The sequence below is a fragment of the Bombina bombina genome, chromosome 2 (genome assembly GCF_027579735.1).
Source record: "Bombina bombina isolate aBomBom1 chromosome 2, aBomBom1.pri, whole genome shotgun sequence".
Lineage (NCBI taxonomy): Eukaryota > Metazoa > Chordata > Amphibia > Anura > Bombinatoridae > Bombina > Bombina bombina.
In genome coordinates this window covers 1,236,950,266-1,237,238,623 of record NC_069500.1, presented here as the reverse complement: position 1 = coordinate 1,237,238,623, position 288,358 = coordinate 1,236,950,266, and the positions used below count along the sequence as shown (strand labels likewise).

Genomic DNA, 288,358 nt, shown 5'->3' with positions numbered 1-288,358 from the left:
ACACCAGAGAGCAGTGAATAGTTGCAGAATGACAGGGTCTCTATTCACGTACCAGAAGAGAGTTACAGGAGAGTAAAAAACACCAGAGAGCAGTGAATAGTTGCAGAATGACAGGGTCTCTATTCACGTACCAGAAGAGAGTTACAGGAGAGTAAAAAACACCAGAGAGCAGTGAATAGTTGCAGAATGACAGGGTCTCTATTCACGTACCTGAAAGCAGAGGAGAGAGAATAGGGTTAGCTTGATGCAGTGTGCAATTTTTCAGCAGATGTCAATAGGCAGCATGTTTTCTTAATAAGCAGCACTGTGCTGAGTAGTGAATGCAGTTCTTGTATAATTCTATTGCTATATTGCTAGTGAATCACTTATAAAATGTTCACTTTGAAAATGTGAACATATGCTATTGTTACAATGTACACTGCCCATGCAATGCACCCCTGTGCAATGCACATCCCAGACTGGTGTGAAATATATGCAGGGAGGGCAGTCAGCTGAGTCCACTAAATTTAGTTGATTGCTAATCAAAGACAATTGGAAAGGCCAATTGGAAAGTTAGATTCTGGTCTGGTCAGGGTGAGATGTTAAGTAAACAGACAATAAAATTTGGGGGAGGTTAAAACTATGGAATAAGACAGCTATACATTTTAGAATAATAGCAAGTATTGATAAGGATTGAACATCACATGGCAATTAAATGAACATTAGAAATAACACATTGGATAACAGTACAACAGATGTAGGACTAAATTAACAAACTAAAATCATTTGCTCGATGTAAATATTCACGTACCAAAAGAGAGTTACAGGAGAGTAAAAAACACCAGAGAGCAGTGAATAGTTGCAGAATGACAGGGTCTCTATTCACGTACCAGAAGAGAGTTACAGGAGAGTAAAAAACACCAGAGAGCAGTGAATAGTTGCAGAATGACAGGGTCTCTATTCACGTACCAGAAGAGAGTTACAGGAGAGTAAAAAACACCAGAGAGCAGTGAATAGTTGCAGAATGACAGGGTCTCTATTCACGTACCAGAAGAGAGTTACAGGAGAGTAAAAAACACCAGAGAGCAGTGAATAGTTGCAGAATGACAGGGTCTCTATTCACGTACCAGAAGAGAGTTACAGGAGAGTAAAAAACACCAGAGAGCAGTGAATAGTTGCAGAATGACAGGGTCTCTATTCACGTACCAGAAGAGAGTTACAGGAGAGTAAAAAACACCAGAGAGCAGTGAATAGTTGCAGAATGACAGGGTCTCTATTCACGTACCAGAAGAGAGTTACAGGAGAGTAAAAAACACCAGAGAGCAGTGAATAGTTGCAGAATGACAGGGTCTCTATTCACGTACCAGAAGAGAGTTACAGGAGAGTAAAAAACACCAGAGAGCAGTGAATAGTTGCAGAATGACAGGGTCTCTATTCACGTACCAGAAGAGAGTTACAGGAGAGTAAAAAACACCAGAGAGCAGTGAATAGTTGCAGAATGACAGGGTCTCTATTCACGTACCTGAAAGCAGAGGAGAGAGAATAGGGTTAGCTTGATGCAGTGTGCAATTTTTCAGCAGATGTCAATAGGCAGCATGTTTTCTTAATAAGCAGCACTGTGCTGAGTAGTGAATGCAGTTCTTGTATAATTCTATTGCTATATTGCTAGTGAATCACTTATAAAATGTTCACTTTGAAAATGTGAACATATGCTATTGTTACAATGTACACTGCCCATGCAATGCACCCCTGTGCAATGCACATCCCAGACTGGTGTGAAATATATGCAGGGAGGGCAGTCAGCTGAGTCCACTAAATTTAGTTGATTGCTAATCAAAGACAATTGGAAAGGCCAATTGGAAAGTTAGATTCTGGTCTGGTCAGGGTGAGATGTTAAGTAAACAGACAATAAAATTTGGGGGAGGTTAAAACTATGGAATAAGACAGCTATACATTTTAGAATAATAGCAAGTATTGATAAGGATTGAACATCACATGGCAATTAAATGAACATTAGAAATAACACATTGGATAACAGTACAACAGATGTAGGACTAAATTAACAAACTAAAATCATTTGCTCGATGTAAATATTCACGTACCAAAAGAGAGTTACAGGAGAGTAAAAAACACCAGAGAACAGTGAATAGTTGCAGAATGACAGGGTCTCTATTCACGTACCAGAAGAGAGTTACAGGAGAGTAAAAAACACCAGAGAGCAGTGAATAGTTGCAGAATGACAGGGTCTCTATTCACATACCAGAAGAGAGTTACAGGAGAGTAAAAAACACCAGAGAGCAGTGAATAGTTGCAGAATGACAGGGTCTCTATTCACGTACCAGAAGAGAGTTACAGGAGAGTAAAAAACACCAGAGAGCAGTGAATAGTTGCAGAATGACAGCGTCTCTATTCACGTAGCAGAAGAGAGTTACAGGAGAGTAAAAAACACCAGAGAGCAGTGAATAGTTGCAGAATGACAGGGTCTCTATTCACGTACCAGAAGAGAGTTACAGGAGAGTAAAAAACACCAGAGAGCAGTGAATAGTTGCAGAATGACAGGGTCTCTATTCACGTACCAGAAGAGAGTTACAGGAGAGTAAAAAACACCAGAGAGCAGTGAATAGTTGCAGAATGACAGGGTCTCTATTCACGTACCAGAAGAGAGTTACAGGAGAGTAAAAAACACCAGAGAGCAGTGAATAGTTGCAGAATGACAGGGTCTCTATTCACGTACCAGAAGAGAGTTACAGGAGAGTAAAAAACACCAGAGAGCAGTGAATAGTTGCAGAATGACAGGGTCTCTATTCACGTACCAGAAGAGAGTTACAGGAGAGTAAAAAACACCAGAGAGCAGTGAATAGTTGCAGAATGACAGGGTCTCTATTCACGTACCAGAAGAGAGTTACAGGAGAGTAAAAAACACCAGAGAGCAGTGAATAGTTGCAGAATGACAGGGTCTCTATTCACGTACCAGAAGAGAGTTACAGGAGAGTAAAAAACACCAGAGAGCAGTGAATAGTTGCAGAATGACAGGGTCTCTATTCACGTACCTGAAAGCAGAGGAGAGAGAATAGGGTTAGCTTGATGCAGTGTGCAATTTTTCAGCAGATGTCAATAGGCAGCATGTTTTCTTAATAAGCAGCACTGTGCTGAGTAGTGAATGCAGTTCTTGTATAATTCTATTGCTATATTGCTAGTGAATCACTTATAAAATGTTCACTTTGAAAATGTGAACATATGCTATTGTTACAATGTACACTGCCCATGCAATGCACCCCTGTGCAATGCACATCCCAGACTGGGGTATAATGCTATAATATGTACTTTATTGTATAATGCTATAATATATATTTTATTTTATAATGCTATAATGTGTATTTTATTGTATAATGCTATAATATGTACTTTATTGTATAATGCTATAATATGTGTTTTATTGTATAATGCTATAATATGTATTTTTACTGTAAAATCCTGTAATATGTACTTTATTGTATAATTCTATAGTATATATTTTATTGTATAATGCTGTAATATGTACTTTATTGTATAATGCTATAATATATATTTTATTTTATAATGCTACAATGTGTATTTTATTGTATAATGCTATAATATGTACTTTATTGTATAATGCTATAATATGTATGTTATTGTATAATGCTGTAATATGTACTTTATTGTATAATGCTATAATATATATTTTATTTTATAAAGCTACAATGTGTATTTTATTGTATAATGCTATAATATGTACTTTATTGTATAATGCTATAATATGTATTTTGCTTTATAATGCTATCATATGTACTTTATTATATAATGCTATAATATGTATTTTATTGTATAATGCTATAATATGTACTTTATTGTATAATCCTATAGTATGTATTTTATTGTATAATGCTGTAATATGTACTTCATTGTACAATGCTATAATATATATTTTATTTTATAATGCTACAATGTGTATTTTATTGTATAATGCTATAATATGTACTTTATTGTATAATGCTATAATATGTATTTTGCTTTATAATGCTATAATATGTACTTTATTGTATAATGCTATAATATGTATTTTATTGTATAATCCTTTAATATGTACTTTATTGTATAATGCTATAATATGTATTTTACTGTATAATCCTGTAATATGTACTTTATTGTATAATGCTATAATATGTATTTTATTGTATAATGCTATAATATGTATTTTACTGTATAATCCTGTAATATGTATTTTATTGTATAATGCTATAATATGTATTTTATTGTATAATGCTAGAATATTTACTTTACTGTATAATGCTATAATATGTATTTTATTGTATAATGCTATAATATGTATTTTATTGTATAATGCTAGAATATTTACTTTACTGTATAATGCTATAATATGTGTTTTATTGTATAATGCTGTAATATGTACTTTATTGTATAATGCTATAATTGCTATTGTATAATGCTGTAATATGTACTTTATTGTATAATGCTATAATTGCTATTGTATAATGCTATAATATGTGTTTTATTGTATAATGCTGTAATATGTACTTTATTGTATAATGCTATAATTGCTATTGTATAATGCTATAATATGTGTTTTATTGTATAATGCTGTAATATGTACTTTATTGTATAATGCTATAATATGTACTTTATTGTATAATGCTATAATATGTACTGTATTGTATAATGCTGTAATATGTACTTTATTGTATAATCCTATAATATATACTTTAAGGTATAATGCTATAATATGTATTTTATTGTATAATGCTATAATATGTATTTTATTTGATGATGCTGTAATATGTACTTTATTGTATAATGCTATAATTTATATTTTATTGTTTAATGCTATAATATGTATTTTATTGTATAATCCTATAATATGTATTTTATTGTATAATGTTATAATATGTATTTTATTGTATAATGCTATAATATGTATTTTACTGTATAATGCTGTAATATGTCCTTTATTGTATAATCCTATAATATATACTTTATTGTATAATGCTATAATATGTACTGTATTGTATAATGCTGTAATATGTACTTTATTGTATAATCCTATAATATATACTTTAAGGTATAATGCTATAATATGTATTTTATTGTATAATGCTATAATATGTATTTTATTTGATGATGCTGTAATATGTACTTTATTGTAGAATGCTATAATATGTATTTTACTGTATAATGCTGTAATATGTCCTTTATTGTATAATCCTATAATATGTACTTTATTGTGTACTGCTATAATATGTATTTATTGTATAATGCTATAATATGTATTTTTTGTATAATGCTATCATATGTATTTTACTGTATAATGCTATAATGTGTATTTTATTGTATAATGCTATAATATGTGTTTTACTGTATAATGCTATAATATGTATTTTATTGTATAATGCTATAATATGTATTTTATTGTATACTGCTATAATATGTATTTTATTTTATAATGCTATAATATGTACTGTTTTATATAATGCTATAATATGTACGTTATTGTATAATGCTATAATATGTATTTTACTGTATAATGCTATAATATGTACTTTATTGTATAATGCTATCATATGTGTTTTATTTTATAATGCTATAATATGTACTTTATTGTATAATGCTATCATATGTATTTTATTTTATAATGCCATAATATGTACTTTATTGTATAATGCTGTAATATGTATTTTATTGTATAATGCTGTAATATGTACTTTATTGTATAATGCTATAATATGTACTTTATTGTATAATGCTGTAATATGTATTTTATTGTATAATGCTATCATATGTATTTTATTTTATAATGCTATAATATGTACTTTATTTTATAATGCTATAATATGTACTTTATTGTATAATGCTGTAATATGTATTTTATTGTATAATGCAGTAATATGTACTTTATTGTATAATGCTATAATATATATTTTATTTTATAATGCTATAATGTGTATTTTATTGTATAATGCTATAATGTGTATTTTATTGTATAATGCTATAATATGTACTTTATTGTATAATGCTATAATATATATTTTATTTTATAATGCTATAATGTGTATTTTATTGTATAATGCTATAATATGTACTTTATTGTATAATGCTATAATATGTGTTTTATTGTATAATGCTATAATATGTATTTTTACTGTAAAATCCTGTAATATGTACTTTATTGTATAATGCTATAATATGTATTTTATTGTATAATGCTGTAATATGTACTTTATTGTATAATTCTATAGTATATATTTTATTGTATAATGCTGTAATATGTACTTTATTGTATAATGCTATAATATATATTTTATTTTATAATGCTACAATGTGTATTTTATTGTATAATGCTATAATATGTACTTTATTGTATAATGCTATAATATGTATGTTATTGTATAATGCTGTAATATGTACTTTATTGTATAATGCTATAATATATATTTTATTTTATAATGCTACAATGTGTATTTTATTGTATAATGCTATAATATGTACTTTATTGTATAATGCTATAATATGTATTTTGCTTTATAATGCTATCATATGTACTTTATTATATAATGCTATAATATGTATTTTATTGTATAATGCTATAATATGTACTTTATTGTATAATCCTATAGTATGTATTTTATTGTATAATGCTGTAATATGTACTTCATTGTACAATGCTATAATATATATTTTATTTTATAATGCTACAATGTGTATTTTATTGTATAATGCTATAATATGTACTTTATTGTATAATGCTATAATATGTATTTTGCTTTATAATGCTATAATATGTACTTTATTGTATAATGCTATAATATGTATTTTATTGTATAATCCTTTAATATGTACTTTATTGTATAATGCTATAATATGTATTTTACTGTATAATCCTGTAATATGTACTTTATTGTATAATGCTATAATATGTATTTTATTGTATAATGCTATAATATGTATTTTACTGTATAATCCTGTAATATGTATTTTATTGTATAATGCTATAATATGTATTTTATTGTATAATGCTAGAATATTTACTTTACTGTATAATGCTATAATATGTATTTTATTGTATAATGCTATAATATGTATTTTATTGTATAATGCTAGAATATTTACTTTACTGTATAATGCTATAATATGTGTTTTATTGTATAATGCTGTAATATGTACTTTATTGTATAATGCTATAATTGCTATTGTATAATGCTGTAATATGTACTTTATTGTATAATGCTATAATTGCTATTGTATAATGCTATAATATGTGTTTTATTGTATAATGCTGTAATATGTACTTTATTGTATAATGCTATAATTGCTATTGTATAATGCTATAATATGTGTTTTATTGTATAATGCTGTAATATGTACTTTATTGTATAATGCTATAATATGTACTTTATTGTATAATGCTATAATATGTATTTTCGGCCTTGTCGTGATTTTAAATATCTTGATTTTTGCTTTTGGCATGTTTTTTTTCCATTTCTTTTTTTAGTAAGAATATTTTGTGTTTGTGATAATAATATTTAATAGAAGACAATAGCCGCAACGTTCTAGTTTTATTTATTTATTGCCAACAATATTGCGACTGCACTGTAAGAAACGTTATTAATTTAGAACACGTTTGTTACAGTGCAGTCGCAACACGTTCAGAACTTTGCATTTCAGTTTTGTATAGAAGCATTTTTATATTACACTTGTATTAGCAAAAATTAATTTAGTAAAAGCTATCAATGTTAAGAGATTCCCATACATGATTAACCCCTTAATGACCAGACCATTTTTCAATTTTCTTACCCTTAAGGACAAAGGCTATTTTTACATTTCTGCTGTGTTTGTGTTTAGCTGTAATTTTCCTCTTACTCATTTACTGTACCCACACATATTATATACCGTTTTTCTCGCCAATAAATGGACTTTCTAAAGATACCATTATTTTCATCATATCTTATAATTTACTATAAAAAATTATAAAACATGAGGAAAAAATGGAAAAACACACTTTTTTCTAACTTTGACCCCCAAAATCTGTTACACATCTACAATCACCAAAAAACACCCATGCTAAATAGTTCCTAAATTTTGTTCTGAGTTTAGAAATACCCAATGTTTACATGTGCTTTGCTTTTTTTGCAAGTTATAGGGCAATAAATACAAGTAGCACTTTGCTATTTCCAAACCACTTTTTTTCAAAATTAGCGCTAGTTACATTGGAACCCTGATATCTGTCAGGAATACCTGAATATCCCTTGACATGTGTATATATATATATATATATATATATATATATATATATATATATATATATATATTTATTTATTTTAGAAGACAACCCAAAGTATTGATCTAGGCCCATTTTGGTATATTTCATGCCACCATTTCACCGCCAAATGCGATCAAATAAAAAAAAAGTTAACTTTTTCACAAATTTTGTCACAAACTTTAGGTTTCCCACTGAAATTATCTACAAGCAGCTTCTGCAATTATGGCACAAATGGTTGTAAATGCTTCTCGGAGATCCCCTTTGTTCAGAAATAGCAGACTTATATGGCTTTGGGGTTGCTTTTTGGTAATTAGAAGGCCGCTAAATGCTGCTGCGCACCACACGTGTTTTATGCCCAGCAGTGAAGGGGTTAATTAGGGAGCTTGTAGGGTTAATTTTAGCTTTAGTGTAGTGTAGTAGACAACCCCAAGTATTGATCTTACAATGATCTATGCCCATTTTGGTATATTTCATGCCAAATGGGAGCAAATAAAAAAAAAACTTTACATTTTTCAAAATTTTAGGTTTCTCACTGAAATTATTTACAAACAGCTTGTGCAATTATGGCACAAATTGTTGTAAAAGCTTCTCTGGGATCCCCTTTGTTCAGAAATAGCAGACTTATATGGCTTTAGCGTTGCTTTTTGGTAATTAGAAGGCCGCTAAAGGCTGCTGCGCTCCACACGTGAATTATGCCCAGCAGTGAAGGGGTTAATTAGATAGCTTGAAGGGAGCTTGCAGGGTTAATTTTAGCTTTAGTGTAGAGATCAGCCTCCCACCTGACACATCCCACCCCCTGATCCCTCCCAAACAGCTCTCTTCCCTCCCCCACCCCACAATTGTTCCCACCGTCTAAAGTACTGGAAGAAAGTCTGCCAGTACTAAATAAAAGGAGTTTTTTTTTAAATAAAAATAATAAAATAGTTTAGCTTTGATGGACCCCTGCCTTAGCCCCCAACCTCCCTGACCCCCCAGCTCTCTAACCCTCCCCCCTACCTAATTGCCGCCAACTTGGGTACTGGCAGCTGTCTGCCAATACCCAGTTTGCCCCCAAAAACAAAAGTATTTTTTTTCTTTTGAGCTTTAAACTTTTTCTGTAGTGTAGCAGTCCCCCCACAATACCCCCACCCCCTCCCAGATCCTTTTATATTTACATTTTATGTAACTTTTCCCCCCTCTCCCTCCTCATTGGTGTCAGTGGCTAATGAGTGCCGGCACGCGCGCCCCCGCAGGTCCCCCCCACGCTCCCGGCACCCGGCGTGCACATTGCACTTACAGGAACCGGATGCCGGGTAGCGATGGGCCACCCGCCTCCCTGCTACGCTCCCACCCACCAACGAACGGCAGCATCGCTACCGGTGCAGGGTGGCTCTCTCTGCATTGGAGGTTTGGAAAAAGGTATTGCAGGATGCCTCCATATCGAGGCATCACTGCAGTACCCCGAGAGCTGCTGGAAGCGATTGTGATCGCTTCCAGCACTCTGTTAGACAACTGATGTACCAGGTACGTCTATTATCATTAACTGTTCGTTTTTGCATGACGTACCTGGTACGTAAGTTGTCATTAAGGGGTTAAAATAGGTTTATTTTTCTTATATGTCTCTTAAATCTGATTTAGGGAAAACATAGGATATGTTTTTTTGAAATTGCAATAAATTCTTAGATTAGAATTAGAGATCTAAAAGCCTTCTAAAAATGATGGTGTCAGAGCTCACAATGAATTGTCCTAAACCTTTAAAACGGAAAAAACGTGTCATTTTTGGATAAGTTCTGCCCCCCAATAACCTTGACATAAATGGTATCCATGCAATTTTCAGGCCATACCACTATCAAGAAGAGGTCATAGGAATAGCAAAGTGTTATATTTTTATTAATGAGCAATTAGTAAGTAATGCCAACACGCACACACGTCTTTGCAATCTTCTAAAAATGGGCGCCATTTTGTATCAGTCACCTGACTCTGACAGCTTCCCCAAGGATGGCTACTTTGTCAGTCATGCAGTCATTCCATAGCTTCAAATCTTTATTGTTGTCTTAGTTCAATCCTTTAAACACCATTGCTGCAAAGGCTGGCTGCGCTACATCGTTGCTTCATATTTTATCCAACTATCCTGCAGCACAGAGGTTAAAGATGTTTATAAAATGGATGCTAGAGTACAGTATAAAAAAGTAATAGTGCTCTGTGCTTGCCGCTTCAGTGTAGCACAAGTTTCTATCTTCCCTGAGGCAAATAGTAATTGCTGCTGTTGAAAATAATGGCTTGTGCACTGTTTTTTTTGTTTTTTTAAGAAGGTGACATTAATGGAGGACAACTAAAGGCTTCATGAATAGGATACATTTACATGTTGCACTGATTCAGTGTTCATTTATATTCTGATATTCAGATTTGAAAAAACAAACATTACTCTTTTTTGCACAAATATGCAAAGGTTCAACAGGTTACGTTCTGTTCCTTATTGTAAGCCACAGATTCTGTCTCATTTATAGTGTACCATAGATTTTGAGGTGCTTGACAAAAAAAAATGATAATATCACTTTGAATGTGCAGACATTTAACAACTGAAGTAAAATTCAAATGCACAGCTGTGCTGAGCAGTCTTTAACAGATATCAATGTTTTAGGAATAAGAGCATAAAAGTGTTTATCAGTTCTGTGAAGAAAAAAAAAAAATATGATTGGCTGCGGTTTACTAATTTATTGCAGTTTTACATATAACACAATGTTACATGTACCCAATTACAGCAACTTTTTTGTATGTGTTTTCACTGGTTCTAAAAGGCAATATGAAGCTGGGAATTAGAATGTTACTAAGCCAGAACACTAACGCTAACACTAAATTAACCTTGTATCTTCATTCCTATTTTTGTTATGTGAAGGCTAATAAAGGTTAAGATAGAGTGCCCTCTAGTGGCTTATGATAAAAATTTAAATTTTTATTTGCTAGACAACATTTTCTCTACCCTTCTAGGTGATATCTCCATGTATCTAGTTGCCCAACGTGTTATACTGATCAAAACTTGGTTTAGTTTCAAGCCCTAGGTCCAGTTAGATTCCTTAGATTTGCCCTACTGTTAAGTTTTACATGCATAAGCAGTTAAATGAATAAGCTGTGGTTAAGCACCATTAACAAATACGAACATAGTCATTGGTTATTAAATTACTTAAAACTGAAATGGGTACGAATCCTACCATCATTCAGATCACAACCCCATAGTTCATGTTTGTCTGTTTTATACTCTACATTTTATTTTTAAATTTTATACATTTATTTTAGCTTCCATAGTAATGCCCCGTCAAACCTGCCCCCCTTGTATCCTCCTTAGTCCACAGATAACATTCAAGGGGTCCATGAGAAATGCTTGCTTACTATTTACTTGGGGATAATATTTACCTAGCTGTTTGATAATATTTGAAGGGGATACATAACTATTTATTTATAGAACAACAACAAAATGAAAATGAGGTACGACTCTGGTTACTTAAAGGGACAGTCAAGTCCAAAAAAAAACTTTCATATTTCAAATAGGGCATGTCATTTTAAACAACTTTCCAATTTACTTTTATCACCAATCTTGCTTTGTTCTCTTGGTATTCTTAGTTAAAAGTTAAACCTAGGAAGGCTCATATGATAATTTCTAAGCCCTTGAAGGCCACCTCTTATCACATGCTTTTTTATTTGCTTTTCACAACAGGGAAGAGCTAGTTCATGTAAACCATATAGATAACATTGTGATCACGCCCGCGGCTTGTGGCAGACACTGCACTAATTGACTAAAATGAAACTCAATAGATAATAAATAAAATGTCATGTGATCAGGGGGCTGTCAGAAGATGCTTATATACAAGGTAATCACATAGGTAAAAAGTATATTAATATAACTGTGTTGGTTATGCAAAACTGGGGAATGGGTAATAAAGGGATTATCTATCTTTTAAAACAACAAAAATTCTGGTGCTGACTGTCCCTTTAATGTTTCAGACTATAGACTATTCTATTTTTTATATTTTAGCATATTATTTAATAAGGCAATAACTTCTACGGGATGTCATATTCTGTATTACTTCTGTTGTTCCATAATGCCTGTACATTTTACTACATATTAAGTCTGAAAAATGTATTGCATTGATTGACTGTTGTTATTCTTTAATATCTCAATAAAAAATTATTTAAAAAAAAAATTGATACAGGCAATGTGATGTAAACTGCAGAATTTACCAGTGCTTATCATTTTCCCTCTTCTTTATACACTGTAAACTCCCGCAATTTGTTTGACTAAAATATATCACTTGTAAAAAAATTATATATTTTTTTAATTTGCTGGATGAAAACTTAATTGAATACTAAGAGCTAGATTACAAGTGGCGCACTAATGTTAGCGTGCATTATAACTAACTTGCACAAGTATTATAAGTGGAAAGTAAATATGACCGCACAATCGCGAGCTAAATTTGCGTTCATCGTTAGCGCAATTGAACTCCTCGCATAAAGGGTTAGGGCTAAATAAAAAGTTGCACCAAACACAACATAAATACATTAAAATAAAGTGTTACTCTCATATAAGTGTTACAAAAATATACATTAAAATAAAAAGAACATTTTCTTCTATGTGAAGAACATTGGCATGTAAAATATTCAGAAATACCTTTGGGTTAGCACTGTAGGTTTAACTCCTGTTGGGTTAGCGTGTGAGCGATGTTTTTTCCAGTTTATGCTATCCATTGAAGTCTATGGGGGGAAGAAATTAGCTTAGTCCAGAAGTTAGCACATGTTGACTTTCATTCACGCACAAACATTTTACTTTCAACTTGTATTAAGCTTGCTAGCCTCCATACGTTAAAAGTTTAGTTCTGGGGGGTTTTGCATGCAAGGGCAATCGCTAAACAGCGTGCCACTTGTAATCTAGCACAAGGTGTCTGGAGGGACTGGCCATCAACATTCTGGGGTGTTGTAGAGGCGTGGTTGGGATTTTCCTTGGTATTTTGAGGCTGGACTGTCCATGCTAGGTGGCATCAGGCTTATATACTTTAGGAAAGTTCTCCTCTGTGAAAAGCACAAATGGGCTAAAAGAGACTGCTTCTAAGTGATAAACTGCCATAGAACAAGCTACTGACCTTTGTGTTCATTCCTAGTAGGGCACTTCTCTTTCTGTATGCATTTGTAATATGAGCCTGGGGAAGTCTCCTTAAAAATAATGGGGAAACCATACGTAGACTCCTTGCCCAAGGTGTTTAGAGGAATATGGCTGCAGCTCACTGACAAGTCTAAAAGAAGGCCGAAAAAATCATCTCTGGAGTGCCATGTTCCTTGTTCAGAGGAGTATTGCCTGGTATTTTGGGTTGGAATCACCTTGCTAGGTGGGATCAGAAAGATATAATTCAGGAAAGGTCTCCTCCGAGAAAAACACATTTGGTAACTCGCCATAGAATAAGCTACTGAGCTGTTGTTTGTTCCTATTAGAGTACTTTTCTTTCTGTATGAGGTGGTTGGGATTTTTACCTGCACCTTTGCCCAATATGTGGAATTTATAAAGACTTTATTGCCTCTGTGAAGCACCTCATCTCATGGTCTTGTCTCACTATTTCAAAGCTGATGAGGTTGCCTGGTTTTTGTTTTTATTTTATTTCTCTATAACTATGTTCAACTTTTTTGTTGATACAATATAGTGGATTGTTTATAGGGAGAGTTTTTTGTTTTAATTAGTTTATAGGTTTGTGAAGGGATTTTAGGGTTGCCATTATCCTCCACTGACCTTCACAATGGAAATTCTATGCATGGAGAAGAGACCAGTTCCAAGAGAGACGAGGTTCTGTTGATTATAATGGAGCTTAACTCACAATTTGCAGCAATGATGAGGGGTGTGTAAAAATCTTTCTGTATCTTGTGGCGAGGTTAGTTTTGAGAATAGGTTTTATTCAATCTAGACCAATATCTCTAGAATTCATCCTTTCCTTATCTAAGATACCACTAAAATATTATTTCCCTGACTTATCCGGTTTCCCATTGATTACTGAAACATTCTTGAATAGTGACCTTCACAACATCTGCTTCTTCCCTCTTCATTATGAATGCTGCTGCCAAAATAATTTACCCACACTGAAATCAGCATCAGCCATTTCCCTTTTTTCCAGCCCCTAAACTTACAAAGCTCTAAACAATCTAAATATTTCCACATTCATCTCTAAATTGTCATCTAAATGTTTTCATTACCCATGGCATAAGTCCCTCAATGTCACTCAATCATCACATCCTTACTCTCCCATCTTCACTCATGCTGCCTTTACCCTATGGAACTCTTTACCGCCTTCTGTCAGATTGTCTCCCAACTTTAAATAAATAAAATGCAGTGTGCCACTATTAAGTGCATTGATTATAACTCCAGGAAAGTACATTGACTTTGCAAAATAAATGGGTGAGTTCCAGAGTGTACTGAGGGCAATAATAAATACTCAGCTTTGGACCAAAGAACGACTCAGGGGAGTCTGAAATATATATATATATATATATATATATATATATACACACATATATAAATATATAAGCAGCGCTTTTATTAGTTTTGATAAATAAATATGCACTAGCCAGTGGAATTTTGTAAAATTTTTTATAGTTTTTCTGTAAAGTGGCATTCCTTTTTAGGTGAGGTTTCTTAATGTACCCATCAGCTTTAGTGCTTAGTTTCTTATCCACTCAAGTTGAACGCCCAAAAATATATATAGGCATACCTCACTTTATTGTACTTCGCAGATATTGCTCTTTCTACAAATTAAAGGTTTGTGGCAACCCTGTTTTGACCAAGTCTGTTGACGACATTTTTCCAACTTGTATACACATATAAATACATAAATACTCAAGAATACACACATCACTTTATTGCTATATTTGCTTTATTGCAGTGATATGGAATTAAACCAGCAATATATCTGAGGTACGCATTTATTAAAAACAAAAACAAATTTAAATTAATTCTAAACTCATTTATTTAAAAATAAATAAAATAAAAATGGACTGTTTCAGCATCAAAATTACCACCATAGTCTGACACATTTTGACCTAGATTTGGAGTTTGGCGTTAGCCGTGAAAACCAGCGTTAGAGGCTCCTAACGCTGGTTTTAGGCTACCGCCGGTATTTGGAGTCACTCAAAATAGGGTCTAACGCTCACTTTTCATCCGCGACTTTTCCATACCGCAGATCCCCTTACGTCAATTGCGTATCCTATCTTTTCAATGGGATCTTTCTAACTCCGGTATTTAGAGTCGTTTCTGAAGTGAGCGTTAGACATCTAACGACAAAACTCCAGCCGCAGGAAAAAAGTCAGTAGTTAAGAGCTTTCTGGCCTAACGCCAGTTCATAAAGCTCTTAACTACTGTGCTCTAAAGTACACTAACACCCATAAACTACCTATGTACCCCTAAACCGAGGTCCCCCCACATCGCCGACACTCGAATAATTTTTTTTAACCCCTAATCTGCCGACCGCCACCTACGTTATACTTATGTACCCCTAATCTGCTGCCCCTAACCCCGCCGACCCCTGTATATTATGTATTAACCCCTAATCTGCCCCCCACAACGTCGCTGCCAGCTACCTACAATAATTAACCCCTAATCTGCCGACCGCAAAGCGCCGCCACCTACATTATAGCTATGTACCCCTAATCTGCTGCCCCTAACACCGCCGACCCCTATATTATATTTATTAACCCCTAATCTGCCCCCCTCAACGTCGCCTCCACCTGCCTACACTTATTAACCCCTAATCTGCCGAGCGGACTGCACCGCTACTATAATAAAGTTATTAACCCCTAATCCGCCTCACTAACCCTATAATAAATAGTATTAACCCCTAATCTGCCCTTCCTAACATCGCCGACACCTAACTTCAATTATTAACCCCTAATCTGCCGACCGGAGCTCACCGCTATTCTAATAAATGTATTAACCCCTAAAGCTAAGTCTAACCCTAACACTAACACCCCCCTAAATTAAATATAATTTAAATCTAACGAAATTAATTAACTCTTATTAAATAAATTATTCCTATTTAAAGCTAAATACTTACCTGTAAAATAAACCCTAATATAGCTACAATATAAATTATAATTATATTGTAGCTATTTTAGGATTAATATTTATTTTACAGGCAACTTTGTAATTATTTTAACCAGGTACAATAGCTATTAAATAGTTAAGAACTATTTAATAGTTACCTAGTTAAAATAATAACAAAATTACCTGTAAAATAAATCCTAACCTAAGTTACAATTAAACCTAACACTACACTATCATTAAATTAATTAAATAAAATACCTACAATTACCTACAATTAACCTAACACTACACTATCAATAAATTAATTAAATACAATTCCTACAAATAAATACAATTAAATAAACTAGTTAAAGTACAAAAAATAAAAAAGAACTAAGTTACAAAAAATAAAAAAATATTTACAAACATAAGAAAAATATTACAACAATTTTAAACTAATTACACCTACTCTAAGCCCCCTAATAAAATAACAAAGACCCCCAAAATAACAAAATGCCCTACCCTATTCTAAATTACTACATTTCAAAGCTCTTTTACCTTACCAGCCCTGAACAGGGCCCTTTGCGGGGCATGCCCCAAGAAATTCAGCTCTTTTGCCTGTAAAAAAAAAAACATACAATACCCCCCCCCAACATTACAACCCACCACCCACATACCCCTAATCTAACCCAAACCCCCCTTAAATAAACCTAACACTAAGCCCCTGAAGATCTTCCTACCTTGTCTTCACCATACCAGGTTCACCGATCCGTCCTGGCTCCAACATCTTCATCCAACCCAAGCGGGGGTTGGCGATCCATCATCCGGTGCTGAAGAGGTCCAGAAGAGGCTCCAAAGTCTTCCTCCTATCCGGCAAGAAGAGGACATCCGGACCGGCAAACATCTTCTCCAAGCGGCATCTTCAATCTTCTTCCATCCGGTGCGGAGCGGGTCCATCTTGAAGCAGGCGACGCGGATCCATCCTCTTCTTCCGTTGTCTCCCGACGAATGACGGTTCCTTTAAGGGACGTCATCCAAGATGGCGTCCCTCGAATTCCGATTGGCTGATAGGATTCTATCAGCCAATCGGAATTAAGGTAGGAATATTCTGATTGGCTGATGGAATCAGCCAATCAGAATCAAGATCAATCCGATTGGCTGATCCAATCAGCCAATCAGATTGAGCTCGCATTCTATTGGCTGATCGGAACAGCCAATAGAATGCAAGCTCAATCTGATTGGCTGATCGAATCAGCCAATCGGATTGAACTTGATTCTGATTGGCTGATTCCATCAGCCAATCAGAATATTCCTACCTTAATTCCGATTGGCTGATAGAATCCTATCAGCCAATCGGAATTCGAGGGACGCCATCTTGGATGACGTCCCTTAAAGGAACCGTCATTCGCTAGTAGGCGTCGGGAGAAGAGGATGTTCTGCGTCGGAGGTCTGCAAGATGGATCCGGAAGAAAGAAGATTGAAGATGCCGTTGATAGAAGACTTCATCCGGATCATAGACCTCTTCAGCTCCCGCTTAGATGAAGACTTCAGCCGGATCATGGACCTCTTCAGCTCCCGCTTGGATGAAGACTTCAGCCGGATCATGGACCTCTTCAGCCCCCCGCTTGGGCTTGGATTAGGACATCGGAGAAGCTCTTCAGGACGGATCGGTGAACCTGGTAGGGTGAAGACAAGGTAGGAAGATCTTCAGGGGCTTAGTGTTAGGTTTATTTAAGGGGGGTTTGGGTTAGATTAGGGGTATGTGGGTGATGGGTTGTAATGTTGGGGGGGGGTATTGTATGTTTTTTTTTTACAGGCAAAAGAGCTGAATTTCTTGGGGCATGCCCCGCAAAGGGCCCTGTTCAGGGCTGGTAAGGTAAAAGAGCTTTGAAATGTAGTAATTTAGAATAGGGTAGGGCATTTTGTTATTTTGGGGGTCTTTGTTATTTTATTAGGGGGCTTAGAGTAGGTGTAATTAGTTTAAAATTGTTGTAATATTTTTCTTATGTTTGTAAATATTTTTTTATTTTTTGTAACTTAGTTCTTTTTTATTTTTTGTACTTTAGCTAGTTTATTTAATTGTATTTATTTGTAGGAATTGTATTTAATTAACTTATTGATAGTGTAGTGTTAGGTTAATTGTAGGTAATTGTAGGTAGTTTATTTTATTAATGTATTGATAGTGTAGTGTTAGGTTTAATTGTAACTTAGGTTAGGATTTATTTTACAGGTAAATTTGTAATTATTTTAACTATTTTAGCTATTAAATAGTTCTTAACTATTTAATAGCTATTGTACCTGGTTAAAATAAATACAAAGTTACCTGTAAAATAAATATAAATCCTAAAATAGCTATAATATAATTATAATTTATATTGTAGCTATATTAGGATTTATTTTACAGGTAAGTATTTATCTTTAAATAGGAATAATTTATTTAATAAGAGTTAATTAATTTCGTTAGATGTAAATTATATTTAACTTAGGGAGGTGTTAGTGTTAGGGTTAGACTTAGCTTTAGGGGTTAATACATTTATTAGAATAGCGGTGAGCTCCGGTCGGCAGATTAGGGGTTAATAATTGAAGTTAGGTGTCGGCGACGTTAGGGAGGGCAGATTAGGGGTTAATACTATTTATTATAGGGTTAGTGAGGCGGATTAGGGGTTAATAACTTTATTATAGTAGCGCTCAGGTCTGGTCGGCAGATTAGGGGTTAATAAGTGTAGGCAGGTGGAGGCGACGTTGTGGGTGGCAGATTAGGGGTTAATAAATATAATATAGGGGTCGGCGATGTTAGGGCAGCAGATTAGGGGTACATAGGGATAATGTAAGTAGCGGCGGTTTACGGAGCGGCAGATTAGGGGTTAAAAATAATATACAGGGGTCAGCGATAGCGGGGGCGGCAGATTAGGGGTTAATAAGTGTAAGGTTAGGGGTGTTTAGACTCGGGGTACATGTTAGAGTGTTAGGTGCAGATGTAGGAAGTGTTTCCCCATAGCAAACAATGGGGCTGCGTTAGGAGCTGAACGCAGCTTTTTTGCAGGTGTTAGGTTTTTTTTCAGCTCAAACAGCCCCATTGTTTCCTATGGGAGAATCGTGCACGAGCACGTTTTTGAGGCTGGCCGCTTGCGTAAGCAACTCTGGTATCGAGAGTTGAAGCTGCGTTAAAAATGCTCTACGCAGCCTTTATGTGGACTCTCAATACCAGAGTTATTTTTATGGTGCGGCCAGAAAAAAGCCGGCGTTAGTTTTTCGGGTCGTTACCGACAAAACTCCAAATCTAGCCGTTTGTAATTTGTTTTCTCACTTTTACAAACACATCAGACTATGGTCATGTTGATCAAAAACTCACTGTCATGGAAATAAATTGTGGGCTTTTTTGACCATTTTATTGTAATATATGAGTTTCTCCTTCACTTCCAGAACTCTGCATAGATTGGGCTAGATTTCAAGTGGTGAGCTAATTTAACATGCGCCTGTAAAGGGGCAAAAAAGTCTGAGGGAGCATTTAGTTAGTGCAGAGTTGAGAGATAAAAAGGAAAGAAAAACAAAACATTTTCTAAGTAGGAAACCTGGTGTCTAATGGGTGTCACAGATGTGTCACCTGTGACAGCCTTATGTTAGGTGATTCCTTTAAATATAGCAGATCAGGTAAGAGGTATAAAGTCAAATTTGCAAATAACTGCAAATCAAAATGTGTGGTTTATCTTATCAAATGTTTATGTATTAACCCCTAATCTGCCCCCCACAACGTCGCTGCCAGCTACCTACAATAATTAACCCCTAATCTGCCGACCGCAAAGCGCCGCCACCTACATTATAGCTATGTACCCCTAATCTGCTGCCCCTAACACCGCCGACCCCTATATTATATTTATTAACCCCTAATCTGCCCCCCTCAACGTCGCCTCCACATGCCTACACTTATTAACCCCTAATCTGCCGAGCGGACTGCACCGCTACTATAATAAAGTTATTAACCCCTAATCCGCCTCACTAACCCTATAATAAATAGTATTAACCCCTAATCTGCCCTTCCTAACATCGCCGACACCTAACTTCAATTATTAACCCCTAATCTGCCGACCGGAGCTCACCGCTATTCTAATAAATGTATTAACCCCTAAAGCTAAGTCTAACCCTAACACTAACACCCCCCTAAATTAAATATAATTTAAATCTAACGAAATTAATTAACTCTTATTAAATAAATTATTCCTATTTAAAGCTAAATACTTACCTGTAAAATAAACCCTAATATAGCTACAATATAAATTATAATTATATTGTAGCTATTTTAGGATTAATATTTATTTTACAGGCAACTTTGTAATTATTTTAACCAGGTACAATAGCTATTAAATAGTTAAGAACTATTTAATAGTTACCTAGTTAAAATAATAACAAAATTACCTGTAAAATAAATCCTAACCTAAGTTACAATTAAACCTAACACTACACTATCATTAAATTAATTAAATAAAATACCTACAATTACCTACAATTAACCTAACACTACACTATCAATAAATTAATTAAATACAATTCCTACAAATAAATACAATTAAATAAACTAGTTAAAGTACAAAAAATAAAAAAGAACTAAGTTACAAAAAATAAAAAAATATTTACAAACATAAGAAAAATATTGCAACAATTTTAAACTAATTACACCTACTCTAAGCCCCCTAATAAAATAACAAAGACCCCCAAAATAACAAAATGCCCTACCCTATTCTAAATTACTACATTTCAAAGCTCTTTTACCTTACCAGCCCTGAACAGGGCCCTTTGCGGGGCATGCCCCAAGAAATTCAGCTCTTTTGCCTGTAAAAAAAAACCCATACAATACCCCCCCCAACATTACAACCCACCACCCACATACCCCTAATCTAACCCAAACCCCCCTTAAATAAACCTAACACTAAGCCCCTGAAGATCTTCCTACCTTGTCTTCACCATACCAGGTTCACCGATCCGTCCTGGCTCCAACATCTTCATCCAACCCAAGCGGGGGTTGGCGATCCATCATCCGGTGCTGAAGAGGTCCAGAAGAGGCTCCAAAGTCTTCCTCCTATCCGGCAAGAAGAGGACATCCGGACCGGCAAACATCTTCTCCAAGCGGCATCTTCAATCTTCTTCCATCCGGTGCGGAGCGGGTCCATCTTGAAGCAGGCGACGCGGATCCATCCTCTTCTTCCGTTGTCTCCCGACGAATGACGGTTCGTTTAAGGGACGTCATCCAAGATGGCGTCCCTCGAATTCCGATTGGCTGATAGGATTCTATCAGCCAATCGGAATTAAGGTAGGAATATTCTGATTGGCTGATGGAATCAGCCAATCAGAATCAAGATCAATCCGATTGGCTGATCCAATCAGCCAATCAGATTGAGCTCGCATTCTATTGGCTGATCGGAACAGCCAATAGAATGCAAGCTCAATCTGATTGGCTGATCGAATCAGCCAATCGGATTGAACTTGATTCTGATTGGCTGATTCCATCAGCCAATCAGAATATTCCTACCTTAATTCCGATTGGCTGATAGAATCCTATCAGCCAATCGGAATTCGAGGGACGCCATCTTGGATGACGTCCCTTAAAGGAACTGTCATTCGCTAGTAGGCGTCGGGAGAAGAGGATGTTCTGCGTCGGAGGTCTGCAAGATGGATCCGGAAGAAAGAAGATTGAAGATGCCGTTGATAGAAGACTTCATCCGGATCATAGACCTCTTCAGCTCCCGCTTAGATGAAGACTTCAGCCGGATCATGGACCTCTTCAGCTCCCGCTTGGATGAAGACTTCAGCCAGATCATGGACCTCTTCAGCCCCCCGCTTGGGCTTGGATTAGGACATCGGAGAAGCTCTTCAGGACGGATCGGTGAACCTGGTAGGGTGAAGACAAGGTAGGAAGATCTTCAGGGGCTTAGTGTTAGGTTTATTTAAGGGGGGTTTGGGTTAGATTAGGGGTATGTGGGTGATGGGTTGTAATGTTGGGGGGGTATTGTATGGTTTTTTTTTTACAGGCAAAAGAGCTGAATTTCTTGGGGCATGCCCCGCAAAGGGCCCTGTTCAGGGCTGGTAAGGTAAAAGAGCTTTGAAATGTAGTAATTTAGAATAGGGTAGGGCATTTTGTTATTTTGGGGGTCTTTGTTATTTTATTAGGGGGCTTAGAGTAGGTGTAATTAGTTTAAAATTGTTGTAATATTTTTCTTATGTTTGTAAATATTTTTTTATTTTTTGTAACTTAGTTCTTTTTTATTTTTTGTACTTTAGCTAGTTTATTTAATTGTATTTATTTGTAGGAATTGTATTTAATTAACTTATTGATAGTGTAGTGTTAGGTTAATTGTAGGTAATTGTAGGTAGTTTATTTTATTAATGTATTGATAGTGTAGTGTTAGGTTTAATTGTAACTTAGGTTAGGATTTATTTTACAGGTAAATTTGTAATTATTTTAACTATTTTAGCTATTAAATAGTTCTTAACTATTTAATAGCTATTGTACCTGGTTAAAATAAATACAAAGTTACCTGTAAAATAAATATAAATCCTAAAATAGCTATAATATAATTATAATTTATATTGTAGCTATATTAGGATTTATTTTACAGGTAAGTATTTATCTTTAAATAGGAATAATTTATTTAATAAGAGTTAATTAATTTCGTTAGATGTAAATTATATTTAACTTAGGGGGGTGTTAGTGTTAGGGTTAGACTTAGCTTTAGGGGTTAATACATTTATTAGAATAGCGGTGAGCTCCGGTCGGCAGATTAGGGGTTAATAATTGAAGTTAGGTGTCGGCGACGTTAGGGAGGGCAGATTAGGGGTTAATACTATTTATTATAGGGTTAGTGAGGCGGATTAGGGGTTAATAACTTTATTATAGTAGCGCTCAGGTCTGGTCGGCAGATTAGGGGTTAATAAGTGTAGGCAGGTGGAGGCGACGTTGTGGGTGGCAGATTAGGGGTTAATAAATATAATATAGGGGTCGGCGATGTTAGGGCAGCAGATTAGGGGTACATAGGGATAATGTAAGTAGCGGCGGTTTACGGAGCGGCAGATTAGGGGTTAAAAATAATATACAGGGGTCAGCGATAGCGGGGGCGGCAGATTAGGGGTTAATAAGTGTAAGGTTAGGGGTGTTTAGACTCGGGGTACATGTTAGAGTGTTAGGTGCAGATGTAGGAAGTGTTTCCCCATAGCAAACAATGGGGCTGCGTTAGGAGCTGAACGCAGCTTTTTTGCAGGTGTTAGGTTTTTTTTCAGCTCAAACAGCCCCATTGTTTCCTATGGGAGAATCGTGCACGAGCACGTTTTTGAGGCTGGCCGCTTGCGTAAGCAACTCTGGTATCGAGAGTTGAAGCTGCGTTAAAAATGCTCTACGCAGCCTTTATGTGGACTCTCAATACCAGAGTTATTTTTATGGTGCGGCCAGAAAAAAGCCGGCGTTAGTTTTTCGGGTCGTTACCGACAAAACTCCAAATCTAGCCGTTTGTAATTTGTTTTCTCACTTTTACAAACACATCAGACTATGGTCATGTTGATCAAAAACTCACTGTCATGGAAATAAATTGTGGGCTTTTTTGACCATTTTATTGTAATATATGAGTTTCTCCTTCACTTCCAGAACTCTGCATAGATTGGGCTAGATTTCAAGTGGTGAGCTAATTTAACATGCGCCTGTAAAGGGGCAAAAAAGTCTGAGGGAGCATTTAGTTAGTGCAGAGTTGAGAGATAAAAAGGAAAGAAAAACAAAACATTTTCTAAGTAGGAAACCTGGTGTCTAATGGGTGTCACGGATGTGTCACCTGTGACAGCCTTATGTTAGGTGATTCCTTTAAACATAGCAGATCAGGTAAGAGGTATAAAGTCAAATTTGCAAATAACTGCAAATCAAAATGTGTGGTTTATCTTATCAAATGTTTATGTGGGTATTCCTATATAGGAAAAACAGAATGCATACTCAAGGAAAGGATGGTGGTACATAGATCAAGTATAAGCTCAGCCTTGGAAACTGGCAAAGCTGAGCAACCAGTGGCAAAGCATTTTTTGGAATTTAAACACCCCATATCCAGTCTTAGATGTTGTCCGATTGATCATATCCCTAAACATCCCAGAGGGAAAGATAAGAAAAGACAGCTGTTACAGAGGGAAGCAAGCTGGATAGCATAATTGGATACAGTACAGCCTACGACCTAGGGGACTAAACACATATTTATCCTTAGCTTGATTCATTTAAATAATAATTGAATATAGCCTATTGATTTAGTTAGCTCTTTTTGAGTTTTGCCATTGGAACTGATTTAAACTAAATAAAATCGTACATTGATATATTGATATATACTAGCAAATGTGACTCCAGGGATAAACAAAGCTGATAATTATGTATTTTTCTCTTTCTTTACAGTAAACTAGATAGGAAGAAGTAAATAGAAGCAAAGGATGCTAAGGTGTAAAATGTCCACAAGGTGGCAGTATAATACTGGTAATGAGGAAAGAGAGAGTTATGATGTCAGCAATAGAACCCGGGCGCCAAAATTTGAACAAGAGGGTATTTAACTTTGGATACATGTGTATTCAATAACTTGAAAAAGGTCCAAGTCAGGGCCGAAATGTTTAACATTTTGATATAATGAATATGGCCATATTGTGTGACTAAGATCCCATTTTTATTTATTTATAAAAATACAGAAAATTTTGAAAATTGTGAATATTTTGTATTTAACTGTTGATTCCCATGCGCATTTAATGCCAATTTTTCTCCATATAAGTAATTTTCTCTCATATTATTTAGATGTGTATTCTATCTGCTTCACTTATATTTTCCCTTTACTCACTAGACTCTGTATATTAGTATGCTAGGTAAGGGCTTCAATTGCATTGGAGGTCTGTGTACTACTTAGCATTACATTGTATAGAGTAGTTAAGCAACAGGTGTGTCTTTCATTTCTTAACCAATTAGATTTTAGGTATGGATATATTATAGGTGTGACACATAGCACTATAGGCTATGACTACGGCTCCAAGCCGAAACGCGTAAGCCAGACAGTGCCACACCTGCTGTGCTTTTATTTGTGTGTGCCTTTTCGCTTTTAAACACCATTTGTTTAAATAAAGACTCTTTATTCATAATCTCCAGGATTGCCGCATTTTCTCTTTGAGCAGAATATGGCCATATTGTGTGACTAAGATCCCAATATTATTTAAGAGTATAGAGTTTTAAACAGGCATTTTTTGCAGACTTTATATCAAAATAAGTGTGGTTTCCTTTTGGATGTGCGTTAATACTTGTTGTTTGTTTATAAATATTTATAGATATATATTTTACCAAAAAAACATTATATATATATATATATATATATATATATATTTAAGAATAAATAGAAGATATTCTGCTATTTTAAGAACATTGGAATGTGGAATATTAATATGTTCATTTCTGGTTAGCGCACTTGAAAAAACACGATTGGTTTCTTGCTCCATTGACTTCTATGGGGGAATACGTTAACACGATTTCAATATTCAAAGTACGGCTTTTTACACACGTTTGGTTAGCATGCAAGATAAAACCTTTTACTTTCAACTTGCAATACCAGCGCTACCTGACGCACGCAAAAAACTTCTAGCGGATTTAGAGCACAAACGGGAGCGATAAATAGCGCTCCACTCATAATTTGGCTCTATATGTTTACTGTAGTAAATAGCATTGCCTATTATGGTCTGGCAATCCTTAAATGTGTAGTTGCCGGCAAGTTTAGCAACTCATGCAGTAATGGAGCAGTCTATATTAGAGCAAGACTTTGCCTGCAGCTATCCTTATCAAGGGCCAGATTACAAGTGGAGCGCAAACGTTTGTCCCGGAGCGATAAAGGGTTTATCGCAGGGGTTTTCCCTCATCAGGCTTACAGCTCATATTACGCGTTAAAAGTAAACGCAATCACATGAGCACAATTGCGATTTACGCTAGAATGAGAACCGTGACTTGAGAACTCTGGTTAACCGTTTCCCACAACATAAAAGTGTCACTAAACACATCAAAATACATTAGAAAGTACAGTTACACTCATAATAACACTGTTTAATAAAAATGATTAAAAAATAAAGATAGGAGGTCTCAGGTGTTAGGAAAAAAAAGCTCTGAAAGGACTTTAAAATTGAGATACATGCATACATATACATGTTTATGTATATATATTTATACACATGTATTTATGTATATATATGTGTATATATGTATTTACAGACATGTATACATAGATATATATATATATATATATATATATATATACAGGTGAAACTCGAAAAATTTGAATATTGTGCAAAAGTTCATTTATTTCACTAATGCAACTTAAAAGGTGAAACTAATATATAAGATAGACTCATTACATGCAAAGCAAGATAGTTCAAGCCATGATTTGTCATAATTGTGATGATTATGGCTTACAGCTCATGAAAACCCCAAATCCACAATCTCAGAAAATTAGAATATTACATGCAATCAATAAAACAAGGATTGTATATACCTGTAGAACAATATCGGACCTCTGAAAAGTATAAGCATGCATACTGTATGTACTCAGTACTTGGTTTGGGCCCCTTTTGCAGCAATTACTCCCTCAATGTGGCGTGGCATGGAAGCTATCAGCCTGCAGCACTGCTGAGGTGTTATGGAAGACCAGGATGTTTCAATAGCAGCCTTCAGCTCTTCTGCATTGTTCGGTCTCATGTCTCTCATCTTTCTTTTGGCAATGCCCCATAGATTCTCTATGGGGTTCAGGTCAGGCGAATTTGCTGGCCAATCAAGCACAGTAATCCCACGCTCATTAAACCAGGTTTTTGTGCTTTTGGCAGTGTGGGCAGGTGCCAAGTCCTGCTGGAAAATTAAAGAAACAGCACAGAGGTGTCAGGTTAAAAATCCCTTTATTTTAGAACATGGGGATCAAAAAAGAACACAACGTTTCGGGGCGGTCCCCTTAATCATGTGATGTCATAGTACAGCCTTTAACCTTCCTTTATAGCATTGACAATTCATATGTTTAATTACTCAATTAATCAATTAACTATGCTAGTATGGGCTGTAAAGTTAAACAAAGTCATAAAAAGTCATAAAAACCACTTCATACAAAACCTGTATACAGAATAGAAATTAAAAAAGCTCACAAAGTAACTAATTTTATGATTACAACCATTATCTGCTTTTCTTATTGCACTGGCCAAAAATATCAAAGTGATGATACATTGTGAAGTGATGATACATTGTAAAATCCTTAACGCTTCAACCAACAACTAACTTTGCATTGATCATACTCCTCACTACTCAAATAGCATCTTATTAGAATTCTCATGATTGCTAAAGAGGAACCTTAATATAACCAAAGAGACTCTAAAGAATTTCAATAAAACACTGACCAATCAATCTCTTTGTTGAGTCCTTTTGGTTCTAAGGTGTCCAATTTAAATATCCAAAAGACCTCGCGCTGTTTTAATAGCAAATCTCTATTGCCCCCACGTCTTGGAATATCAATTTTCTCAATTACCTGAAATCGCAATTGATTAATTTGATGTCCAAATTCCAAATGGTATCATTTGTGGATGAACTCAATAGATCAACCACCAATATTAAATTTAAATTAACTTGGTCTGAAAGTAGGATAGATCAACTACAACTTTAATCTCTTTTGCAATCTTCAACACAGGGTTAGATTCAATTATCTTATATACTTTATCATCATTTAATTGTGAATAAATCTCATTCCTATAGTCCTGAAAATTTAACACCACAGTGGCACCGCCCTTGTCCGCTGCTTTCAAGACAATCTCATGTCTATTACTCAATCCTTTAAGGGCTTGATGTTCCACAGCGGTGAAATTTACAGGACCCACCTTTCTGGACATACCAGGTTTCTGTATCGTATTCCTTAATTTAGCAACATCATTAAGGACCAAGTTCTCAAAAGTCTCAATCCCATAGTGTGTATTACTTGGAAAAAAAGAACTCTTATTATATAGTCCAAGTCTCTTGATGTTTAAACCAGTGTTAGTGCAAACAGTGGTATCACCACCTCCTGTTGCCTTGCCAAATTTATTATGCCAATGTTTGAGTCTCACCATCCTAAAAAACTTGTGTAGGTCTTGGTATAATGTAAAAAAGTCACAAGATTTGGTCAGGCAAAATGACAGTCCTTTTTGTAGTACCTTATGCTCTGCCTCCGTTAATGCTTGTTCAGAGATGTTCACCACTAGGTTTCCTTCTTCTTCCGACCGGTCCGTCGCGGCAAGGATACCACTCTTGTCTTTTTCCCCTTGTCGCCTCCTGGGATGGTGTTTTCTCCCCCTCCGTCGGTACCGGAATCCGTTCCCTCCTGGGAAAAAGCCAATGATTCAGAGCTGCTACTAGCGTTCCCCACATGTCTCTGGCGTCTCACGTGACCGGAAGTGGTCCGGCGTTCCTTTCCGAATGGATCGTAGACCCAGCGATACACACGTCCGGAACTATAGTCCTGTTCATTGCGGATGAATTTAGTTCTTTTGCGTTCTTCGATCGTCTTACGGAGTTCCGCTGTGTGTGCCTTATTCTCGGCTAGCATCTTCTCCCATGTCTCGGCCTTTAATGAACTACCGAGCTCAGCTTCCATTTTGATGATGGATTCTTTCAATTCATTAATCTCTTGTTGTAAGTATTCTACTGTGAGAACCAAAATATCAAGGGAACATTTGTTCAAGATGTATTCAAACTTACGGCAATACTCTTTATTGTCCCTTAAAAGGGTGGGGCGGGTATGCATCCGTAAACCCTCGGGATTCTTTTTACCCGATAATATTCAGCAATCGTGGTTGCATGTAGATCGTAAGCAACCAATTTCTTTGTGAGTCTCTCATAATTAAGGCCAGACAATTCTGCTGGTGCAGAGTGTAAAAAGTTACGTGAGCCTCTGACAAGTATAGTAATCCTAGACGCTTCAGCCTCTGTATAGGCAAAAGTCTGTGATTCACCAACTTCATCTGTTCCATCCATTGGGCCTGTGCTCAGTGCATGGTAAGCAGCAGTGAATCAATCACAAAGTCTAAACAGGAACCAGCACTATAACCAGAGAACCTGACACAACCGTGGGCCACTGCCAAGCCCACCATCAAATCATAGAAACAGCACAGAGGTGTCAGGTTAAAAATCCCTTTATTTTAGAACATGGGGATCAAAAAAGAACACAACGTTTCGGGGCGGTCCCCTTAATCATGTGATGTCATAGTACAGCCTTTAACCTTCCTTTATAGCATTGACAATTCTTATGTTTAATTACTCAATTAATCAATTAACTATGCTAGTATGGGCTGTAAAGTTAAACAAAGTCATAAAAACCACTTGTCATATAGAAAACATTCATACAAAACCTGTATACAGAATAGAAATTAAAAAAGCTCACAAAGTAACTAATTTTATGATTACAACCATTATCTGATTTTCTTATTGCACTGGCCAAAAATATCAAAGTGATGATACATTGTAATGTGATGATACATTGTAAAATCCTTAACGCTTCAACCAACAACTAACTTTGCATTAATCATACTCCTCACTACTCAAATAGCATCTTATTAGAATTCTCATGATTGCTAAAGAGGAACCTTAATATAACCAAAGAGACTCCAAAGAATTTCAATAAAACACTGACCAATCAATCTCTTTGTTGAGTCCTTTTGGTTCTAAGGTGTCCAATTTAAATATCCAAAAGACCTTGCGCTGTTTTAATAGCAAATCTCTATTGCCCCCACGTCTTGGAATATCAATTTTCTCAATTACCTGAAATAGCAATTGATTAATTTGATGTCCAAATTCCAAATGGTATCATTTGTGGATGAACTCAATAGATCAACCATCAATATTAAATTTAAATTAACTTGGTCTGAAAGTAGGATAGATTTTTTGGACGTATCGGTAAGGAAACAAGGTAATGGTTTCTGTACAGACATTTATCAGAAAGAAACAGACAGGAACAGTCTTTTGAAATTTGACAGTGCTCACCAGCAACCACTAATAGCATCATTACCACGTAGTCAATTACTAAGAGTCAGGAAGATTGTCTCTGATGACAATATGGTTCCCCTTAGATTAAGAGAAATGGGGTCTAAATTCTTGGCACGTGGTTATCCTGACAGTTTGATTGACAAAGTTACTGCAGAGGTATTAGCTATACCTAAGGAAAATCTTATTACTAAAAGGATTACCAAACAGAAGGATAAGCGATTGACTTTTGTCTCTCAATATTGTCAGGAGAGTAACCAAATAACAAAAATAATACGCAAACATTGGCATCTATTGGGACAATGCATGAAAGATATTGAGGAATTTAATTCCCCACCCATGCCAGCATTTAAGAGGAACAAGAACTTAAGGGACACATTAATAAGAGCTGATATTGGCGCTAGGAAAATCTCTAAACAAACTTACATTAGCGATAAAAATGTTGGATGTTTTCCATGCCTTGGCTGCATTAATTGCAGCTCAATAATTAGGGGTTCTTATTTCACCCATCCCCTAACAGGACATAAATTTAAACATAATGGGCACCATACATGTCTTGCATCTTATGTTGTCTATCTGATTAAATGCCCTTGTGGGTGTGGCTATGTCTGTGAGACCTCTAGGCGTATTAAGGATAGGATAACCGAACATAAGAGCAACATAAGATGCGGGAACATCAAAGCGCCTGTAGCAGCACATTTCTTGGAATTTGGACATCAAATTAATCAATTGCGATTTCAGGTAATTGAGAAAATTGATATTCCAAGACGTGGGGGCAATAGAGATTTGCTATTAAAACAGCGCAAGGTCTTTTGGATATTTAAATTGGACACCTTAGAACCAAAAGGACTCAACAAAGAGATTGATTAGTCAGTGTTTTATTGAAATTCTTTAGAGTCTCTTTGGTTATATTAAGGTTCCTCTTTAGCAATCATGAGAATTCTAATAAGATGCTATTTGAGTAGTGAGGAGTATGATCAATGCAAAGTTAGTTGTTGGTTGAAGCATTAAGGATTTTACAATGTATCATCACTTCACAATGTATCATCACTTTGATATTTTTGGCCAGTGCAATAAGAAAATCAGATAATGGTTGTAATCATAAAATTAGTTACTTTGTGAGCTTTTTTAATTTCTATTCTGTATACAGGTTTTGTATGAATGTTTTCTATATGACAAGTGGTTTTTATGACTTTTTATGACTTTGTTTAACTTTACAGCCCATACTAGCATAGTTAATTGATTAATTGAGTAATTAAACATAAGAATTGTCAATGCTATAAAGGAAGGTTAAAGGCTGTACTATGACATCACATGATTAAGGGGACCGCCCCGAAACATTGTGTTCTTTTTTGATCCCCATGTTCTAAAACAAGGGATTTTTAACCTGACACCTCTGTGCTGTTTCTATGATTTGATGGTAGGCTTGGCAGTGGCCCACGGTTGTGTCAGGTTCTCTGGTTATAGTGCTGGTTCCTGTTTGGACTTTCTGCTGTAAAATTAAGTCAGCATCCCCATAGAGCTCGTCTGCGGAAGGAAGCATGAAGGAAAATCGCCTATGTTGACCCTGGACTTAATGAAGCACAGTGGACCAACACCAGCAGATGACATGGCTCCCCAAATCAACAGACTGTGGAAACTTCACACTGGACTTCAAGCATCTTGCAGTGTGTGCCTCTCCATTCTTCCTCCATACTCTGGGTCCTTGGTTTCCAAATGAGATGCAAAATTTGCTCTCATCAGAAAAGAGGTATTTGGACAACTGAGCAACAGATCAGGTCTGTTTTTCTTTAGCCTAGGTAAGACGCTTCTGAAGTTGTTTGCTGTTCAGGAGTGACTTGACAAGAGGAATACTACATTTGAAGCCCATGTCAAGGATCCGTCTGTGTGTGGTGGCGCTTGTGAAAGTCCCCAACACTTTTGAATGGCTTTTTCCTGACAATCCTCTACAGGCTGCGGTCATCCCTGCTGCTTGTGCACCTTTTTCTTCCACACTTTTCCCTTCCACATAACTTTCTATTAATGTGCTTTGATACAGCACTTTGGGAACATACAACTTATTTTGCAATTAACTTTTGAGGCTTTCCCTCCTTATGGAGGGTGTCAATTATGGTTTTCTGCACAACTGTCAGGTCAGCAGTCTTTCCCATGATTGTGATTCCTTCTGAACCAGACTGAGAGACAATTTAAAGGCTCAGGAACCCTTTGCAGGTGTTATGGCTTAATTAGCTGATTAGAGTGGGACACTTTGAGCCTAGAATATTGCACCTTTTCACAATATTCTCATTTTATGAGATTGTGGATTTGGGGTTTTCATGAGCTGTAAGCCATAATTATCACAATTATGAAGAATCACGGCTTGAACTATCTTGGTTTGCATGTAATGAGTCTATCTCATATATTAGTTTCAATTTTCAAGTTGCATTAGTGAAATAAATGAACTTTTGCACGATATTCTAATTTTTCGAGTTTCACCTGTGTGTGTATATATATATATATATATATATATATATACGTGAACGCGCATGCAATATTCTAAATTCAGATTTTTGTGCTTGTTGGGTTACTGCAAGAGCGAAAACAGTTTACTTTTAACTTGACGAATGCAAAAATCTTAAATTTAGCGCAATTAACGCTCAAGTAGGAGCGTTTATTTGTGCTCCACTCGTAATTTGACCCTAGTATGGTGAATAACTTCATTAACCATGGTATATATAAGTAATTATTCATTGTTATTCTCACAGACACAAATTGTTCAAAATCTTAATTACTTTGGTAATGTCTTGCCAATGGGGTAAGTTTATCAAGCTCTGTATTAAGCTTAATACCCCTTGTTTGGCTCGCCAGAAACAGACGTTATGAAGCAGCAGTCTAAAGACCGCTGCTCCATTACTTGTCCGCCTGCTCTGAGGCGGCGGACAGAAATCAACCCGATCGAATACGATCGGGTTGATTGACACCCCTGCTAGCGGCCGATTGGCCGCAAATCTGCAGGGGGCGGCATTGCACCAGCAGTTGACAAGAAGTGCTGGTGCAATGATAAATGCGATGTGCAGTGGACATGATATGCTACTTCGTATCATGTTCGCTCGCACATTGATAAATATGCCCCTATACCTGTTACCTAGAATGCATAGTTAAAAAGTTGGAATTGTATTTTTCTTGCTGCAATATATACATACTGTTAGTTTCTCTACCAGGATTTATTGAGTTAGTTCAGCATTTTTCAAGTAGCACTAGATAGTAATCACAATTAATTCTACAGGCTTAATAGCCTGCTTCAATAAAACACAGATATTTCTGTAGGTATTTATCCTCTTTCAAGTAATATTACTATGGTGTAGCACCTGATCTACTGTTGTCAAGTGTCTCTCACTCCTGCTTCTTATAAGCTCACAAAAGTTTAAAATAAGGTTTTACTCTGTGTATTTTATTGTATTCAGTGGTCCAAAAGAAGCCACAAGACCTGTTTAATTCCTCCATTATTCTTAGTCTCACAAGTTGTTACAGATCGAAGTAGAAAGTAGGATAAATACTCACAATTGCCTTTAATGTATTTTCATTTCTCTAGAACAAGGGGTTTCAGAGCTACTCATATTGACAGAGCATAACCCAGCTCTCTCTGCTTCTTTCTATCATGAAACCTACAGCACAACTCCCATTTAAATTAAAAGAGGTAATAAACATACTGTACAGTCCTAAAGAGTGGAGGGGTAGAGCCTCAGACAGATTTGCACCAAATCTAGCTCACATGGTGCGGAACTGTTCTGCATTACCATAGTAATATTCATACTGCACAGTCATGTTAAGATAGATGTGTTTATTGTCCATGTTCCTTCCTAACTATGTACTTACATGTAGTGTTAATATAATGACATTTATTGGCAATCTCTCATGCTGATGTAAATTGTGCACTTCTTGTAGGTTATTATGTTTGTATGACCTCAATAAAAATATTAATAAAAAATTACTTTGATATCCATTTAAACATGTCAGTAACTCCTAGTAGTCCTAGAGAAATAGAAATGTATTGTGCAAAAGCGTCCGTGAGCTATTAATACTAATATAAATAACAGCTTATAACAAACAGTAAACATATAAAGAAAACATTTTAGTATTAATCTACTGTATTAATATTCAGCAGATAACATAATCATAAAATATCTATTGGGGAAAGAAAGAAAGAAAGAAAGAAAGAAAGAAAGAAAGAAAGAAAGAAAGAAAGAAAGAAAGAAAGAAAAAGAAAGAGCAAATGATAGACTGAATGATAGAAAGAAGGAAAGATACTTTATAAATAAAGAGCATATGGCCTTGTTTCACACTGAGAACAAAAGATAAGCTCAGTAGGGAAGTTTAGATTTTTCTCACATGCTGCCAAACACAAATCACCTACAGAGCTACAGTAATAGATTGCCAGTGTGAACAAGCTATTCAATTTGGTAAATATAGCAGTGCCCACTGATGCCTGAATACGATGTTGAATACTACTGCAGTAATATAAAACAAAATACAACTTGGCAAGTGAATGTCTTGTGCCCCAGAACATATAATTTTTAAAAGATTCCCAAATACGTACACTGAATATCCACAACGATTATTAAATGGGGTTGTCTCTTACTCAGTAGAAAAAGTCCAAATTTGAACACACTTAGAATTGGGATATTGTTTCTTAAGGGATTAAAAACTACTAGTTGATTCCTGTTTTAAATTAAGAAATCATTTTTACCATCCATTGCAAACATTAATTATTTGTTATGTTATACATGTACCAGGACCCAATTTCAAATCTTCATCCAACAGGTGACCCCCATCTGGTCAGAAAAATTTTCTTTATCCTTGCCTGGATGCTCTAGTCCTTGTCCTTGTATATTCCTCAATGCCTTTCCTACAGCCTGATTTACCTTGTTTCTGCTCTTATAATCCACGTTCTGCATTCTAGTGTAATCTAGGTATCAGGGTAGACCACACTATTCTCACTTCCTGCCAGGCTAAACTTAACTTCTTCATTACACTCTTTGCACTACCCTCACTCACCGCCAGGCTTAACTCAACTACTTCATTGCTGTGTAAAACTTTCTCTCCTTGTTTTAAGGTGCTTGCACCAACATTTTTGAACTTGTAAACTAGAAAGCACCTTCATGACCATGAGTTCAATAATATCAGCCCAAACACTTTTAAACCTACAGTTGTGACCGTGCTTAGACTAAGTGTGCATGGAGGCCTTTAAAAACCATGAGGGGTGGCGGAGCCAACTGTGGAAGGGAGAAGTCGCACATTGAAGGAGCTCCTCTACTAAAAACTTTAATTAGTTCCTGATTTACTCAAAGTTACTCTAAACAGCTCACAAAAAGGAGTAAAGGTATACACCAAACGTAGCCTAAGATGGAGATGGCATTTAAATTGGAGTAGACGTTGCAAGCACCCTTTACCCCCCGGACTATAACATCAAGGAAGCACCTAACAGGCCCAACTGCTCTTTATGTGAGTACCCACGACACTACCACCACTATATGTGCATAGAGTTGTGACGATTTTGTTCACTTTAAAAAGACTTAACGCAGCAGCACAGTAAACAGTTAAACAGCTCGTTAACATCACTACAAGACTGCACTTATATCCCCCATCGCCATCTTGGCTAGAGTCTGCTCTGTATACCACTTCTTGCACCCGCATCGAATTATACTACAGAGGCGACACCTATACAGTGTAACTATCGCCAGTAACGAATAAGCCCTCAAATCATAGAGCTGGAGATTTCTCTCTTGAGAGCACTATTTGATCGGCTAGACGGCTACCAGGCAGACCTAGTGGATACACTACATACCACTATGAAATCCTCCTCCTTCACGGGCCTCGCCACGATTCGCCATGCTAGCAACACCGGAGCCTTACCCGAGGTACTAGATGAGTGCGGCTGTGAATCGCCCTCCATGACTGGTGAAACCGCCGCTAAGCCCACTCTACAAAGAAAGCAGGAGTCAGATGACACTCTGCAGAATTCGGGTTCAGTGATCACAGAAGGCCTACAACCCGGACACTTTGCAGATTTACCCACAGGCTGTGAGATGGAACAACAAGACACAGGAACTTGCGGTTCTTATACACTGAATGCAGATGACAGCAGAAGCTTTCGATCTGAGAGGGGGAGAGATAATCGGAGGATTACACAAGAAAATCTATACCAAAGATCACAGCTACTTTTCCGATATATCTGGGCCCCTGGGAACCTGGCATTCCCAGAACTATTACCGCAATACCTTAGATTTCACAAAGGGACATCCCAAAAGCTGATAAGCACCGAACGCAAAACTAATCAGAGCTCTATACTCCCAGAACTATACATTCAAGTACAGACCTCCCATGGTGTAAGACAAGGACACAATGAGCATCTCCATGTCTCGCTTGCAAAGGTTTTCACGGGAGTAGCTGTGTGGGCTTGCTCTTGCCCGCATGTTTTAGCGGGGTTGACATGGATCCAGGAAGGCTCTTCTGTTGTTGCTTGACCCACAGGCTGTTCTGAACTAGTGGAGCGGGAGGCTCGCTGCTGACTTTATCCGGCAAGCCATTTAGTTATTTCAATAAACTTCCAAAGCCTGCCATCTGAAGTCCGCTCCAAGTGCTAACTGTAAGAAGCCTCTCAGTATGATACGAGACACCAGTCTCGAAAGTAAGATCACAGCTTTACCTAGATCGGGACTGCACTTTTGTCCAAAACCTCCTGCCTGCTTGTATGATGCCTATGCTTGGTATATGTAAATTTTGCAGAGACCCTGGAGGTCTTTCATTGGGGCTAAGCTAGATACATTGCTGGGACCTCTGTGTTATGTTTACTTACTTAGTGGCTCTCATAATACTAATCTATGCCTATCTTTTTAAGGCACTTATAACCATTCCAAAATATGTTTGAGCCTCCTTATTTAGGGCCAAAATCTTACCAATGTTATCCTGTCTATGCTATAGCTATATTATTATGTTCATCTACTAACGCCTTTAAAGGAAGGTTTATAAAGATAACACTGTTGTTACTTAGTACATGCCTGCCTAAATTGTTTGTTAATTATTAATTAAGTTATGTATTCGTTAAATCTCTATGCATAGTTAACCTAGCTTCACACAGTGCTTATAATCTGGTTTACTGAGACTATTACTGCACACCCATATCGCAATAATGTCACAAACGTTAGAATCTTTAGTAGTCACTTGCTTGAATCTCAATTCTAACATGGGATATTTGTACATATAGAGGTTTTCTATCTTAGTTTTTCCCCAATGCTATAGAATAACTATAACAAATAATTGTACTTGACAATGGGCACTTATATCATTTTTTTAAGAATTGCAGCTGGATAATTCTAATACATTGAAATATATTGTATATATTCCAATGGATTGTCCCCACTTGTAGCGCAAAAAATCTCTCTCCAAAGAAAAGTAAAACTTCCTTTATTGTAGTAACAAAAGTAAAAACATGACAGCCTACACACGACTGTAATAAAGCACTTAATGTAAAAACACAGTGTCAGTGATCTGAACCACATGCAGACATGTTTCGTGCAGTTGCGCACTTGATCACTGCTTGAAAGCAATCCTGATCACACCTGCTTTATAGCACTTTTCTTAAAGAGACATTTGTAAATGTTAGACACTGTGTGCTTGAACTCTCTCTTTACTGCCTATCCTTTGTTGAAGAACATGTTTCAAAAAGTTATTTAATACATTTGCAGAAATTTTTTTCTCTTCTACATGTATATTAATAATAATATGATGTTAACTTTTATATATTAAGAATTTTTTCTCTTCTACATGTATATTAATAATATGATGTTAACTTTTATACATTAAAAATTACCTTATGTCTTTGCCTCATTTCTCATAAGTATATCTTATACCACTAGATAAAATTGCACTACCTTTGGAGTGCAGACATATTACATGAGAACAGCATATCAATCCTCTTGATTGTTCTTTTTCTTGCTCATAGAAGTTCAAATAAGTTATATACTCATTTAGGATAGAACTACAGTTTACTAAGCAAATTTACTATATACGAATTCATTCCATAGACCTAACTAATACCCATGTTTTGTGTACTATGCCTGATTTTAGTTATATGTTACCTGTTGTTAAGTATATAACAAGATGTTTAATTGCAGAATGTTTTTATCAGTCAAGTAGAGGCTTCCAACTATTATGCATATGCCACATGTTATTTGCAGCAGGGAAATACTTTGTGGTGTGATGAGTAATGCTTAGAAAAGACGTTTAGAGAAGAGCTTAACTCCAGAGACTCGTCGTCCAGACTTCCTATGGGTTTTAGCTAACATGGGATCTGTCTACATTCCACTTACTATTTGTTTAGTGGCTACTATGATTTTAGTTACTATATAATACTGATATTCTATCCTAACACATACTGACATAGTTCTACTGCCTACTCCCCACACCATCCCCTTTAATTTAATTTTAAATAACTCGTCTTGACACAGCTCCCTCTCCCATCTAAATTAAAAAGATAGCTTAATATATAATGTCTGATTTCCAATAGATTGTTTAATACACATGCTTAATATTAAAATATGCTCTGGATTCATTAGTATATAATTCTTTCAAGTAGCATCTACCTACATTTACAGTATAACCTCCTGATGACATATTATCTGTCATATACGCATATATTTTAAGCTGTCAAATGCCTTAAGGTCTACACTGATATTTTGCCCTACAACTAACTCTCTGATAACCCCCAACACGATTATACATGGCTCATAACAAATAGATAATTCAGTTCCATAGCTCATCTATATTACTTCACTAGGGCGTCTAAGAGATCCCGCCAAGTTCCTTAAAATGCTTACATATATATATATGGCTCCGCCCTCCACCCTTTCCCTCATATATATAGCGGTGCTCACCCGCTGAATTCCCCCCCCCCCCTTACTATATACACATTCCTTCTCCTCCTAAAGAGCTGTCCATCTGACCATCAGTTATCTTTTATTTTTTATAATTCTGGTCCATTGGGCCTAAAACTATGTTCCCAACTGGTCAGTCATTTATGATATCTTATTGAAAAATCGAGGTTTCATTAGCCTTCCATCAATGTATTATATAGCTGCCGAAATGTTTCGGTCAATTTTGTCTGTATCTTTTTCTTTTATCAAAAAGACGTATTGTGTTTTATGTTTGTTATGCAAAAACCTCAATAAAAAAAACATAATTTATGCTTACCTGATAAATTTATTTCTCTTGTAGTGTATCCAGTCCACGGATCATCCATTACTTATGGAATATATTCTCCTTCCCAACAGGAAGTTGCAAGAGTCCACCCACAGCAAAGCTGCTATATAGCTCCTCCCCTAACTGCCATACTCAGTCATTCGACCGAAAACATGCAGAGAAAGGAAAAACCATAGGGTGCAGTGGTGACTGTAGTTCAAATGAAAAAATTACCTGCCTTAAAGTGACAGGGCGGGCCGTGGACTGGATACACTACAAGAGAAATAAATTTATCAGGTAAGCATAAATTATGTTTTCTCTTGTTAAGTGTATCCAGTCCACGGATCATCCATTACTTATGGAATACCAATACCAAAGCTAAAGTACACGGATGATGGGAGGGACAAGGCAGGTACTTAAACGGAAGTTACCACTGCCTGTAAGAAACCCTTTCTCCCAAAAATAGCCTCCGAAGAAGCAAGGTATCAAATTTGTTAAATTTGAAAAAGTATGAAGTGCAGACCAAGACTCCGTCTTGTAAATCTGTTCAACAGAAGCCACATTTAAAAAAGGCCCAAGTGAAAACCACAGCTCTAGTAGAATGAGCTGTAATCCCTTCAGGAGGCTGCTGTCCAGCAGTCTCATAAGCTAAATGAATTATGCTTTTTAACCAAAAAGACAGAGAGGCTGCTGAAGTCTTTTGACCTCTCCTCTGTCCAGAATAGACAACAAACAAGGTGAACGTTTGATGAAAACTGTAGTAGCTTGTAAGTAAAACTTTAAAGCCCAAACCACGTCCAATATTGTGTAATAGACGTTCCTTCTTTGAGGAAGGATTAGGATACAAGCATGGAACAACTATCTCTTGAGTGATGTTCTTGTAAGATACCACCTTAGGAAAAAACCCAGGTTGGTACGCAGGACTATCTTATCCGTACGAAGGACCAGATAAGGAGAATCACATTGTAACACAGATAACTTGGAGACTCTACGAGTCGAGGAACTTTCCAAGATAAAGATTGATATCTATGGAACAAAAAAGGTTCAAACGTAACTTCTTGAAGAAACCTTAAGAACCAGGTTTAAGCTCCATGGTGGAGCAACAGTTTTAAACACAGGCTTGGATCTAACCAAAGCCTGACCAAATGCCTGAACGTCTAGAATACCTGCCAGACGCTTGTGCAAAAAAATAGAGAGAGTAAAAATCTGTCCCTTTTAAGGAATTAGCTGACAACCCTTTCCTCCAAAACATCTTGGAGAAAAGATAATATCCTGGGAATCCAGACTTTACTCCATGAGTAACCCTTGGATTCATAACAATCAGATATTTACACCATATCTATGTTCAATTTTCCTAGAGACAGGCTCTCATGTCTGTATTAAGGTATCAATGATTGACTCTGAGAAGTCATGCTTTGATAACATCAAGCGTTCAGTCTCCAGGCAGTCCATCTCAGATTGATTCTATTTAGATGGTTGAAAGGACCCTGAGGTAGAGGGACCTGTCTCAGAAGCAGAGACCGTGATGGAAAGGATGACATGTCCACCAGATCTGCATACCAGGTCCTGCGTGGCTACGCAGGCGCTGACAAAAACACCAAAGCCCTCTCCTGCTTGGTCTTGACCTCCGGAGGAAATCCCACTCCCCCGGAGGAAAAATCTGACGACTTAGAAAAACCACCTCCCAGTTCTCAACACCTGGGATATGGATAGCTGATAGACAAGAGAGAGTCTCTGTCCAGTGAATTATTGTAAGACTTCTAACATCGCTAGGGAACTTCTGTTCCCCCTTGATGGCTGCAGTAAACCACAGTCGTGTATATTGTCCGACTGAATATGATGTACCTCAGAGTTGCTTAACTGAGGCCAAGTCTGAAGAGCATGGAATATCACTCCCAGTTCCAGAATATTTATTAGAAGGAGGGTCTCCTCCTAAGTCCACTATCCCTGAGCCTTCAGGGAGTTCCAGACTGCATCCCAACCTAAAAGGCTGGCATCTATTGTAACAATTGTCCCATCTGACCTGCGGAAGGTCATACCCTTGGACAGATGGACCCGACATAGTCACCAGAGAATCTCTGGTCTCTTGGTCCAGGTTTAACAGGGGGACAAACCTGTGTAATCCCCGTTCCTCTGACTGAGCATGCATAGTTGCAGCAGTCTGAAATGTAGACGTGCAAACGGTACTATGTCCCTTGCTGCTACCATTAAGCCGATTTCATTCATGTACTGAGCCACCGAAGGGCGCGGATGGAATGAAAAACACGGCAGAAATTTAGAAACTTTGACAACCTGGACTCCGTCAGGTAAATTTTTATTTCTACAGAATCTATCAGAGTCCCTAAGAGGGAAACCCTTGAGATTGGGGATAGAGAACTCTTTCCTTGTTCACTTTCCACCCATGTGATCTCAGAAATGCCAGTACTACGTCCGTATGAGACTTGGCAATTTGGATGTTTGACGCCTGTATCAGGATGTCGTCTAAATAAGGGGCCACTTCTATGCCCCGCGGCCTAAGGACCGCCAAAGCGACCCCAGAACCTCCATAAAGATTCTTGGGGCTGTAGATATCCCAACGGAAAGAGCTACAAACTGGTAATGCCTGTCTAGAAAGGCAAACCTAAAAAACGATGGTGATCTTTATGCATCACAATGTGAGGATAAACATCCTTCAAATCCATTGTAGTCCTCTATTGACTCTCCTGGATCATAGTTAGGATGGTACGAATAGTTTCCATCTTAAAAGACGGAATTCTGAGGAATTTGTTTAAGATCTTTAGATCCAAAATAGGTCTGAAGGTTCCCTCTCCTTGGGAACCACAAACAGATTTGAGTAAAAACTCTGTCCCTGTTCCTCTCTTGGAACTGGATGGATCTCGTACACAATGTAAGAATGCCTTATTCTTTATCTGGTTTGCAGATAATTGGAAAGGTGAAATCTCCCCTTTTTTGGGGGGGAATCTTTGAAATCCAGAAGATATCTCTGGGATATAAATTCCAATGCCTAGGGATCCTGGGCATCTCTTGCCCACGCCTGGGTGAAGAATGAAAGTCTGCCCCCTATATGATCCGTTACCGGATAGGTGTCCGGTCCTTCATGCTGCCTTAGAGGCAGCAGCAGGCTCCTTGGCCTGCTTATCTTTGTTCCAGGTCCGATTATCTCCAGACCGCCTTGGAGTGAGCAAAAATTCCCTCTTGTTTTGCCTTAGAGGAAGTGGATGCCACACCTGCCCTGAAGTTTTAAAAGGCACGAAAATTAGACCTTTCTTGGCCCTTGATTTGGACCTATCCTGAGGAAGGGACCTTTTCCTCCAGTGATATAAGCAATAATCTCCTTCAAACCAGGCCCGAATAGGGTCTGCCCCTTGAAGGGAAGTTAAGTAGCTTATTTATTAAAGTCACGACAGCTGACCATGATATAAGCCATAGCGCTCTGCGCGCCAGTATAGTAAAAAACAGAATTCTTAGCCGTTAGTCTAGTCAAATGAACAAAGGCATCAGAAAACAAAGGAATTGGCTAGCATAAGCTTGTCAAATATATTCATTCAATGGAGTCGCTAACTGTAAAGCCTCATCAAGAGACTCAACCCAGAACGCCGCAGCAGCAGTGACAGAAGCAATGTATGCAAGGGGCTGCAGGATAAAACCCTGTTGAATAAACATTTTTTATCCATAGGATCTAAAAAGCACAACTGTCCTCGCCAGAGGTAGTGGTACGCCTAGCTAGAGTAGAAACTCTTCTCTCCACCTTAGGAACTGTCTGCCAGAAGCCCCGTGTGGTCGTAACTATTAGAAAACATTCTTCTAAAAAATAGGAGGGGAAGAGAACGGCACACCTGGTCTATCCCATTCCTTATTTTAATAAACCTCTTTAGGTATTGGAAAAACATCAGTACACACCGGCACTGCATATTATTTATCCAGTCTACACAATTTCTCTGGCCCTGCGATTGTACACATTCATTCAGAGCAGCCAAAGCCTCCCTGAGCAACAAGTGGAGGTTCTCAAGCATAAATTTTAAATGTAGAAATATCAGAATCAGGTTAAATCATCTTCCCTGAGTCAAAAAAATCACCCACAGACTAAGCATATTGTGAGGTAGTATCATACATGGTTCTTAAAGCGTCTGTATGCTCTGTATCTACCCCCAGAGCTATCTGCTTTCCTTTAATTTCAGGTAGTCTGACTAATACTGCTGCCAGAGTATTATTCACCACCTTTGCCATGTCTTGTAAAATAAACGCTATGGACGCCCTTGATGTACTTGGCGCCATTTGAGCGTGAGTCCCTGAAGCGGGAGTCGAAGGGTCTGACACGTGGGGAGAGTTAGTCGGCATAACTTTCCCCTCGACAGAATCCCCTGGTAAAATAAACGCTATGGGTGCCCTTGATGTACTTGGCGCCATTTGAGCGTGAGTCCCTAAAGCGGGAGTCAAAAGGTCTGACACGTGGGGAGAGTTAGTCGGCATAACTACCCCCACGACAGAATCCTCTGGTGATAATGTTTTTAAAGACAAAAAATGATCTTTATTGTTTAACATGAAATCAGTACATCTGGTACACATTCTAAGATGGGGTTCCACCATGGCTTTAAAACATAATGAACACAGAGCTTCCTCTATGTCAGACATGTTAGAACAGACTAATAATAAGACTAATAAGCTTGGAAAACACTTTAAATCAAGTTAACAAGCAAATATATAAAACGTTACTGTGCCTTTAAGAGAAACAAATTTTGTCAAAATTTGAAAAACAGTGAAAAAAGGCAGTAAAACAAACGAAATTTTTACAGTACATGTAATAAGGTAACAGAGCATTGCACCCACTTGCAAATGGATGATTAACCCCTTAATGCAAAAAACAGATCAAAAAAACGACAGACGTTTTTAAAAACAAACTGCCACAGCAGAGCTGTGGATTACCTTCCCTATAAACGATTTTGGAAGTCTTTTTAGCCCTTTAGAAATGTCCTGTAGTATTCATGGGACTGCTGAGGGAATCTGGATGATTCATTTTGTAATTTTAACTGCGCAAAAAAGCGCTAAATTAGGCCCTTCCCACTCATATTACAACAGTGGGAAGCTTCAGTTAACTGTTTCTATGCAAAATTTAAGCCAGCCATGTGGAAAAAACTTAGGCCCCAATAAGTTTTATCACCAAACATATGTTAAAAAACGATTAAACATGCCAGCAAACGTTTTAAAACACATTTTTACAAGAGTATGTATCTCTATTAATAAGAATATTATCAGAAAAATATGCTTTTAAATAAAAATGGGATCTTAAATATATGTCGATATTATTGTGTGATATGTCTATCCCCAATCTTATTTGAACAGTGCAAGTATATTTAGCAAATTGAAGTATATATTTAAATATGCTATAACTATGTGGACTCTAGTGGTAGAATGTGAACCTACACTTTCTTGTTTTTTTTTCAATTAATCATTGCTGGTCACCTTGGTAGCACTTCCACAATGTGTGTGCTAGGTTGCAAATAGTCTTTTTGTGGTGTGCTTAACCAAAAAAAACCTTTGTTGTATCTCTATTAATAAGCCTGATACCAGTCGCTATCGCTGCATTTAAGGCTTTACTTACATTACTTCGGTATCAGCAGTATTTTCTTAGTCAATTCCATTCCTAGAAAAATATTTTACTGCACATACCTTATCTGCAGGCAAACCTGCACGCCATTCCCCCTCTGAAGTACTTCACTCCTCAGAATGTGTGAGAACAGCAAATGGATCTTAGTTACGTCTGCTAAGATCATAGAAAAAACGCAGGCAGATTCTTCTTCCAAATACTGCCTGAGATAAACAGCACACTCCGGTGCCATTTAAAAATAACAAACTTTTGATTGAAGAATAAACTAAGTATAAAAAACCACAGACTCTCACGACCTCCTATCTATGTTGAGGCTTGCAAGAGAATGACTGAGTATGGCAGTTAGGGGAGGAGCTATATAGCAGCTTTGCTGTGGGTGGACTCTTGCAACTTCCTGTTGGGAAGGAGAATATATTCCATAAGTAATGGATGATCCGTGGACTGGATACACTTAACAAGAGAAAAATATTTAAAAAAATAAAAAAAACCTGATCCTGATGCGCAATATTGTTTGAAGGCCTCCTAGGAAGATACAATGTTGCAATGGAGTAGGTTAACACTTTACAATTCCAGTATAAGAAGATATTATAAGTCCTATACATAGAGACCCATAGTCACCATCTTGTTTTCAGATCATGCCAAAATGGAACATCAAGACAACATACAAGGTTCATTCAGGGGATTTAGCAGTGGTGCAGATGGAAATGGATACAATAGGTTTCTATGAAAGTTGCCACTGCCGGATTTGCCCACCGGGATGCTGGAATATTTCCTGGTGAAGCACCATCACTGCAGGGCCACATCATGGGCAGAGATGCAGAGGGAGCCTCCCAGCCAGGACATGGAGAGAGCCTTGAGCGCAGCATAGAACATATATTTAAGGCTGCTACACTCCTGGAAGCGGAAAGGTAATGGGCGGGGGAAGCTGGACAGGTGGCAGTGGCTGGGCTGGTCTTCAAAAATTTAAAGGGCCAGACCATTACCTTTCAGCTTCCAGGAGTGTAGCAGCCTAGAATAGGCTCGCTCCATGTCTTGGTTGGGAGGCGCGGTTGGGCAATCCCCATTTAAAAGTAATTTATGAAGATGTCTGTAATGTTAGTGACAAACACTACAGCGCAAATCTGACTTAGAATCAAATATTAAAATAAAAATGAAAAACACCATTTGTAGATGTTGGGGTCCTTAAGTGACTATTGAAGTATGTCCATGTCAGGCCAAGGTACATATGGAAATCATATGGATAATCAGTTTTGAGGGGTGGATTCAGATTACAATAGGTTAATGTCACATATGTAAATGAGTATTTCCGTGCACATTAAACAAAAGGATTACTTCAATAGACCTTTACTGTAACCTTTAGAGGTGTGAATGGGATACTGTATCAGTCAGTTTTGGGTGAACTCCCAGTTTCTATTTTGAAAACAGTTAAGTAACGCATGTAAAGGCCTTTTTGTTAGCTTTTTTGTTGAAAAGGCATTTGTATATTGATAATACATTTTTTCTATAGAACAAATATGTTTCACTATAGTCTGTTATTTGAATTATTTGAATCTAGGAACTATCTAATGCTTCTCATTGGCCATATACTGTAGTATAATTCAATCTTATAAATTATTATTATAATCCTTGTTAAAAAAATGTTTTATAAGAATGTAAAATATGCTTTTTTTCTTTTTTTCTTCTACGCTCTCCTTTGACTGCTATGGGGAAAATACGTTAACGCATTCATAATATTTGGTTAGCGTTCGCAAACGTTTTACTTCCAACTTGTAATGCGTACACAACCCGACATGCGCAAAAAGATTTCTCCTTGTGAAGATTACGCTCAAGTGACTTTATTCTTTTATATCTGTATTTATTATTTTCTGGTGGAAGTCACATCTTTTTTCTCAGAGCCAGAATCCGTATTCAAGCGCTCAGTGTGTTTGGCAATTCCATTCACCTCTCTCTGTGCCGCGCTGTACTGTGTCTTCACTGCCTCTGCAGCACTGCTCCGTCTCACCTCCTCAGCGCTCCCCACGGGGGCTGTAGCTAAAACAAAGGTTCCGGTCCGTCTGGTGCAGAAAGGGATGTGTACAGGGAACTTCACCTTTTTCCCTCAAGAGAACAACTTTAGAGCAGCTAAATCCTCGCACTCACAAGGGTAGGTAAAAGGAGGGTGAATATAAATAACGTACCGCCAGTCCAGAGGCTTAAAAATAAAAAGCTCCTTTATTAGAAATGCACTAAAAAGGCATACACGCCAGCAAGGTAACAAGGTCAAACGCGTTTCATAGTTCTAACTTCTTCAGTGACCTATAACAACACCTGAAAACTCATCCTTAATAAAGGTATTAACCACTCCCCCATTACAGGTGCAAATCAATGGTTCAGGTGAATCACAGAAAAGGAGGGCAATCACATTCAACATATGCAGTATATAGTATATAATTTCTAACAGATAAGCATATTTACATAGTTGCAGAGTGTGAAATAAAATGTAATTTCATTTTAAAGTGTCAGCATTTATTTACTGAAAAATCTAATTTAGATATTATATTTAACTGATGTGTGGGACATAACTTTATTTCTGACAGTAAGTCCCAAATTAATAACTAAATCAGAATCATCCACAATGTTAAATACCTAGAGCTACCTTGAAATTGTTTCATATGAACTGAGTACAAATAACCATTTTCCTACTATAAGGTATTACTCTAGTGTGAATATAATATGACAGATCATCATGCAAAAGGGGCTGAATAACTTTACAAATCTTTATGATTATCACCTTATTGCAGATGTGATTCACCTGAACCATTGATTTGCACCTGTAATGGGGGAGTGGTTAATACCTTTATTAAGGATGAGTTTTCAGGTGTTGTTATAGGTCACTGAAGAAGTTAGAACTATGAAACGCGTTTGACCTTGCTGGCGTGTATGCCTTTTTAGTGCATTTCTAATAAAGGAGCTTTTTATTTTTAAGCCTCTGGACTGGCGGTACGTTATTTATATTCACCCTCCTTTTACCTACCCTTGTGAGTGCGAGGATTTAGCTGCTCTAAAATCTTTTTTCTCAGACACCACTTTTTTCTGTTAGAGGGAGAATTGTTTCTTCGAAAGTAAATCGCATTAAGGAGGGCAAAGTTTGAGCCATCATATATCAATATTTTTAAGGCTTTTTGGTATGGCTTTTTTTAGAGTGTGCCTTATCTATGTAGAAAGTAAGGTAGAAGGCAATTCTTTTTAAAGCAGAATTTTTTCACTTAAAACATGTAAGAAAGAGTATCCTGCAGGGAATGAGGCATCATGACTTGCACTTCAAATCAGGCCTATGAAAAGCAAGTATTTAATTTATTAATGGACCAGGGGCAATTCTAAACAAAACCTCAATCTAAACAAAGGAATTTATGAACAGAGAATGTCTGTTCAAAGAAACCCCCCCAAAAATGTAATCTAGATTATGTAATATTAAAACACAGTGGGCCAGATTACAGTTAGCACAATTTTTAGCGCTTTCGCTTGAGCGTAATCTTCACAAGGAGAAATCTTTTTGCGCATGTCGGGTTGTGTACGCATTACAAGTTGGAAGTAAAACGTTTGCTAACGCTAACCAAATATTATGAATGCGTTAACGTATTTTCCACATAGCAGTCAAAGGGGTGCGTAGAAGAAAAAAAGAAAAAAGCATATTTTACATTCATATAAAAACATAATTTATGTAAGAACTTACCTGATAAATTCATTTCTTTCATATTGGCAAGAGTCCATGAGCTAGTGACATATGGGATATACAATCCTACCAGGAGGGGCAAAGTTTCCCAAACCTCAAAATGCCTATAAATACACCCCTCACCACACCCACAATTCAGTTTAACGAATAGCCAAGCAGTGGGGTGATAAAGAAAGGAGTAGAAAGCATCAACAAAGGAAATTTGGAAATAATTGTGCTTTATACAAAAAATCATAACCACCATAAAAAGGGTGGGCCTCATGGACACTTGCCAATATGAAAGAAATGAATTTATCAGGTAAGTTCTTACATAAATAATGTTTTCTTTCATGTAATTGGCAAGAGTCCATGAGCTAGTGACATATGGGATATCAATACCCAAGATGGGGATCTTCCACTCAAGAGTCACTAGAGAGGGAGGGAATAAAAATAAAAACAGCCATATCCCGCTGAAAAAATTAATCCACAACCCAAAAAAATAAGTTTATTTTCATTTTTGAAAGAAAAAAACTTAAATAAAAAGCAGAAGACTCAAACTGAAACAGCTGCCTGAAGAACTTTTCTACCAAAAATTGCTTCCGAAGAAGCAAATACATCAAAGCTGTAGAATTTAGTAAATGTATGCAAAGAGGACCAAGTTGCCGCTTTGCAAATCTGATCAACTGAAGCTTCATTCTTAAAAGCCCACAAAGTGGAGACTGATCTAGAAGAATGAGCTGTAATTCTCTGAGGCGGGGCCTGACCCGACTCCATATAAGCTTGATGAATCAAAAGTTTCAACCAAGAAGCCAAGGAAATAGCAGACGCCTTCTGACCTTTCCTAGGACCAGAAAACAAAACAAATAGACTGGAAGTCTTCCTGAAATCTTTAGTAGTTTCCACATAATATTTCAAAGCTCTTACCACATCCAAAGAATGTAAGGATCTCTCCAAAGAATTCTTAGGTTTAGGACATAAGGAAGGGACAACAATTTCTCTACTAATGTTGTTAGAATTCACAACCTTAGGTAAAAATTGAAAAGAAGTCCGCAAAACTGCCTTATCCTGATGAAAAATCAGAAAAGGAGACTCACAAGAAAGAGCAGATAACTCAGAAACTCTGTACAAAACAGTGTATATTAGGAAGTATAGCAATCTTTCTGTGAAATAAAACAGAAAGAGCAGAGATTTGTCCTTTCAAGGAACTTGCAGACAAACTCTTATCCAAACCATCCTGAAGAAACTGTAAAATTCTAGGAATTCTAAAAGAATGCCAGGAGAATTTATGAGAAGAACACCATGAAATGTAAGTCTTCCAAACTCTATAATAAATCTTTCTAGAGACAGATTTACGAGCTTGTAACATAGTATTAATCACTGAGTCAGAGAAACCTCTATGACTTAGAACTAAGCGTTCAATTTCCATACCTTCAAATTTAATGATTTGAGATCCTGATGGAAAAACGGACTTTGAGATAGTAGGTCCGGCCGTAACGGAAGTGGCCAAGGCGGGCAACTGGACATCCAAATCAGATCCGCATACCAAAACCTGTGTGGTCATGCTGGAGCCACCAGCAACACAAAAGACTGTTCCATAATGATTATGGAGATCACTCTTGGAAGGAGAACTAGAGGCGGGAAAATGTAAGCAGGATGATAACACCAAGGAAGTGTCAGCGCATCCACTGCTTCCGCCTGAACATCCCTGGACCTGGACATGTATCTTGGAAGTTTCTTGTTTAGATGAGAGGCCATGAGATCTATCTCTGGAAGACCCCACATCTGAACAATCTGAGAAAACACATCTGGATGGAGTGACCACACCCCTGGATGTAAAGTCTGGCGGCTGAGATAATCCGCCTCCCAATTGTCTACACCTGGGATATGCACCACAGAGATTAGACAGGAGCTGGATTCCGCCCAAGCAAGTATCCAAGATACTTCTTTCATAGCTTGGGGACTGTGAGTCCCACCCTGATGATTGACATAAGCCACAGTTGTGATATTGTCTGTCTGAAAAAAAATGAATGGTTCTCTCTTTAGCAGAGGCCAGAACTGAAGAGCCCTGAGAATTGCACAGAGTTCTAAAATATTTATTGGTAATCTCGCCTCTTGAGATTTCCAAACCCCTTGTGCTGTCAGAGATCCCCAAACAGCTCCCCAACCTGAAAGACTCGCATCTGTTGAGCTCACAGTCCAGGTTGGCTGAACAAAAGAAGCCCCTTGAACCAAACGATGGTGATCTATCCACCATGTCAGAGTGTCGTACATTGGGATTCAAGGATATTAATTGTGATATCTTTGTATAATCCCTGCACCATTGATTCAGCATACAAAGCTGTAGAGGTCTCATGTGAAAACAAGCAAAGGGGATCGCGTCCGATGCTGCAGTCATGAGACCAAAAATTTCCATGCACATAGCCACTGAAGGGAATGACTGAGACTGAAGGTGCCGGCATGCTGAAACCAATTTTAAACGTCTCTTGTCTGTTAGAGACAGAGTCATGGGCACTGAATCTATCTGGAAGCCTAAAAAGGTGACCCTTGTCTGAGGAATCAAGTAACTTTTTGGTAAATTTATCCTCCAACCATGTTTCCGAAGAAACAACACTAGTTGATTCCTGTGAAATTCTGCAGTACGTAAAGACTGAGTTAGTACCAAGATATCGTCCAAATAAGGAAACACCGCAATACCCTGTTCTCTGATTACAGATAGTAGGGCACCCAGAACCTTTGAAAAGGTTCTTGGAGCTGTTGCTAGGCCAAATGGAAGAGCAACAAATTGGTAATGCTTGTCTAGAAAAGAGAATCTCAGAAACTGATAGTGTTCTGGATGAATCGGAATATGAAGGTATCGCATCCTGCAAGTCTATTGTGGACATATAATGTCCTCGCTGAACAAAAGGCAGAATAGTCCTTATAGTCACCATCTTGAAAGTTGGTACTCTTATATAACGATTCAAAATTTTCAGATCCAGAACTGGTCTGAATAAATTTTCTTTCTTTGGTACAATGAATAGGTTTGAATAAAACCCCAAACCTTGTTCCTGAGGAGGAACTGGCATGATTACCCCTGAAGACTCCAGGTCTGAAACACACTTCAGAAAAGCCTGAGCTTTTACTGGATTTACAGGGATACGTGAGAGAAAAAATCTTCTCACAGGAGGTCTTACTCTGAATCCTATTCGATACCCTTGAGAGACAATGCTCTGAATCCAATGATTTTGGACAGATTTTATCCAAAAATCCTTGAAAAACCTTAATCTGCCCCCTACCAGCTGAGCTGGAATGAGGGCCGCACCTTCATGCGGACTTAGGGGCTGACTTTGGTTTGCTAAATGGCTTGGATTTATTCCAATTTGAGGAAGGCTTCCAATTGGAAGCAGATTCCTTGGGGGAAGGATTACGTTTTTGTTCCTTATTCTGACGAAAGGAACGAAAACAGTTAGAAGCCTTAGATTTACCCTTAGGTTTTTTATCCTGAGGCAGAAAAACTCCTTTTCCCCCAGTGATAGTTGAAATAATAGAATCCAACTAAGAACCAAATAAATTATTACCTTGGAAAGAAAGAGATAGTAATCTAGATTTAGATGTCATATCAGCATTCCAAGATTTAAGCCACAAAGCTCTTCTAGCTAATATAGCTAAATACATGGATCTAACATCAATTTTGATAATATCAAAAATGGCATCACAAATAAAATGATTAGCATGTTGCAGAAAGCGAATAATGCTAGATATGTCAGAATCCAATTCTTGTTGCGCTAAATTCTCCAACCAGAAAGTTGATGCAGCCACAAAATCAGCCAAAGAAATAGCAGGTCTGAGAAGATGACCTGAATATAAATAGGCCTTCCTTAGATAAGATTCAAGCTTCCTATCTAAAGGATCCTTAAAGGAAGTACTATCTTCCATAGGAATAGTGGTACGTTTAGCAAGAGTAGAAATAGCCCCATCAACTTTGGGGATTTTTTCCCAAAACTCTATAGATTTTGCTGGTAAAGGATACAATTTTTTAAACCTTGAAGAAGGAATAAAAGAAGTACCTGGCTTATTTCATTCCCTAGAAATCATATCAGAAATAGCCTCAGGAATAGGAAAAACCACAGGAGGTTTAAAAACAGCATTTAAACGTTTATTAGACTGAACATCAATAGGACTGGTTACCTCAATATCCAAAGTAATTAACACTTCTTTTAATAAAGAACGCATATACTCTATTTTAAATAAATAAGTAGATTTGTCAGTGTCAATGTCTGAGGAAGGATCTTCTGTCTCAGATAGATCCTCATCAGAAGAGGATAAATTATTATGTTGTTGGTCATTTGAAATTTCATCAGCTAAATGAGAAGTTTTAAAAGACCTTTTATGTTTATTAGAAGGTGGAAATGCAGACAAAGCCTTCAGAATAAAATCAGAAACATATTCTTTAAAATTTACAGGTATATCATGCACATTAGAAGTTGAAGGAACTGCAACTGGCAATGTACTATTACTGATGGAAACACTATCTGCATGTAAAAGTTAATCATGACAACTATTACAAATGACATTCAGTGAAATAATTTCTACAATTTTACAACAAATGCACTTAGCTTTGGTAGAACCGATGTCAGGCAGCAATGTTCCAGCAGAAACTTCTGAGACAGGATCAGATTGGGACATCTTGCAAAATGTAAGAGAAAAAACAACATATAAAGCAAAATGATCTATTTCCTTATTTGACAGTTTCAGGAATGGGAAAAAATGCAATAGCATAGGCCTCTGATAGAGAAAAAAACAAGAGGCAAACATACCAGGGGTATTGAAATAATGAAAAAGTTTGGCGCCAAGTATGACGCACAATGTAACGTAAACTTCTTTTGGCGCCAAAAATAACCGTAAATGACACACTCGCGTCACTAATGACGCCGCCGTGTGAAAGGTCTCGGCGTCACGTATGACGCCGGAAATGACAAAGTTGCGTCATAAACATATTTTTTCGCGCCAAAAATATTTTCGCGCCAAGAATGACGCAATAAAGTTTAGCATTTGACGCACCTGCGGGCCTAATACCCGCAATTGCAAGAAGTAGTCAATTGAAAAAAAGACTAAACCACAGGTAAGAAATACATTTCTTAAAATGTTTATATTCCCCAAATATGAAACTGACAGTCTGCAGAAGGAAATACATGAACCTGACTCCTGGCAAATATAAGTACAATACATATATTTAGAACTTTATATAAATGCATAAAGTGCCAAACCTTAGCTGAGAGTGTCTTACGTAATGAAAACATACAAACCAAAAGACACCCATCCACATATAGCAGATAGCCAAACCAGTACTAAAATAGTTATTAGTAGAGGTAATGGTAAATTGAGAGTATATTGTCGATCTGAAAAGGGAGGTAGGAGATGAATCTCTATGACCGATAACAAAGAAGCTATGAAATAGACCCCCGTTAGGGAAATCATCGTATTCAAATAAGTGATACTCCCTTCACGTCCCTCTGACATTTGCTGTACTCTGAGAGGAATCGGGCTTCAACAATGCTGAGAAGCGCATATCAACGTAGAAATCTTAGCACAAACTTACTTCACCACCTCCATAGGAGGCAAAGTTTGTGAAACTGAATTGTGGGTGTGGTGAGGGGTGTATTTATAGGCATTTTGAGGTTTGGGAAACTTTGCCCCTCCTGGTAGGATTGTATATCCCATATGTCACTAGCTTATGGACTCTTGCCAATTACATGAAAGAAACATTTTTTTTAACAAGGATTATAATAATGATTTATAAGATTGAATTATACTACAGTATATGGCCAATGAGAAGCATTAGATAGTTCCAAAATTCAAATAATTCAAATAACAGACTATAGTGAAACATATTTGTTCTACAGAAAAAATGTATTATCAATATACAAATGCCTTTTCAACAGAAAAGCTAACAAAAAGGCCTTTACATGAGTTACTTACTTGTTCTCAAAATAGAAACTGGGAGTTCACCCAAAACTGACTGATACAGTATTCCATTCACACCTCTAAAGGTTACAGTAAAGGTCTATTGAAGTAATCCTTTTGTTTAATGTGCACGGAAATACTCATTTACATATGTGACATTAACCTATTGTAATCTGAATCCACCCCTCAAAACTGATTACCCATATGATTTCCATATGTACCTTGGCATGACATGGACATACTTCAGTAGTCACTTAAGGACCCCAACATCTACAAATGGTGTTTTTCATTTTTATTTTAATATTTGATTCTAAGTCAGATTTGCACTGTAGTGTTTGTCACTAACATTACAGACATCTTCATAAATGGGTTTTAAAAGGGGATTCCATTTTGGCATGATCTGAAAACAAGATGGTGACTATGGGTCTCTATGTATAGGACTTACTATCTTGTACAGAAGTTGTAATGATCCAACGTGTTTATTTCTAATGATACATCTTTAAGAAGTTGAACAAGTTGCTGAATATCTCTAATATATCATAGGAGGAACACAACTGGATATCTAGCTTTTCATTTATTGATCCTATCCCAGATGTTTATATTATGGCCAAATGTATTAACCTAGAAGTTAGAGATAGGCCCAGCACTCACCATCCAATCAAGGGTGCACGCTACAGGGGTTTCTGCACTAACCCCAAAAGTGGACAATATTGTAGAAAAGAGCAGCAGCACCACACTTTAGGAAATTTCAACTGCTTTTAATGATGAAACATACAGAAAGACAACAACGTTTCGGTCATCAACTGACCTTAATCATGTTGTATATAGAAGTAACAAAATACACTGTTTAAATAGCTATATGGGGAGTGGTTACAAATACCTGTGTGGGTGTGTACCCTTATAGTTAACACTTTCATATACCAAACATAGTATGATTCTCAAACTCCCTCTAGTGGATAAAGGTACTTCATTCTAAACTTCTATAGTGACCTATAAGACAAAATATAAATATATACATTATAAAAACATCAATTCACGGTATTATAATATTGCAAAAAGCAAATATTACAAAAACAATATATCTACATTATCATCTCACTTGTGTCAACAAATCCAGATCTTTGTATAACATATTAATACATTATATTCACAGCGTTACTTGCCAATCTATTTCCTTATTCATTCCTAGAGGGGCAAGTGTCTACAATGTATAAATCCAAAATGTCTCTCTGCTTTTGAGTATAGATTGTCTATCCCCACCTCTCCTAGGTCTCCTGATCTGTTCTATGACCTGGAATCTCAATTGAGAGATAGTATGGCCTGCCTGCAAGAAATGGTTAGAGACTGGAGCGTCCCTATTCCCACATCTTATGTTGTATTTGTGTTCAACAATTCTATCCCTTACCCTACGTGTAGACTCACCTATGTAAATCTTAGAGCATGGACATTTGATTAAGTAAATCACATACTCTGAGTTACATGTAAAGTAGATAGGGATTTTATATTTCTTGCCGGTCAGGGGATGCAAAAAACAGTCACCTCTAATTACATTATTGCAATTACAACACCCTAAGCATGGGAAACAACCAAATTTTGGTGTAGATATATATGTCTGTGTCTGTTTCTTACTAGAGCCTAAGTCTGCTCTTACTATCTGAATGTTGGTTCAGATATATCGATGATGTGTTTGGCATATGGGGGGGCGACATTGACTCCCTGCAGGAATTTGTGGCTGAGTTGAATGTGTCTACTAGACACATCAAATTTAAATTGACCTTTAGTGAAGAGTCAGTGGCTTTCCTAGACACTAAGGTAATCAACGATGGGAGGATGTTAAAAATTGACCTATATAGGAAAGAAAGTGACAGAAATAGTCTTCTGAGGTATGAAAGTGCCCACCTCTCCCATTTGATTAATAGCCTTCCTAGGAGCCAACTCCTTAGGGTCAAGAAAATTGTCTCAGATGACAATACAGCACATACCAGATTACTTGAAATGGGTAGATTATTCATTGAGAGAGGTTTCCCCAAACAACTTATCCAGAAACAGATAGAAGAAGTCAGTGAAATTCCTAGACATTCTATCCTGAGAGGCAATATAACAAAGCAGAAACAAGATAACAAACGTATGGTCTTTGTCTCACAATTCAACCCTCTTAGCAAAAACATCAACAACATTATTAGGAAACACTGGTCTGTTATTAAAGATCTTAACCCTCAAATTAAAGAATTTGAATTACCACCTATGCCAGCGTATAGAAGGTGTAAAAACCTAAGGGATAGATTAGTAAGAGCAGACTTAGGCTCTAGTAAGAAACAGACACAGACATATATATCTACACCAAAATTTGGTTGTTTCCCATGCTTAGGGTGTTGTAATTGCAATAATGTAATTAGAGGTGACTGTTTTTTGCATCCCCTGACCGGCAAGAAATATAAAATCCCTGGTTACTTTACATGTAACTCAGAGTATGTGATTTACTTAATCAAATGTCCATGCTCTAAGATTTACATAGGTGAGTCTACACGTAGGGTAAGGGATAGAATTGTTGAACACAAATCCAACATAAGATGTGGGAATAGGGACGCTCCAGTCTCTAACCATTTCTTGCAGGCAGGCCATACTATCTCTCAATTGAGATTCCAAGTCATAGAACAGATCAGGAGACCTAGGAGAGGTAAGGATAGACAATCTATACTCAAAAGCAGAGAGACATTTTGGATTTATACATTGCAGACACTTGCCCCTCTAGGAATGAATAAGGAAATAGATTGGCAAGTAACGCTGTGAATATACTGTATTAATATGTTATACAAAGATCTGGATTTGTTGACACAAGTGAGATGATAATGTAGATATATTGTTTTTGTAATATTTGCTTTTTGCAATATTATAATACCGTGAATTGATGTTTTTATAATGTATATATTTATATTTTGTCTTATAGGTCACTATAGAAGTTTAGAATGAAGTACCTTTATCCACTAGAGGGAGTTTGAGAATCATACTATGTTTGGTATATGAAAGTGTTAACTATAAGGGTACACACCCACACAGGTATTTGTAACCCCTCCCCATATAGCTATTTAAACAGTGTATTTTGTTACTTCTATATACAACATGATTAAGGTCAGTTGATGACCGAAACGTCGTCTTTCTGTATGTTTCATCATTAAAAGCAGTTAAAATTTCCTAAAGTGTGGTGCTGCTGCTCTTTTCTACAATATTATCCAAATGTATTAACCTGACATTAACCTGGTAATTCTATAGTTAGTCCACTTCAAATAATTAAAAATATTATTTTTATCAAAATAACCTAAAGATTACCCCCCTCTAATAACATTTTTAAAATGTATTTTAAAATTGTGTTGTGTTTGTTAATGTCACCTAATTGTCTAAGTACTTCTCTAACATAGGGCTAGATTACGAGTGGAGCACTATTTATCACTCCCACTTGCATATTAAGAGCTAAATTACATGTGGAGGATTAAATATCTTTTATGAAAGCAATATTAGAACTCCACTGAGTAATACCAGTGCACGCTAATGTGTGCGGGTATTACAAGTTGATAACAATTGCTGGGAAGCATTGCGCTCACAAGAACACGGTTCCATAGGCTCCAATGGGAGTCTCTTTCTCATGCCGTGACACACGGCATAAGAACCTCGCACAGTGAAGGGGGTAAGTAGCGCAGAGATGGCAGCAAATGTTAAATATATATGTATATGATTATATACATACATATATATTTATGTTTTAATATGTGTATATATGTATATATTTATATATATATATATATATATATATATATATATTTACAGGGAACACAAACTTCCTATAGATCACAATTTAATATTTAAATTATATGTTATTAAATAAAAAGTGTATATAAGAGTGTAACAAACCCCCATATAATTTACAAGTTAAAACAGTCTGGATAAATCTAGTAAATTACATGTTTTTAATAAATAACCCCTGAGACTTTCTAGAAAAGGGTTTTTTTCACAGTATTTTTGGATTAATTGTGTCTGACTATATCTGACACTGTAACCTAAGACAAATTTTAGCAGAATCCAAGCACCGATGATCTGGAAGGAGGTAGCTGGGAAGCTCCAAGACCATTCCATTTTGCACGTTGAGATAAGTGCTCTTTCTTTGCGAGTATATTGATTGTTACTAGACATGTGCAGCCAATAACATTTTCGTTTTGTCCGAAATTTTTGTAACAACATTTTTTTGTAACGATACTTGTTGGCTTTACTATTTGGTATTCATTTAATTTAAAACTTAATTAATAATGAATTTTAGTTAAACATTCACAAATGTTTTCGTTAAAACAAATGTAAATATTTTAAGCTACATGTGAAAAAGTTCATCTGTAGCATTATACTTATCTCCTGTTTTAAAAGGGATATGGTATATGATAGATTGTTTGACTGAAATGGGCTCCAATGTGCATATGTATATCTAAATATGTGTGTTATATATATATATATATATATATATATATATATATATATATTGTATACATGTGTATTTATGTGTTTATAGGTATAAATATGTATGTGCACACATACGTACTGTACATATTGTGACAGAACCCAAGGCATAGTATTGGAAGGTGTCTATATTCCCTCAAAAGTGCTGCAGTGCATGGTATGGTCTGACAACCTCAGGGAGAATAGTTGTGGTTGTTTACCACATAAATAAAATATATGTTATCTATTTCTGGGTCCCAGGGTGGAGCATTTGGAGAGTAGGGCGGGCCAGTGCTCCACCCCGCAGTTTTCAGGCAGCACATCATGTGAGAAAGCCCAGTCCAGGAATTCGGTCTCACCCAGCTTGCTACTCATCTGCATGTGATAATTGACAGCAGGTGCTAATAAAAATCCGTAGTCAGGGATTCAGAGTCAGAATGCCAGCAGTAAGGGATATTGCAACAGTCTCCTGAGAGACTGAGAGGAATTATCTCTAAAGGGAAAAACAAAGTTTGAAAGGTTTGTGCATTTATCTTTTGTGAAAAACCAACTTAGTGCAGTCAGTTATACCTGTTAGTAAGTGCTCAGTGGAGCAAGCCTCTTTTGTTTTCTTTATGTTTATTTTGCCTGTTTTTGCCAGACCTGTAAAAAAAGGACTATATTTTATAAAGCTACAATCTTGTGTGGTGTTTCCAGCTTTGAAGACTGTGTGGTTGTAAGATCCCAGGTCACATATGGTGGAGAATGCGGGCAAACACACTGATAGTCTGTTAAGGAAACAATACCACACTCAAAAATGGAGGAAATTTTAAAGGCTTTACTACAGGCTATGGCCACACAGCAACAGGCCACTGCCACTGCCACCCATCAAGAAATATTGCAGTACTACAACAACTGGTGTTAACACAAAGAGAGGAGCAGCAGAATATCACACGTGCGGTGCAGCAGGAGATCCAAGGCCTATCTGAGAGACTGGGCAGGTGCGCTGCAGAAATACCACATAGTTCTAAGACCCTGAGAGTGAGTAACTATTTGCAAAAGATGGAGGCTGCAGATGATGTGGAGACTTATTTGATGGCTTTTGAAAGCACAGCCAAAAGAAGGGGGGCTTGCATCTGAATTGGCAAGCCTCCTTGCACCATTTCTGAGTGGGGAACCTCAGAAGGCATATTATGTTTTGGAGCCTGAGTAGGCCAGTGACTACAATAAACTAAAAGCAGAAATTCTGGCCTGCCTGGGAGTAACGATAGCAGTGAGGGCCCAGCGATTTCACTCCTGGACTTATAATTAAGACAAAGCCGTGCGGTCACAGATGTTTGACTTAATACATCTTGCCAGGAAATGGCTGCAGCCAGAGGTCAATTCAGCTAGTCACATTGTGGAACAACTTGTGATGGACCGGTTCCTGCGAGGATTGCCTGTTTCCCTATGGCAGTGGGTCAGCCAGAGTGAACCTATAACTGCTGATGGTCTAGTTGCCCTGGTGGAATGCTATGTGGTGGCAGGAGAGTTCCTACAAATCCCCAACCAAGAAAGACCAAGGACCCCAAAGATCCAGAGATCCAGTAAATTGGGTAAGACTGTTCCGGGAAAAAGGGGTGTCTCTGGAGGAGCAGATGGGTTTCTACAACCAGAGGGACATTACAGCAAAGGGGCAATCGTTTTGTGAGGCAGGAAGAGCCCGCAGAAGCCTTAAAGATGTTGTCTAATGCTAATAATAAATGTCTTCAATGTAAAGTGTATGGACATATTGCAAAGGACTGCCCTGAGAATGATGTTGCTATGGAATGTAATGTTGGCAATATGAGGGACAATTATTCACTGTACTCTCAATCTGTATATGCAGTTACCAAAAAATGATTGTCTTAATGGCCACCGATGGTAAGGGTGGAAGAAAATGAAATTAAAGCTTTGCTGGACTCTGGTAGCATGGTTACGCTCATAGACAAGGGTCTGTTGAGAAATACTCCTATTGATAATTACCAGAACCTACTGTAGATATTGCCTGTGTCCATGGGGACATACACAAGTATCCAACTGCTGAAGTACTTATTGAGACTCAAAATGGCTCTATAAATGATAGAGCTAGTTTAGTAGATAAATTAGTCCATGAAATGATAATAGGCAGAGATTTTCCCCATTTTTTTAAAAATTTTGGGATGCTGCTGAGAAAGCTTAACTGGATTCAGTAGAGGGCGCTGTTGGTGATTTTCCATTTTCTGATTGCTAGAGCGAAACAGTCAACCCCTATGGAATCACCTAGTTGGAGGTAACACTGAACAGGATAATACAGGTCAATGTAATATATCTGAACCTGATGTCAAAATAGCTGACCTAGAAGATAGCCCAAGTAACTTTAGGGCTGCATAATGGGAGTCTGTCAAACAACTATTAGTACACCAGACATATCGACACACTGTATGAAACCTGGCACATAGTCACATACTTGAGGGACACCTGGGGATTGAAAAAACAAGAGAGAGAATTCTTAGGAGGTTTAATTGACCAGGTGTAAAGGCATCTATCACAAATAATTGTTCTTCTTGTCCTGAATGCCAATTAACTGCCCCTCTTACAGCATACCGTAGCTCCTTGGTGCCCTTACCCATAATTGTGGTCCCATTTTAACGCATTGGTATGCATTGGTCCCATTTTAATGCATTGGCAATACCCATGCAAACTACTTCAGCAAAAGCGATTTCTAAGGAGTTAATGTTAATGTTTAGCTGGGTTGGGATTCCCAAAGAAATATTAACAGACCAAGGTACTCCGTTTATGTCAAGAATTACAAAGGAGTTGTGTAATCTCCTTCATATAAAACATCTAAAAACATCAGTGTATAAACTGATGGTCTGGTAGAACGATTCAATAAAACACTTAAGGATATGCTCAAAAAAGTAATTGATAAAGATTGGAAAAACTGAAACTTCCTTTTGCCTTATTTAATGTTTGCTATCAGAGAGGTCCCTCAAGCTTCTACTGGGTTTTCACCCTTGGAACTCTTATATGGAAGACACACCAGAGGGTTGCTAGACATAGCTAAAGAGACTTGGGAACAGGAGTCAGCCTCTCACAGAAGTGTGATAGAACATATAACTCAGATACAGGAACAGATGAAAGCCATTATGCCCATAGTTAGAGAACACATGAAAAATGCACAACAGCATCAGCAGAACAGCTATAACAGAAATGCCAGGGTTTGTGTGTTTAACCCATTAGATAGAGTGCTAGTTCTGGTTCCCACCGTAGAGAACAAATGTTTAGCAACATGGCATGGACCCTATGAACTCATTGACAGATTGGGGGAAGTAAATTACAAAGTAAGACAGCCTGGGAGGCGAAAGGAGGTACATATTCATCATGTGAATTTACTTAAGCCATGGAAAGAAAGAGAAACACTTGTGGCTGTAGAAACAGCAGACCTCCTTACAATGGAGAAGAATGACCCCCGTAGTGAATATCTCAGAAACCTTTACTATCCACCAGAAGAGAGAGGTAAAATACTTCATCAGATTAAATAAAGATGTTTTCTCCACAGTCCCAAGTAGGACTACGATAATAAAGCATGACATCGTTACTGAACTGGGGAAAAGGATAAATCTAAAGCCATACAGAATACCTGAAGCCCAAAGGGAAGCAATCAAATCACAAGTAAAGAAAATGCTGGACATTGGGGTAATCAAACAATCCCAAAATGACTGGAGTAGCCCAAACATGCTTGTACCAAAGCCTGATGGCACAATCAGGTTTTGCAATGATTACCGGATGCTGAATGCAATATCCAAGTTTGATGCATACCCCATGCCAAGGATTGATGAACTCATGGAGAGACTCGGGAGAGCCAGGTACCTTACCACATTGGATTTGACCAAGGGTTATTGGCAAGTGCTGCTTACAGGACGGGCAAAGGAAAAGACTGTCTTTTCTACTCCAGATGGGCTCTTCCAATACAAGGTGTTACCTTTTGGCCTACATGGGGCTCCAGCAACATTTCAAAGAATGATGGACAGGATCTTAAGGCCACATGCTCGTTATGCCGCAGCTTACCTAGATGACATGGTCATACATAGTGAAGATTGGGAGTTTCACTTGCCAAAAGTGCAAGCTTCAAAACCACGAGGAAAAGAATAAGTGTGGTGTGAAGTCAGTCCAGTGAGGATTGGTAGCTAAAGTGGTACACAGCAATCACAGGTGGGAAAGTATCAATATAAACTGCTAATATAACGGTGATAGAAAACCATCTAGTATACCTTACTTCATATCCATATAACAATCCCCCCGGAAAACGGGCGCTTCTGTCAGCAGAGAGATTCCTCCGTCCCCCTGCTGAATGTACTGTATATGGATAACAGACCTTCCGGTTACATAGTACAACTCAATCAAGCATATGTGTGTGAAATAATAGTAACACAGCTCACTAGTAGCGGCTGAGAACATACCTTTTGTTTCTAGCAACGTTGCATTTGCAGGCTTGTTTTCAATTCAAGAACCGACAGCCGTCTGTCCGCCTGAGTAAGCTCCGGTCACATGTCCAAATCAGCGCTCCGATGCAGATAGCCACCCCTGCAGCCCTATGCCGTATGCTCCGTGCTCACTCCGGCCAGAGTGCATTCAAGACTAGAGAGAGATGTGAGAAGCACACGAGCAGCAGCAGTTTAATATATTTATTTGTAATTCCAAAAACAGACAAGAACAAAAACACCAAAGTGGAGGGTAAATATTACCCGGGTAAAAAGCAGAGACAAAAAAAAAGAAAAATTTTGCTGGAGCTGCTAACAAACGGCTTACGTGTTTCGGCCTAAGCCTTACTCATAGCCATATATAAAAATAGCACGAAATCTACGTGCTTTAAAAACCTCACTCCAGCATTGATTGGCCACCAGGATCTCTACCTGCGAATTGCTGGCCAATCAGATATCCATAAACTTACACCCCCCCCCTGGACAAACACATTAGCGCAGCTTTCACCTAGGGGAGTGTCCGCCCACCTGTTACGTAACAACAGCAGGCAGCACACTCCCCCAAGGCAAGAACTCCAGAGCCTTCAATCACTTTGCTGTGTCGTGTGCATGGGCCAACTTGTATAGTGACAGCTGGAATCAAACATTACCCAGCAGCTAAATTACGCTAAATACAAGTGGAGAAAACCACTTCACCCCAGTGCACACGGCAAAGCAAGAATAAATGGAAGAAGTATATAAAAAGACTAATTCTCAGGTCAAGCTCTACTGAACAAGTAACATATTACATTAGAGTACAAATGCCGTAAATACGGTTAAATACATAGATAAATTGTATTGAAGAGCTAAGTACCAATAGAAATGCACAAAGAGGGGCTCTGTTGAACATATAATGAGAAGAAACCAAAGTTAGATAATAAGGGAGGAATTGAAACTGAGTATAGGCTGCACAGATAAGGGACAAGAGCAAAAATTGACTAAACAGTAAAATCATGGACCCATACATTAACCTGCTGACAGGGTACTAATGTCCCATAATAAACATAGCCCAAGCCTCCAATCTGAACAAAGCTTACATCATAAACAAGATCAGTAAATTTAAATAGTTTACAGATTAATTATTGATTGCGGTGTAAAAAAGGGGATTTTTTTATTTTTTATACTTTTAAGGTGGGGGGGGCATTGATGGTATTCATTATATCACAGGGGTGGAGCGGGGAAACCTGCAGATAGCACGCCCTCCCCCCCTTCCCTTTCAATTATGTTGCGTGGACCAAAAATTAATTAGGTCAAACTCAAAGTTGAGGCCTCCTGGAGTTCAGGTTTTCATCTTAAAAATCCAGAAGGCCTCCCTCTCCCCCAACTTTCCAACCTGATCAGTTAAGCCCTTTTTGGGTGGGACCTTATCAATGATGGTCCAAGTTAGGGACCTAGACGATTTCTTGTGTTCCTCAATGAAATGTTTCCCTAGAGGGGTCGTCATGGTGCCTATCCTGATGTCTGACAAATGTTCTTTAACACATGTTCTCGCCTCCCTAGTGGTCAGTCCTACATACTGTAGGGAACAACTGTTGCATGTGATAAGGTAAATAATGAATGTTTGTCTGCAATTAAGGCAGAATTTGATTCTGAAGGACTTTCCTGTCATTGTGGAGACAAAAGAGTCTCCCACAGTTACTTTCTCACACGCAACACAAGTATGGTGATGGCATTTAAACATCCCCAAGCAAGTAAGCCATGATGAGGGGGTTGTCACGCCAACTGTCCCAATCCTGGTTGGTGCCACCATATTCCCTACAGTTCTGGTTCTCCTGTACGCAAACCTGACTCCCTGGTCAATCACCCCTGCTAGGCCATCATCCGCTGTCAAGAGCTTAAGATGTTTGCCTACAATTTGACAGACCTCCTTGTACTGTCTAGAATACTCAGTGATGAAAGTGACCTTGGAGCCAGAGCTGAGCACAGGATCAGAGTTCTTATGATTAGTTTTCTTTTGATCCAATAGACTCGCTCTCGGTATCCTGTCCACCAATTTCCTTGCTTGCCTGATGGTTCATGTACCATAACCTCTCTCACTCAATTTAATAGACAACTCATCTGCCCGAGCTTCATACCTCTGGGGTTCTGAGCAATTTCTCTTCAGGCAGACTCTTAGCCACACCTCCAAAAACCCTGCGTGGGTGACAACTTGAGGCGTGGAGGAGAGAGTTACCTGCAATGGGTTTGTGGTACACATCAGTCCTAACCTTCTGGCCTGGGATACCAAACAAAGTGATGTCCAGGAAATTCACCTTGGAGACTTGTGTCTCCGAGGTGAACTCAATGCCAACATCATTCCTATTGAGATATTCTGTAAATTCCACCAAGAGAGACTCAGATCCCCCCCAAATAAAGAGGAGGTCATCAATGTAGCGTCCAAACCAAATGATCTCGCTTCGGTGAGGATTCCCATCCCCAAAGACGTGGGACAGCTCCCACCAACCCATAAATAGGTTGGCGTAAGATGGGGCAAATTTGGCCCCCATCGCTGTCCCACGTCTTTGGAGATAGTACTCCCCACCGAATTCGAAATAGTTGTGGGTCAAAAGGAACCCAGTGACTTCCACCACATAGTGTGAAAAATCAGAATTGTCAAAAAACCTGGTCATAAAAAATCGGATAGCCTCTAGACTTTGGATTTCCAGGAATTATGTGATGTTCTTTGGGAGAAGGAATGGGTTTGATTAGACAGGATGTTCTAAAACTCCCGTCTTTTCGTGAGAAATCAAACTTTTACCCCATACAATGTAGGGGTAACCTTCTTGAAAAATTCCAGAAGAGGGTGGAGGAAGATTTATCTAAATTGTATTACAGATCAGATAGAGGGAAAAGTGGCAATTTGACCTATCGACAGAAAAAAGCAATTGAGAGTTTGAGTAAGAATGAAAACATCATTGTCAGGGCCGCAGACAAAGGTGGGATGGTGGTTATCATGAACAGGGGCAATTATGTGGCAGAAACGGAAAGACAGCTACATAACCCGGATTACTACATTAAACTAACAGGTGACCCGACCAAGACCTTATACTCACAATTGGCCTCCCTTGTGGATGATGGGGTGGAATTTGGTTTTATTGACCCTGACACCAGGAATTATTTACTGGTGTCAAACCCCACGATTGCGACCTTTAATCACTTACCAAAGGTGCATAAGACATTAACCAACGTCCAGGGGAGGCCAATTGTGAGTGGTATAGGTTCATTGTTAAAACACACGTCTGAATGGCTTGACGATATTTTGCAGCCCATGGTGAGTACTCTGTGGAGGCATCTGGCGGATAAAAGACATGTTATTAATTTGCTTGAGGATATCGTGTAGCAAAAAAACTACAGATGGCTCACTGTGGATGTAAAATCTCTCTACACCTCGATTCCACACAGCAAGGGTCTAGAGGCTATCCAATTTTTTATGACCAGGTTTTTTGACAATTCTGATTTTTCAGACTATGTGGTGGAAGTCACTGGGTTCCTTTTGACCCACAACTATTTCGAATTCGGTGGGGAGTACTATCTCCAAAGACGTGGGACAGCGATGGGGGCCAAATTTGCCCCATCTTACGCCAACCTATTTATGGGTTGGTGGGAGCTGTCCCACATCTTTGGGGATGGGAACCCTCACCGAAGCGAGATCATTTGTTTTGGACGCTATATTGATGACCTCCTCTTTATTTGGGGGGGATCTGAGTCTCTCTTGGTAGAATTTACAGAATATCTCAATAGGAATGATGTTGGCATTGAGTTCACCTCGGAGACACAAGTCTCCAAGGTGAATTTCCTGGACATCACTTTGTTTGGTATCCCAGGCCAGAAGGTTAGGACTGATGTGTACCACAAACCCATTGCGGGTAACTCTCTCCTCCACGCCTCAAGTTGTCACCCACGCAGGGTTTTTGGAGGTGTGGCTAAGAGTCAATTCATCCGCCTGAAGAGAAATTGCTCAGAACCCCAGAGGTATGAGGCTCGGGCGGATGAGTTGTCTATTAAATTGAGTGAGAGAGGTTATGGTACACGAACCATCAGGCAAGCAAGGAAATCGGTGGACAGGATACCGAGAGCGAGTCTATTGGATCAAAAGAAAACTAATCATAAGAACTCTGATCCTGTGCTCAGCTCTGGCTCCAAGGTCACTTTCATCACCGAGTATTCTAGACAGTACAAGGAGGTCTGTCAAATTGTAGGCAAACATCTTAAGCTCTTGACAGAGGATGATGGCATAGCAGGGGTGATTGACCAGGGAGTCAGGTTTGCGTACAGGAGAAACAGAACTGTAGGGAATATGGTGGCACCAACCAGGATTGGGACAGTTGGCATGACAACCCCCTCATCATGGCTTACTTGCTTGGGGATGTTTAAATGCCATCACCATACTTGTGTTGCATGTGAGAAAGTAACTGTGGGAGACTCTTGTCTCCACAATGACAGGAGAGTCCTTCAGAATCAAATTCTGCCTTAATTGCAGACAAACATTCATTATTTACCTTATCACATGCAACAGTTGTTCCCTACAGTATGTAGGACTGACCACTAGGGAGGCGAGAACACGCATTAAAGAACATTTGTCAGACATTAGGATAGGCACCATGACGACCCCTCTAGTGAAACATTTCATTGAGGAACACCAGATATCGTCTAGGTCCCTAACTTGGACCATCATTGATAAGGTCCCACCCAAAAAGGGCTTAACTGATCGGGTTGGCAAGTTGGGGGAGAGGGAGGCTTTCTGGATTTTTAAGCTGAAAACCAGAACTCCAGGAGGCCTCAACTCTGAGTTTGACCTAATTAATTTTTGGTCCACCAACATAATTGAAAGGGAAGGGGGGGAGGGCGTGCTATCTGCAGGTTTCCCCGCTCCACCCCTGTGATATAATGAATACCATCAATGCCCCCCCCCCTTAAAAGTATAAAAAATAAAAAAAATCCCCTTTTTTACACTGCAATCAATAATTAATCTGTAAACTATTTAAATTTAGTGATCTTGTTTATGATGTAAGTTTTGTTCAGATTGGAGGCTTGGGTTATGTTTATTATGGGACATTAGTACCCTGTCAGTAGGTTAATGTATGGGTCCATGAATTTACTGTTTAGTCAATTTTTGCTCTTGTCCCTTATCTGTGCAGCCTATACTCTGTTTCAATTCCTCCCTTATTATCTAACTTTGGTCTCTTCTCATTATATGTTCAGCAGAGCCCCTCTTTGTGCATTTCTATTGGTACTTAGCTCTTCAATACAATTTATCTATGTTTTTAACCGCATTTACTGCATTTGTACTCTAATGTAATATGTTACTTGTTCAGTAGAGCTTGACCTGAGAATTAGTCTTTTTATATACTTCTTCCATTTATTCTTGCTTTGCCGTGTGCGCTGGGGTGAAGTGGTTTTCTCCACTTGTATTTAGCGTAATTTAGCTGCTGGGTAATGTTTGATTCCAGCTGTCAATATACAAGTTGGCCCATGCACACGACACAGCAAAGTGATTGAAGGCTCTGGAGTTCTTGCCTTGGGGGAGTGTGCTGCCTGCTGTTGTTATGTAACAGGTGGGCGGGCACTCCCCTAGGTGAAAGCGTGTGCTAATGTGTTTGTCCAGGGGGGTGTGTAAGTTTATGCATATCTGATTGGCCAGCAATTCGCAGGTAGAGATCCTGGCGGCCAATCAATGCTGGAGTGAGGTTTTTAAAGCACGTAGATTTCGTGCTAATTTTATATATGGCTATGAATAAGGCTTAGGCCAAAACGCATAAGCCGTTTGTTAGCAGCTCCAACAAAATTTTCCTTTTTTTTGTCTATGCTTTTTACCCGGGTAATATTTACCCTCCACTTTGGTGTTTTTGTTCTTGTCCGTTTCTGGAATTACAAATAAATATATTAAACTGCTGCTGCTCGTGTGCTTCTCACATCTATCTCTATTCCCAAAAGTGCAAGCTGTCCTTAATTGCCGGTCTGACAGCAAACCCTAGTAAATGTACCATTGGCTTGGAGGAGACCAAGTATCTTGGCTATTCCATTGGAAGAGGAATAGGGAATCTACAACTTGCTATAGTTGAAGCCATAAGGAATTAGCCATGACCTATGACGAAGAAACAGATCAGAACACTTCTTGGGCTTGTTGGCTACTACAGAAGGTTTATCTCCAACTTTGCTACTATAGCGGGTCTTTTAACTGACCTCACTAAAGCAAAAGCTCCAGTAATAGTGAAATAGTCCTCAGAAGCTGAACAAGCATTTCGAAATCTCAAGGAAGCCATATGTAGACATCCAGTGTTAGTCACCCCTGATTTTTCAAAGGAGTTCGTTTTACAGACGGATGCCTATAATGTAGGGCTTGGAGCAGTGATTTCCCAGGAAAGTCAAAGTGAAGAGCACCCAATACTATACCTCAGCAGGAAACTTCAACCTAGAGAAAATAACTATTCGATAATTGAAAAGGAGTGTCTAGCAATTAAATTGGCTGTTGAAACTCTCAAATATTATTTGTTGGGCAGAAAATTTAGGTTAGTTACTAATCATGCAACTCCCAAATGGATTAGTCAAAATAAGGATAATAATAGTAGTTACACGCTGGTTTCTTAGTTTGAAACCCTATCACTTATCAGTAGAACACAGGGCAGGATGTAAACAGGGTAATGCTGATGGTCTTTCATGTATGCATATGCTTTTGGCCATGGTCGCTCACCCCACTAGGTCTGAGCTGGGGGTGTGGATGTGTGACAGAACCTAAGGCATAGTATTGGAAGGTCTATATTCCCCCCAAAGTGCTGCAGTGCAGGGTATGTCTGACAACCAAAGGGATAATAGTTATGTTTGTTTACCACATAAAGAAAATATGTGATTTATTTCTATGTCCCTGGGGTAGAGCATTTGGAGAGTGGGGCGGGCCAGTGCTCCACCCCTTAGTTTACAGGTAGCACATCATGTGAGAAATTCCAGTCCATGAATTCCATCTCACCCAGCTTGCTTGCTACTCACCTGCATGTGGTAATTGACAGCAGGTGCTAATAAAAATACCCAATCAGGGATTCAGAGTAAGAATGCCAGCAGTAAGGGATAGTGCAACACTCTCCTGAGAGGAATTATCTCTAAAAGGAAAAACAAAGTTTGAAAGGTCTGTGCATTTATCTTTTGTGAAAAGCCAACCTAGTGCAGTCAGTTATACCTGTTAGTAAGTGCTCAGTGGAGCAAGCCTCTTTTGTTTTCTTTATGTTTATTTTGCCTGTTTTTTCCAGACCTGTAAATAAATGTATTATATTTTATAAAGCTACAACGTTGTGTGGTGATTCCAGCTTTGAAGACTGTGTGGTTGTAAGATCCCAGGTCACAATATATACACATATATAGACATATATAAACACTTTTGAGCCCTTCCAAGTCAAATACCATTAAACATGCAATATCAGTTTTATTAATTTTTAATGTTTTAATGTATTTTAATAGAAATTATTAATATTCCTCTGTTCTTCGCTGAGGAGAAAATGTTATTTTTACATATATATTTATATAGATATCTGTATGTACAATATATATATATATATATATATATATATATTCATTCATATATATATATAGGTATACATATATTTAAAAAAAAATAGAAATATACATTTAAAAATAAAAAGAACATTTTCTTCTAGTGAAGAACAAAGGAATTTAAAATATTCCTAAAGCACCTTCTACTTTAGCATAATTGGTCTAGAGCAGTGTCAGGTTAGCGCACAAGTGATAAATAGATAAGGCTTACTCCAGCGCGCCTAATAGAAGTCTATGGGGAGAAGGAATTTGCATGGTTGCGATATCCAAAGTCCTGTTACTTTCAACTTGTAATATGCATGCTTTTTTTTACTTTGAACGCAGTTAGTGTTAGACGGAAAAAACAAATGAGCACGCCAATATTAATAATTTTTATTACTAATTGATTGTCTCTGGTTGTCTAGTGGGGATGTATGATCTAATATGTATCCCTGGCCTCTGGTTGGTATTGGAGGCAGCAGATTCCCAGTCCTTAGATTAGCAAAGAAACTAGATATACTACTGAATGTTATGTTACTAGCTTAAGCACACTTTCTCAAAAGTTACAGCAATAGTAAAATAGAAGAAAATAAAGTACATAACACTTTTAATATAAACTGAAAAGAATATGAAATGTGTCAATTCCAGTAAACATTATTACATTAAACCTGAATAATTGCAGTGTAAAAAAGTATATAGATTTTAGTTTTAATACCTATGCAGATACTATATTAGTGGCCAACAATATTATGGTTACAAATAAGAATTAGTAGACAAGAAATATCCCTTTCAAATCTTACAAAATGTTTTTATGTTGTATACTTTTTTGAGTGGCATTAGTTATAATTTACTCAATTTATATTTTCATTTTTATATATATCTTGCCTTCACCTCATTTTCTGTGAAAGTACACATCAGCTCTTCCATAATTAATAGGCAGTATCAATTTACAGGTTTTAGTTTAAAGGTAACCATAGCACACAGGAATTCATTATTAATTGCATGGCTTCAGAGTAAGACAGACCTTTCTACTTTACACTTCATTTCCTTATGGGTGCTGCTGCCAGTAGAAATATTTCTCTTATAACTGTGAGGTTGAAAAGTTGGCAGAAGAGGTGACAATTAGAGCCAGAGCAATGTAAATTATTTACTTTTTATCCATGGATGGAGTGATATTAACCATGGAATTAAAGCCTGAAGGGGAGAGACCGCAGAGAAAAGTACGATTTCGAATCGCTTCTTCGTCTAGCGGAAGAGTACTAAAGGAGGTATACACTGATGGAGATTCCCTGGATTCTGAATGTGCCAGTAGCTCAGAGACAGACCAATATAGTGTCCCAAGTGAAGCCGACATCAATCAAAATGGCTTCTTAGGTTCAGAATATGACGAGAGTGAAAATGAACCAGATGACCTACTTGTTTTAGCAAGAGCTACCAAAGATAGGGGATTTGGAACCAAAAGAGTGAATATACTTAGTAAAAATGGTACAGTCCGTGGAGTCAAACATAAAGTCAGTGCTGGCCAAGCATTATTTGACAATTTAGCAAAAGTTTTCCAGGTAGGTAATAAATACATTTTTATATTATATTTACATTTATTTAAATATTTAACAGTTTTCAGACATTCATAATCATGTATTTTCATTATTCTTTTTATTTTTTAACCAACAGTTAAAACTGATAAAACAAATTACTTGTTGATATATTTTATTTATTGTGTAGTAAAATATTTTTTTCGGAGTTATTAAGTTATGGAAAGGGTATTTGCAAAAAAAAGCAAACAAACAAAACACTATACAAAACTGTGACATTTGGCATGCAGATAGATTTTTTTATTAGCAAACAATATCCAAATCGAGGATCACTCTTTAAACGCAGCTTTATTTAGCGTCAATCTTGAAAGAAACATGCAATGGCGGTATTCCGCGTTGCAGTGTCAGTATCCATGTAGGTGGACCCCAGCAGATAGATTCTATTGTCTAGCAGTTGCTTTTTGTTTGGTTACAAAACAAAAGTAAGTAATTGGTGAGATATAAAGGTTTTACCTTAATTTGCACAGGATCCATAGTAAAAATCCAAGAAAATAAATAAAGACATGCTCAGTACTGCTCCCATAGCTTCCCTCAAGCAAACTATAACTTATATCTTTAAAGAATGTAAAAGTGGCAACTGTTCCTTCTTTCTGTGCATCTAATATTACTATCCCCAGCAGGGGTGTAAATAGATCTCACCTTTTCAGGCTGTTTGCAATTAACAGAAGCTGAGCCAGCAACCACATAGGAGAAAGAGGAGCGGCTTCTATGTGACTGTCAGTCATCCTAATTGGTTAGCTTGTGCCAGAGGATATGCAATTGCTTTGCCCTCCTGTACAAAATACAGTGGCAATTTTGAAACACTGCCACCATATTGTAAATGCAAATCTATGCACTTTCCTTAAACTGTGAGCGCTATAGCTAGACATGATGCAAATGGAGCCCAGGCACTACCAGGCCCCAATGTAGTGACATCACAACTGATTGCAGGGTCAGAGTTGGCCTGAGAAATTTGGTCCCAGTCTCAAATGAGACCTCTGAGACCCCTATAATTATGCTTCTGGACCCCAGGGTACTTCGGCTGCCTTGAATCTGCTCAGTTAATTATTATATAACTTTAACAGGATGCCTACATATTAAATATAGCTAACCATTGCCTCTTATAATGCGCAAGGAATGTTATCACTTCAGCTAAAATCTACTGCAAACCTGAATAGTGGACTAATAGCAATGGTAGCATAGAAGAAGTCGCAATGTATTAGTGGGAATGATCCCCACCCCACTCCTGTGTCATATACCTTATCAGTCTCAGAGGCACCCTACATGTTATAGATGAACTAATATTATAAATGATAAAAATATTTTGACTTTACTGTCCATTTAAACACATCTGCTGCAGCTAAATGGAATAAAAAAAGAAAACAAAGCTTAAAGGGACAGTCAACTCAATTTTTTTTATTGTTTTAAAAGATAGATAATCCCTTTATTACCCATTCCCCAGTTTTGCACAGAAAATACAGTTATATTATTATCGTTTTACTTCTGTGATTACCTTATTTCTAAGCATCTTCTGACGGCCCCCTGATCACATGACTATCTATTGACTTGCATTTAAGCCAATTAGTGAATTAACCATATCAATAATACTCCTGTAGGAGCTGGGGGATAGTTAGTATATGAAATATGTATATACATTGTTTAATGTATATGTATTGTATGTTATACTGTTACAATATGTATGTAAACTGTAAAAGTGATTGTACTAATCTTCTATTGTGTCCTTAGGCGTGTATTTTTACTTATTTTAAGATTGCAATTGCGGACCCTCAATATTCATATTTACATTAAATTTAGAATGCGCATTTGTAATCCCAATATTCCTATTTCACAATATTGCGAATGTGTTTTTGCATTTCCATATCTGACAATATTGCAATCATGATTTTGCGTTTGTAATGTTCAGTTTTCATAATATTGCGATTGTGATTGCGCGATCGTGTTTTACTTATAATATTGCAGTCGCACTGTAGCAAACGTGTTCTGTATTATTATATATCTTTATTTATCTATGCAACTTTGATAAGATATAAACCACTAGCCACTCTACAGGAAACAAAACAAAGGAAGGGCCATACTAGATTATTTATTTAGAGCTTTATGTGAGACAGCAGGAGAGAAGCCCAGATAGTGTTATGGTAATTAATCAGCTTTTGCACAACATATGTTATCCTCTACTTGTAAATATTCATGAACGCAAATCAACTGCAAGTTTCTCCAGTATATTGATCTACATTGAGATAAATAGCCTTACCTGAACAAGAAAAAACATTCGCCTAGATTACAAGTTTTGCGTTAGAGGCTATGCGGTGCTAACAAGCAGTTTTTCTCACCGCTCACTTACATACAGCGCTGGTATTATGAGTTTTCAGAAACCTGTCGTTAAAAGACAAAAAGTGAGCATTGAGCAAAAAATAGCTCCAAATCTCACTCCAATACCAGCGCTGCTTAAGTCAGCGGTGAGCTGATGTAACGTGCTTGTGCACGATTTCCCCATAGGAATCAACGGGGAGAGCCAGCTGAAAAAAAGTCTAACGCCTGCAAAAAAGCAGCGTAAAACTCAGTAACACAGCCCCATTGATTCCTATGGGGAAATAAAAGTTATGTTTACACCTAACACCCTAACATGAAACCCGAGTCTAAACACCCCTAATCTTACACTTATTAACCCCTAACCTGCCGCCCCGACATCGCCGCCACCTATATTATACTTATTAACCCCTAATCTGCCATTCCGGACACCGCCGCCACCTACATTATACTTATGAACCCCTAATCTGCTGCCCCCAACATCGCCGCCACCTACATTATATTTATTAACCCCTAATCTGCCGTCCCCAATGTCGCCGCCACCTACCTACACTTATTAACCCCTAATCTGCCGCCCCCAACGTCGCCGCCACTATATAAAGTTATTAACCCCTAAACCTAAGTCTAACCCTAAACCTAACACCCACTAACTTAAATATAATTTAAATAAATCTAAATAAATATTCCTATCATTAACTAAATTATTCCTATTTAAAACTAAATACTTACCTGCAAAATAAACCCTAAGATAGCTACAATATAACTAATAGTTACATTGTATCTAGCTTAGGGTTTATTTTTATTTTACAGGCAAGTTTGTATTTATTTTAACTAGATAGAATAGTTATTAAATAGTTATTAACTATTTAATAACTAACTAGCTAAAATAAATACAAATTTACCTGTAAAATAAAACCTATCCTAAGTTACACTAACACCTAACACTACACTATAATTAAATAAATTAACTAAATTAAATACAATTACCTAGATTAAATTAAATTAGCTAAAGTACAAAAAAAACATACACTAAATTACAGAAAATAATAAACAAATTACAGAAATTTAAACTAATTACACCTAATCTAATAGCCCTATTAAAATAAACTAAACTACCAATAGCCCTTAAAAGAGCCTTTTGCGGGGCATTGCCCCAAAGTAATCAGCTCTTTTACCTGTAATTTTTTTTTACAAACAATCCCCCCAACAGTAAAACCCCTCACCCACACAACCAACCCCCAAATAAAATACTATCTAAAAAAACCTAAGCTCCCCATTGCCCTGAAAAGGGCATTTGGATGGGCATTGCCCTTAAAAGGGCAGTTAGCTCTTTTGCCGCCCAAACCCTAATCTAAAAAATAAAACCCACACAATACACCCTTAAAAAACCTAACACTAACCCCCTGAAGATCGACTTACCAGGAGACGTCTTCATCCAAGCCGGGCGAAGTGGTCCTCCAGACTCGTAATACCGGCGTTATAGAAGTCCCATAGAAAAAAGACTACAAAGTTTACGTAAGTCGTTTTGCGGTAAGGCCAAAAAAGTGTGCAGTGCCCCTAAACCTTCAAGACTCGTAATACCAGCGCTGCTTTTTTACCCTAACGCACAATTCGTAATCTAGCCGATTACATTTTAAAATAAATTCTGCTGTATTATTTTCATATATATTTAAATTCTGGTATCATAATTCTACATCCATGTCTAAGAGATATTTTTTAAAGGCACACATCAATATAGGAAGAATAAATAATAACATATTATGTATATGCAAAATAATTTTTTTGAGCAATGAGTATGTTTTTTTTCCCAGTATTAATCCTTGTCTCAGAATTTAGCAATAGTTATGGATGATTTTATAGGTCTGTTTTATTTACCATGTTGTTTTACAAAAGGTGTCAGAACTGCATTTGGTGCTAACCATAATGACAGCAGAAGTTACTGGGAGTTATTAAATATGAATACTTGCTCGGTTCACAAAGAAGCCATTAACATCTTTCAGCCTCCCAAGTGCTGTTTAATCCCTTTGGTACTGGGAATTTCAGAGAAAACCTTGGCCAAAGTAATTTTTTTTATCACTCTGTTTAAATAGAAATAAAACCTTTTTTTTAATTTACCTGAAAACTATAAATATGTTTAAAGTAGACAACACAATGTATTGATCTAGGCCAATTGGAGCCACTATTTGGCTGGTAAATACAATCATATAATAAAAATGGTTAACTTTTTTGCAAACGGGGTTCTCAATTAAATGAACACAACTACTGCAGTCATAAAACTAATGGCTGTAAAAGCTTCTCTGAGGTCACCTTTGTTCACTACCATCTTTGGTACTTACAAACAGAATATACAGTATATATATTTATTTATTAATTTATGTAGTGTAGGGATCACTCCTCACCCTCCCATGTTACTGAATCACCCCAACAGCTCTCTTACCACCGCCATGTTTGTTACTGGGAGCTAGTCTGTCAGTCTGCCAGTCTGCCAATAACAAATTATGATTTTTTTTTAAATTTTATTTTGCCTCATTATTAATTTTGTATATTTTTCTGTAGTGTAGGATCCCACTCTCCTTCCCCATCTCACTCCTCCAAGTGATTATTTTTTTTGGTGTAGGTACCCATCCCACCCTCTCCCCTGTCTAATATTTTCCCAAAGTGTAGGGAACCCTTCTCCTCCCTCCCACTTCTCCACTGGGCTGTTCACCCACCTCCCTCCTTCCCTTCCGCTGCTCCCACTCTGCACCAATGGAAGATTGTTACAGAGAGTGACACAGACAGTGTCAATCTGTGTAACAATCTTCAATCTGGCTTCATATAGTAAGGGAGCATGATCAAAATGGTCGCATGTCTGCTTTATAAGGGTAAATTAGTCTTGCTAGATAAAATGAATAAATACATCTCACAATCCTCACAGAAACTAACAAGAGGCTGGCCATAGGCACTTTGGGGTATTCTAGGAATATTCAGGATTTTTTACCTAGTCCTTCAGTCATGTATCAAGAATCAATAAACAGGATCAAGATTGCTATTGACACTCTTGTTAGATACAATTCTTATTATTCAAATAACACCTACATTTTTAATATTACTGCCCTATACCTGCTATGCACTGGTCAGTGGTTGCTGTGTAGAGAACATCAGTATTTAGAAATGTTCCATTGTCATTAGAATTAGACAGTTAATCCATAATAAACCCTGATGAAATGTGTTCTACAGCAAACCCTCTATGTGACTTATCTGCACTGCACACTTGGTTGTCCTTAAGTCAAGCACATATCAAACAGCAACTGTCTATGTATCATTACAGTCAATGGCTATAAAAACTGCTTTGTTTGTGTTAGTGCAATGAGCAGCACTAACAAAATAATAACCAACTACTTGTAATGTGAGTGCAAACAATGCAAGCAGTATGTGGTCAATCTATATTAATGCTCCATATTGATTGCCTTTTTGACTTGTAATCTGGCCCTAACTGTGTTTTATAGACCAATATCCTGTAATGTTCAGTATAGAAGTAAGGTGCTCTATGTCCTGCACTATCTACTAACTTTATAATTGTGTCTCCTGTTTCCCATTACATAATGACATCACAGATGTAAACCTTTAGTACATCATAGACTCAGATGATTTATGTCTAGCTGTCTATGTAAAGTTTCTTTTTCTCAGACTTTTACATTCCCCCAAAGCAAAAGTTTTAAATTTTTTTTTTAAATTCACAAAACTGAAAATATGTATTACATATTTCCTGAAAAGTTTGTAATCTCAAACTGAAATTCTGTGCCCTGTGTGATATCATGATATAACAGCAGGCTATTATTGTATTATTGTTACTAGATGAAGGGGTATAGTGTTATTGTCTGCAAGCAATGTGTATAACCTCATAAAGACATTGGGGCTGATTTATCAAATGTTTGGCGGACATGATCCGCTGTAGCGATCATGTCCACCAGACATCGCTAAATGCCGACAGCATACGCTGTCGGCATTTATCATTGCACAAGCATTTCTGGTGAACTGCTTATGCAATGCCGCCACCTGCAGATTGGCCGCTAGCAGGGGGTGTCAATCAACTCGATCGTATGAGATCGGGCGGATTGAAGTCTGCAGCCTCAGAGACGGTGGACGAGTTAAGGAGCAGCGGTCTTAAGACAGCTACTTCTTAACTCCTGTTTCAGGCGAGCCTGAAGTCTCGCGCAGAAACAGGGGTATAGGACCCCATTCGGGCTGTGATAAATCGGCCCCAGTATGTTGAGTAATCCTGTTACATTCTCACTGCTAGATAAACAGGTATAAGATAAAAGAATAGTGCAGGTGAGATAGAATTTAACTTAAATGGACACTATACACTAGATTTTTCTTTGCATATGATCCATTTATATCGCCCATCTGGAAGTGTTTTTGTAAAAATGTATAGTTTTGCTTATTTTTAAACAACATTTTCAGACTCCTAACCAAGCCCAAAAGTTTTAGATGTAGACTGATTACACTGGTTGTGTAATGGGTCCTTTCATAAGCAGGGGGTGGGGGGGGAGTGTCTACCTGTTCTTGGGTCCTTTCATATGCAGGGGAGGGGGGAGTGTCTACCTGTTCTCGCTTTCCTAGCCCCTTTCAGTGGGTGTCCCAGCATAACCTCATCAACAGTGCTAAACTGGCAGCTTCTAAGAAAGTTTTTAAAAGGTTTTATACTGGATTTTTTTTATCAGTATCTGAGCATATTTTGCTTTATAGTAGGGGCCATTACATGCTGATTGGTGTCTACTGTCCCTTTATGTGCAGACTTGGTTTTAGTGTGATATGAGTATGTTTTGTTGGGGCTTTTTAGTGAATGATATTAGGCTATAACATATGCAATCATCTTGCTGATAACTGATTAATAGAACAATGTTTTGGTGCCATATTATAGTTTGACAATGTGCAATGCCTTGAAGTACTGCAATGTACACGTGATGTTTCTGCATGACTATGAATAACATAATGTTATAAATGTTTTGTTTTTTACAGTATTGGTATTTGGGATGTTAAGCAATGTTAGTAAACCTACATACTCTTAGTGATCATGTGCAGTGATACTCCTATTTGAATCCATTAATGATATCATTAATCTGCAGTTTGGTACGGTTGCAGAGGCTAAATAATTTCAAAGCTAGAACTTTTGTAATCTTTTTAAAAACCCAATTTATAGAGAGCAAACTCTGTTAAGCTCACTATTGTAAACAGGAAAGTTTCAACTACTTTTCAGTAATCTTATTTCTAAAAACAAGAAAAACACCCCAAATTAAAAAACACGCCTAGATTACGAGTTTTGCGCTATAGAGGGTGCTAAACTAACACAACAAAAGTTCATTTATTTTACCCTCCAAAGCGCTGCCATTACAAATTTGTGAAAAGCCACCTTGTGTGTGGGATATGGTGGCGATAAGCTTCATACCGCACAAAATCCAAGGGCTGAGAATACGTGATCGTGCACGCTTTCCCCATAGACATGAATGGGGAGAGAGTGTTAGGTTTTTTTCTAACACCTGAAGCGCGGAATGAAAAGCTCCGTAACGCAACCCCATTGATGTCTATGGGGAAAAAAAAGTTATGTTTAAACCTAACACCCTAACATAAACCCCAAGTCTAAACACCCCTAATCTGCCGCCCCTGACATAGCCGATACAGAAATAAAGTAATTAACCCCTAATCTGCCACTCCCGACATAGCCACCACTAATAAAAGTTATTAACCCCTATTCCACCGCTCCCGACATCGCCACCACTATAATAAAGTTATTCACCCCTATTCCCCTGCACCCCAACATCGCTGACACTATAATAAAGCTATTAACCCCGATTCCACTGCTCCCTGACATTGCTGCCACTAATTAAAGTTATTAACCTCTAAACCTCTGGCCTCCCACATCACCACCACTAAAAAAACCTATTAACCCCTAAACTGCCAGCCCCCTACATCACAAAAAACTAAATTAAACTGTTAACCCCTAAACCTAACAACCCCCTAACTTTATATTAAAATGTAATAGATAATGTTACCGAACTGTACTTTTATGCGTTAGATAAGGCAATAAACAGTGCACAATAGACCAGTGATATAATAAACCATACCACTGATAAAAACGTAAAGCCTTATCCAGTATGAAACAAACTATGTATTCCTGTATTAAACTGTTGCACGCTGATATCAGGTTAAGCTTCGTTTACCCCTTACATATGCAAGATACTTTAATATAATCAATATTCACCCAGGAGCAATCAACAGTATGTATGTAGATAAAACTCACTTGTATCCAGTAGCGATTGTTCTCCACAGAAAAGTTTCAGGTAAACCGGCATTGATCCTAATCCTCCATAGAGTGCAATGCAACAGTGCAGACACTGAGAAATTCAAACAGCGTCCCGGCTTGTGATCCAAGGTGTTGTGAGGGCTCCCCTACGCTGCCCTTTCAAAACAAACAAATGTAAGATACAAAATTTATGACACCATTGCGGATGACATTAACCCGTTATGTGACGACAGAAAGGCTGATGAAATATGATTAAAACATCCACTTTATTGGTATATTGTAGATAAAAATAGCAAGGCACAGTATACACAGACCTGGATTACTTCTGGCGCGTTTCGTGCCACATTCAGCACTTCATCAGAGCTAGTAAACAGGTGTGTGAGGACTCCTTAAAGCAAGGTGTAACACCTCCAACACCAGGTGTATAGTTAATAGCAAATTACATATTATCACATTCAGTACAAAATACAAACTAGAATGAAAAAACATTTAGCGATAGAAAAACTATACATAAGACTAAAATTGGACTTATATACAAGGGATCATTGTTTAAATAATTTGATAGAATACATAAGAAGCCCATTAATTCTGTAACGGATTCACCAAGCAAAATCTGATAATAACTCCTAAAATACATGAAAGAGCTAAATAACTAAAGGTCATAATCACCAAAGGTATTGAGGATATCTCTGCACACTCTCGTAAACGGACTTGATGCAGTGAAACTAACCTTATAATAGCCATATACAAAGTCAGTTTTATATTGTATATAAGAGACCAATTACTGAAACTAAAAGCTAATCCCTCAAAGATCTCTATAAATTACAATATTGAGAGCAGATAAATATATGCAAATAAGAACAACAGGGAAAATAAGTGTCATGCATAATGTAACAATGAGCAAGCAACTAGTAAGGATCTCTAGTGTGAGTATACAGACATCGCCGATAGCACCAATGTAAACACCACAGTATCGACCAATCAACCGCACCAATATATGTCACAATATAAAAAGTCAAATTCCAAATGTATAAGACACGGTGAGGTTAAGTGGAAGAAACAAATAGCGTTCCCATTGTGTCCATATATAAGTACAATCTCATGTGTGTAAAATATCTCAAGAGTGGGATCTCTGATATACCCCAGAACAGCATAGGGAATAAATGTCATGCAGGGTGACACAATGTGAGGCAATTCATAGCGATCTTAAATATGAGAATGCACAAATCACGGGCACATATTAATACAGACACCACAAGATCTACCAATCTAACCTACCAATGTGTAACACAATGTAAAAAGTCAAATGCCAATATGTATAAAGCACGATGAGGTAGGGTAGAGGAGACAAATATTGTACTTAATGTGCCTATACATATGTACAACTCAAAAGTACAAATACCAAACACTCCTATAAACTGTATCCAATGTAGTCAGAATTTCTACAGACTACAGGCACTAAGATTTATTAATAAACAGTTTAATGTCCCTGATCTTATTCATACCATAAGGGGCACCAGTCTTCAATGTATGAATCCAGAATACCTCACGTTTACTTAGAGCTGCATACCTGTCACCACCCCTAGGTCCGAAAGTTACATGTTCTATGCCCTGGAAGCTAAAACTTTCAGTTCTATCACCATGTAAAGCTAAATGTTTTGCAACCGGAGTTTTGGGTACCTCTGCCTCCAAAGAAAGCAAATGTTCCCTCACTCTGTCTTTAAGCATCCTAGAGGTTAATCCTGTATATTGGGAATTACAAATATTACAGGTTAGTAGATATATAACAAAAGTCGACGTACATGAAATGCAATCCTTAATTTTGTAAACCTGACCAGTTCGGGAAGAAGAAAAAACATTCCCGACCGTAGCATAGCTGCAATTTTTGCAAGGTCTCACATTACATTTATGGAAGCCAGTTTTGGGAGACAACCAATTTCTAGCTGTCATAGATGTCACACTTCTCCTACTGAAATCTTTTCTGACCATATCCCCAATGGTTTTTGCTCTACATGAAATAAAGTTACAATTGTTAGAGATATCTTTTAAATCTACATCTCTGTCTAGAATCGGTAATCTGTTTTTTAATAAGCTTACAAATGACTTCAAACTGTCTACTAAAAGTGGTGATAAAATTAATGCCCTCTCTATTGGTTTTGTTCTTTAAGTTATCTTTGAGTAGATTATCTCTATTGAATCTACCAACTTGATTTGCTAGATCAATGAGAGTCTGCTCATCATAACCTCTCTCTTTCAGTCGAGGGGTTAGGTCTCCTGCATGCTTCCTGTAACTCTCTAAATTGCTACAGTTTCTCCGCAGGCGTATATACTGGCCTTTAGGTATACCCTTTTTTCAAATGCCGTGGATGACATGAGTCTGCTCTTAAAATGGTGTTGCCAGATATCTCCTTTCTAAAGACCTCTGTTATGATAACATCAGTGCCACTGCTCAGTTTGACATACAGAAAAGATATGTTTTCTCTTGAGAAACTGAAAGTAAATTTGAGATTATCATCATTATGGTTTAAATAATTTACAAATTCAGTCGAGGTACTTTCTGTATCATTCCAGAAAATAAGCATATCGTCTATGTAGCGTGTGTAATAGACGATATTCTGTTTAAATAAATTATGTATACCAAAAAACTTTTTATCCTCAAAGTCAGCTAGATACAGATTGGCATACGAGGGGGCAAATTTAGCCCCCATCGCCGTGCCTCTCTGTTGTAAATAAAAAATGCCATCAAAAATAAAATAGTTATGAGTCAATAAGAATGAAGTCACCTGTAACATAAAGTCAATCAAATCACTGTCATAACTAGAGTATTTCTGTAACATATTCCTCATGGCTCTGATACCCAATTTGTGTGGTATACACGAATAGAGGGACATGGCATCAATTGTTACAAAGTTGTAATCTGAATGCCAATCAAAACCATCTAAAGATCTAATGAGATGTTTAGTGTCTCTCAAAAATCCTGGAAGGGACTGTACCACAGGTTGTAGTTGGGCATCAAGCCATTCACCTAGTCTTCCCCCCAGGGAACCAATAGCAGAAATTATTGGTCTACCTGGGGGATTGACTAGGCTCTTATGTACCTTAGGCAGAAATTTGAATAAAGGAATCCTTGGATGTTCAACAAAAATATATTCACAGATCTTATTTGTAAAAATACCATTCTCTCTACCTTCATCCAAGAGATGTGTGAGTTCTCTTTGTGTTACACATTGGTAGGTTAGATTGGTAGATCTTGTGGTGTCTGTATTAATATGTTCCCATGATTTGTTCATTCTCATATTTAAGATCGCTATGAGTTGCCTCACATTGTGTCACCCTGCATGACATTTATTCCCTATGCTGTTCTGGGGTATATCAGAGATCCCACTCTTGAGATATTTTACACACATGAGATTGTACTTATATATGGACACAATGGGAACGCTATTTGTTTCTTCCATTTAACCTCACCGTGTCTTATACATTTGGCATTTGACTTTTTATATTGTGACATATATTGGTGCGGTTGATTGGTCGATACTGTGGTGTTTACATTGGTGCTATCGGCGATGTCTGTATACTCACACTAGAGATCCTTACTAGTTGCTTGCTCTTTGTTACATATGCATGACACTTATTTTCCTTGTTGTTCTTATTTGCATATATTTATCTGCTCTCAATATTGTAATTTATAGAGATCTTTGAGGGATTAACTTTTAGTTTCGGTAATTATACAATATAAAACTGACTTTGTATATGGCTATTATAAGGTTAGTTTCACTGCATCAAGTCCGTTTACGAGAGTGTGCAGAGATATCCTCAATACCTTTGGTGATTATGACCTTTAGTTATTTAGCTCTTTCATGTATTTTAGGAGTTATCAGATTTTGCTTGGTGAATCCGTTACAGAATTAATGGGCTTCTTATGTATTCTATCAAATTATTTAAGCAATGATCCCTTGTATATAAGCCCAATTTTAGTCTTATGTATAGTTTTTCTATTTCTAAATGTTTTTTCATTCTAGTTTGTATTTTGTACTGAATGTGTTAATATGTAATTTGCTATTAACTATACACCTGGTGTGGGAGGTGTTACACCTTGCTTTAAGGAGTCCTCACACACCTGTTTACTAGCTCTGATGAAGTGCCGAATGTGGCAGGAAACGCGTCAGCAGTAATCCAGGTCTGTGTATACTGTGCCTTTCTATTTTTATCTACAATATACCAATAAAGTGAATGTTTTAATCATATTTCATCAGCCTTTCTGTCGTCATATAACGGGTTAATGTCATCCGCAATGGTGTCATAAATGTTGTATTTTAAATTTACATGACATTTATATGACAATATCCCTATCTTAAAATAAATAAAAACTTACCTGTGAAATTATTAAAACCTACGTTTAAACTAACAATTAACCTAACCATAACTATTATACTAAAATTAAAATAACTACCAATTAAATAAACTAAATTACACATTAAAAAAAACACTATTACAAAAATGTAAATCTACAATTACAAAAAAGAAAAAATACTAGATTGCAAAAAATAACAAACACTAAATTATGAAAAATAACAAACGAAATTATCAAAAATAAAAACAATTACACCTAATCTAATAGCCCTATAAAAATAAAAAGCCCCCCAAAATAAAAAAACCCTAGCCTACAATAAACTACCAATAGCCCTTTAAAAGGCCTTTTGTAGGGCATTGCCCTATATACATCAGCTATTTTACCTGTAAAAAAATACAAAGACCCCCTCAACAGTAAAACCCACCACCCAACCAACCCCAAAAAATAAAAAACCTAATTTTAACAAAAACCTAAGCTACCCTTTGCCCTGAAAAGGGCATTTGCATTGGCATTGCCCTTAAAAGGGCATTCAGCTCTTTTAAAGCCCAAACCCTAATCTAAAAAAAAAAAACACCCAAAAAAACAAAAACAAAAAAAACCTAACACTAACCCCAGACGATCCACTTACAGTTTCTGAAGTCCGGACATCCAGACGGCAAGAAGTTTTCATCCAGGCTGCGAGGCCTTCATCCATCCAGACGGCGTCTTCTATCTTCATCCAGGCGGCATCTTCTATCTTCATCCCGGCGGCGCGGTGCGGGTCCATCCTTGAAAACATCCTACGCGGAGCATCCTCTTCATACGGTCACCGCCATACACTGAATCTTCAATGCAAGGGAGCCTTTTTTTAAATGGCGTCCCTTACATTCCTATTGACTGATTTGATTTTTTAAATTCAAATCAGCCAATAGGATGAGAGCTACTGAAATCCTATTGGCTGTTCGAATCAGCCAATAGGATGAGAGCTACTTAAATTCTATTGTAATTTTTTAGAATTCTTTTAGTAGTGTTAGTTTTTTTAATGTGTAATTTAGTTTATTTAATTGGTAGTTATTTTAATTTTAGTATAATAGTTATGTTAGGTTAATTGTTAGTTTAATCTTTTCTAGTCTAATCTAGTTTTTTTTTTATTTCACAGGTAGGTTTTTAATTATTTTAATATAGGGATATTGTAATTTTAATTTAAAGTTAGGGGGTTGTTAGGTTTAGGGGTAAATAGTTTAATTTAGTTTTCTGTGATGTGTGGGGCTGGCGGCTTAGGGGTTAATAGGTTTATTTAGTGGTGGTGATGTGGGAGGCCAGAGGTTATAGTGTCGGCGATGTTGGGGTGAGGGGGAATAAGGGTTAATAACTTTATTTATAGTGGTGACGATGTCGGGGAGCAGGGGAATAGGGGTTAATAACTTTTATCAGTGGCAGCGATGTCCGGAGCGGGAGATTAGGGACTAATTTGTTTTGAATAGTGTTTGCGATGCGGGAGGGTGGCGGAATAGGGGTTAACAGGTAGTTTATGGGTGTTGGTGTACTTTGTAACATTTTAGTTATGTGTTTTGTGAAACATTTTTGTTCCGCAAAACTCATAACTACTGCTTTCAGATAGCGGAATGGATCGTGAGGGTATAGGCTGGAACGCAAGCATTTTAGCCTCACCGCACAACTTGTAATACCGGCGCTATGGAAATCCCATGCAAAAATTTTTTGAGTATGGGATTGACGTTGCATTACAGGCTAAAATGCTTGTGGTATAGCTATACCGACAAGACTCGTAATGGCTGCGTTACTGTTTTTACACTGAAATGTACATTTTTTCTGCGTTAAAACCATAACGCAAAACTCGTTATCTAGGTGACAGGTTTTAATAAACAAAGTTAGTTCTAATACATATATATAAAACACACCATGTACGCATGCACTGCGAGGCTGCAGTATTGAACATTCCTGTCCTGGCAGAGAAACACGCATCACACAGGGAAGTGTACAAAATCACCTATTTACAAACAAGATTCCAAGAGTATTTTACGTACACTTTGGATTTGTGATGGGGTTACCTTTACAACATACCGATATTATGAAGATCCTTTGAGCATCACACTCTGACGGGTCGATTTATGAAGCAGCGGATGCTGCTTCCGACCCATTCCGCTTCAATTCTGCATGAAGTGGAAGTTAAGAAGCTTGTCCGCCACCTCTGATGTGGCAGACAGCAATCAGCCCAATCGAATGCGATCGGGTTGATTGACACTCCCTGCTAGCGGCCGATTGGCCACAAATCTGCAGGGGGCAGTATTGCACCAGCAGTTCGATGTGCGGCGGACATAATTCGCTATAGCCTATCATGTCTGTCCGCACCATGATAAATTTACCCCTTAGTCCTCTATAAACATTGTGAACATCCTAAGTAAACTAGATAGGGTTTTATAGGATGTACATTTTTTGTGAAGAATCGGCTCTTAAAAAAGAAACACATTTCGAAAAATGTTAGGAATCATGTAAAAATAATTAGTACGATCAGTAATGTAAGCAGAAGGAAACAGACTGAGTGATATTGTTATAAATAAAGAAAAGAAGTATAAAGCTCTTATTTTGTATTAGAATATATTATTATTATTATTATTTTTATTATTAAATCAATAGATAAAAACTGGAGTATATTTAAAAAAAGTAAATATATACATTTGCAGAGCAGCCCATGCTATCCTGCTAGTAGTCATTTATATACCTTATTAAAAAAAATTAGACTCAAAATAAAAATAATTAATTGGAAGTATAATCAATTTACATTTATGAAAACGTGGTATCTAACTAGTATTATCTATTCTGTTTTTCTTCTTCAAGGACAATTAAGGCAAATGGAATAAAACATCGGCATTTATCGATTTGCGGCGGACATGATACGCTACATCGTAACATGTCCGCTCGCACTTTTATAAATAGACCCCTTATTCTATATTTGACTCAGATGGAGAAATAAAAATAGATAAATATGAGAGTAAGAGAAATAGTTCAGACATCAAGTTTAAATACTAAGGGGTAGATTACAAGTGGCACAGTATTTATATTTTTTTCATAAGCGAAAACTCCACTAGGATTTAAATTTTGGTGCTTTTCTGGTTGTGTTCGTATTACAAGTTCTGAAAAAAATGATTTTGCGCTAGCGGTAACCCGAATATCGGGAAAAAACAAACTTAATTTTTACATATAAATACATTAATATATATGTACATATATATATATATATATATAAACATAAATATATACTGTACATACAAACAGTGGAGGCTCCTCCATATGTTCACAGTCGCACGTGAACCCCTAAAAAAACCCAGTGAAAAGAAACCCCCAAAAGAAATAAGAAATAAAAAAATTAACAAATTAAATAAATAAATCTTTTTGGCTTAATAAAAAGATTTATTTATTTATTTAATAATTATTCATCCAGGCTCAACACCTCCACTGCAGTTTTGTCTTAAAAATAAAAAAAATTCCATGTTAACTTCCATGTTAACTGCTATCTATCGCACAGCATCGCATGTGCGATAGATAGATAGAAGTATAGGGAAAAGCACTTTCCCCTTTCTGACTGCAGTGTCTGCAGTGCCGTCCACAACCCAGTCCATAGCCTTGCTAATCGCACAACTTTTAGTGTGCGAGAGCCAGCTGTCACTGGGAGACGCACATTGGGAACTGTAGGGTGCGCTGTCTGAAGTGAAACAGCTTGTCCAAAAAACAATTCCACCTTAACAGACTCTTTTATCACACAACACCAAGCCAGATCCACCTTAACAATATCGCTGACGTCATCAGCATCCACCATCACAGCACAGACTCTCCACGCTCAAGCTGCTTGCAAGTAGTTTTATGCACTGCTCCGGGTAACAGCTCTGCTCCGCCTCCGAATCTTTAGCAACGGACATCTGTGAGTACTTTATTTAATCAGTAGCAGGTTTATTACTCACTGAACTATCTAAGATAACTGACACACTTCCAGATTTAAAGGTCCTATCTCTGTCAGGACATCACTCTAGACGTGACATACTGTGACTTACTGGCCTTACTAAGCTTCACGTGCTAATCTTCAACTGGCCAAAACTGAATAATATGTTGCTGCTCAAGTATATCCCCGTCTATCATTTGGCATTATGGGTGAAACGATCAGGATCGTAAGCATTGGATCACAGACGCACATGTGACCAACCAGGAAGTAAGCACACAGTCCTACCACGCTGCAGTCTCAGCATGCAGCATTCAACTGGCTCAGCAAACTGTTTCATGGGACTCAATTACAAGGCAGTATTTCAGGAGGCAATCGGTAACAAACAGTGGACCTCAATTGTGGACACCTCCAGAATCAGATAAGTGCATGCTTATGGTTTAACATAGGAATATAGCTGCTTTCACTTGCAATATGGGGGGTTAGCCTGGACTGACTCCCACTGCTCATTTGGCTTGTTTGCTGTTTTCACACAACATCTTCAGCAATAAGAAGTACTATGCTTTACTAACACGCATGCAGCTTTGGCAGCACTTATCCCATTTTGCATACCTTGGACTTATGCTAAGTCTGGCTGAAGACAATACCGCTATATGTGGAAAATCATCCTGGTGTGATTTGGTTGTTTTCTTCAGCAATACACTCTTGTGAGAATATTATCTCAATATATGCAGGCATCTCTATGTAAACTGCTGTGTCTCTATGTAACTGCTGTACTGAGGCAATTCATTATGGAGGATGTATTACTATGTTCCACTATCTATCTTATTGCTAATAACCATTGCAATAGTTATTCTTCATACTTGCATGTAACTCACTATCTATCTTATTGCTAATAACCATTGCAATAGCTATTCTTCATACTTGTATGTAATTCTTTGTAATTGTTACTATACTGCCATTATTGTTGTTCCTGAAATCTTTACAAAGCACCTATCACTGCTTAGATCCCTAAAAATGTACCTGTCCGGTAATTATCCCTTGTATTGACTTGGGTACCGTGTACAGCTTGGGTGTAGCAGTGTACTAGGTGTCTTTGGATTGTATTTTTGCCAATATTATGATTATGATGTGCACATCTTCAGGGTTTTAATTGGCCACATGTACTATATTGTTTGTTCAACATACTTTACTTTGTGTTGCTAACATATACCCAAGGCCAGCGCACAACTGGCCTATTGCTATGTTTGGACAGTTAGGATTTACTTCTTTCTGTACTATTAATAAATTATTTTTTGTTCTCAGTGATTGTACTGGTCAGAGATTCATTCCATTTGTTTAATTTAGCTACACTTTTGAGCTATTTTTTATAAAAAAAGAGTGCTTGATTCCCTATTTATACAGGGCCTTAAGAAATTTTTGATGGTCCTTGTTCTCCTCTTGTAGTTTGTTGAAGAATAATTTTTTATAGGGTCTGCACCACATTAAAATTATAATCTAGCATAACATTAATGTTTTCTAAAGTTTGGAAAAAAAAAAACATTTTTTTGGAAAAAGACACATTTATAGTAGTCATTTGTCCTGTACCCTTTTTGGTTTTATATATATATATATATATATATATATATATATATATATATATATATATATATATATATATATATATATATATATATATATATATATATATATATGATATATGATCTATATATATGTAATATATAATATATGATATATATATATGATATATGATATATATATATATATATATATATATATATGAGATATATATATATATTCTTGGGCGGAGCCATCTATCTGAGGGGTGGGGCTTTATTTCATGGGGTGTGGTCTAGTGCACCACCAACTTTAAAGTTCACCAGCTGCCACTGCATACAAATACATCTTTAGCAATGTATCTGTATGTGTCTCAATGTTAAAGCCATTTGCCTGCCTTTATTTTTCCTAACACCAAAGATCTCCTATCTTTGAGCCCTTATAACTTTTTTGTGCATTATTTTCTTTTAATATTTTTTTATTAGACAGTGTTATTATGAGAGTAACTGTACTTTTAATGTATTTTTTAAGTGTTTTTTGCAACTTTTTAGTTTCAGAAAACAGTTAACCACAACTCTGAGATCATGGTAAGGATTGAAGCGTAATTTTGCAGTTTTGATCCACTTGTAATATCAGCAAAATAAAAATGGCTTGCAAAAACATGATTGCGCTAGTGCAAAACCGTTTGCGCTTCACTTGTAATCTAGCCCTAAGTACATCATACTTTTACATTTTTTTTTATAATACCTTTCAAAGAAATTGTAATATCAAACATAGTGATAAGTTGTCTTAAGCAATATTTGCCAAAGACTGGATGTGAGGAGTGAAAGAGAGATCTGAGTCGTGTGAACCCAAGACATCGGGAATGCGGGATTGGGGTAATGATCTTATTATCAACAGTTAGAGAAAGTTGGGGATGGTAGGGATTTTGGATATATATTTAAAAATAAAAATAAACATTTTTCTTTGAAGAACATTAGAATGTAAAATATGGGTAATGTGCTTCAGGTTAAACAATGTAGGTCTAACGCGGTGTTGGGATAGCACACATGAAGAATTAGTTATCTTTATGCGTGTTATGTAACACTCAATATAATATACTGAAAAAATAATAATAATAATTAATCATTATTATAGATGCTGTAAAATATACATGTATATTTAAATTAATTTTAATAACATTTATAAGTATGAATAATTAAGTATTAATAATTATTAATATTTACATAACACGCTTTAAGATAACTAATTTTTCATTCAACATCACATTACACCTACAGTGCGAAACCCAAAGCTCATTACTCATATTTTACTTTCCAAAAAATCATGTTCTTTATATATATATAGGCTGTTAGTGTGCACTTTAAACCAGTGTTTCTCAACTGTGGTCCTCAAGTACCCTTAACAGGCCAGGTTTTCATTATACCTGAACCAGTGCACAGGTGAAATAATCAGCTGATCAGTAACCATGGTTACTCTCACCCATCAGCTGATTATGTCACCTGTGCACTAGTTCTGCTATAATGAAATCCTGGCCTGTTGGGAGTACTTGAGGACTGTGGTTGAGAAACAATGCATTAAACAACCCTTGTAAAACATGTTTTACAAAACTGACCTTTTTTAAATATTGTATATAGCTGCTATAAGTGCACACTATGCTGAATGTGTTTTACTTCTAAAATTGTGGCTACAATAATATCGACCACATTTATTACACTGCGGTTACAATATTAGAAGTAAAACACAGTGCAGGGATAGGCACAGACAAAGGCTGTGGTGGACATTTTCCAAAGTACAGACCTTAGTGAAGGACACCAAGGTACATTTGAAATTAAAAACATTATTTTATAGTGCTTGGTGTTATTATACTGATGCAGATACCACTGGTCCTATAACTATCCCTCCTCTTGCTATACCCATGTGCCAGTGTCACTACTGTGTCATTATATAGCGCTGGGTGTTATTATACTGATGCAGATACCACTGGTCCTATAACTATCCCTCCTCTTGCTATACCCATGTGCCAGTGACACTACTGTGTCATTATATAGCGCTGGGTGGTATTATACTGATGCAGATACCACTGACCCTATAACCAGCCCTCCTCTTGCTATACCCATGTGCCAGTGACACTACTGTGTCATTATATAGCGCTGGGTGTTATTATACTGATGCAGATACCACTGATCCTATAACTATCCCTCCTCTTGCTATACCCATGTGCCAGTGACACTACTGTGTCATTATATAGCGCTGGGTGTTATTATACTGATGCAGATACCACTGATTCTATAACCAGCCCTCCTCTGGCTATACCCATGTGCCATTGTCACTACTGTGTCACTATATAGCGCTTGGTGTTATTATACTGATGCATATACCACTGATCCTATAACCAGCCCTCCTCTGGCTATACCCATGTACCAGTGTCACTAATGTGTCATTATATAGCGCTGGGTGTTATTATACTGATGCAGATACCACTGATCCTATAACCAGCCCTCCTCTGGCTATACCCATGAGCCAGTGTCAGTACTGTGTCTTTGTATAGTGATGGGTGTTATTATACTGATGCAGATACCACTGATCCTATAACCAGCCCTTCTCTGGCTATACCCATGAGTCAGTGTCACTACTGTGTCATTATATAGCGCTGGGTGTTATTATACTGATGCAGATACCACTGATCCTATAACCAGCCCTCCTCTGGCTATACCCATGTGCCAGTGTCACTACTGTGTCATTATATAGCGCTGGGTGTTATTATACTGATGCAGATACCACTGATCCTATAACCAGCCCTCCTCTGGCTATACCCATGAGCCAGTGTAACTACTGTGTCTTTGTATAGTGCTGGGTGTTAATATACTGATGCAGATACAACTGATCCTATAACCAGCCCTCCTCTGGCTATACCCATGTGCCAGTGTCACTACTGTGTCATTATGTAGTGCTGGGTGTTATTATACTGATGCAGATACCACTGATCCTATAACCAGCCCTCCTCTGGCTATACCCATGAGCCAGTGTCACTACTGTGTCATTATATATAGTGCTTGGTGTTATTATACTGATGCAGATACCTCTGATCCTATAACCAGCCCTCCTCTGGCTATACCCATGTGCCAGTGTCACTACTGTGTCATTATATCGTGCTGGGTGTTATTATACGGATGCAGATACCACTGATCCTATAACCAGCCCTCCTCTGGCTATACCCATGAGCCAGTGTCACTACTGTGTCATTATATATAGTGCTTGGTGTTATTTTACGGATGCAGATACCATTTATCCTATAACCAGCCCTCCTCTGGCTATACCCATGTGCCAGTGTCACTACTGTGTCATTATATATAGTGCTCGGTGTTATTATACTGATGCAGATACCACTGATCCTATAACCAGCCCTCCTCTGGCTATACCCATGTGCCAGTGTCACTACTGTGTCATTATATAGTGCTGGGTGTTATTATACTGATGCAGATACCACTGACCCTATAACCAGCCCTTCTCTGGCTATACGCATGTGCCAGTGTCACTACTGTGTCTTTGTATAGAGCTGGGTGTTATTATACAGGTGCAGATACACATCCAGTATTTCACTCAGACTTTATTTATTCCAAAACTTATCACCCAATATCGCTAGCAGTCTCTTGACAAGCCACTAACTTTATTCACACTACATATTTTTTATTCCTATTATTTAATCAGAAAGAAAAGATATACTAAGGTTGTGGTGGACACTGTAAGGGCTAGTCACGGACACCAGTGTCCATGTACAGATACCTTGCCTATCCCTGACACAGTGTGAACTTATAGCAGCTAACAAATACAATATTTACATAGTGCAAAGCTGACTTCTAAATAATATTAATATCCTGTATACACAATTTTCTTCATAAAAAGAAAAGAACATGCAAAAAGTTAAAAACACGATTCATTTAATAACAAAAAGACATAGTATTTCACAGTATACTACATACACAAAACACAGTGTATATGCATCTACAATATACACACAACCCCCAGCTCATAAAGAGTTATATTTCATGTGCCAGTTTTACTATTGCATTATAACAAAATGTATTGTTTTATTTGACAGATGAAAATGTTATTGTCATTCAATATTATCTAAAGATATCATCACAGGGGGCATTGCTGCTATTAGAATTCTGCCAGCATCACCTCGCACAGAGAAGTATAGTAAAACACCTCTTGATGAGACTGCCTTCAAAGACTGATTTCAGCCCTTCATAACATTTCACCAGCTGTCTAAGGGGCCTATTTATGAAATGTCTGTCTGACATGATGTACCGATCAGCAGATCATGTCCGACAGACATCGCTGAATGCGGAGAGCAATACACTCTTCGCATTCAGCATTGCACCAGCAGCTCTTGTGAACTGCTGGTGCAATGCCGCCCCCTGCAGATTTGGCCAATCGGTCACTAGCAGGGTGTCAATCAACCCGATCGTATTCGATCGGGTTGATTTCGCGCAATCTCTGTCCACCTCCTCAGAGCAGGCGGACAGGTTATGGAGTAGCGGTCTTTAGACATGGCCCTTCAAGCTCCATACGGAGCTTGATAAATGGGCCCCTTAGTCACACGATGGATCCCTTTTTATACTATTGCTATTATCAAAATGTGTTTATTGTTGGGGCCAAAAAGTGATGCAATGGGAAGTTTTTTTGTTATGAATTTACTCTCCTCCAGGTTCCATACTGATGCTGACTTGTGAATAAGAGGGGGTATATTTTTATATTATATTGTAAGGGATTTCCGTCTTCCAGTCTGTCTTCGTCCTAGGTAGAGAGCCTTATACACCCCAAGGAAGAAGATCAAAAACAATTTGAATTCATTTATATTTGGAAGGAAATATCGAGTTGCTTTTTTTTCTACACTTCATTTTACTATTGTAACTGAATACTAAAAACCTACATTTCATCTTTCAGTATCAGCAGGTGATCTCAATTATTCTTGAGGTTATAAAGGATTTTTTTTTAAATAGAAAAAAGTAAAGTTAGAGCTAGAATACAAATGGAGGGCAACATTATTCGTGGGCCCGTAAAACGGGCAAATTTGCGGGTGCGAGATAATTAACCGGCTGGTTATTACTACCGCAAGCTTAAATCTCTGATTAATTTTATAAATGTGCCCCAAATGCCCCAAAAATACAGTGTAGTATATTTTATTAAAAAGATAGCAGCAACACAATTTATGCTTACCTGATAAATTTATTTCTCTTGTGGTGTATCCAGCCCACGGATCATCCATTACTTGTGGGATATTCTCATTCCCAACAGGAAGTTGCAAGAGGACACCCACAGCAGAGCTGTAATATAGCTCCTCCCCTAACTGTCATAGCCAGTCATTCGACCGAAAACAAGCCGAGAAAGGAGGAACCATAGGGTGCAGTGGTTACTGTAGTTTAAATTTAAAAATTACCTGCCTTAAAATGACAGGGCGGGCCGTGGACTGGATACACCACAAGAGAAATAAATTTATCAGGTAAGCATAAATTGTGTTTTCTCTTGTAAGGTGTATCCAGTCCACGGATCATCCATTACTTGTGGGATACAAATACCAAAGCGAAAGTACACGGATGAAGGGAGGGACAAGGCAGGAACTTAAATGGAAGGAACCACTGCCCGTAAAACCTCTCTCCCAAATATAGCCTCTGAAGAAGCAAAAGTATAAAATTTGTAAAATTTTTAAAAAATATGAAGCGAAGACCAAGTCTTCGCCTTGCAAATCTGATCAAAAGAAGCCTCATTTTTAAAGGCCCAAGTGGAAGCCACAGCTCTAGTGGAATGAGCTGTAATCCTTTCAGGAGGCTGCTGTCCAGCAGTCTCATAGGCTAAGCGGATTAAGCTTCTTAGTCAAAAAGAAAAAGAGGTTGCCGAAGCCTTTTGACCTCTCCTCTGTCCAGAGTAGACAACAAACAAAGCAGATGTTTGACGAAAATCTTTAGTAGCTTGTAAGTAAAACTTTAAAGCACGGACCACGTCCAGATTGTGTAACACAAGGATGGAACAACAATCTCTTGATTGATATTCTTGTTAGATACCACCTTATGTAAGAACCCAGGTTTGGTACGCAGGACTACATAGAAAAGAAGATAAAAGAAGGCGCCAACATAGTGCGGTTACCAATGAGATGGGACACGCAATGCAAATAAAACCAAATACTCACAGGATAAAGGACACTTGAAAAGTGTCACAAGTGCCTCCTGGACCCTCAGAGTTGTCCAGCTAACTCCCACTCCACTGTGGTGGTAAGGTTCCGCTCGTCTCTGCCAATTTGGGTAGCTACGCTGGTGGTCTTGGCTCCCAGCCAATTTTCAAAAGGACTGACTTGCGGTCTGCTCAGATCAAGATATCCAATTCAGATCCGTGCTCTCCAAAGAGGAGTGATACAGCAAGGCAAATGGTAGTTTGTATTTTGTATTGTGATGGCAAAATACAATGTTACCAATATAGATGTCAGAAAAAGAAAGTTCGTGGCTGCAATCTTAAAATAAATAAGACTTTATTTACACAACGTTTCTCGGTCTGTACGTGACCGTTTCCTCAGGTGCATAAGTGTATAATGAAACACATAAAAACCATGAACTTATAACAATTAGTACGGCGTCTTCAAATGCATACCGCGCATGTACGTAGGAATTGACAACTTAACCTGTAATTTATCCGAATATGTGGATTCCTTTTTAAAAAAATCTGTGATTACTTTAAAATCCTATATAAAAGACACACCAGACTTAATATATAAGTTATCCCACATTAAAAAAGAAGGGAGAGACTTGGTTTGGCTGACCTGTGATGTCTCTGCTTTATATTCCAATATTGCACACCATCTGGGAATTCAAGCTATCCAATATTATCTAGAGAGAGACATCTACATGCCAGTCAAACAAAGGGATTTTCTATTGGAATGTATATCCTTTGTATTGAAAAATAACTACTTCGTATATCAGGAGAAATTTTATTTGCAGATCAGGGGAACTGCCATGGGGACCAGGTTCGCCCCCAGTTTTGCTAATCTCTTCATGGGATTCTTTGAGGAACAATACATATATCCTTCCTCATATGGGGCGAACCTGGTCTTCTATGGCCGTTTCATAGATGACCTCCTTTTCATCTGGGAGGGGGAAATCTCACTGGCTCAGAAATTTATGGAAAGTCTAAATAATAATTCATTAGGCCTGAAATTCACCTCTAAAATAGATGTGACTAGTATAGAATTTTTGGATCTCATTTTATCATGGGATAGCATAGGCAATATCTCTACCAAAACCTTTTTTAAGTCGGTGGATGCTAATAGTTATTTGAACTATAAAAGCAACCACCACTTACCTTCGAAGAAGAATATCCTTTACAACCAATTTTGTAGGATTCGCAGGAACTGTACTGATTTAGACAGTTTTGATATACAAGCGAATATTTTAAAGAAAAGGTTTATTGAGAAGTATTACCCTTTAGATCTTATTGAGAATAGCTACAAGAGAGCCAGAAACAAATGCAGAGAGGATTTCTTTGTCAAGAATAAGGAGACTATACCTATTGAAGGATCTACTAAGGGGAATGAGAAAGTCAGATTTATAACACAATTCAACAACAACCATACGCTGGTGATCTTGGCTCCCAGCCAATTTTCAAAAGGACTGACTTGCGGTCTGCTCAGATCAAGATATCCAATTCAGATCCGTGCTCTCCAAAGAGGAGTGATACAGCAAGGCAAATGGTAGTTTGTATTTTGTATTGTGATGGCAAAATACAATGTTACCAATATAGATGTCAGAAAAAGAAAGTTCGTGGCTGCAATCTTAAAATAAATAAGACTTTATTTACACAACGTTTCTCGGTCTGTACGTGACCGTTTCCTCAGGTGCATAAGTGTATAATGAAACACATAAAAACCACGAACTTATAACAATTAGTACGGCGTCTTCAAATGCATACCGCGCATGTACGTAGGTGTGTCCCCATGCTGGGAGTTCCATTGGCGTATACTGTCCAATGGGGTGCTTGTAGATACACAACTCCATGGTTACGGGAGTGAAGGGATATTAACCAATGCGGTATTAGCAACAAAACCGCACAAGTTAAAAAGCCGCAATGGGCTCTAATAATCTAAAAATCTAATGATTAATAAAATATATATATATATATAAAAACAATATATAAAATATTAACTACCAGATCGGGCACACCTACTGGCACTGCACACATAAATTCTATTGTTAGCAATTGTGCATTCATTAACTCTTCACATATTGTGTTCATATACAGATGAATGATTTCATACATGAAAAACATTACAAGAAAAATATAAAATATAAACAAAATGTAAAATATATATAAAAAATGTATTAAAAATGTATATTCCCCAATGATACGGTTAAATCCACAGTTGCACATGTAAATCTAAATATTCAAACACATTGTTGGAAATAGCCAAATTAGTTACCGTTATCAGAGGGAATGATTTCCTAAAAGTAGATAGAGTTATTAGTGAGTCGGCTTTTCTAAGATAAATGCAAAGGAATTCAAAACACGTCTATATTGAATATCATATTGCCGGAAATTATAAGTGTATTCCCCCACTTATAGACACTATTATAAATGAATAGATGGATATCCCAGAGATAAATGCATTACCTGCTTACGGCTGCTGTATACCCAGTGTAATGTGTTTTTGAATACAACCTCTAGAGGTATGAGGGGTTCCTAAACTATAATCTTTAATTAACTCAAATTATGATGCATACGTAACGCTTATATAAAAATATAAAAATGTAATGTATTAAATAATACACTATATTATAAACACAAATGGTGCGTGCAAATGCTGTCGTGAGTAAGGAGTGGATAACTTACAAGGCTAAAAAACATCTAGCCTAGAGATAGGTAAATGTAAACTAAAGTGTACTATAAGTGGATTTCAGAGTTATCACTTACTGGTGTTCAATAATACTTGTATAAAGAGTACTTGTAACTCTGATCAACCTATCTGGCTAGCATATAACCTCTGTACTAAATGAGATATTCATAATCAAACTAGAGTATAAACTCACATAGATGACAAAGGACATATACAATTTAATTCTAACATATCTGACAGTGTGATAATCTAAGTGGGAGGCCTATATAGGAGTATTGGTGCTAGATGTCTATGGCCTATAGTAAACTATATACAGAGAGACTTAATATGGATCCTTTAATTGAAGGCAGCCATGTCAATATTTGCGTTTAAGCCACCAGGGGACAAGGTGCGCATCTTCCAAATCCAAAAAGTCTCCCTTTGTCTTAAATACAAATATCTGTTTCTGCCCCATTTAGGGTTCACTTGTTCTAAAGGGAATATGCTAAACATATTGGATGTATTTGTGTGGCATACATTAGCGTGCCTAGGGACACGATGATTGGCAATATTTTTACTAATATTCCTTAGATGTTCACCCCATCTTTTTTTGAGGGGTCTCGAGGTCCTACCCACGTACTGAACCCCACAACTGCATTCTAACAAATAAACTACAAAGGCCGAGTCACATGTAAAGTGTGTTTTGATATGAAATTTTTCCTTACTAATATAAGACACAAATTCAGTTCTCTTGCTCTTAGTGTATTGGCATAATCCACAATTGGCTCTGTTACATTTAAAAAAACCTGGTTTGCCTAGGAGCCTATTGCCTTTTTGGCTACTTATTTTACTCGTCAAACATCTTTTCTTCATTACAATTTTACTTGGGGCTAGTACATTTTTCAACGTGGGAGCACGTCTAAAAGTGCAGACAGGTGAATTTCCTATACTCTCCCTCAGCAAAGGGTCCCCTGTCAAAATGTGCCAGTGTTTACCTAAAATATTTTTTATTTTGTTATGGTTGTTGTTGAATTGTGTTATAAATCTGACTTTCTCATTCCCCTTAGTAGATCCTCCAATAGGTATAGTCTCCTTATTCTTGACAAAGAAATCCTCTCTGCATTTTTTTCTGGCTCTCTTGTAGCTATTCTCAATAAGATCTAAAGGGTAATACTTCTCAATAAACCTTTTCTTTAAAATATTCGCTTGTATATCAAAACTGTCTAAATCAGTGCAGTTCCTGCGAATCCTACAAAATTGGTTGTAAGGGATATTCTTCTTCCAAGGTAAGTGGTGGTTGCTTTTATAGTTCAAATAACTATTAGCATCCACCGACTTAAAAAAGGTTTTGGTAGAGATATTGCCTATGCTATCCCATGATAAAATGAGATCCAAAAATTCTATACTAGTCACATCTATTTTAGAGGTGAATTTCAGGCCTAATGAATTATTATTTAGACTTTCCATAAATTTCTGAGCCAGTGAGATTTCCCCCTCCCAGATGAACAGGAGGTCATTTATGAAACGGCCATAGAAGACCAGGTTCGCCCCATATGAGGAAGGATATATGTATTGTTCCTCAAAGAATCCCATGAAGAGATTAGCAAAACTGGGGGCGAACCTGGTCCCCATGGCCGTTCCCCTGATCTGCAAATAAAATTTCTCCTGATATACGAAGTAGTTATTTTTCAATACAAAGGATATACATTCCAATAGAAAATCCCTTTGTTTGACTGGCATGTAGATGTCTCTCTCTAGATAATATTGGATAGCTTGAATTCCCAGATGGTGTGCAATATTGGAATATAAAGCAGAGACATCACAGGTCAGCCAAACCAAGTCTCTCCCTTCTTTTTTAATGTGGGATAACTTATATATTAAGTCTGGTGTGTCTTTTATATAGGATTTTAAAGTAATCACAGATTTTTTTAAAAAGGAATCCACATATTCGGATAAATTACAGGTTAAGTTGTCAATTCCTACGTACATGCCCGGTATGCATTTGAAGACGCCGTACTAATTGTTATAAGTTCGTGGTTTTTATGTGTTTCATTATACACTTATGCACCTGAGGAAACGGTCACGTACAGACCGAGAAACGTTGTGTAAATAAAGTCTTATTTATTTTAAGATTGCAGCCACGAACTTTCTTTTTCTGACATCTATATTGGTAACATTGTATTTTGCCATCACAATACAAAATACAAACTACCATTTGCCTTGCTGTATCACTCCTCTTTGGAGAGCACGGATCTGAATTGGATATCTTGATCTGAGCAGACCGCAAGTCAGTCCTTTTGGGAGCCAAGACCACCAGCGTAGCTACCCAAATTGGCAGAGACGAGCGGAACCTTACCACCACAGTGGAGTGGGAGTTAGCTGGACAACTCTAAGGGTCCAGGAGGCACTTGTGACACTTTTCAAGTGTCCTTTATCCTGTGAGTATTTGGTTTTATTTGCATTGCGTGTCCCATCTCATTGGTAACCGCACTATGTTGGCGCCTTCTTTTATCTTCTTTTCTATGTAGTATCCACCCCTGGGTCACCAACAGGGATCGTTTGAAGAAGTGCTTGCCTCCTGTGATTTGGACATTACGCCCACCACATATGTATAATCTTGAACTCTGAATATTGGGACGATTACACTATATCGTTGAATCTATTAATGATTCCATTACATTGCTGTGTCTATTACTAATATTGCCTTGTATTTTAAATACCAGTACCTCCCCCTTTTTTATCTAAGGAGTATACTGTCAAGACAACACTTATTCACTATCACCATTTGCTATTTCAGTATAGACCTAGGAATAACTTATCTGTTTCCTATTTTGGTCCTAATTTTTTATAATGATTGCATTTAGATTTTTGTTTCACTGTGATTTTGTTTCACTGTTATATTGATAGTTGATTTTCAGACCGTTGGCACACTAATTATACACTTTTATATTTTTGATCACACTTTTTTTGGGAACTGATTAGGTTGCGACAAGGTTTGACTGTATAAAAATATTTTTTGTTTATAATATTTTAATATCACACTCCCCTAAAAATTACATTGCACTAGAGCACTGTGTTTATATTAGTGTATATATTATTATTTTTACACATTTATATATATATATTTACACATATTTATATATATTTATATTTTTTGTTTTTGTTTTGCTGTATATTCTTTATTAGAATACACTACCCAGTAGTAAAATGCAAAGCAAAGGTCAAAGGATCAACAATAGAAAAGCCTTAAGCTGCAATGATAACACTATAGATATGTGTAATGAATCCACTAGTGATCTATCTATGGTTCAATTATTTCATAAATTAGAGGAAGCACTCAAGAATGAACATAGACACTGGTGGGATATAGATACACTTCGCAAATACAAAGAGAAGGGGCATATACCCAAGGGTCTAAGGATATCTAAACAGTGTTCCTTTAAACAGGATCCTGAACTTACAACTAAATGGCTTAGCATTTTAACTGAATGCTCTTTTAAACTTATAGATCTTTTAATTGAATACCGGGAGACCCTTTTGAATAAAGTAGAGACAGAGATAGAGGAAATCCAAAAGAATCTACTCAAGTTTGAGTCCAATACAGATTATGTAAAATTTACCCAAGAAGTACAGGAGAAGTCTGATGTTTTTCAAAAGAAAATTATATCCAACAAAATTAAAAAGCTAGCGAGGGACAAACAAGATTATCTAGAGGATAGAGTATATGACTCACACTCTAGGAACAAAGTAGAAGAATCTGATAACCAGGAGTCTACATCTAATGAAACTAGGCCAGACACCTGGGTTAAAGTAGATTACAAAAAACCCAAGGACAAAAAGAAAAATGTCCAATTTAGGAATAATAATTCAAATAGAAATAGGAGGAATTCTGCTAGTAATAGCAATTATTCATCCAATCATTTTGTGGGTAATAGTAATTATTCATCCAACTATGGGAATCAAGCCTCTCACCAAGATAGAGGGGATGATAATTATAATTATACGCCTAAAAACAATTATAATAATGATTGGAGACATTGGTCCAATAGGGATCACCAAAATGAATTCGGTCACCAACAATATAGACCTTATCGATTTTCAGATAATACAAGGGATCATAATACATATACGCCTAGAAATAACCATCACAATGAAGCTAGAAGCCATATGGCAAACAATAGTAATTTCACACAAAGACAAGAGAGGGAACCCATTAGCAGCCCGCAGGTTTTTCATCAGGCACAGAGATTACCATACAACTCCCCGCAGTTAAGACATACACCGATACGATTGAAACAACTAGAGAGAGGCCCAGAAAGAGAGATTGTAACAACTACCCCGAAAAAAAGATCATACGCCAACGTGGCAGCAGAGGGAGAGCTAAGTCATCCCAAAAGGAGAAATTTAAACGAATGAGGGAGAACATCTTTAATTTATCTGACCATGTTTTAACTAATGAGGAGGTGGGAGTTCTGAATAGAGGACTCTCTTTCTGTCCCTCCAAAGATCACAATTTGTTTGAATTATTCATAGATTTGAACTAATTTGTGCGAAAATTGTCAATTCAAAGATATTTCTGTGATAAAAAGCTTAAAGGTACTGGTCATGCACCAATTCTAACAAATGAAATGACAGAAAGGCCCTTGACAGATATCATCTATTTTGAGCCTGAGACAGTATGTGATGAATTATTCGAAAATGATTTACATTCTGATTTGACCCCTAAATCAAACTTTAATCCCCCTTGCACAGGAACCAGTCTAGAAATATTTCAAAATCTAGTCCTAGAAGAATTCGGCAAACTCTCTGAAAATAATATAAAGAATCCTAATTTAAATACTTATGAACTAACAGCTCTATCTAGACTAGCAGCTAATAAAAATTTGGCAATTAGACAGGCTGACAAGGGAGGGGGGATAGTAATACAGAATATTCAAGATTATATTAAAGAAGCTGATCGTATACTTTTAGACACAGAGTATTACAAATTATTAACATTCAATCCCACAGCAAAATTTCTAACAAGTTTGATCAAAATGGTTGATGCTGGTTGGTTAGAGGGAATACTTACAAAGAAAGAGAGAGATTATCTAATACCTTATGCACCCAATTTGGCATATTACTATCACCTCCCAAAGATTCACAAGAGTATGGTGGACCCTCCGGGGAGGCCCATCATATCAGGAATTGACAACTTAACCTGTAATTTATCCGAATATGTGGATTCCTTTTTAAAAAAATCTGTGATTACTTTAAAATCCTATATAAAAGACACACCAGACTTAATATATAAGTTATCCCACATTAAAAAAGAAGGGAGAGACTTGGTTTGGCTGACCTGTGATGTCTCTGCTTTATATTCCAATATTGCACACCATCTGGGAATTCAAGCTATCCAATATTATCTAGAGAGAGACATCTACATGCCAGTCAAACAAAGGGATTTTCTATTGGAATGTATATCCTTTGTATTGAAAAATAACTACTTCGTATATCAGGAGAAATTTTATTTGCAGATCAGGGGAACGGCCATGGGGACCAGGTTCGCCCCCAGTTTTGCTAATCTCTTCATGGGATTCTTTGAGGAACAATACATATATCCTTCCTCATATGGGGCGAACCTGGTCTTCTATGGCCGTTTCATAGATGACCTCCTGTTCATCTGAGAGGGGGAAATCTCACTGGCTCAGAAATTTATGGAAAGTCTAAATAATAATTCATTAGGCCTGAAATTCACCTCTAAAATAGATGTGACTAGTATAGAATTTTTGGATCTCATTTTATCATGGGATAGCATAGGCAATATCTCTACCAAAACCTTTTTTAAGTCGGTGGATGCTAATAGTTATTTGAACTATAAAAGCAACCACCACTTACCTTGGAAGAAGAATATCCCTTACAACCAATTTTGTAGGATTCGCAGGAACTGCACTGATTTAGACAGTTTTGATATACAAGCGAATATTTTAAAGAAAAGGTTTATTGAGAAGTATTACCCTTTAGATCTTATTGAGAATAGCTACAAGAGAGCCAGAAACAAATGCAGAGAGGATTTCTTTGTCAAGAATAAGGAGACTATACCTATTGGAGGATCTACTAAGGGGAATGAGAAAGTCAGATTTATAACACAATTCAACAACAACCATAACAAAATTAAAAATATTTTAGGTAAACACTGGCACATTTTGACAGGGGACCCTTTGCTGAGGGAGAGTATAGGAAATTCACCTGTCTGCACTTTTAGACGTGCTCCCACGTTGAAAAATGTACTAGCCCCAAGTAAAATTGTAATGAAGAAAAGATGTTTGACAAGTAAAATAAGTAGCCAAAAAGGCAATAGGCTCCTAGGCAAACCAGGTTTTTTTAAATGTAACAGAGCCAATTGTGGATTATGCCAATACACTAAGAGCAAGAGAACTGAATTTGTGTCTTATATTAGTAAGGAAAAATTTCATATCAAAACACACTTTACATGTGACTCGGCCTTTGTAGTTTATTTGTTAGAATGCAGTTGTGGGGTTCAGTACGTGGGTAGGACCTCGAGACCCCTCAAAAAAAGATGGGGTGAACATCTAAGGAATATTAGTAAAAATATTGCCAATCATAGTGTCCCTAGGCACGCTAATGTATGCCACACAAATACATCCAATATGTTTAGCATATTCCCTTTAGAACAAGTGAACCCTAAATGGGGCAGAAACAGATATTTGTATTTAAGACAAAGGGAGACTTTTTGGATTTGGAAGATGCGCACCTTGTCCCCTGGTGGCTTAAACGCAAATATTGACATGGCTGCCTTCAATTAAAGGATCCATATTAAGTCTCTCTGTATATAGTTTACTATAGGCCATAGACATCTAGCACCAATACTCCTATATAGGCCTCCCACTTAGATTATCACACTGTCAGATATGTTAGAATTAAATTGTATATGTCCTTTGTCATCTATGTGAGTTTATACTCTAGTTTGATTATGAATATCTCATTTAGTACAGAGGTTATATGCTAGCCAGATAGGTTGATCAGAGTTACAAGTACTCTTTATACGAGTATTATTGAACACCAGTAAGTGATAACTCTGAAATCCACTTATAGTACACTTTAGTTTACATTTACCTATCTCTAGGCTAGATGTTTTTTAGCCTTGTAAGTTATCCACTCCTTACTCACGACAGCATTTGCACGCACCATTTGTGTTTATAATATAGTGTATTATTTAATACATTACATTTTTATATTTTTATATAAGCGTTACGTATGCATCATAATTTGAGTTAATTAAAGATTATAGTTTAGGAACCCCTCATACCTCTAGAGGTTGTATTCAAAAACACATTACACTGGGTATACAGCAGCCGTAAGCAGGTAATGCATTTATCTCTGGGATATCCATCTATTCATTTATAATAGTGTCTATAAGTGGGGGAATACACTTATAATTTCCGGCAATATGATATTCAATATAGACGTGTTTTGAATTCCTTTGCATTTATCTTAGAAAAGCCGACTCCCTAATAACTCTATCTACTTTTAGGAAATCATTCCCTCTGATAACGGTAACTAATTTGGCTATTTCCAACAATGTGTTTGAATATTTAGATTTACATGTGCAACTGTGGATTTAACCGTATCATTGGGGAATATACATTTTTAATACATTTTTTTTTTTTTTAAATTATATTTTTATTGGATGAAAGAAATTATGACAACACATTGTGATACATTTCAGAACAAAATGAGTACATGTAGGCATGTCAAATTGTGCTGTGCAAGAGCTTAACATCCTATATTGTGTTTTTGAAAGATTATAAAACAACCTATACAACTTACTAGGAAATATAAAACCAAAAATCGGTCACCACATCTATGCAAACACTGAAGATTCTCATGTCCATCTCGATATAAGAATATAATGATTTATACAATGTCTGTAAGATCTCTAACCGGGCTCTCTTCTCCCATTTGCTATAAATTTGCTCCTAATTTATATATAGTAGTTAATGTGCGTGCATTCGTGTTTCCCAATAAAACTTTACATTGTTAAACATTTCCATATCTTTTCTTATAAAATAGCCATATTCTTCTAATTGGATTGTATGATTCATTGACGCCTCCCAGGCTTCATATGTGGGGATTTCTTGTGATTTCCATTTAGTAGCTATTAGGGATTTAGCAGAATTTAGAGCTAATTGTATTAATTTCCTGCGTATCTTGCATTTGCATTTTGGGAGTAAGTTTAGTAATGCTGTTGTGGGTTGCATTTGATACTCATCGTTTTGATTGCTGACAGATTTAATAAATTCCCCTATCTTAAGCCAGAAAGGTTGCAGCTTGGAGCAGGACCACCAGATATGTATCATGGAATCCCTACCTCCACACCCCCTCCAGCACATATCAGAGGCTGTCGGGTATATTGTCTTGATTCTCGCCGGGGTGAGGTACCACCTTGTCAGGATTTTAAAATTTAATTCTAAGGCTCTAGCAGATGTTGAGGATTTTCTGGTATTCTGTATAATATATTTCCATTCCTGTTCATTTAGTTCCCTCCCTAACTCCCTTTGCCATCTGCCCACATAATTAGGAACTTCGGTTAATTCACCAAGTGACAGTGCCTTTTTGGCCCACGCCAAAGTATGACACAAGGGTTGATTACTGAGACATTGTTGTTCGAACAAAGTGGGCTGTCTAGTAAGTCTTTCATTATCTGGGGAGGTGGTCAGGAAGTGCTGAAGTTGCATATATTTCAGCCACCTCGAGAAAGCTCCCCCCATTACGTCCCCAAGATCTGTTCTCGGCTTAAGTTTACCGCTAGTTAAAAATTTATGTATGGGCGTTGTATAGCCTATTTCCCAATCGAGCTGCCTCCTAAGTTTTTGTTCTAAGCCTCCATGTAATTCTGCATTAGGTGAAACTGGAGACATTGGGGACCTAAGGGACGATATACTATTTTTACCCGCTATAGTACTATCCCAAATGTCAAATACATGCTGATACAGTGGATATGCTTTAATCCACGTTGGGCGACTCTTTCTTTCTATCCAGCACAGCACCCCGGGAGAAGGGGCCTTCAAAATATGGGAATCCATTGTCACCCAGGCCTTATTGTCCGCATTTCGATGCCAATCTAATATTTTTTGTAAGCATTTTGCTTTATAATATAATTCAATATTGGGGAGTCCTAGACCTCCACTTCGTGTAGTTCTATACATTGTGGACTTAATGATTCTTGGTTTAATTTTGCCCCATATATAGGTATTGAACAGTTTTTGGAGTTTATTGCGGAATGGGATAGTTAGCGCAATTGGTACAGTTTGGAGCATATATAGAACTTTGGGCAAAGCGGTCATCTTTACTGCCTGTATACGGCCCCACCACGAGATCGATTTATCGCTCCACCTATTTAGGTCTTTAGCTAATTCATTGTATAAGTTTTGGTAGTTTTTCTCGAATAGGGTGCTGGGCCTAGGCGACAAGTGGATCCCCAAATATTTAATAGCTTTTTTCTGGGGAATGAAAGGGCATTTCTTTAATAATTCGGAATATTCTTTACCTGGCATAGTGATATTTAAAATTTCTGATTTTTGATCGTTCAATAGGAAATTGGAGAAAACTCCAAATTCCTTAAACTCCCTCAGCACTTCTGGGATCGACTCAGACGGATTAGATAATGTGAGTAGCACATCATCGGCATAAAGCGACAGTTTATAGTTATTTTGTCCTATTTTTATTCCTGAGATTTGCTTGTTTTGTCTAATTTTATGGGCCAGAACTTCCATACTCAACACAAACAAAAGGGGGGACAAAGGACATCCCTGTCGGGTTCCATTCTGAATGGAAAACTTATCAGATAGTATATTATTTGCTTTCACTTTAGCTGAGGGATTGTGATATAAACTAAAGATTCTTTTTATAATTGTATCCCCAAATCCCATTTTCCGTAATATTGCTTGTAAAAATCTCCAATCTAGGCGATCGAACGCTTTTTCAGCGTCAGCGGAGACAATCACCATTTCTAGTTTATTAAATTTAGCGTAGTCAATTAGTTGTAGTGTTCTGATGGTGTTGTCTCTCGCTTCCCTCCCCGGGACAAAACCTGCTTGATCCAAGTGGACAATTTGGGGTAAAATTTTATTGATACGCCCAGCCAAAATCTTTGCGTAGAGTTTGAGGTCTGTGTTGAGTAGAGATATGGGTCTGTAGCTGCTTGGTTGATTAGCTGGCTTGTTTGGTTTAGGGAGCACGGAAATATATGCTTCTAAACACTCTGCTGGGAAACTCCCCAATTCATCAATGTATTGAAATGCTTTTAATAAATGTGGGGCTATAAGTGTTTTGTACATTTTATAATAACTATTTGAAAAGCCATCTGGGCCAGGGCTTTTATTATTGGGTAGCGACTCAATAGCATCTAAGATCTCTTTCAGTGTGATTGGGGAATCCAGGGTATCCGCCTCTTGGGCTGAAATTTTAGGTGTATCAACCGAATCTAGATATTGATTAAGGGCTTCTAAGTTTCCTGTTGCATCTTGATTCGCTATATTATATAATTTAGCATAATAGTTACCAAATACATTTGCTATATTTTTCGGCTCCGTCTCAGTCTGTCCCTTATCATTTTCAATTTTGAAAATATGGGCCTGGTATATCTTTTTTGCTAGGGATTTAGCCAACCACGTACCAGCTTTATTGCTGAAAATACATTTTTTTAAGATAGAATGCTTTGTTGTTGGCATCTTTTTGCAGTAGTTTTCGAAAGGCAACTCTGGCCTCGCACACTAACCGTGTGAGAACATCGCTTGTGGGGTTGAGTTTGTGTCGCTGTTCTGCTATCTTTAAATTAGAGAGTAGTGTTTGAAACTCTGTGTCATATTGTTTGCGGAGGGTTGCTCTTTGTTTGATTAGCTCTCCCCTGATAGTCGCTTTGTGTGCTAGCCAATTATTCATATTATTTGTGTCTCCTGAAGTGTTGTGTCGAAAAAATTCTTTTATATGTTCGCTTATCTGATTTTTAATAGGTGGATTATGTAATAGAGTAGAATCCATCCGCCACATAGGTTGGCGTTTGGGCATTGAGGGCCATTTAAGTTCTAAGGTAATAGAAGCATGATCCGACCATGATATCGGCAGAATCTCTGTGTCAGAGGCTAGAGCTATATTATTATGGTCTAACAGCCAGTAGTCTATTCTAGAATAAGAGTGACCCAGGTGTGAGTAAAAGGAATAACTACGGGTTCTGGGGTGGTGTAGCCTCCAAACATCCATTAGTAAAAGGGTATCTAGTTTTTGGAGGAGTCCTGTTCTATTTTTCTGAGTTATTTGGCTTTTCCCCGTGGAGCAATCTATAAGTGGATTCAGAGTGATATTTAAATTCCCGCCCACTAACACCACCCCTTTTCGAACTTCTCCCAATTTGGTTAAGGCCTTTTTTAAGAAAGAACGCTGTCCTGTATTGGGCGCATATATATTCATCAAGGTTAGCTGAGTGTTATATAATGTACCCACTAGTATTAAGAACCTACCTTCTTCATCTGAGTATTGATCTAAAATTTGGAAAGGTACATCTTTGCTTATTAGGATGCCGACCCCATTCTTTTTACTTATGTTAGAGTTGAAGAAATTTTGAGTGTAATATTTGGAGTATAGTGTTGGTTCTCTATGTTTGGGGAAGTGAGTTTCTTGTAGAAACACTATCGATCCCTGGGATTTTTGAAACCACGTCAGGGCGATTGATCTCTTGGTGGGGGAGTTCAAACCTTTACAGTTTTGTGATATTAATTTTATATCTTGAGACATTGATTAGGACCTAGTTTACATATGCGTTCTATCGGGCGGACAATACAATAATACCTCATATATAGTGGTGACCGACAATACATAAAAATCAAACATAACTTGAAAACAATATATAACAATTTCAACATTGGAACTATAAACCTCATTGTCAGTATCATTTTCTCTCTTGAGATATAGAAACAAGAGGAAAAAGGAAAAAAGAAAAGAAAAAGAAAAGGGCAGGGGAATCCAAAGACCATATTAGGTCTAGACACAGTTGGGGAACAAAGTAGAAAAGTTACACTCACTGTTTATAAGATTTTTCTATTATAATTTTTTTTTTTTTTTTCTGTTTATTGATACTTTCAATACCTATATTGAATAGTTATTCAGTAAGCTCTAGAGACTATGGTGATTGATTATGAGTGCAAAATCTGTCAGTGGCATCAACAATAAAAAAAAAAAAAAAAAAAAGAAACTATAACTGCAATTGAGTCCACATCTAAGTCTTTTGTGTTTAAAGGTAATACCTGTTCCTGGAGGGCTCTGAACAAAACAGCATAAGAAACAACAACAGAATTACCTGAGCAAATGAGAGTCAGCCTCTTCAAGGCAGAGGTGAACCAGAGGGTTTTTTAATACATTTTTTATATATATTTTACATTTTGTTTATATTTTATATTTTTCTTGTAATGTTTTTCATGTATGAAATCATTCATCTGTATATGAACACAATATGTGAAGAGTTAATGAATGCACAATTGCTAACAATAGAATTTATGTGTGCAGTGCCAGTAGGTGTGCCCGATCTGGTAGTTAATATTTTATATATTGTTTTTATATATATATATATTTTATTAATCATTAGATTTTTAGATTATTAGAGCCCATTGCGGCTTTTTAACTTGTGCGGTTTTGTTGCTAATACCGCATTGGTTAATATCCCTTCACTCCCGTAACCATGGAGGTGTGTATCTACAAGCACCCCATTGGACAGTATACGCCAATGGAACTCCCAGCATGGGGACACACCTACGTACATGCGCTGTATGCATTTGAAGACGCCGTACTAATTGTTATAAGTTCGTGGTTTTTATGTGTTTCATTATACACTTATGCACCTGAGGAAACGGTCACGTACAGACCGAGAAACGTTGTGTAAATAAAGTCTTATTTATTTTAAGATTGCAGCCACGAACTTTCTTTTTCTGACATCTATATTGGTAACATTGTATTTTGCCATCACAATACAAAATACAAACTACCATTTGCCTTGCTGTATCACTCCTCTTTGGAGAGCACGGATCTGAATTGGATATCTTGATCTGAGCAGACCGCAAGTCAGTCCTTTTGAAAATTGGCTGGGAGCCAAGACCACCAGCGTAGCTACCCAAATTGGCAGAGACGAGCGGAACCTTACCACCACAGTGGAGTGGGAGTTAGCTGGACAACTCTAAGGGTCCAGGAGGCACTTGTGACACTTTTCAAGTGTCCTTTATCCTGTGAGTATTTGGTTTTATTTGCATTGCGTGTCCCATCTCATTGGTAACCGCACTATGTTGGCGCCTTCTTTTATCTTCTTTTCTATGTAGTATCCACCCCTGGGTCACCAACAGGGATCGTTTGAAGAAGTGCTTGCCTCCTGTGATTTGGACATTACGCCCACCACATATGTATAATCTTGAACTCTGAATATTGGGACGATTACACTATATCGTTGAATCTATTAATGATTCCATTACATTGCTGTGTCTATTACTAATATTTCCTTGTATTTTAAATACCAGTACCTCCCCCTTTTTTATCTAAGGAGTATACTGTCAAGACAACACTTATTCACTATCACCATTTGCTATTTCAGTATAGACCTAGGAATAACTTATCTGTTTCCTATTTTGGTCCTAATTTTTTATAATGATTGCATTTAGATTTTTGTTTCACTGTGATTTTGTTTCACTGTTATATTGATAGTTGATTTTCAGACCGTTGGCGCACTAATTATACACTTTTATATTTTTGATCACACTTTTTTTGGGAACTGATTAGGTTGCGACAAGGTTTGACTGTATAAAAATATTTTTTGTTTATAATATTTTAATATCACACTCCCCTAAAAATTACATTGCACTAGAGCACTGTGTGTATATTAGTGTATATATTATTATTTTTACACATTTATATATATATATATATATATTTACACATATTTATATATATTTATATTTTTTGTTTTTGTTTTGCTGTATATTCTTTATTAGATTACACTACCCAGTAGTAAAATGCAAAGCAAAGATCAAAGGATCAACAATAGAAAAGCCTTAAGCTGCAATGATAACACTATAGATATGTGTAATGAATCCACTAGTGATCTATCTATGGTTCAATTATTTCATAAATTAGAGGAAGCACTCAAGAATGAACATAGACACTGGTGGGATATAGATACACTTCGCAAATACAAAGAGAAGGGGCATATACCCAGGGGTCTAAGGATATCTAAACAGTGTTCCTTTAAACAGGATCCTGAACTTACAACTAAATGGCTTAGCATTTTAACTGAATGCTCTTTTAAACTTATAGATCTTTTAATTGAATACCGGGAGACCCTTTTGAATAAAGTAGAGACAGAGATAGAGGAAATCCAAAAGAATCTACTCAAGTTTGAGTCCAATACAGATTATGTAAAATTTACCCAAGAAGTACAGGAGAAGTCTGACGTTTTTCAAAAGAAAATTATATCCACTAAAATTAAAAAGCTAGCGAGGGACGAACAAGATTATCTAGAGGATTGAGTATATGACTCACACTCTAGGAACAAAGTAGAAGAATCTGATAACCAGGAGTCTACATCTAATGAAACTAGGCCAGACACCTGGGTTAAAGTAGATTACAAAAAACCCAAGGACAAAAAGAAAAATGTCCAATTTAGGAATAATAATTCAAATAGAAATAGGAGGAATTCTGCTAGTAATAGCAATTATTCATCCAATCATTTTGTGGGTAATAGTAATTATTCATCCAACTATGGGAATCAAGCCTCTCACCAAGATAGAGGGGATGATAATTATAATTATACGCCTAAAAACAATTATAATAATGATTGGAGACATTGGTCCAATAGGGATCACCAAAATGAATTCGGTCACCAACAATATAGACCTTATCGATTTTCAGATAATACAAGGGATCATAATACATATACGCCTAGAAATAACCATCACAATGAAGCTAGAAGCCATATGGCAAACAATAGTAATTTCACGCAAAGACAAGAGAGGGAACCCATTAGCAGCCCGCAGGTTTTTCATCAGGCACAGAGATTACCATACAACTCCCCGCAGGTAAGACACACACCGATACGATTGAAACATCTAGAGAGAGGCCCAGAAAGAGAGATTGTAAAAACTACCCCGAAAAAAAGATCATACGCCAACGTGGCAGCAGAGGGAGAGCTAAGTCATCCCAAAAGGAGAAATTTAAACGAATGAGGGAGAACATCTTTAATTTATCTGACCATGTTTTAACTAATGAGGAGGTGGGAGTTCTGAATAGAGGACTCTCTTTCTGTCCCTCCAAAAATCACAATTTGTTCGAATTATTCGTAGATTTGAACAAATTTGTGCGAAAATTGTCAATTCAGATATTTCTGTGATAAAAAGCTTAAAGGTACTGGTCATGCACCAATTCTAACAAATGAAATGACAGAAAGGCCCTTGACAGATATCATCTATTTTGAGCCTGAGACAGTATGTGATGAATTATTCGAAAATGATTTACATTCTGATTTGACCCCTAAATCAAACTTTAATCCCCCTTGCACAGGAACCAGTCTAGAAATATTTCAAAATCTAGTCCTAGAAGAATTCGGCAAACTCTCTGAAAATAATATAAAGAATCCTAATTTAAATACTTATGAACTAACAGCTCTATCTAGACTAGCAGCTAATAAAAATTTGGCAATTAGACAGGCTGACAAGGGAGGGGGGATAGTAATACAGAATATTCAAGATTATATTAAAGAAGCTGATCGTATACTTTTAGACACAGAGTATTACAAATTATTAACATTCAATCCCACAGCAAAATTTCTAACAAGTTTGATCAAAATGGTTGATGCTGGTTGGTTAGAGGGAATACTTACAAAGAAAGAGAGAGATTATCTAATACCTTATGCACCCAATTTGGCATATTACTATCACCTCCCAAAGATTCACAAGAGTATGGTGGACCCTCCGGGGAGGCCCATCATATCAGGAATTGACAACTTAACCTGTAATTTATCCGAATATGTGGATTCCTTTTTAAAAAAATCTGTGATTACTTTAAAATCCTATATAAAAGACACACCAGACTTAATATATAAGTTATCCCACATTAAAAAAGAAGGGAGAGACTTGGTTTGGCTGACCTGTGATGTCTCTGCTTTATATTCCAATATTGCACACCATCTGGGAATTCAAGCTATCCAATATTATCTAGAGAGAGACATCTACATGCCAGTCAAACAAAGGGATTTTCTATTGGAATGTATATCCTTTGTATTGAAAAATAACTACTTCGTATATCAGGAGAAATTTTATTTGCAGATCAGGGGAACGGCCATGGGGACCAGGTTCGCCCCCAGTTTTGCTAATCTCTTCATGGGATTCTTTGAGGAACAATACATATATCCTTCCTCATATGGGGCGAACCTGGTCTTCTATGGCCGTTTCATAGATGACCTCCTGTTCATCTGAGAGGGGGAAATCTCACTGGCTCAGAAATTTATGGAAAGTCTAAATAATAATTCATTAGGCCTGAAATTCACCTCTAAAATAGATGTGACTAGTATAGAATTTTTGGATCTCATTTTATCATGGGATAGCATAGGCAATATCTCTACCAAAACCTTTTTTAAGTCGGTGGATGCTAATAGTTATTTGAACTATAAAAGCAACCACCACTTACCTTGGAAGAAGAATATCCCTTACAACCAATTTTGTAGGATTCGCAGGAACTGCACTGATTTAGACAGTTTTGATATACAAGCGAATATTTTAAAGAAAAGGTTTATTGAGAAGTATTACCCTTTAGATCTTATTGAGAATAGCTACAAGAGAGCCAGAAACAAATGCAGAGAGGATTTCTTTGTCAAGAATAAGGAGACTATACCTATTGGAGGATCTACTAAGGGGAATGAGAAAGTCAGATTTATAACACAATTCAACAACAACCATAACAAAATTAAAAATATTTTAGGTAAACACTGGCACATTTTGACAGGGGACCCTTTGCTGAGGGAGAGTATAGGAAATTCACCTGTCTGCACTGTCTGCAGATCAGGGGAACGGCCATGGGGACCAGGTTCGCCCCCAGTTTTGCTAATCTCTTCATGGGATTCTTTGAGGAACAATACATATATCCTTCCTCATATGGGGCGAACCTGGTCTTCTATGGCCGTTTCATAGATGACCTCCTGTTCATCTGGGAGGGGGAAATCTCACTGGCTCAGAAATTTATGGAAAGTCTAAATAATAATTCATTAGGCCTGAAATTCACCTCTAAAATAGATGTGACTAGTATAGAATTTTTGGATCTCATTTTATCATGGGATAGCATAGGCAATATCTCTACCAAAACCTTTTTTAAGTCGGTGGATGCTAATAGTTATTTGAACTATAAAAGCAACCACCACTTACCTTGGAAGAAGAATATCCCTTACAACCAATTTTGTAGGATTCGCAGGAACTGCACTGATTTAGACAGTTTTGATATACAAGCGAATATTTTAAAGAAAAGGTTTATTGAGAAGTATTACCTTTTAGATCTTATTGAGAATAGCTACAAGAGAGCCAGAAACAAATGCAGAGAGGATTTCTTTGTCAAGAATAAGGAGACTATACCTATTGGAGGATCTACTAAGGGGAATGAGAAAGTCAGATTTATAACACAATTCAACAACAACCATAACAAAATTAAAAATATTTTAGGTAAACACTGGCACATTTTGACAGGGGACCCTTTGCTGAGGGAGAGTATAGGAAATTCACCTGTCTGCACTTTTAGACATGCTCCCACGTTGAAAAATGTACTAGCCCCAAGTAAAATTGTAATGAAGAAAAGATGTTTGACGAGTAAAATAAGTAGCCAAAAAGGCAATAGGCTCCTAGGCAAACCAGGTTTTTTTAAATGTAACAGAGCCAATTGTGGATTATGCCAATACACTAAGAGCAAGAGAACTGAATTTGTGTCTTATATTAGTAAGGAAAAATTTCATATCAAAACACACTTTACATGTGACTCGGCCTTTGTAGTTTATTTGTTAGAATGCAGTTGTGGGGTTCAGTACGTGGGTAGGACCTCGAGACCCCTCAAAAAAAGATGGGGTGAACATCTAAGGAATATTAGTAAAAATATTGCCAATCATAGTGTCCCTAGGCACGCTAATGTATGCCACACAAATACATCCAATATGTTTAGCATATTCCCTTTAGAACAAGTGAACCCTAAATGGGGCAGAAACAGATATTTGTATTTAAGACAAAGGGAGACTTTTTGGATTTGGAAGATGCGCACCTTGTCCCCTGGTGGCTTAAACGCAAATATTGACATGGCTGCCTTCAATTAAAGTATCCATATTAAGTCTCTCTGTATATAGTTTACTATAGGCCATAGACATCTAGCACCAATACTCCTATATAGGCCTCCCACTTAGATTATCACACTGTCAGATATGTTAGAATTAAATTGTATATGTCCTTTGTCATCTATGTGAGTTTTTACTCTAGTTTGATTATGAATATCTCATTTAGTACAGAGGTTATATGCTAGCCAGATAGGTTGATCAGAGTTACAAGTACTCTTTATACGAGTATTATTGAACACCAGTAAGTGATAACTCTGAAATCCACTTATAGTACACTTTAGTTTACATTTACCTATCTCTAGGCTAGATGTTTTTTAGCCTTGTAAGTTATCCACTCCTTACTCACGACAGCATTTGCACGCACCATTTGTGTTTATAATATAGTGTATTATTTAATACATTACATTTTTATATTTTTATATAAGCGTTACGTATGCATCATAATTTGAGTTAATTAAAGATTATAGTTTAGGAACCCCTCATACCTCTAGAGGTTGTATTCAAAAACACATTACACTGGGTATACAGCAGCCGTAAGCAGGTAATGCATTTATCTCTGGGATATCCATCTATTCATTTATAATAGTGTCTATAAGTGGGGGAATACACTTATAATTTCCGGCAATATGATATTCAATATAGACGTGTTTTGAATTCCTTTGCATTTATCTTAGAAAAGCCGACTCACTAATAACTCTATCTACTTTTAGGAAATCATTCCCTCTGATAACGGTAACTAATTTGGCTATTTCCAACAATGTGTTTGAATATTTAGATTTACATGTGCAACTGTGGATTTAACCGTATCATTGGGGAATATACATTTTTAATACATTTTTTATATATATTTTACATTTTGTTTATATTTTATATTTTTCTTGTAATGTTTTTCATGTATGAAATCATTCATCTGTATATGAACACAATATGTGAAGAGTTAATGAATGCACAATTGCTAACAATAAAATTTATGTGTGCAGTGCCAGTAGGTGTGCCCGATCTGGTAGTTAATATTTTATATATTGTTTTTATATATATATATATTTTATTAATCATTAGATTTTTAGATTATTAGAGCCCATTGCGGCTTTTTAACTTGTGCGGTTTTGTTGCTAATACCGCATTGGTTAATATCCCTTCACTCCCGTAACCATGGAGGTGTGTATCTACAAGCACCCCATTGGACAGTATACGCCAATGGAACTCCCAGCATGGGGACACACCTACGTACATGCGCGGTATGCATTTGAAGACGCCGTACTAATTGTTATAAGTTCGTGGTTTTTATGTGTTTCATTATACACTTATGCACCTGAGGAAACGGTCACGTACAGACCGAGAAACGTTGTGTAAATAAAGTCTTATTTATTTTAAGATTGCAGCCACGAACTTTCTTTTTCTGACATCTATATTGGTAACATTGTATTTTGCCATCACAATACAAAATACAAACTACCATTTGCCTTGCTGTATCACTCCTCTTTGGAGAGCACGGATCTGAATTGGATATCTTGATCTGAGCAGACCGCAAGTCAGTCCTTTTGAAAATTGGCTGGGAGCCAAGACCACCAGCGTAGCTACCCAAATTGGCAGAGACGAGCGGAACCTTACCACCACAGTGGAGTGGGAGTTAGCTGGACAACTCTGAGGGTCCAGGAGGCACTTGTGACACTTTTCAAGTGTCCTTTATCCTGTGAGTATTTGGTTTTATTTGCATTGCGTGTCCCATCTCATTGGTAACCGCACTATGTTGGCGCCTTCTTTTATCTTCTTTTCTATGTAGTATCCACCCCTGGGTCACCAACAGGGATCGTTTGAAGAAGTGCTTGCCTCCTGTGATTTGGACATTACGCCCACCACATATGTATAATCTTGAACTCTGAATATTGGGACGATTACACTATATCGTTGAATCTATTAATGATTCCATTACATTGCTGTGTCTATTACTAATATTGCCTTGTATTTTAAATACCAGTACCTCCCCCTTTTTTATCTAAGGAGTATACTGTCAAGACATCACTTATTCACTATCACCATTTGCTATTTCAGTATAGACCTAGGAATAACTTATCTGTTTCCTATTTTGGTCCTAATTTTTTATAATGATTGCATTTAGATTTTTGTTTCACTGTGATTTTGATTCACTGTTATATTGATAGTTGATTTTCAGACCGTTGGCGCACTAATTATACACTTTTATATTTTTGGTACGCAGGACTACCTTATCCGTATGAAAAATCAGATAAGGAGAATCACATTGTAAGGCAGATAGCTCAGACTCTACGAGCCGAGGAAATAGCTACCAAAAAAAGAACTTTCCAAGATAAAAGCTTGATATCTATGGAATGAAGAGGTTCAAACGAAACTCCTTGAAGAACCTTAAGAACCAAGTTTAAGCTCCATGGTGGAGCAACAGGTTTAAACACAGGCTTGATTCTAACTAAAGCCTGACAAAATGCCTGAACGTCTGGAACATCTGCCAGACGCTTAATTAGCTGACAATCCTTTTTCCAAACCTTCTTGGAGAAAAGATAATATCCTAGCAATCCTGACCTTACTCCATGAGTAACCCTTGGATTCACACTAATAAAAATATCTGCGCCATACCTTATGGTAAATTTTCCTGGTGACAGGCTTTCGTGCCTGTCTTAAGGTATCAATAACTGACTCGGAGAAGCCACGCTTTGATAAAATCAAGCGTTCAATCTCCAGGCAGTCAGCCTCAGAGAAATTAGATTTGGATGGTTGAAAGGACCCTGAAGTAGAAGGTCCTGTTTCAGAGGCAGAGACCATGGTGGAAAGGATGACATGTCCACTAGATCTGCATACCAGGTCCTGCGTGGCAACGCAGGTGCTATCAGAATCACTGATGCTCTCTCCTGCTTGATCTTGGCAATCAGTCGAGGGAGCAGAGGAAACGGTGGAAACACATAAGCCAGGTTGAAAGACCAGGGCGCTGCTAGAGCATCTATCAGTGTCGCCTTGGGATCCCTGGACCTGGATCCGTAACACGGAAGCTTGGCGTTCTGGTGAGACGCCATGAGATCCAGTTCTCGTTTGCCCCAACGATGAATCAGTTGTGCAAATACCTCCGGATGGAGTTCCCACTCTCCCGGATGAAAAGTCTGACGACTTAGAAAATCCGGCTCCCAGTGCTCTACACCTGGGATATGGATAGCTGATAGGTGGCAAGAGTGAATCTCTGCCCAGCGAATTATTTTTGAAACTTCTAACATCTCTAGGGAACTTCTCGTTCCCCCTTGATGGTTGATGTAAGCTACAGTCGTGATGTTGTCCGACTGAAATCTGATGTACCTCAGGAGTTGCTAACTGAGGCCAAGCCTGAAGAGCCTTGAATATCGCTCTTAGTTCCAGAATATTTAATGGAAGGAGAGACTCCTCCTTAGTCCACGATCCCTGAGCCTTCAGGGAATTCCAGACTGCACCCCAACCTAGAAGGCTGGCATCTGTCGTAAAAATTGTCCAATCTGGCCTGCGAAAGGTCATACCTTTGGACAGATGGACCCGAGATAGCCACCAGAGAAGAGAATCCCTGGCATCTTGGTCCAGATTCAGTTGAGGGGACAAATCTGTGTAATCCCCGTTCCACTGACTGAGCATGCATAGTTGCAGCAGTCTGAGATGTAAGCGTGCAAACGGCACTATGTCCATTGCCGCTACCATTAAGCCGATTACTTCCATACACTGAACCACCGAAGGGCACGGAATGGAATGAAGAACCCGGCAGGTATTTAGAAGCTTTGATAACCTGGAATCCGTCAGGTGAATTTTCATTTCTACAGAATCTATCAGAGTCCCTAGAAAGGAAACTCTTGTGCGTGGGGATAGAGAACTCTTTTCCTCGTTCACTTTCCACCCATGCGACCACAGAAATGCCAGTACTACGTCCGTATCAGGATGTCGTCTAAATAAGGGGCTACTGCTATGCCCCCCGGCCTTAGGACCGCCATAAGCGACCCTAGAACCTTTGTAAAGATTCTTGGGGCTGTAGCTAATCCCAAGGGAAGAGCTACAACTGGTAATGCCTGTCTTGAAAGGCAAACCTGAGAAACCGATGATGATCTTTGTGTATCGGAATGTGAAGATAAGCATCCTTTAGATCCACTGTAGTCATATATTGACCCTCCTGGATCAGTGGTAGGATGGTACGAATAGTTTCCATCTTGAGCGATGGAACTTTGAGGAATTTGTTTAAGATCTTTAAATCCAAAATTGGTCTGAAGGTTCCCTCTTTTTTGGGAACCACAAACAGATTTGAGTAAAAACCCTGTCCCTGTTCCTCCTTTGGAACTGGATGGATCACTCCCATAACTAGGAGGTCTCGTACACAGTGTAAGAATGCCTCTCTCTTTATCTGGTGTGCAGATAATTGTGAAAGGTGAAATCTCCCTTTTGGGGGGGAAGCTTTGAAGTCCAGAAGATATCCCTGGGATATAATTTCCAAAGCCCAGGGATCCTGAACATCTCTTGCCCACGCCTTGGAAAAGAGTGAAAGTCTGCCCCCTACTAGATCCGTTCCCGGATAGGGGGCCGTTCCTTCATGCTGTCTTAGAGGCAGCAGCAGGCTTTTTTACCTGCTTACCTTTTTTCCAGGTCAGATTTGGTCTCCAGACCATCTTGGATTGAGCAAAAGTTCCCTCTTGTTTATTATTAGAGGAAGTTGATGCCGCACCTGCCTTGAAGTTTTGAAAGGCACGAAAATTAGACTGTTTGGCCCTAGATTTGGACCTGTCCTGAGGAAGGGCATGACCTTTTCCTCCAGTGATATCAGCAATAATCTCCTTCAACCAGGCCCGAATAGGGTCTGCCCCTTGAAGGGAATGTTAAGTAGCTTAGATTTTGAAGTCACGTCAGCTGACCATGATCTAAGCCATAGCGCTCTGCGCGCCTGTATAGCAAAACCAGAATTCTTAGCCGTTAGTTTAGTCAAATGAACAATGGCATCAGAATAAAAGAATTGGCTAGCTTAAGTGCTCTAAGTTTGCCAAGTATGTCATCCAATGGAGTCGCTACCTGTAAATCCTCTTCCAGAGACTCAAACCAGTACGCCGCAGCAGCAGTGACAGGGGCAATGCATGCAAGGGGCTGTAGGATAAAACCTTGTTGAATAAATATTTTCTTAAGGTAACCTCTAATTTTTTATCCATTGGATCTAAAAAAAAAAGCACAACTGTCCTCGACAGGGATAGTAGTACGCTTTACTAGAGTAGAAACTGCTCCCTCCACCTTAGGGACTGTCTGCCATAAGTCCCATGTGGTGGCGTCTATTGGAAACATTTTTCTAAAAATAGGTGGGGAAGAGAACGGCACACCTGGTCTATCCCATTCCTTATTAATAATTTCTGTAAACCTTTTAGGTATTTGGAAAAACATCAGTACACACCGGCACTGCAAAGTATTTATCCAGTCTACACAATTTCTTTGGCACTGCAATGGTATCACAGTCATTCAGAGCAGCTAAAACCTCCCTAAGCAACACGCGGAGGTGTTCAAGCTTAAATTTAAATGTAGAAATATTAGAATCAGGTATCTTTCCTGAGTCATTAACATCACCCACTGACAGAAGCTCTCTTTCCTCAGCTTCTGCATATTGTGAGGCAGTATCAGACATGGTTCTTAAAGCGTCAGTATGCTCTGCATTTTGTCTCACCCCAGAGCTTTCTCGCTCACCTCTAAGTTCAGGTAGTCTGGCTAATACCGCTGACAGTATATTATCCATGTATACTGAACATACACTGATTCATCATTTAAATACTTTACACCTGGTCAATTGTTCACCTGTTGTCATGTGACTACTCATTATTGTATCACTGCCATCTTGTGGCCATCTACCATATATATTCCTATTGTAAAAAAACATTCTGAATAGTCACATTGAAAAGGTTTAAGTATCAAACAATGTTAATAGATAAAATCATATGTACAAAGTTAAAATAGAAGAAATATTACACACAATATGCAGATATGCCGTTACTGTTTACTTGTTATTTAAATGTTAATTTGGACTCTTTCATTTTAGAGTTGATTTCAAAAAATTGCTGCTGGAGATTATGTGGATTACTGTCAATTTGAACACTGTAGGCCTATTTTGAAAATAATCTTTTACTTTTCTCTTTAGTATTTTTATATGTAAAGATAATTTTTAAACATTTCCCTCCAATTTTACTCAGCCCATTAAAAGGGGTTATTATAAAATTATTTTAGATTAAAGAAATGCAGGTATCATAATACTCAGCCCATTAGAAAGGGAAGATTTACCTATTCATAGAGATGTTTTAGGAAAGACAAATATTTAGTAAAACAAACTCCAATCGAATTCTTTATTCATACCCTTAGGTATTAGGCTTTCCAATTTGTATATCCAAAACATCTCTCTTGTTTTTAGTATATGTTCTCTATTACCCCCCCTCCTTGGTCTCTCAATCTGTTCAATTATTTGGAATCTGAGCTGACTGATGTTGTGACCCATAGAGAGGAAGTGAGAGGAAACAGGAGCCTCTTTGTTCTTACATCTAATATTAGACTTATGTTCTGTTATCCTCTCCCTTACCTCTCTACAGGTCTCGCCCAAATAGATCAGACCACATGGACACTTGATCAAATAAATACAGTAACATGACCTGCAAGTAAGATATTTATTAATTTTGTATTTTCTACCATTTATGGGGTGAGAGAAATATTCGCCTTTAATCATTGAACTGCAGTTACTGCAGTTCAAACAGGGATAACATCCATCCCTCCTAGGGCCTATAGTCTTCTGTATGTTCAATCTGTTACTGCCTATATCTGAATGTACAAGGCTATCTTTGATACTTCTATTTCTTCTGTATGCTGTCATAAAATTTTCTTTAAACTCATTCACTTGAGGGTTACAGTCCCTTAGGATGTGCCAATGCTTTCTTAGAATACCATTGATCTTCTGACTGAATTCATTGAACTGTGTTACAAACACTAGACGATCTGTTTCTTTACTTTTGTACCTTTTGGGTAATTCTTTATTGTTAACTACATCTAGTTGTTCCTTGATTAGTGATATTGGATACCCTCTATTGATAAACTTATCAGCCATCTCCCCCAACCTTTGCTTACATCTATTCTCCTCAGACACTATGCGTTTAACCCTTAAAAATGGGCTCTTTGGAATAGCTCTGAAGATACTATCTGGATGGTAACTTCCATATTTCAATATGTTGTTTTTATCTGTATCTTTTGTATGGATATCCGTTTTTAAGAAACCATCCTTAAAGTATACATAGGTGTCTAGGAACTCAATTCCAATTTCACTCATATTTAAAGTGAATTTTAATCCATTGACAGAATTGTTAAGATCTTCAACAAAGGACAATAGGCTACCAACGTCACCCCCCCACACGCCAAACACGTCATCAATGTACCTCCACCAGGAGGCACCATAGAGCTGGAACAAGCCATGAGGGTACACAAAGTATTCCTCAAAGCTATTCATGAAAATGTTGGCGTATGAGGGGGCAACGTTGGAGCCCATTGCTGTACCCTGTTTCTGCAAATAATATGTATCCATGAATAGAAAATAATTCTGATAAAGAATAATAGACAGAAGTTCTATTAGAAACCAGATCTCTGCCTCAGTATAACTCTTACTGGATCTAAGCATATGTTCCACTGATGAGATCCCTGTTGTATGTTTGATAGATGTGTAAAGGCTTGAGACATCTAATGAAAACAAAATACATTTATCACCTACATGTCCTAAGTCCTGTAATTTAGCCAAAAGATCATTAGTGTCCCTAATGTAAGATGTAGTGTTCTTAACTAAGGGCTGCAATACTTTATCCAAGAAGATGGAAATATTAGAAAATACTGAACCCATCCCTGCCACAATAGGGCGACCTGGGGGATTTTTGAAGGATTTATGTACCTTTGGTAATACATATATTACTGGCCTAATTGGATCTGTTACATATAAGGCCTCCTTAAACTTGTCTGTTATAATATCTCTTTGTGTAGCCAGAGTTAAGATGTTATTTATCCCTTTGTTAATCTGTATGGTGGGATCTCTAGTCAGTATTTCATAAACTTGGGTATCTTTTAGTTGCCTATTGATCTCATCTATATAATCAGATTTGTTTAAAATCACAATGGCCCCGCCCTTGTCGGCCTCTTTGATGATTATATTTTTATTCTCTCTCAGAGATCTAATGGCTGACATATCCTCTTTATTGTGTTTCCTATTTCTTTGCACCAATTTTCTTTTTTTTTTCTCCCTTTTAAATAAGTTGTCCACTTCCCTCTGTACAAGATTAACATATGTGGCTGCACTATGTGTGGATGCTGGTGAAAAAGTGCTTTTTTTAGATAAACCAAAGTGCCTAATGTCATTAAACTTCATTTTGTTAATTGTGTTGGTGTCATTTATGTTATCCCTTTGCATAGAGAAATAAATCTTTAGCCTCAGTTTCCTAAAGAACCTCTGTAGATCTTGTTGAATTTTAAATTCATCACAATAATTCTCTAGGCAATAGGATAATCCTTTATTTAGAGCTTTTTCTTGCTCTTTTGTCATTTTCAAATTAGACAAATTAAAAATTAAATTTTCTTCTAGGTGCTGTGTGTTATACTGTGAATTCTGGTGTGTAATATCGTGTAATGATTTACTTGAACCTTTAAAAACAATATGTGAATCAACTTGTGCATCAACTTTTGCAACATTAGACATTTCATATCCATTCTGTGAATCATTAAATGCAATAATGGTATTAGTGTTACAGTCCACATTTACATATGAGAGTTCTGTGCAGATCCCCTGTTTGGGTGATAGTCCCTTTGTAACAGCCATATCCCTCAAGGCAGAATGAGATCCATCATTTATACCTTTCGTACATACATCCATAGTCTCTGTTACAGGATTTTGGTCTATAGGATTACAGGTCTGGTTATATCTTGGAGCATCTAACAAGCTTAGATAAGATATTTTTTCTCCATGCTCACTAGTTATGTCAAGGCAGCCCAGCCGGTCATTGGAGTCAGCCACTCTCACATAGGAACAAACTGCATGCATTTTATTGGAAAGTATTTTCGCATCTCTTACCCCATATTCATTTGTGCCATCCATTTGTGAGGAGCGTCTGTGCCCACTAGCGTCTTCCGTCATCACATTCATGCTGAGTGCCTTCTCTGGAACTAGTAGCGATAGTGTCCTCGTTGGTTTCCGCGCGTCCGTCGCGGGCGCTGTCGCTCTGACGTCATCGGTTGGCGCGGTAGGCTTTCTCTTGTGCTTCCTACCGGCCCGGTGGCATCGATGTCGGAGTCTTCCGTTAAAAAACTCACAGATGATTCAGAGCCACTGTGACCTTCCTCCGGGGTAGATTTTCGTGTGGCCTGACGTTTTTGCTCTCTTGGTCTATAATTGAAGCTCCTACCAGTGCCTGTGTTCTGTCGCCACCTATAGACCAACCCATGGCAATAATCCTGCTCATCCCTAATGAACTTAAGACGCTTCCGACTCTCCAATTGCTTCTTATAGTCGTTAACGGATTTTTCTACCTCCATCACCAATTTCTTGTACTCATCTAAAGGTATTTTCTTCACCATTTCTTCTTTCTGTTTGTTAATGGTTCCCTTATATTTCTCTATTTCTTGTTGGGCATATTCTACTGTCCATGTAATTATATCGAAGGAGCATTTGTTCAAAATACTTTCAAACTTGTCAGTATACTCCTTACGGTCTGCAAATAGAGTAGGACAGGTAGACATTCTTAGCCCCCTGGGAATCCTTTGCACTTTATGGTATTCAGAGAGTGTGATGGCATGTAGCTCCAACACCATTTTCCTTTTGCAGTCTTTTTCCAAATTCCTGCTTGAAACATCAGAGGAGGCAATTTTAAGAAAGTCTCTGTTTCCCAGTACTTTAGCATTAATCTGCTGTGCAGTTTCTTCATCATAGCCAAAAGTCTTAGGACCCTTTATTGTATCTGTCATATCTTCAGCCATACCTTCAGCCATAGTTTGATGCAGGTATTTCCAATGGCAGAAATCAAATCCTCAAAGTAAAGTGTGGAAAACAGCACCAACAGATATGTGGCTTGTGGGGCACGGAACCCAGGATCTGCCTTATCCTGCAAATACTCCAAGTAGCAAAAAAGATTTGTTCCAGCCACCAATAGTTAAAAAAAACCTTTATTTCTTCATATGGGGTCTTTTGACAAACATACAACGTTTCAGACCTGCTATAGGTCCTTAGTCATGTATACTGAACATACACTGATTCATCATTTAAATACTTTACACCTGGTCAATTGTTCACCTGTTGTCATGTGACTACTCATTATTGTATCACTGCCATCTTGTGGCCATCTACCATATATATTCCTATTGTAAAAAAACATTCTGAATAGTCACATTGAAAAGGTTTAAGTATCAAACAATGTTAATAGATAAAATCATATGTACAAAGTTAAAATAGAAGAAATATTACACACAATATGCAGATATGCCGTTACTGTTTACTTGTTATTTAAATGTTAATTTGGACTCTTTCATTTTAGAGTTGATTTCAAAAAATTGCTGCTGGAGATTGTGTGGATTACTGTCAATTTGAACACTGTAGGCCTATTTTGAAAATAATCTTTTACTTTTCTCTTTAGTATTTTTATATGTAAAGATAATTTTTAAACATTTCCCTCCAGAGCCTTTGTCGAAGATCTTAACAATTCTGTCAATGGATTAAAATTCACTTTAAATATGAGTGAAATTGGAATTGAGTTCCTAGACACCTATGTATACTTTAAGGATGGTTTCTTAAAAACGGATATCCATACAAAAGATACAGATAAAAACAACATATTGAAATATGGAAGTTACCATCCAGATAGTATCTTCAGAGCTATTCCAAAGAGCCCATTTTTAAGGGTTAAACGCATAGTGTCTGAGGAGAATAGATGTAAGCAAAGGTTGGGGGAGATGGCTGATAAGTTTATCAATAGAGGGTATCCAATATCACTAATCAAGGAACAACTAGATGTAGTTAACAATAAAGAATTACCCAAAAGGTACAAAAGTAAAGAAACAGATCGTCTAGTGTTTGTAACACAGTTCAATGAATTCAGTCAGAAGATCAATGGTATTCTAAGAAAGCATTGGCACATCCTAAGGGACTGTAACCCTCAAGTGAATGAGTTTAAAGAAAATTTTATGACAGCATACAGAAGAAATAGAAGTATCAAAGATAGCCTTGTACATTCAGATATAGGCAGTAACAGATTGAACATACAGAAGACTATAGGCCCTAGGAGGGATGGATGTTATCCCTGTTTGAACTGCAGTAACTGCAGTTCAATGATTAAAGGCGAATATTTCTCTCACCCCATAAATGGTAGAAAATACAAAATTAATAAATATCTTACTTGCAGGTCATGTTACTGTATTTATTTGATCAAGTGTCCATGTGGTCTGATCTATTTGGGCGAGACCTGTAGAGAGGTAAGGGAGAGGATAACAGAACATAAGTCTAATATTAGATGTAAGAACAAAGAGGCTCCTGTTTCCTCTCACTTCCTCTCTATGGGTCACAACATCAGTCAGCTCAGATTCCAAATAATTGAACAGATTGAGAGACCAAGGAGGGGGGTAATAGAGAACATATACTAAAAACAAGAGAGATGTTTTGGATATACAAATTGGAAAGCCTAATACCTAAGGGTATGAATAAAGAATTCGATTGGAGTTTGTTTTACTAAATATTTGTCTTTCCTAAAACATCTCTATGAATAGGTAAATCTTCCCTTTCTAATGGGCTGAGTATTATGATACCTGCATTTCTTTAATCTAAAATAATTTTATAATAACCCCTTTTAATGGGCTGAGTAAAATTGGAGGGAAATGTTTAAAAATTATCTTTACATATAAAAATACTAAAGAGAAAAGTAAAAGATTATTTTCAAAATAGGCCTACAGTGTTCAAATTGACAGTAATCCACATAATCTCCAGCAGCAATTTTTTGAAATCAACTCTAAAATGAAAGAGTCCAAATTAACATTTAAATAACAAGTAAACAGTAACGGCATATCTGCATATTGTGTGTAATATTTCTTCTATTTTAACTTTGTACATATGATTTTATCTATTAACATTGTTTGATACTTAAACCTTTTCAATGTGACTATTCAGAATGTTTTTTTACAATAGGAATATATATGGTAGATGGCCACAAGATGGCAGTGATACAATAATGAGTAGTCACATGACAACAGGTGAACAATTGACCAGGTGTAAAGTATTTAAATGATGAATCAGTGTATGTTCAGTATACATGACTAAGGACCTATAGCAGGTCTGAAACGTTGTATGTTTGTCAAAAGACCCCATATGAAGAAATAAAGTTTTTTTTTAACTATTGGTGGCTGGAACAAATCTTTTTTGCTACTTGGAGTATTTGCAGGATAAGGCAGATCCTGGGTTCCGTGCCCCACAAGCCACATATCTGTTGGTGCTGTTTTCCACACTTTACTTTGAGTATATTATCCATGACTGCCGCCATGTCTTGTAAAGTAAACGCTATGGGCGCCCTAAATGTACTTGGCGCCATTTGAGCGTGAGTCCCTTAAGTGGGAGTCAAAGGGTCTGACACGTGGGGAAAGTTAGTCGGCATAACTTCCTCCTCGTCAGATTCCTCTGGTGATAAATTTTTTAAAGACAGAAAATGATCTTTATTGCATAAAATGAAATCAGTACATTTGGTACACATTCTAAGAGAGGGTTCCACCATGGCTTTTAAACATAATAAACAAGGAGTTTCTTCTATGTCAGACATGTTTATACAGAATAGCAATGAGACTAGCAAGCTTGGAAAACACTTTAAATCAAGTTAACAAGCAAATATAAAAAACGGTACTGTGCCTTTAAGAGAAACAAATTTTGTCAGAATTTGAAAAACAGTGAAAAAATGCAGTAAATCAAACGAAATTTTTACAGTGTGTATAATAGGCTAACAGAGCATTGCACCCACTTACAAATGGATGATTAACCCCTTAGTTCAAAAAACGGATCAAAAAAACGAAATAGACATTTTTTAACAGTCACAACCAACTGCCACAGCAAGCTGTGGCCCTACCTTCCCCAATAAACGACTTTGGAAAGCCTTTGGGCCCTTTAGAGATGTCCTATAGCATTCAGAGGGCCTTTGAGGGAAGCTGGATGTCAAAGTTTGTAATTTTAACTGCACCAACTGTAACTTTTATACAGCAACAGTGGAAATTGTTTCTAGTCAAAATTTAAGCCAGCCATGTGGAAAAAACTAGGCCCCAATAAAGTTTTATCACCAAAGCATATATAAAAACGATTAAACATGCCAGCAAACGTTTTATATTGCAATATCATAAGGGTATTACCCCTGGGAGTAAGCATGATACCAGTCGTTATTAAATCACTGTATTCAGGCTTACATTAATCCGGTATCAGCAGCATTTTCTAGTGTTTTCCATCTCTAGAAAAAATTATAACTGCACATACCTGATAGCAGAATAAACTGCACGCCATTCTCTCGCTGAAGTTACCTCATCTGTGTAATCCCCTCAGACATATGTGAGAACAGCAATGGATCTTAGTTACAACCTGCTAAGATCATAGAAACCTCAGGCAGATTCTTCTTCTATTTACTGCCTGAGATAAAATAGCACAACTCCGGTACTATTTAAAAATAACAAACTTGATTGAAGAAAATAAACTAGCTATATTTAACCACTCTCTCCTACATCATCCTTGCTTGTTGAGAGTTGCAAGAGAATGACAGTTAGGGGAGGAGCTATATTACAGCTCTGCTGTGGGTGTCCTCTTGCAACTTCCTGTTGGGAATGAGAATATCCCATAAGTAATGGATGATCCGTGGACTGGATACACCTTACAAGAGAAATCTGGAGTGGGAGTGGGGTGTTAGAAAAAAACGGCACTGAAAAGTGCCTTTACATTGCGGTCTATGGGAACTGTGTGCTTCCAGTTAATATATATATATATATATATATATATATATATATATATATGTATATGCTTATATACATATATATATTTGTCATATTAAAACATAAATATATATGTATATCGTCATATACATACTGAATATATTTATTTTTGCTGCCATTGCTGCGCTACTTACCCCCTTCGCTGCGCTTAGGTTTTGTGCCATCTCTGATGGCATCAGAACGAGGCTCCCTTTGTAGCTGATGGAAGCTCGCCCTCGTGAGATACAATATGTTGCTGACAACTTGTAATACCAGCGCACATTATCATGAAAGAGATATTTAGTGCTCTACTTGTAATCTGGCCCCTAATCTTTAAATTTAAATTTAGCAATGAACAAAGTGTATTTTACAACCACAGAACAGTATAATTGGCCAACATTAGGATTCATTAATTATTATTATTATTTTTTTTACTATTGATTCTGGGTAATCAGATAATTTTGTTATATATGAGCTGTGTAAAACTGAACTGGAGTAAGTCAGCTAAAATGCTATAAAAACATAAAAAGATTGGATTGAAGCACAGTGAGTTCACCAGCAAATGGAAAGCTATAATTAGTTAATGTAACAATAAAACATTGACCATGCACCTATAGGGCATGAGAATTTGTCAGTTGAGGGTGATCACAAGACTTGCAGCTTCTCAGTCAGGTTTCTAGGACACTTTACAAGTTCCCTGTGCCGGTCTGACAAGACAATCCAGCTGTAAATGCTTTTCCACTGTCTTCTGACAAACATCTAGTGCATCAAGTACATTATTTTAGCTACATTTTGTGAGATTGTTAAATATAAAAATCTGAAAGAAAAATCAGTGTCTGTTTCTCTGCAAGCATAGCAACCTTTGCAGAACAATAATAAAGCCATATACCTACTAATATCTAAAAGCACTATATTACACAGGTATAATAGATTATGGGATGATTATCTATTTGAATATAGTTAACTTGTGTGTATATAATGCTATTCTTTATATTGAACTATAGTTGTCCTTTTCCTCTTTGTTCTATGGAATATATTCTAAAACATTTAAAAAACCAAGCAATATGTCTTGCACAGCTTTAGACAGAATGTTTGAGGACTTTCTAGTTTATTAGATAACCCATGTGTTGCAGGTTTTTTTTTTTTTAAGTGGCTTTTCTTTGTGTGAGCGTCACAAAATAACTTTGCACTGAGGGGATTTTACAGCAGTGTTACAATGTATGAGAAAACATTTTCAAGCAGTTTTCTATGTGATTTTTGAACTTTTCTATTTTAGCCACTTCAAAACTCATTTGGGGGTTGATTTATGAAGCAGCGGATGCTGCTTCCAACCCACTAAGCTTCAGGTCCACCTGAAGCGGAAGATAAGGAGCAACAGTCTTAAGACCGCTGCTCCTTAATAGTGATGTCGCAAACTGTTCGCCGGAGAACAGTTCCCGGCGAACATAGCTTGTTCGCGTTCGCCGCTGCGAGCAAACATATGCGATGTTCGATCTGCCCCCTATGTGTCATCATTGAGGAAACTTTGACCCTGTATCTCACAGCCTTCTGACACATTTGAGCCAATCAGCAGCAGACACTCCCTCACAGACCCTCCCAGCTCCTTGGCAGCAGCCATTTTAGATTCATTACGATCTTGCTTTCTTAGTGAGAGGAGCTTTAGTGTTGCTGCTGCTGACATTATAGGGAAATAGATAGCTAGGCTAGTGTATTTAGTGTCCACTACAGTCCTGAAGGACTCATCTAATCTCTGCTGTAAGGACAGCACCCCAAAAAGCCCTTTTTAGGGCTATAACTTCAGTCTTTTTTTATTTTATTATTATTTGTAATTTTATTTGCATTTGCCTGTCTTTCAGCCTGTGTGTGAGGCTCACAGCATATACTGGGATTAGTGCCACCACTGATATCTGCTTAACATTAGTGTAAATTTAACCAACAAAACTTTTAAATCATTTTGCTAGTGTAATCTAATTTCATTTTCTATCAGGCCTGTGTGTCAGGCTTACACAGCATATACTGTGGTATGCTGTGCCAGCCACCACTCATATCTGCTTAACATTATTTTAAATTTAAAAAAAAAAAAACTTTTAAATCATTTTGCTAGTGTAATCTAATTTCATTTTCCATCAGGCCTGTGTGTCAGGCCCACATCATATAGTGTGATTAATAGCTCTTTTTTCCACCACTTATATCTGGTGTAACATTAGTGTAAACATTTTTAAAAAAATTTTTTTTACATCAGTCCTCTTCTAGTGTTATTTAATTTTAGTTGCCAGGCCAGCATGGCTGCCATTAGTGCCAGCCTGTGTGTCAGGCTGCCAGCATATACTGTGCCTGCTTCCATCCTCAGTGCCAGTCCACCACTCCTATCTGGTGTAACATTAGTTTAAATTTTGTAAAAAAAAACTTTTACATCAGTCTTCTAGTGTTATTTAATTTTAGTTGCCAGGTCAGCCTGCCACTAGTGCCAGCCTGTGTGTCAGGCTGCCAGCACATACTGTGCCTACTTCTATCCTGAGTGCCATCACTCCTATCTGTTGTAACATTAGTGTAACTTTTTAAAAAAAAAAAAACTTTTACATCAGCCTGCTATTGTTATTTAATTGCAGTTGCCTGTCTGCCAGGCCCACTTTCCAACTAGTGCCACAAATCATATTTGTTAAAACAGTAGTGTAAATATTTTAAATAAAAACTTTTTTGACTGTGAATCATCAGTCTGCTAGTGCAATTGAATTGCAGTTGCCTGCCTGCCAGCGTGTGTGCCAGGCCCACTTGCCAACTAGTGCCACCAATCATATGTGTTATAACAGTAGTGTAAATATTTAAAATAAAAACTTTTTTGACTGAGAAACATCAGTCATCTAATGTAATCTAATTGCAGTTGCCTGCCTGACAGCTTGTGTGCCAGGCCCACTTGCCAACTAGTGCCACCAATCATATTTGTTATAACAGTATTGTAAATATTTAAAATAAAAACTTTTTTGACTGAGAAACATCAGTCATCTAGTGTAATCTAATTGCAGTTGCCTTCCTCCCAGCGTGTGTACCAGGCCCACTTGCCAACTAGTGCCACCAATCATATTTGTTATAACAGTAGTGTAAATATTTAAAAAAAATATTTTTTGACTGTGAAACATCAGTCTGCTAGTGTAATCTAATTGAAGTTGCCTTCAATGTATCTATCTATCTATCAAATCTATCTATCTCGTAACCCTTACACTACCTGATCGATACAACATCATACCTGATGTTTTAAAGTACATTATTCCAAACAATTTAGGAATGTTAGGTGATTTAGGCCCTTTATGGGTTAAAACCAGACTCTGCATCAACTATGTAATTTTCCGTGGGAGTTTTGCCATGGATCCCCCTCCGGCATGCCACAGTCCAGGTGTTAGTCCCCTTGAAACAACTTTTCCATCACTATTGTGGCCAGAAAGAGTCCTTGTGGGTTTTAAAGATTGCCTGCCTATTGAAGTCAATGGCGGTTCGCCCGGTTCGCCGGTCCGCGAACTTCTGCGGAAGTTCGAGTCCGCTGTTCGCAAACCTAAATTTTTAGGTTTGCAACATCACTACTCCTTAACTCTTCTGCCACCTCCGAGGCGGCGGACAGCAATCATCCAGATCAGATACGATTGGGATGATTGACACCCCCTGCTAGAGGCTGATTGACCGTGAATGTGCAGGGGTAGGTATTGCACAAGCATTTTACAAGAAATGTTTGTGCAATGATAAATGCCGACAGCATATGTAATGTATATTTGAATCAGATTGGCTGATGTCATAAATCATGTGATTATGGATATTCCAATCAAAAGTGGTTGAAAAATTCACTAGTGTGTCGGTTGTTTAGGAGTTTGCGTCATAATTGGTTGAAAAGTGTTGCGTCAAATTTGGTGCGAAATGGAGAGTGGAACTTGTATTACATGGCTTAAACATGGTGCAAATAGATCTTTACAAAAAAAATAAAAAGGAAGTTAGCTATATTATGTTGTGTATTTATTTCATTTTTATATCTATATCTATTAGTGCAACAAGTTTGGGGCAAAACTTTGCAACAAATTTGGAGAAATAATATTGTCCCCTTGCTTTGTAATGAGAGGCAAAGTTGTAACATAATCCATAAGTAGTGATGTATTTTTAATTTTTATCCCTATATCTACTGCTGCACCAAATGTGGAGCAATAGTATTGTTTGATTTAGAAAGGGTATACAATTTTAATAAAGTTTCTAATTTACTTTTACTATGTAATATATTTCATTCTCTTGCAGCATTGAGCATAAGCTTTCTGTGTTTTTAGACTCCCATTAATTTCTATGGCATCCGCGGCCTCAAGGGTGGCGGATTGAAAACTAGGTACGCTGTGTCGGAATAGACGCAAGCGTACCTGTTAAATGTTTGATAAATTTGGAAAAGGATCATATACAGTAGAATAGAATGTGAATTTGAAAAATCTGTAATGACGCAAGCATCGATCTGCTTCGGTTTGAGATTGTGGGAGCGTATATTACGTAACAAATTTCAACATTTGACGATCTTAACGCTTTGACAACTACGTCGGATCAATCTTGCAACAAATATGATGCGGGATTCAAGCGTATTTTCAGTTGACGCTTTAATAAATATCCCCCTTAATATAAAATGAACCTGTTGTACACTTGGTAAAAAATAAAACCCAATGTTTATTTCTACATATTACAAAAATGCAGAACAGTGGCAAAACAATCAGTCCTCTACTGGTGCTAGTATGCTTTGAGGAAGCACTAGTAGAGGCGAGAAGCATGTCAGACTAATGTTTTGCAACCGTGCTATGGAAATAAACATTTTTCTTTTTTCTTTTACCTAGTGTGCAACATGCACAATTAATTTTAAAAGCAAATTAGTGACCGTTTTGGCTCAGACAATGTATCATGTTTACCTTGCAGTATTACTTTATTTATACATAAGAGATTGTGATCCCAACCTAGAGCAGAGACCCAGCCAGAATGAACTCCTGGGTGAGTCTGTGTATTGGATGCTGAGTATGACTTTTTAATATTAACAATTCAAGACGTACAATAACAATATGGCAGAATAGAACAAGATACAAAATGTAATCACTTCCCTGCTAAAGTCTCTCCCCGGGCTTTCCTTTCCAGGGCTGTGTTGGAACTTCTGCTTGTTCATGATCTCAAGGGAAAGAAATCTCAAAATGGTGATATATCTTCAGGCACTAATCAAAACTAAACGTAAGATACTTGCGAGAAGTCTTGTGCTATAAGCATTTTAGAACTCCACATACGATTCAGGAATCTGCTCACAAATTTAGAAGATGGAGAGGGTGGGAGATCGTTCTAAAATCATATGTGGAGGAATAAAACGCTTATAGCACAAGACCTCTTGTGAGTATCTTCCATTAAGTGGACAGTAACAATATCATATCATGTTGCTTCAGATTATTATATAGACTTTTACAACATCCAGACAATTAGTTGGTGTCATAAGTTAACAATCTGAGGATCACACGTTAATTGTTCATAAGTTTCATAGTTTCAAATGTTGTTTTAAGCCCCCTTTTTATATTTTTATTAAACCAGGAAACATTGTTTATTAAAATGTTGAATATGAACAAAAATGTAAGCTTTGTAAAAACTCATGGTAGGTAACTCAAATTAGATAAATCAAAAATTCATGTGAAACCCTGTGTGAAAGTATTTTCTGATGGATTGGAATACTATTGGAGGGTTCTCAAAGCAAAGAATTTGACTTTTTTATAGTGAGAAATTTAAAATAAATTATATAAAAAATGTTATGTTAATTGAAATTTACTTGAATTTGAAAGCCCAGCAAACACTGTGCTATCAACTTTGCCAGCTCTTCTATGGCATAGGAATAGAACCCAAAGTTAGACTTTATGGGAGTAGTAGTTCCTTAACTTATCATAAGATTTCGTGAATGAAAAAAAAAATAGAATTTGCAAATGATCACAAGGGTTTTCTTTAAGCAAATAGAAAGTACTGGGTCACAGGGGTTTGACTCTGGAACCTTCCATGTGTGAAGGAGATGCGACTATCACTATGCTAGTATACTGTGCAGCAAGTTAAGCTGAGCAGTAAGAAAAAAAAACAGCTCCCCATTTGTCATTCACCTAATTAATAAATAATTCCTTAACTAGTCAGAGGTACCAGAAATTTTTTTCTCAAAGCTTTAAATTCACAAGAGTTCCTGAAGCCACATAATGAATTTTGCTTAAAACCCCCCACAAAAAACATACATCATAAGCAACGCAGATATTATAGGGACTATAACACTTCTTCCTTTTTCAAATCATTTTTAAATTTCACAATTTCAAGTTACAGCATTGCAGGGATTTTTTTTCACCATAAGATATTAGTTTCAAGAGCAGGTTTTATTGAATTTAGGCCAATGTTTTTGTGGATCATAAGGGGTTCCTTTAAGCAAACAGGTTGGATTTAAAAGGGTTGTGCAAAGCTAGATGCCAAACTGACCAAATTACAAAAATATACATATGCAATACTCTCTCCTGAATTCTTTCCTTGCATTTTGGCAGGAAATCACACTTTAAAGTAAACTCAACAAAAAAAATTGTTGGAAAAATATAATTATGTTTTTTTATTTTTATTATTGGTTCTCAAAATCTAACTATTTGCATTTTTTTACAGCCCTGATAAACCCCATGCTCTGGAAATTTGGTTTGAAAATGCATGACAATGCAACAAACTAGAAGCTCTCTTCTAAATGTGTGCTTATTTAATAAAGCAATTAAGCTAAAGTTATGTTATAAATAAATTTAGCCCCAATAAAGGGAAAATAGACTGTGTGCAATGCACACCACCTCTGTATAATGTAGCACTTTTCAAGACCGGAAACAAACCCGTATGATTAATTGCATAGCACAGAACTCCAATACTTGCCTTGGCTTAGTGCTCCCTAAATTGCAGGGGAGACTCAGCACCAAGGAGGGGCTTGCACCTTTGGCTCTGTACAAAGGTTACCTAGTTAACCTAAAAAAGAGGTGAAAGTCGAAAAAATGTGCAGAGCGCCTAAAAAAGGCTAAGGTGTCTTATAAGTGTAGTGTGATCTCTGGATACACCATGAGGAGTCTCACCACCAGGAAACAAGTTTGATACAATTTTTTACTGATTTCATCACTTTTATCACCACATTGACTTGAGTTGGTATTTTTCTTTTGTATTTTTGTATGGTTAACCTTTTTTGGCATTTTTTGGCACTCATTGAGACCTTTGACATTCATATTTTTATTATTATATTTTATTTTTTACATTTTTATTATTTTTTCAATTTTGCATGTATTTGCATATTTCTGCACAAGGTTATTCATTGACACTATTTGTAATCAGTCACTATCTGCATTCAGTCACTGTCATTTTCTGGTGTACATGCACTCAGGACACAGACCCTCAGGGCAGTGGTAGGGATTTGGAGACACCGACCCCTGACCCGGGGAAGAGTATCCTGGACGTGGATAGATGATATTCTGTGATTCATGGTTGCAAGAAGTTATTGTAGAATTCATGGAGAGTGCAGCATATTTATACAATATATTCTGTCTTCACTGTGACTTATAGTTAGTTAATAGGAGTAGCTGCAGGATTCATGAGAGAAAAACATAGCAATGTGGGATGTTCAGGCTTTAGAGTAAACTGGTAGAAGATTGACTCATAGATGCAAACTAAGATTTGTTGCAGGTTCACAGTACATACTATTATATAGAGCTGTATGACAGTAATAAGCAGAGCAGCACAGGTGATAGACAAGTTGCAAGTTTAAGGCATTAATTACTGTTTGTGCATATATTGGAGAATCACATGAAAGCTTTTAACTGAACACATAGATGCAGAGTTCTGAAAATATTAACATATTTGGAGGAGGATATTTCAGGTATGAAACTTGTAGCAGAGAATAGTTATAAAGTTCTGAGTGAGATGCTGTTGTAGTAATTAGAGAGTGATTATAACCAAATGCATACTTGTAATTTAGAATAAAGTTCAAAGTTTGTTATGTAGCAGTGTCCAGGAAACAAAATGGAATTAAATGGATACTTGCGATTAGATGATTTTAAGCATAGCTAAAAGGAAAGGCTGTAGCTTGAATATGCTGGTAAAATCCACGCAGTAACAGTCACAGACCTCTGTTGTTCTGGAACACAACTTTAAAGCTAATGCAATGCACATTAGGCCTGATAAGACTTATAAAGAGGCTGAGGGAATCAGGTGCATGAATGAATAATTAGGCAGGTAAGTTGAATGCAGATACTGCCCAAACCAGCATGATTTTCAGTAGCAGGGGAAGCAGTCTTAAATGGACAGTGATATCAGGCAGGCATATGTTACAGTCACTCACAGGTTTTGAGTAATTGTCGACTGTTTGTGCTTACCTTTTACTACTGTTCATACTCTATTTATAGAGACCACTGCTGATGCATTGCAACTACACACTGCTGATTATATATTTGAGCTCATTTTTTTAAAAGTATTATTCCATTTTATTGAAGCAATCATGGATCCATGATTTTTAATCCGTTTTTTACTTTGATGTTTTTTACAACCTAATGTTTGTTTTTTAAACTTGATGTTTGTTATTTGATGTAATATCATATTAAAGTGTAATTGCAACTTTACTACTGTACAGCAATATATTACATACAACAGATAATCTAGGTACCCCACATCATCCGGTATAGTGGTCTAACATACCAGATATATTGACATAAGTGGAGTGTCACACTAGAGATCACACTACACTTATAAGACACCTCAGCCTTTTTTAGGCGCTCTGCACATTCTTTCGACTTAGTGCTCCCTAAACTTAGCTTTGAGCAATATCCGACATTAATTTTACTGCACACTCCCATAGAAGTTTATTATGTGAAGGATTTACTGCACCCGCGCTATCTGACATACAGATGCTACTGTGCCCTAGACTATCGCTCGAGTGAAAAAAAAAAAACTATCTGTGGACTTGTAATTTAAGCACAAAAAAAGAACTGCTAATGATTGCGTTCCTGTCATGTTAATGCACAATGTGATACTAAATAGCAGCTCCTTATAGCTATTTACGAAAAGTACTAGTACCTATACCCAGCCCCTGTTGCAATAAGCACAGATATCTATTACATAAATGTTATTGCTCTGTAAATCAACACAACTCCCCACCACAAGAAGCCTTACATCAATAAAACCTAAACATAACTACCCCTACCGAAATGCAAAACCACCACAGTAATTAAAACAACCATACTGCCTTCACCAACATGAGCAACATTGCCAATCCCCCTATATGTCACCAGGCCCATTACATGACTCCAGCCCAAAAAGAGGGAGTTCTGTCTTCAGAGCAACTGCAGAAAAACAAGTTGTAAACCATTTGCCCATTTTACCTAGAGGGATATGAGGTAGTCACTAGTTATAGTACAAGCAATTTTGTGGTTAATAGGAGAGAAAGTGTGCTGTATGTTAATATGTTAAATATTAAAACATAAATATAAAATATTAAAAAATAAGAACATGTGGCCTTTATGAATAATCCACCAGGATCCCTTGAATGTTTTTTTTTTTTTTACATGAGTTTTCATATTAGTTACAATCCATCTGAAAAATCTAAAATCAACTACTCAGACGCTTTTCCAATGAATTTATGGCATAATAATGTCCCCTATATATTGCATGGAGACAAATTGTTAATTACACACGTATTATAAATTGGTATTCATAGTTGAAGTGAAATCTTAAAAACAGGGGCACTTTAATTCTTTACATTTTTCAAAGATGCTTATTTTTTAAAATACTTATCTTTGCGTTATTGTAAACATAACACCGATCCTCCACCCTCAGCTCCTGCTTTCTATAGCAGAACAATGACGAATCTGGCTTCCTCCAATCGTTCCGATGCCCCACAAGCTGGATGCCAAAGGGGGCAAACAACGATTGGAGGAAGCCGGATTGGTCATTGTTCTGCTAAAGAAAGCAGGAGCTGTGGGCAGAGGATCAGTGTTATGTTTACCATAATGCAAAGGTAAAAGTATTTTAAAAAATAAGCATCTTTGCAAACTTTAATGAATTAAAGTGCCCCTGTTTTTAAGATTATTATTTGATGCTGGCCTTTAATTCATTAAAGTTTACATTCAATTTAAGTAAAAAAACAACTTTATTTATAGATGTTAGGTCACCATCATTAATATACAATGAATTACTGTTATTTTGGTGGTATATTGGTTGCTTTATAAACATCTGTTTAAGCCTGGCAGTACCACCTTGAAAATGTTCCTGTTTTATTGGTAACATAATTTGTGTGGTTTAACTAAATCATATGGTGATTATTCAAATGGGTTGGAATGGCTTAGAAATAACAAATATAACTTTAGCTTCAACGCATTGATTTTGCTTTGAACATCTGGTGGATCTGAGCCCCATAATTTGGTGCTTGAGTATAATTAGTGCAAACGTTGCTTAGAAAGTCATACCTTTCCATAATTTTAGGCTAAAGTAATCTGCCCAAATTAGTTATGAGAGGTAACAAGCACGAGTGATGTTACATTTGAAACTATTTTTTTTATTCACATATTTTCAAATTGTATTTATGTTATTTAATGTAATTTTGAATTTAATAGAACTGGTATGAAACATTCCTCCAATATTTGTTTTACAATGTATAACCGATTCACTTATTTTTAGATATATTATTAACTAACTTTCAAGGGAAAACAGGATTATTTTTTTACATTTCTTTTTCCTGCTATTTCTCACCTTAGTACATATCCCTCTGTGAAGTTTCTCATTAAAATGCTTTTTGCTAAGATTCTGTTGTAGGTGAAACATTCTACTCCGGCGTGTCTGTGCTAAAAGTAGAATTTTTGACCTAGTTTAGGAAAGGCACTGTAGAAGTTTTTGCAGTATTAATAAGGAGAATGTGTTCAAAATCAAAATTACCGGTAGTTAAAAACATAAAACATTGTACAACCTTAAAGGGACATTAAACCCCAAAAAAATCTTTCATGATTCAGATAGAGAATAATTTTTTTTTAAAATGTCCAATTTACTTCTTTTATCAAATTTATTTCCTTCTCATGTTATTCTTTGTTGAAGAGATACCTAGGTAGGTAGCGTGCACATGCCTGAAGCCCTACATGACAGGAAATAGTGCTACCATCTAGTGCTCATGCTAATGTATAACATTGCTGCAAAACTGCTGCTATATAGTGCTGCAGACACGTGCACACTCTTGAGCTTACATTTCTGCTTTTCAAATAAGGATAACAAGAAAACGAAGAAAATATGATAATAGAAGTAAATTAGAAAGTTGTTTAAAATTTGATGTTCTATTTAAATCATGAAAGACAAAATATGGGTTTTATGTCCCTTTAAGAACCAATAAATACAGAAGAAATGCATAATCAACAAATGCATAATAAAAAGATAATGCAAAAGCACTTGGTCTGAATTTCAAATGAGTAATAGGGGCCGATTTAGTAAAGTGCGGATGGACATGATACGATGAAGCGTATCATGTCCGCCACACATCGATAAATGCAGACAGCATACACAATCAGTTCTGGTTAACTGCTTTTGCAATGCCGCCCCTTGCAGATTTGCGGCAAATTGGCCGCTAGCAGAGGGTATATATATATATATATACAGGGCTTTTTGGGGGGAAAAAGGTGCCGGTACTCTGATAGGCATGGCCATTCGGACTCTTCGTTAGCAACCAAATGCTGAATAAGGCGGATGCTTGCAGCATTTTGCCTTTTTTGGAGCTGGTTATCTTCTTTTGAGAGTGCAACACACTTTAGATGCTAATTAAGTGCTCGATTTATCAAAGCCCTTCGGCTGCAAGTTCTCACAAGAACCTGCTCGCTGTATTTAACAAGCAGCGGTCATTAGACCACTGCTTTCCTAACCTCTTCGCCACCTCCAAGGTGGCGAAATTCAATCTCCGCGGTCTAGTCCGACCGAGGAGATTGACAGCTCCTGACTGTGCGTGATTGGCTGTGCACGGGCAGGGGGCGGGATTGCACGCAAGCGCAAAATTGCGCTTGTGTGCAGTGGTGACTACCTGTGGGTAAATATGCCCCGCCACAGGTGAGCTGAGGTGTACAGGGGTGCGTATATGCGCCCCTGTCCGACTCAGCTTTGATAAATCAAGCCCTAAGCATCCAAATACTCATGCCTAATTATTGATGTATAATCACTTACAATCTGACACTAAACACACACACACACAGTAGGAACACATACACACAGAGCCACTGACAGTCTGACACAGACACATGCAGACAAACTTAAAGGGACTTGAAACCCACATTTTTTCTTTCATGATTTAGGTAGAACATACAATTTTAAACAACTTCCAGTTTACTTCTATTATAAAATTAGTTTCATTCTCTTGGTATCATTTGTTGAAGGAGCCGCAATGCACTACAGGTTTCTAACTGAACACATGGGTGAGCCAATGACAATCGGTATATATATGCAGCCACCAATCAGCAGCTAGAACCTAGGTTCTTTGCTGCTCCTGAGCTTACCTAGATTAACCTTTCAGAAAATGATAACTTGAGAAGGAAGCAAATTAAATAATAGAAGTAAATTGGTATGTTGTTTAAAATTGTATGCTCTTCCTGAATTCTGAATGTCTAATTAGGACTTTACTGTCCCTTTAAAACACACACATACATACACAGACATACTGACACACACATACATACACGCACATAAATACACAGACATACTAACACACACATACATACACAGACATACTAACACACACAGACATACTAACACACACATACACATACAGACATACTAACACACACATACATACACAGACATACTAACACACACATACACACACAGACATACTAACACACACAGACATACTAACACACACATACATACTAACACACACATACATACACAGACATACTAAAACACACATACATACACAGACATACTAACACACACATACTGTACATACACACACAGACATACTAACACACACATACATACTAACACACACACACACACACATACTAACACACACATACATACATACACAGACATACTAACACACACATACATACACAGACATACTAACACACACATACACACACAGACATTCTAACACACACATACATACACAGACATACTAACACACACATACATACACAGACATACTGTACATACACACACAGACATACTAACACACACATACATACACACACAGACAGACATACTAACATACACAGACATACTGACACACATATACATTAACACAGGCATACTGACACTCTGACACACCGAGGTAATTTTATTTAATAACCATAGTTATAGGCAAGCATTCAAATCATAAGCTGCCCATTCCAAAAAGTAACCTCCATGCTAATAGAGGATCTGGCAATTTCTGACCTAGGGGCCAAGTAAAACCCAGAGGCCCGGGTGTATAAGCTATGCCCAATTACACACATTCCACATTATGACTTCATCTATAAAGATGTTTCAATAGTACAGCACTCATAATAATGCAAAGGTGCAAATCGTTTTCTATTAAATAAATATTTTGATAAAATGTGAAATCATTTCAATAACAATGGAAGCCTCGCACATGCTTTTATATATATACAGTATATATATATATATCACTACTTATAATGACTAGGCATGAGGAGAAATAGTAAGGCCAGACCCTTTATGCCTATAACTTTGACAGTAATTCAGGAGCTACTGGACAATGTGACAAGATTTGAGTCACTAAAAGATAACAAATAAGTGTCTCTGCCACACGGTATGGCACCTCTTTTAATACATATACCATCCATCGATTTCAGGATATAAATTAGCTATATGCATGTACCTGGATACTGATGTTAGCATATTGTGGTTAAGAAGAGGTTGCATACATCAATAGCAATATTGTGAGAGTAATACTGACACTTCACACTCGCCTTACAAACTTACTGTGCTTTCCCGGAAAATTTGCAAGCTGTTTGCGCAAAAGACTACAAGTGTGCTTTGCTCACAACAGAGCTCTGCCTAAACATAACCACATATTTAGCGTTAACAAACTAGTTATAATTAGTTCCCTGACCTTAAATATAATGCTGCATTCAATTAAGCAGACGTGTATACCTGGCATGAAGCTGTTTTGTTCAGTCAAACGGCTCCTGGGTTTCCACTCGCGCAGCGCAAAAAGTGAAAGCGCCAGAAGCGCAGAGCATACAGGGATTTGCAGTTTGCCCGCCTCCTTATAGGAAAAGAGCCTGAGAGTTGAGTGTATAGAAATTGTTAGTTGAAGATGCCATGTCAGGAGGTGGTGCCTAGAGCGATATGAATGAATGAATATCATGGAGAGTATGATTCTGTTTATTTAAAGGGACAGTAACCCTTAAAAATAATGTTATATAATTCTGCACATAGTGCAGAATTATATAACATTATTTTTAAGGTTTACTGTCCCTTTAAGAGCACCCGTCCCTGCCTTTTTAACTCCATCATGTGCAGTAGCTCGTTAGAGGGAACATTGTTTTTGATCTAATAGTCAATTGTGCTTTGAAGAAGTGCAGGTACGGCGTAGCATTGCGCACCGGCAGAGAAAACCCCTGTATATACATAAATATATATAACACCTGACACTTTATCGCTTTACTTAGATCCCTATAATTATACCTGCCCAGAAAAGGCCCTTGAATTTGCAGGGGTTCTGAGTGCAGCTGGGGTGTAGTATGAGCGGTATGTAGTGTGGGGTGAATTCTGTATCTAGCTGCATACTATCGGCTAGATTTAGAGTTCTGCGGCCAAAGGGGTGCGTTAGCTACGCATGCTTTTTTTTCCCCGCACCTTTTAAATAACGCTGGTATTTAGAGTTCACAGAAGGGCTGCGTTAGGCTCCAAAAAAGGAGCGTATAGCATATTTACTGCAACTGCAACTCTCAATACCAGCGGTGCTTACGGACGCGGCCAGCTTCAAAAACGTGCTCGTGCACGATATCCCCATAGGAAACAATGGGGCAGTTTGAGCTGAAAAAAAACCTAACACCTGCAAAAAAGCAGCGTTCAGCTCCTAACGCAGCCCCATTGTTTCCTATGGGGAAACACTTCCTAAGTCTGCACCTAACCCCCTAACATGTACCCCGAGTCTAAACACCCCTAGAACAAAAGTCAGAGAGTGGGATAGGTGAAGGTGTAATGACAGGAACTCCCCACATGTACATCTGAGTTGTATATATATATAGCCAACGATTGCTGCTGCTCCAACTGAAAAGTGAAGAAATATATATATATATATATATAATGTGACACTAGAGGGTCCTCTGACAGGAGTCTGCCCACAAACGTGTCCCACACAACGCTAGTGGTGATGCAAGGTGTATAAGGTTAACTGTGCTCTATAGCCGGAGTTCACATAGAGAGTATTCAAACGGCATAGAGTGCACAATATCCACAGTGTTACAAGCTGTCGTTATCCGGATCATATAATATAAGACAAGCATGCAAATAGGCAAGCATAAATCAGTCACTATACCTTCGTGTTTGATGCCTGTGCGTCCTGCTTGGTATCGCAGCTGAGTCCTGTGTCCGCCTTCCACAGCGGTCAATCTTAGAACCTCCTCCTGTTACAAGCGCCAAAACTGTGTGTGTGTACTTACGGTCTTCACCCTGGGAATAGTGCTCACTTCCTGGCCAAAAATCAATGATAGAAAAATGAAAAAATATGGAGGAGCACAAACCGGGTGGGATGCAAATGAAAAGGTTTTATTGAAACCATGCGCCGTAGCGCGGCATGAAAATGGACACAAATACAATTAACAATGGTTCACAAATGAATGTGGTGGAGGGGATAGACACCCCGGGTTAAACACGGATTACCATACAAATAGCTGGGACTGAAAAAATATCTGGTAAACGCGTTTCAGCGTATAGCCTTACTCATTACCTAATCTAAAATAGCACATGTGCACTATTAAAACCCTCAGCCCAGCTTCTCATTGGTCAGCGGGTACACGCCCTTCTCCTTATCCTGACCAATAGATTGATGGTGTAGTACCAGCCCCTTTCTGATAAGTAGAGAAAAACGTTGCAATACAATACAAGCTAGCAGGTAAGTGCTGCTACATTAATATGCATACAAGAAACAATGTAATATAATCTAATGAAGGGAACACATTGAAGAATAGTGCTGGAAATAAATATATGATATAATAATAATAACAGACTCAGCAAAAAGGTTTTTAAGGAATAAGTAGATTAATAAATGGATGAATGTGAACAGAAACACGTTCACCTCTACTGACCTCATATTAACCCCTGCCAACAAAAACTGATTGGCAGGTAAAGGTGAATCATTCTCGACTATAAGTCTATAAATAAATAAACAAACAAATGAGTAGGTTTCATGTAGGGTATACAGACAAAATGTATGAACAAATGTAGACGATAAGTGCATTTTTCCAAGGAGCGTAAACTTCAGTGTTCAGCAGGATCTCCTGTATAAAGAGAGTCAAACAGTTAAACCACTGGAAGCTGATTACCAATTCGTGAACAATATCTATGCACATCTGGATACCCTGGAACCCTGGTAGTGGGTGGGACAAGTGTTCAGGATGTAACAACATCCCACAGACCATCACTACTAAACAAAAATAATATAAATATAAATGATTATTTAATTATTTAGTTAGATGTCGACAAACGATAAGGTGACTCATACGAGGCACGGGTGATTAAATTTAAATTTAAAGTAAAGGGAAAATTAAAAATTAAAAATTAACGTTATCTCTTGGAAAGAATACAGGGAGAGAGGAGAGAGTGGAGTAGGGGGGAGTGCAGACACATTGACCCTACATGGTCACCAAAAGTTGATGAGGTCATACTCTGAATTGAGTCCCCCTGGTACCCTAGTTTTGAGCTTAAAGATCCAGAAGACCTCCCTCTCCCCCAACTTCCGATTTCTGTCTTGTCCCCCCTTTGCAGGAGCTATCCGTTCGATAATGGTCCATGTGAATGTTGAGACATCCTTGGAGTGAAAACCTGAGAAGTGATTTATGAGAGGGGTGGTGAGGACACCTGCTCTAATGTCTGCAAGGTGCTCCTTTATGCGTGTTCTGGCCTCCCTCGTGGTGAGCCCTACGTATTGAACAGAGCAAACCTCACAACTAATCACATAAATGATGAATGTAGACCTACAGTTAAGGCAACAGTTTATCTTAAACTCCTGTCCAGTGTTGAGGGAATGAAATGTATCCCCTGTCACTAGTCTCTCACAGGCTACACACGTCCGATGATGACAACGGAATGTGCCTTTAACACTTAGCCATGATGACGTGACTCCCTCTGTCCTTTTTAATCTGGTTGGAGCTACTAGATTGCCAATAGATCTATTCTTTCTATAGGAGCACCTGATACCCCTTCCTACCACCTCTTGTAGATTGTCATCAGCTGCCAACAGACCAAAGTGTTTACCTACTATCCCACAAATAGCCCGGTACTGCCTTGAATATTCAGTTATAAAAGTGACCCTTTCCTTGGGACCCTCACTTTGACCTTTATTCCTGGCCCCAACCATAGTGGAATCCAAGAGTGGTCCTAGGAATGTTTCTCACACTGTTTCTGGCACTATTTATGACAGAAACCCTGTAGCCTCTATCCTGGAGTCTCTTAGAGAGATCATCCGCTTGGCTCTCATATATTCCCGGATCACTACAGTTTCTCTTCAGTCGAATAAACTGACCCTTAGCCACCCCCTTGAATACTCCCTGAGGGTGGCAACTGTCAGCATGCAGCAACGAGTTTCCTGAGATGGGTTTTCGGTACGTCTCAGAAGATATACCCTGGCTACTGGTACCTTTTAAGGTGACATCCAGAAAATTAATGGTATCCTGCTGTATCTCATTCGTAAACTGAATTCCCATACCCTCATCATCCAAACTATTGATGAAATCTTGGAGATCGGACGTGTTGCCCCCCCAAATAAAGAGGAGGTCATCAATAAAACGTCCGTACCAAATAATATCCCTCCTGAAGGGATTTCCCCCTCCGTAGACGTGGGACAGCTCCCACCAACCCATGAAGAGGTTGGCGTAGGAGGGGGCAAACTTGGCCCCCATAGCTGTCCCACGCCTCTGGAGAAAGAAATCCCCCCCAAACTCAAAATAATTGTGGCTGAGAAGAAATCGAGTGACCTCCAATACATAATCAACAAAATCTGATGTAGTGCCATACTGTCTCTCAAGGAAGAACCGGACTGCCTGTATCCCCTTCTCGTGTGGTATGGAGGTGTAAAGCGATTTAACGTCAGCTGTCAACCACAAATAGTGTGGCCTCCACTCCACACGAGAGAGGAGATTCAGCACATGTTTTGTGTCCGACAAGTAACTCCACAGAGACCCCACTAAGGGCTGTAGAATGTGGTCTAACCACTCTGACAAATGTTCCAAGAGGGAGCCAATTCCACTCACAATTGGCCTCCCCCGCACATTATCAATGGATTTGTGGACCTTGGGTAAATGATTGAACGTTGCTATTGCAGGATTTGACACCAAAAGATATTTCTGTGTATGTGTATCAATATACCCAAGTTCAACCCCATCATCTACTAGGGAGGCCAACTGTTTCTGAAAGCCCCTCGTCGGATCACCAGGTAGACTGATATAATCGTCAGTGTTTCTAAACTGTCTGTATGCCTCATTTCTGAAATCAACGGTGTTTAGGACCACTATAGTTCCTCCCTTATCAGCGGCCCTGATCACTATATTGTCATTCTTAGCTAGGTTTTCAAGTGCCTTTTTCTGCTTGAGAGTAATATTACACCCCTGACCTCTCCTAGATGAATACTGTAGTTTGGTCAGGTCTTGCTCTACCCTTTTCTGGAAAATTTCTAGGGTTCGCCCCCTGCTCTGAATGGGGTAAAATGATGACTTAGATTTGAAAGAAGGGGGAGTCACAGTACTCACGCCTGGGGAACCTCCCTCCTCTTCAAGTGATTCTAGGACCCTGATATCACATAATTCCTGGAAATCATATGTTCCTGTCAATCCCCCATCCCTTGGACCTAGATTAGGAATGGACACATGGCTCTCATTGCTTGCTCCCTCATTTTCATGAAAGAATTTCTTGAGGGTAAGGTTTCGTATTAACCTATTCACATCTAATAGTGTTCTGAATAAATCAAAGTCTGCCTTAGGTACAAATGAAAGACCCAGGCTAAGTACCTCCAGTTCATCATTATTCAGTACCACATCAGATAAGTTCAATACATTTTGTAGTTTCCCCTGCTCCGGCCTCTTCTCTGAGGATATCTTCTCTGCTCTTTGTATTGATGTTGTTGTTGATGATCTCCTTGTCCTCTTCCCCCCCCCTCCGTCTGTTATTAGCGGGGGGATGGAAAAAACCTGTTCCAATCGTGCACTGTCCAGATCCCTGCTCCCCCCTGGGGCACTGTCTGCACATCGCTGTTCCTCTCTGTAATGTGAGTGCGGTAGGGAGGACTGGGTCTTTAATATAGGTACCAGTGGTGGTGTTGGACCTTCCTTTGGTCTCACTGTTTGTTCTTTTGGGGGTAATTCCTCCCCTCCTGAGCCTGATCCCTCGTCCCACGATTCCGCCTCGCTCTCATAAAAATTGACTCTTCTCCTCCTGTTACGCCTCTGCCTGTTTTTCTGTTGGCTGGGGAGAAAGGTGTTTTTATTCTGTTCTTTTCTCAAAGTGTTTCGTTCTTTTCTATTCCACACATATACACGGCTCAGATCATAATCTGATTGATCTCTCAAATACTTGCTGTGTTTTATTTCCAGTAGCAATACCTTTGCCTCTGCTATAACCCGCTGTAGTGTATTATCAAACTTCAAGTATTGGGGTTCCTCGCTCCTATTATTAAGCTCCCTTTGCACCTCTTTAATCTTTGTTGCCAAGTCCTCCAGGGAGCGCTCATTAAATTCCCAAATCAACTGCATAAGTTTCAGTGAACAGGTAGTGAGGTGACTGTTCCATAGTTCAATTAAAACTTTGTCCTCTGTTATGAACGTGGGATACTTATTGAGCCTAAGACCCCTAGGGATTATACCCAATTCATGGTACCTTTTCAGGGTTTTAATATCCCAATTCAGTTTATCTTCCTTTAGCAACAAAAATTCCAATTCTTCAAATAGTGCAATTAAGCTATAATTGGACTTGTCTGTAGAGAAAATCTTGTGATATTCCAATGGAGCAGTATCCCTTTCTTGGGCAGTCCTTAATGAAAATAAGGATGTCGGGGCTTCATCCGTGTTAACCCCCACACTCATGCCCCTACCGTAAAAAGATATACACACACACTCAAAATAAGTAATGGCAAAAAATCAAGTACACTTTCTGGAGCCAGGCCCCGGCTCCACGTTAGACGTAAGAACAAAAGTCAGAGAGTGGGATAGGTGAAGGTGTAATGACAGGAACTCCCCACATGTACATCTGAGTTGTATATATATATAGCCAACGATTGCTGCTGCTCCAACTGAAAAGTGAAGAAATATATATATATAATGTGACACTAGAGGGTCCTCTGACAGGAGTCTGCCCACAAACGTGTCCCACACAACGCTAGTGGTGATGCAAGGTGTATAAGGTTAACTGTGCTCTATAGCCGGAGTTCACATAGAGAGTATTCAAACGGCATAGAGTGCACAATATCCACAGTGTTACAAGCTGTCGTTATCCGGATCATATAATATAAGACAAGCATGCAAATAGGCAAGCATAAATCAGTCACTATACCTTCGTGTTTGATGCCTGTGCGTCCTGCTTGATATCGCAGCTGAGTCCTGTGTCCGCCTTCCACAGCGGTCAATCTTAGAACCTCCTCCTGTTACAAGCGCCAAAACTGTGTGTGTGTACTTACGGTCTTCACCCTGGGAATAGTGCTCACTTCCTGGCCAAAAATCAATGATAGAAAAACGAAAAAATATGGAGGAGCACAAACCGGGTGGGATGCAAATTAAAAGGTTTTATTGAAACCATGCGCCGTAGCGCGGCATGAAAATGGACACAAATACAATTAACAATGGTTCACAAATGAATGTGGTGGAGGGGATAGACACCCCGGGTTAAACACGGATTACCATACAAATAGCTGGGACTGAAAAAATATCTGGTAAACGCGTTTCAGCGTATAGCCTTACTCATTACCTAATCTAAAATAGCACATGTGCACTATTAAAACCCTCAGCCCAGCTTCTCATTGGTCAGCGGGTGCATGCCCTTCTCCTTATCCTGACCAATAGATTGATGGTGTAGTACCAGCCCCTTTCTGATAAGTAGAGAAAAACGTTGCAATACAATACAAGCTAGCAGGTAAGTGCTGCTACATTAATATGCATACAAGAAACAATGTAATATAATCTAATGAAGGGAACACATTGAGGAATAGTGCTGGAAATAAATATATGATATAATAATAATAACAGACTCAGCAAAAAGGTTTTTAAGGAATAAGTAGATTAATAAATGGATGAATGTGAACAGAGGGGGAGAGGGAGGTCTTCTGGATCTTTAAGCTCAAAACTAGGGTACCAGGGGGACTCAATTCAGAGTATGACCTCATCAACTTTTGGTGACCATGTAGGGTCAATGTGTCTGCACTCCCCCCTCCTCCACTCTCTCCTCTCTCCCTGTATTCTTTCCAAGAGATAACATTAATTTTTAATTTTTAATTTTCCCTTTACTTTAAATTTAAATTTAATCACCCGTGCCTCGTATGAGTCACCTTATCGTTTGTCGACATCTAACTAAATAATTAAATAATCATTTATATTTATATTATTTTTGTTTAGTAGTGATGGTCTGTGGGATGTTGTTACATCCTGAACACTTGTCCCACCCACTACCAGGGTTCCAGGGTATCCAGATGTGCATAGATATTGTTCACGAATTGGTAATCAGCTTCCAGTGGTTTAACTGTTTGACTCTCTTTATACAGGAGATCCTGCTGAACACTGAAGTTTACGCTCCTTGGAAAAATGCACTTATCGTCTACATTTGTTCATACATTTTGTCTGTATACCCTACATGAAACCTACTCATTTGTTTGTTTATTTATTTATAGACTTATAGTCGAGAATGATTCACCTTTACCTGCCAATCAGTTTTTGTTGGCAGGGGTTAATATGAGGTCAGTAGAGGTGAACGTGTTTCTGTTCACATTCATCCATTTATTAATCTACTTATTCCTTAAAAACCTTTTTGCTGAGTCTGTTATTATTATTATATCATATATTTATTTCCAGCACTATTCCTCAATGTGTTCCCTTCATTAGATTATATTACATTGTTTCTTGTATGCATATTAATGTAGCAGCACTTACCTGCTAGCTTGTATTGTATTGCAACGTTTTTCTCTACTTATCAGAAAGGGGCTGGTACTACACCATCAATCTATTGGTCAGGATAATGAGAAGGGCGTGTACCCGCTGACCAATGAGAAGCTGGGCTGAGGGTTTTAATAGTGCACATGTGCTATTTTAGATTAGGTAATGAGTAAGGCTATACGCTGAAACGCGTTTACCAGATATTTTTTCAGTCCCAGCTATTTGTATGGTAATCCGTGTTTAACCCGGGGTGTCTATCCCCTCCACCACATTCATTTGTGAACCATTGTTAATTGTATTTGTGTCCATTTTCATGCCGCGCTACGGCGCATGGTTTCAATAAAACCTTTTCATTTGCATCCCACCCGGTTTGTGCTCCTCCATATTTTTTCATTTTTCTAAACACCCCTAACCTTACACTTATTAACTCCTATTCTGCCGCCGCCGCTATCGCTGACTCCTGCATTTTATTATTAACCCCTAATCTACCGCTCCGTACACCGCCGCAACCTACGTTATCCCTATGTACCCCTAATCTGCTGCCCCTAACACCGCCGACCCCTATATTATATTTATTAACCCCTAATCTGCCCCCCACAACGTCACCGCCAGCTACCTACAATAATTAACCCCTAATCTGCCGACCGGATCTCGCCGCTACTCTAATAAATGGATTAACCCCTAAAGCTAAGTCTAACCCTAACACTAACACCCCCCTAAATTAAATATAATTTAAATCTAACGAAATAAATTAACTCTTATTAAATAAATTATTCCTATTTAAAGCTAAATACTTACCTGTAAAATAAACCCTAATATAGCTACAATATAACGAATAATTATATTGTAGCTATTTTAGGATTAATATTTATTTTACAGGCAACTTTGTATTTATTTTAACCAGGTACAATAGCTATTAAATAGTTATTAACTATTTAATAGCTAAAATAGTTAAAATAATTACAAAATTACCTGTAAAATAAATCCTAACCTAAGTTACAATTAAACCTAACACTACACTATCAATAAATTAATTAAATACAATACCTACAAATAAATACAATTAAATAAACTAACTAAAGTACAAAAAATAAAAAAGAACTAAGTTACAAAAAATAAAAAAATATTTACAAACATTAGAAAAATATTACAACAATTTTAAACTAATTACACCTACTCTAAGCCCCCTAATAAAATAACAAAGACCCCCAAAATAAAAAAATGCCCTACCCTATTCTAAATTAAAAAAGTTCAAAGCTCTTTTACCTTACCAGCCCTGAAAAGGGCCATTTGCGGGGCATGCCCCAAATAATTCAGCTCTTTTGCCTGTAAAAAAAAACATACAATACCCCCCCAACATTACAACCCACCACCCACATACCCCTAATCTAACCCAAACCCCCCTTAAATAAACCTAACACTAAGCCCCTGAAGATCTTCCTACCTTATCTTCACCATGCCAGGTTCACCGATCCGTCCTCCGAAGTCTTGATCCAAGCCTCCGAAGTCTTCATCCAAGCCCAAGCGGGGGCTGGCGATCCATAATCCGGCTGAAGTCTTCTATCAAGCGGCGGCTGAAGAGGTCCAGAAGAGGCTCCAAAGTCTTCATCCTATCCGGGAAGAAGAGGAGATCCGGACCGGCAACCATCTTGATCCAAGCGGCATCTTCTATCTTCATCCGATGACGAACGGCTCCATCTTGAAGACCTCCAGCGCGGATCCATCCTCTTCTTCCAACGTCCAACTGAAAAATGAAGGTTCCTTTAAGGGACGTCATCCAAGATGGCGTCCCTCGAATTCCGATTGGCTGATAGGATTCTATCAGCCAATCGGAATTAAGGTAGGAAAATTCTGATTGGCTGATGGAATCAGCCAATCAGATTCAAGTTCAATCTGATTGGCTGATTGGATCAGCCAATCAGATTGAGCTCGCATTCTATTGGCTGATTGGAACAGCCAATAGAATGCAAGCTCAATCTGATTGGCTGATCCAATCAGCCAATCGGATTGAACTTGAATCTGATTGGCTGATTCCAATCAGAATTTTCCTACCTTAATTCTGATTGGCTGATAGAATCCTATCAGCCAATCGGAATTCGGAGTGGAGGCGATGTGGGGGGACCTCGGTTTAGGGGTACATAGGTAGTTTATGGGTGTTAGTGTACTTTAGAGCACAGTAGTTAAGAGCTTTATAAACCGGCGTTAGCCCAGAAAGCTCTTAACTACTGACTTTTTTCTGCGGCTGGAGTTTTGTCGTTTCTAACGCTCACTTCAGCCACGACTCTAAATACCGGCGTTAGAAAGATCCCATTGAAAAGATAGGATACGCAAATGGCGTAGGGGGATCTGCGGTAAGGAAAAGTCGCGGCTGCAAAGTGAGCGTTAGACCCTTTCCTGACTGACTCCAAATACCAGCGGGAGGTAAAAACCAGCGTTAGGAGCCTCTAACGCTGGTTTTGACGGCTACCGCCAAACTCTAAATCTAGGCCTATTTTTCCATATTGATACATATGGTTCAGTTTTCATGCAGGGCTTTAAATATATAGTCAAGTGGCTTCCTAAATATGGTTCACACAATGTGGGGATGTTCATAACAATTTTGTGTTATTTGTGATTTTAACACTATCTTAATATATTGGATGTGTACCAATATCTCTATTTTAGAGGTTAATAAATACTGCTGTTGCAAAATTTAAAAAGAGTGCTTGATTCCCTATCTTTTTATTTGGTGCATTTAACATGACGTTCCATTTCTCTTCTTATAGTTTCTTGCTAAATACCTTTTAATGGGGTCTGCACCACATATATGTTAGATTAATAGTTGTTTGCAGCATTATTTCATGTATATTGGCCATTTGTCCTTAACTCTTTATATATATATATATATATATATATATATATATATATATATATATATATATATATAGTACCAAAATCCATTAGACATATGTAGAAATATTTATTTATGAATAAATTAAACATATTCTTCAATGTGAAGAACATTGGAATGTGAAATATTCATATTTTCATGTCGGGTTAACCCACATGAGAATATGCAATTGGGTTGGCGCGAGAGTGGGGAGTTTTTTTTCTACTTTTTTTCTCCATTGACTTCTATGGGGCAATAGGTGAACGTGCACACAATGTTCTAAGTTCGTCTTTTTTGAGCTCATTGAGTTAGCACAGTTGCGAAAAAAGTTTACTTTTAACTCATAATACTATCGTAACCCAGATAAGCGCAAAGAGCTTACTTTAATTAGCACAACACTTGTACTTTGGCCCAATGTTTTTAGGTTCTCAGACCAACCTGAAATTAAAAACTGCCTAAAATACTAATATAAAAGTATTAAACTCTTGTGAATATCTTTTTTTCCAGTCAACTACAACCTTAGAATATGGACGGATAGTCATATATACAACAAGTTTAAGAGTGGTGAGAACAACTTTTGAGAGATGTGAAATGGTAAGAAAAATTTTCCAGAACCACAGAGTAAAATTTGAAGAAAAGAACATTGCATTGAATAGTGACTATGGTAAAGAGTTGGATGAAAGATGTCGCAGGGTTTCTGAAATCCCATCCTTACCTGTTGTATTCATTGATGGTCATTATCTTGGGGTGAGTAAATGTTGGATTTTTATTGTGGACATTTATTTAAATGCAAAAGCCCAGATTTACAAGTGGAGCACTATCGGTAGTGTAGGGTGTATGTATGTTTATATATGTGTATGTATGTGAACACATACATACACACACACATATATATATATATATATATATATATATATATATATATGTACACATACGTCTATGGGGAGATAAATGTAGCGTGGCTGCGTTATTTAACCTCCAGATGTTAGCGTACCTAAGGCTTTCTCTAAAGAAAAAACCTTTTACTTTCAGCTTGTTATATGATTGCTATTGATTTAACAAGCAGTGTTAGCATTAGTATTAGTAAAAATATTAGTGTTAATATTTTTGATCTCCACTTGTAATCGAGCCCTTGATGTTTCACAAGATAAAAATAGCGTAAAATAATTAGAGATATGTTTTAGTGACTAAAATCATATAGTTGTATAGCTTTATAAATGGTTAGATAATTTAATGTTAGAGTTTTGAGCAAGATGTCATTCACTGATTGTACTAAACAAGCTAGGGGTCATTCCAGCTGAAGTGGTCCAATATGTGTCAAATTGGTTGCTTGACCACTTTTAATTTCCTTTTTTTTTTTTGTGATTACTTCTATGTACTGGTATTGCAAAACCACAATTCTTTTTAAATTTTACTTGGTTTAAACCACAGCAGCTATCTTTGTTTTATGGTGAACAACCCATTTGGTTATACAGATGTTTATGGAAACCTCAATATCTTAGTTCATGAACATATATTAACATTTTGCACAACATTCTTGTTCTATAGACTTAGAACTTAAAGGTATATGAAACCCAAAATATTTATTTCATAATTCAGATATATCATGCAATTTTAAACAACTTTACAATTTACTTCTATTATCTAATTTGATTTGTTCTCTTGGTATCCTTTGTTAAGAAAATACCTAGGTAGGTGTGGGAGCAGCAGTTCATTACTGGGTGCTAGCGGCAGACTGGTGGCTTCATATATATGCCTCTTCTCATTGGTTCAGCTGATGTGCTCAACTAGCTTTAAGTATGCAGTGCTGCTCATTCAACAAAAGATATCAAGAAAATGAAGCAAATTTGATCATAAAAGTAAATTAATATTATATGCTCTATTGTGTGCTCCCACTTGACCTTTAACTGCACTAGAAGTTAGCTTTTTGCGCTTGATGTGCTCGTATTATGAGTTAAAAATAAACTTTTTTTGCTCTTGCGCTAACCAGATGAACGGGGAAAGCCGAATTTAGAATATCGTGTTTGCGTTCACATGCTCCCCCATAGAAGTCAATGGAGAAAACATATTTCCTGTAGTATTAGGTATTACATGGTTTAAAACACATCAGTCACAAATAGATTTGCAAAAGTTCACAGTGGAGCTAAACTCAGATTATTGTAAGGCTACTTTCTATCTTCATATTCCAATACTTAATGCCTCACAATCAATCTACTATTCAGATTTCTCAGACGTCTTTAATAAAAAAATGTGCTGAAACCCTACCTCCACATAGGCCATATGACTGTCCTATTGATTTATATAATTAATTCCATTTGTTCATATATCCATTATCTGAGCCCGAACTACAGTACTTGAAAGAGTATTTAGATGAGAACCTAAAAAAAGGCTTAACAAAAGGCTTTACAACCCTCTACTTTTTCTGCTGCTGCTGCCATGTTTTTGTCTCTAACATAGATCATTCTTTAAGGCCAATAATAGACTACAGGAAGCATAAAGGAAGCTTAATAAATGTACTATTAAAACAGGTATCCACTTACCCTAATTCCTGAACTACTTGAAAAATTACAAAAGGCCACTATTTTCACTAAATTAGATTTAAGGAGAACTTACAACCTTATTAGGATTAAGAGTGGAGATGAACGGAAGACTGCCTTTAGAACACACTATGGTCTATAAATATACTGTAATGCCAGCTGGCTTTTGTAATGCCCCTGACACATTCCAGTATTTCATTAATGATGTCTTCAGGGATCTTTTTAGATATATGCATAGTGCTATATCTGGATGATATCCTGATTTATTCCTCTAATATGGAAGACCATTGCAAACATGCCAGGTGGGTTCTGTCCCATTTACTCACACACCATTTATATGCTAACTTAGAAAAATGTATTTTTGAGACTGATAATATCAAATTTCTTGGTTACATTATATCCCCACAAGGTATCCAAGCTATAGTAGAATGGCCAACACTTACATATAAAAAACAGCTCCAAAGATTCTTAGGTTATGCCAATTTCTATAGAAAATTCATAAAAAAAATTAGTCAGCAATCGTTAACCCACTCACTTGTTTAATTGGTTCAACTACTAAATTCAAATGGTCAGATTCAGCCCAAGAAGCATTTGAAGCTCTTAAAGAATGCTTTACCTCAGCCCCTATACTGCAGTTACCTGATCCATTACAACTTTTTATTTTAGATGATGATTCATCTGACCATGCATTAGGAGCCATTCTATCACAGAGAAGAAGCTTAGTAGATCATCTACACCCTATGGCATTCTACCCTTGTGCACTCACTTCTGCAGAAAGAAATAATCCTGTTGGGGAGAAATAATTATTAGCCATTATAGCTGCTTTTGAACATTGTAGAAATCAGCAGAAGGAATATATTATACAGCGCCAAAAGTGCATACACACAAGCTCACTATAATAAAAATGATTACCTAACACAATTGTTAGAAATGAACAAAGGAGGTATAAAAAGGAGCACCAGATATAGGGGCCTATCAAGCTCCTATATCTGGCGCCCCGTGTTTCTGGCGAGCCTGCAGGCTCGCCAGAAACACCAGTTATGAACCAGCGGTATAAAGACCGCTGCTCCATAACCCTCGGGTTGATTGAAACCCTCCTGCTGGCGGCCGATTGGCCGTGAGTCTGCAGGGGGCAGCGTTGCACCAGAAGCTCTTGTGAGCTGCTGGTGCAATGCTGAATACGGAGAGCGTATTTCTCTCCGTATTCAGCGATGTCTGTCGGACCTGATCCGCACTGTCGGATCAGGTCCGACAGACATATGATAAATAGGGCTCATTGGCTAAAGTGTGTGTGAACAAGAGATTAGTATATATTTATACAATAAATAGGTACATATTTAAAGGGACAGTCTAGTCCAAAATAAACTTTCATGATTCAGATAGAGAATGTAATTTTAAACAATTTTCCAATTTACTTTTATCACCAATTTTGCTTTGTTCTCTTGGTATTCTTAGTTGAAAGCTAAACCTAGGAGGTTCATATGCTAATTTCTAAGCCCTTGAAGGCCGCCTCTTTTCTCAGGGCATTTTGACAGTTTTTCACCACTAGAGGGTGTTAGTTCATGTGTGTCATCTAGATAACACTGTGCTTACCCATGTGGAGTTCCAGGGAGCCAGCTCTGATTGGCTTAAATGGATGTCTTGCAAAAGAACTGAAACAAGGGGGCAGTTTGCAGAGGCTTAGATACAAGGTAATCACAGAGGTAAAAAATGCATTTATATAACTGTGTTGGTTATGCAAAACTAGGGAATGGGTAATAAAGGGATTATCTATCTTTTTAAACAATAAAAATTCTGGTGTAGACTGTCCCTTTAATAACAACAAAATTAAAAGCAGAATTAAAAACAGAGTATACAAGTCTTATATAAGACTAGGAACAATATTTAAAATAAAACAAATAAACACGTAAACAACCAGTGATCACTTGGAATAATACCAAGTGATCACTGGTTGTTTATGTGTTTATTTGTTTTATTTTCAATATTGCTCCTAGTCTTATATAAGACCTGTATACTCTGTTTTTAATTCTGCTTTTAATTTTGTTGTTTATTAAATATGTACCTATTTCTTGTATAAATATATACTAATCTTTTGTTCACACACTTTAGCCTATATCTGGCCCTTTTTTATACCTCCTTTGAAAATAGGAGACATCGGGGGGTAGTTATCAAGCCGTCTACTTTTCTGGCTTCGCCGGCCCAATACGTCCGCCTAAGCTCGCCTACCTTCGCCGCCGCGGACCTTGAATACGTTCGCCTAAGTTATCAAATAAAGCTGTCAAAAAGCCGCGGGGCGATGAGCAGCGGACAGTGAGAGTTATCACTCATCCGATCTCGCTGCCCTTCGGCTTTTTCCCAGCTTTATTGCTAGCCTGTCACTAAGCACTCACACTAAACTACACTGTTCTACCCCCTATACCGGCGCCCCCGGAGGCCCCCGCAACTAAATAAAGTTACTAACCCCTAAACCGCCGCTCCTAGACCCCGCCGCAAGTCTTATAAATGTATTAACCCCTAAACCGCCGCTCCTAGACCCCGCCGCAAGTCTTATAAATGTATTAACCCCTAAACCGCCGCTCCCGGACACCGCTGCCACCTACATTATACCTAGTAACCCCTATCCTGCCCCCCATATACCGTCGCCCTCTATTGTAAAATTATTAACCCCTATCCTGCTGATCCCGCACCTCTCCGCAACTAAATAAATAGTTTAACCCCTAAACCGCCGCTCCATGAACCCGCCGCAACCTATAATAAATTTATTAACCCCTATCCTGCCCCCCACTACGCCGCCGCCACTGTAATAAAATGATTAACCCCTAAACCTAAGTCTAACCCTAACCATAACGCCCCCCTAACTTAAATATGAATTAAATAAATCTAAATAAATTAACTCTTATTAACTAAATGAATCCTATTTAAAACTAAATACTTACCTTTAAAATAAACCCTAATATAGCTACAATATAAATAATAATTATATTCTAGCTATCTTAGGATTTATTTTTATTTTACAGGTACCTTTCAATTTATTTTAACCATGTACAATAACTATTAAATAGTTATTAACTATTTAATAGCTTACCTAGCTAAAATAAAGAGAAATGTACCTGTGAAATAAATCCTAACCTAAGTTACAATTACACCTAACACTACACTATACTTTAATAAATTATTCCTATTTAAAAATAAATACTTACCTGTAAAATAAACCCTAAGATAGCTACAATGTAATTAATACTTATATTATAGCTATCTTAGGATTTATATTTAGTTTACAGGTAACTTTGTATTTATTTTAGCTAGTTAGAATAGTTATTAAATAGTTATTAACTATTTAATAACTACCTAGCTAAAAGAAATACAAAATTACCTGTAAAATAAATCCTAACTTAAGTTACAATTAAACCTAATACTACACTATCATTAAATTAACTAAATAAACTACCTACAAATAACTACAATGAAATACAATTACATAAACTAACTAAAGTACAAAAAATAAAAAAAGCTAAGTTACAGAAAATAAAAAATTAATTTACAAACGTGTTAAAAATATTACAACAATTTTAAGCTACTTACACCTAATCTAAGCCCCCTAATAAAATAACAAACCCCCCCAAAATAAAAAAAATCCCTACCCTATTCTAAATTACATAAATTTCAAAGCTCTTTTACCTTACCAGCCCTTAAAAGGGCCATTTGTGGGGGCATGCCCCAAAAAGTTCAGCTCTTTTGCCTGTAAAAGAAAAATACAACCCCCCCCCCAACATTAAAACCCACCACCCACATACCCCTAATCTAACCCAAACCCCCCTTACAAAAACCTAACACTAATCCCCTGAAGATCATCCTACCTTGAGTCGTCTTCACTCAGCCGAGCCACCGATGGAACTGAAGAGGACATCCGGAGCGGAAGAAGTTAATCCTCCAAGCGGCGCTGAAGAAATCTTCCATCCGATGAAGTCATCATCCAGGCGGCGCTGAAGAAGTCTTCGATCCGGCCGATGTCATCTTCAAAGAGGCGCTGAAGAGGTCTTCTATCCGGGCGAAGTCATCTTCCAAGCCGGGTCTTGAATCTTCCTTCCGCCGACGTGGAACCACCTTCTTCACCGACGGACTACGACGAATGACGGCTCCTTTAAGGGACGTCATCCAAGATGGCGTCCCCTCAATTCCGATTGGCTGATAGGATTCTATCAGCCAATCGGAATTAAGGTAGGAAAATCTGATTGGCTGATGGAATCAGCCAATCAGATTCAAGTTCAATCCGATTGGCTGATCCAATCAGCCAATCAGATTGAGCTCGCATTCTATTGTCTGATCGGAACAGCCAATAGAATGCGAGCTCAATCTGATTGGCTGATTCCATGGCGTTAGGGTTAGACTTAGGTTTAGGGGTTAATAATTTTATTACAGTGGCGGCGGCGTAGTGGGGGGCAGGATAGGGGTTAATAAATTTATTATAGGTGGCGACGGTGTAGGGGGGGCAGATTAGGGGTTAATAAATTTATTATAGGTGGCGACGGTGTAGGGGGGGCAGGATAGGGGTTAATACATTTATTATAGGTTGCGGCGGGTTCAGGGAGCGGCGGTTTAGGGGTTAATACATTTATTATAGTTGCGGTGGGCTCCGGGAGCGGCGGTTTAGGGGTTAATATGTATAGAGTAGCTTGCGGTGGGCTCCGGGAGCGGCGGTTTAGGGGGTAATAACTTTATTTAGTTGCGGCGGTGTAGGGGGGGTCAGATTAGTGGTGTTTAGACTCGGGGTACATGTTAGGGTGTTAGGTGTAGACAGCTCCCATAGAAATCAATGGGATGTCTGTCAGCAGCGAACTTGTACTTTCGCTATGGTCAGACTCCCATTGATTCCTATGGGATCCGCCGCCTCCAGGGGTGGCGGATTGAAAACCAGGTACGCTGGGCCGTAAAAGTGCCGAGCGTACCTGCTAGTTTTTTGATAGCTAGCAAAAGTAGTGAGAATGTGCCGCACTTGTGTGCGGAACATCTGGAGTGACGTAAGAATCGATCTGTGTCGGACTGAGTCCGGCGGATCGAAGCTTACGTCACAAAATTCTACTTTTGCCGGTCTCGAGCCTTTGATAACGAAGGCGAATCAGCCTCGCCACAAATACGCTGCGGAATTCCAGCGTATTTGAGGTTGACGGCTTGATAACTACCCCCCATCTCCTCAAAGGTACTAAGAACCCCATCACAATTTACACTTACCACAAAAATTTGGAATACCTTAAGACTAATAGAACTCTGTCTGCTCAGCAGGTCAGGTGGAATCTATATTTTGAAAGGTTTAATTATGTAATTACCTACTTTCCAGGTTCTAAGAACATAAAGTCAGATGATTTATCCCGTAAGGTGGAAGATTTAGGTAAAAATTCAACTAAAAGAACTCTCATTCCAGATCACTGCTTTATAGGCCTAGCTACAGATCTAATTACTGATATATAAACTACCCCACATTTAGATACTACCATTCCTTCAACTCAAGTACTTAAGAATGCAGATAGTTTATTCCATCATAACGGAAGGTTTTACATACCTCCATTCTGTCTATGGTTCATAACTCTCATAGACATTATTGGGGGCCTGGCACATCTGATACAACAAAGGAATATGTCACTTCCTGTACAACATGTGCTCGAAGTAAAGCACAAAGGAAGTCTCCCTATGGGTTATTAATATCCCTTCCAATACCTACACAAACTTGGCAATCCATAGTTCTGAATTTAATTTTAGATCTTCCCCTCTCTAATTTTTAAAACAACATATTAGTTGTGGTTGATCTGCTGACAAAGATGGCACATATTCCCCTGAGGGAACTCCCTTTAGCTTGTAAGACTGCTTTTATAACATCTTTCGTCTACATGGATTACCTGAGTCCATCACCTCACAGGCAGTCAGTTTACATCACATTTCTGGAAAGAATTATGCAAAAGCCTCCAAATCCAGAGGAATTAAAGCAGAACCTATCATCACAGTCTAATGGCCAAACAGAAAGAACAAATCAATGGTTTGAACAATGCCTAAGATATTATAATCACCATCTCCAAGATAACAGTGCCGACCTGCTTCCAATGGCTGAATTCTCATATAACAACACTCTGAACAGTTCTACCAAGAATACACCCTTCTATGTCAATTATTAGTCTTCTGTTTTCTAGTAACTCTCTAGAGGGAGAGCCTATTCATTTTTAGGTGATTTACAATCTAATTTATACTTTATTTCTCACCTGCAATCTGGGGAAGTTCAGCTGTTATCTTCCCTCTGTGTTTTGCTGCCTTATTGGAAAATAACTACCATGAAGCCAGCAGACTGCTGCTCTGTGGATTAAAGCAACAAACCAGCAGACTGCTGCTCTGTGGATTAAAGTAATGTCTGCATTCATTACATCAACATCCAGTATCTAACAACATCTTTGCATTGTGTCTCAGCCCTTCTACTGCACATTTCTTCCAAAAGCTGCTACAATTTCTCTGCAGTTTACATCCACTGCATCTGTATTAACTGCTCCTGGTTCCTCTGATGCAAACTTCATCGGTATTGGACACCGGCGCCAAGCTCTGCCCACAAAGCTTCTCATCACTGATGTCACAACAAGCCTGTGCAACAAATGCAGAGTATGTACACAGTCTATAATCTGTAATACTTACACAGTTATTCTGCATAATTAATTTCCTACCGCATCAAGTAAAGTGCAGTATCAGTTTGTTGTGAGTTCATACACTCATATACTGGGACTATGCCTACATAAAATATAACATTAACAGATTGGAGTTACACTGGCTACAAGCTACACAGTAACTACTCATTGGTACATAGTATTTACTATTAGGCATTCTTATGGGAAATATCTAATTAGCAATAGTGAACCCACTATTAAAGTATTAGGGGACGATTTATTAAGCGGCCGGCGGATATGATTCACTGTAGGGGATCATGTCTGCCCAACATCACTAAATCTGTTGGCATTTAACATTGCACAAGCATTTATAGTGAATTGCTTGTGCAATGCTACCCCCTCCATATTCGTGGCCAATCGGCCGCTAGCAGGGGGTGTCAATCATCCCGATCGTATCTGATCGGGATGATTGCTGTCTGGCGGATGAGTTAAGGAGCAGCGGTCTTATGACCGCTGATTCTTAACTCCTGATTCTGGCGAGCGTGGAATGAGCAGCATTCACTGCTTAATAAATCGGCCCCGTAACCTCTGCAGTTGAGATCCAAATACAATCTAACAAAGTCACAGCTGACATTATGATTGTCAGTGAGGTCTAAAATGCTACTACATTTGATAATGGCAACAGTAAAGCAGGATCTATCATGTTAGTACAAACATGACATTAGCGCAGGAAGACTTTTCTCTTCATGCCCAAACCTGCAAGTGTGTAGACAAAGCTTGTTGTGTTGGTGGCATTTATGTGAGTTAGACAGGAGCTGAAGGGTGTTGATTTAATGTAATGCTTGAATAGATTCTATCCAAATATGTAAATACAGCGTTCAGCTTGGAGTTTTACAAATAAACAGTGTCATAAACAGAGCTATGGGGGGCATATTTATGATTGTGCGAGCGGACATGATCCGATATAGCGGATCATGTCCGCTGCCCATCGATAAATGCCGACAGCATACGCTCTCAGCATTTATCATTGCACCAGCAGTTCTTGTGAACTGCTGGTGCAATGCTGCCCCCTGCAGATTTGCGGCCAATCGTATTCGATCAGGTTGATTTCTGGTGATTTCTGCCCGCGGCCTCAGAGCAGGCAGACAGGTTATGGAGCAGCGGTCTTTAGACCGCTGCTTCAAAACTCCTGTTTATGGAGAGCCTGAAGGCTCGCCGGAAACACGGGGCATCAAGCTCCGTATGGAGCTTGATAAATATGCCCCATGGTGTTGTTTCTCCTATGATAAAAGCAGTAAGTAACTACAGCTCAGAATAAAAGGTGTTACTGTATTTAAGGGTAGGATGCGATGTTACATCAGTCTGTAAGTACCATGAAAACAAATATCTATTTAAAGATCATCACCTATTTGGCAACAGTTGTAACCCCTTATTAAAAAAAATATATATTACAAAAGGACTACGAGAAATTTGATTACAGCACATGTCAAAGGAAAAGAACTTATCCCTGGTAGATCAATGTGTCCCACCTGCTACAAAAAATGTTTGTGATTAATAAAGACACATGTATGAAGCAGAGGAAGGACTATGGGGCTGATTATCTACACCTCACCAGATAATTCTTGGTTTTATATTCCGATCCTCGCAGAGACTGCCCTGGGGAAAAAGGGGCAGTGTCTATAAGTGACGAGATGTTAACTATTGAAATTAATGGAGCTCGCTGGAAAGGGAAACTTTGCTGTGTAGAGTGAAGTTAGCAGTGAGCAGAAGGCACGATTTAAAAATTAAATCCTGCAGCCAATATAAAACCCATTGCCCTGCTTTCAGCATATAGCATCTTACAATCGTCTATATTTTCGTATGCATGTGTTTTTCTATTGTGTATTAAGTATTTTGTCACAACATCGCTACCTTTTGATTTGCGAGAAAAAAACTGTGAAAACTGTAGGGCAAGAGGAGTTAGGTAAGGGAACCAAAAGGTTTAGGGTTTATTTAGCACTCATCCCTAAAAATGTAGAAGTTAAAAAATTGAATTTTTAATAATAACCATTTAAAAAACCAAGGAGAATCCTTGATAATGTACCCACGCTAAAACTGTGCACCTAGCCCCCCTGTTTCCTGGCCGATAGCAGCTCCCTCGGCTTCAGGTGTCAGGGACTAGGGACAGTATTAAAACCAATAGTAAGTGCACAACAAAGTGCTTACTGTAAGCACAAACGCGTTTCGGCTGTATTAATCAGCCTTTCTCAATGTGAAAAAGTAAGCCGAGGCCCGGGTGCCACCCCTTTATGTAGTGCTTGTAAGAAAGTTCATAGCCAATCCCTATCTCTCATTAACGTCCGCCCATTCAGTGACCAATCCAGAGCGGTATGTAGTAGGCGCGATTGCCATTTGCGGCGTGATTGGATCCAACAATTTTAGACGTACCAATCATTAAGTCTGCAGTGTTACAAGGGGGACCGGCTGGTCTATCAGATAACGATCCTTTGTAAATATCGTCATTGGATGTAAACAATGGCATAAGTCCCTTTTTGCGACTAGTTACTGCTTAATCTATAGATCGTTATATTGTTATTCATATGTATGATTATTATACACATATCCATAGTCGTTATTTGCCGGCTTAGGTGCTGCATGGCTACATCAAAATCATGGTATTAAGCTAATGTGGCAACCCCTGTGTTATGTCAGTATATCATGTCCCTATCAAGGATTGATATGTACACATACATGGTCGTTATCCAGCGGCTTAGGTGCTGCATGATTAGATCCAGTCCATGTTATGGAACCTATGTGGCAACACCTATGTTAGTTGTTATGTGTTATCCTTCTATAGATATTTATTTATTCCTTAACGTATGGTCAATAAGAGCATATTCTCCCTATGTTAGTTTAATACAGTATCCTTTCTATTCAGTACGCTGTATAATACCTTAAGGTTCCCCTTAATTCTGTACTGTGTGAGCATTCATAGTAGAGATTACTATTATCCTATTTCCCAAACATATTTCCTACCTTTCATTGTACACCTTAGTATGTTCCGAATTACTTGAGCATATACAGATTTATAATAAAACATACTCCGAAACAAGTATATTGGGCCTTAATATGATAATAAACAAAAAACTTATGTTTTATTATAAAAAAACTTATGTTTTATTATAAATCTGTATATGCTCAAGTAATTCGGAACATACTAAGGTGTACAATGAAAGGTAGGAAATATGTGTCTGACAAAAAAGAAAAAAAGATTGATAGAGACTTAAACGACTATTCCCAAGGGAAAGTATACTCCTGGAAAAAAAGTGTAAATTCAATCTCTGACTCAGAGGGAACAGATATAGAATATGAATCTGGTGATGCAGAAACATCAGATAATGAAATAGCCACCAGACCAATACTCACTAACAGTACAACAAACAAAACCAAAACCAAACCACACATAAACATAAAAAACATCCCTTTAGGCGGAAAATCCGCAGAGGGCGAGGCAAAATATCCCCAAACCAGACGACATGTCCGGTTCAATCAGAAACCACAACACCACAAGAGTCAACAACACAAAAAGAAATAGATGATAATAAGAGAGAGGATAACCTCAATATCATCAATCTTTCTGACAAAATACTAACCCCAGTTCATATATCAGCGCTAAAGAAAGGTTTATCTTTTGTACCCTCTAACCATATTGATAAGTTCGAGGCAATAAAAGATACACATTTGTTTGTAAGGAAGGTGTTACTCAAGAAATATTTCTCTAATAATACAGAATCAGAAAATCTGTCTAATATTGATACTACAGACAGAAGAGCCCTAAATGAACTTATATCTTTACTTGAAGATAACGATTTAACCACCAATGAAATGTTATCCAGTAATGATGATTGGCGTGATATTTTAAAATCAAAATCACAATTTGTCCCCCCAAGCACTATATCTCCTCAAGCAACTACTTTCTTAAATTTGGTCTGTCAAGATATAATATCCCTTAATGAGGATAAAAGGTACCTGAAAAATATGACCAAAGCAGAAAGTGATGCTATGAATGAAATGTCACAATGGACTGATGTCCAAATAAAAAATAGTGACAAGGGGGGTAATATAGTGATATGGCCAAACACTATGTACATCTCTGAAGCCATGAAACAACTGTCTAATCACTCCAATTACAAAAAACTATTAGGGAATCCCACAGAGAATTTTCTAGAGTTATACAAAAAACTTATTGACACAGCATTCAAAGATAAGATCATTGACCAAAAGGAATATAAATATCTAACAGTTACTAATCCGAAAGTAGCCACTATGTACTTACTGCCTAAGATCCATAAAAATATCTCCTGTCCGCCCGGGAGACCAACAGTGTCAGGGATGGGATCACTCACAGAAAGAGCCAGCAGATATGTTGACGCTAGACTAAGGAAAATTGTGGAAGCCCTACCATCACATACTAGGGACACAATGCACATCTTAAATAAGTTGCAAAATATTGCCATAACAGATAAGTCTATTTTAATTACATGCGATGTAGAATCCCTCTATACGAGCATTAAAACTGAGTGGGGCATTAAAGCTGTAGCTCATTTCTTAGAGAAGGACACTGATATGGATCCTCAGACAAAAGAATTTATCATCAACACATTAAGATTTGTACTCACACATAATTACTTTGTTTTTGATGATAAGTTTTTCTTACAGATTTGTGGCACCGCAATGGGCACATCTTGTGCGCCCACATATGCCAATCTATACCTGGGCTGGTGGGAAGAGATGATAGTGTTCAATAATCATATGAACCAATACACCAAATTCATCTCCCACTGGTCCAGGTATATAGATGACATCTTACTGGTGTGGGAAGGCCCGTTAGAAATTTGGGAAGAATTTATTAAATTACTTAACACCAATCCATTTGGATTATATCTAACATACAATACAAGCTTCAATAAAGTTGAATTTTTAGATCTGATAATTTCCAAAAGCAACAACGGATTGGTCACTGAAACATTTAGGAAAACCACTGCAACTAACAATATCCTACATGCACAGAGTAATCACCATCCTTCCACAATTAACAGCCTCCCATACGGTGAATATTTGAGAACTAGAAGAAACTGTACAGATATAGATTCTTTCAAAAAGGCAGCACTAGAATTACGTGACAGACTCCTTCAAAGGGGTTACTCCAAAAAATTGCTAGCCAGGGCTTACCAGAAAGCCCTAAACATAAATAGGTCTGATCTTCTCATACCCAAAAACAAAAAATGTGTACAAGAGACAAATAACCTAAGATTAATTTCTACATATAATAATCAAAGTGAACTTGTAAGCTCAATAGTGAAAAGACACTGGCACGTCTTGTGAAGTGATGAAAGATTAAAATGGAAAATCAAAACACACATTAACTGCCAGAGTGATAATGTCATCTACTGCCTTTCATGCTCGTGTAATTTAATATACACAGGGATGACGACACGCAAATTGAGCACAAGAATAACAGAACATTTATGTAACATACGCAATGCCCAAAAGGACCTAAAAGATGGCAAAAAATTAACTAGTGTAGCTAGACATTTTCTGTCACATCATGCAGGCAAAACAACATCCTTTAAATGCTGGGGCATTGAAAGGGTTAAACCTGGCATCAGAGGTGGCAACACCGAAAATGCTCTGTTACAAAAAGAAACAGGTTGGATATTCAAATTAAACTCAGTTATGCCACATGGGATGAATGAAGCAAACAATTATTGGGTATTCCTGTGATACTGGTAGAAAAATCAGAAATAGGTAGTCTCTGATTAAAATTCATCTTCATGTGTTATCTAGCAACCTCTAATGTTGCATGTATTCAGGAGTTATTATAACAGACAAGTATATCTGATGATACTGTAAGTTAATACTATACTAAGGTATTCATCAATAATTGTCTTTAAATTAATAACAACGGATAACACATTTTTAAAGTGCCGCCCGTAGTGCTATATATTTTTTAGAAGTTCACATTACCATTTCCCTTATAATGTTCCAATTGGAATCCAACTCCCAATGACTCTGATTAACACCACTACCCTCAAAAACATGATTCATACCATTTACTACACACATGAGCTTCTTTTATATTGTATATGTATTTTCATACTAATGCAATAAAATGAGCAGCACCTGAATAGGAGAATATGTATAGTAAGTTCAGAAAATGAAACATAGGTACAACCAAGTAAAACTCCGTACTCCGAAACAAGTATATTGGGCCTTAATATGATAATAAACAAAAAACTTATGTTTTATTATAAATTTGTATATGCTCAAGTAATTCGGAACATACTAAGGTGTACAATGAAAGGTAGGAAATATGTTTGGGAAATAGGATAATAGTAATCTCTACTATGAATGCTCACACAGTACAGAATTAAGGGGAACCTTAAGGTATTATACAGCGTACTGAATAGAAAGGATACTGTATTAAACTAACATAGGGAGAATATGCTCTTATTGACCATACGTTAAGGAATAAATAAATATCTATAGAAGGATAACACATAACAACTAACATAGGTGTTGCCACATAGGTTCCATAACATGGACTGGATCTAATCATGCAGCACCTAAGCCGCTGGATAACGACCATGTATGTGTACATATCAATCCTTGACATGATATACTGACATAACACAGGGGTTGCCACATTAGCTTAATACCATGATTTTGATGTAGCCATGCAGCACCTAAGCCGGCAAATAACGACTATGGATATGTGTATAATAATCATACATATGAATAACAATATAACGATCTATAGATTAAGCAGTAACTAGTCGCAAAAAGGGACTTATGCCATTGTTTACATCCAATGACGATATTTACAAAGGATCGTTATCTGATAGACCAGCCGGTCCCCCTTGTAACACTGCAGACTTAATGATTGGTACGTCTAAAATTGTTGGATCCAATCACGCCGCAAATGGCAATCGCGCCTACTACATACCGCTCTGGATTGGTCACTGAATGGGCGGACGTTAATGAGAGATAGGGATTGGCTATGAACTTTCTTACAAGCACTACATAAAGGGGTGGCACCCGGGCCTCGGCTTACTTTTTCACATTGAGAAAGGCTGATTAATACAGCCGAAACGCGTTTGTGCTTACAGTAAGCACTTTGTTGTGCACTTACTATTGGTTTTAATACTGTCCCTAGTCCCTGACACCTGAAGCCGAGGGAGCTGCTATCGGCCAGGAAACAGGGGGGCTAGGTGCACAGTTTTAGCGTGGGTACATTATCAAGGATTCTCCTTGGTTTTTTAAATGGTTATTATTAAAAATTCAATTTTTTAACTTCTACATTTTTAGGGATGAGTGCTAAATAAACCCTAAACCTTTTGGTTCCCTTACCTAACTCCTCTTGCATATATATATATTTAGGGTCAGCACCGGATAACTTATCTACCTATCCCTAAACCTACTATTCCTAGTGCCAGTTTCATAATTTGTAAATATATACAAAACTGTAGGGCAGAAATATTTGGGATTTGAAAGAACAACAATTATGCTTTATAATTTTCACATATATGTACACAATTGTATGTATTTTTTGCACATGCAGTGTACTTAAATTATGATTTACACTGTGCATATTTAATACGATTTAGCCCTTTGTAATTGACATGCAAAGTTTACATTTTTGATAAAATACAAGATATGGTGAATAATTTTATTATGATTTTTGACGCACCTTAACAATACAATTTTTCCTGTGTATTTTATGTGTGAATGGTTAAAATATTAATTTTCTATCAGCTAGATTACGAGTTGTGCGTTAGGCTTAAAAAGCAGCGTTGGCCGGTCCCAACGCTGCTTTTTAACGCCCGCTGGTATTACGAATCTTGCAGGTACAGGTGTACCGCTCACTTTTTTGGCCAAACTTGGAAATACCGCAAATCCACTTACGTAAATTGCGTATCCTATTTTTTCAATGGGATTTGCATAGCGCCGGTATTACGAGTCTGCCAAAAAGTGGTCGGTACACCCTCTCCTGTCAAGACTGGTACCGCATTTTAAAGTCAGTAGTTAAGAGTTTTACACTACAACGCCGTAGCATAAAACTCTTAACTAAAGTGCTAAAAAGTACACTAACACCCATAAACTACCTATTAACCCCTAAACTGAGGCCCCCCCACATCGCAAACACTAAAATAAAATTTTGAACCCCTAATCTGCCGAAATCGGACATCGCCGCCACTATAAAAATATATATTAACTCCTAAACCGCCGCACTCCCACCTTGCAAACATTAGTTAAATATTATTAACCCCTAATCTGCCGTCCCTAACAGTGACGCCACCTACCTACATTTATTAACCCCTAATCTGCCGCCCCCAACGTCGCAGCCACTATATTAAAGTTATTAACCCCTAAACCTAAGCCTAACCCTAAACCTAACACCCCCTAACTTAAATATAATTAAAAGAAATCTTAATAAAATTACTATAATTAACTAAATTATTTCTATTTGAAACTAAATACCTGTAAAATAAACCTTAAGCTAGTTAAATATAACTAATAGTTACACTGTAGCTATCTTAGGGTTTATTTTTATTTTACAGGCAAGTTTGTATTTATTTTAACTAGGTAGAATAGTTATTAAATAGTTATAAACTATTTAATAACTACCTAGCTAAAATAAATATAAAAGTACCTGTAAAATAAAACCTAACCTAAGTTACAATTACACCTAACACTACACTACAATTAAATTATTTCCCTAAATTAAATACAATTAAATTATCTAAAGTAGAACCCCCCCCCATTACAAGATTTTTAAACTAATTACACCTAATCTAATCCCCTAACAAATTAAAAAAGCCCCCCCAAAATAAAAAAACCCTACCCTACACTAAATTACAAATAGCCCTTAAAAGGGCCTTTTGTGGGGCATTGCCCCAAAGTAATCAGTTCTTTTACCTGTAAAAAAAAAAGTACAAATCGCCCCCCAACATTAAAACCCACCACCCACACAACCAACCCTACTCTAAAACCCACCCAATACCCCCTTAAAAAAACCTAACACTAACCCCTTGAAGATCACCTTACCGGGAGAAGTCTTCAGCCAACCGGGCCGAAGTCCTCAATGAAGCCGGGAGAAGTCTTCATCCAAGCCGGGCGAAGTGGTCCTCCAGACGGGCAGAAGTCTTCATCCAGACGGCATCTTCTATCTTCATCCATCCGGCGCGGAGCAGGTCCATCTTTAAGATATCCGATGCGGAGCATCCTCTTCTGACGATGGCTAACACAGAATAAAGGTACCTTTATGTGACGTCATCCAAGATGGCGTCCCTTCAATTCCGATTGGCTGATAGAATTCTATCAGCCAATTGGAATTAAGGTAGAAAAAATCCTATTGGCTGATGCAATCAGCCAATAGGATTGAGCTTGCATTCTATTGGTTGATTGGAACAGCCAATACAATGCAAGCTCAATCCTATTTGCTGATTGGATCAGCCAATAGGATTGAACTTCAATCCTATTGGCTGATTGCATCAGACAATATGATTTTTTCTACCTTAATTCCGATTGGCTGATAGAATTCTATCAGCCAATCGGAATTGAAGGGATGCCATCTTGGATGACGTCACTTAAAGGAACCTTCATTCAGTCGTCTGTCGGATGAAGAGGATGCTCCGCACCGGATGTCTTGAAGATAGAAGATGCCATCTGGATGAAAACTTCTGCCCGTCTGGAGGACCTCTTCTGCCCGGCTTGGATGAAGACTTCTGCCCGTCTGGAGGACCACTTCTGCCCGGTTGGGTGAAGACGTCTCATGGCAGGGTGATCTTCAAGGAGTTAGTGTTAGGTTTTTTAAGGGGGGATTGGGTGGGTTTTAGAGTAGGGTTGGTTGTGTGGGTGGTGGGTTTTAATGTTAGGGGGTATTTGTACTTTTTCTTTACAGGTAAAAGAGCTGATTACTTTGGGGCAATGCCCCGCAAAAGGCCCTTTTAAGGGCTATTTGTAATTTAATGTAGGGTAGGGCTTTTTTTATTTTGGGGGGCTTTTTTATTTTGTTAGGGGGATTAGAGTAGGTGTAATTAGTTTAAAAATCTTGTAATATTTTATTATTTTCTGTAATTTAGTGTTTTTTTTTCGTACTTTAGATAATTTTTTAAAATTGTAATTAATTGTATTTAGTTTAGTTAATTTATTTAATTATAGTGTAGTGTTAGGTGTAATTGTAACTTAGGTTAGGTTTTATTTTACAGGTAAATTTGTCTTTATTTTAACTAGGTAGTTATTAAATAGCTAATAACTATTTAATAACTATTGTACCTAGTTAAAATAAATACAAAGTTGCCTGTAAAATAAAAATAAGCCTAAGCTAGATACAATGTAACTATTAGTTATATTGTAGCTATCTTAGGGTTTATTTTATAGGTAAGTATTTAGTTTTAAAAAGGAATAATTTAGGTAATTGTAGTAATTTTCTTTAGATTTAATGTAATTATATTTAAGTTGGGGGGGTTCGGGTTAGGGTTAGACGTAGATTTAGAGTTTAATACATTTAATATAGTGGCAGCGACGTTGGGGGCGGCAGATTAGGGGTTAATAAATTAGGTAGGTGTCGGCGATGTTAGGGCCGGCAGATTAGGGGTTAATAATATTTAACTAGTGTTTGCGATGCGGGAGTGTGGCAGTTTAGGGGTTAATATGTTTATTATAGTGGCGGCGATGTCCGTTTCATCAGATTAGGGGTTAAAAAATTTATTTTAGTATTTGCGATGCGGGAGGGCCTCGGTTTAGGGGTTAATAGGTAGTTTATGGGTGTTAGTGTACTTTAGTTATGAGTTTTATGCTACAGTGTTGTACCATAAAACTCTTAACTACTAACTTTAGAATGGAATCTTGGAGGTAGAGGGTGTACCCTCACTTTTTGGCCTCCCAGGACAGACTCGTAATACCGGCGCTATGGAAGTCCCATAGAAAAAAGACTTTACGAAGTTTATGGAAGTCGTTTTGCGGTAAGGCCAAAGAAGTGTGCGGTGCCCCTAAACCTGCAAGACTCGTAATAGCAGCGGGCATAAAATCAGCGTTAGGACCTGTTAACGCTGCTTTTTTACCTTAACGCACAACTCGTGATCTAGCCGAAAGTGCTTTGAGAGCTAAAAATACATTTTTATGAAACTTTGAAAGAAATCTACATCAAAAGTGAGGAAGTAACTGAACTTCCTGAACCAAAACTTAAGGACAGGTTTGATAAGTGTCTATAGATAGTGTACAGAAGAAGAATGTGCAAAATGTTTATATATATGTACATCCTGAACTGGAAAATTGAGTTTTTACAACCAAAACTAAATTTTGTTGTACACTTTGAGATGGCCTCCATGGTTAAACCAAGTTAATTATAATTTAAAATGGTGGTTTTTCAATGCCAATACCTAGAGGTAATCACTTAAAATACTATTAGAAAAATTTAAACTGGTAAAGCAACCTATGTTGGACCACTTGCAATGCATTGACCCCTAGCTTAATGCAAGTCTATTTAAAAGAGATACAGTTTGCATAAATGTGGTTGGTACATTGAAAATGACGCAACTCATTCGTTATAATGATAGAAGTGGAGCCTTTTTACAAAGCATGCTTTACAGTGGGAGAAATGTTTCATAACGCACTGACGTGACCAGGAAAAGCCACAGCCATTTTTTTATCCTGTACTATCCTGCAAACTTTGAAAAATGTAGAATAAACATTTTTACACTATAATTCATCTATATTACACAATATAGGCAAATGTACTCTATACCAATAAGGCCCCAGCTCAAATTACTTTTTCTTTATAAAACAAATACCATTGATTTCACAACCACTATATATATATATATATATATATATATATATATATATGTGTGTGTGTGTTATTGTCACCATATCACAACACAGAATACTGTACTACTGTACCATAATAAAGGGAAAGTGTACTATACCTTCACCCCTTTTATGTGTTCCAAATTATTTATTTTTTCTGTTAGAGTGCATTAAATTGTTTTAATTTTTTTATCATGTGCAATAGCTGCCCCACCTACACTGTAAAGTTCAATACTTAAAGGGGCAGTCTAGTCAAAATTAAACTTTCATGATTCAAATAGGGCATGTAATTTTAAACAACTTTCCAATTTACTTCTATTATCTAATTTGCTCAATTCTTTAGCTATCCTTTGTTGAAGAAATAGCAATGCACATGTGTGAGCCAATCACACAAGGCCTCTATGTGCAGCAACCAATCAGAAGCTTCTGAGCATATCTAGATATGCTTTTCAGCAAGTGATATCAAGAGAATGAAGCAAATGAGATAATAGAAGTAAATTAGAAAGTTGTTTAAAATGACATGCTCTTTCTAAATCCCGAAAGAAAAAAATTTGGGTTTCATGTCCCTTTAAGTACTGGTTATAGAAAAGTTGTATAAAAAAGGAAGTTTAGAAGAAATCAAGCTCCGAGTGGACTACAGAGAGATAATAAACTGTAATCTCTGGTTCTTAGAATATATTTATATTATTATTTATCTGCTATGAAGGGGAATGGAAGAAAGACAATAATTATGAACATTATGCCTTAAAGGGACACTGTAGTGAAAAATAGAATCATGATATTATAATAGTTTAACTATAAAGCCTTTTTCAATGTGTCTCATGTATTAATTACGTATCGTTTTATAAATATCTATTTTAGAAAATGTAACTATTTCCAAACCCACTGAGTTGTCCGCCGTTATGGATTTCCAATCTGGGCTGACAACTGCAGTTGGAAGATGGCGACTGCAAGACTCAATGCACATGCGCGAGTTAGTGCAATGTCATTGCATACGTCATCACATGCATTTTATTGAGTCTATTGTCGGTCATGTCGGATTCTGTGCCGCTATATGCGCATGCGAGACTAACCTGATCCTATTGCGCATGCATGGAATGACGATAATGTTTTTTAATTTTATGCACATACTCGCCATCCGATTGGCAAGTATGTTAGACCATAGACGGCCCACATTTGAGGGCTGGATTACATGATGTAATGAGGATAAAATAAATCATTACTGATAAAGGGAGCTTCATTTCTGAAACAAAAAAGGTACTCTACATTGTTTAGATAATTGCAATGCTAAATTGCTGTTCCAATTTGAATAGCAAAACCAAAAGTTAGTAATCCTTTAACGTTTATAAAGACACTTCTACTTTCTTTCAAGCATTCATTAATGATCTCTTTGGAGACATGAATGGTTCATTCCTTTTGGTTTGTCTGGACAAGTTTTTTCGTGTTTTTTTTTTCTTGATTCTTATCACAGTTAAATCTCACATAATTATTAGGCAATCAGCTTCATACCCTTATGAGTAAAGGTGAATTTAAGAAATCCAAGCAAGGCTAAAGTTGTAGAGCCCTTGATTGTCAATAAAAGGGGCAGCCCCGTCCTTCTGTAAGCTCACTGTAATTAAAGCTTTTGAGAAACTAAAATTATTGTTTTATATCTATCTTTTCAGATCCATGATAATAATCAAAGCTTTTAATTATTAAAGTCTAGGGGGGCCGATTTATTAAGCCTTTCAGCTCGCCAGAAACAGGAGTTAAGAAGCAATGGTCTTAAGACCGTTGCTCCTTAACTCATCTGCCACCTCTGAAGTGGCGGACTGCAATCATTCCGATTAGATACGATTGGGATGATTGACATCCCCTGCTAGCGGCGGATTGCTGGTGAATGTGCAGGGGCGGCATTGCACAAACATTTCACCAGAAATGCTTGTGAAATGATAAATGCCAACAGCGTATGCTGTCGGCATTTAGCGATGCTGGGCAGACATGATTTGCTACAGCGATAGAAATGTTATTATTTAAAAAGATAGATAATCCCTTTATTACCCATTTCCTAGTTTTGCATGACCAACACAGTTATATAAATATACTTTTTACCTCTGCGATTACCTTTTATCCAAGCCTCTGCAGACTGCCCCCTTATTTCAGTCATAAATAACTCCATGGGAGTGAGCACAATGTTATCTATATAGCACTGTGCAAAAATTGTCAAAATGCAATGAGATAAGAGGCAACCTTCAAGGATTTAGAGATTAGCATATAAGAACAATGTAAATTTTATGATAAAAGTAAATTGTAAAGTTATTTATAATTGCACGCACTATCTGAATCATGAAAGTTTAATTTTGACTAGACTGTCCCTTTAAATTGCCATAGCAAAAACATAGAACAACTTCTTTGTCACTTTTGACAGGAATTGAAGAACAAATAGAAGAGGACATATAAAAAAACACTTTCTTGAATTCCAAAAAACAATGCAATGAAATAAAATGAGATGGAGCAAAAAGCTATACGCTTTAAAACTCAAGATCAAGGCCATGAGTAATGTTGAGGTGTTAATTAGTATGCTAATACTTGTTGGCATAGGTGAGGGCAGATTCTATAATTAAACCGGATTCTATGATAAACTGGCAGAAGCATGCAGACTAGGGTTACGACCTCGGCCATGTTTTCCTGAACACCTATGAGTTACACATGCTGCAGGGTGTGCAGAGGGAAGCATGAATTGCACCCCTGGACATCACACAAATAGTGATTCTAGAGAGCACTATAAATGTTCCTCCCTGCACACCCTGCAGCATGTGTAATTCATAAGTGTCCAGAAAAAAATGGCCAAGGTGTCAACACTAATGCATACAGTAGAGGCGCTAGTATTAAGGTTAGAGGAGACAAAGCTAAGTAGAATAGATATGACTAAACTGAAGACAAGTAGTACATGCTAGGAAGATTAAAGTATAGAGGACTATAAAGGATAGAGCACATGTTACAGGCGGCTAGATTACGAGTTTTGCGGTATGAGTGAAAAAGCAGCGTTAAGGCTCTTTTTCACTACTGCTGGTATTACGAGTCTTGCAGGTTTAGCTGCACCGCAAACTTTTTTGGCCGGAACGCAACGTAACTACTGCAGCTTTCAAAAGTCCTTTTTCAATGGGACTTCCATAGCGTCGGTATTACGAGTTTGCCTGGGAGGCCAAAAAGTGAGCGGTACAGCCTAAAACTACAAGATCCATAACGTAAACTGAAAGTCAGTAGTTATGGGTTTTATGCTACTAATCCGTAACATAAAACTCATAACTAAAGGGCTAAAAAGTACACTTACACCCATAAACTACCTATTAACCCCTAAACCAAGGCCCTCCCGCATCGCAAACACTAAAATAAAATTATTAACCTCTAATCTGCCGCTCCCGACATCGCCGCCACTATAATAAACATATTAACCCTTAAACCGCCGTACTCCCGCATCGCAAACACTAGTTTAATATTTTTAACCCCTAATCTGCTGTCCCTAACATTGCCACAACCTACATTACTGTTATTAACCCCTAATCTGCCGCCCCCAAAATTGCTGCCACTATACTAAAGTTATTAACCCCTAAACCTAACCCTAAGTCTAACCCTAACCCTAACACCCACTAACTTTAATATAATTAAAATAAATCTAAATACAAATTACAATTAATACCTAAATAATTCCTATTTAAAACTAAATACCTATAAAATAAAACCTAAGCTAGCTACAATATAACTAATAGTTAAGTTTTATTTCACAGGTAAGTTTGTATTTATTTTAACTAGGTAGAATAGTTAGTAAATAGTTATTAACTATTTACTAACTACCTAGCTAGCTAAAATAAATACAAATTTACCTGTAAAATAAAACCTAACCTGAGCTACACTAACACCTAACCTTACACTACAATTAAATAAATTACATTTATTAAATACAATTAACTAAATTACAAAAAACAAACAAACACTAAATTACACACAAAAAAAAAGAAATTATAAAATATTTAAACTAATTGCACTGAATCTAATAGCCCTATCAAAATAAAAAAAGCCCCCCAAAATAAAAATACCCCTAGCCTAAACTAAACTGCCAATAGCCCATAAAAGGGCCTTTTGCGGGGCATTGCCCCAAAGAAATCAGCTCTTTTACTTGTAAAAAAAAATACAAACACCCCCCAACAGTAAAACCCACCACCCACACAACCAAACCCCCCAAATAAAAACCTACCTAAAAAACATAAGCTCCCCATTGCCCTGAAAAGGGCATTTGGATGGGCATTGCCCTTAAAAGGGCATTTAGCTCTTTTTCCGCCCAAACCCTAAGCTAAAAATAAAACCCACCCAATAAACCCTTAAAAAAACCTAACACTAACCGAAGATCCACTTACAGTTTTTGAAGACCCGACATCCATCCTCAACAAAGCGGCAGAAGTCCTCAGCGAAGCCAGCAGAAGTATTCATCCAAGCAAGCGGGCCGAAGTCTTCATCCAAGCGGGTCGAAGTCTTCATCCAAGCCGGCAGAAGTCTTCATCCAGACGGCATCTTCTATCTTCATCCATCCGGCGCAGAGCGGCTCCATCTTCAAGACATCCGGCACGGAGCATCCTCTTCTTCCGACGGCTCTTCTCGAATGAAGGTTCCTTTAAGTGACGTCATCCAAGATGGCGTCCCTTGAATTCTAATTGGCTGATAGAATTCTATCAGCCAATCGGAATTAAAGGTGAAAAAATCCTATTGGCTGATGCAATCAGCCAATAGGATTAAACTTCAATCCTATTGGCTGATCCAATCAGTCAATAGGATTGAGCTTGCATTCTATTGGCTGATTGGAACAGCCAATAGAATGCAAGCTCAATCCTATTGGCTAATTGCATCAGCCAATAGGATTTTTTCACCTTTAATTCCGATTGGTTGATAGAATCAGCCAATCGGAATTCAAGGGACACCATCTTGGATGACATCACTTAAAGGAACCTTCATTCGAGAAGAGCCATCGGAAGAAGAGGATGCTCTGCGCCGGATGTCTTGAAGATGGAGCCGCTCCGTGCTGGATGGATGAAGATAGAAGATGCCGTCTGGATGAAGACTTCTGCCGGCTTGGATGAAGACCTCGGCCCGCTTGGATGAAAACTTTGGCCCGCTTGGATGAAGACTTCAGCCTGCTTCGCTGAGGACTTCTGTCGCTTCGTTGAGGATGGATGTCGGGTCTTCAAAAACTGTAAGTGGATCTTCGGGGGTTAGTCTTAGTTTTTTTTAAGGGTTTATTGGGTGGGTTTTATTTTTAGCTTAGGGTTTGGGCGGAAAAAGAGCTAAATGCAATGCCCATCCAAATGCCCTTTTCAGGGTAATGGGGAGCTTAGGTTTTTTAGGTAGGTTTTTATTTGGGGGGGTTTGGTTGTGAGGGTGGTGGGTTTTACTGTTGGGGGTGTTTATATTTTTTTTACAGGTAAAAGAGCTGATTTTTTTTTTTGTTTTAAATAGTAATTTTTATTGAGGTAGTCAAAGTCACAAACAACTTATGCATAACATTCGAAAACATATCCTTACAACATCATCACATGAATACATAGTCTTTGGTTCTAGAGGTGTATCCTCACCTCCATTATCTGTATCACCTCGTTTTTACAGAGGCCGTTATTCAAGAGCTTTTTTAACTTTACCAAAACTTTAACTTAATCATAGTAGCAATATGATTGAAGTGGCCTTCAGTGCAGCGGGTCAGCCCGCTAGGGTGTCTCAATACTCAAGCACCATAGACTTCAGTAGGTCACAGGAAGCATAGGTTCCCATGGCTCGTTAGGAGATACGTGGGATGTAAGAGAGCCCGTGTGTTTTTTCCATCTGAGGGCTCTCCCCTTTCCCACGCCCGGTTTCCCTCCGAGGGGATTCTAGGGGGGTCTTTTGGAGGTTCATTGGAATTTTATATACATCTAGGGATTAGGGGAGGGGAAGATCAGTCGGTTAAGTTGACTCTATTTAGTCAGGGGTCAATTCGTTTATTTGGGTTTACAAGTCCAGTAAGAGTCCCATGGTTCCCATATTAAGCAGAAGTCTGTCAGTTGTCTGCGTTCCCTGTATACATAATTCTCCATGTTTTGAATGTGGTTAACACAGTCAATTACTCCTTGCCATCTGGGGGGTTGGTGTTTCTTCCAATTCCTGGCTATTTGTAGTTTGGTGGAGATGAGGATGTTTATGAGTAAGTTGCGTTTGTATCTGGGGACCGAATCTACTCCTAAGTGAAGTATTGCAAGTGCAGGGGGAAGTGTGTCCACCAGGCACAGATCCCTGCACAGTGCCACCGCCCTATCCCATAAGCCTACAAGCCCACCAAATGTGGAGTGGGGTGCCTTTTTCTCCGCATTCCCTCCAACACATGGGGGAATGGTCAGGGTACAGTTTTGGAGCTTGGTGGGGACCAAATGCCATCTCGTGATAATTTTGAAGTGTAACTCATAGAGAGTAACACAGTGAGTAGCTTTTTTAGTATGGCTGATTGCCATGTCCCACATTTCTAGGGGATGTACTTGCTGTAGTTCACTTTCCCAGGTTTCCATATGTATTGATTTAGATGGGATATCATCTTCAATCAAACATCTGTAGTGTGCGGAAAGAGGTTTATAAAGTTGGAGGTTTGTTTTCCAATGTGATTCCCATGGGGAGAGATCGCGGAGTTGATCCTCCAAAAAGCACCAGGATTTCATTAGAGATCGGAGTCGCATTAGGTCAAAATGGAACCTTGGGGCCAGTGAAGGCGAAGTTAGCATGGCGGAGTGAGATTTTAGATTTTTATTTTCGTAAAAATCTTGTAGGGTATCGATGCCCGTGGTAGGCCACGAAGTAGTGTGGGCCTCAGGTAGTCCATAGAGGAGCCATCTTATGGAGTTTACCGGTGAGGGGTGGGGGGCAATAAGTCTGCTATGCCTGAGTTTCAGCCATCTATCTTGGCACCCTTTTACAATGCCATTGGAGATGGTGATTTAAGACTGCCAGTGTGGGGGTAGCCAGAGGAGATCTTCTAGGTCCACAAAAGCCGGGAGCGAAGCTTGTTCCAGCTCTTTCCATCTGGTTACAGGAAGCATGGGTAATCATTGCGGCTTCGTGGTACTTCCTTACGTTTGGCAGGCCTACGCCATTCTTTCGATGGGAGCCTGGAGAATGTGGGCCGCCACCTGGGGTCTCTTATAGTGCCAGGTGTAGGTGTTAAAAAGCTTCTGTAGCCTTCGTAGCAGAGATGTGGGGACAGGGATCGGAATACAATGGAAAAGGTAAGTGAGCTTGGGTAGCACCATCATTTTGATGGCTGCCACTCTACCCAGCCAAGAAATCTTGTCGAATCTCTTGGAGTTAAGGTCCAGTGCAATCTCTTTTACAAGATGCTCATAGTTTTCTCTGATGGTTATGGTCTTGGAATGGGAGAGGAACACTCCCAGATGCCTCACACCTCTAGAGGACCATTTGAAAGAGTAGAGAAGTTGGATTTTAATTTTTATAGAATAGACCTCTGTTTTACCGACATTGATTTTATAGTATGAGAGTTCGCCGAATCGTCTTAGTAGCTTAAACAATGGGGGAAGGGAGTCTAGGGGGTCTGTAAGGAAGACTGTGAGGTCATCCGCAAACAAGGCTAGCTTCTGAACAGTGTCATGCATTTGGAGACCTTGGATCTCATGGCTTCTCCTGATAGCTACCCCCAAGGGCTCGATAGCTAGGACAAATAAGAGCGGGGACAGAGGGCACCCCTGTCTCATCCCATTTGTTATCCACGGCGGTGGGAGAGGAGTATAGAGCCTTGACAGCTTTGACGTAGCTGTCAGGTATACCAAAGGCTGTGAGTGTGTGTGGAATAGGTATTCCCACCTCACCCTGTCAAAGGCCTTCTCGGCATCCAACGACAGGGTGAGTACGGGGAGGCCCAGGTCAGCTGCCTCTGTGAAGATATTCAATAGACGGCGAGTATTGTCCGAGCCTTGTCTATTAAGAACAAATCCCACCTGGTCTAGGTGAACAAGGGTCTGTAGGTGGACACTCAGTCTATTGGCAAGGATTTTGGCATAAATTTTGGCATCCACGTTAATAAGGGAAATAGGCCGGTAACTCGGGCATAGGGTGGGATCTTTGCCTTCTTTGGGAATTGTAATAATACTGGCTTCAAGGAATTCTGGTAGAAATCTACCTGTCTGTGCCACACTTGTAAAAAATCGGAGCAGGATTGGTGAGAGTACAGGGCTCAAGGCCTGGTAGAAGGTGACTATGAACCCGTCTGGCCCTGGGGCTTTATGAGGAGATAGATTGGTTATGGCGGCCTTGACTTCCTCTATTGTGAATTGGTTCATCAACGAGGATTTAGCGTCCTCTGTTAGTGTGGGTAAGTCTAGGCTTCCTAGGAACTCACAAATGTTTTCCCCGTTGGCATTACCTGTCGTTTCTGAGGTTGCAATATTGTACAGGGAAGAGTAGTACTTTTCAAAAGCTACACCTATCTCCTTGGGCAAGTAGACTGGGCCCTTCTGTGTGTTGATGGAGGCTATCCTACTCTGCTGCGTGCGTTTTCGTAATTTGTTTGCCATCAATCTATCTGCCCTATTGCCCTTGTAGTAATATAGCTGTTTGAGCCTATGTAGATTGTCTTGTACTCTAAGTGTTTCCTTTTTGGCTATTTCCTCCCTGATTAAACCGATCTGGTGGGCTATGTGGGTGTCGGGGCATGCTTTATTAGTGGTCTCCATTTTCCGGAGATCTCCGTATAATTTAGCAAGTGGATGGCCATTGAGTTTGCGGTGGTGGGCTGATTTTTTGATAAAGTATCCCCTAAGATAAGCTTTGAGGGCTGCCCAGATCATAGTCAGGTCCGTGGTGTCATTGTCATTATGTGTTAGGAAGTCAGTTATCGTCTGAACTAGTGCTGGGAGTTCCTCCTCCGCTAGGAGCTGTATAGGAAGCCTCCAAGGAGGTCTGGTGGTTAAGGTCTGCAGTGCAGTAAAGTCTATGTACACCATGTTGTGGTCCGACCATGTGCATGGTTGGATGGTAGGGTTCTTACATTTATCTAGGGACCATGAGTCGCACAGGAGATAGTCAATTCTTGAATAGGAATTGTGGGCTTTGGAGTAGTGTGTGAAGTCTTTTTGGGTGGGCGCTAAACAGCGCCATGGGTCATAGAGGTCGAATTGGTACATGAGTTTGCGGAACGCATTAGAGGTGGAAGAGATGTTTCTGTCTGTGTATGTGGTAAGGGTAGATTGTTTATCTTTTTGAGGGTCCCAGACCATGTTGAAGTCTCTGCCAATAAGTAGGTGTCCTCGTTTGAGTTTCTCTACCTTTGATAGGAGAGCACGGACAAACGGTATTTGTTTCACATTGGGGGTGTAGATAGAAACCAGGGTATATGGAATTTAGTTTAGTTTACACACTAGTATGAGGAATCTACCTTCTGGGTCTCTCTCAATGTGTTCTGGGGAGAATATCAAGTCTTTGCTTATCAAAATTGCCACCCCTCTTGATTTCCCGTCTCTGTTGGATACAATTTCACATGTAGGGTAATTCTGAGATTTTTTGATTACATGGGAATCACCGGTCCAATGTGTCTCTTGTAAGAAGAGTATGTGAACCTTGTGTGTATACATATAGTTATGTAAGAGTTTCCTCTTTGTGGGGGAATTAAGACCTTGGGCATTTAATATGGCTATACGGATAGGTGCCATGTAGGCGGTTTTTGTGGGTCCTAAAGGGAGTAAGGATTGGGTAAGACGTGTAACCGGATGGCAGGGGATTTCCCCTGTCGGTCATGCAGGGCTATTTTTGAAGTCTATGGTGCGCGCTGTAGTTTAAGAGATCAAGGGCCCTAAGGGGCTAGGCTAAGAAAAAAGTGCCAGGTAGTCACTTTCACAATGAGTGTCTCCACTGGTATAACAACCAGGGAGGCACAACTAAATTTGTGGGGCGGAGTCGGGCAGAGCCAGGTCATGCCCCCCGCCAGTCATAAAAGAAACATTAACAGTATTGCTATTTAAACATTGCAATGGCATAACAAATAACATAAACAGTACAGTAACCGTGGAACAAGGCTGAACTTTAAGTCAGAAAGAGACTGGAAGCTGTCAACGGGCTAAGGTTCTCCATCTTAGAGAAGGTGGGATGCACCGGGCAGTCATATGTTATAGATACCGTACTCGCCAACAGACATTAGGGGAGGAGGCAGTGTCCAGTGTTATTCCTAGGTCAAAGGGAATGGCCCGTCGAGTCGGCTAGGTATCAGTGGGTGAGTCCGTAGCGAGTCAGGGCTGACGTGGCCTTAGTAGGTTAGGTTAAAGCGTCGGGGCTAGGATGGAAGATAGTCTGTAGTCAGGGCAGTGCCTGCATGGCCTAAGGGTTTGGTGAATAGTCGAGCAAGGGTCGGAGGAAGTCTCTCTCTAGTCTCTCTTTAGGCATGTCCCCTGTGAAAAGGATGAATGGAGGGACGTCAGGTCATAAATATATAAAATCTCTCAACTACACCTTTCTTCTAAGACATAACTAAGCTGACACAGACCTAGTCATAACATATAATAACCAATAAGACATTAAACTTTACTCCAAATCCTGGAAAAGAAAAAGAGGTAAAATGCTAACGAGAGTGCATCAATTACAGTTAACATCTGCTCTACTAAATGTAAAGACATAGAGTCACTTGAAAGTCAGGTTTAACAGTTCAATACGGCTTACCCATCTTCTTCATTGTTCTTACATCACCTTCAGGTAAGTGTGCGGGGTCATCGCGCAAATGTCTCTAGCTGATCAGTGGTTGGTCAACTGTACTGTGTTCTATATTCAAAGATCTGCAAGCAGGTTTTCTAGGTATCTTCAGATATGGATACCCCTCTTGTTTCAAGGGATCTTTTTGAAGTTGAGGAGGGTCGTTGTGGGAGAGGTCTCCATACCGGTGCTGAGGCTCTGAGGCCGCTTCCTTTGTTTGTGTCCGTGGATCTATCTTCTGGGTCCTCTGGAAGTAGGCCCCATTTCTGCAGTAGCTCTCGTGCTTGTTGCGGTGAGGAGGCTATGAATTGCTGACTGTCTTTTGTAATAAATAGCCTCACTGGGAAACCCCATCTATACTTTAGGCCCTTTTCCCTTAGTAGTTTAGTAAACGGTTGGTAGTGTCTGCGCAGCTGTAATGTGTGGGGAGAGAGGTCTGGGAAAATCTGGAGCTCCGCAAATTTGCCTGGCAGGGACTTCTCCCTGGCTAGAGCTCTGAGGATCTTCTCTCTAAATGTGTAATAGTGTAATTTGGCTATGACATCTCTGGGTTTCCCTTCATCTGCGGATCTAGGTCGGAGTGCTCTGTGCGCTCTATCAATGAGGGTCTCACTTGACTGTTCTGACCCTAGAATTTCTTTAAATAGATCTTGTAGGTAGTCTTCTAGATCTTGTGGGCTAGCTGACTCTGGGATCCCTTTGATCCTTATGTTGTTGCGGTGTGAGCGGTCCTCTAGATCGGCTAGCTTAAGTTCTAGGTCTGAGATCTGACATGCCAGGCTTTGCGAGTAGGCGAGGAGGTTTGAGTGATCTACGGTGAGGTCTTCTTGTCTGCGTTCCAGTGTATCTGTGCGCTCACTGATGAGACCAATATCCCTCTTTAAGTCGGCATGAGACCTCTCAAATTTCTTTGATAGAGAGTCATGATGAGACTTTAGTAGTGATTCGATAGAGTCTATTAGATTGTTAGAGGCACCATCTATTGCCGGCATCCGGCAAGTGAGAGGCTTGTCTGGTTGGTTATCTGAGAGGCTCCCAGTATCAGAGCCCTCCTAAAAGAGCTGATTTATTTGGGGCAATGCCCCGCAAAAGGCCCTTTTAAGGGCAATTCACAGTTTAGTTTAGGCTAGGGGGTTTTTATTTTGGGGGGCTTTTCTTATTTTGATAGGGCTATTAGATTAGGTGTAATTAGTTTAAATATTTGATAATTTCTTTTTTATTTTGTGTAATTTAGTGTTTTTTTTTTTTTTGTAATTTAGTTAATTGTATTTAATTCATGTAATTTAATTAATTGTAGTGTAAGGTTAGGTTTTAGTGTAACTCAGGTTAGGTTTACAGGTAAATTTGTATTTATTTTAGTAATAAAATAAATGAACTATTTACTAACTATTCTACCTAGTTAAAATAAATACAAACTTACCTGTGAAATAAAAATAAACCCTAAACTAGATACAATGTAACTATTAGTTATATTGTAGCTAGCTTAGGGTTTATTTTATAGGTACGTATTTAGTTTTAAATAGGAATTATTTAGTTATTAATAGTAGGTTTTATTTAGATTTATTTTAATTACACTAAAGTTAGTGGGTGTTAGGGTTAGGGTTACATTAGGGTTAGGGTTAGACTTAGGGTTAGGGGTTAATAAGTAAATGTAGGTGGCGGCAATGTCGGGGGTGGCAGATTAGGGGTTAATAAGTGTATGTAGGTGGTGGCGATGTCGGGGCGGCGGATTAGGGGTTAATAAGTATAATGTAGGTGTCGGTGATGTCAGGGGTGGCAGATTAGGGGTTAATACATTTAGGTAAGTGGCGGCGACATTGGGGGCAGCAGATTAGGGGTTAATACATTTATGTTGGTGGCGGCGACATTGGGGGCTGCAGATTAGGGGTTAATAAGTGTAATGTAGGTGTCGGCGATGTCTGGGGCAGCAGATTAGGGGTGTTTAGACTTGGGGTTTATGTTAGGGTGTTGGGTATAAACATAACTTTTCTTTCACCTTAGGAATCAATGGGGCTGTTTTATGGAGCTTTACACTCCTTTATTGCAGGTGTTAGGCTTTTTTTCAGGCGGCTCTCCCCATTGATGTCTATGGGGAAATCGTGCACGAGCACGTAAAACCAGCTAAAAGCAGCGCTGATATTTGTGTGCGGTATGGAGCTCAATTTTGCTCTATGCTCACTTATTGCCTGCTAACGCCGGGTTTTTGCAAACCTGTAATAGCAGCGCTGTAGGGAGGTGAGCGGTGACAATAACTTGCAAGTTAGCACCGAGCAGCTCTTACCGCAAAACTCGTAATCTAGCCAAGTGTTAGGCGAGTACCTACATTCATTTACTTTTATTTAAAGGTACATTAATGTGCATTCTTATGGCACACATTTGTAACAATAAAAATAAATAATGTTAAAAATTGTACCTGTAGTAGCTTAATTTTCCTTCTTTTTTGTTTATTTTATAGGCAAACTTATTTGCAAAATGAAGCATTTAGAGCCTTCTGTGCTTGGCTAGAGCCATCTCTTTTTGATTGGTCAGTTAATAATGTGTTCCCCTAAAAAAAAAAAACATCATAGTAAATAATCTTAACCTCCAGAAATAATGCGTTATTTGTTAATAATTAAGCACTGGAACCCTAATGTTAAATAGAAGATTTGTAATTAAATGCATAATATTGTTATCTTTTAGTTATATCTATTTGATTAAACAGTTTGATAGATTTGTGTTTCTATATATAACTAACCGGTAACAATTTATGTATGCTATGGAGAAAATTATTGAATTATTAAAATAAAAAATATGAATTTAGGCCAACATTAAAAAAAAAAAAAAAAAAAAAAAAAGATTTCAGTAATATAAATCTTTGCCAAAACATACAGAATTATTTCCGTCAATTTCACTAGCTAAGAAAAAAGAAATACATTAAAAATGATAATTAAAAAAAGTATTTCATATAGGGGAAAACACAAGAAAATTCAGACAGCCTTCAAAAGCGAACAGATGATTATTCATTTGCACATTCAACTGTGATGAATATTAACAAATATATTTATAGTAGTGAAGATAACACTGAATTGCAAAGAGAACAGCTCACTGTTAATTACCAAGGAAGCAACATATTCTATTGTTCTAGAAGCATTAAAATGTATGAAGTACTAATTTACATCACATATTGAAATATTTAACAAGTATATTTTATATTAGTCATAATGTTGGCAGCTGATTTTTGTTGTTTTTATTCTGCAACATAAATATTTCTCTAAATAATCAATAAGAATGAAAGTCTTAACCATAAAATATATTTCACATTTAAGGATCATGAATAAGACTTGGGAATGTATTACTGGCTGCAAAAATTTAAGATAGAGTTTCTATGTGAATAAATAATAACAATAGATAATTATTCTTATTTTGTTTTGCTAAATTACAGTGCAGAATGTAAATTGATACATGGCACCTTGCCTTATAATTATACATTTGGAACCATAAGGATGATAAAAAAAGAAAAACATATGGCTAGATTACGAGTTGTGCGTTAGGCTGAAAAAGCAGCGTTAACAGGTCCTAATGCTGCTTTTTCACAACCGCTGCTATTACGAGTCTTGCAGGTTTAGGGGCCCCGCACACTTTTTGGCCTTACCGCAAAACGACTTACGTAAACTTCGTAAACCCTTTTTTTATGGGACTTCCATAGCGCCGGTATAACGAGTCTGTCCTGGGAGGCCAAAAAGTGAGCGGTACACCCTCTACCTCCAAGATCCCGAACGCATTCTAAAGTCAGTAGTTAAGAGTTTTATGGTACAACGCTGTAGCATAAAACTCATAACTAAAGTGCTAAAAAGTACACTAACACCCATAAACTACCTATTAACCCCTAAACCGAGGCCCTCCCGCATCGCAAATACTAAAATACAATTTTTAACCCCTAATCTGCTGCTCCGGACATTGCCGCCACTATAATAAACATTTTAACCCCTAAAGCGCCGCACTCCCGCCTCACAAACACTAGTTAAATAATATTAACCCCAATCTTCCGCCCCTAACATCGCCGCAACCTACCTACATTTATTAACCCCTAATCTGCCGTCCCCAACGTCGCTGCCACTATATTAAATGTATTAACCCCTAAATATAAGTCTAACCCTAACGCCCCCTAATTTAAATATAACTTAAATAAATCTAAATAAAATTACTATAATTAACTAAATTATTCCAATTTAAAAATAAATACTTACCTATAAAATAAACCCTAAACTAGCTACAAAATAACTAATAGTTACATTGTAGCTAGTTTAGGGTTTATTTTATAGGTATGTATTTAGTTTTAAATATGAATAATTTAGTTAATTATAGTAATTTTATTTAGATTTATTTTAATTATATTTAAGTTAGGGGGTGTTAGGGTTAGACTTAGGTTTAGGGGTTAATAAATTTAGAATAGTGGCGGTGACGTTGGGGACGGCAGATTAGGGGTTAATACATATAATGTAGGTGGCGGCGATGATAGGGGCGGCAGATTAGGGGTTAATAAATATAATGTAGGTGTCGGCGATGTTGGGGGCAAGCAGATTAGGGGTTAATAAGTATAATGTAGGTGGCGGCGATGTCCTGAGCGGCAGATTAGGGGTTAATAAGTATAATGTAGGTGTCGGTGATGTCGGGGAGGCAGATTAGGGGTTAATACATATAATGTAGGTGGCGGCGATGATAGGGGCGGCAGATTAGGGGTTAATAAATATAATGTAGGTGTCGGCGATGTTGGGGGCAAGCAGATTAGGGGTTAATAAGTATAATGTAGGTGGCGGCGATGTCCTGAGCGGCGGATTAGGGGCTAATAAGTATAATGTAGGTGTCGGTGATGTCGGGGAGGCAGATTAGGGGTTAATTAGTGTAAGATTAGTTGTGTTTACTCGGGGTTCATGTTAGGGTGTTAGGTGTAAACATAAAATGTGTTTCCCCATAGGAATCAATGGGGCTGCGTTACTGAGTTTTACACTGCTTTTTTGCAGGCATTAGACTTTTTCTCAGCCGGCTCTCCCCATTGATGTCTATGGGGAAATCGTGCACGAGCACGTACGACCAGCTCACCGCTGACTTAAGCAGTGCTGGTATTGGAGTGCGGTAAGGAGCACAATTTTGCTCAACGCTCACTTCTTGCCTATTAACGCCGGGTTTGTAAAAACCTGTAATACCAGCGCTGCAGGTAAGTGAGCGGTGAGACAAAACTACTCGTTAGCACTGCACAGCTTCTAACGCAAAACTCGTTATCTGGCCGATAATTTCTTAATTCTTTTTTCAATAATATACTATATGCAAGATTATTAAAATGACAATAAAACACAATAGATTAGTGGTTCCCAAACTTTTCCCAGCTAAAGTCCCCTTGGTTCTATGAATTCACCATCAGCACCCCCTACCTTACTCAATAAAAATATTATTCAGAATAGCTGTGCCCGACCCCTTATGAAGATAACACAATATCATTAAAAAAAGTAACAATTAATTAAACATTTAATTGTTATTACAAGTTGATGGTTAAAAATTTTAACCCCTTAATGACCGGACCATTTTTCAATTTTCTTACCCTTAATGACAATGGCTATTTTTACATTTCTGCAGTGTTTGTGTTTAGCTGTAATTTTCCTCTTACTCATTTACTGTACCCATACATATTATATACCGTTTTTCTCGCCATTAAATGGACTTTCTAAGGATACCATTATTTTCATCATATCTTATAATTTCCTATAAAAAAAAATATAAAATATGAGGAAAAAATTGAAAAAAACACACTTTTTCTAACTTTGACCCCCAAAATCTGTTACACATCTACAATCACCAAAAAACACCTATGCTAAATAGTTTCTAAATTTTGTCCTGAGTTTAGAAATACCCAATGTTTACATGTTCTTTACTTTTTTTGCAAGTTATAGGGCCATAAATACAAGTAGCACTTTGCTATTTCCAAACAACTTTTTTTCAAAATTAGCGCTAGTTACATTGGAACCCTGATATCTGTCAGGAATACCTGAATATCCCTTGACATGTATATATTTTTTTTTAGAAGACAACCCAAAGTATTGATCTAGGCCCATTTTGGTATATTTCATGCCACCATTTCACCGCCAAATGTCATCAAATAAAAAAAAAGTTCACTTTTTCACAAATTTTGTCACAAACTTTAGGTTTCCCACTGAAATTATTTACAAACAGCTTCTGCAATTAAGGCACAAATGGTTGTAAATGCTTCTTTGGGATCCCCTTTGTTCAGAAATAGCAGACTTATATGGCTTTGTGGTTGCTTTTTGGTAAGTAGAAGGCCGCTAAATGCTGCTGCGCACCACACGTAAATTATGCCCAGCAGTTAAGGGGTTAAATTAGGTAGCTTGTAGGGAGCTTGCAGGGTTAATTTTAGCTTTAGGGTAGAGATCAGCCTCCCACCTGACACATCCCACCCCCTGATCCCTCCCAAACAGTTCTCTTCCCTCCCCCACCCCACAATTGTCCCCGCCATCTTAAGTACTGGCAGAAAGTCTGCCAGTACTAAATAAAAGTAGTTTTTATTTTTTTTAATAAAAAAAAATAAAATGTTTTAGCTGTGATGGACTCCTGCCTTAGCCCCAACCTCCATGATCCCCCCCCCCAGCAATCTAACCCTCTCCCCTACCTAATTGCCGCCATCTTGGGTACTGGCAGCTGTCTGCCAGTATCCAATTTGCCCCCCAAAAAAGTGTTTTTAATTATTTTTTATTACTAATTTATTTTTTTCTGTAGTGTAGCAGCCCCCCACATCACCCCAACCCCCTCCCCCTCCCAGATCCTCATATATATATATTTCCCCCCCTCTTCCCACTCATTGGTGTCAGTGTCAGTATTTCCCCCCCTCTTCCCACTCATTGGTGTCATTGGTGTCAGTAGGTGATCGCGGGCGTGCGCGCGCACCCGCGCGCTCCCGGCACCCGGCGTGCACATTGCACTAACAGGAGCCGGATGCCGGGTAGCGATGGGCCGCCCACCCGCCTCCCAGTTGCGCTCCCACCCACCAACGAACCGGCCGCATCGCTACCGGTGCAGAGAGGGCCACAGAGTGGCTCTCTCTGCATCGGATGCTTTCTAAGGGTATTGCAGGATGCCTCAATATCGAGGCATCACTGCAATACCCTGAGAGCTGCTGGAAGCGATTGCGATCGCTTCCAGCACTCTCTTAGACAAGTGACGTACCAGGTACGTCCATTGTCACTAACTGCAAGTTTTTGCAGGACGTACCTGGTACGTCACTTGTCATTAAGGGGTTAAGCAGTGCATCTAAATATGGTTAGCTCACACTATACTTTTAATGGATAGCAAGCTTATTGCACTCATATCACAAGTGGTGAGTTAAAGGGACAGTCTACACCTTAGTCGTCTTAAAGTCTAACTTTATATTAAGTTGCAAATAGCCTCCTGCACCCCTTTCTATATCATGCAGCATTAACGGTAGATAAGTTATTTTAAAATGAATATTGTTTCTGGCCACTTTGAAATGGCTGCCATGTCCCGCCATCGATGACATCACGATCTGGGCTAAAACTAGGAACTCTGCTGAATAGCATTGGAAGTCTGTTGAATCCAACTAGTGAGCCTTTTGTGATTGGATGCCATATGCAGCCCAGATTGTGATGTCATCTGTGGGCGCAGCTTGGCAGCCATTTCAAAGTGGCCAAAAACAATATTCATTTTAAAATAACTTTTTTACAATTCCAGCTGCATGGTATAGAAAAAAGGTGCAGAAGGCTATTTGCAGGTTAATCAATGGTAAGACTTTAAGATGGCTAAGGTGTAGACTGTCCCTTTAAGGGTTGCACTCAAATGCAAACCAAAATACCACTTTTTGAGACCTGAAATAAGCCCTTATTATTAAAAGTATAGCACAGAATTACATGCCGTCTGCGTAGCTCTCAAGCAGTATCTGACACAAATTTTACTGTATGCCCCAATGGAAGTCTACTATGTGAGGGATTTAACCCACCTGTTCTATCCAACATGAAGATATTTGTGCGTCCCTTATCTCTTGAGAGATACAAAATAACTTGTTATTGTAATATAAGCCCAATAGAAATAGTATTGATTGTGTTTGAACAATGTTAACACACAATGGCTTATGTTATAAGTGGAGCACAAAAATATTAGTATTGTATGCTAAAATAGCTTGAGCAGAATCAATAGCATTTTACTTTTGCAATTATATTACAAGTTGAAAGTAATATTTTAGTGCTCGAGAGAAAGTCTACACAATAACATCTGCATGATGGATTGAGTGGGTGCGCTAAATCCCTCAAATAATAGTATGAGGGTGCACTGAAAATGTCAGGTATCATTCAAGTGCTAAGCCGAAGGTGCACTAAGCTGAAGGTGCGCTAAGCCAAAGGTCAAACAGTAGAGTTTTTCACTTACTTTATAATTATCGTTGTATTGAAATATCCATTTAAAACATTGCACACATACACATATATACATACCCCAATATACTCTATATACACACATACAAATACACAGCCCTTTCCAGTCCAGCACCTTGTTGTATACCATATCCATTTAAATCCCTGTAAAAACATTTTATTTAAAATAAAGATTAATTGTACATGTAATATGTATAAATATGAGTGAAATAATTTATCTGAATATATTTTACATGTGTTTTGTTATATATACGTTTTCAAACATTAACACTTTACCTCATGTCCGCACAAGAGCTTCATTTTCCAGCTCTATGTTGTGCTTGAGTGCAACACTTAACTCACCACTAGTGCACCCTGTGGTCTCCATACAAAGTATAGAGTATGCTAAAATATTGTTGGTCATGTTAGGATTCTCTGGTAAACCCTTTTTTATATACAATGCCAGCCTTCTATACAAGAGGCAGTAATTTATTGCAGACAGAAAGAGTGTGAATTTCAGATAAACCTGAACTAATAAAAAACCAAAAGCCATGAAATCAAAGAGTAGTAAAACTTCAAAAACAAATTAACCCCTTAACGACACGCGTCGTACAGGGTACGTCTTGCACAAACTGGTCTTTAAAGACCAGCGACGTACCCTGTACGACGTTGGGGTTGAAAGCGGCTGGAAGCGATCCTGATCGCTTCCAGCCGCTTTCCGGTTATTGTAGTGATGCCTCGATATCGAGGCATCACTGCAATAACATTTTTCCCCATCCGATGCAGAGAGAGCCACTCTGTGGCCCTCTCTGCACCGGACATCGATGCCGCGATCGTTGGTGGGTGGGAGCAGACGTGGGAGGCGGGTGGGCGGCGATCGATGATGACCGGTGGGCGGGATCGTGGGCGGGATCGTGGGCGGGATTGCTGGGGGGGCGCGCACGGACGCGCGCGTGCACCGGGGTGGCGGGGCGGGCGCGTGCACGGGGTGGGAGCGGGTGGGAACCGTTACACTATGGAACAGTGGTTTATATTTAGAGGGAGAGAGGGGGGATAAATATGTTAATCGAAGGGATCTGGGAGGGGGTGGGGGGTTTAGTCTTGGGGGGGGGAAGCTACACTACAGAAAAGTGGGGAAAAATTAAAAAATATACTTTAAAAAAAATATATTTTTTTTGTAAACTGGGTACTGGCAGACAGCTGCCAGTACCCAAGATGGCTCCCAATAATGTAGAGGGGGAGGGTTAGAGAGCTGTTTGGGGGGGGGATCAGGGAGGTTTGGGGCTAAGAGGGATCCTACACAGCAGCATATGTAAATATGCTCCCAAAAAAAAAAAAGAAAAAAAAAAAAGATACCTTTTATTTTAGTACTGGCAGACTTTCTGCCAGTACTTAAGATGGCGGGGACAATTGTGGGGTGGGGGAGGGAAGAGAGCTGTTTGGGAGGGATCAGTGGGTCTGATGTGTCAGGTGGGAGGCTGATCTCTACACTAAAGCTAAAATTAACCCTGCAAGCTCCCTACAAGATCCCTAATTAACCCCTTCACTGCTAGCCATAATACACGTGTGATGTGCAGCGGCATTTAGCAGCCTTCTAATTACCAAAAAGCATTGCCAAAGCCATATATGTCTGCTATTTCTGAACAAAGGGGATACCAGAGAAGCATTTTACAACCATTTGTGCTATAATTGCACAAGCTGTTTGTAAATAATTTCAGTGAGAAACCTAAAATTGCGAAAAAAATTACGTTTTTTTTTAATTTGATCGCATTTGGCGGTGAAATGGTGGCATTAAATTTACCAAAATGGGCCTAGATCAATACTTTGGGTTGTCTACTACACTACACTAAAGCTAAAATTAACTCTACAAGCTCCCTACATGCTCCCTAATTAACCCCTTCACTGCTGGGCATAAAACACGTGTGGCGCGCAGTGGCATTTAGCAGCCTTCTAATTACCAAAAAGCAAACGCCAAAGCCATATAAGTCTGCTATTTCTGAACAAAGGGGATCCCAGAGAAGCACTTACAACCATTTATGCCATAATTGCACAAGTTGTTTGTAAATAATTTCTGTGAGAAACCTAAAGTTTGTGAAAAAGTGAACATTTTTTTTTATTTGATCGCATTTGGCGGTGAAATGGTGGCATGAAATATACCAAAATGGGCCTAGATCAATACTTTGGGATGTCTTCTAAAAAAAAATATATACATGTCAAGGGATATTTAGGTATTCCTGACAGATATCAGGGTTCCAATGTAACTAGCGCTCATTTTGAAAAAAAAGTGGTTTTGAATAGCAAAGTGCTACTTGTATTTATGGCCCTATAACTTGCAAAAAAAGCAAAGAATATGTAAACATTGGGTATTTCTAAACTCAGGACAAATTTTAGAAACTATTTAGCATGGTTGTTTTTTGGTGGTTGTAGATGTGTAACAGATTTTGGGGGTCAAAGTTAGAAAAAGTGTGTTTTTTTCCATTTTTTTCCTCATATTTTATAATATTTTTAATAGTAAATTATAAGATATGATGAAAATAATGGTATCTTTAGAAAGTCCATTTAGTGGCGAGAAAAACGGTATATAATATGTGTGGGTACAGTAAACGAGTAAGAGGAAAATTACAGCTAAACACAAACACAGCAGAAATGTAAAAATAGCCCTGGTCCTTAAGGGAAAGAAATTTAAAAATGGCCGTGTCCTTAAGGGGTTAATAAAGTTGATTTACTTTACCCATTTAGGATAAAGCAACTTATGCTAATCTTCCTTGGAAGAGCCCACTAGCCTCTTCTTCCTCACTTTACCTAGTAGAGCCCCCTATGGCAATATCAGTGCCCCCCTTTCACCACTTGTACCTATTAGTGCCCTCTTCTGTAATCCCACCGCACCCCAGGTAGCAGTTCTGCCCACTTTGGGAATCACAGAAATAGATCATTGCTCTGTTCACAAACCTTAGCAAACAGTGTTTCCATTGGAGCAGGGTATTCTTTTTAAGGATATGCAGATATGATATTTAATAAACCCATTAGTGAAAGAAATGCCTTCTAGAAAAAGAATGGAGTTCATAAAGATTTCTACCTGCCCTTAATCACAACAATGAGTTGGGGGTCACTTTCTATTGTTATGGGGCAGCACCTGTCTCATAACAGTTCACATCTCTGCACATAGAGAAGTTCCACTGTAAAGGATACGGCCTCATAAAAAATATCCCTGATAAATAAGTTCACTCTAACATATATACAATAAAAAAATAAAGGGACAGTGTAATATAAAAATGAGATTCCACTTACTGTGTTTCCACTGACTTGTTATATCAGCTGAAGAGTTTAAAATGTATGGGAAATTATTCCTTTATGTTTATTTTTGTATATGAACTAGCAGGTTTTACTCTTAAAAACCACAACCCAATAAAATGGACTGAGCTTGCAGGGAGGTCAATTCTCCTTATAACTCTTTATACACACACAAAGTCTCCTTATTTTATATATGCCTGTATTTTTAAAGAGAACAATAGAAGGTAGATCATTAGAAACACATTAAAGGGAATACAATTTTACAGTACACTGTGTCTATTAAAGGAACACTGAACCCAAATTTTTTCTTTTGTAATTCAGAAAGAGCAGGCAATTTTAAGCAACTTTCTAATTTACTCCTATTATAAATTTTTCTTCGTTCTCTTGCTATCATTATTTGAAAAAGAATGCATCTAAGCTTTTTTTGGTTTCAGTACTCTGGACAGCACTTTTTTATTGGTGGATGAATTTATCCACCAATCAGCAAGGACAACCCAGGTTGTTCACCAAAAATGGGCCGGCATCTAAACTTACATTCTTGCATTTCAAATAAAGATACCAAGAGAATGAAGAAAATTTGATAATAGGAGTACATTAGAAAGTTGATTAAAATGTCATGCTCAATCTGAATCACGAAAGAAAATTTTTGGGTACAGTGTCCCTTTAAATATATATGTAAATGTCTGTCTTGCCCACTACCAAGGAATAGGCTTGTGCATTCAGATCCTTCGTTAGGATCTGAATGTGGAAGTAATCACTATTTGACTATTTTCTGAGCCGTATTGATTCTGGTGCAAGATCTGGATCTGAACAGATCTTAACGTGGTCCATCAGACAAGCTGACAGAGATTGTGCATCACTAACCCTTAACAAATCACTCACTTTAATGCTGTAGTTTATAGCAAATCATTGTAATATGTAACGCTGGAAGAATTAACATCACCTTGTTACCCCTCATTGTACTCTACTGTAGGAGCAAACACCATTTACCTGATGACACTACAGTACAATGTTCACATTCAGAAGTTTGTCACCTTTCTTTCAAAGTGCTAATGTCTTTATAGAAACATAGAAACATACAACTAGATTTAGAGTTCTGCGTTAGCCATCAAAAGCAGCTTTAAGGGCTCCTAACGCTGCTTTTTACCGCCCGCTGGTATTTAGAGTCAGCCAGGAAAGGGTCTAACGCTCACTTCCAAGCCGTGACTTTTCCATACCGCAGATCCCCTTACGCCAATTGCGTAGCCTATGTTTTCAATGGGATCTTCCTAACGCCGCTATTTAGAGTCTTGGCTGAAGTGAGCAGTAGAGCCTCCACCGACAAGACTCCATCCGCAGAAAAAAGTCAGTAGTTAAGAGCTTTCTGGGCTAACGCCAGTTTATAAAGCTCTTAACTACTGTGCTCTAAAGTACACTAACACCCATAAACTACCTATGTACCCCTAAACCGAGGTCCCCCCCATCGCTGCCACTCTAATAAAAAATTGTAACCCCTAATCTGCCAACCGCAACACCGCCGCCGCCACCTACATTATCCCTAATGTACCCCTAATCTGCTGCCCCTAACATCGTCGACATCCTACATAATATTTATTAACCCCTAATCTGCCGACCGGACCTCGCCGCCACTATAATAAATGTATTAACCCCTAAACCCGCCGCACTCCCCGCCTCGCAAACCCTATAATAATAGTATTAACCCCCTAATCTGCCCCCCCCAACGTCGCCGCTACACCTTACCTCACACTTTTTAACCCCTAATCTGCCGACTGGACCTCGCCGCTACTCTAATAAATGTAGTAACCCCCTAAAGCTAAGTCTAACCCTAACCCTAACACCCCCCTAAGTTAAATATAATTTTAATCTAACGAAATAAATTAACTCTTATTAACTAAAGTCTTCCTATTTAAAGCTAAATACTTACCTGTAAAATAAACCCTAATATAGCTACAATATAACGGAATAATTATATTGTAGCTATTTTAGGATTTATATTTATTTTACAGGCAACTTTGTATTTATTTTAACTAGGTACAAATAGCTATTAAATAGTTATTTACTATTTAATAGCTACCTAGTTAAAATAATTACAAAATTACCTGCAAAATAAATCCTAACCTAAATTACAATTAAACCTAACACTACACTATCAATAAATAAATTAAATCAATTAACTACAAGTACCTACAATTAAATAAACTAAACTAAATTACAAAAAAAAACAAAACACTAAATTACAAAAAATAAAAAAAGATTACAAGAATTTTAAGCTAATTACACCTACTCTAAGCCCCCTAATATAATAACAAAGCCCCCCAAAATAAAAAAAATTCCCTACCCTAATCTAAATTAAAATAGTTAACAGCTCTATTACCTTACCAGCCCTTAAAAGGGCTTTTTTCGGGGCATGCCCCAAAGAAATCAGCTCTTTTGCCTGTAAAAAAAACACAATACCACCCCCCAACATTACATCCCACCACCCACATATCCCTACTCTAACCCAAACCCCCCTTAAATAAACCTGACACTACCCCCCTGAAGATCTCCCTACCTTGAGTCGTCTTCACCCAACCGGGCCGAACTCTTCATCCGATGGACCAAAAGAAGACATCCGGAGCGGCAGAAGTCTTCATTCTATCCGGGCAGAAGAGGACATCCGGACTGGCAGACATCTTCATCCAAGCGGCATCATCTATCTTCATCCATCCGACGAGGAGCGGCTCCATCTTCAAGACCTCCAGCGCGGAACATCCTTCTTCAATGACGACTACCCGACAAATGAAGGTTCCTTTAAGTGATGTCATCCAATTTGGCGTCCCTCGAATTCCGATTGGCTAATAGGATTCTATCTGATTGGCTGTTTTGGCTGTTTGAATCAGCCAATCAGATTCAAGTTCAATCCGATTGGCTGATCCAATCAGCCAATCAGATTGAGCTTGCATTCTATTGGCTGTTCCGATCAGCCAATATAATGCGAGCTCAATCGGAATTCGAGGTACGCCATCTTGGATGATGTCAATTAAAGGAACCTTCCTTCGTCGGGTAGTCGTCGTTGAAGAAGGATGTTCCGCGCCGGAGGTCTTGAAGATGGAGCTGCTCCTCGTCGGATGGATGAAGATAGAAGATGCCGCTTGGATGAAGATGTCTGCCGGTTCGGATGTCCTCTTCTGCCCGGATAGGGTGAAGACTTCTGCCGCTCCGGATGTCTTCTTTTGGTCCATTGGATGAAGAGTTCGGCCCGGTTGGGTGAAGATGACTCAAGGTAGGGAGATCTTCAGGGGGGTAGTGTTAGGTTTATTTAAGGGGGGTTTGAGTTAGAGTAGGGGTATGTGGGTGGTGGGTTGTAATGTTGGGGGGTGGTATAGTGTTTTTTTTTACAGGCAAAAGAGCTAATTTCTTTGGGGCATGCCCCGCAAAAAGCCCTTTTAAGGGCTGGTAAGGTAATAGAGCTGTTAACTATTTTAATTTAGATTAGGGTAGGGATTTTTTTTTATTTTGGGGGGCTTTGTTATTTTATTAGGGGGCTTAGAGTAGGTGTAATTAGCTTAAAATTCTTGTAATCTTTTTTTTTTTTTGTAATTTAGTTTAGTTTATTTAATTGTAGGTACTTGTAGTTAATTGATTTAATTTATTTATTGATAGTGTAGTGTTAGGTTTAATTGTAACTTAGGTTATGATTTATTTTGCAGGTAATTTTGTAATTATTTTAACTAGGTAGCTATTAAATAGTAAATAACTATTTAATAGCTATTGTACCTAGTTAAAATAAATACAAAGTTGCCTGTAAAATAAATATAAATTCTAAAATAGCTACAATATAATTATTCGTTATATTGTAGCTATATTAGGGTTTATTTTACAGGTAAGTATTTAGCTTTAAATAGGAAGACTTTAGTTAATAAGAGTTAATTTATTTTGTTAGATTAAAATTTTATTTAATTTAGGGGGTGTTAGGGTTAGGGTTAGACTTAGCTTTAGGGGTTACTACATTTATTAGAGTAGCGGCGAGGTCCGGTAGGCAGATTAGGGGTTAATAAGTGTAGGTAGGTAGCGGCAACGTTGGGGGTGGCAGATTAGGGGTTAATAAATATAATATAGGTGTCGGCGATGTTAGGGGCAGCAGATTAGGAGTACATAGGTATAATGTAGGTTGCGGCGGTGTACGGAGCGGCAGATTAGGGGTTAATAATATAATGCAGGTGTCAGCGATAGTGGGGGCGGCAGATTAGGGGTTAATAAGTGTAAGGTTAGGGGTGTTTAGACTCGGGGTACATGTTAGGGTGTTAGGTGCAGACTTAGAAACTGTTTCCCCATAGGAAACAATGGGGCTGCGTTAGGAGCTTAATGCTGCTTTTTTGCAGGTGTTAGGTTTTTTTCAGCCCAAACTGCCCCATTGTTTCCTATGGGGGAATCGTGCACAAGCACGTTTTTCCAGTTAGCCGCTACCGTAAGCAACGCTAGTATTGAGAGTTGAAGTGGTGGTAAATATGCCTGTACGCTCCCTTTTTGGAGCCTAACGCAGCCCTTCAGAGAACTCTAAATAGCAGCGTTGTTTAGAAGCAGCGCTAGAAAAAAAACATGCGTAGCTAACGCACCCCTTTGGCCGCAAAACTCTAAATCTAGGCGATAGATATTGACGGCAGATAAGAGCCATAGGCCCAGCAAGTCTGCCCGATATTACCTAACAGTATAAACTTACTTGGTTTGTAGGATAGCCTTATGCTTGTCCCATGCATTTTTAAAGTACCCCACAGTGTTTGTTGCTACTACCTCTTGAGGAAGTTTATTCCATAAATCAATCACTCTTTCTGTAAAGAAGTGCTTCCTCAAATTACTCCTGAATCTACTACCCTTTAGCTTGAGCTCATGACCCCTTGTTCTTGAATTTTCTATTTTATGTAAAATACCCACAGCCTCAGTTTTACTAAACCATTTAATGTACTTGAAAGTTGCTATCATATAACCTCTTTCCCTTCTCTCCTCTAAGCTATACATATTTAGGTCATTGAGCCTATCCTGGTAAGTTTTATTTTTTAGACCATGTACCTTTTTGGTAGCCCTCCTTTATACAAATTTAAGTTTGTTAATATCCTTCTGAAGATATGGCCTCCAGAACTGCACACAATACTATAAGATGAGGCCTAACTAATGATCTATAAAGTGGCATAAGAACCTTACTATTTCTGCTGCAAATACCTCTACCAATACATCCAAGCATTCTGCTAGCCTTACTCGCTGCATTATTACATTGTTTACTAAGTTTTAAATCATCTGAAATAATAATTCCAAAGTCCTTTTCCTCATCTGTAACAGTCAGTAAAGTGTCATTGAGTCTGTAATTAACATTTGGATTTTTCTTCCCTAAATGCATTATTTTACACTTTGCTGTGTTAAACTTTAGATCCCAGTCGTTTGTCCAATCCTCCAATTGTTGTATATCACTTCTCATTTTGTCTACCCCCCCTGGAACATCCACTCTGTTACAAATGTTTGTATCATCTGCAAACAGACATACTTTCCCCTGTAGCCCTTTGCTGATATCACAGATAAATATGTTAAACAAAACAGGCCCCAGAACTCACCCATGAGGAACACCACTAGTAACAGCCCCCTCTGCTGAATGAACTCCATTTACTAAGACACTTTGTTTTCTGTCCTTAAGCCAGCATTCCACCCAGTTCACAATTTTTGAATCTAGACCAAGGAGATACCGTTTGTGAATTAGTTTATTGTGTTGGACGGTGTCAAATGCTTTGCTGAAATCTAGATATGCTACATCACCTGCTCCACCCTTGTCTAATACTTTTGTTACATAATCAAAGAAGTCAATTAGATTAGTCTGACATGATCCCGCTAGAAGAATCTGAAAGGGATCCCAAAGAGACCCCACATAGTGATACAAAGTGGCGAGATGTATTAAAAACTAAATCTCAATTTATACCCCCATCGAGCACTTCATATAATACTGCAACATTTCTTGATTTAGTGTGCAAAGACATTTTGGCAATTTCACCAGAAATGGACACACTGGTTGATAACCTCTCTGAGGATGAAAAATTAGCACTTAAATCTATGAAACAATGGACGGATGTCCAGATAAAACGAAGTGATAAGGGAGGTAACATTGTAATATGGCCCACTGAAATGTACACTATAGAGGTTAAAAAACAATTAAATAATCCAAAGAATTACAAAAATCTCTTTAGTAATCCAACAGAGGACTTTCTTAAAAAGTATAAAAAATTGATTTGTTCAGCAGCTGCTGATGGCATCATTGATAAAAAATAGCTACAATATCTTGATGTTAAGCACCCTACAATAGCAACACTATATCTATTACCTAAGATCCATAAAAACCTTGAATGCCCACCGGGGAGACCCATTGTCTCTGGCATTGGGTCAATGATTGAGAAGGCCAGTAGATATGTGGATGCTAGGCTTAGATATATAGTGGATGGTTTGCCCTCTCACACTAGAGATACTATGCACATACTAAATAAAATTAACACATTAACTGTAAATTCACAGTCAATTTTAGTAACGTGCGATGTGGAGTCCCTCTACACAAGCATAGATAAGAAGTGGGGGTGCACTGCAGTGTCCCATTTTCTATCAAAAAACCCCAGATCTTACAGATGAAACTAAACAATTTATCATTGATCTGTTAGAATTTGTGCTAGAACACAACTACTTTGTTTTTGATGGCAAGTTTTATCTTCAGTTGTGTGGAACGGCGATGGGGGACATCCTGTTGCCCCTACCTATGCAAAATATATACCTGGGCTGGTGGGAGGAAACTGTAGTTTTTCACAATAATCTCTTTACAGTTTACCAAACACATCACCCACTGGTCCAGGTATATAGATGATATCTTTTTTTGTATGGGAGGGCCTCTATAGAACTACTCCATGAATTTATCTCTACCCTCAATGATAACCCTTTTGGACTATATCTGACTATGACACATGATGTTAAAAAGGTAGAATTCCTAGATTTAACGATTAACAAGGGTGATTATAATCTAGAGACGGAAACCTTTAGAAAACCTACGGCTACCAACAATATTCTGAATGCAAACAGCTTTCACCACCCCAACACTATTAGGAGTTTACCTATTGGGGAATATCTAGGATCCGCAGAAATTCTACATCATTAGACTCCTTAAAAAGGGCTGCCGATGAATTAAGGGAGAGATTATTGTTGAGGGTTATTCAAGAAAGTCTCTTAAGAGAGCCTATGAGAAAGCGTTACAAAAAGATAGAGAGGAGCTCTTAAACCAAAAAAGAAAGAGGAAAATTCCAACCCTGTAAGATTCATCTCTACATATGTAGCCAAAGGCCAACAGGTGTCTAACATACTATTAAACATTGGCATATTCTACAATTAGATGAACAACTAAATTCCACTATCCCACAGAAACCATTATGTACCTATAGACGTGCCAACAATTTAAGTGATCCAATTAACTTGCAGCCACTTTGATAGAAATGCCAAAAAAGCCCCATTATATAAAGGTTCCATAGCATGCGGTAATTGTAAAACTGCATATATATGCTTAAAAAGAAATATATGATGGATAGGTTCAATAGATAAATGGACAATTCAGAATCACATTACTTGTAAAACCTCAAATGTGATTTACTGTCTATCTTGCAGCTGCAATTGTTTTTACGTAGGCATGACTACAAGGCAAATGGGTGTTAGAATTACTGAACATCTTAGCAATATAAGAAATGCAGCAAAGGATGTAGAAAAAGGCAAACAAATCACCAGTGTTGCGAGGCATTTTTTACATCATCACAAAGGCAAAACTAACACATTTCAATGCTGGGGACTAGAAAACAATATGTCCAGGTATACGTGGAAAAGATATGGAAAAAAAAAATACTTCTTAAAAAAGAAGCAAGATGGATATTTAATTTAAATGCTGTCATGCCTAATGGCATGAATGAGAATAACAATTTTTGGGCCTTTCTCTGATGCTCTAAGTTTGCTGAACATATCATTGAATTTACTTTACTTATATGACACATCTGGATAACCATCAATAAGCCGTTTTCTCATGTGCACCCAGAAATTAAAAATTCCCTTAGAGGGTTCCTAGATAAGTTAATGGAATTTGTTTTTTTAATTGAGTTAATTGTAATGTTTCTTTCTCACAATGATACATGTAAACTATTGAACCTTTCTGTTCATATCTACCTACACCCTCTTCTAGTCTCACTGTATGCAGCGTATAATCAAGGGTATTTAGTCGCCCAGGCACGCAGTGCATATATGATAATATTAATGATAGGATATACATCATGTATAGGATTATTTTCATTGTGTCTAATCCTTTCTTTGGGAACAGTATTGAGGTAAATACCAAGCAGTGTTTGGGAACAGTATTGAGGTAAATACCAAGCAGTGTTCCATTCATCAGTCTGTGTGGCGAACTCACTACTATACCTTTCTGTAACAAATAAAAGTGCAGATCAACCAAATAATAGGGGAGATAATAACAATCTACACACTATTAATTCATCATAAATGAAACAAATAAATAAGTTCTTCCAATGCTTTTTACATTAACTATTTTAGTATCAATAGGCATAACTCAAATTTTGAGCCGCTATGTGTCTTTACAATCAAGAAGTGTCAGGCATGTTGTGTATAGGTTAACCTTATACCGCCATGCTAAATAAAGATTTTAAGACATAATTAGCCTTTGAATTAATAATTTGGGTGCACATAGAAACGACCATTGAAAGTGATCTCATCTACCGATACCCACATATCTATTTCATGTTGGATTGTAGTTTTACAGTTCGGACGTAAATGGCTAACAGTGATTGGTTGTGCATTGAAGTTACAACATCCAATCGGTAACCCAGTCTTATCTCACAGCATGATAGTAATATATCGAGCGTGATTCGTATAAAGGTGGGCGTGTATTATAGGCACGCTGTGATTGGGCAAATCACGTTAGAGGCGGATATATAATCTACGGGTAATGAGACACTCGGCTTGTCATTTTTAAACAATTTGCACATTGAGAAAGGCCGCTACTCTGCTGAAACGCGTTTGTGCACTACTAAATGTAGACTATTTTATATAGCTGCTTTTTAACAATTTGTATCTTGGCTACTCCTGTCACAGTTAACCCTCTGCAAGGGACGTGTGCACACAGCAGAGAAACCATCCCTGTCACCTGAAGCCAGCGTATCCAGTTACTGGCCAGGAATACAGGGGGGTGGTGGAATCTGTGCGCATGGTCTGGGTATATTGCAGTAGGTTCATTAACTAGTGTGTGTGTGGAGCAATTTGTTAAAAAACCCCTGTGTGTTTTTTTTTCTCTTTTTTAAGTGGTTTAAATAAATTATAAGTTTTAAATTAATAATTATCAAGTCATAGTTGAATGTATCAACATACACATTACTAATTACAGGAATGAGTGCTTAATTAACCCCTTCTTAGCCAGTCTTCACCCTACCCCTCTCTATTGTACCCCCCTGAAGTAAAACCATGCTGATTTTAGTCCTTTAAATTGTTTGTCTTATGTAAGTCATAATTCTTTCTTTTAAGAGGCTTTTCATTAATTTCCCTACTACTGAGTTAACTAACTGGCCTGTAGTTACCAGATTCTTCTCTACTGCCCTTTTTATGAAGAGGTATTACATTTGCTATTCTCCAATCATCTGGGACAGCTCCTGTTAATAGTGACTGATTAAACAGATCCGTTAATGGGACAGTTAGCACTGATCACAGTTCTTTTAAAACCCTTGGATGAATATTATCAGGACCCACTGCCTTTTTAACATTTATTTTTGATAATGCTAACAAAACCTCATCCTCTGTAAAAAGATTACTATTAAGCTTGTTTCTATTTTTCGTAGCATCCCTTAATGTAGACATTCTATCTTCACAATCTTTTGTGAAAACAGAACAGAAGTATCATTGAGACAGTCTGCAATCTGCTTGTCTACCATCAACTTGATTTCAATTTTACTATTCTACCTTATTTTTTCTTCTATCACTGATATATCTAAAGAATGTTTTGTCCCATGTTTTACTGACTGTGCTACTTCTCTTTCCTGCATGAGCTTTAACCTTCCTAATTAACTGCTTAGTCTTTTTTTGTTGGAGTCTCCATATTTTCATATCATCATCTGCTTGTGTGTGTCTTGTAATTTTATAAGCTATCTTTTTTGTCTTTACAGCATGTGCTACTTCTTTGGAAAAACCAAATTGGTTTCCGCTTTCTTTTACTTTTACAGACATGTCTAAACAGTGTGCAGTTGCACTCTAAAATGGCACCTTTCACAAATTCCTACTGTTCTTGAACCCCTGTTATAAGAGTTTTCCCTTTAAATAGTTTTTTAGGTATTCTCCCATTAATGAAAATTCGCCTTCGTAAAGTCTAAAACTTTAGTTTTAGTCTGGGTGGACAGTTCTGCACATGAATACTAACCAAACAGATTGATGATCACTGGATCCTAAGTTCTCACATACAGACACATCTGAAACTGTATCACTGTTTATAAGTATTAGATCTAATATAGCTTTCTTACGAGTTGGTTCCTTGACTAATTCCTCAAGTGATTCCCCTAGCAGAGATTCAAGAATATACCTGCTTCTAGCTGATCTAGCAGAAGGAATCTTCCAGTCTATATCTGGCAAATTAAAGTCCCCCAGTACTATAACCTTACCCTTCATGGTCATTTTGGTTTTTTATTCGAATAACAGATTGTCCAGTTTTTCATCCTGCAATGGAGGCCTATATACAACCCCTATTCTAAACACATGTTTATCTCCAATTTCCAAAGTCACCCAAATACTTTCCACCTCATCATTTGTTCCTACAATTTCAGTAACCTTTATATTTTTATTTACATACAGAGCAACTCCTCCACCTTTCTTTCCTACTCTGTTCTTTTTAAATAACCTGTATCCAGGTATGACTATGTCCCAGTCATGCAAATCATTGTACCATGTTTCTGTTATAGCTACTAAATCCAAGTTGTCCCTAGTCATTATTGAAATGAGTTCAGGTAATTTATTTCCTAAGCTGCAAGCATTTGTGCTCATGGCACGAAGATTTTTTCTACTAGAATTTCTAGAATTGTTACTTGGACTAACAGTTTTGGCATGCTGTGGGGGCAGGTGGATATATTAATGCTACCCCCCTTTATTAGTTTAAATGATTTGTAATAAATTTATTTTAAAGATAATCAATAATATTTGTGCCTAAATTATTTACACCTTAAGAGAAATGCATTTATTTCTTTTCTTATCAGAAACTGAAAAACTTAAGGATTATCATGGTCCAGTTTTGTACAATATACATTGATCAAAACCTTAAGTGGAGCAGTAACTTTGTCCACTCGTTGATTTAAACATTTTCCTGGTACATACTCAGTTTTTTCCATTTGCCTTGCTTTCTATTAGGTAAAAATGTATTTATCTAGATTGTTATTGTTATTAGCTAGTATTAATAAAGTGCCAACACTTTACACAGCACTATACAAAGCTACATTACATCCATAAGGGTACAAAGAGTACAATATTTAAAGTGACGGGTTATACAAGGGTTTATTATATATATTGCAAAAAACTATTTTAACAAACACAATACAAAACATACATTCAAACACATACATTGAAAACTTCCACAAAAGGAGAGGAGATCACTATCCTTGAGCGGAGATCAGTAGTAGATACACTTTAGACACAGTGAGCTACAGTTAGAAAGGCTCTAAAGCCTACAGTTTAAAGGGGAAACCAGTGTCTTTGCTGCATGTGGGAGAAGGATCTTCCACCCATCGTGGATTTGCTGATGCGGGGGGATGACTGCGAGTGCTTGGTCGGGCCAATCGGAGTTGTCTGGCGGGGGTGTAGAAATGTACGCGGTGGTTGATGTATTCGGGTCCGATGTTGTGTAGGGCCTTGAACGCGTGGGTAAGGAGCTTGAAGGTGATTTTCTTGTTGATGGGGAGCCAGTGAAGGTTCCTTAGTTGTGCGGTTATGTGGCATTGACGAGGGATGTCAAGGATGAGTCTGGCTGAGGCGTTCTGGATACATTTGCAGTCTCTTTTGGAGTTTGATGGTGGAGCCGGCGTAGTGTGTGTTGCCATAGATCAACCGGCTGCTGACAAAGGCGTGGGTGGACTGTAGAAAAAGTACATAACAAAAGCAGTTGTGTCGTAAGAAAATTGTGGTGCATTACTATCACAAATCAGGAGAAGTGATAACCTTGGGCCTAGGCATATTCTCTACCAGAATATTGTAAAGTTATTAAGTCCACACCTGGATCTAAATAAAAAAAAATTGGCACAATATATTTATTTTGCTAAGTACCCTAATTGTACTGTTTGGTACCAGTCCTTTAAATGGATTATAATCCGTATTCCATTATCACTATAGTCCGTAAAAGCAGTAATGCTCCTTATAAAACCCAGGAAAAAGCAAATGAGACCTACTATCAAGCAATAAGTTATAGACAAACAGGGAATATCTCTGAAGTTGTAATTTCACATATAAATTAAAGGAGGGGTTTTGTAAATAAGCAAACTGTAGGTTGAAGGTGGAAGGGAGGGTTGGGTAGAAAGTGCTTGGGGCCTGTCTGTATTTCTTGCTAGGAAGTGGAGTGTCTGTTTATCTGTTGTGAGAGTAAATATTTGTGAGAATGTGCATAGTTTTAAGGCAAAAGGGGGTAATAGAAGACAGGGGAAGATGGGTAATTGATAAGGCAGAGTGAACCAACAAATGTGTAAAATATTTTCACATATCCTTATAGAATTTTGCCATTCCCAATTAAGTGAGTTTACATATTTATGCTCCCAACACTCCCTTCCCCCCCTCACTTCCCTCTCCCCCCTTCCCTCTAATTCACTTCCCCCCTCTTTCCCCTCCCCATCCCTTCCCCTACCTCACTAGGGCCCAGGATGCTCGACCATCCAAAATAAAAAATTAAGCATAAACAAAAAAACAAAAAAATAGGGCTTATTGTGGCAACACCCGCTGAACCACTCTCACTTATGCCCTATAATAGGAAGAGAGACTTTTTTCTTTTATAATTTATTATATTTATTATTTTTTAACAATGTTCACCATGGTTCAGTATTTTCAAAGTTATTTGCTATATATGTACTTTCTTCTTGCAGGAACTCAACCATCTATGCAGACACCCAGGATATCATAATAGTCAATTCACTATACACAAACATACCAAGTTAGAGCACCACACACAATTAAGCCATGACGTCCATCACTACAACTGAAGAGACACAGAAGTTAACCCTCTTAACACAGAACGCTAAAGGACTGAACTCACCTTACAAACGATCAAAAGCTCTCCTAGACCTATCAAAAAGACAGGTTGATAACCTATTTTTACAAGAGACACATTTCAGACATAACAGGGAACCTAAATATTTAGGCAAAACAATCACCACCCACTACCACGCTCCGGTACCTCCAAGAGAGGCGGAGTCAGCATCCTATTAACCAAAGTCACTCTCCTTAACACACATTCAAACATCAAAAGGACTCAGATGGAAGATTTCTAGGCTTGGTAGGCCTGCTTTTTGGCAGACCTATCACACTAATAAATATATATACCCCAAACACTAACCAAACCACCTTTTTCAAACAAATATCAACAAAATAGTGGACATCACTAAAGGACCCACCTTTGTCGTGGGACGACTTTAATGTCCCCCTGCAACCATCAAAGACAGCTCCAATCCCAATATAAGCAATCTCTAAAAAGTTACAAACACACTATGGACAAGAAATGAGGAACCTCAACCTACACGAGCACGCCTGGCGCTTTATCCATCATGATACAGAGACTATACTTTCTTCTCCCATCCCTACAAAACATATAGTCATCTAAACTACATCTTCTCCAACCAAGCAGCCTTAGCCCTAGTCAATAGATGCAATATATCTCCTACATCGTGGTCAGATCACCTAGCAGTAAAACTCAAAATATCTTGGCTTGATACACCCCTAACACCATTCAATGAAAACTAGACAACTCCCCTGCTAAATTACCGCTTCATAGTAGCAAAACTTAAACTAGTATTGAGGAGTACTTCACTTAAGCACTAATTTGATAAACAAAAGTTTGCTATATGTGAGGCCAACAAATGCATACTCAGAGAGGAATTGATTAAATTAAAGTCCCAACTCCAAAAATCATACCGACAGACATACAAAGATTTATCGGATAAATTTGCTGTCTTGACTTAGCTCATAAACTGTCCCCAACAGACCCCTTAATAATGACCAACCTACAAAATGCCAGACAAGCACTGGACAGTTTTCTTCAAATCTAATATCAAACACTTTGTACAAAAACCAACAGTATGTTCTACTACGAAAGCAATAGGTCAGGCAAACTCCTTGCTAGGGCACTGAAAAAAAAGAGATTAAAGTCCTACATAAATGAAATACAACAACCTAATTCTCTCGCTACCATCAAGACAACAAAAGATATTCTACAAACCTTTCACGACTACTACGCAACATTTTTCAACATTCAAAAATACCCCTCAGTACACAAATCTCTCCCAGACCTAACAACCTACATCAACCATGCACAATTACCTAACCTAACATCTGATCAACTCTAAAACCTCAATAGTCCCATTTCCCAAAAAGAACTTCTTGCAGCCATCAAATCACTTAACAATGGGAAAAGTCCAGGCCCAGATGGCTTTACCGGAAAATACTACCACACCTTCTCCTCTCCACTCTTACCCCATCTCACCCAACTTTTTAACGAAGCGCAAGTTGTGGTAATTCCCAAACCAGGTAAACCCCCTACTACACCCGCAAATTTTAGACCGATATCCCTCCTAAACACGGATATCAAGTTGTATGCCAAAGTATTATCCACCCGTATCAACACTATCCTACCATCAATTATCCATATTAACCAGGCTGGATTCACCCCAAACAGAGAAACTAAAGACAACATCAGCAAAATCCTTCTTTTAATGGAACACGCAAACAACAGTAAAACCCCCTCCGTATTCATTTCAATGGATGCGGAGAAAGCCTTTGATAGGCTAGACTGGTGATTCTTACAGACCACACAATCAATTTGGCTTCAACCAAACCTTTATAGGAAAAACGTTTTCTCTTTACAATAATCCCCAAGCAAAAATTAAGCTAAATGATACCCTATCTCTTCCATTCAACATCTCCAATGGCACGAGACAGGGGTGCCCGCTCTTCCCTATAATGTTTGTGCTTGCCATGGAGGTACTAGCCTCTCAGGTGCAGCACGGCCATGCACGGATTTAGAATAGCTCATCAGGAATACAAAGCTACCCTATACGCCGACGACCTCTTTCTTACACTTACGCAACCTCACTTATCAATCCCCCCTCATGCAAACAATTCATATTTACATTACCCTCTCTAACTTCAAGATTAACATCACTAAATCGGAAACTACTACCCATAGGACTCAATAATGAAGAACTCAAATCAATACAATCACTAGCCCACTTTCACACTCAACTCCACTCTATAAAATATTTAGGAGTCTACATATCCCTGCACACTCACACAATACTTGATTCAAACTTCAAAGCCATATCTACAGTGACACACTCTCTCCTGCGATCCTGGAGCAGCAAACCACTTTCGTGGCTTGGAAGGATTAACTCGGTCAAAATGATCCTCCTTCCCAAACTATTATACCTTTTCCAAACCTTACCGATCCCCATTCCAAAATCACTGAACTATAATCTCCAAAAGTCTATTAACTCATTCATATGGCAACACAAATAGCCCCGAATAGCTACTGCTACACTCTACCGCCCTAAGGAACTGGGTGGACTAGGTATCCCAAATCTAACACACTACAGACTTGCCACATCAAACAATATTACCTCATATCCACAACAGCCTCCCCGCTAACCCCCCTTACCGAGAACCCAGACTTCCCCTTTCAACCACCTACTCAACCAACCTCAGCACCCCATGTGTCCAAATCTTTCCCCTCCCTCACAATCATTCAGAATGGGAAACCCAAACCTCAGCCAGAGATCACGCTTCTCCTAGAAAACACACACATTAACTGGTTCAGATACCAACAACTCTCAGATTTCCTTTCGAAACACCCCCAAAAAGCACAAATCTCACGCAACCTAACCAGCTTTGAAAGCATTTGCCTCCACGATACTCTGAATAAAGGCCTCCTATCATTCGCACATCAACTACCCATGTAAACATAGAATACATCCCTCCCCTCCTATACACTGACATGGGAGAGAGAAATCTGCACCACCCTAACTCACAAAGAATGGTTAAAATATTTTACCTCCATGACAAAATCTTCATCTGCCATATATGTTATGGAAATGAATGTCAAATTTCTATATAGGTGGTATTATACCTCATACCGACTGCACACCATTCTCCTCACAATTTCACCAGTGCTGGAGAAGCTGCAAGGCAGAAGGCACTCCTACACACATTTGGTGGACATGCCCTACCGCTCAGGAATACTGGGAGGCTATCAAAACAGAATTTGAAAATATTTTATCCGTAATCCTTGAACTAAACATCTAGTTTTTCCTTTTCAACAAATTCACCCAAATAAAATGTAAACTACAACTAGCACTATTAACTATCATGGTAAGCTCAGCAAAAAGGCTGATACCAAAAAATTGGAAATCAAGTAATCTTCCATCAAGATGACCTCCCTATCCCTCCAACTAAAAAGTCCTCCATGAAGCTGGCCAGAAGAGGTCCTCCAGACGGGCAGAAGTCTTCATCCAGGCGGCATCTTCTATCTTCATCCATCTGGTGCGGAGTGGCTTCATCTTCAAGACATCCGACGTGGAGCATCCTCTTCATCCGGAGTCTTCTTGAACAATGACGGGTCCTTTAAGTGACGTCATCCAAGAATTAAGGTAGGAAAAATCCTATTGGCTAATGCAATCAGCCAATAGGATTGAAGTTCAATCCTATTGGCTGATCCAATCAGCCAATAGGATTGAGCTCGCATTCTATTGGCTGATTGGAACAGCCAATAGGATTTTTCCTACCTTAACGCTGGGCCGGAAAAGTGCCGAGCGTACCTGGTAGGAATTTGATAACTTTCAAAAGTAGTCAGATTGTGCCAAACTTGCGTTCGGAACATCTGTAGTGACGTAAGCATCGATCTGTGTCGGACTGATTCCGGCGGATCGTATGTTACGTCACTAAATTCTACTTTTGCCGGTCTGTAGGGTTTGATAACTAAGGCGAATCAGGCTCGCCACAAATACGCTGCAGAATTCCAGCATATTTTCGGTTGACAGCTTGATAAATAGAGGCCATTGTGTCAAATTTAAAGCTGTAAAATAGCCTGGTTGCTTATAGTCCTAAAAATCCAAAAATAAGCATTTGTAAGATTGTATATGATTCAGTGTACTTAGCTTTTTTTAAAAAAAAAACATAATAATAATAATTTTCTTAAAGGGACATTGTAGAGCAAAACAATTGGTGCTCTAATTTGTTAGAGACAAATTAGAGAATGTAATTTTGTACTATGTCCCTTTATGGGGACATTGAACACTAAAGTCATTTAATTCATCTCCCTATGATTATGGGTGCCACCATTTTGGAACCTAGGATATTTAAAGAAGAGTTGCTTCACTCATGCAAACACATCTGTAGTGTTTGGGACAGATTATGAGTAAAGCACAAACATTTGCACACGATCGATAAGGTTTTTTTTCTGCAGGCTTTTGTTCTCGTAGGGCTTACCGCTTGTATTACGCGTTGAAAGTAAATGCGATCACTTCAGCACAATCACGATTTACGCTAGAATGATTATCGAGACTTCAGAGCTCTGGTTAACTGTTTCGCAAAACTAAAAATTGCACAAAACACATCAATGATACATTGCAAAGTATAGTTACACTCTTAATAACACTATCTAATAAATATCATTTAAAAAAATATTTCAGGTGTAAGAACAAAAAGGCAGGCAAAGGGCTTTAACATAGAGATACATGCATATTCATGTGTTTTATATATATATATATATATATACAGTATATACTGTATATATATATATGTGTGTGTGTGTGTATACATGTGTATTTATGTATTTATATGTTTATATATGTTTTCACAGACATATATACACATTTAAACACATAAATACACATGTACACATAAATACATATTACATTGGTGCCCTTTGCAGTTAAGTAGATGAAAACATGTAAAAGCATATTTATGCAATGTTCATATTTAATGAAGAATGTAACTTTGTATTTACTGTAAATATTTCACATTTCAAAGTTCTGCACATTGGTGAATATGTTCAAAGTATTTTAAAAAAGGTATTCCTATATATATCTATAATATATATATATCTATGCCTATATATAATCATATATATATGATTATATACAATATACATATACAATCGGGTTTAATAATGGAATAAGTGAACGTGCATGTGCTATTCTAACTTTGGCATTTTGCGTTCATCGCATCTAGGCGGTTAAGCAAGTTGTAGGACTAGGAAAGTGTAATTCTTATTACCTTTAGGGGGGCATACATTTCAGTATACAATTCAATATTCAACATGTACAATTAACAATGCTGCAAATTTTTATTATAGTTTTAATATACATCACAAAATTGTTTGTCTACCTCAAACATGATAGTATTATTGCTATTTACAGACCTTGTTTTTAAGAAGTTTTTAAGAAGTAGCTCTGAAGTTAAATTCAACAAATGAAAGAAAATAAAATATAAAATATTTTTTTTATTAAGTTAGAAAAAGTGAATAAGTAAAATTAGTTATTAAGTATTATTAATGTTTTAGTTATGCAATGAATACTGCATTGAGTATGGGTTTTAAATAGCATTGTATATATGTTATATAAATATGTATATAAGCTGGAAAAACAGGTAAACAAGTAATGATATTTGCAATTAAATATTTACCATTGATACATCTATGTTATATAATAGATGTTTTTTCTACAAATATAAAATAAACAGAGTTTTGTTGCACAATATCCATATCCAATGGGTCCATTATCTTGAGATTTATTCAGTACAATTTGTCAGTTGGAATAGGTGGTTCCATAAATAGTTAATCTTTATATGTCAATCAATAATTATATTTGTTCACACAAATTGGTAAATATACAGATTGATTTGTTCCCCCCAACACATTTCTGTGCTAGTAAAATAATATATAGTTTGTATTACAGTTATTATTCCTCAGACTATAGAAGTTGATCACGATTGCACAGCTCCATCTATCTAACCAGCAGTAAAATGCAAGTAATGCTGATATAATTCATTATAAGAAACATAAGACTCTGTTGGGACAGGTTATTATACACAAAATATTGCTTCTCCATAATGTTATGCATAATTGCACTTGACTATTGAAATGTTTAATGTGTTTGTAATTAAACATGGTTCACATATAAATGCTTTATGGTCTACTATTTCATGACTGTTTGCAGAAGAATGTTGATGTGTATAGCTTGGAAAAATGACAAGAACAAATATAGAGCAAAGAGAGACAGTGTAAAAGGAGAAGGGGAGATGGATCTTAAAGGGACATGAGACCCACATTTTTTCTTTCATGATTTAGAAAGAGAATGCAATTTTAAACATCTTTCTAATTTACTTCTGTTATCTAATTTGTTTTATTCTCTTGATATTCTTTGATGAAAAGCATATCTAGATATGCTCAGTAGCTGCTGATTGGTTGCTGCACATAGAAGCCTTGTGTGATTGGCTCACCATGTGCATTGCTTTTTCTTCAACTAAGGATATCTAAAAAATGAAGCAAAATAAATAATAGAAGTAAATTGTAATGTTGTTTAAATTTCTATTCTCTATCTGAATCAAGAAAGAAAGATTTTGGGTTTAGTGGCCCTTTAATACTTGTATATAGCTGAGAGAATGCAGCAGTATTCGATTGAGGCACAGGAGGAACATATAGAAAAGAGGTCATGTAGCAATATCAAAAGATCACACAAAGAAAGGCAAAATAAGTTTTATTCTGAAATTAGAAAGTAAAAAAATTACTAGAAACAATATACATTAGAAATGTGTTGTGCCGTGCAGTAGTTTACAATGGTAGGCAGATAGATCACAGCAAAACCAGCAGTTACTCATTGAAGAAGCCTCATTGTTGGTTGGCTGACACTCTGTGCAAGCTCTCAGCTTTACAGGAACAGGACACAAGTTAATTCCCACAGATTCTGAACTAGATTACAAGCGGAGGGCTAAATTATCAGGCGCGATTATTAACCAGCCATTACAAGTTGCTGGTTATTACTACCGCGGTAGCAATAAGGGCTCAGAAATTTAACGAGAGATCTGATCTCTAGTCAATTTTCTAAAAGTACCCCAAATGCATTTTGTTTTTAAATAAAAAATTATTGCACTAGGCAGTTTTGGGGCTTTTAAGTTGGTTTGAATCGTGTGTTAGAAAATTTGCATTGCGATTAACTTACACCAGCGCATATTATTGTGCGCTGGTATTACCAAGTGGTGCTCTAATATCGCTTTCATGCAAGTAATATTTAGCGCTCCACTTGTAATCTAGCCCTCTATGTGTAAAAGTTAATGTTTAATAAAGACTATTTTAAAAATAAAACCCAAACAGACTCCACACATGACTTCTCACACTTCTTGTTCGTAAAGTCCCACAAGACTTTTCTCAACAAAACCCAAAAAGTAACTGTTATACCCTACTTTAGCAGGCAGTGACGTAGCTCACTTTGTATTAAACAATATGTGTTAGTCACCATTTATGTTACAACAATGGATTATTTCTTATAACTGATTATGCTACTAAACATGTAATATAAACTTATCAAAACTTATAATGCACAATGGGCTCAATTTAAGAACTGCTGGGGAGACGAGGTTCGCTGTCATGAACGTCCTCCGTCCAGCTTCGCAATGAGCGGGCAGTTAACATTGCACAATTAACTGATTATGCAATGCCGCCCCCTGCTTGCACACGGCCAATCGCACCCAAGAGGGGGCTGTCAATTATTCCCATCAGATCGGATTGAGATGATTGCCATCTGCCACTTAAAGTGTCATGGAGAGATTAAGTAGCAGCAGTCTTTAGCTCTGAGCGAGCCTGAAACGCAGCTTGGTAAATGGAGCCCAATGTATCTTTTTAAGGACACAAGCTCAGAGCAGAGAACAAAGAATAGATTAAACCTGTGCCTACTTGTCCAAATGCAATTAAACCTGTAATACTTAAACAATTCTACTGAAAACAACCAAAAACAAAACATGATTTAATATGAATGTACGATTGAACTATTTGGAATTAAAGGACCATTTCATATATTAGAATTGCATAATCAACAGCTGCACAATAAAATGACAAAACAATAATATTTACTGTGACTTTTAAATGAGCAGAACATTTTTCTGACAATATTCAAAATGTATTTCAATTTACCAGCCACCTGTATCATGTGACAGCTATCAGCCAATCACAGACTCATATACATATACACTGTAAACTCTTGCACATGCTCGGTAGTAGCTTATGCATCAGAAAGTGTGCACAATTTGATAACTGAAGTAAGTTGGAAAGTTGTTTAAAATTGCATGTTTTATCTGAATCATGAAAGTTTAATTTTGACTTTAGTGTCCCTTTGATTATTTGTGTGTGGAATCATACATTTTTTCTCTCTTACATGGAATTAAAAATGAATTTTATTAAATACTAGACATGTGTGTTTTGTTTTGTTCCGAATCGAAATTTGGACGAATTCGCCAAATTCGGAGATTCAAATCTATTTGAATTTCCGAATTACCCCAGCAGTGAAACTAAACTAATACGAATGCATTTGTAATGAATAAATCCAAATTAGTTTGGATTTATTCGTTACATTCGAATGGCCATGGACTAATCACAATTCAGTATAAAAATAAAATTTAGTGAGATAGAACAGTGAAATAATTCCGTTTGTGTAACTTGGAACCATCTGAATCAACATCCCAGATAGCAAGGAGAACTTGCCACAGACTTGTAGCAAACTTTTGCTGTAAGTCAGTCAAACTTGCTGCAAGTTTTCACTGGCAAGTGTGTTTACTTGCAGGATAATTGCAGCAAAAGTTCTAGTTGACACTTTTTCAACTTGCAGCAAGTTTACCTGGCAAGTCTCTAGCAAGAGAATTTCTGGCAAGTCAACTGCAAGAGCTCTGCAAGTTTGTTGCCAATTTCTGGCAAGTCAACTGCAAGAGCTCTGCAAGTTTGTTGCCAATTTCTGGCAAGTCAACTGCAAGAGCTCTGCAAGTTTGTTATCAATGTCTGGCAAGTCAACTGCAAGAGCTCTGCAAGTGTCTAATCAATTTATGGCAAGTTAACAGCAAGAGCTCTGCAAGTTAATTGCAAATTTCTGACAAGTCAATAGCAAGAGCTCTGCAAGTCTGCAGCAAATTTCTGACAATTTAACAGCAAGAGCCCTTCAAGTCTACTGCAAAAGCTCTGCAAGTCTGTTACTAATCTCTAGCAAGTCAACAGCAAGAATACTGCAAATATTTAGCATATCTCTGGCACATATATCACAATTAAGAGCAGTGTCTGCCACGAGCACTACAAATGTACTATTATTTACATCAATCATATTTATAAATTAATAATAAAATGTTTTTTCCTGCAAAAGTTTATCTATGTAAGTTGTTTGTATGAATTTAATTGATCTTAAAGTTGTATCCATGCGTTATCTGAGGTAATATATATTCATATACTAATATTATGACAGGTAATATATTAAAGGGACACTAAACCCACATTTTTTCTTTTATGATTCAGACAAAGCATGCAATTTTAAGCAATTTTCTAATTTACTTCTATTATAATTTTTTTCCGTTTTCTTCCTATTTTTATTCGAAAAAGCAGGAAAGTAAGTTCAAGAGTTGGCCCATTTTTGGTTCAGCACAAGGGTAGCGCTTGCTGATTGGTGCCTAAATGTAGCTACCAATCAGCAAGCACTAACCAGGTGCTAAAACAAAAATGGGCCGGTTCCTATTCTTACATTTCTGCTTTTTCAAAAAAAGATAGCAAGAGAATGAAGAAAATGTAGGAGTACATTAGAAAATTGCTTAAAATTGCATGCTCTATCTGAATCATAAAAGCAAAACAATGGGTTTAGTATCCCTTTAATTTGAAAACTTGATGTATTATAACACTAATATCATTATCTCAGGTACAGTAGGGCCCCTTTTTACAGCACACCCCTTTAAGGCGTTCCACTTTTAAATCAGTCTTCAGTTCTGCCCATGGTTATTATGTTTCATGTTTTTACCTCCATTTAATTGTTTTTGGCTGTGATTTTAATTGATTATTTTCTTTATGAATATTTGTTTTACAGATATCTCCATATCTGTGCAGTTATAAAAAATAATTATTGTATATAACCAATAACCAACTGCAATTGTTACCAGAAGTTAAACTAGGAAAATCATATTTATTTTTTATTGATTTCATACTTGTACTGATTTTAATAAAATTAGCCTTTGCCTGTCTGGTAAATATGATCTGTTAACCTCAATACTGTATTAAGGTAAAAATATTCACCAAAAAATCCTTTAGAAATGACTCCATAAAAACAACAGCACTGACTCTTACAAAAGTAATTTAAACTTTTATTAGGCTTCAAATTTTCCAGGTATTAAAACATTTTAAATATGACATTGTAATAAACCAGAGAATAACTTATAGTATAGGCCTAGGGTACAAGTATAATGCAGATGCACAATAATGTTGACATAACAATAAAAATATAATATGATGTCCATCTGTATCTGTTCTATGATCTTGAATTTGGCACCGGCCTGTAAAAATAAAAACAAATATTACATAAACATGGGCATTCTATGCTAATTGCTTAGTTTACAGCAGAACTTTAATTTGTAGAACTAAAAAAGTAAATCTGACAAAAAAATTACACGCCTTTATTTAAACTTCAAGGTTGTGATGAATACTAAGAAAAGGAAATTTATGCTTACCTGATAAAAGTATTTCTTTTTCGATACGATGAGTCCACGGATTTCATCCTTACTTGTGGGATATCGCCTCCTGGTCAGCAGGAGGAGGCAAAGAGCACCACAGCAGAGCTGTATAAATAGCTTCTCCCTTCCCTCCCAACCCAGTCATTCGACCGAAGTTAGGAAGAGAAAGGAAAAGCCAAGGTGCAGAGGTGTCTGAAGTTTAACAAAAAATAAATAAATAACCTGTCTCATAAAACAGGGCGTGCCGTGGACTCATCGTATCGAAAAAGAAATAAATTTATCAGGTAAGCATAAATTTCCTTTTCTTTTTCAAGATACGATGAGTCCACAGATTTCATCCTTACTTGTGGGATACAATACCAAAGCTATAGTACACGGATGAAACGGGAGGGACAAGACAGGGAACCTAAACGGAAGGCACCACTGCTTGAAGAACTTTCCTCCCAAAAACAGCCTCAGTTGAGGCAAAGATATCAAATTTGTAAAATTTGTAAAAAGTGTGAAGAGACGACCAAGTCGCAGCCTTGCAATTCTGTTCAACAGAAGCATCATTGTTTGAATGTCCATGAGGAAGTAACAGCCCTAGTGGAATGAGCTGTAATCTGTTCAGGAGGCTGCTGACCAGCAGTCACATACGCAAAACGGAAGATACTCTTCAGCCAAAAAGACAGAGAGGTAGCCGTTGCTTTCTGACCCCTACGTCTCTCTGAAAAAATAACAAACAAAGAAGACGATTGTCGAAAATCCTTAGTCGCTTGGAAGTAGAACTTTAAAGCACGAACCACATCTAAATGGTTTAACAGACGTTCCTTCTGAGAAGAAGGATTAGGACACAAGGAAGGAACGACAATCTCCTGATTAATATTCCTGCTCGGAACAGCCTTAGGGAAAGACCCATGATTAGAACGTAACACCACCTTATCTGAATGAAAAATAAGGTAAGGGGAATTATATTGTAATGCCAAAAACTCAGATACTCTTCGAGCAGAAGAAATAGCAACCAGAAATAAAAATTTCTATGGAATGCATGGGTTCAAACGGAACCCCTTGAAAAACTCCAAGAACTAAATTCAAACACCAAGGAGTCTAAACACCGATCTGATTCTAGTCAGAGCCTGACAAAAGATTGTACATCTGGAACATCTGTCAACCGCTTAAGTAACAAAAATAGATAAAGCAGAGACCAGTCCCGTTAAGGAACTTGCAGATAACACTTTCTCCAATCCTTCTTGGAGAAAAGACAAAAAATCCTGGGAATCCTAACCCTACTCCATGAGTAGCCCTTGGATTCACACCAATAAGATATTTTATGGAAAAATTTCCTAGTAACTGGGCTACGTGCCTGAATCCAAGTATCTATGACCGAATCAGAAAAACCTCGCTTGGATAAAATTAAGTGTTCAATCTCCAAGCAGTCAGCTGCAGAGAAACTAGATTCGGATGATGGAAGGGACCCTGAATGAGAAGGTCCTTCCTCAATGGAAGCTGCCATGGTGGTAGAGATGACATGTCCACCAGATCGGCATACCAAATCCTGCGAGGCCACGCAAGGGCAATGAGGATCACCGATGCTCTCCCCTGTTTGACTCAAGCAATCACCCGGGGAAGGAGAGCAAACGGAGGGAATACATATGCCAGGCTGAAAGACCAAGGAACTGCCAAGGCATCTATCAGCTCGGGCCGGAATCCCTGGAACGGGACCCGAATGTTGGAAGTTTGGCATTCTGACGAGACGCCCTAAAATCTAACTCCGGCCGACCCCATCTGAGAATCAGGTTTGAAAACATTTCCGGATGGAGTGCCCACTCTCCCAGATGAAAGGTCTGTTTGTTCAGAAAATCTTCCTCCCAGTTGTCCACCCCTGGGATGTAGATCGCTGACAGATGGCAAGAGTGAGCCTCCGCCCACTAATTATTTTAGCCACTGCAGTCATCGCAAAGGAATTCCTTGTTTCTCCTTGATGATTGATGTAAGCCACTGTTGTTATGAAGAATTTGTCTGAAGCCAACTGAGGCCAAACCTGAAGCGCATGGAATATCGCCCTCAACTCTAGGATGTTGATGGGAATAAGAGATTCAGCTTGAGTCCATACTATCTGAGCCCTCAAGGAGTTCCAGACTGCTCCCCATCCTAACAGGCTGGCATCCGTTGTCACAATCACCCATGAAGGTCTGCGAAAGTATGTCCCCTGGGAAAAATGATCCGGCGACAACCACCATAGAAGAGAGTCCCTCAACTCCTGATCTAGAATTATTAGAGGAGACAAAATTTGAATAGTCTCCATTCCACTGCCTAAGCAAATTTAGTTGCAGAGGCCTGAATTGAAACCGAGCCAACGGTATGATGATCAATGCCGCTACCATCATTCCGATTACCTCCAGGCACTGAACCACTGACGGCTGAAGAGAGGACTGAAGTGCTCAACATGTAACCAGAATCCATGACTTTCTGACTTCTTGTCAGAAAAATTCTCATGAATATAGAGTTGATTAGATAACCCAGAAGGGTACCCCATTCTTGGAAAGGAAACACAATGTCAGTATGGGCACTAGATTGCTAACAAGGTGACGCCTGGAGAAAAATCTCGTCCAGATAAAGCACCACCACAACACCCTGCGGTCTTAGAACCGCCAGTCGAAACCCCAGAATCTTTGTGGAAATCCTGATAGCCATGACCAACCCAAAAAGAACCGTTGGTCCAGAAAGGCAAACCACAAAGAACTAGTGATGATCTCTGTAGGTAAGAACAAGAAGATATGCATCATTTAGATCTACTGTCCTCATAAATTGACCCTCCTGGATCCAAGGAAGGATAGTACGAAAGTTTTCATCCTGAAAGATGGGACTCCGAGAACTTGTTCAGAGTCACAAAGACTAAGATAGGTATGAATGTTCCCTCCTCTTTGGGAACTACAAACAGTTAAACAAAAATCATGCTCCTGTTTCGGAACAGGCCAAGCACTCCCATGGAAAGAAGGTCTCCACAAAGTAAGAACGCCTCTCTTTTAACTGGTCTGCAGAGAATCTTGAAATCAGAAACCAGTCCACTGTAAAACCTTGAAATACATTTTTTTTTTTTAAAAAAAAAAACAGAAGAAATCTTCATCAAGCCAGGTTCCTACAAGGCCTTCTTGAATGAAACATTAAACATTTAGATGTAGATCTAAATCTGTAAAACAAGGCACTAAAATAAGGCTCAGAGAGCTGGGACAGAGAAACCTGAAACCTATGCTCCCATTTTAAAAACTTCAAGGAAAGAAATTGAAAAAAGGAACTGGACAAATGACAGCCTTTACCCTATCCTGGATCTTATTCAGATGAGTTTCTGACTTAAAAGCATCAGACAACACATCAAACTGAAATACCGTTGCACTAAAGACGGTAATAAAATACACCTCTGGATACCATTGGACGCCCGGGTGTACCCTTTTCCCATTTTCATCCAGATAACCCTTGAGAATCTAACTATTCACTGGAAAAAATAGTAGATCTCTGAGCTAAGTTGGAAACTACTCCATTCACCCTAGGTGATGTCTCCTTAGCTAAGTCGGTTATGGGAAAAATCTTCTTTAAGTATAGGGAATGCAGACTTCCCCATTGTGTATAACTCACAGGACGCACTAGGATAGATTACACCTAATAGTGAAAATAACTCCTCTAGTAATGGATAGATTCCATGAGGGAAAACCATGGAATGCATGATATGCAAATAAAAACTCCGGACGGAGTATAATAGGAAGCGCAGAACACTGCATGTGTGCCCAAACATGTAGTGAACACTATAGGTTTGTGGAATAAAGAGATCATTGTCCCCGGGACTCTGAGTTTTCTATCCTGTTAGCTTGTGTGATGAGCCACAGCAAGCTATAATAAAAGGAGAAAATTCAGAAAAAAGAATGTAATGTTTAATAAATTCTCACAAAAAAAACGTTACTGTCCCTTGAAATTTTCCTATTTCTGTGACAGAAAATATCCAATGAGCAGGAAATAGACATTGTTATGTACATTAAAGTAACCATGTCTTGTGTCCCCAATTCCGTATAAAAAGTGCAAGGAACCACAGAGCACCGCATGTGGGCCAGAAACTCTATTTTAAGTGATTCAGATGAATCACTCCCAAATAATCCTCGTAGTCAGCAATAGAGAGGTATTTGATGATAGTAACCACTGAATCAATCATGCTCCAAACAAACAGACATTACAAATATGTACTGGTGAAGCGCTGCTGCTCATCCAAAAGGATTGCAAACTGACAGTTCAGTGTGCTGTCTAATTAAATAAATCCTCAAGTCAATTTAGGAAGGTAATTCCCATTGGTATACCAGAGGATGCGCAGAGCACTGCATGTGGGCCATAACAATATGTGGTACATTACAGGAGAATTGTGGCAAAAATTTACCATAGTCAAGGGGCTCCCAAACAGCACAAAGTCTTATAAGGACTGCTTCTTTTAATTCACAAAGTAACTCATTTTAGTGTGCTCTTGTGTCATCCTAAACACAAAGGATGGGATAAATCAAGAAACAGCTGAAATTATCGTAAAAAAAGATCAACAGCCAAAGACATACTGTCACTTTAAATTTTAAAACAAAACTCTGTTCTGTTTTTTATCCTTGCAAACGCACAATACATATTAGTACACAAATAATAGCACTGACTGGACCTCAGTGAAATCTTGCTGAGGTGTCCTAATGCTCCTCACCCTGAGAACTTTATGTCCCAAACTCAGAGGTGACAAGTACTGTGTTAACATGCAAACTGCTCTATCTTCCGATAAAGCGAGTGCAGCCTAAGACGCCTTAAACACGGCCCCGCCCCTCGTGGGCGTGATAACACATCGCAGCAGATAGACATGTTAGTTGCGCCTCTTGAGATAAAAATGGCGCCAAAACATAACCCCACCCTTCGTGGGCGTAATAATACACAGTCTCCTGGTCGCCATATTTATCACAAAGACAGACTACCGGGAGTAAACTGACCCCTTCTTAGAGAACCTGGGCATCTTGTGTCCACTTTAAATAAACATTCTGCAGATCAGAAGCGTTTGCTGGCACTACACAGACAGCCCAGTAGGAGGTGCTCTGCTACATGATAACATATACAAATGAACAGTTGGCTGTATGCTGTTCTATTACTTTGCACAGGGTCATACAAATCAGGGCTTCTCTTCAGTGCAAAAACCCCTAGAAGCCACACTCCTGAGCCCCAGTGCCTGCCATTACCACGCTTTCATAGCATTCTTTACATAATAAAGAGATAATAATCCCAGAAAAGTGCTAAACTTCCTCTGTCCTGAATCTTCTCTTTTGGTTTCAGACCCAGAATAAAAAAGTCAGCACTTACCTTGAAACCTGTGCGACAGCATGGCAGTCCAGCAGGTTTTCAGAGGTCCTCTCCCTCCCATAGCCCTGTGGCCTAAAATCAGCCTGAGTTAAAAGTGCTTAGGCTATCTATATTAGGGCAGTAAATATGTATAGGAGGCGCAGTGAAAATTATGTCCCACCAGTTCCTATTGCTTTAAAGCCACCAAATGCTTCCCTTTTTACTGAAGAGACTGGTCTGGTCTAGGCTACACCCAAGCACAAAGTAGCACTCAGAGGCACTATTTTAAAAATAATAAACACTTGACTGAAGAATCTTTACTAACACCTCACTTTGCCATCTCCTATCTAACTAACACAGGCAAAGAGAATGACTGGGTTGGGAGGGTAGGGAGGAGCTATTTATACAGCTCTGCTGTGGTGCTCTTTGACTCCTCCTGCTGACCAGGAGGCGATATCCCACAAGTAAGGATGAAATCCGTGGACTCATCATATCTTGAAAAAGAAAATTTTTATTTTTAACTGCCATAAATTCTCATGTCAATGCAATATTTATCTAGAAATTAACATATTTGTCCACGGTCCTAATCAAACAGATTTTGTCACTACCTGCCAATGGGATGCTTAGAACCTATATTTTAACCCCTTAAAGACAAGCAACATACCCTGTACATCACTCGTCTTTGAATGGGGAAGTGCTATTAAATGCACAGTCTTGCAGCCAGTGTTGAGGCCACGCTATTTACGATGGCAAGAAGGGAGAGTATAATAGCGCAGTACTGCCACTTGTGGCGGGACATGTGCTATTCTAAAAAAAAAATAACCCTTAATGAGCTGCAACATACATGGTACATCTCAGGGCGCGATCCGATAAAGATCGTAGTTTGCGGCGCAAGCGAGGGAACCCCCGCCGCCCGTAGTTTCAGCTCGCAACTCGAGCTATCCTATATACGGCGCCGTCAGATGCTAAAGTGCCGTAAGTCTGATAAACCAGCGATGTCCAGAAATATGCGTAAGTACATATTTCTGGAGTCGCCAGTGACTTACCGCACTTTAGAAACTGCCGGTGCCTACAAAACCTGACTAAATTATTAAATCTCCCGTACTGTCTAACACGCCTCCCAAACATAGCCCGACACGTCTAACCCTCTATCCGCTATCCCCCCTCACTATCCTAACAATAAAAAATGTATTAACCCCTAAATCGCCGCTCCCGGACCCCGCCGCCACCTAGTAAAGTTATTAACCCCTAAACCGCCGCTCCCGGACCCCGCCGCCACCTACATTATCTATATTACCCCCTAATGTGAGCTCCTACCCCGCTGCCATCTACATTAACTACCCCCTAATGTGAGCCCCTTACACCGCCACCAGCTATATTAAAATTATTAACCCCTAATTTAATCCCCCTACCCCGCCGCCAGCAATATTAAAATTATTAACCCCTAATCTAATCCCCCTACCCCGCCGCCAGCTATATTAAAATGATTAACCCCTAATTTAATCCCCCTATACTGCCCCCAGCTATATTAAATACATTAACCCCTAATCTAATCCCCCTATACCGCCGCCAGCTATATTAAATAGATTAACCCCTAATCTAATCCCCCTACACCGCCGCCAGCTATATTAACTATATTAACCATAATTATATTAGGGTTAATATAGTTAATATAGTTATTATATTATATATATTAACTATATTAACCCTAATATTATTAGGGTTAATATAGTTAATATCGTTATTATATATATATTAAGTATAATAACCCTATCTAACTCTAACATCCCTAACTAAATTCTTATTAAAATAAATCTAATTAATATTATAAATTAAAATATTCCTATTTAAATCTAAATACTTACCTATAAAATAAACCCTAAGATAGCTACCATGTAATTAATAATTACATTGTAGCTATTTTAGGGTTTATATTTATTTTACAGGTAACTTGGTATTTATTTTAACTAGGTACAATAGCTATTAAATAGTTAATAACTATTTAATAGCTATCTAGTTAAAATAATTACCAATTTACCTGTAAAATAAATCCGAACCTAAGTTACAAATACACCTACACTATCAATAAATTAAATAAACTACAAATATCTAAACTAAAATACAATTAAATAAACTAAATTACAAAACCAAACCAAACACTAAATTACAAAAAATAAAAAAAGATTACAAGATTTTTAAGCTAATTACACCTATTCTAAGCCCCCCAAAATAAAAAAATGTCCCTACCCTTTTCTAAAATACAAAAGTTAACAGCTCTATTACCTTACCAGCCCTTAAAAGGGCCTTTTGCGGGGCATGCCCCAAATAAATCAGCTCTTTTGCCTGTAGAAAACCCCCCACAATACCACCCCCCAACATTACAACCCACCACCCACATACCCCTACTCCAACCCAAACCCCCCTTAAATAAACCTAACACTACCCCCCTGAAGATCTCCCTACCTTGTATTTACCCAGCCGGGCAGAACTCTTCATCTGATCCGGGCGATGTCTTCAATCAAGCGGCAAAGAAGAAGTCTTCCATCCGGCGATGTCTTCAATCATGCGGCAGAGAAGAGGTCCTCCATCGGGGCAAGTTTTCTTCCAAGCGGCATCTTCAATCTTCTTTCTTCGCTCCTCCGACGCGGAACATCCATCCGGCACAACGACTTCCCGACGAATGAAGTTCTTTAAATGACGTCATCCAAGATGGCGTCCGTTGAATTCCGATTGGCTGATAGGATTCTATCAGCCAATAGGAATTAAGGTAGAAAAATCTGATTGGCTGATTGAATCAGCCAATCAGATTCAAGTTCAATCCGATTGGCTGAACTAATCAGCCAATCGGATTGAACTTGAATCTGATTGGCTGATTCAATCAGCCAATCAGATTTTTCTACCTTAATTCCTATTGGCTGATAGAATCCTATCAGCCAATCGGAATTCGACGGACGCCATCTTGGATGACGTCATTTAAAGGAACCTCATTCGTCGGGAAGTCGTTGTGCCGGATGGATGTTCCACGTCGGAGGAGCGAAGAAAGAAGATTGAAGATGCCGCTTGGAAGAAAACTTCGCCCCGATGGAGGACCTCTTCTCTGCCGCTTGATTGAAGACATCGCCGGATGGAAGACTTCTTCTCTGCCGCTTGATTGAAGACATCGCCCGGATAGGATGAAGAGTTCTGCCTGGCTGGGTGAAGACAAGGTAGGGAGATCTTCAGGGGGGTAGTGTTAGGTTTATTTAAGGGGGGTTTGGGTTAGAGTAGGGGTATGTGGGTGGTGGGTTGTAATGTTGGGGGGTGGTATTGTGTTTGTTTTTTTACAGGCAAAAGAGCTGATTTCTTTGGGGCATGCCCGGCAAAAGGCGCTTTTAAGGGCTGGTAAGGTAAAAGAGCTGTTAACTTTTGTATTTTAGAATAGGGTAGGGACATTTTTTTATTTTGGGGGGCTTTATTATTTTATTAGGGGGCTTAGAATAGGTTTAATTAGCTTAAAAATCTTGTAATCTTTTTATTTTTTGTAATTTAGTGGGGTTTTTTTGTAATTTAGTTTAGTTTATTTAATTGTATTTTAGTTTAGATATTTGTAGTTTATTTAATTTATTGATAGTGTAGGTGTATTTGTAACTTAGGTTCGGATTTATTTTACAGGTAAATTGGTAATAATTTTAACTAGGTAGCTATTAAATAGTTATCAACTATTTAATAGCTATTGTACCTAGTTAAAATAAATAAATACCAAGTTACCTGTAAAATAAATATAAACCCTAAAATAGCTACAATGTAATTATTAATTACATTGTAGCTATCTTAGGGTTTATTTTATAGGTAAGTATTTAGAGTTAAATAGGAATATTTTAATTAATAATATTAATATTAATTAGATTTATTTTAATAAGAATTTAGTTATGGATGTTAGAGTTAGATAGGGTTATTATACTTAATATATATATAATATAATAACGATATTAACTATATTAACCCTAATATAATTAGGGTTAATATAGTTAATATAGCTGGCGGCGGTGTAGGGGGATTAGATTAGGGGTTAATCTATTTAATATAGCTGGCGGCGGTGTAGGGGGATTAGATTAGGGGTTAATTAATTTAATATAGCTGGCGGCGGTATAGGGGGATTAAATTAGGAGTTAATGTAATTAATATAGCTGGCGGCGGGGTAGGGGGATTAAATTAGGGGTTAATGTAATTAATATAGCTGGCGGCGGTGTAGGGGGATTAAATTAGGGGTTAATAATTTTAATATAGCTGGCGGCGGGGTAGGAGCTCACATTAGGGGGTAGTTAATGTAGGTGGCAGCAGTGTAGGGGGCTCACATTAGGGGGTAGGTAATGTAGGTGGCGGCGGTGTAAGGGTCTCACATTAGGGGGTAGGTAATGTAGCTGGCGACGGTGTAGGGGATCACATTAGGGGGTTATACTTTTAATGTAGGTGGCGGCGGGGTCCGGGAGCGGCGGTTTAGGGGTTAAATACTTTATTAGGGATTGCGGCGGGGGATCGCGGTTGACAGGTAGATAGACATTGCGCATGCGTTATGTTTTATTTAGCAGGTAGTTTAGGGAGTTACGGGGCTCCAATAGACAGCGTAAGGCTTACTACGGCTGCATTTTGTGGCGAGGTGAAAATGGAGTAAGATTTCTCCATTTTTGCCACGTAAGTCCTTACGCTGTATATTGGATACCAAACTGCGCAATTTTGGTATACCTGTCTATGGCCCAAAAAACTACAGGCGAAGGCAGAAATAGATGAGCGTAACTTCTAGGTTACGCTGTATATAGGATACCAAACCCGCGCAAATTTTGGCGTCGCCGGCTTCTGCGGGTGACGCTGCATATCGGATCGGGCCCTTAGTCGTTAAGTGGTTACTATATTGAGACTTTTCTTCCTTATGATATTTATATTTTACTTCTCTAGAAATCAATGTGGACTATTTGATACCCTATGTTGTAATTAAAATGTTTGGTTTTGTTCCTAGACTTTTGGAGATAAAAGAGGGAAAGTCACAGTGTGCAGTTTATTTCCTTTTCAATTGTGTTTTTTTCTTTTACAAAATATAAAGTAATGTGTTTTCTAGATTTGCCATATTCTAAATCCTCATATCCCCACTTCCCTTCCCAAAGGAAAATGATATAGCAGAGTAGCATTTAGTAAGACAGTATTCTATTTACTTCTGTGATACTCCTATGCTGTGTGAGGTGCTTGCTTATTTAAAGGGATATTAAACAATAAGAGTCAGATTACAAGTGGAGTGCTAAATATCGCTTGTGCGCAAGCAACATTAGTGCTCTGAGTAATACCAGCGTCCGCTAATATTAGCTGGTATTACAACTAAAGTGTAATGTTACGCAAGCTCAGAATCTAAGTGCAGCGAAGTGGGTAAGTAGCACAGCAATGCAGCAAATATAACACCCTACTCCGGCCAACTTTACCCCCAAAATACTACCTAGTGTATTTATTTTTTATAAAATACACTTCACTGTATTTTGGGGGCATTTGGGGCATATTTATAAAATGAACCAGAGATCTGATCTCTGGTTAATTTTATAAGCGCTAGTTGCTACCACAAGCATACAGTAGCATTAACTAGACACTTCTAATGGCTGGTTATTTATTGCGTGCCCTTGCGGGTGCGTGATAAATTAGCGCTCCACTTGTAATCTAGCCCTAAATAAATGCTAGATAGAATGAAGCATTGAAATAAAAGGTTAGTCTGAGAATAACATGTAGATGTATTTTTTAAAGTTTTATTTGGTGTTTAAACATTAACAAACTAAGTGTAAAGTTTTAGTTTCTATAAAACAATGGGAGCTGCCATGTTGTAACTTAGGTTACCTTCTCTGCTGTAGCCAAATAGAGACAGTTATAAATTTGTCACTAGAGTGTGCAGCCAATGGCTGTGTGGAATATGTTCTGCACTTCCATTTCTAACAGGAGCTAAAAAGCTCACAATTTAGGAATATAATTACAGGAAAAGGGGACAAAATAAATAATGAAAGTATATATATATATATATATATATATATATATATATATATATATATATATATATATATATATATATATATATATATATATATATATATATATATATATATACACATACATACACCCACAGTTTATCATTTTATATTACCATCTCAAGGTGTTTATTGTCCCTTTAAAAAGGGCCTTAATACTAAAAGAAAAAATTACATTCTTTTATGTAAATTTAAGACTATTGACCCTGCACTACTGTGTGATTAACCCACAGGCTTTAAACACACAGTGGAAGTACTGATTGGTACCTGCAGAGCACTGCTGGTCCAGAGCGAAAACCGCCAACTGCTGCTTATCTAATCAGAAATACTAGTTAAACGACTAGCGCTCATGATTGGATCAGCAGTACTTCCGTTTGGGATCAGCAGTGCTCTGTGGTTCCAAGCGGTACTTCTACTGTGTGTTTAACCCCTTTGTAGGTTAGTGCAGGGTTGATTGTCTTAAAATGAATTAAAACGAATTAGAGTATGTATTTTTTTTTACTAATATAGCCTTTTAAAGAAATATATATTTTTTTACCTTAAAGGGACAGTCTAGTATAAATTAAACTTTCATTATTCAGATAGTACTTTTCAACTTTCCAATTTAGTTTTATCATCCAATTTGCTTTTTTCTCTTGGTATTCTTAGTTTAAACTAAACCTAGGTAAACGCATATGCTAATTCCTAAGCCCTTGAGGACTGCCTCTTATCACATGCTTTTTAAATCTCTTTTCAACACAAAGACAGAAAGTACACATGGGCCATATAGATAACACTGTGTTCAGGCACAGGGGGTTATTTAAGATTTAGCACAAAACAATGCTAAATTTAAGACAATCCTATATAATAAAAGGCCAAGTGTGTTTGTCCGAAGCTGTCATGCGCAGTAGAGACTGCGTGTGAGGACAAACACACCTGGCCCTACCTGAAAAGCCGGTGCGGGTGAAAGTGGGCGTGGCCGGGCATGACAGGGCGTGGCCGGGCATGCCAGGGGCATGGTCGGGCGCGAGGGATAGAAGGGAGAGAAGAAGAAAGAGAAGGGGAGAGAGATAGAAAGAGAGGGGGAAAGAAAAAAATAGATGGGAAAGAGCAAGAGAGGGGAAATAGAGAGGGATCAAAAGAGAGGTGCGGAGAGAGAGCGCAAAAGAGAGGGGGGAGAGAGCGGGAGGGAGAGGGGAGAGCGCAAAAGAGAGGGGGGGGAGAGAGAGAGCGCAAAAGAGAGATGGGGGGAGAGAGAGAGAGCGCAAAAGAGAGGGGGAGAGAGAGAGCGCAAAAGAGAGGGGGAGAGAGAGAGCGCAAAAGAGAGGGGGAGAGAGAGAGCGCAAAAGAGAGGGGGAGACAGAGAGCGCAAAAGAGAGGGGGAGACAGAGAGCGCAAAAGAGAGGGGGAGACAGAGAGCGCAAAAGAGAGGGGGAGAGAGAGCGCAAAAGAGAGGGGGAGAGAGAGCGCAAAAGAGAGGGGGAGAGAGAGCGCAAAAGATAGGGGGAGAGAGAGCGCAAAAGAGAGGGGGAGAGAGAGCGCAAAAGAGAGGGGGAGAGAGAGCGCAAAAGAGAAGGGGAGAGAGCGCAAAAGAGAAGGGGAGAGAGCGGGAGAGAGAGGGGGGAGAGAGAGAGAGTGCAAAAGAGAGGGGAGAGAGAGTGCAAAAGAGAGGGGGGAGAGAGAGCGCAAAAGAGAGGGGGGGAGAGAGCGGGAGAGAGAGGGGGGGAGAGAGAGAGAGAGTGCAAAAGAGAGGGGGGAGAGAGAGCGCAAAAGAGAGGGGGGAGAGAGAGCGCAAAAGAGAGGGGGGAGAGAGAGCGCAAAAGAGAGGGGGGAGAGAGAGCGCAAAAGAGAGGGGGGAGAGAGAGCCCAAAAGAGAGGGGGGAGAGTGGGGGGGAGAGTGGGAGGGAGAGGGGGGAGAGTGGGAGGGGAGAGGGGGGAGAGAGAGAGTGCAAAAGAGAGGGGGAGAGAGCGCAAAAGAGAGGGGGGAGAGAGAGAGTGCAAAAGAGAAGGGGAGAGAGAGGGGGAGAGAGAGAGTGCAAAAGAGAGAGGGGAGAGAGAGAGTAAAAGAGAAGGGAGAGAGAGAGCGCAAAAGAGAAGGGGAGGGAGAGAGCGCAAAAGAGAAGGGGAGGGAGAGAGCGCAAAAGAGAAGGGGAGGGAGAGAGCGCAAAAGAGAAGGGGAGGGAGAGAGCGCAAAAGAGAAGGGGAGGGAGAGAGCGCAAAAGAGAAGGGGAGGGAGAGAGAGAGAGAGTGCAAAAGAGAAGGGGAGGGAGAGAGCGCAAAAGAGAAGGGGAGGGAGAGAGCGCAAAAGAGAAGGGGGAGAGAGCACAAAAGAGAAGGGGGAGAGAGCACAAAAGAGAGGGGGGAGAGAGAGAGCACAAAAGAGAGGGGGAGAGAAAGAGCACAAAAGAGAGGGGGAGAGAAAGCAAAAGAGAGGGTGGGAGAGAAAGCAAAAGAGAGGGTGGGAGAGAAAGCAAAAGAGAGGGTGGGAGAGAAAGCAAAAGAGAGGGGGGGGGAAGCAAAAGAGAGGGGGGGAGAGGGAGCATATAGGATAGGATATAGGATATAGCATAAAAAGTGTGGTGCTGTTTGATAATTAAAATAATATGATGGTGAAAACAAAAGTAAATTCCTGGAACACACAGAGAGAAAATTCTCCTCAGATATTGCAGAGAACTGAATAACAGGGAGTTAAAAAAACGCTTCTAGACTCTCCCCCTCCCCTCTGCCTCTGAACATGGGGCGATTGAAACTGAACTTAGTGAACAGTGAAACACACAGACTGTGGGTATGTTCAGTACCTAAAACAGTTAAACACACTGACTGTGGTTAAACACACAGACTGTGGGTATGTTCAGTACATAAAACAGTGAAACACACAGACTGTGGGTATGTTCAGTACATAAAACAGTGAAACACACAGACTGTGGGTATGTTCAGTACATAAAACAGTGAAACACACAGACTGTGGGTATGTTCAGTACATAAAACAGTGAAACACACAGACTGTGGGTATGTTCAGTACATAAAACAGTGAAACACACAGACTGTGGGTATGTTCAGTACATAAAACAGTGAAACACACAGACTGTGGGTATGTTCAGTACATAAAACGTATAAAATATGCTTGATAAAAGAAGATGCAATTACTGTATAGCAAATATAAAATAGATCTTTGTCCTCATACACTGTAATGCATGCTCTGCATTACAGGGAATTAGCATTGACAATTTGACTGCCTTCTATAACATCAGTGAGAGAAGCTGCCGTGCACAAATGTCATGTGACTGCAGTGCCTGAAATGAACGTGCGTTACAAGATGGCACCCTGCATAGGAAAACACAAGCTGAGGATAAGCATAGAAAATATGAGGAGTCTTCATGAAGAGTTTTATAGTAAGATGAACATACAGCATTGAGAAGTGTATTAGTTTATTTTGATTCCTCAGAAAAAGTTTAGAAAATTTTCAACAGGTGTTAAGTGTCCCTTTAAGTTGTTGCTGAAGCACTGAAAATTGTAAAGGGAGTTTAATTTATTGTTCTTGTGACAGGGGCATTCCTTTATTTGAAGTGTTTTTAGACAAGATTTATAATTCATTAACATTTTAATTGATATTAGTTGATAGTGCAATAAAAATCCTGTCACAAAGAAGCACCACTATCAAAATGGAACATTCCTTTCAAAGGGTCAGCTCTATCCAAGCACAGAGAAAACTCCAACATGGCTGCTCTGTTTGTGATCATGGGAGGATCAGTGAACCCTTCAGCATCTACATAGCAGGACATAGTTATTCTAAACTGCACAAATACTGTAACCCACAGCAACCCAAAGTATTAACCCCTGCCAGGCTTCTGATCAGCATCAAAGCAATTCATAAAATACAGCTCCAATAGCTGATCTAGTGATCTTACCTGATTGCACATGAGTTGTCTGTCTGCAGCAGCACACACAGAAAGTTCATCATGACATAGTGAGACAGTGAGTGCAGTCAAATGCCGCAGCGCCCTCTGTGGTGGTATGACCACACTGCACACAATATTACTGTATATACTAAACACAGTCTTATGTAAACTGAATAGAGGCATTCTTCCAATACACATGCATTAGCAAAAATGCTCTAGAAAAAAATAGATCACTATTTAAATGTATGTTTCCTAATAGGAGCATATAAACACTCATTTTAAAAAAGTGTATCTGCAAAGAGAGCCAGTGGTGGTGTACATGACACATGCTGAGTCATTTCCCACGCAATACATGCAATACCAGCTCTGAGCACATGCAGTGTACCTAAGTATGCTTCACATGCACACTGTCTATTTTGTGTACTTAAAGGGAGAAACTACTCCAGTACAGGTATACCTCACTTTACAGCGCCTCACTTTACAGCACCTCACTTTACAGCGCTTCGCTAATACAGCGCTTTGTGGAGGTGAAGTTCACCCTCCAAGGATTTTTAAACAGTGCTGTAATCATGGTGAGATTGTGAGAAAAGTGACTGGCACCATTTTGTTATGTGCAATTCACCCTTTTTACAGCATTACAGTGCAATCTGTGCCTCAGTGCTATAGTCTGGCAAATTGTACTACAGTAATTGTCACTATTTTACAGGTGCAGTATTTATTGAATACTAAAGGAATACTGTGCTGTGCTACTGTTAAACTAAACATTTAACTATTGCACCCCTAATATATGTTAATTCAAACATGTTTTCAAGTTTTTAAACACACTGGCAAGTGAAAAGAAAGCTCAAACTGTCTTGTTTCACTTTAAGGAGGTTTTCACTTTACAGCAGGGCTCCGGTCCCTAACCTGCTGTATGAGCGGGGTATACCTGTATTTGTATTGTTTTAAAAGATAGATAATCCCTTTATTACCCATTCCCCAGTTTTGCATAACCAGCACAGTTATATTAATATACTTTTTACCTCTGTGATTACCTTGTATCTAAGCCTCTGCAGACTGCTCCTTATCTCAGTTATATTAATATACTTTTTACCTCTGTGATTACCTTGTATCTAAGCCTCTGCAGACTGTCCCCTTATTTCAGTTCTTTTAACAGACTTGTATTTTAACCAATCAGCACTGACTCATAAATAACTACACAGGAGTGAGCACAATGTTATCTATATGACACACCTGAACTAGCAGTGTCTAACTGTAAAAAAAAACTGTCAAAATGCACTGAGATAAGAGGTGGTTCAATGGTTTAGAAATTAGCATATGAGCCTACCTAGGTTTAGCTTTCAACAAAGAATACCAAGTGAGCAAAGCAAGTTTGATGATAAATGTAAATGGGAAAGTTGTTTAAAAGTGCATGTCCTATCTAGTTTTGACTAGACTGTACCTTTAAGTATGCTTTTCATGCATGCTCACAGTAAAAGTTCTCACAAAAGGCACAATAAATGACCATTTTTGGTAATAGGTTTACCTACCTTAGTTTAGTAGATGTCATTGTTTGTTTATTAATCTCATTTTCTTGCTGCATGTGTTTTCATTTCTTTTTTTTCACTTCTTGAAAGCTTCTTCTGTGATACCAAATAAAATCTTTAACCCTCCCATTTCAGCTGTCTCTTCAGATGTGTGCACATAGGAACTTTTGGCTGCAAGAAGCCTTAGTATGTTGCTCCAGGGCAAGATAACAGCAGCTGTCTCTTTAATAACCAATTTTTCAATATTTAAAGGGGCAGATAACAAAAAAAATGATGGTGGAAAGGATTATTTCATTAATATTAAAAAGATATGTTTCCATCATGAATCCTCACCTTTAATATATTTCACGAGAATTTGAATTGAAAGCTCACTCCTGTACTATCCCTCTGTGAGGACCTTTATGCAAAGCCTGTCACTGAAGGCTATTTACATACCCCTTAAGTGTGTGCCCTGCTCTTTTGCTACCTGTTTATGAGTATTATGACTGCGCATACACAGTGCTCATCACTTTACGCAGCACAGCAAGCAATAGTAGCGATTGTGCAGATCCGGATTTCTTTTTCACCAACAAGTAACTCACATGCGTTGCCCATTACAAGAGACTGAGCATTTTGAATGGGAGATTTCTATACATATTGATTCAGCTTGTTAAATGTACTGCAGCTATTTGTCAGAGTCAGAGGTCCAAATTATATGGGGTGGTGAGGAGAAGCATTGAACATTGAAGCGACTTGCAGATACTAAAGTTGATTACCAGTGTAGTATTTGATTTGGACTTTGCAGTATTGCTTTCCCCCCCCAAAAAAGTGTTTTTTTAATTTAATTTTTTAAATATACTAATTGGCTTTTACCCACTTTAACTCAGTATTTATTATAATGTATTACTGTGTAAACGCAGACAAGGGGGCAGACAAGGGGGCTCGCGAGAAACAGCAGTTATGAAGCAGCAGTCACAAAGACCGCTGCTCCATAACCTATCCGCCTGCTCTGAGCAGGCGGACAGACATCGCCGGAAATCAACCCGATCGAGTACGATCGGGTTGATTGACACCCCCTGCTGGTGGCCTATTGACTGCGAGTCTGCAGGGGGCTGTGTTGAACCAGCAGCTCTTATGAGCTGGTGCAATGCTGAATACGGCAATCGTATTGCTCGCCGTATTCAGCGAGGTCTGTCGGACCTGATCTGCAATGTCGGATCAGGTCCGACAGACCTTGATAAATTGGGGACATGGTCCCTTGCCTTTTCTACAAACACTTATATTGTGTGTCCCTTTGATTTTTCTTTTTCTCTTGTGTCGATATGTACAAAAATGTGCCTAGCAGTGCTGATTGTGGCTCATCATCCCATCTTAAAAGCACATGGGGAACTTAAAAATAAAAAATACATTTGAAGTGCACAATTTTAACACTAAGAATAATAATAATAGTTTGTGAAATGGGTACACAGGGTTACAGCCCAGGTCATTCCATCAACACCACTAGGGGAACAGCAAATTTTATGATGTCCATTTGTTTTATTTAACTTTTATTAAAGATTAATGATTCCTGGTTGTCTAATGTCTAATGGGTGGGGATGGATGATGGATGACCTGATGTGTCTCCAGTTTAAAGGGACATTAAACCCAATTTTTTTCTTTCATGATTCAGATATAGCATGCGATTTAAAAAGAACTTTGCTATTTACTTATTTTATCTAATTTGTTTTGTTTTCTTGGTATCCCTTGTTGAAAAGCATACCTAAGTAGGCTCAGGAGCTACTTATTGGTGGCTGCACAAATATGCCTCATGTAATTGGCTCACCCAATGTGTTAACTAGTTCCCAGTAATGATTGGTTTTCTTCAACAAAGGATACAAAGAGAATAAAGCAAAATAAATCATAGAAGAAAATTTGGAAAGTTTTTTAAAATTGTATTCTCTTTCTCAATCATGAAAACATTTTTTTAGGTTTCATGTTTTATTGCTTTAATGCTTTTGTAAGATATAGGCAAACAGAATAAATGGGTGTAGGTGAAATGATAAAAGTATATATTGTACAGCTGGTGGATGGTGGGCCAAGATACCAAGATTACTACTTTTTCTATTTATTATTGTAAGGATGGTGATTACAGACAATTTACCTTGCTACCACATATTGGGCCAGATTACAAGTGGAGCGTTAAATATTTATTTTGTTTGCTCATAACACAGCTGAAAGTAAACTTTTAACACGGACAGATTTAGCGCTTGTATTACAAGTTGAAAGTAAATTATTTGAACGTGAGTAAAACCTGATGCATGCTAACTTCAGGACTTTGGATACTATGATCCTGTTAACTTCTTCTCCATATAGTTTTCAATAGAGCACGCTTTTAAAAAAATGCTTATTGTTTGCGCACTAACCCAACACTGTGTAAGACCTACAGCGTAAGTTAAAGCAAGTTTATCATTGCACAAGCATTTATAGTGAAATGCTTGTGCAATGCCACCCCCTGCACATTTGCGGCCAATCTTCTCACGCGGAAACAGATGCATACGGGGGTGTTGATAAATCAAACCATAGATCTTCACTCGCACAAACTTGACAAATTCAGTGCATTTGCATGCATAGGTGTCTGCTCCCCACCCTGACCCCTGACTATAATAGTCCAGACTGGACTGGAGTCCAGATGAGTCAAAAAGATAAGTGACGTTTTATAACTATGTGTTTTATTAAAGTGAATGTAATATTGTTAAACAGAGTTGTCTTATCGGATGATAAAAAAACCTGCCAGCATAGAGAGAGAAGAAATTAAAAAAAAATATTGACAATGATTCCCTTGAATATATTTTAGTTTCTAATTCAGAATGAGGATTATGGCCCTTTGTTACATAATAAATATTTTGTTTGCAGCTTTTCAAAGGGTAAATAGTAAAATTCATTGTTTCATTATATATTATGTTATATACTATATTTTAATATATGTTGAAATAATTCCTAAAGGTGCTAAAAGTGACATAGCTAGTATAAAAAGATGAGTCAAAGAAATTATTACTTCCACGGTATGACTTCAATGTAAGTATAATCAAAGCAAAGTATCTTCAAATAAATAAATATGTAAAATCAAGGAATAGTGAATTTTTAGATACCAAAATTAAATTTATGTAGGGGAAACATAAAGGGCAAGATTAAGGGAAATATTTATCAATGTGCGATTGGGTTGATTTCTGTCTGCCGCCTCAGAGCAGGCGGACAAGTTATGGAGCAGACGGACAAGTTGTGGAACACAATTTTGCACTCCCGCGAGCGTGTTATCTGCGCTCGATTTTTTACTATTGTGCACCAAGTTGTGCACTTATTACAGGTTGGAAGTAACAATTTTGCGCTCTCGTCGCATCCTCGTGCAGAAAAAAAGGTTTTGCGAATTTGTGAACGTAGGATCATATTCCCCCTAGGCTTTAATGGAGCCTTATTTTGAACAACAAAAAATAACAGCTGCCAACTTGCGCAAACATGAGCGCAGGATTGCAATTGAGAGATCTCATATTTTTGCACTCTTTTAACTTTGTAATGCAATATTTTATGCAATAATTTTTATCAGACAGTGTTAATATGAATGTAACTGTACTGTGTATAGTGATATAGTGATGTGTATTATAAATGTAACTGTACTGTGTATAGTGATATAGTGATGTGTATAGTGCAACTATTTAGTCGTGTGTAACAGTTAACCAGAGCTCTGAAGTCACATTAACCCGACAAGCCTAAATCGTGATTGCACTCTCACGTTCGCATTTACTTTCAACTTTCAAAATGAATGGTCTTATCTGCATGCCCAAAAGGGTTCAAACTTGCACATTAATTCATACGCAAAAAAATAGTGTGCCACTTGTAATCTGGCAGAAAATTTGCAGCTAATTTGTAAAGCAGATCTATTCTGAAGACTTTTTACGCAGACTTGCAACAAATGTGCTGCAAACTTTTGAAGCTTGGCAAGTCTTGCAAGAGTTTAGCAATTCCTTTGCAATTTTAACAGAAAAAAACCCACATAATATACACAATTGTGGCAAACTTGCAGCAAATTTACAAAGCAAGTCTATTCTGAAGACTTTCTACACAGATTTGCAACAAATGTGCAGCAAACTTTTGAAGCTTGTCAAGTCTAGCAAGAGTTTAGCAATTCCTTTGCACTTTTTTACAGAAAAAAAAACAAATGCTATACACAATTGTGGCAAACGTGCAGCAAATTTACAAAGCAAGTCTATTCTGAAGACTTTCTACACAGATTTGCAACAAATGTGCAGCAAAATTTTGAAGCTTGGCAAGTCTAGCAAGAGTTTAGCAATTCATTTGCAATTTTTACAGAAAAAAAACAAATGCTATACACAATTGTGGGATATTTGCTGCAAATTTACAAAACAAGTCTATTCCAGAGACTTTCAATAAAGACTTGCAACAATTCTACAGCAAACTTTTGAACCTTGGCAAGTCTAGCAAGAGTTTAGCAATTCATTTTCAAACTTGCAGCAAAAATACATGCTATCTGGGATAACACATACCGAACTTCTGAATTTACAAATCGAATCTGAAACAAATACATCTGAATACATCTGAATTTATTCGAATCCGAATGAATCTGAAATGAATACATTTGAATGTATTCGAATCGATCCGAAACTCGAAAAAATCTGAATCGGTCCGAAACGAATTTTTCTGCTATGCACTTGTCATTAAATACTAGACCTACATTGGAATTTTAATAAATGCAAAAAAAAATCATTTTGCTGTATTCTTTATATTTGTTTGAAAATGCAAAATGAGAAGTAGAATAAACGAATAAAAAAGGAATGAGAAACCTTTACTCTAAGGGCAGGAAAGGTTTTTCTGCAGGAAGTAAACTGGAAAGCTGGAAAAAGTTTTACTATGTGGCAAAGGCTTAAAATCTGTGTCATCTGATTGATACTTTGTCAACCAATAAATATACAACTATACAGTATAAGCTGCATTTGTAATAATAAAAAAAAAAAATCTTTTTTGTGCTGATGCTATCTTGTAGCAGTAAAACTAGCTATTGCTTTAACTTTATTCAAGTTTAAGCTGCTTACTAGTTGCTCGTCTGCTGCCTTGAAGATGTTCCCCAATAGAAAATAAGGGTTAATGAATTCCCATTAATAAACAAACAATGTTGTCAAAATTCAGCTGAACCAAACAGTCGCATGAAATAATCATTGTTAAAATATATATATTTATATTTTTTGTGGTGAATGATTAGTCCTCATTAATTTTTTTGTCTGTATGTCTATTAATTACTTACATTTTTCTTATTCCATGATAAGTGGATACATTTTGAAAAATATTTTGCTAATAAAGATATTTTTAATTATACTTTATGTGCTAGCAATTGTAAATAGTAAGCTATGAGAAGTGTGTATCAATTTAAAGAGACAGTAATTTAAATTTACTAATTTAATCAAGTTTTCTTCATTCTCTTGGTATCCTTTGGTGGAGGAACAGCAATTCATTACTGGGAGTTTACTGAATACATTTAGCGAGCAAATGAGAAGAGACATATATGTGCAGCCACCAATCACCAGCTAGTTCCCGGCTGTTCATTGCTGACCCTGAAGCTGCCTAGGTAGGCCCTTCAACAAAGGATACCAAGTGAATGATGCAAATTTGATAATATAAACATTTTTTAAAGTTTAATTTTGATTTTAGTGTCCCTTTAAGTTTCACATTATTCAAAATTTTAAATATATCTTCTGAGCTCTTTTCTCCCTGAATCAGCATCAGCTTTCATAACTGTAAATTCTCTTGAATACTGACCTAATTTAAGAAGCTTAACATGCAGCCTCTACATTTTCTATAATTAATGTAAAAAAAGCCAAAGTAAATGTAATACAACTAATTAACAGCTAGATTACGAGTTTGGCGTTATGAGTGAAAAAGCAGCGTTATGCCTCACACCTTTTTGGCCGTCACGCAGCGTCAGTACCGCACTTTTAAAAAAGTCCTTTATTAATGGGACTCCCATAGCGCCGGTATTACGAATTTGCCTAAGAGGCTAAAAAGTGAGCGGTACACTCTATAACCGACAAGATCTGTACCGCCATCTAAACTCAGTAGTTATGAGTTTTACGTTACAAAGCTGTAGCATAAAACTCATAACTAAAGTGTTAAAAAGTACACTAACACCCATAAACTACCTATTAACCCCTCAACCGAGGCCCACATCGCAAACACTATTGCCCCAAAGAAATCAGCTCTTTTACCTGTAAAAAAATACAAACACCCCCCAGCAGTAAAATCCACCACCCAATCAACCAACCCCCCCAAATAAAAAAAAAATCTAAATAAACCTAAGCTAACCATTGCCCTGAAAAGAGAATTTGGATGGGCATTGCCCTTAAAAGGGCATTTAGCTCTTTTACATTGCCCAAACCAAAGCTAAAAAAAACCCCACCCAAAAAACACTTAAAAAAACCTAACACTAACTCCCGACGATCCACTTACAGTTTTCGAAGTCCGGACATCCATCTTCATCCAGCCGGCGAAGTCATCATCCAGGCGGCAAGAAGTCTTCATCCAGACGGCATCTTCTATCTTCATCCATCCGGTGCGGAGCGGGTCCATCTTCAAGACATCCAGCGCGGAGCAGCCTCTTCTTACAATGGTCGCTGTAAAATGAAGTTTCCCTGTAAAGTGACGTCATCCAAGATGGCGTTCCTTACATTCCTATTGGCTGAAAGATTTCTATCAGCCAATAGGATTTAAAGGGGAAAATATCCTATTGGCTGTTGCAATCAGCCAATAGGATTGAGCTTTCATCCTATTGGCTGATCCAATCAGCCAATAGGATTGAGCTCTCATTCTATTGGCTGTTCCAATATTGCAACAGCCAATAGCATTTTTTCCCCTTTAATTCCTATTGGCTGATAGAAATCTTTCAGCCAATAGGAATGTAAGGGACGCCATCTTGGATGACGTCACTTAAAGGGAAACTTCATTTTACAGCGACCATCGTAAGAAGAGGATGCTTCGCACCGGATGTCTTGAAGATGGACCTGCTCCGCGCCGGATGGATGAAGAAAGAAGATGCCGTCTGGAGGAAGACTTCTGGATGAGGACTTCGCCGGCTGGATGAAGATGGAAGAGGCCGCCTGGATGATGACCAAAAAAGACTTTGAAAACTGTAAGTGGATCGTCGGGGGTTAGTGTTAGGTTTTTTTAAGGGTTTTTTGGGTGGATTTTTTTTTTAGCTTAGGGTTTGGGCAATGTAAAAGAGCTAAATGCCCTTTTAAGGGCAATGCCCATTCAAATGCCCTTTTCAGGGCAATGGTTAGCTTAGGTTTATTTAGATTTATTTGGGGGGGGGTTGGTTGGTTGGGTGGTGGGTTTTACTATTGGGGGGTGTTTGTCTTTTTTTTTACAGGTAAAAGAGCTGATTTATTTGGGGAAATGCCCCACAAAAGGCCCTTTTAAGGGTCATTGGCAGTATAGTGTAGGCTAGGCTTTTTTTATTTTTGGGGACTTTTTTATTTTGATAGGGCTATTAGATTAGGAGTAATTCGTTTTTATTTTTGATAATGTTGGTTTTTTATTTTTTGTAATTTAGTGTTTATTTTTTTTGTAATTTAGAAAATTGTATTTTAATAATTTAATTAATTTTATTTTTTGTAATGTTAGTTTTTAGTGTAAGGCAGGTAAGGTTTTATTTTACAGGTAGCTTTGTATTTATTTTAGCTAGGTAGTTATTAAATAGTTAATAACTATTTGCTAACTATTCTACCTAGTTAAAATAAATACAAACTTACCTGTGAAATAAAAATAAAACCTAAGATAGCTACAATATAACTACAGGTGGCCCTCGTTTTACAACGGTTCAATTTACACAGTTTCAGAATAACAACCTTTTTTTCCAGTCATGTGACTGCTATTGAAAAGCATTGAGAAGCAGTGCATTTATTAAAATAGCCAGTAGGTGGAGCTGTCCGCTTGTGTTGCAGCAAAGCCAAGCAAGCTGAAATTAATCAGTTTGACCAGACCTGAGCTATCAAGCAGATTTCAAAGGAACAAGATCTTCCTGTATATAAATCAGTCCAGATTGGAATACATAGAAAGAACTGTTTGCAGAAAAATGAAAGTGAAGTCTGCGTTGTGTGATTATTTTATTAGGTATATAATGCTGTTTAGCAAATGTTTTTGTTCATTTAACTTAGTTTAATTATATATTCTGTGTTGTGTGATTATTGTATTAGGTTTATAATGCTGTTTAGCATTTAAAGTCTTAATTTCAAAGCTTTAAAAATAATGTATTAGGTGTTACTTATAACAATTTTGAGAGGGGCCTGGAACCTATCTCCCTCACTTCCCATTGACTTACATTATAAACTGGGTTTCAATTTACAACGGTTTCGATTTACAACCATTCCTTCTGGAACCTAACCCCGGCGTAAACTGAGGGCTACCTGTATTAGTTATTTTGTAGCTAGCTTAGGTAAGTAAGTATGTATTTAGTTTTAAATAGGAATTATTTAGGTAATAATTGTAAGGTTTATTTAGATTTATTTTAATTATATTTAAGTTAGGGGGTGTTAGGGTTAGGCTTAGGGTTACGTTTGGGTTAGGTTTAGGGGTTAATATATTTATTTAATGTTAGTGATGTTGGAGGCCAGAGGTTTAGGGGTTAATAACTTTAGTACAGTGGCGGCGACATTGGAACGCGGCAGATTAGGGGTTAATAACTGTAATGTAGGTTGCGGCGAGGTTAAGGGCGGCAGATTAGGGGTTAATATTTTTTATTTCGGGTGGCGGCGATGTTAAGGGCAGCAGATGAGGGGTTAATAACATTATGTAGGTTGCGGCAATGTCGGGGGCAGCAGATTAGGGTTGTTTAGACGTGGTTTTTATGTTAGGGTGTTAGGTTTAAACTTAGCTTTTTCTTTCCCCATAAACATCAATGGGGCTGTGCTACGGAGCTTTTATTTCCGCGATCGCAGGTGTTAGGCTTTTTTTTTGCCGGCTCTCCCCATTGATGTCTATGGGGAAATCGTGCACGAGCACGTCAAAGCAGCGCTTGATTTCGGTGCGGTATGGAGCTCAATGCAACCACCTCGCCCGCACAAGCCTGCTTTTTTAAAACTTGTAATAGCAGAGCTATAGGGAGGTGAAATAACGCCGAAAATGTTGCGGTCGTTAATTTCCCTATAGCGCTCAAAACTCGTAATCTAGCTGTAAGTTATGTATTTCTTTCATGTTACTAATGTGGGTACTTCCCGCTAATGCTCATTGGCTGATAATTACTTATCAGCCAATGAGCATTAGGGGCTAATTGTCTAAACCCATCGCTAGATCAGATAAGATTTTTCACACAAACCAAGATGCTCTCCTGGTGAAATGATCCTAAAAAAGGGGAAGTCCTTGCGAGTAATGAGGTGTCTCCTATTGTAATTAATTGATCTTGCTAGAAAGGGAAACTTTGCTGTGTTGGGAGAAGTTAGCAGTGAGCAGGGGGGAGGGGGCACTCTTTAAAAATTAAATATTGTGCCAATATAAATCACAATGACCTAGATTACAAGTGTTGCGGTACAGCTAAACTGTTGAAAAATTGGCAAGCGGAATAGTATGCTCACCCATATTACAAGTTGCGGCACTACGGCTATACCACAAGCATTTTAGCCTTTACCGCAACTCTCCATTCCGCACTAAAAAAATGGCTTTTGAGTGGAATTTTCAGGTCACCCGTATTACAGGTTGTGCGGTCCGGCTATTACACTAGCGTTACAGCTTATACCTCCACGATCCATTCCGCTATCAAAGACCAGTAGTTATGGATTTTGGGAAACCAAAATGTTTCACAAAACTCATAACAAAAATGTTACAAAGTACACTTACACCCCTAAACCACCATCCACCGCATCGCAAATACTATAATAAACCTATTAACCCCTAATCCGCCGCACATCCACGGCTCCAACACTAAATAAACCTATTAACCCCTAAACCGCTGACTACCCACATCACTAACACCAAAATAAAACTATTAACCCTTAATCTGCTGTCCGCATCGCAAATACCAACCTAAACCCATTAACCCCTAAACACCCACATTGTGACTACCCAAAAAAACCTATTAACCCCTAAACCACCGGCCCCCACATTCCAACAAACTAAATTAAACTATTAACCCCTAAACCTCTAATCGTGGATTTGGGGTTAATAGGTTTATTTTAGTATCCATTGATGTTTATGGGGAAAAATGTGCACAAGCAAAGCAAGTCAGGACTCAGCTTTTGTGCGACATGGAGCTTAAAGCACCATACCGGCACCGCACAACACAAGAAGGTTTTTTTGTAACCTGTAATTGCAGCGCTATGGAAAGTGCGGTACCGCTAAATTTCTTGCATTATATACACACCGGGTTTAGCGCAAAACTTGTAATTTAGGTGAATGTGCTGCTATGTATATCATCTATCAATCGCCTTTATGCATGTGTTTTTCTATTAGGGCTATAAGTATTTTTAGTATTTTGTCACTTCACCTTTTCATTTGCGAGAATAAACAGTAAAAACTGTAAGGTGGAAATGTTTAGAGAATTACGCTGGGATTTGAGAAAAAATTACACTTTGTATTATGTACTAATAAGTAGGAATTTATATGCGTTTTTTGCACATCCAGTGTACTTAAATTACGATTTACATTGTTCATATTTAATATAATTTATTCCTGTTCAATTTACATACAAATTTTACGTTTTTAATGCACTTTAAAAATACACCTTTTTTTTACTGCATATGTATGTGTGAATGGTTTAGTTATTCATTTTGTATGATTTTTAAATTACGATTTTAATTGTGCACTTTTGAAATGTATCTCCCTCCAATTTGAAAATGCAGTAACGGTATAAGCCCCTTAGGGAGACACACCCTGTTTTCAGGGTAAAAAGTGGTTTTATATAATTCCACCAGGGAAATTGAGTATTCTTAAATAATCTCGCCAGCCCAGAGACCTTTAGATAACTGGGCCCTTATTGAGAAATACCCACATTAGTAACTTTAGTAATGATTATGTATTAGCCACTGAACATTAGTAAGAAGTGCACTGTTGAAACTGCTGCAGTAGTTTGAATAAAAAGGGACAGTCTACTTGAAATGTTTTATTGTTTAAAAAGATAGATAATCCCTTTATTACCCATTCCCCAGTTTTGCAGAACCAACATAGTTATATTAATTTACTTTTTACCTCTGGGATTACCTTGTACATAAGCCTCTGCAGACTGCCCCCTTATTTCAGTTCTTTTGACAGACTTGCATTTTAGCAAATCAGTGCTGACTCATAAATAACTCTATGGGAGTGAGCACAGTGATATCAAATATGACACATGAACTAGCAAATCTGTCAAAATACACTAAGATAAGAGACGGTTTTCAACGGTTTAGAAATCAGTTTGAGCCTGCCTAGGTTTAGCTTTCAAAAAAGAATACCAAGAGAACAAAGCAAATTTGATGATAAAAGTAAAATGGAAAGTTGTTTAAAATTGCATGCCCTATCTGAATCATGAAAGTTTAGTTTTGACTTGACTGTCCCTTTAAGTTTAAGAAAGCTTAAATTTACAATGTTAGGCATTAACTGCTGCTCTTTCATATGAAGATGACAGACAAATTGAGTAGTATATCCCTTTCAGTACTTTTTCAGCAGTTTATAATAAATAAACGTATTGTACTGTATGTATTGTAACTCTATTGAGTAGCATTCAGTGTAAACTGTTGACATTATAGAAGTAAATGTAGCATAGCTGAAAACTATTAATATGACAGATTAAAGGGACATGAAACCCAACATTTTTCTTTCATGATTCAGATAGAGAATACAATTTTAAACAACTTTCCAATTTTTTTCTATTATTTAATTTGCTTCCTATGTTTTTATCCTTTGCTGAAAGGTTTACCTAGGTTCTAGCTGCTGATTGGGGGCTGCAGATATATACCGATTGTCATTGGCTCACCGATGTGTTCAGTTAGAAACCAGTATTGCATTGCTGCTCCTTCAACAAATGATACCAAGAGAATGAAACACTTTACAAACAAATGATTCTTTCATTTATATTTTTCTTTCTCCACCTATCCATAGTGAGTCTCCTTGTTTTTCCTGCATTATCTTCCATTTATTGACCTTCTCATAGTTTCTTTCATGTCCCTTCTGAGACTTTCTTCTCTAATTTTACGCTGTTTTATCTTAGATTATATGAAAAATGTCTCTTTGGCTGTATCTTGTGTACAACTTATGTGGGTTTTTCTTACTATTTAAAATATTTGCAAAAGTGTTGCAACAGAAGAGATGATACTGTAAGCATGAAATATAATTGTATTTAAAGGGACAGTCAACACCAGAATTTTTGTTGTTTAAAAAGAAAGATAATACCTTTATTACCCATTCCCCAGTTTTGCACAACCAACACAGTTATATTAATATACTTTTTACCTCTGTAATTATCTTGTATCTAAGCTTCTGCTGACTGCCCCTTATTTCAGTTCTTTTGACAGACATGCAGTTTAGCCAATCAGTGCTCAGTCCTAGGTCACTCCTAGCTCAATGTTATCTATATGAAACATGTGAACTAATGCCCTCTAGTGGTCAAAATGTATTCAGATTAGAGGCAGTCTTCAAGGTATAAGAAATTAGCATATGAACCTCCTAGTTTTAGCTTTCAACTAAGAATACCAAAAGAACAAAGTAAAATTGGTGATAAAAGTAAATTGGGAAGTTGTTTAAAATTGCATGCCCTATTTAAATCATGAAAGTTTTTTTTGGACTTGACTGTCCCTTTAATTAAAATTTAGTCTATACATGGCACTATTCTAATGGTAGGTGCGTGCAAGGATTTTGCTATCCCTTTTAACAAATTGCACCATATTCTGTTTCTTGTCTTGACTAACTTACCACTGATTTCATACCATTAATATAATTTTCTATAGTGCAACTGCAATGTCCTTACATAGTTCTCAAATTATATTCTAATATTACATACCTCTCAAATTTCTATCCTACTTAGTTTCTCAGCAGTTAAAATCAGCATCTAATTAAGGTCATTGCAGGATGTCAGTGCAACCTTATTATGTGCAGAATACAAAAGTGGAAAGTCTGAAATCATTACCAATAAACATAATTATTGTTTATTATTTCAAATCTAATTTTTGTACTGGGTATTTGAGCGAGGGGGATAGACAATACAGAAGATGAAATGCTCTGCTTTGATGATCATTAAACCTAAATCTCCTATTGGTGAAAGTGAAAGATGGAAATGTATTTGTAGCATATGGGAATGAGGAAATTATAGAAGGTAGATTATACATTTCTCTCAACACTTGAACAGATAATCCTTAAAATTTAAACAGATGCCACCTGACAGAACAAGGCATCTCTGAGAGTAGGTTTAACAAGCCAAATGTCTTGGAGATGAGGCAGGAAAGGATCGACATAGGTAATTTGTATATTGAGGAGTTTCTGGAGTGGGGAAATATATTTGGATAGGAGACTAATTAGTGCAACTATTTTGAATATGATTCTGTAGCATATCAGGAGCCATTATAGTGCGATAGATAACTGGTCTTCATAAAAGATTAGTAATATTTCCTGCTGTGCTTTCTATAATACTTAAACAATAATCATAAGGGTCTAGAGTACGAGTGGTACGCTTACTGTCAGCAGGAGATTAGAAAGGTCAGTGTTTCCTCTGTAATGTATTAACGTTCTACTGCAGTTCACACACCTGTCTCACATTTAATCAGTGTGGGGCTTTATAGGTAGGCCTGTGGTAGGCACTCTCTCTCATTAAGTAGGCAGATATAGCTGGAGAATTGTTGCTGAGAGTTTTCAGAGAGAACCTGGTAAGAGAGACAAATGTTTTTTTAATGTACAATATTTGCTGTGAAATGTTTGTTTGACTGGTAATCAGATTAGCTGGCCAGTTTAGGGTTAAAGTAAGTGAAGGTGCTACAAGCGAATAAGAAGCCAGCACTGTGAACTCATGAACCCCTATAACATCCATTGGAAAGACAGAGCGCATTATAAATGATTGACTGGAAGTGTAATCAGTTAAATGCAGCTTGAGCAGTTATGTGGCAAGTGATGAGGAAGATAAAATAACTCTTGTTCCATAACCTTTTACTGAGACCTTTAGCTTCCTTATGCTGTCATTTCTAATGCACTCTGTCTTTCCCATGGCTGTTATGGGGTTTGTGAGTTCAGTGCTGGCTTCTCATTTGCTTGTTGCACCTTCATAACCCTTCACTTACTATAAGACACCTCCTTTCATTTTTGGTTCCACCCTTGTGCTGCCAGACTAAGGTTTGAAAACCTTGGAGTTCTTGCTGCTCACAGCATTTAGCTCTGGGTACAGCAGAATAACAGCAGCTCCAGACATTCAGCTCACACCTGCGGTTAGAATCTCATTCCCTTCAGGCCAATCACTACTCTGTAGTGAGCAACAAAGCAATTGGAAGAACTAGAATGCCTTTAAACCCTCTAAAGATGATCTGTCAAAATACTCCAATGAGATCCCACCCTTGCTGTTTCTCCCTTAGGTTACCTTAAAAGGACATGATAGTCAAAATGAAAATTTCATGGTTCAGATAGTGTATGTAACTTTAAGAGTTTTCAATTTACTTCAAATTCCAAAATTGCTTCATTCTTTGTATCCTTTAATGAAAAGCATACCTTGATAGGCTCAGGAGCTACCATGCACTACTAGGAGCTGCAGGTGATTAGTGGCTGCACATCTTTTGTCATTGACACCCCAGATGTGTTCAGCTAAGTCCCTGTGGTGCATTGTTGCTCCGGAACTGACTCTAACTATGTATTTAACACCTTTTTGCAGGGGTTAAACAGAATAATGTGCAAGCAAAAATAAAACTAACACATAAGAGCACTTTAAGTTTATTTAATTTTAAAACTGACCCTGCTTATAACATACTTTCTAACTTCCTCAGGAAAAAAAAAGAAAATCTGCTATTCTAGGAGCCAAGTCACTAAAGAATGAAAAGATGAATGAGGTGTAGTTCTAAAGAAAAATCTTTGGTGAAACTGGAGAGGCTGGTAGTGAATCTAGTCAAATGTCATTCATTAGTAACAAAGGACAGGCTTGAAATTAAGTTAAATTTAATTTATAGTTACAGATAATATCATTATTGTTCTCTGCATTATGATTTTCAGTGGTCTGTTATTGCCTTAAAACGTGTTTGTTGCAACTGTTATTAATATACAGACTTATATGGATACACTCCCTTTTATTTCAAATAGTGACATGAAAGAACATAGTTATAATCAAATATGATGATATATGTTTTAGCGCAACTACCTAATATTGATTTCAAATGTTATATTCTGTTCAAGTGAAAGAAATAACCATTTTTATAAATTGGGCTTTTACATCTTCTTATACATAACAAGACAGGAAAAAAATATAAACGCAGCTTTTCTTTCTATAGGGTGCAGAAAAAAAGTACTGTCAATGAACGAATCGGGGAATTACAGGATCTTTTGATAAAAATTGAGGTAAGTATGCCTTCTAATTTTTTAATATGTCATTATTATTATTGAAATAATAAAATGTTCTATATTGTTAGTTGATTATGCACTAGTGCTAGCTGATAACAATGTATTTTACCCTCCAAAGGGTTTAAACGCAAGCTTAAAATTCTTCACTGCAAAACAGAATGCATTACTATCCCTGGCAGGTCATAGTCAATGAGCCTATTGAGAAGTGACATAGATATGTAGTCACCAAATCGCCAGCTGTGTCCTGCTCAGGAATGCCCCTGTTGTGCAAGATTACCTATCTGATTATTGAAACATGAAACCAAATATCTTCTTTCATGATTCAGATAGACTAGTATACAATTTTAAATGTACTTTCTTTTCTTGGTACCCTTTGTTGAAGAAAATATCTAGGTAGGTGACCTGCATATGGCTGGAACTATTTGGTAGTTTTGCAAATGTTTTTTTTGGGCACTAGATGGCAGCAATGTTTGGACAATTCACGGTTTAAAACATTCTTGCAAAACTACTGCCATTTAGTGTTTCAGACCTCCTGAACCTAGCTAGCTGTTTTCAACAAAGAATACTCAGAGAAAGAAGTCGGTTTGATAATAGAAGAAAAATGGGGAAAAAAAGTATTCCTTTATTGCACACAATCTGAATAATGAAAAAAATCAACGTTGTTGAAGGTGTTAAAGGGATAGAAAGGCAAAATTAAACTTGCAGGATTTAGAGCATGTACCTTTAAGACACTTAAATTCATTTATATTTTCAAATGTGCTTCATTCTCTTGGTAACCCTTGTTGAAAATGAATACGCACATACTCCACACTAATGGGAGCTAGCTGCTGATTGGTGTCTTCACACATTTTTCTCTTGTGATTGGCTAACTAGATGTGTTCAGATAAATGTCAGTAACGCAATGCTGTTCCTTCAGCAAAGGATAACAAGGGAATGAAGCAAATTTGATAAAAGAAGTAAATTGGAAAGTTGTTTAAAATTGTATGTTTCCAAATCATGTAAGAAATTTTTGGTGTTTCCTAAACACAGGGTCCTATTTATTAGCAAGCAGGTGGACAATGTTCCCAACCACATTCAAGACTTGAAATGCAGTTATCATTGCACAAGCACTTACGCAGTCCCACCCCTGCTCCACACAACCAATTGCATAAGAGCAGGGCTTGTCAATCATCAGGACTAGTAAGCTTCTTCTTAACTTGAGGCTTGTAGGCTCAGATGACTGAGCCTGCACCACAAATAATCCAGAGTGGCATACACTACTTGACAAATGGAGCCCATTTGTGCAATAATAAAATATACTAACAAAAGAGCATTTTATTTATTTTAATCTTCCCATTAAGTATTTATTACAGTGAGTTTTTTTTTTTTTTTCCCCCCTCTGTATTTGTCATATAGAGAGTGCAGCACCCACACGCTTGTCCCTCCTGCGGGGGATTTGGCTTTGTTCCTTGTCTTGTGTGCCATGGAAGCAAGATGTCAGTGTTCCGGAACTGCTTCACAGACTCATTTAAAGCCTTGAAGTGCACTGCCTGCAATGAGAACGGACTACAGCGATGTAAAAGCTGTGCTGGATAAATCAATGAAATACAATTGATAAACATTATTTTGCATTTAATCATTTCTAATTTTTTTAAGTAACATTTGCATCAATAAAATTCATTTATAAGTAAATATCTCTTTGTTTCATTTAATTTAGAATAAGTTACATTAAAGGGACACTAAACCCAAGTTTTTTTTTTTCTTTTTTTTCTTTTTTTTCTTTCGTGATTCAGAGAGGATGAAATTTTAAGCAACTTTTACTCCTGTTATCAAATTTTCTTCATTCTCTTGGTATCTTTATTTGAAATGCAAGAATGTAAGTTTAGATGCCGGCCCATTTTTGGTGAACAACCTGGATTGTCCTTGCTTATTGGTGTATAAATTCATCCACCAATACAGTGCTGTCCAGAGTCTGAACCAAAAAAGCTTAGATGCATTTTTCAAATAAAGATAGCAAGAGAATAAAGAAAAAATGATAGGAGTAAATTAGAAAGTTGCTTAAAATTGCATGCTCTATCTGAATCAAAATTTTGGGTTCAGTGTCCCTTTAAAGTCCAAAAATGACATGCTCCAATTTGCTAGAGCACATCATTTTAGCATTAGAGACCATGCAATGCTATGTTTATAATATCTCTTGGAAGCCACGGAGCACTGCTGGTCACAAGCAAATACAATTGGTAATCTGGTCATAAGCAGTAGTTCCATAACCTAGCTACGTGACTGCCATTGCTGATTGGTGAAATAGTTGTATCTGCCTGGGTCCAGCAGTACTTAGCAGCTTCTGAGCAGTACTGTAACTTTGTGTTTAACCCATTTGTTGGGCTGCTGGTGCTAAAATTATATCATCTAACCGATTAGTGCAACAAGTTATATACAAGCATGTATGGGCACAAGAAGGGCAAGGCTTACAAATTGCATCAAATTGGTATAAATAATGACAGCGTCATCGTGTGAGAATTCTAAAAGTACTAGTAGTGTTTAAATGACAAGAGGAGTTTGTTATGCAAAATACCTAAATTGGCAATCTCTGTGCTTAACAAAATTCCAACACTCAATTTAGGAATATATGGAATCCATTTATATAAAAATGTATTTATCAAAGCACCTTTAATAAAGCCTGTTTAATAAGAACTGCTTCTTGGATACCCTTAACTATGCTTATCACATAATAGATGTTAATACATATTTAACAATGTGCTTTGCAATGTTTGTAATGTATTTCTTAAACTTGCAAAAATATCCTCCATCGCAAATCAGGTTGGTCAAAATTTACAGACTTTTAGCTGTTTGCAATGAACAAATCAAACAAAAGCAATTGAAATAGCTCAACACAACAAAGGCATCAAGTGGTTTCCCCAAATTCAACTGAAAATGCAACTTTAATGAGTTCTGTAGTCTCAAAATTATTTAACCCCCTGAATAGAATCCCTCACAACAGCAAAAAATATGCTTTGAATTATTTTGAGACTACAGAACTCATTAAAAGTTGCATTTTCAGTTGTCTTTGGGGAAACCACTTGAAACATTCGTTGTATTGAGCTATATCATTTGATTTTGTTTGAATTGTTTATTGCAAACAGCTTAAAGTCTGTAAATTCTGACCAACATGATTTGCAATGAGTGTTAAATAATTTTTATTTCAACAGTATCAGTTATAACATTTGTTTTGTTTAACCATTTGTTATAAATGCCACATGTGAAAATGTGCAGGAGAATAAAGGTTTTTGGTTAACAACTTTGAAAATATTAATGAGAGAAATGCAAATTGTTCCTTGATGCACAGAGAGTACCACGAAAAAACAGAAGAAACTTAATTGCCATAACATTGTTGGAAATATCCATCCCACTCCAAAGAGCCGTAGCAAAGAGTAGAAAAATGTAAGGAATGCTGAAACTCCTTTTGCATAGGGAACCCCATAAACATCTATTTATATCTTAGTAGGGGTAATGCAGTTTCCTTGTTGCGCAGAGAATACTAAGCTAGGTGTCCGCGTATCCTACTTAACATAGGTGGCTCACAGGTCCAAATTTCTTCTAAATGCAAACACTATTATTGCCAAAAATACATTGCACTCCAATGCAAAGATTTATTGAGTATGTCGTGGTGTTCAAAGATATCCTAAACACAAGCCAGCCTTGCTACCCATGTTAAATCTTCCATGTGCTTCATCAGTGAGTACTAAATACTTTGGAGGAAAAGCAGCAGTTCCTCCTGCAAGCCATACAATTGTGATAGAGCCCTTGCTTTCATGTGGTGTACAATCATATAGCTTCATTGAGGACATCACAAGGCTCGTGTGGCCTCCTTTTGGCAGTTAAGGCATGTTGGTGTATTGCACAAATAGCTTTTGGAGCTAGTGCTTTAATTCTAGTGATGAGACCACTTTGTCAGCCTGTTATTGATGTTGCACCATCACTGCATATGCCACAGCAAACATTCCAATCAAAATTGCTTTATCTTATGAATTTATTTAATGTTATGAAAATGACAACCATTTGTGTGGGCGGTTGAGGAATGGCAGAAGAAAAACTTTCATGTCTTTCACATCCTGCATATATGTTAACAAGTGGGTGCAGTTGGCCACATCAATTCACCAATCTGCAGAACATAAAATTGGCTTTGATTGATGCCCTCTAACACTTGCCCTTCACAATGTGTGGAATCTCTGTAGAGATATCAATAACATTCCTCAGTGGGTAAAAAAAAAAAAAAAAATCCACTGTGGCGGCACTGGATGCTAAGCAGTTAAATGTAATATAGAAAAATAAAAAGAAGCATCCCCAAAGCACTCAAAAACCATCAATGTCTCATGCCCCACGTATTTCATCCTATATTATAAAAGGCCAAGTGTGTTTGTCCGAAGCTGTCATGTGCAGTAGAGACAGCACAAGGACAAACACACCTGGCCTTAGAGCCTACCTGATCTGCTGCGTGACGGTGGGTCGAAGTGGGTGTGGCCGGGCGCAAGAGAGGGGAAAGAGCTAAAGAGAGAGCAAAAGAGAGGGATGGAGAGAGCAAAAGAGAGGGGGGAGGAGAGAGAGCATGCAAAAGAGAGGGGGAGAGAGAGAGAGAGCGCAAAAGAAGAAATGCGGGGGAGAGGAGAGAGCAAAAGAGAGGGATGGAGAGAGAAAGCAAATGAGAGGGGGGAGAGACAGAGCAAAAGAGGGGGGGAGAGAGAGAGTGTGCGCAAAAGAGAGGGGGGAGAGAGAGAGTTCAAAAGAGAGGGGGAGAGAGAGAGCGCAAAAGAGAGGGGGGAGAGACAGCAAGAGAGAGAGCACAAAAAAGAGGGGGGAGAAAGAGAGCAAAAGAGAGGGGGGAGAAAGAGAGCAAAAGAGAGGGGGGAGAGAGCAAAAGAGAAGGGGGAGAGAGAGAACAAAAGAGAGGGGGAGAGAGCGAGCAAAAGAGAGGGGTAAAGAGAGCAAAAGAGAGGTGGAGCGAGAGAGCGCACAAGAGATGGGGAGAGAGCACAAGAGAGAGGGGGAGAGAGAGCACATGTCACCCCACTGCAATTATTTAAAAATGACTGGGTATTCCCGTACTATTCTCATCGAAAATACAGTTCAATCAAATAAATATACTTAAATACTATACTTATAATTGAATCCATAAAGTGGCCCTGACAGGCACTGAACTCACCAGCACGTTAAATTTCTCACATGACCTGGCCATAGCTGTTTTAGCTGGCAAATGATCACCCACAACCATTTTTTTTTTACAGAGACAAAGCAGGTGTAGTGTAGTATTGATTAGGATTCTTTGGGTCAACCACTTATCTGGGTGTCTCGCTAAAACTATGCGTTGGTGGTGACCCGGATCCTATACTTTTTCTTACTTTCCTTATACTTTATCCATCCTTATCCTACATACTTTTTTCTTATCCAGATACAAAAGAAATAAGAGCTCCAAAAATCCACCTCTTTCATCAATGTGCCTTCCGACATTCTTCACGTTGTGCGTCACTTCTGCTTGCCCAGTGCCACAGTCCAGAAGTCCCTCCAGGAACACACACCAAAAACCGGTGCCAAAGGGAAATGAGGGAAGCCTCACCTCTGCCTCCCAGTTATCAATTCTCCAAAATCACAGCAATCCCAGCACATCGGTAATGACGACTTCCACACAGGATACTTAGGACTTTTTCTTATCCTACCATATTTATCCACAGAGTATTTATCTAGCAGAGAGAAGAGAGTGTTTAGTACAGGATTCTTCAAACCACGGGTCGCACCCCATTACTGGGTTGCAACACCATATTTACTTGGCCGCAAGCACTGTTCCCTTAAGGTGTGCACATTTTTATTTTAAAAACCTGCAATATTTAATATCTCTTTTTAAGTTTGTATATTTTTTCATAGCCCCATGTGTCTCTAGCTCTCTGCACTGCCTGCCTCCTGAGTTTCCGTGCTCTGTATTTAAGGAGGCAGGTAGCGTGCAACTTATGAAAAGAAGTAAACGAAGTACAGTATGGAGTAATGCATGCTATGAAATGTTGTAATCCTGCCTACTCGCCAACTAACACTCACTCTTTGGAGTCAGAACAGTAGCAGTGTTAAGGATTTCCTGAGATGGTAAGTCTGTCCCAGTGGTACATATAATTAGTTTTAAGGGAGTTATTTAAGTAAGACGACTTTGTCAAGAGGGTAATTAGGTATTGGCGGGTGACTTCAGTATGGGGAATCGTGTTAGAATAAGAATAAATATAATATTAATATACAGTATATATAATATTAATATATATATATATATATATATATATATATATATATATATATATATATATATATATATATAAAGTATTCATTAATAGCAAGTTAGAATAATAATATATTAATTCACTTTTTCCCCATTATAAATAACGCAAAAATAATTTAATTAAAATACACATTTTGATGACCACATCAATTAATTTTGGACAAATGCATATAATTTAATTTAGGCAGTATATATTTTGCAATTATAATTAATAGAGTGTGAATGTTTCTGAAATTAAAATGTATTTGGAGATGTGTAAATATATATATATATATATATATATATATATATATATATATATATATATATATATATATATATAAATTATAAAAAGGTTACAGTGGTAAAAAGATAAAAATGTATATACGATTAAAAAATGTGTTATGTAGAATTATATAATTAATTTGTTTTTATTTCAGACACATTCCCCCTCTATTAATGCTAATTACAAAATATACACTGCCTAAATCTCTTAATGAAACCACAAATGCATTCAAGGGGAAACATACTAAATTATTTAGTCTACAAAAGAATTTAGAGCACTTAGCTGGCAAAATAATAAATTATTCAATAAATTATTTAATTATGTCTAAAGTATGTTGCAATTTAGCAACAGTTGAAATAATAGCACATTTTCAGAAAATTATCAACATTTAAGTGAAAATATTAACCTCTTAGTAGGTAATCTAATTTGAATGTTTATATATATATATATACAAACATATAATATGTAAGCATAATATAGAAAAAAGGTATCAATATAAAATAGGAAAATAAAACAGGAACATCTAAAATACAACTCATGACCCCATATCTAATTGTTTTTGATTTTTCAAATATCTTAATGCCTAAAGCTAGGTTTTACCGAAAAGTATTTCAACATCTGGATTTACTAATTAAATTACCAAAAATGGGCACTCCCTTTTTAAAAACAATCTACATTGTAGAAGTACATATTGAACCTATGACAAACTAACACATCATCACATGGTTTAGACTGCTACTTTTACCTTATTTGAGGTGAAATACTTATCTTCACTTGAATCTGTGGCATTTGAGTTTAAAATGAAACACATTTTTTCTATCATGTTTCAGAAAGAGCATACAATTTTAAATAACTTTCCAATGAACTTTTATTATCTATTTTTACTTCTCATCTATTTTAATTGCGCTATTTGTATACATTGTTGGAAAGCATAGCTAGGTAAGCTGAGATGCAGCAATGCACTACTGGGAGCTTGCTGCTGATTGGTGGCTGTACATATATGCCTCCTATTATTGACTCACCAGATAAGAGGCCAGATTACGATTGGTGCATGAAATAACTGCGCTCAAAGTAAAAATGTATTGCAGCCAGGTTAACACTCCTTCCCCCTACAGCCCCCCTCTGGTAAAGGGCCGGCCGCTCACCCACCACCCACCCACCACCCTCATATCTTCCCTCTCACACCACTCATGGCACCACTGCAGTAGATACAGACAGTTACACTGTCACTGTCTGTATCTGTGTTCTGGCTTCATATGGTAACAGCAGCACAATCAGCGCTGCCTTACCATATGAAGAGAGATGTCAATGGCAGAAGGTTGGGCGCAGGTAGTACTGAAACAGTGTATTCTGAGCAAAGTACCCTGTTACGTAGTACCTATATCCGATAGGCAGAAGGGATTAATATTAAAATTATATTCTTTTGAAAATATGTAAACATGGGTGTAATACTTTATTTTAATATGTTTTAATGTCTTTTGTGAATATTACCCTTACACTTTACTTCAGGTCTCAAGTCGCGTTAAATATTCTAGTGCAGTTTTGGCTTATGCTCAAGCACAAGTTAGTGCGTACACATTCTCTGGTTAAATGTGATTTACCATGGACTTGTAATATCAAGTATAGCGTGGTCCAGCAATATTGCATATTATTATTATTATTATTATCAGTTATTTGTAGAGCGCCAACAGATTCCGCAGCACTGTAAACAGAGGGTAGTACAACAAAACAATTAAAGGGATCAGATGGATAGAGGGCCCTGCCAAGAGTTGCACTGTTGTAATTAGCTCTTAAGAAGGTGATCTACAAACAGCTGGACTTAAGGGGGTTCAGGGGATAGCAATGGAGGAGTGGAACTGGTATAAAGTAAGGTTAGCGTAGGTTGTATGCATCCCTGAACAGTAGAGTCTTTAGGGAGAGCTTCAAGCTGTTAAAACTAGGGGAGAGTCTTGTGGGGTGAGGCAGAGAGTTCCACAAGATGGGAGCCAGTCTGGAGAAGTCCTGTAAACGGGAGTGCAATTAAGTAACCAGAGAGGAGGAGAGTAGGAGGTCATGAGCAGAGCGAAGGGGATGGAAGGGTGAGTATCTGGAGACAAGGTCTGAGATATAGGGGGGAGCAGTGCAGTTGAGGGCTTTGTATGTCAGAGTGAGAATTTTATGTTTGATCCTAGAGGCAAGAGGAAGCCAGTGAAGGGATTGGCAGAGAGGAGCAGCAGATGAAGAGCGACGTGTAAGGAAGATGAGTCTGGCAGAGGCATTTATTATGGATTGTAAGGGAGCTAGGCGGCAGGTGGGGAGACCAGAGAGGACAGAGTTGCAGTAATCAAGGCGGGAAAGAATGAGAGAGTGGAGTGCATATCGCAACCCGCGATATCATTAGAGCGTCACTTGCAATGTGGCCCTACATATTTATTTAAAACAAAGTAATTCCCTTTTTTTGTTTATTGTGGTGAGCTCACAGAGGGGGATGGTGTGTGGGGTAGAGTGAGTAGAAGGAGAAAGATAATGTTTGGTAATAAATACAATGAAAAGTAAACAGATAGAACTTCCTCAGTGGGAATAGATAATGATTTGTTGCAAGATTACCTCTAAGACCAATGACCTGATGATCTAAAGCTCTTCACTCTGGCAGGATTAACTAAGACATCTTATTCCCGACAGCGTATGCTGTCGGCATTTAGCGATGTCGGGCGGACACGATTCGCCACAACGAATCATATCCGCCCACTGCTTGATAATTCGGCCCCATAGAATGCAAGTTAAAACAACTTTCAAATTTGCTTCTATTATTAAACTTGCTTTATTCTCTTGGTATCCTTTGCATAAAAAGCATTATTTCACTACTGGGAGCTAGCTGAACACATCAGATAAGCCAATAACAAGAGCAGCTAGCTCCCAGTAGAGCATTTCTATTTCTAAACCTTAAAGGGACAGTTCACCCAAAATTTTCTCCCCTTTAAATTATTCCCAATGATCCTTTTAACCTGCTAGAGTGTATTAAATTGGTTACAAGTAGCTCCTTTACTCCTATTTCAGCATTTGAAATAGCTGATTTAGCCTGTGGTATCGCAACCTATACTGAACAAATTAATACTGGAGTATAGGCTATTGAATAGCCTAAGTATACACAGCCAGCAGAAGAGATTACACTCTCAGTGGGATGCAGGATAGTTAAGTAATAAAATGATAATTTTCCATTGTTCTCTCTATGTATTGAGCTTTGGTGTTCCAGCCAAATAAAAGATAAGGAAGCAAATCTGTTTACACAAACTTAGAACATAGTGAGATCTGATATCACCTTTAAGTTCAACCCATTGTAATAGGCTGTGGTTTCAAAGCACAAAATCAGCTACTTCATATACACAAATAAGCATGAAAATGGAATTTCTCAAATATTTTATACTCTGCAGTTGGTATAACAAGTCATTTAAAATACATTAATGGAAAAACAATTTTACAGTGTACTGTCCCTTTAATAGGTTTGATTTTTTTCAACAATGGATAGTTGCTTTAAAGGGACACTGAACCCAAAATTTTTCTTTTGTAATTCAGATAGAGCAGGAAATTTTAAGCATCTTTCTAATTTACTCCTGTTATCAAATTTTCTTCATTCTCTTGGTATCTTTATTTGAAATGCAAGAATGTAAGTTTAGATGCCGGCCCATTTTTGGTGAACAACCTGGGTTGTCCTTGCTGATTGGTGGATAAATTCATCCACCAATAAAAAATTGCTGTCCAGAGTTCTGAACCTAAAAAAAAAGCTTAGATGCCTTCTTTTTCAAAGAAAGATAGCAAGAGAACAAAGAAAAATTGATAATAGGAGTAAATTAGAAAGTTGCTTAAAATTGCATGCTCTATCTGAATCACGAAAAAAATTTTTTTTGGGTTCAGTGTCCCTTTAAGTAAGAAAAAAAATAATATATATATATATATATATATATATATATATAGTACTTCTCAGCTAAAGAGCCACATGATTCTGGGAAAATTATTTCTCCCACATCATCGCCACTTAATTAAATAAATGGGTAACAATAAACACATTAGAAGTAGAACATTTGTTCCCAGGAAAATGGGACAAATGCTCAAGAACAAATCTGAAGGATTCAATAGCAACAATACAAACATATGGGAAACCCTAAAACTGAATAAAAATAAAAATAACATATTATATGCATGATGATGATATAGAATGGAGGCTGTTTTGGAACCATTGTTGTGCTAGTATTTTCGGTATTTTCTTTGCTTTACTAAAACTCAAATGACTAAAAGCACAAAAAAAAAAAAAAATGCTGTTTTTATGATGCAAGCAGACATTATCCAATAATTGCAAACCAGGAAGTAGCAAGCGGAATAGATTGACAGTTCCTTTCAGCCTGTCAGTGGAAGCTTGTGATGTTTTATAGCAAACCAGCATTCTTAGAAGGAGGGAGTTAAGTGAAAGGGTGATTTTTAACCCTATTGCAAAATGCTCAGAGGCTCCGATCTGGGGAGGAACTGGGAGGTGGTTTTGTCACAGTAGCAAAGCTGGTGGTACTTGCGCTGCTACTTTTTTAAGTGGGAAATCATTTACGTGTAACACTGGCCGAAGGGCATGACCCAAACAATTGAAACAGACTGTCAGTTTTTCCACTAGTTTTCTCAGCTGGTGGCTGGTGCTGAGAATGATTTAACAAAGGAAGCCTGCTTTTTGAGTGGTGGTGTGCGAGTCAATGAACCAACACGCTGTTGCCTTCTGACTCTCTAACAGTACTGCTGCTGCTGCTGGTGGCAGTGGCAGAGGGTCACACCATTGCATGTGCTGTCCTCGCTGTGTGGGGGCTGCCACTGATGTTCTTGTGGCTCCTGTGGTAGCTGGAGAAGGAAAGGGTCTGTAGCTACACATTGAGGGGGTAGGCACTTGTTGGGATTATTTCTCAGCATTTTTATTTGTTTTTTAAATAAAAAACTTATATACAAAGTTTATAAAACTTACATACAAAGTGCAAAGACAGCAGCCACTTAGCTATGCAATAAAAATAATACATTTTTAAAATTAAAGTGGGCATGTGAGAGTGAGAGTGTGTGTGCTGTGAGTAAATATGGTTGTTGGTTGATACAATGCCATGGTGTTGCTGACACTGCAAGAGTAAAACCACAATTCAACCGATGACAAGTATGAGTGGTAATATGGGATTTTGCGGCCACAGTAAAATGGTTGACGCAATAACATGGTGTTACTTGAGCACTCGCGCAAAGTGCAGAACTTAGAATATTGCGATCGCTTTAACGTACTCTCCTATTTACTTCAATGGAGAGAGAAAAGTGAAAAAAATACCTATACTCGCACATTAACCTAAATCCCCATTTTTGTATATACAGTATGTCTGCAAATACATATAAACACATTTAACTACATAAATACATACAGTATATACACACACACTCACATATATATATATATATATATATATATATATATATATAGTACATACATACATGCATATTTAGACATGTGTATGTATGTATTTATTTACAGGTCCGACATAGAGCTTGTTATTGTAATTATGAATATTAATAATTAATAGCAGTATAAAACTATTGCCAGCGATCTCTCCAATTAATATAGCAGAACTTTGTCAATACACTTCAGTAAGATATTAAATCTCTGTAGTGTACTCCAAAATATCACTACTGAGATATCTATACATTTGACAACAATATTATTATTAAAAATTAATATTTAATCCTTTGTTCTGATGAGTTATCTTTATAGACACATTGAATTATATTTATGTAAAAACTAGATTATGAATCAATTATACACACTTATTCTGTTACAATTTTCTACGCAAAACAGACCATAAAATATACCTCTAAAAGTTAACCTTACTCACAATGAATCGCTTATTAAAATATCACAAATGAGAGTATACCAGAACGATTTATTATTAGCCAACAACACTTAGTCTAATACCGAAATATGGACTGCTAACTTAACAGTGCTTAGTTAAAGGGACACTGAACCCAAAAAAATTCTTTTGTGATTTAGATAGGGCATGCAATTTAAAGCAACTTTCTAATTTACTCCTATTATCAAATTTTCTTCATTCTCTTGGTATCTTTATTTGAAATGCAAGAATGTAAGTTTAGATGCCGGCCCATTTTTGATGAACAACCTGGGTTGTTCTTGCTGATTGGTGGATACATTCACCCACCAATAAACAAGTGCTGTCCATGGTTCTGAATTAAAAAAATAGCTTAGATGCCTTCTTTTTCAAATAAAGATAGAAAGAGAAGGAAGAAAAAATGATAATAGGAGTAAATTGGAAAGTCGCTTAAAATTGCATGCTCTATCTGAATTATGAAAGAAAAAATTTGGGTTCAGTGTCCCTTTAACAATATAACAAGATACTTCACACAAATCTTACTAAATCTCAATAATCTAAGAGAACTTTTAGAAAAGTATAATTAAACTATTTAGCCCACAAATGGTTCTATATAACTTCAATTAAAACACCAGAATTTGTATATTATTAATACAACAGCCAATTTATATGCCAATTAATCTGGCCTGAAACATCCTCTTATTTAGCCACAATAAAACAAATTCTAAAATATATTGCAATAGCTGCAACTAACTTATGACATTAAAATACAAAAAATATTTCTAAATATTAATATTTAAAACCAGTATACTTACTACCCTTGGTCTAATTAAGATTAAATATAAGAATAAATTACCTTGTAACTCACAGCTGTAGTTTTACTATGCTATAAAGAATTTCTTTGCTAAAATCTATTAAAATATAAAATAACCATTAATACATTACAAAATAACCATGTGAGAGTTCAGCTTTTTCAGATAAATTATTTTTCACTGTCCTATATGAGGTTATACACATCTGGAAGTGAATGTCAGATCCACTTTTTGTCTTACAAAAACTTTGTGTATTTCCAAAGGCAGCAGTTTAAGTCAGTAAGTCAATATCACCAGGGTCAGCCAGCATTAGCCTTGTTCACTTGTTGTGTAAAGGTTTATATCAGGCGATTAAAACCCACCTCCATTCTATAATCATTGGTGAAAACTGGGAACGCCCTTATCGGAGCTTGTCTTCTGATAGGCCCATCGGAGCTGAACATCTCATTGGTCCCTGGAAATGTATGTATTTTAATAACAGCCAAACCCTTTTGGTTGTAATACCATTTCTGAACGATCGGTGGCAGCAGACATTGTTAAACAGTTTCATTATCAAATTTTTACTACAGAAAGGATATATTTTTATCAAATGCCTATTTTTATACACTTATAATTTTCTAGTTTTAATAAACGGCTAGATTTAGAGTTGGGCGGTAGCCGTCAAAACCAGCGTTAGAGGCTCCTAACGCTGGTTTTGGGCTACCGCCGGTATTTAAAGTCAGTCATTAAAGGGTCTAACGCTCACTTTCTAGCCGCGACTTTTCCATACCGCAGATCCCCTTACGTCAATTGCGTATCCTATCTTTTCAATGGGATCTTTCTAACGCCGGTATTTAGAGTCGTGGCTGAAGTGAGCGTTAGAAATCTAAGGACAAAACTCCAGCCGCAGAAAAAAAACAGTAGTTAAGAGCTTTCTGAGCTAACGCCGGTTTATAAAGCTCTTAACTACTGTGCTCTAAAGTACACTAACACCCATAAACTACCTATGTACCCCTAAACCGAGGTCCCCCCACATCGCCGCCACTCTATTAAAAATTTTTAACCCCTAATCTGCCGACCACACACCGCTGCCACCTACATTATCCCTATGAACCCCTAATCTGCTGCCCCTAACACCGCCGACCCCTATATTATATTTATTAACCCCTAATATGCCGCCCCCAACGTCGCCGCTACCTACCTACACTTATTAACCCCTAATCTGCCGACCGGACCGCGCCGCTATTATAATAAAGTTATTAACCCCTAATCCGCCTCACTCCCGCCTCAATAACCCTATAATAAATAGTATTAACCCCTAATCTGCCCTCCCTAACATCGCCGACACCTAACTTCAAGTATTAACCCATAATCTGCCGATCGGAGCTCACCGCTACTCTAATAAATTTTTTAACCCCTAAAGCTAATTCTAACCCTAACCCTAACACCCCCCTAAGTTAAATATAATTTTATTCTAACAAAATAAATTAACTCTTATTAAATAACTTATTCCTATTTAATGCTAAATACTTACCTGTAAAATAAACCCTAATATAGCTACAATATAACAAATAATTATATTGTAGCTATTTTAGGATTAATATTTATTTTACAGGCAACTTTGTATTTATTTTAACCAGGTACAATAGCTATTAAATAGTTAAGAACTATTTAATAATTACCTAGTTAAAATAATTACAAAATTACCTGTAAAATAAATCCTAACCTAAGTTACAATTAAACCTAACACTACACTATCAATAAATTAATTAAATAAACTACCTACAATTATCTACAATTAAACCTAACACTACACTATCAATAAATTAATTAAATACAATACCTACAAATAACTACAATTAAATAAACTAACTAAAGTACAAAAAATAAAAAAGAACTGTTACAAAAAATAAAAAAATATTTACAAACATTAGAAAAAAATTACAACAATTTTAAACTAATTACACCTACTCTAAGCCCCCTAATAAAATAACAAAGACCCCCAAAATAAAAAAATGCCCTACCCTATTCTAAATTACAAAAGTTCAAAGCTCTTTTACCTTACCAGCCCTTAAAAGGGCCCTTTGCGGGGCATGCCCCAAAGAATTCAGCTCTTTTGCCTGTAAAAAAAAACCATACAATACCCCCCCACATTACAACCCACCACCCACATACCCCTAATCTAACCCAAACCCCCTTAAATAAACCTAACACTAAGCCCCTGAAGATCTCCCTACCTTGTCTTCACCATGCCAGGTTCACCGATCGTTCCAGAAGAGGGTCCGAAGTCTTGATCCAAGCCCAAGTGGGGGGCTGAAGAGTGACGTCCATCCTCGGGCTGAAGTCTGGATCCAAGCGGCGGCTGAAGAAATCCATCATCGGGCTGAAGTCTTGATCCAAGCGGGCGCTGAAGAAGTCCATCATCGGGATGAAGTCTTCTATGAAGCAGCATCTTCAATCTTCTTTCTTCCGGAGCCATCATCTTCCAGCCGACGCGGAACATCCTCTTCTACCGACACCTACTCGCCGAATGACGGTTCCTTTAAATGACGTCATCCAAGATGGCGTCCGTCGAATTCCGATTGGCTGATAGGATTCTATCAGCCAATCGGAATTAAGGTAGGAAAATTCTGATTGGCTGATGGAATCAGCCAATCAGAATCAAGTTCAATCCGATTGGCTGATCCGATCAGCCAATCAGATTGAGCTCGCATTCTATTGGCTGATCGGAACCGATCGGTGAACCTGGCATGGTGAAGACAAGGTAGGGAGATCTTCAGGGGCTTAGTGTTAGGTTTATTTAAGGGGGGTTTGGGTTAGATTATGGGTATGTGGGTGGTGGGTTGTAATGTGGGGGGGGGGGTATTGTATGTTTTTTTTTACAGGCAAAAGAGCTGAATTCTTTGTGGCATGCCCCGCAAAGGGCCCTTTTAAGGGCTGGTAAGGTAAAAGAGCTTTGAACTTTTGTAATTTAGAATAGGGTAGGGCATTTTTTTATTTTGGGGGTCTTTGTTATTTTATTAGGGGGCTTAGAGTAGGTGTAATTCGTTTAAAATGGTTGTCATTTTTTTCTAATGTTTGTAAATATTTTTTTATTTTTTGTACTTTAGTTAGTTTATTTAATTATATTTATTTGTAGGAATTGTATTTAATTTATTTATTGATAGTGTAGTGTTAGATTTAATTGTAGATAATTGTAGGTATTTTATTTAATTAATTTATTGATAGTGTATTGTTAGGTTTAATTGTAACTTAGGTTAGGATTTATTTTACAGGTAATTTTGTTATTATTTTAACTAGGTAACTATTAAATAGTTATTAACTATTTAATAGCTATTGTACCTGGTTAAAATAATTACAAAGTTGCCTGTAAAATAAATATTAATCCTAAAATAGCTACAATATAATTATAATTTATATTGTAGCTGTATTAGGGTTTATTTTACAGGTAAGTATTTAGCTTTAAATAGGAATAAGTTATTTAATAAGAGTTAATTTATTTCGTTAGAATAAAATTATATTTAACTTAGGGGGGTGTTAGGGTTAGGGTTAGAATTAGCTTTAGGGGTTAAAAAATGTATTAGAGTAGCAGTGAGCTCCGATCGGCAGATTAGGGGTTAATACTTGAAGTTAGGTGTCGGCAATGTTAGGGAGGGCAGATTAGGGGTTAATACTATTTATTATAGGGTTATTGAGGCGGGAGTGAGGCGGATTAGGGGTTAATACATTTATTATAGTAGCGCTCAGGTCTGGTCGGCAGATTAGGGGTTAATAAGTGTAGTTAGGTGGAGGCGACATTGGGGCGGCAGATTAGCTGTTAATAAATATAATATAGGGGTCGGCGATGTTAGGGCAGCAGATTAGGGGTACATAGGGATAATGTAGGTGGCGGGGGTATACGGAGCGGCAGATTAGGGGTTAAAAATAATATGCAGGGTTCAGCGATAGCGGGGGCGGCAGATTAGGGGTTAATAAGTGTAAGGATAGGGGTGTTTAGACTCGGGATACATGTTAGAGTGTTAGGTGCAGACGTAGGAAGTGTTTCCCCATAGGAAACAATGGGGCTGCGTTAGGAGCTGAACGCGGCTTTTTTGCAGGTGTTAGGTTTTTTTCAGCTCAAACAGCCCCATTGTTTTCTATGGGGGAATTTTTGAAGCTGACCGCGTCCGTAAGCACCGCTGGTATCGAGAGTTGCAGTGGCGTTAAATTATGCTCTACGCTCCCTTTTTGGAGTGTAACGCACTGAAAACCCAGCCATTCTGTGAACTCTAAATACCAGCGGTATTTAAAAGGTGCGGGGGAAAAAAAGCATGCGTAGCTAACGCACCCCTTTGGCCGCAAAACTCCAAATCTAGGCGTATATGTTCCATACATGGCCCATTTAGTCTGACTGAGCACGTAATAATAAGTCCAAACATGAGTATTCAACCTATAATATTTTAGAAGATGCATTTAGAAATCACATTTTTATGAAAGGATTTTAAAGGATTATATATATGTGTGTGTGTATATATATATATATTATATATATATATTTATATATATATATGTGTGTATGTATATATATATATATATATATATATATATACATACACATATATATATATATATATATATATATATATATATATATATATATATATATATATATATATATATATATATACAGTATATATATATATATATATATATATATATATATATTTATAATTTAATAACACTCAAAGATATCCTGACAAGCTGGACAGGATACATACAACAGCACTCATCCCTTCAGGTATGAAGAAGTATTTGAGATAAATTGTTAAGAAATAAAAATAGTATTTATTGGTACATTCATTAAAATGGGTGAAGACACACAATTAAAAACTCAGTTGCAACTATGTAGCAGAGATCAATATTAAATATCCGTTAGGCTGAGGGTACTGACAGCATCAATGCACAAAACTAGATAGGGCTCAAAGTTTGGTGTGTATACAGGAGTGATTTAGATTACCGTAGATCAACTGGGAAGTTTGCACAAATAATGTGCCACTATAAGTGATTATGAGTGTGTAGATCCTATGAAAATAGTTATTCATAAATCCCTGACAATATAAGGACAAGTATCTGAATGTTAAGATATCCACATTGCCTAAGAACCTTTGATTATCTCATCAAAAGAAATTAGAATATGATATCAACCTCTTGGTAGTGTTTATATAACCGTGAGCCAGTGAATTAGTGTAAACTGTGAATAGTCAATTTTAGAGATAGCTACAGTGTATCATATATTCACAGGTATTTCTGTTAATAAGTAGGAAGGCCAGAACTACACATGTCACTTCATATGTTAAACACTGTGATGAAGATTGACAAATAGATTCCTACAGGGTTACAAAAATATTGTGCTCTTGATTGAGCTATATATAGAGTCCATATGAATATAGACTTCACATACACATATGCGTGGGGCTAATGTGCTGATACGCACTGTCTGATCTCTTATGTGCTTTAGTATGACCCACCTAACACGGTACATATGAATTACAGCATTTGATTAAATGATTCACAGACGACATGCAGCAAATCAAAAAGACTAACTGTCTATAAATTAATTTTTGGAGTCATTAAAATCTTAAGCTTGATATCTGATAACCACTGGCTAGCAGGTAAATACTTGTATATAGCCAGGTTCTATAGTGGCGATTTCGCAATTGATATATGAGAGTGTCAATATTAAATAGTAATGGCTTGCTTATTACCACAACAATCTAAGAGGTATAGATAATGTGCACTTCACTGAGCTAAAGTTAAAGCCTTTGCTAATATATACTCCACTTGTGCATATTGCGTGGAGCTGTTAGGTTAATGAACGCTGCCAGACCTGATACGGGCTTACATATGAGCCGCCTAATGCGGTATACGTATAATTGAGCTGTAAGTTAAGCTCCATCATAGGCAACCGAAGTAACTTTAAAAAAAGGGCACCCAATTACCCTCTAACCCCCTTTACATATTTTGCTATATTGGCTTACTCAAATGTTTTTTGAGAAAGCCAATATGGTGAAACATGTTAAGGGGTTGACATTGTATCTATGCTCTTATGTTGCCTAAACTTTCTTAGTGTAGTTAAATATAGTAAGCCCCCAACCATAAACACTTTTATTATTATTATTATTATCGGTTATTTGTAGTGCGCCAACAGATTCCGCAGCGCTATAAACAAAGGGGGAGTACAACAAAACAATTATAGGGATCAAATGGGTAGAGGGCCCTGCCAAGAGTTGCACTGTTGTAATCAGTTCTTAAGAAGGTGATCTACAAACAGCTGGACTCTTAGGCTTACATGCTAAGGGGTTCAGGGGATAGCAATGGAGGAGAGGAACTGGTATTAGGAAAGGTTAGTGTAGGTTGTATGCATCCCTGAACAGTAAAGTCTTTAGGGAGCACTTGAAGCTTTTAAAACTAGAAGAGAGTCTTGTGGAGCGAGGCAGAGAGTTCCACAAGATGGGAGCCAGTCTGGAGAAGTCCTGTAAACGGGAGTGTGATGAGGTGACAAGAGAGGAGGGGAGTAGGAGGTCATGAGCAGAGCGAAGGAGACGGAAGGGAGAGTATCTGGAGACAAGGTCTGAGATATAGGGGGTGCAGTGCAGTTGAGGGCTTTGTATGTCAGAATAAGAATTTTGTGTGTGATCCTAGAGGCAAGAGGAAGCCAGTGAAGGAATTGGCAGAGAGGTGCAGCAGATGAAGAGCGATGTGTAAGGAAGATGAGTCTGGCAGAGGCATTCATTGTGGATTGTAAAGGAGCTAGGTGGCAGGTGGGAAGACCAGAGAGGAGAGAGTTGCAGTAATCAAGGCGGGAAAGAATGAGAGAGTGCATTAAAATCTTAGTTGTGTCTTGTGTAAGGAAGTGTCTAATTTTAGAGATGTTTTTAAGGTGGAAGTGGCAGGCTTTATCCAAGGACTGAATGTGAGGAGTGAAAGAAAGATCTGAGTCAAATGTGACCCCGAGACATCGGGCGTGCGGGGTAGGGGTAATGATGGAGTTGTCGACAGTTAAAGAGAGAATGAGGGTGGAGAGTTTTGAGAAAGGGGGGAAAATAAGGAGCTCAGTTTTGGAGAGATTTAGCTTGAGGTAGTAAGAGGACATCCAGTTAGAGATGTGAGAAAGACAGTTTGTGACACGGGTTAGCAAGGAAGGAGATAGGTCAGGTGCAGAGAAGTAGATTTGGGTGTCGTCGGCATACAAATGATATTGTAAACCATGGGACTTTATTAGGGAACCTAGTGATGAGAGGTAGATTGAGAAGAGAAGCGGACCAAGGACAGAGCCTTGCGGTACTCCAACAGAAAGTGGTGACGGAGCAGAGGAGGCTCCAGAGAAGGCTACACTAAAGGTATGGTTTGACAGGTAGGAAGAAAGCCACGAGAGGGCTGTGTCACAGATGCCGAAGGATTGGAGGGTTTGGAACAAAAGAGGGTGGTCAACAGTGTCAAAGGCTGCGGACAGATCAAGGAGAATAAGCAGAGAGAAGTGGCCTTTTGATTTTGCTGTAAGTAGGTCATTGATAACCTTAACAATTGCTGTCTCTGTGGAGTGATGGGGATGAAATCCAGATTGCAGTGGGTCAAGGAGGGAGTTTATTGTAAGGAAATGGGATAGGCGTGCATAAACTAGTTTTTCGAGAAGCTTAGATGCAAGAGGGAGGAGGGAAATAGGGCGGTAGTTGGATGGGGAGGTAGGATCAAGGGAAGGTTTTTTGAGGATAGGTGTGACCAGTGCATGTTTCAGTGATGAGGGAAATATACTGGTGCTGAGGGAGAGGTATAAAGTGTGTGTGAGTATAGGGGTAAGGGTAGCAGAGAGGGAGGGGAGTAGCTGTGAGGGGATAGGGTCAAGGGGACAGGTAGTGAGGTGAGAGCGCAGTATAAGTGCCGAAACTTCTTCCTCAGTGACAGGGGAGAATGAGCTAAGTTTAAGGTTATGTGGGTTGTGGTTGATTGAAAGCATTTGAGGGGGTGAGAGAAAGGAATTATGTTGAGAGCTGATTTCATTTCTGATGGAGTCGATTTTGTTATTGAAGTGGCTGGCAAAGTCTTGAGCTGACAGAGAAAATTTATTAGGAGGTGGGGGAGGGCGGAGAAGGGTATTGAAAGTGGAAAACAAACGTTTTGGGTTTGAAGAAAGATTAGAGATAAGAGTAGAGAAGTAATGTTGCTTATGGAAATTAAGGGCAGAATAGTAGGAGTTCAAGATAATTTTGTAATGTTGAAAATCAGCTGAATTCCTAGATTTTCTCCAGTGCCGCTCAACAGTACTGGAACATCTGCGTAGGTATCGTGTCACAGGAGTATGCCAGGGCTGAGGATGAGTGTTTGATTTCCGAGCTATGGTAAGAGGGGTGAGATTGTCAAGGACGCATGTAAGCATGGAGTTATAGTGGCAGATAGATTGGTCAGGGTAGGAAAAGGAGGAGAAGGATGAGAGGAGAGGTTTGAGGGAATTAGAAAGCTGTTGTTGATCTAATGAAATAATGCTTCTGTGAAGTTTGGTGTGAGGAGCAAAAGGAGGGAAAGTTGTAGGGAGGGATGATATGTTGCAAGTAAGGAGATGGTGGTCAGAAAGAGGAAAGGGTGAGTTTGTGAAGTTTGGGAGAGTGCATCGATAGCATCAGTGGGAGAATCAGTCCATTGTGACAAACCGAAAGAGCAAGTGAGTTGCAGAAGTTGTTTTGCAGAGGAGGTAGTGGGATTGTCAAGATGTTGAAGTCACCAAGAATGAGGGAAGGGGTGTCTGAGGAAAGGAAATAAGGTAGCCAGGCAGCCAAGTGATCTAGAAATTGAGTTGAGGAGCCAGGGGGTCGGTATGTGACTGCAACACGTATAGAAAGAGGAGAGAATAAGCGAATCATGTGGGTTTCAAATGAGGAAAATGTGAGGGAAGAGATGGGATGTATTTGTTGAAAGGTGCAATGAGAGGAAAGTAAGATACCTACACCACCTCCTTGTCTATTACCAGACCTAGGAGTGTGGCTGAAGTGGAGACCCCCATGTGACAGAGCAGCAGTGGATGCTGTGTCAAGGGGAGAGAGCCAGGTTTCTGTTAGGGCCATAAGGTTGAGGGAGTGGGAGATAAAGAGGTCATGTATAGAAGTAAGTTTGTTGCAAACAGAGCGAGAGTTCCAGAGTGCACAAGTGAAAGGGGAAGTGGCTTTTGATGCAAGAGGAATGTGAGTAAGGTTATCAGACTTTTGTTTTTTGAGTCTGTGGGATGGTACACATGGATGTGCATGGCTAGGCAGTTGTTGGGGACCAGGATTAGGGGAGATGTCACACCAGCAGTTAGTAGAAGCAACAGGGAGAATGACATGAGATGAGATACAGATTTGCAGTAATGAGACTGCTTTTGAGACCAGGTGCAGGGGGGAGAGAGAGTGTTTAGGAATAGGTAAAGTTTGTGAGTACAAAAGTAAGGTGAGTTTAAGAGAGATGGGCTAATGAACAGTGCAGGTGGAGAGGGGGAAGGAGTAATTGAATAATGTAGTTTATTATAGAGACAAAAGACAGCAAAAATGAATATGAAGATGTTAGGCATTTTTACAAAAGAGTGAACCAGTTAAACACATAAGACACAGTATTACAGTAGCAATTGCATAAGAAAACAATAAGGTATAACACTTGCATCAATAAATCATCCTTTACAAATCTTCTCTAAAATGTCAGAAATCTTTATAATCACCCTTGTCTCCATATTATAAGGATGGCCCCCAAATCTGTATTTACTAAAAAAAACAAAGATCTGTGAGCCCTGACAAGAGCAATACAACAAAATAAGGCTATCAGATGCTGCCAGTTGAACATTATCATTATGATAATCACATAAAAACTAAAGGAAAATGAATTATTTGATGCCCATATTTTCAAATATGTAACCTCTTTATATATTTATATGGTTAAGGGATGATTATGGATTCTTTAGGAGTTCCAGACTCCTAAAACGAGGCCAATACTCTTAAGTATTTTCTATTACCATTACAATCAACTAGCAGTTCATTGCCTATTACAACTAAAGCATCTCCCAAACCCCATGTATTTTGGGGATAAAAAAGAGTGGATACCCTAATCCTGTGATATTGCCCCCTTTGTATATAGTTATCTCTGATGATCACTTGCCAAGGTAAACAGCTGATAGCCATCTGGACACACAACCACTTGTTGGAAATAATAAACTCTTTTAATGCTTCTTTGGTTTGTGCTAGTGTATTTTTATGAGTCTAGAATACCATTTGTTTTTTGCAGTTATCATGTTTAGAGAGGCATGTGATGTTTTAATTAAAAAGAGGTATTTAGAATCGTGATGACATGCATATGAATCGCAGAATGCTCTCCAACCAGAACAGCAGGCAGTGACATAGGGGCCCGCAATTGCCCATTTCCATAAAAATATTTTTAGCGTTGTTTTGAGTTGGCTTTTTGTTTTAGGGGGTCATTAGTTTTTAGTGTAGGAATTTTTAGAGCTGCTTTTTTAGTGTTGGTTTTTTATAGGGGGTATTTTTAAGGGGTGGTTGTGCTAGGTGGGATCATTATAGGTTGGGTGATTAGTGGTGGTTAGTTGTAGCAGTTTAGTGGTTAATAGCCTTGGTCTTTGTTAATATGTTTTAAAACATGATGAGCACAAGAAGTTCTAGAAATAATAATTGCTCTTGCATTGAATAGTTGACTCAAAATGTTCTTCTTTTAGCTGGTGCCTACTGCGTTGGGTAGTAAACATATTACAAGTTGAAAGTGAAATGTTTTCCCACGAGTGCTAATCCAATGCGTGCAAAAAGCTGAACTTCAAATATCACGTCTGTGTTAACGTATTTCCCCCTAGACTTCAATAGAGCGTGAAAAGTGGAAAAAAAACCTAACATCCGTACTCGCTTGCAAACCCGATCGCATTTTCTCGATAGTGCGATAACCCGACATGAAATATTAATATTTCACATTCCAGTGATCTTTACATAGCAGCATATGTTCTGATTATTCTTAAAGGGACACTAAACCCACATTTTTTTCATTCATGATTCAGATAGAGCATGCAATTGTAAGCAACTTTCTAATTTACTCCTATTATCAATTTTTCTTCATTCTCTTGCTATCTTTATTTAAAAAGCAGGAATGTGATGCACAGGAGCCGGCCCAATTTTGGTTGAGAACCTGTGTTATGCTTGCTTATTGGTGGGTAAATTTAAGCCTCCAATAAGCAAGCGTTATCCATGGTGCTGAACCTAAAATGGGCTGGCTGCTAAGATTTACATTCCTGCTTTTAAAATAAAGATAGCAAGAGAACAAAGAAAAATTGATAATAGGAGTAAATTAGAAAGTTGCCTAAACTGTCATGCTCTATCTGAATCATGAAAGAAAAAAATTTGGGTTCAGTGTCCCTTTAAGTAAGTATTTCTATATTTACCTGATGTTATTTTGGTAAAATATATATCTATACATATAAATCTATTTGATTATATATAGGTATATAGATAGATACATACGCACACACACACATATATATATATATATATATATATATATATATATATATATATATATATATATATATATATAAATATTTAATTAAATATATATTTAGAACATATTCCCCTATGTGAAGAACATTGGCATGTGGAATATATACAGTTAAACACTTTATTAAATTTAAATATGGCATAAATATGATTTACCATGTTTTCAGCTACTTGACTGCAAAGGGCTCCTATGTACTTATATATGTGTCTATATAGGAGGCCGAAACGATCGTCTGGGGTTGTCATGTTCCTTGTTCAGAGAAGAATTGCCTGGTATTTCGGGGCTGGACTGACCTTACTTGGCGGGATCAGACTGATATACTTAAGGAAAGTTTTCCTTCGTGAAAAGCACACTGGTCTAAAAGAGGCTGCTTCCGCGTGGTAAATTGCCATAGAACTAGCTAATGAGCTGTTGTTCATTCCTGGTAGAGCGCTTCTCTCTTTTTATGTATACATATGTATTTATACTTATACATATTTAGACATGTATATGTATGTATCCCTAACATTTTTTATGCAGTATTTTATTTAAATTATGTTTACTTGATAGAGTTATTATGAGAGTAACTGTACTTTTTAATATAATTTTGAGGTGTTTTGTGCAACTTTGCAGTTGAGTGTAATAGTTAACCAGAGCTCTGAAATTGCGCTATCCCGACGCACGTTAAATTAAATTGCGTTAAAGCAAACGCGTTTACTTTCAACCTGTAATTCGCAACCTACTTCCGACGCACGCAAAGAGCCAACAGTTAGAATGCTACTCATAATCTAGCCCTTTATAAGTAACTGTGCAAGCAGTGGGCATCACGTCCAGAGGTTTTTCATATGTAAAAAAAGAATTGGAATGTGCTGTTTGATTGGCTTAACAATATAGGGATTATTTAGAGGGGAGATGCACAAAGAGCTAAAACAGTGAGGATTATTAAGATTATTCGTCACAAGGGAACCTCTTTTAAAGTAAGTCAGGGATTTACATTTTTGACTATTGATAGGTATATGTTTATATACTTTTATGTCCCCTTAAGAAATGGTTATATGGCTGAGCATGCCCTTATACAAAGATGCCAATAAGTATTAGTGGTGGTTAATCCAATGAAAATATTTTGAACGTGTATATTTATTATTATTATTATACTTTATTTATGAAGCGCCAACATATTCCGCAGCGCTGTCCATGGATACAATTCATTTAAATAAAACAATATAAGACTTGTAAGAGACAGGACAAAATTTACAAACACATACAGGAGGGATTGAGGGCCCTATTCCCGTGGGAATTTACAATCTAGATATAATTATCTATCATGACGTATATTCAAATACATTAAATTATAAAATACAGAAATTCAACTATTTCTTTAGAACAAATATAAAATGTAAGGGGTAGATTACAAGAGAAGCAATATCTTAACGTGGGCCCGTAAAGGGGCATATTTGTCCGTTTACAGGTGCACGTTAAATAACCATTACAAGCCATTACAAGTGGATGGTTAATGCTACAGCAAGCTTGTACTTTCACTTTGCGCTAAGTGCAATTAACCAGAGGTCAGACCTTTGGTTAAAAATAAAAAGTTGCTCCAATTGCCCCCAAAATAAAGAGGACAGTACAGTAACATGAGGAAGGTGAAGGTTGTTCTCCGAAACGTCACAAATAAATACACAGATGAAGAGTGAGTGCTGGGTCCATTGTATTTAATATATATATATATATATATATATATATATATATATATATATATATATATATATATATATATATATATATTAAGAAGAAATAGAGTGCATTCTGCTAGTGTGAAATATTTAGCCTACTCTGGTTAAATGCAATTAGATTTGCGTGTGAGAAGGGTGTTAGTTTTCCCCCCACTTTTTGCGCTCCATTGAACTCCATGGGGGAATACAATAATGCGGTCATACTATTCCAAGTTTTTCTTTTTGCGCACGTCGGATTAGTGCCTGTGCAAAATTTTTTTACTTTCAACTTGTAATACGCGCGCCAAAAGCTTACTTACAAATACAAATCAATCTCCACTCATAATCTAGCCCTATATTGGGAAAACATTTCCCTCCATTTCTGTAATTTAATGGATTAATATGTTATGCGTCAGTGTGGTAAACACCTGAATGAATGTCATAATGTTGTCCTCAGAGCACAATGTACATTATTATTATCTGCAACTAACTCATTCTGTCATCTTGTCAAAAAATTGCTCATATAAAGCTTACCTAAAAAGAAGTATACATTTTTGTTTTAATTAATTAACAGCTAGATTACAAGTCTTGCGTTCTGAACTGTGCGGAGCTAACGTGCAGTTTTTTTCTCACTGCTCACTTACCTGCAGCGCTGATATTACGGGTTTTTACAAACCCGCCGTTATAAGGCAAGAAGTGAGCATAGAGCAAAATTGTGCTCCACACTGCACTCCAATACCAGCACTGCTTAAGTCAGTGGTGAGTTGGTTTTTGCCCATAGACATCAATGGGGAGAGCCAGCTGAGAAAAAGTCTAACACCTGCCAAAAAGCAGCGTAAAACTCAGTAAGGCAGCCCCATTGATTCCTAAGGGGAAACAAATTTTATGTTTACACCTAACACCCTAACATGAACCCCGAGTCTAAACACCCCTAATCTTACACTTATTAACCCCTAATCTGCCCCCAACATCGCCGACACCTACATTATATTTATTAACCCCTAATCTCCCCCCCAATGTCTCCACAACCTACCTACATTTATTAACCCCTTATCTGCCACCCCCAACGTCGCTGCCACTATTCTAAATTTATTAACCCCTAACTCTAACACTCCCTAACTTAAATATAATTTAAATAAATCTAAATAAAATTACTATCATTAACTAAATTATTCCTATTTAAAACTAAATACTTACCTGTAAAATAAACCCTAAGCTAGCTACAGTATAACTAATAGTTACATTGTATCTAGCTTGGGGTTTATTTTTATTTTACAGGCAAGTTTGTATTTATTTTAACTAGGTAGAATAGTTACTAAATAGTTATTAACTATTTAATAACTACCTAGCTAAAATAAATACAAATTGACCAGTAAAATAAAACCTAACCTAAGTTACACTAACACCTAACCTTACACTATAATTAAATAAATTCCCTACATTAAATACAATTAAATAAATTAAATTAAATTAGCTAAATTACAAAAAACAAACAAACACTAAATTACAGAAAATAAAAAACAAATTACAGATCTTTAAACTAATTACACCTAATCTAAGAGCCCTATCAAAATAAAAAAAAAAGCCCCCCCAAAATAAAAAAAACCCCTAGCCTAAACTGAACTACCAATAGCCCTTAAAGGGGCCTTTTGCGGGGCATTGCCCCAAAGAAATCAGCTCTTTTACCTGTAAAAAAAAATACAAACAACCCCCCCAACAGTAAAACCCACCACCCACACAACCAACCCCCCAAATAAAAGCCTAACTAAAAAAACCTAAGCTCCCCATTGCCCTGAAAAGGGCATTTGGATGGGCGTTGCCCTTAAAAAGGCATTTAGCTCTATTGCGGCCCAAAGCGCTCACCTAAAAAATAAACCCACCCAATACACCCTTAAAAAATCCTAACACTAACCCCAGAAGATTCACTTACCGGGAGAAGTCTTCATCCAGGCGGAATATGTCCTCAACGAAGCCGGCAGAAGTGGTCCTCCAGACGGGCAGAAGTGGTCCTCCAGACGGGCAGAAGTCTTCATCCAGACGGCATCTTCTATCTTCATCCATCCGGCGCGGAGCAGCTCCATCTTCAAGACATCTGGAGCGGAGCATCCTCCTCCAACAACGTCTTCTTGCAGAATGAATATCTCTTTAAGTGACATCATCCAAGATGGCATCCCTTAGATTCCTATTGGCTGATAGAAAGTAGAAAAAATCATATTGGCTGATGCAATCAGCCAATAGGATTGAACTTCAATCCTATTGGCTGATCCAATCAGCCAATAGGATTGAGCTTGCATTCTATTGGCTGATTGGAACAGCCAATAGAATGCCAGCTCAATCCTATGGGCTGATTGCATCAGCCAATAGGATTTTTTCTACCTTAATTCCGATTGGCTGATTCTATCAGCCAATCGGAATCTAAGGGACGCCATCTTGGATGACATCACTTAAAGGTACATTCATTCCGAAGAAGCAGTCGTTTGAAGAGGATGCTCCGCGCCGGATGTCTTGAAGATGGAGCCACTCCATGTCGGAAGGATGAAGATAGAAGATGCAATCTGGATGAAGACTTCTGCCCATCTGGAGGACCACTTCTGCCCGTCTGGAGGACCACTTCTGCTGGCTTCGTTGAGGACATCTTGCCGCTTGGATGAAGACTTCTCCCGGTAAGTGAATCTTCTGGGGTTAGTGTTAGGATTTTTTAAGGGTGTATTGGGTGTGTTTATTTTTTAGCTTAGGGCTTCGGGCAGCAATAGAGCTAAATGCCCTTTTAAGGGTAATGCCCATTCAAATGCCCTTTTCAGGGCAATGGGGAGCTAAGGTTTTTTTAGGTAGGCTTTTATTTGGGGGGTTGGTTGTGTGGGTGGTGGGTTTTACTGTTGGGAGGGTTGTTTGTATTTTTTTTTTACAGGTAAAAGAGCTGATTTCTTTAGGGCAATGCCCCACAAAAGGCCCATTTAAGGGCTATTGATAGTTTAGTTTAGGCTAGTTTTTTTTTAAAGTTTTTTTTTTTTGGGGGGGGGCTTTTTTATTTTGATAGGGCTATTAGATTAGGTGTAATTAGTTTAATTTGTTTTTTATTTTCTGTAATTTAGTGTTTTTTTGTGATTTAGCTAATTTAATTTATTTAATTGTAGTTAATGTAGGGAATTTATTTAATTGTATTGTAGTGTTAGGTGTAACTTAGGTTAGGTTTTATTTTACAGGTAAATTTGTATTTATTTTAGCTAGGTAGTTATTAAATAGTTAATAACTATTTAGTAACTATTCTACCTAGTTAAAATAAATACAAACTTGCCTGTAAAATAAAAATAAACCCTAAGCTAGATACAATGTAACTATTAGTTATATTGTAGCTAGCTTAGGGTTTATTTTACAGGTAAGTATTTAGTTTTAAATAGGAATAATTTAGTTAATGATAGCAATTTTATTTAGATTTATTTAAATTATATTTAAGTTAGGGGGTGTTAGGGATAGGGTTAGACTTAGGTTTAAAGGGTTAATAAATTTAGAATAGTGGCGGCGACGTTGGGGACGGCAGATTAGGGGTTAATAAATTAGGTAGGTGGCGGCGATGTTGGGGGCAGCAGATTAGGGGTTAATAAATATAATGTAGGTGGCGGTGATGTCCAGAGTGGAAGATTACGGGTTAATAAGTATAATGTAGGTGGCGGCGATGTTAGGGGTGGCAGATTAGGGGTTAATAATATTTAAAGGGACAGTATACACTCATTTTCATGTAACTGCATGTAATAGACACTACTATAAAGAATAAGATGCAAAGACACTGATATAAAAATCCAGTATAAAACTGTTTAAAAACTTACTTAGAAGCTCTCAGTTTAGCTTTGTTGAAAAGGTAGCTGGAAAGCCCACTGTAAGTGGGAAATAAGACACTCCCCCCTCCCCCTTCTTTTGCATATGAAAAGACCCTTTACACAAACAGGAGCAAGCTGGAGAAGGTAGCTGACGGTATTCAACAAAAAATCTCTATTTACAAAGTTTACAATTTTTCAAAGTAAACTTTAATACTTATTGCGTACATTGTCCCCAATATGTTAATATTTTGTTCTTTAAAATAGATATATAATATACTCAGCACCATTTGTAAAGAATATGCAGTAATCAGAAAATAAGCAACCGTTTAATATACTCATTTCTGTATTGTAATTATACTCACCAGGTGGCGCCAGTGTGCTATAAATGTATTGTTTAATTAAAATCTGCTAAAATAAATTTATTTATAATTATATTATATATATATATATATATATATATATATATATATATATATATATATATATATATATATATATATATATATATATATATATTACATTATTATATTACATACATTTTAGCTAGTGATTTAATATAAGTACCATTACTAATTAAAATTATATT

The 288,358-nt window shown here is 37.7% G+C and overlaps 1 protein-coding gene across 1 annotated transcript; it reads left to right on the top strand.

The window, feature by feature from the left end:
• The first annotated feature begins 72,417 nt into the window (after positions 1-72,417).
• GRXCR1 (glutaredoxin and cysteine rich domain containing 1) lies at positions 72,418-259,082 on the top strand. Its single transcript, XM_053700270.1, has 6 exons — positions 72,418-72,816; positions 89,737-89,739; positions 158,262-158,501; positions 256,828-256,844; positions 257,453-257,504; positions 258,903-259,082. Exons 1-6 carry the CDS (start codon positions 72,418-72,420, stop codon positions 259,080-259,082), a joined length of 891 nt encoding a protein of 296 aa, XP_053556245.1.
• The last annotated feature ends 29,276 nt before the right edge of the window (positions 259,083-288,358 follow it).

What these genes read in the sequence shown, in the direction of transcription:
- GRXCR1 (XM_053700270.1), top strand. Translation starts at nt 72,418, where the DNA reads ATGGATGGAGTGATATTAACCATGGAATTAAAGCCTGAAGGGGAGAGA. An exon ending in ATCTTTTGATAAAAATTGAG is followed by an intron (nt 257,505 to 258,902) that starts GTAAGTATGCCT and finishes TTTGTCATATAG; the next exon opens with AGAGTGCAGCACCCACACGC.